Source organism: Onychostoma macrolepis, chromosome 05, assembly GCF_012432095.1.
Source record: "Onychostoma macrolepis isolate SWU-2019 chromosome 05, ASM1243209v1, whole genome shotgun sequence".
Lineage (NCBI taxonomy): Eukaryota > Metazoa > Chordata > Actinopteri > Cypriniformes > Cyprinidae > Onychostoma > Onychostoma macrolepis.
This window is the reverse complement of record NC_081159.1, coordinates 35,155,833-35,409,116: the sequence shown is the minus strand read 5'-3', so window position 1 is coordinate 35,409,116 and position 253,284 is coordinate 35,155,833. Positions and strand designations below refer to the sequence as shown.

At 38.3% G+C, this 253,284-nt stretch overlaps 1 protein-coding gene and 1 long non-coding RNA gene across 15 annotated transcripts; both read right to left on the bottom strand.

The window, feature by feature from the left end:
* Window positions 1-9,760: 9,760 nt before the first annotated feature.
* On the bottom strand, window positions 9,761-14,246 carry LOC131540162 (uncharacterized). Its single transcript, XR_009271204.1, has 3 exons — window positions 14,099-14,246; window positions 12,651-12,732; window positions 9,761-9,952 (listed from the first exon to the last, which is right to left on the bottom strand). It is a non-coding gene; the product is annotated as an uncharacterized LOC131540162 (long non-coding RNA).
* A 2,861-nt stretch (window positions 14,247-17,107) lies between these two features.
* Window positions 17,108-238,034, bottom strand: rgs3a (regulator of G protein signaling 3a). Of its 14 annotated transcripts, XM_058774664.1 has the most exons (17): window positions 237,687-237,855; window positions 231,491-231,558; window positions 214,158-214,239; window positions 213,741-213,846; window positions 206,184-206,559; window positions 205,363-205,402; window positions 202,567-202,832; window positions 201,438-201,521; window positions 176,227-176,338; window positions 148,482-148,525; window positions 128,998-129,129; window positions 71,185-72,054; window positions 37,538-37,608; window positions 22,621-22,722; window positions 21,413-21,474; window positions 20,129-20,295; window positions 17,108-18,896 (listed from the first exon to the last, which is right to left on the bottom strand). In XM_058774664.1, exons 1-17 carry the CDS (start codon window positions 237,835-237,837, stop codon window positions 18,696-18,698), a joined length of 2,934 nt encoding a protein of 977 aa, XP_058630647.1. In that variant the 5' UTR covers window positions 237,838-237,855; the 3' UTR covers window positions 17,108-18,695. The 14 variants fall into 14 exon arrangements, with proteins under 14 accessions (XP_058630647.1, XP_058630649.1, XP_058630648.1 ...); XM_058774666.1 differs by lacking the exons at window positions 213,741-213,846; window positions 214,158-214,239; window positions 231,491-231,558; window positions 237,687-237,855 and adding an exon at window positions 207,347-207,460; XM_058774665.1 differs by lacking the exons at window positions 213,741-213,846; window positions 214,158-214,239; window positions 231,491-231,558; window positions 237,687-237,855 and adding an exon at window positions 207,031-207,138.
* Window positions 238,035-253,284: the final 15,250 nt, after the last annotated feature.

The following is a 253,284-nucleotide window of genomic DNA, read 5'->3' as shown; positions in this document are numbered from 1 at the left end:
ACTGAATTAATGACTATAATAAAAGGTGTACCCATGTCATAAACTGTCTGCCTATTTATTTTTTATTTTTTAATTTCCTTACTTACACACCTTTGAAACACAGTCAGCTAATTAGTTAACATTAGTTAATGCGTTAAATAACATTTACTAACAATGAGAAATACGTTTGTTACAGTATTAATCTTTGTTAACATTAGTTAATAAAAATCCTTACTGTAAAGTGTTACCAGTATTGATTATGGTCATGCATATGGATATGGAATATGGTCATGCAGAATATTTGCTTTATATTGGCTGTATATATAATATACAGCCAATATGTTATTAATAGGCATGCTAATAAGCAACTAGTTAATAGTGAGAACTGGTCCCTATAAACTGTTATCAGATTTTGTATTTTTTATTTTTTCCCCTCTAATACACATTGTTGGAAGTTTCAGCTGCTGCCCATTAAGATTTCTAGCAGGGACAGTCAGTTTATTTATTTGTATTTTTTTATTTGGTGCCATGTATCTGAACAAGATGTTCTAGACCTCCCACAGAAAAATAGGCCCACAACATTAAAGATACAGCAGTATATTTCATTGTACACATGGGGTTCTTTTTAATCCCTGTGTGCATCAAACCCATCTTGAGTGTTTCCTGCAAAAAAAAGTTGTTTTTTTTCTCCATCTGACCATAGAACCCAGTTCTGTTTGAAGTACCAGTAGTGGATGAAGGCTGAATATGTTGGAGTTTGTTTTTGGATGAGAGCAGAGGATTTTTCTTGAAAACCTCCCAAGCAACTTGTGATGGATGCCGTTGAATTTTTTTTTTTTTTTTTTCTGAGGCTCTCTGACCCCTAGACTATTTTCTGCAATTATCCAGCTGTGATCCTTGAAGAGTCTTTGGCCATTCAAACTGTCCTCCTCACGTTGCATTTAGACAATATAGATACATTAGCAATATACTGTAGGCAAATTTGTAACATTTCCTGTTGATCAAAACTCCTTAAAGCTGCAGTGTGCAAGTTTTGCCTCTTTGTCACCATCTTTTTATGAAACCTGCAATTGTAGTTATTTGCGGAATTATCTTTTTTACATCGGTTGTGCATTGGCATGGCTCCGCAGCGCAGATGAATCTTATGTTTTGAGGAGTATGTGTGGCTGTTAGTCAATGCACCAGTGTGCATATTTACTGTACTTTGGCATTACAGATACCTACGTCATGAAAGTATATCCAAAATAAGTAGTTTCACGCATCATCTGAACAAGTAAGTGATGTGTCTGCCAGTTTTGTTCTGACCAGATAAAAAAGAAAAAAAACTTTTACAATAAATTACGCAACCAATGGTGATTAATATGGTGGCCGAGAGAGCTCAACGCGCTGCAAATAGAAAAAAAAACACCTGCAAATTAAGAAAACAACTTCATCAATTTGACAACACACGCGCTGCAAATGCTCACAACACAACCAAATAGCAACGTGTTTCTTTGTTTGTTTGTGTTGTGAGTATTTGCAGTGTGTTTCTTTATTTGTTTGTGTTGTGAGCATTTGCAGCACATGCTGTCAAATTGATGAAGATGTTTTCTTGATTTTCCGGTGCTTTTTCTATTTGCATGTATTTTCTGAAGTTGCAGTGCGTTGAGCTTTCCTAATTAAACCTAATTAGACGCAGTTGGCTCAGATCATGTCAAACAGTGCAAAGTATTATAGTTGTAAATTGTTAATGTTAACAACATCAACATTGCGTTACTACGTGTATTTAGTGTACTAGCAGATAGAGTTCAGCTTCTGTACAGTCTAATCTGTAATTGTCATACCATCTGAATGTCATCGAAAGACATTTTTCTTTTAACAATCAAAATCAATTTAATGTTCCTTAGAACTCATTCTCTTTGAAATACAAATCTTTTGTAAGTGCAGTAATCTATTATCAGATACACATTTAAAACTGAAATATAATATAATTTCAGTCACTTACATTAGTTCCATTACCTTCATGAACCATTTAAAATTCTATTTAGTTTATGACAAGTTTAATTATTGCAGCTGCCACCTGCAGGATCCACAAACGCGATATAGCTTACTAGCCGGGACTCCTTCTTTATGTATACAGAATGAGTGAAATTTTTAAAGTTTTAGCTATTTTCTTACTTTTTTATTTCTATATTGTGCTATTTTCTTGACTTGTATTTTGTTAAGATCAACAATCTGTTGCTGCACATCAGGGGCCCGTTCTTTGTATGTGGCTAACTCAGTTAGCTGGATTTGATTTGACGATTTTGCTTGATCTTGGATTGGTTGGTTCTTCAAAGCTCATCCCGGAGCTGCTGTCATAGCAACAGATCTGTAAACTTAAACCTGCTCGGGAGCAGGCTTATTTAATCTCAACAGGATTAGATTGCATCTTTTTAAGCAGAATTGACATTTAAAATCTGTCCCAGCCACTGCTACTTTATTACAAGAGTACCCTAATGATCCACGGACAATAATTTACAATAATAATAATTTTAAGATTAATACAAAATATTATAATGTTGTGTAGTCATCTATAATACTATAGACACAGCCAGGTTTACTCGCTGAAAATTTTATTTGTGATGAAATAATTACTTTATAATTGTATTGGAGTCTTACACACAAGCTATACAGTTAATCTGAGTCGTGCATTAATTTGAGTGGTGACAGCTATTATGGGAGTGGCTTGATGGAGCGCAGGAGATGCAGATAACTTTATCTAGACCCTTAAGAAAGTTTAATTAATGCTGTTGCGTAACAAATCTGCTTCAAAGATAAAATTAAATGAATTTCTAATCACAACATTGAAATAAAAATGTAAAGCCTGTACAAATACTAGAAATCATGAATATAAATAATTGGGAATCATGTAAAAAAAAATTAAAAAATTTAATAAAAACAATGCACATTTCATTTATCTGTTATTACGTTTATGTAGTTTTGTTGGCTTGGCTGTTTCCAGAAATTTGTCAAGTTTTTTCATCAGGTGTCCTTTTTAATGATATGATGTTATTACGTTGCTGTCTTGCCACCAGCCAATCGTTGCATTGCTGATCGTGGTCTCGAGTATCGATGCATCTGCCCTTTTCAGGGAACATGAGAATGCGCCGTAATCTTAGACAACTTAATCCAGATATTTTAATAAAATTCGCAAATTGGTTTGAAGAACCAAATTAGCCAGAGATCCGTTATCACGATTAATAGATCTGGAATCTTTCAAATCATCTCAGATGTATTAAGCGACGAAGAATGGACCCCAGAAGTATATTCTTTGTTTTGTTTTGCTTTTTCTCATTGTGATGGATGATTAAGGGAATTTGGCCATTGTGTTCCCTCATATTTATATTCCTGTGAAACACAAAGTCATGGCTGGATAATCTCATGTTCCTAGTCACCCTGGCGTGCTAAAAAATGTAAATATACATTAATATATTTAATATATATTAATATATATTAAGCTTGTCTTGGTTTATTCCATGTTTTATAAGCAACCTCTGCCGTGCTAATTCAGATTACCACAGTTGGTTTTAAATTAATGTGTTTGGTTTATTTTAATACAGGATCCCATAGTCCTTGGGCCTCTTTTATAAAGCGTGCGTACATCACATCAGGGTCTGAGCAGACGAACACACTTTTTCTTGTCGGAGTACTGCAGGTTTTTAAAAATGTAAGCTCTTCTTGCTGTTCTAAATAAAAGGATTTGGATGATGACTGGTGATCTTTTATATGTTAATGACATTAATTAGGAGTCGTTTACTAGGCAGTGAGCTGAAATCATTCAGTTGCGTGCAAGTTCAAGATAATTCATAGGTTTTACATCTGAAAGAGAGGCGTACGTGCATTATCTGTGTGTACGTTCATTCTATGAATCACACAATGGATGTAATTTAAAGCAGAATGCTGGTTTCCTTAATTTAATAATGTGTGAGGATTTTTAATCAACAATGCACAGAGGTGGGTAGAGTACCCGAAAACTGTACTCAAGTAAAAGTAAAAGTACTTGAAGAAATATTTACTCAAGTAAAAGTAAAAGTAATAGTCTGAATAGTTACTTGAGTAAGAGTAAAAAAGTATCGGATAAAAAAACTACTCAAGTAGTTAGTTACTAGTTACTTTGGATATACTGAATATAGTCTATTTTTATTTAGATATATAGATATTTAGATACATTTTTTATATACACACACACACACTGCCGTTCAAAATACTTTTAATGTTTTTTTTTTTAATGTAATTTATTTCAGTGATGCAAATCAGAATTTTTATCAGCCTGATTTATTATCAATGCTGTTTTTTTTTTTTTTTTAGCTTTCTATTCATAAAAGAATCCTGAACAAAATGTCACAGGTTCCAAAAAATATTAAGCAGCAAAACTGTTCCCTGTTGAAAAAAACAGTATATGCTGGTATGGTATGTTTTGAAGCATGGGATGCTGGTTTGAGCACCAGCTCAAGACCAGCACATGACAGCACAAACCAACATCCCAGCTTCAAAACATACCTAACCAGCATATGCTGTTTTTTTTATTATTATTTTTTTTTTTTTTTTTCAACAACACTGGTTATAAATCAATATATTTGAATATGATATGAATATCATATGACTCTGAAAACTGGAGTAACAGCTGATACAAATTCTGATTTGCATCACTGAGTTAAATTAAATTATATTTTAAAGTTTAATTATGTATTATAAATGTATATAACCTCTGACACGGAGAAGAGTGAAAACTCCTCACATGACCGCTACAGAACATCTGAACATAACGAAACAAATGCACTTCTTCCGTCTGTTCTGCAAAATGTAAACAAATGTAGGCTTTATTTCTGCAAGCGTAAATATTGTGAAAATATCAATATTAATTGTGTCTTGGCAAGGCATTCCTCCTGGAACTAAGGCGGGTTTGGCGGCTGTTTATTTCATACTCTGTGACAATGAATAAATTATACATTGTATAGAAGGTACATGTACAACAAATTGGTAATGTCATGGTATCGTGTACTGTAATCGAATCTATACCTGTGGAACCGACAGCACACGCGGTGTTCATCTAATAAAGATCTTCATAGCTAGCAATAGCCTTTCCACGCCTTCAACGCTCTTGATGTTACAACTCTGAGTGAGAGCCGCTTCAGACTCAGCGCGTGCGGGTGCGGCAGGAACTGAACGAATCATTCAAACTGATTCGCGAACCGATTCACTGGTCTGCCAACTGGTTTGATCAAGCCTTCGAACAGAATTGACTCAAAAGAATGAATCATTCGCGAACGGGCATCGCTCATTGCCCAGAAAAAAAAAAAAAAAGTAGACGGCGCGCTTGGAATAAATTGAAGGATTTTTAATGCATTAAGATAAAGCAACGAGAGGAGCGTCGCCCACAGTAACGAAGTAAAAGTACCGTTTTTTCACTAAAAATGTACTTGAGTAAGAGTAAAAGTACCCATTTTAAATATACTCTAAAAGTATTAGTTACCCAAAAAATGTACTCAAGTAAATGTAACGAAGTAAATGTAACTCGTTACTACCCACCTCTGACAATGCACAAACAAATCCTAACATGTTATTTGTCCTGTTGCTGTAAAGTCTGTGTGGATGGTTTGTAATGAACTTTCTGAGACACTGAGGGATGATTAAAGATTCACCCTTAATCTATTATTGGTGTGCACAGAGTTTATGGGACTGTGAACCAAAAGATAAAGAGTTACCCAGAATAGAACTGGAACACATTTCTAAACACTAAGCTCTATTAATGGTGTTTGAAGCAATGTTTCCAGTCATTCTTAAGAAACATTTAAAAACACAGCTGTGTTGTGTCAGTGCTTTAAGATTCCAGACTGTTGTTTTGTGAGACTGCCTCACGTGCGGTTCATGGGAAGAAATCAGTGTCTGCGATGGACAGCCTCATGTGATGGTGCAAAACAGCTTTAACAAGAAATTCAGCCGTAATCAAAGGGAACTACCCTGTTGAAAAAAAACAGCATATGGTGCTACATCAGTATTGGATGATGGGAAATGTATTCATACTTCAAACGTTGCTAACTCACGATGGATTTGATTGTTGATGATTTGGCATGATCTTGGATTGTTTGGTTCTTTGAAATTCATCTTGGAGTTGCTGTCATAGCAACAGGTCTGTAAGCTTAAACCTGCTCAGGAGCAGGCTTATTTCATGTAAACAGGAATTGAATGTGTCTTTTTAAGCAGAAGTGATACTCAAAATCTGTCCCAGCCATTCCTGCTTTATTACAAGAGTACCCTACTGATCCAGGGACAATAATTGTAAAAGAATAATAATTAAAAAATAATATTATAGTGTTGTGTAGTATATAATTGTCACACCCATGGACTGTCAGAGTGTTTGTTTTCCTCCCCATGTGCTCCCATTGACCTAGTTTCTCCCCTGTCTAATGAGTCATTCCGTTCACCTGTTTTTCCCAATTACATCGTTTAGTCCCTTGTTACTTAAGCCCTGTGTTCCCTGTGTCCTATGTCCGTTGGCTTACGTCATTTTGGTGCTATGTGTGTCTCCTGCCTGCCCTGTTTTCCTGTGATTTGGATTATTAAAGACTCTTGTTTTGTGTGAACTCCTACGTCTCCTCGCTCCTCACAGTAGCCGTCGTGACAATAATACTACAAACACAGCCAGGTTTACTCATTGAAAGATTTATTAGCGATAAAATAATTCCGTTATAATTGTATTGGAGTCTTGCGCATACTATAAAGTTAACCTTAGTCACATGATAATTTGAGTAGAGACAGCCATGGGAGTGGCTTGATGGAGAGCAAGGAATGCAGTTAACATGACTTTGACCCTTAAGAAGCTTTATCTAATGCTGTCACGTAACATATCTGTTTCAAAGATAAAAGTAAAGTAATTGCTAATTACAACATTGAAATAAAAATGAAAAAGCCTGCACAAACACTAGAAATCATGAATATAAATAATTGTGAATCATGTAAAAAATAATAAAATAATAATAAATAAAAATAATAATAATAAACAGTGCACATTTTCATTATCTATTATAAAATTTGTTGTTTTGTTTGCTTGGTTGTTTCCTTACAAAGGTTCAGAAATTTGTCAAGTTTTTAAATTTTTTTATTATATGATGTCAATATGTTGCTGTTTTGCCACCAGCCAATCGCTGCATTGCTAATCATGGTTTTGAGCATTGATACATCTGCCCTTTTCAGGGAATACGAGAACTCCCAATAATCTCAGACAGCTTTATCCAGATATTTTAATCAAATCCACAAATTTGTTTGAAGAACCAGATTAGCTAGAGACCAGTTATCACGATTAGAAGATCTTTCAAATCATCTCATATTTATTAAGTGAGGTATGAAGAACAGACCTCTGTTTTCAAAAGTTTGCATTTTCGGGCCCCCATAATGCTGCTGTTGTGTAAATTAATGGCCAAAGTACATAAGAAATTTTCCATTTTTAGTTTAAAAAAGTTTAGTTGTGTAGATGCCCCCTGAAACAGAACCTGCAGATTCACTCTGTCATGTTTGGTCTCTATCGTGTGGATTTTGTCTGTCACAAATGCATTGACTCTCACCCTCACAGTTTGGAGACAACTTCAGTATAGTCAAGAAAAATCATTCCATGACAGACATTAAAATTAAACTGTGGACTGTGTTGTCCAAAAAAAGCATCATCCACATGCTTTTGGCCAACCCAGACTCATTGGAAAAAAAAAAAAAAAAAAGTTCCTGCAAAATGATTAATTCATTAAGTTTTCCCCAAAACATAATCTAGAAATATTTTATTACGTTGGTTGCTGTTCTTATCGCAGAATTTCGGAAAGAAAATTTTTGGTTAGTGGCACTAAATTGCTGATGCTCACACATTCGAAGATAACGTACTGTGTACACAAAACCTGACCCTAAGCCTAAGCCAGTGTTTCCCAACCCTGTTCCTTAGACATGCCAACAGTACACATCTGGGATGTTATGTTATGGATCTTGCCTGTGTTCCCCTGTCTTTTTTAAGACTTTTGTTTTGTTTTTGCTCCTCTTGTTTCTGGGTTTGCTTCCTGTGTTCAGTTCCTGTTTGCCCTACCTGCCGTTTAAGGGGAAGTCGTGGCCTAATGGTTAGTGAGTCAGGCTCATAATCCAAAGGTTGCGAGTTCAAGTCTGGGGCCGGCAAGAATTGTAGGTGGGGGGAGTATCTACCTCAATACCATGACTGAGGTGTCCTTGAGCAAGGCACCAAACCCCCAACTGCTCCCCGGGCGCCGCAGCATAAATGGCTATGGCTGCCCATTGCTCTGGGTGTGTTATCACTGCTGTGCACTTTGGATAGGTTAAATGCAGAGCATGAATTCTGAGTATAGGTCACCATACTTGGCCGTATGTCACACCACTTTCACTTTCACTTACCTTGTTTGTCGCCATAGCAACCCTTGTTAGTTTCCATGCCAACTAATCGCCCATACCTGTCCCTTGTCAGCCCCTGGTTATCTTGTGTACCCACCTTATTTTTCAACTTGGAAGTAAGCTGTTTTCTGTGACTGTGCAAGACTTCTGATTCATTATAGGGAAATAACAAGAAGAATATGCAGTAAATGGCAAATCTGTTTGCTACAAACCAGTGTGTTTATAACTAAGACAATACTGTAAAAAAAATACCAGTTTGATGTTTCAAGCAGCATATTGAGATGTTTTGTACAGCTAAAAATAACTGGAAGCAAATGACACCAGAAGCCAGACACATTAAATTTGCAAATGGCCGTGGACATTCTTAAACCAGTATGTTTATAACTGGTTTATAACAACTGAGCTGTTTTGTACAGCTAAAAATAACTGGAAGCAAATGACACCGGAAGCCAGACACATTAAATTTGCAAATGGCCGTGGACATTCTTAAACCATTCTTATAACTAAGACAATACAGTAAAATAGTACAGTAACAAAAAAAAAAAAAAAAACAGTTTGCTGTTTCAAGCAGCATAATGAGCTCTTGGACAGCTAAAAATAACTTGAAGCAAATGACACCGGAAGCCAGACACGTTCAATTTGCAAATTGGCCGTGGACATTCTTATATGACGAATAAGGTGGACAAATACCCCTATGTTTGATCATGTTCTTTGTCTGGTGTTGTCCCTTGTGGATGTATCTATTCACTTTCTAGCCTAAAATGTCTAATCAGAACTAGACAGACTTGTTCTCTTCAAGTCAAATCATTCATAGTCTCCTCAGAGTATAAATATTTTCAGAAATCGGTGTTTAACAAAGTGAAACTTCTAGATGTGGGTGGTATTGAGGCCTCAACTGCATCCGTAAAAGATCCATGTGTTTTGATCTTATAATATTAATTTTGACATTCTGTGAATTTTGTCTTTGTTAGGATCAACATGTGAGATATTAATATTTATTTAGAACTGTACCATAGGGTAGCTCATTGAGTTACACTTTCACCTCACAGCAAGAGGGTTCCTAGATATATGCATATGTATTATGCTACTGTGTAGCCAAAAATACAATAAATGATGCAGCACCACTTCAAGCACTTTTGGCAATATGATTTTAGATTATGAAGTAGAGTTTTTTTTTTCTTTTTTTTAAGGCTATGAATGATGTAATATTAAATGACTCAAGGCTTGATTCAAACTTTACCATTATAGACTTCAGACTTGACTTGGACCTCTGATGAAAGACTTGTAAACATCTCTGCCACTTAGTCACCAACAGTAGCATTTAGATGTGTGTTTTATTAAAAACTTTTTTTTTTTTTTCTGATGTCTGTGTTGGTGTCCACCAGCAGTGTGAGTCACATCGACTATGTGATGGGGAGAGACAGGGTGGGGACTAATATACAAATAGATGACTGAGCAAGGTTTGTCAGTGAACTTTCCTACTTGAGCAGAGCAGGAGGTTGTTGTATGTCTAGCCTGTTGCTAGGCTGCTTCACTGCGCAACTCATCCTCCTAGTGTGAGGCCTGTAATCTGGTTAAAGAAAAAGAAATCTTCATTTACATTTACAGTTTAAGTAAGAGAAGATAATGTATTCAATCCTGGAGCATAGTGGATGAGTTTAACGACAGCAAGAACACAACATGACATTCCATAAACCTTCTAAAAATATTTTTGTAGTTTATGGTGGATTAAAATAACTGACCAGACTTCTTAAAATGTGGATCATTCTACAAGGCAACTATTTGTTCTTTCACATAAAAGATTTATTGTTTTATTGCCATTTGCAAAAGCTCATACACTGCATTGTTTTATGAATTAAATTGGAGCGTTATGGAAATATCAATGACATCTTCATGTGCGTCACATTAACTTAAACAGGTTATTTCAGTCCATTTGCTGTTATTCAAATAGTCTTTGTCTTATGTTTCCACCCTGATGACTCACTGGTGCGGTTGAGTTGCTTAATGTCACATTGCAAATGGAATTTTACAACGTATAACAAATAATTAAAGAGGAAGTTCAAAAGACAATTTAAAATGAAGTAATGGTGTCAAAATTGGACATTTTATTTATTTTGTGAAGGTTTTGAATGATTTTATGCTTTGCCTGTGTGTGGGCAGAATGCAATGGCCATGCTGTTGGATTTAGATCTGTTTTATTCAGGCTTTTTAAACATACTGGAGAGGTATTTGTGGAGTTTAAAACACTGAGACAAACTTTGAAAACCTTAAAAAGATTTCTTTCAACCCAAGACAAATTCAACAGTCTTGGATAGCTTTGCATGACATGCTTGACAGTGGCTGATTAAGTAATGAATTTTATTCTATGAAAAATAAAGTATTTGGGGTCGTGATTTCACCAAGTACAACATGTTCCTGGATCAACATCCTTGTTGATCCTGGAACGTCATTCCAATCAACCAATCAGAATCGAGGGATAACTTTTCAGGAAATATAAGTTTTAGGCTTATGATCAGGGTTAGGTGCTTCGACACCCTTGTTAATCAGCTATCATTTCTCACTGATTTTAGGAATAAATTATGGGTAGGGTTAGGTTTAGGGGTAGAGATTGGGTTAAGTCTATATTTTTGGACAATAATGTTGATCCAGGATCAACAAAAGATGTTGATCCAGGAACATGTCTTACTTGGCAAAATCACGGTGGAGTATTGCAATTGATGATGATGGTGATATGTGTGTGTGTGTGTGTGAGAGAGAGAGAGAAAGAGAATTGTTGATTCTGTCTTGTCTATAACATAAACTTCTTATTTAACATTCTCTTCTCTTCACATTATGATTGTAATCATTATACTTGTTAGCTTTAGTTCTCTCTTAAGAATGAACAGTCTACACATTAACACAAGATGCTCTGACTGTTTTTCCCTTTTTGGTCACACTTTTTTGGAGACAAATTGCCAGTTCTCACTATAAACTAACTATTAACTATGACGTTTGCCTCAATAAACTCCTGTTTGGTGCTTATTCGTTAGCTAAGGTAGATGTTAAATTTAGGTATGGGGTAGGTTCTAAAATATATTAATTCAGAATAAGGCATTTATGTGTGCTTTATAAGTACTAATAAACATACAATATATGCTACTAATATGCATGCTAATAAACAACTAGTTAATAGAGAGAATTGGTCCCTAAACTAAAAATCCCTAAAAGTTTAGGCACCATTTCTCACTATAAAAGTTGTTTATTGACATGCATATTATAAACCCCTTTAGAAATTCTGTAGACTATAAGTAACAACTATATGTCAACTGACTCATTACAGTATTAGTATACTGTTAGGTTAGAATTAGTAGAATAAGTTGGCATGTAGCTGCAAAGTTCTTTATGGTCAGCAGAATTATGATCATGTAGGCTGGGCCTCATGGTCAGCTGAATTGTCTCATCAGCGTGAGTCTGGCAGGATGATATGAGTAGCCTCTCCATCACTACATCTGCAGTCTTAGCATCTTTTAAAGGTGACAAGCACTTTGTATTGTCAGGTGACTTGGCTTAAGGTGGCACTATTTGCAACTACGTTTACATGGACAACAATAATCCGATTTTAACACGATTAAGACAATATTCTGATTAAGAATCTACCACGTAAACAGAGATTTTTGATTGCCTTAATCCAGCTAAAGTCATATTCGAAGTAAACGGAAATTGAATTAAGACATGTGGAGTATTCCTATTTTAGTCGCATTATTGAAGTGCAGTATAGACATGTACACACCTTAATCACATTATTACCGTCGTGTAGGACTTTTCGCCGCATTTTGCGACAGGATACACACACGGCAGTGGTCAACCATTTGACGGCAAACAAAACAGCATGGCTTTAACAACGCCTTCATCTGTTTGCACGTATAGTATGACAATTAATTAACTGCACTTGAAGCTATCATAAAATTAAAAATGAAACACCCAAAACTGTATATTGCATCATAACAAAGACGAACTATATGTTTATACGTAAAATTCTGGGTTGGACGTCGGATGGCGTGGCGTGGGGACGTAATGACGTGTGCCATTATAATCGATCTATGTACTATAACATGTAAAATGGGAACATGAAAGGAATATTCTAAAAGCAACTCATGTAAACACCTTAATCATAATATTGTCTTATTCAGAATAAGGTAAATAATTTGATTACTGATGTCCATGTAAACGTAGTCAGTGAGTTATGACACTGTTATGAGTCCTTGCATGTATGTTAAGAGTTGGTTTACCTGATCATTGCATTGACTGTACTGTCTGGCGCACCATGTAAGTCAGAGGAGGAGAATGGAGCTTTCATTGTCGATGCCATAGCTTTGGATAGAAAAGGAAATAAAATAAAATAATGGGTGAGCAAAGGATTTGGTTGAAGAGCAGAGACCAGAAATATTTCTTTCAACAAGATAAATTGTTCTCAAACACTTATGGAGTAGAGAGATGAATGAATGTGCTGTCATGCAACCTTTTGAAATACAAAAGTAGTTAAACATGGACCATTATATTTATTCAGTTTTCCTTTGCAATTTAAAATGATTAGCCTACATAGACCCAGGGGTGTCCAATCCTGCTCCTGGTGGGACAATGTCCTGCAGAGTATAACTCCAGCCAGCTCCATCACATTTCCCTGGAAGTTTCTAGTGAATCTGAAGATCTTGATTAGCTGGGTGCAGGTATGTTTACTTATGGTTGGAGCTAAAGTCCCCAGAACCGTGGCCCTCCAAGGACAGGTTTGGACATCCCTAAAGCCAGGCATGCACTGTTAAATTTTTCATTTTCTGATTTGCATGACCTCTTTTTTGAGTCAGACTGTTTATTTCACATGTATAGTGTGAGCAGTGAAGTTGCAGCTTGACGCACATAAATCCTGAGCTTTGGCTTTACAGCTCTTGCGATGTACTTGTACAGTGAGGGTTGTATTTAACAAAAACCTTGCTGAAATTGCAATACAGTATGCCTGGCTTAAGCCTATACTTATATAATGATAATGTTATTGTGTTTATTTATTTATTTTTTATGAAATTAGTTGTATTACTTGTTACTATAAGATATTTGAAGGTAAAGAACATTAATTTAAAGTTAATAAATTGTGTATTTTGGGTTTATTGTTGTGGCTTAAAGTTATTAATATTATTAAATATAAATTCCGCATATCGGTTATCACGCACTTAAAAACAATTGATTTTGGTATTATTTGTAACAGAAAAAAATTATTTCTGACAAACAGTAATCAGAAAACTTCAAAAACGTGGGAGTCCTGAGTGTCAGCTGGATTTATGAGGACGCAACCTCTGCAGTGTGGGCGATTACAAATTTTTGAATAGTCTTGCTAACACAAAAGACACATTAGTCAGATTTCCCTTGAGAGTAGGTAAGCAGACTGATTAAGTTATTTAAGGGCGATACTGAACAAGACACATATGGGCGATACTGAACAAGACGCATATCCAGTCTTGACAACTTCCTCGTTTGTTAGGTCTTCACAGTCATGAGAGAATCTGCATTCATTATATATGCATAAAAATAAAAATAGCATAAAAATAATATCAAAATATAACGTTCCTGCCTGTTGTTAATAAATGGTGACGTTTTACAAATCGATTGATCAATTGTCCCAATTGTTTACTGAGCCACGGTCATTCCCTGTGCAGGGACTCGTGTGCACGATCTACTGATTCACTACCTAGGGAACTGACTGAGACGCTTTGAACAGCCTTGTGAAACGATTCAGTTGTTCATTTTTGTTTGGAACGATGAACTTCTCTTCCGAAGCGCCATTCACGAGACCAGAAACGCTGTGTAACGTTAATACGCCCCGTTTGAAAAGAGCGACATTTCACCGTGGCTTGTTGTTAGTCACGGTTAATGTCGTCTTTTTACTTCACGGGACAATTGCAAAAGTTTACACACACAAAAATCCATTCAACACACACGTTAACTTCAAATGAGCGCATTACTGTGGTTTACACTAAATTTCATAGATTTCCATTAACGTTAGTCGTATTAAGAATAATGGCTTATAAAAGAGAGAAAGACCGCGCAATCTCTTCATATCTTTTCACGTCACGGAAACACAAAAAAATATCATACAACACGGCAAAATTTGCTAAAATTCATTATAGTAAGCTTTTGATATTGTGTTTTATGGATTAAAGAAGGTATAAGAAATTATAAATTTCCCTCAGACATATCAAGACGCTTATTCAATGTTTTTATATATGTTGTACGTTTGTGTATAAATATATACATTTTAAATAAAACATTTACACCTTTTTTTCATTTTGATAAATTCAGTCTAACGTTAAGTACAAATATTTATTCAGTGCCATTTGACTTACCTGACACTTGAACTTGACATACACTTATATCCACTTTTCTTCGGATATACAGCTCATAAAACACTTTCTAAATGTCCACTCAAAAAAATCTAATTTGTTGCATGATTTTCTTGTTAAATTTAGTCTAAAAACTTATAGCCTAAATGCTTGTGTAATTAATTTTATGTTGAATCAAACAAAATATTTCTGTAACACTTTATTTAAAGGTGTCATAATACAGAGTAATTACCTAATTAAGTACTTAGTAGTAGCCGTTGTACTTACATGAAACAAAATGTACTTACCATGTAACTAAGTTATGGAATAGCCTGTAATTACTGTTTGTAATTATGTAGGTGTAATAGGCAGCTACTGTTACACATATGTAACAGACCGAGTCTGTTACACAGCTACTTGTACACTTAAGTACAATCTTGATACACTTTATTTTAATTAGCTTATGTTTGTGTAATATTATGTAATTGTAATGTAATTAGAAATTTATTACATGTATTTAAGCTGTGTACTGGTGGGTTAAATCAAACTAAGGTGGAGCTGGATAAGGTCTACAGTATAGATACACATGAAGTAAACTTAAGTACAATCTTGATACACTTTATTTTAAGTAGCTTATGTCTGTGTACTTACATTTATAACTATGTTGTATAAAGTCTGCAACACATATGTAACAATCTTTTCGATACATAAATAGCTGTGTAACAGACTCTGTCTACAATGGCTATTACTAAGTACTTAACTAGGTAATTACTCTGTATTATGGACACCTTAAAATAAAGTGTTACATTAATATTTTGTTTGATTCAACATAAAATTAATTACACATAAACATTTAGGCTATAACGGCCTAAAATAAACAATAGAACATAAAAGAAGATAATCTGAGAAACATCTCAGTATTTTTTGTTCATACAATGAAAGTCATTGGTAACCAGAACAGCTTTGTTACCAACACTCTTCTTATGTTCCACAAAAGAAAGTTTTGAAAGGACATGAGGATGAGTAAATGATGACAGAATTGTAATTTTTTGGGTGAAATATTTTAATTGTGTTATTTTTTCATTACTAATTAATTAATTTTATGCGTTAAACTGACAGCCCTAAAATTTAGATTATATTAGCTAGAATTTTAACCAGCACCAAATGCTCCACTGCTCACCACTTTGGTAACCCAGTGTAACCAAAAGTCTCAAGTATTCTCAAAAATATTGAACATTAGCACTATCAAGTCTCTCTCTTTTCTCATATTGCTCAAAAACATGTTTAGTAATATCAACAATTTTACTCCCTCCATTAAGTCTCATGCAAAGCATGCTGGGAACTGGAGTGTCAGTAAGATCAACAGCGAAAATATTTTTTCTGTACTTGATTGGTTTACATTCACCCCACATAATTTATCTCAGTAGATTGCACATTTCACTAATTATATTATTTAAACCAAAGAAATCAAGATCAAAAGAGAAGAACAATTTTGTTTTGTTCCCTACCTGAATTTTCTGTTTGCCTTTTTTTTTTTTTTTTGTCAGTGACTAAAGAGCAGACAGCTGCTCATGAGAGCATTCAGATCTGTCAGGTGGCCATGACTATTGTGAAGCTCATTCTAATAAAGTGTCCTTGTTGGGCAGAGCCGCTTGAAGCAATAAAGGGCTACGGGTTCTCAGTGGCGGTTGGCAGGAGAGCCAATATTTCCCTAGCAACTCACTGAAGAGGTCACTCAATTGCTGCTATTTGCCGTGTTGAGACTGCAAGAGAGGCAAACCTTACATTAAAGCTCATTCACAGAGATCTCCTCTACGAAAACAACACATTCTCCTGGGATTTGTTTGATCTTCAGTTCTAAAAGATGGGAAATCCTGAGAAAAAGGGCTTGATGAATTTTACAGAAAGGAATGTTATGAAATAAAGAGGAATCCTGAAATCAAATGTAAAACGTGTCTCGCTCAAGACTATTCTAGCTCTTTTGCATACATCCCATTAGCGGTTCATCATCTCAAGATTTAATGTTATATTTAGGGTTTTATGCTGTGACATTGTTTTCATGATAATTATAATTCCCCACTTTAAATTACCATAAAGATAAATTTCATTGTAATGAGAATCCAGATGATTTACATTAGATTTTTTGTTCAGTAATGAATATTTGTTAAAAAAAAAAAAAAAAAAAACTGTCACAAAAATGATGGCAAGAACAAAACAGGCTCTTTTTTTTTTTTTTGAAGCAAAATATGATTTTGTATTTCTTTCTTTTGAGTGTGGGATAAAAATAAATAAAATATCCTGCAATGCTGAAAAATACAATGCAACGCAAAATTGTGTACAAAAATAAAGTAATAATAAAAGAGAGGCAGGAGGCAATGTTGTCTAATTTTACCATCTAAATGTTTTATTTGTGTTTTGCAATGACACTGGCTTTTTAAATCTCTATTTTCTTTTGCACTTGCTATCTTAGGAGATGCGTTGGAATTGTAAACAGTGAAAATGATAAAATACATTTCATAAAACTACTTACAAGCAGTGTACGTCCAAGGCAGAGGACGACCATACCTGCTCCGCCCCGATTTATAACAATACAGGTCATTTTATAGCTTTAAGGTTCACATATTTACATAGGTACAGCAACGCCTCATGGCACACCCACAAAACCTTGTGTGTTTTTCTCTTTTTATCATTTTTTCTTAAGAATTATATATACATCCATTAACCCGGCTGCCTGCTGCCAGGGAAACACAGTTACAATAATTTGTGTACTAATGTAATTCTTACATTACCTGTAACTTACAATAAAATTAATACAGAGCTCAACCTATTGTCTTTTTCATAAAAAAAGGTAAACTTATCCATAAGATAAGTCAACAAATAAAAATAATAAACATATTGCACTTACATCAGGATAGCTGTGGACCTGGATCAAAGTGGAAAAGGGAAATTCAGCTGAGTGCAATGAACAAAGCAACCAGTGAAACCTAAATAAATAACTACTTTTTTTTTTTTGTATTGGTAAAACGTGGTCTTATCAACAAATGTAGGGGAAGATCCTAACTGACCTTGTGCCCTATTAAATATAGAGTGCATGATTAAACCTAAAGTCCGGAAAAACAACATTTTAAGTGTAGAAACAGAAGATTAAGTAGGTCTGGAAGCTTCATAGTTGAGTGCCATAATGTCCTGAGAATACTGTCTCTTCCATTCTTAATGTGGAGCTACAATGAATGGCTTATTGGCTTTACATACGCAGCTAAGCATGTTTTGTATAGTCTTTAGAGACCAACGGCAGTCCATTTCAAGCTCAGAGCGAAATGCTCCAGTCTTCAGGTGCTGTTTGGTCCATTCCTCTAGAGCGTTTGTACACTTATTTATGAAAAGAGTATTAAATTAGGGTGGAGCCAGCATTTTTTGCACCCCTTCATGTGATATGGAGTCGACAGACATGGAGGAAGGTTCACAGGAACACCACTGAGCGATAAGTGCATGATCATCAATGTCTTCTACGTGCCATTCAGACATCCAACCCCATAGGCACAAGACATTTCTGAAATGTCCAGGAAAGTCATCATGAAATGGAGAACAAAGAGAGGTGCAGTGCTTGAGCAGAAGAAGAAAAACATGCTAAACAGTACCCAGCTGTCTTAATGTTAAAGAGGAAATAATTGCCTCTTTTGTCTCCAGTACACTTGGAAAACCAATTAAATAACAAAATTCAAATGGGAATAACCAGCATTATTCAGCATGGTGGTGTCCCACTTGTCCAGCGCCATTAGGTCGGTCACACTACCTTTTCCTCTATCTTTCACCTCTTGTAAACGAAGCCTTGTGCATTTCTCCACTCCCTGTCTTTTCACCACATTAACAGATAGAATGGCTGATGAGAATGAAATGCTAAGTGAAAGAAACCTCTCCAATGCTACTTTATATAGTCTCTCATTCTCGCTTTCTCTCTCGGCCATCTTAGGAGGAGGAGGATGTCGATGTGGTGCTGGGTTTCTTTTGATTCACTAAGTCCATGTAGAGTTCTGAACGCAGAAATCGAGCGTACGAGTCTTTCTCCATCAGGCCATATATCCTCCTCTGGGCCAGGTCGAAGCAAGAGCGATCAATGTTTTGCAAGTTTTCTTTAGTATGTTCCCTGGTGTAGGAATCCAAATTCACCTGGAGGACAAACAAAAAGCCATTACTTCCAAGTCAACAGGTGTTTTAATTCATGCTATCTCTAGGTTCCCGACAGTTTAGCCAGAAAGCATGTTTGCGGATTTCCCCCAGTCCATATATGGACCGTCTATAGATCTCGTGCTCCAGGAGGGCCACCTTTCAGCAGAGTTCAGCTGGATCCCTTATCAAACACATCTGAACCCATTGATCAAGGATCACTAGAAACTTCTAGGCAGGTGTGTTGGAGCTAAACTCAAAAGGAAAATGGCCCTCCAGGAGCAGGAATAGACACCATTGGTCTAATGCATCTTGCGCGGAAATGGCAAATCGCTACTTCCAGTGCAATATGACTGACTTTACGCATCATCAAAGTGTTTCATTTATATTCCACATGGGAAAAAAGAAGTCATGTTTACATTGACTATGAAATACTTTGTGCTTACTATTTGTGGAAATTCTGACAAATCATGGAGACTTAACCTTATAAACACAACTTTTTGGTTTCTATGACATTTTCTTTAAAACCATTCATGAAGATGACACACTGAAAGCTATTTAACATTTAAAAAGGAGTGAAAAAAAATAAATGGTAATTTAGTATATTATTGATTATGGTTGCCCAAAGTTTGATTATTGTAATAGGTCACCACTTGGTGTTCACTGAAATGTCAGGGTCCTGAAACTAAAACCAGTTGAGAAATAAACTTTCATATATATATAATCCTGCTCCTACATGGCACATTAAAACAAACTGTGATGGTAAAATGGTCTCTATCCAGAGTAAGCTGAAATCTGGACTGGACTTTACACTGAAAGTCAAAGATCTGGCAACTTGAAATTACACAAAGCTCAGTCTTCTTTAGCCTTACAGCTTGAAAAATTGCTGCTCATCTGATTTTGAATTTCCAAACTGCTTTCCAAGTTTGCAAAATGAAAACATGCACTCATGCTATCTGCTGTGTGTTGTGCGGCCAAGAGGGAGACCATTAGTCAGGCATGACATCATATCCTCCATGGCTGCTTCTTTGACCAATTTTTTAGGCTCATGACACAAAGCAGATTATTTTAAGAACATTTCCAGCCTTTTTTATGCTGCTAAATACAGAATGGTAGCATTGTTTATATGCAGTGAGTGGTACTAAACAATTCCCAATTAATATCTGGGGTGACTTTTTGTGTCAAACGTTCACTTTTCTGTCAAATTTGAACTAAATATGAGACTTCATGCTCACCTCCTTACAGGACTGGATGGCAATGAATTCCGCAAAGATTTTCTTAGCTTTTGATGTCATCTTGGACTGTGATTTAATCTTCTTGTAATCCTCACAGGCCAGCCAGAAATCCAGATTCTCTTCACTAAACTCTGTGCGCAAGAAAGCTCTAAATGCCGCCAGCCCATCTGATGAGGGAGAGGGAAAAATAAAGAGGCAGAAAAGGGTAGATGTTATTGGATGGATAAACAGAGAACCATGGCAACGGCAGCCTTCACTGAAGAGGCAGCACTGAGCGCCAAACCCTGAGTCACTACTTAACGCATAAACATGAGAACACAACGCCAACCAACGATTTAATTACATTTGTTCTCCTCCGAGACTCCTGCTGCCATGTCCTGGGCGCCATAAAATATTTTCATAATTATTCTATTATGATTTTTCATCATTTCTTATTTTAATTAAATTCCTGACTCACTTTCGGGGACTCAACTTGAAATTCAAACCCATTATTTGTACTAAAGGTTACTGTAGCTGCCAAGCACAAGAAGGTAAGCACTGCAGCAAAATGATAATATTTGAACTGATTTTCTGATTATCTTTATGTAACCAGCAGTACCAATGAAGTAGCTACATTTTATGCAATACAGAAGAAAAAAATAATAATAATTCAGCTTATGATTATTTTACAGCACATGCATCAGTGACTTCCTTATACGGTAGCATTAAACACATTTTTACTGACATTTTTTAAGATTTCCTTTCAGCTCTAAAGGCGCCCAGTATTAAAATAGAAGGAAGTGTGGCCCCGTCCCAAAGCACACAATCACCTTTCCGTTCTCATAAGAGCCTGCTGATAACAGCATGTGGATGCTCTCAGGTTTTCATATGAGGGAAACAATCGCTGCGGAAAAAGACATCTCCTGCCTCAAATCTCAGGATCTAATTGCATCACAAGCACTTTCAACGTCACAAAACGAGTGAACTTGATTAAAAACCATGGTGGGATTTTGTCTGAGTGCTTTGATCTGTGGTCTTTCTCTGACTCCATACGGATGTAGGAATCAATTCATCTAGGATTACTATGAGAGCCATTGACCATGTTCAACAGACCATTCATTCAGTGACTCAGAGCAGGAAGTCAAGAGAAAGCATGCATGCTTAACAGTGTTAACACACTGCAACAATGCAGTCATCATCCCTGTGGATTTAAGCCAAGCCAATGGAATTCATCAGATACATCCAATATGGCAAGTTCATTATATACATGAGGAAAGGAAATGACATAAAGAGAATATGTCTTACATTTGTGGATGAGCAGCTTGTCCAAAGATTCTCCCCACTTCATTGCCTCTTCTGGAGTGGGCCTGCAAATAAAGGCAGAACGGTTTTTCAGCAAACCCATCTCTGTCAGGTTTCTCATTGTGTGACCCATTCGAAGCTCTGCCCTTCTCTTGCTTGAGTGTGTGAGTGTCTGAGTAAGTCTCTCTTGGATGGCCTCTTTTATACTTCCCACTGTGGAGAGGAGGGGGTGGGATCAGACTGCTCCAATAGCATTACGTGTCAGCCAGAGGCTCCGCCCACAGCTTCTCTCATAGACTCATTCTTGCATTCATTGTCTGTCTAAACTCAGCACCTACAGTCTGCAGCTTTAACACTTACTGTGACACTGCCAAATAAGGAAACTGTATCTAACAGGGGAGTGTTATTTATCAAAAAATCATCAGTCAGAACATAGAGTGCACTTAAAGATGTCCGCTTTACAACTGTAATTTTTATTTTGACCGACTTACAACTTCTGTGCATTGATTTGTAGATCTGTACCATGAAACATACCAAAAAACTTTTGATGCATTACTTACTCTACATTAGACAGATCTTTTAAAGACATTTTAACTAACATAGTATAAAAATAGTATATCAAAGATAGTCAAATATATATAGTAAGTTAAAGTTTTAGTAATTTTGTTTGTCATTTTTATTTATTTATTTGAATGTCTACATAGTTCTATTATTATTATTATTATTATTTATTTTTTTATTTCTTGGCAACAACCTGAAATAAAAGAGTTTCTTTTTTTTTTTGATATTTTATTTTATTTCAGTTAACTTTTTTTTAAGTAACTAAATTTGTTTTTGTTTTAGTTTTAGTTTTAGATAACCCTGTGACAAAGTGGTGTCTGTGGAATATGGAATATCTATTACTACCATCTGTCTTTACTTTTGCAGTACAGATGTGTAACAAAATTAATCATTTATTTTAATTTTGGAATGTAGTGCGGGAAAGCACTACATCAAAGGGTTATAAATGCATGTTAAACTATATTATTTATAATTGCAAAAAAGCACTTCTAAAGGTATTCATCTAAAAGACATCTTTTTAGACCTTTCTCAGTGAGTCTGTCTCTTTCATCCCACACATATGAGCAGAGAGCCACCAGCTGGATCATTACCCAGGAAGCAGGCGGACATCACAAATACACACACACACAAACACACACACACACGCTTACTTGATAGACTTCATGGATTTGTCGAGCTTGCCGACTGGGGAGCTTCCGGGAGACTCATTCCTCCTCCTCAGGAAAGCGAGTCGGTTCTTCATGTCTTTGGCCCTGCACAAAAATGCACAGAAGGGAAAGAGTTGAGTTCTGAAGGTGATAAACAAACCAACAAATCAATCGAAGTCATGGAAAACACAACCCCATAAATCCAAATCAGATCGTCGTCAGTGCAGTAACCCATAAAAAAAAAAAGTTCCTTTGCCGTACATGTTTTCCTCAATCCGCAGTTATCAAAGTTGAGAGGATGTTTAAAGTTCCTGGATCCGTTTTGAGAAACTCTTTCTGCCTCTCGTCAGTCTCTCTTCCTTCTCGTCAGTCCTGTGTCTGAGCGAGAGGATGAGTGAAGGGAGGGTTGTGCCACTCTCCATACCATCGCTCTGCTGTTCAGGTGCCACCGGGAGTCCCGGAGGCCCTAACCTAGGGCCAATGGGCCCTGGGGACCGCTGTGGAGTGCAGCTGCATCTCCAAATCTCCAAAAACCTGACTGTTCACCCCTGGATCCACGTCTCATGAGATGCGCGCTGAGCTCCGGAACCTCCAGATGCCCGTCCTCCCTCTGCCTGACCTCACGTACCTCTTCCAGAGGAACAGGCTTCACACAATTTCCGCCCACTGATTTCCACTGTGGCTTTGCAGATCCTCTGCCCTCATCAGCTCCATTTGGCCTCTTGTAACGCAGGCACATGCTGATGACAGTACCAAAAAAAGAAGCTGAATCCCATTTTTGGCCCTCCCAAGGCCACCGTTTCCACTTAAAGCACACACTGAGTGTTCCTGCGGACCATGATTGTACAATAGGCATGGGGTGTTGTTAGATACAACATGAAGTTTCTACAATTCAAATACCCAATAAACAATTATTCTGCCTTGTAACATAGTACATCAGCGTAATTGTTCATCTGTTCATCTGTTGCTGAGCTACATACTTGATGCTCTGTAAATTGGCTGTTGTATAACAACTTCTCTAAACAGAACTTAGTGGCAGAACTATTTATTTTGTGATCTGACTCTGTTCATTGATTTTTTTTTTTATTTATAAAAAAAAAAAAAAGATTTCCAGGCGGTGATAAAATCTTTTACAACTGTAAGTAGACTACTGTTCAGAGTAATTGTTGTTTTGTTATTTATTTATTTTTTTTAATGTTTTTTTAAAGAGGTTTCTGCTGCTCACCAAGGCTGGATTTATATAATAAAAACTGTAAAATATTTGAAAATTGTAATTCATTGTTTTCTATGTGAATATATTGTAAAATATAACTGATTCCTGTGGTAAAAGCTGAATTTTAAGCATCAATACTCTAGTCTTCAGTGTCGCATGGTCCTTCAGAAATCATTCTAATGTTGATTTGCTGCTCAAGAAAGATTAAATTAATTATTATTATTAATTTTTTTTTTTTAAACTGATATAATTTTTCAGGATTCTTTGATGAATATAAGGTTCAAAAGAATTTATTTGAAAGCAAATTCAGCATTTATTTGAACAATTTAAATTACTTTGCTGTCACTTTTGTTCTACTGTGATTCATTATGGCAATAATACGGTATTTATGGGAGTAATAGTTGGTTATGCAGTGATTTACATTAACAGTGTGAACGCAGAAACAGCCTTTGCAGTGCAAATAGTAGAAATAAGTCAAATTCTGTAATAACCGCTGGCTAATAATCTGACCAAAAACGTTACACTCCTCTGGCTATGATGACGGAATGCGTAGACGAGCCTCAACAGGAAAAAGGAAGTCTGCAACTATTTATGACATATTATGTTGCCCTGTAGGCTGGAGCTGCTAAAAATTCCCCCTCTTTAAAGAGGACTAGCTGGTGACCATGCCGGTCAAAATACAACACCAAGCTCTTCTCTTTCTAAGTAAAATTACAACACAAGTCCTGAGCGAAAAGATCATACATCAGGATTACAGAATTCAAGCAGTTTAATTTAATCTATAAGTACCCCCCAACATCCAAAGCTAAAGCTGTTAGTATCTGAGAATCCAATCAGCTCGGCAAACTGGGAAATGAGATGATGAAACGTTAGTCAGCCGTGGTGTGACTAACTAAGAGGAAGTTCCTCACACCAGATGTTTGAGACAAAGCTATTTTAAAATCTATGAAAAATCAACTCCATGAAAAAGTAAGCCAGTTATTAAGTCTAAATGCTACACACCTATAACTTATAATTGCGCACATAAAACTCTATGGTTTTATCTAATTAATTACAATATGGTTTGCCTGATTTAATACACTGTTTACGGCTGGTGTTAACCGTTGAGGATGATTTGTCAGATTTGGTTAACTGGGAAGAATAAATGAGTACAGTTCGGTAGTAGAACGTCAATGAGAATACAGTATTCTGAGAACTTTATTGTGCTATAATAATTGTAATTGTTTAAACAATTGAAACTATCATCTAAAATCTTACAGTCAAATCTGTTTTATATTAAGATCTGTGACATTTGATAAAGACATTTACCTTTTTTATTTTGAATTCTCTGGTGGGACATAAGAATGTGAAAGCACTCAGAACTGAAACCCTCCAGAGTCTGCTCAGATAACATCATAACTGCTGAAATCATCAGGCTTTTGGGGAGATAAACTGACTCACACACATGACTTCGATTTCAAACAGCTATCAAAACATTGAAAATGCCAAATAATTCCGATTGATTGCAAATTTGTATGTCAAACTTTGCCCACTTGAGAAAGCAACCGAGTAGAGGAAACAAATAAATCACAAGATATTTAATTCCAAAGCTCTCTTTGTATAAAAATAGAGCTTTTACAAGGAATAAATGAAAGTTGGCCAATAGGAATGTGTCAGACTGATTTATTTTTAACTTCCAGTGGGAGATCTGGCTTAAAATGAGAAGGTTTGAGAAGAAGGGTGTTGGATCATATGCACAAGAGGAAAGATTCTCATCAGTTTATGGGCCCTGGAAAATACTTTGAAGTGTAATGAAACATTTTATGATCCAGGTCGGGTTTCACTGTGATCTTATAAGCTGTGTAGCTTTGACGAAAACAGATGAATGCAAACAATAGGAAAACTGGCCTAAGAACAGTCCTTTGAGTCTATAACTTATGTAGACAGTGACATAAGGCTGAGTTTGTCCTCATTCAGCGCATAGAAATCGACAGGTGACATTAAATGCAATGCTGCCACCTACTGGATATGATCATTATCAACACTATATATGGGAGAGAGTTGTGACACCACCAGTTTAACCACTTAAAAATTAGCTACAGAGATAAACTTGCTAGCCTCTTGATAGAAAGATAATTCAGTGAAAATACAAAGGATTTACAAAACAACAACAACAAAAGTAAAGAATAAGACATTTTACATACCATCCAGTTTAAACGCGTATAAGAATTGTGTATAAAGTGTATAAAGAATCATACACACTCTCTCTCACACACACACACACACACATACACTAAATCCAGAAGAGATGTGGCAACGTCTCCAAGACTCTTCAAGAAACCTTCCTGCAAAGCTACAGTACTGTTAAAAGTTTTAGGCAGTTTTGTAACGTGACAATGCTTTCAAAAATAATATCAGAAATATTTTTTTTTTTTATAAATCAATTAACCTCAATTAACTAAATCAAATCAATATTTGGTGTGACCACCCTTTGCATTTAAAACTTTTAAAGGTTTTGTCCTTGGTACACTTGAACTCTTAAAAATAAAGGTGCTTAAAATGTTCTTTACAGCAATGCCATAGAAGAACCATTTTTGATTCCACAAAGAACTATTCAATCAAAGAACCATCTCTTTCTTACCTTTTTAAAATCTGAAGAACCTTCTTTCGTTCTTCTGAAAGGTTCTTCAGATGTTAAAGGTTCTTTATGGAACCATTTAGACAAAAAGGTTATTCTAGGGTGCACATAGATTTCAGGTAGCTTTGCAGGTAGGTCTCTTGAAGCATCTTGGAGACGCTTCCACAATTCTTCTGGATTTATTCTGTCTCAGTTTCTTCATGTCATTCCAGATGGACTGGATGATGGTGAGATCAGCTCTCTGTGTAACTGTTGTCAGACTCTTTGTGGATACAAAAATCTCACTGGATTGTTACAAATAATAGCAAAAGGAATGTTTGAAAATATAAACTGATATTTATGTATTTGAGATAAAATAAACAAAGTAGGTTCTTCACAAAGACATTTTTAAGTTGGTTATTAATATATTTTTCTTTAGTGTGCCAGTAGAAAATATTAATTTCATTTAGCAAATATTGTCAACAATGTGTCCTACAAGATAAAGTATGACCCTCACAAAGTTCTGATCTCACCATAATTGAGTCAGTCACACTAAATTTAGAAGTTGGCAACTTCTCCAATATGCTTGAAACAACCATCGACACATCATGTGATTATCATGACAGAGATAAGAAATGGCCATATTCAACCATATTTAACCTGTGAGGTGCATAATAATAAACTCTCTTTTCTTGTAAAAAAGTGTCAATGGATCAAGGGATATCTAGTAACCAAACCATATTTAGTGTCTCTCTTTGGCCACTAACAATCCACATTCCTCTGTGTCTGTCAGTCTGTGTGTGTGTGTGTGTGTGTGTACGTGTTTTGTGACATATGAGGACACAAATTTGTATAATGACATGGGTATGACATAGGTATTACAAGGAGAAGGTGATTTATGAGGACATTTCCCCATGTCCCCATATTTCAAAAGGCTTATAAATCATACAGAAAGTAAAAATGCAAAATGTTTCCTGTAAGAGATAGGTTTAGGTGTAGGGCGATAGAAAATACGGTTTGTACAGTATAAAAACCATTATGCCTATGGAATGACCCCACAATTGCCAAAAACAAACGTGTGTGTGTGTGTGTGTGTGTGTGTGTGTGTGTGCACGTGGCCAAGGAAACACCCTCTGGCCATTCAGTGCCACAGTGTTGAGATTCCACACTGCTTTGTAACACCGTTAGTAATGGCCATGTGGCATCAGTCTGGCTGCCCTTCTGCACGAGAAAAACGCCACGCCAGTGAAAATGTGTTACAGAGTATTAGTTCAGCTATAAAAAGAGGAGGAAAGAGAACTGAAAAATCACTCAAATACTCATACTTGACCTTCAAATCACACACATACTTGGTCTTTTTGCTCAGATCAAGCATAGTAACAGTGCTGTTACAGTACTTTTAAAAAATGTAGTGTGAGTAGAGAGTGCGGGGTAAGATGAGCTTCACCAGAGGAAAATAAGACGCACTGCATGCCAGGTTTATTGCTCTTGCATAGCTATGTTTCATTTAAAGGAATAGTTCACCCCCCAATTTTTTTTTTTTTGTGTGTGTGAATATTTCCTCATCCTCACTCTTCTAGCAAAAATATCCATAACATTCCATAATCCATAATAACACTTCCTCCATTGCAAAAAGTCCATCCCATGTTGTCCTCTCACATCAAAATCCACCAGCATATTTGTTTAGAGCTGTTTTGGATGGTTTTCATTTGTTAAGGATGCTTGAGCCCTGCATACTTCTCACCTGATTCAGACCAGATGTCTCTTTCACTGGAGAAACCAATATAAAGGACTTGGTCTGGAATTGTAAACGCCTTAATGATAGATTTGTTTCTTACAAATGCACAGTTTTTGACTTCACAAGATGTTAATTGATGTACTGGTGTGGATAACTTGTGGGTTATTGATGTTTTTATCAGCTGTTTGGACTCTGACGGCACCCATTCACTGCAGAGGATCCATTGGTGAGCAAGTGATGTAATGCTACATTTCTACAATGAATAAACTAATTTTACATAACATTTACATCTTGGAAATTCCTTTACGTTACACATTTGGCTATGCTTTTAGCTAAAGTGAATTACCTGCATTCAGTTTTATCAGTTCATGCATTGTTAGGAAATCAAACCCATTGTTACTGCTAGTGCCATGCTCTACTGTTTGAGCTACAAAAAAAGACAAACATTAAACTTTTGAAATGCTAAGCTCTTTAATTAAGACTTTTAAGACACCATATGGCATAATGCATGATCGGTTGCATGTCCAGTTGTGTCAGAAGCTGTGCAAGCGGGTCGTATGCAGTTGGAAAGGACATTAAACGTGGCTGCATTGCTTGAGGGAGGCAGCAGTCAAACGTCTATCATGCTTGAGAGATCGTGAACCCTCATTTAGAGAAAAAACATTGGGCTAATTATCAAGCAGAAGCAGCTGCTCCTGCGCCTCCTCACGGCACAGGCCTGTAATCTCTCGACAGGAAGGACACGCCCTCACTGGAATTTATCAAATTAGGATGCTCTGATCCAGCTCCTCTGAGCCTGTTGACAGACATTTCCCCACGGCTAGCCCTGCAGGGTAAGCCAGAGATAGAGGAGGAGAGGAGATGGTTGCAAGCCACAATTATCTCCAGGCTTTGCCAATTCCCTCTCTGCCCGGCTCATATTACTGCCCATAATAGAGCTCAGCGCTATTCCAGGCCGTGAAACCAGGACACTTGCTGTGGGAAAGACATTTAGAACGTGACAACTATTGTGATGACTCGCGGTTGGACTTCAGTTTAAAACAAATGTAATGTGGAGTCCAATAGGAGTGCTGTTTCTAAAATGCTGGACTTCTGCACCAAAACACTGGTTTAACTACGAAATATGTCATATGTGACCCTGGACCACAAAACCAGTCTTAAGTGTCAATTTTTCGAAATTGAGATTTATACATCAACTGAAAGCTGAACAAATAAGCTTTCCATTGATGTATGGTTTGTTAGGATCTGACAACATTTGGTCGAGATACAACTATTTGAAAAACTGGAATCTGAAGGCGCAAAAAAATCTAAATATTGAGAAAATCGCCTTTAAAGTTGTCCAAATGAAGTTCTTAGCAATGCATATTACTAATCAAAAATGAAGTTTTTATACATTTACGGTAAGAAATTTACAAAATATCTTCATGGAATATGATCTTTACTTAATATCCTAATGATTTTTGACATAAAAGAAAAATTGATAATTTTGACCCATACAATGTATTTTTGGCTATTCCTACAAATATACCCCAGCGACTTAAGACTGCTTTTATGGTCCAGGGTCACATATTTGTTCAAGTAATGTGCTTTTGTGTGCGTGTACTGTGTGCATAATACATTTGCTATTATTAAGTACTGTGTACATCTCTCACCATCGCTTTAATGTCTCCTTCAGTGCCTTAATGGAGACCATTTTCTGGACTATATATATATATATATATATATAGTAAATAAAAGTAAACAATTAATTTAATTAAATGTCTAAAATAAGTAGTTTAGTTTAGTTATTTTATAACTAAAAGTTAAGTAAAAATAAGCTAAATAAATACATTTTGATATTTTTGGAGTGAAATATGATCCTCACATTTCATGAGATTCACGCAAACAATTTGCTGAATCAATCCAGAGACACTTTAAAATATCTTACGTGAAGACCATCAGGAAAGAAAACACACTCGAGTTTAAAGACAGATTTAAACCAACACAAAATAGGAAAGACACTCTCAGGTTAATGAAACCTCCAAACATCAAAACCCAAAAGAAAGAAAAGCTGAAACATCAGCACTTCACGTGAAGCTCTCCCAAACGCCCTGCCAGACGAGCCACAGGAGATGTGAACTCCTGTCACCCTCATCTTTTCCCTCTTCTAAAGTAACCTCATGCGTTCTATTTTTACCTCCCTCCTTCCCTCTTCTCATTACTGTGAGAACTCTCAGAGCAGCAGAGGAGACACTTATAGGAGCATTTGGTCCCTACCTTTCAAGGTACTTCTCAGAGAAATCCACCATTGTGTGTAAGGTGTGTGTGAGGGGTGGAAGAGCAGGGTGCTGGGACAGTAACATTCCTCTAACCGCACACAGAGCCTCTGTATCTTTATATAGCACAGGATCTCAGGGAGGCAGAACTAGTGTGAGCCAATCACAGGCCAGATCTGCACTACCACAGACTGCTGTATTGTGTGTCAGTGTGTTTACAGAACACAAACTGTTCCACATACAGTCTGTCTGTCTGTCTACATGTAGCTGACAGATGTTTTTATGTTAAACTGATTGAACTGTATAAGGAAGTGGATATGTGGATATTTCAGTTGGTGTGTGCAATTGCCATTTTTATCTATATAAGACGTTATGCACATATATATAAAGTTTGGGGTTAATATATATATATATATATATATATATATATATTTTTTTTTTTTTTTTTTCTCAGTAAGAAATTAATGTATTTATACAGCTAGGAGTAATCAAATGTGACAGTTAATTATGTAAAAAAAAAAAAAACACGGTTTCAACAAAAATATTAAGGAGCTGAACTGATAATAGCACTGATCTTACTTTTCAGCACTGATAATAATCAGAAATACTATTTGAGTATCAAACAGAAAACAGTTATTTCAAATTGCAATAATATTTCATAATATTGCTGATTTTAATTTATTTTCAATAATAAATGCAGCCTTAGTGAGCAAAACAATAATTTCAAAAACAATACAAATTTGACAGACCCCAAACTTCTGGATCTAAATTATATATCTACAACTATTTTTTTAATTATTAATGTCAAAATTGTCTAGGACATGTAACTGATTGTAGATTGTTGGCATATTGGTACTTTGACCTAATATATTTATTATTTTCCAAAAGTTATCTGCCATTTATTGTACATAAAGAAAACACAAGAAAGTTAGGTTTCGAATTCTAAAATAGTTATACTGTACATTTAAAAAAAAAAAAAAAAAAAAGTATTGTGACACTATGACACCTGTGTGAACTCTAGGAAAACTGCCCTAAATCATCCACCAAAGCTGATTAAATATATGTTTGTACATCTATATGCCTTTTAAATTAGTGCACATTCTATGGATCATTGAGACCATTCATGATCACGTTCAGTTGCTTTCACCAGATGGCCAATAATTTCATCTCAGTTGAATTTGTCTTTGAATGGAAACGCTCATAATGAGGTAATGTGATGACAGGCACTCCAGCCACCACACCTGGGAACTGTGGTCGCAATCTCATGTTGACAGTGAAGGTTAGAGTCTGCAAATGCATCCTGTAACGTGAAAGCAGCTGTGTCCTGGGCCCTTGGGTGAGCCACAGCTCAGCTGTTTTCAGATCAGTTGAATATGCAGACTGGGTGTCTTTCTCTTTCACTAGAGGTCTGCAGTTACACTGATCTCAGATGAGTGCTAGTTTCTGCTTTCTTTGTCAAGTCTGCTGTCATAAACCAGGTGCCAAAAAAAAAAAAAAAAAAAATCCTGCTATTAGAGCCAAACCAGGTGCAGCTGCTATCACATGAACTGCTCTGTGTAGGTGGACTTTTCTTCTTCTTCTTTTTTCTTCTCCTTATTAGGAGCTTTTAGATCAGAGTTAAAAATGCTTCTAGTTACTTAATATCAGTTTTACATGCCATTGTGTTCTCAAGTTAGAAGTAGAAAATCAAAATGTTTTCTGTATTCTAATTTGATTTCTGATAAGGTGCATGTTAAATGAATCAGCATATTTTAATTTAATTTGACAGCATTTATCCAAAATGTTAGCTTAAATAAAACTTTTATGAATTAAATAATAATAATAATAATTAACTAGAAATATCACATATAACTATCATAATATAATATACCTTTTTTTTTTTTACTTTTTATACCAGTTTTACAAATATGGATATCCCTAAGGGAGGGTTTTGGAGATGTTTTCAGGTTTAGCTCACTTTTGGGTATAAATTTGTCCCCAAAATATGTTTAAGTAGGTACACACACACATCTCTGTTGTGACTTTAAAACTGTTAGCACATTTTATATTTTTGTTCAATTACTGTTCCAACTCCAGAACAAGATTTGCTTTTTTTTTTTTTTTTAATTCACTTTTACACTTAATTAACTTACAATTAAGCCTGGCTGTGGGTATTTATCCACCTTATTTTTCCAACACGGAAGTAAGACGTTTTCTTTGAATGTGTGAGACTTCTGGTTCATTAGCCGCTATAGGGAAATAACGAGGAAGATAACAACATGCAGTAAATGGTAAAACTGTTTGCACTGCAATACCAGTGTGTTTACAATTAAGACAATACATTAAAATAACATGGTAAGACACACCAGTTTGCAATATCAAGCAGCAAAACGAGCTGTTTTGTACAGCTAAAAATAGCTGGACATGAATGACACCGGAAGCCAGGCACATTAAATTTACAAATGGCCATGACCGCACTTACAGGAAAAATAAGGTGGATACACACCAGCCTTTGTACTTGACAGTAATTTACACAGTATAGAGATACACTGTAGATTTCAAAACAACCTTAAATTGTAGAAGACAAATAAAATGTGTGAAAATGTGTTACAACCATCCCAGTCTCCCCTTTCCAGTCTCGTTTCTGCCACAATTCACAATATAGAGGGAATTCAGGTAAACTGTGCACTAGTTGTCCACCAACTGAAATAATATACAAGTGATCACTAAACACTAAATTACTATGTGCAAATGTGTTAATTAATGAGAATATAGTGCAAGCAGCAATTATGGGGTCAAGCCCTGTATTGGCAGAATGAGCAGCCAAAGAAGCATGATGACAAAAAAATAAAAAATAAATAAATAAATTAAATGTTTTGTTGTGTTATAGTGCCACCAAGTTGCCTATCCCTGCTTTTTTATGTGTCCTCAGACAAAGCTCTTACATAGGTGTTTCTAGGAATTAAAATTGATCGGCTACACTGTCAGCGCAAGTACATTTCTCTGAATATTCTACAGATAGTAGCTTCTCAGTGAGATACTTGACCTAAACTTTCATTACAAATGTGAGAGAACATGCAGGTAATAAATTAAGATCACTCAGGAATCCTTTTATACATTGGCCAAGCTTAGATAATGATACCTCTTCTTCCCATATACTGTATACTAAATTCAGGGGAGAGAAGAGAAGACATTTGGTGTCATATTCCTGTTTAATATTGTGATGTGCTAAATGAGGCTCAATTTCACATACATTTCACAACACAGTGCTGCCCACATTCCACTCTCGCTATAACAACACTTCTGTTATTGCATATGCTGCATTGTGGGCATTCACTGAGTCATGTCCAAAAATAAAAGCGTGTGTGTGTGGACTCAACTAGGCCATCTTGGGCTGGTTATAAAGAGTCCAAGAAGGGAACAATGGTTTTGAGTGCGGTAACAAAATATTTTAAATAAACACCTCTCTGAACTGATATGTGATAGGAAAATGGAGAAGTATTGGATCAGATGAAGGTGGATGCGTGTTGGTCGACTGTCTTAGCCACTGTCCCAGTTTCTAGCTTAGATACTTTTGTAATGTTGTCTGGATATATCAAACAATAGTGGGTGGAGTTAGAGTAAATAACCTTTGCCAACAAGACAGGCTATTTGAACTTAGTCTAAACTGACATTCTGCAAAACAAAGAGTAATTAAACGCAAACAAGGGTTTATTACTACACTGCAAACCATGCTTTTAAGTTAGTCAACTGGTCAATCTGTGACATTTATTTCGATTCTCTGTTGGTTGAATGACAGGACGCAGCTTAACTCACAGCTGAACTTTGGTACGCAGTGGAAGACTTATTCACGTGAGTCTGTGTTTCCAGTCTTGCTTTCACATGTGTATGAATGGAAGTGAATTCAATGCAAAGTCTAGTGTTACTGTGACTTAATGCAGCTGAAACAACAGAATCAGAACAGCTGCAAACTAGTAGAAAATAAACCACTCCCATGACATGCACTACTTGCACTGAGCTAGGATGAACTTCTGATTTTAAATAATGCGGCCGGTTATTTTATGTTTATGTATGTTTTCAATGTGCTGCAGTCACCTAGTTCCCCAAACACCTCTTAAAATAAGTGTCTGCAAGAAGATTAAACCATTACAACCTCTTGAGAGACAGAAGCGATATTCAGTCAGTGGAATATTAAGTTTTAATCCCTCAAGCGGATCGGGGGAAAGCAGTGGCTGCTAAACATACCAGATCATTTCACCACAGATTAGCCTAAGGCACTAGGCCTGAACGACTAAAAAATGGTGTCAGTACTCTAAACATGTCTCTTCGTGCCTGTTAAAATGCATTTATAAATAGAAGATCAACATGATCGATAATTGAAAAACAATGTTTAGAAGAATTACATTTATAGACATTTCATCAAATCCAAAGTTCAAGATAAATCATGTTAATGACAAAAACATAGTTTTTAATGAAACAAATTAAGTAATAAACTGCATTCTCTTGAGTCTGTATGTACAAAAGTTCAAAGGTTTGGGGTATGATTGATTGATTGATTGACTGACTGACTGAAATAAATTAAAAGGTTAGTTCACCCAAAAATGAAAATTCTGTCATTAATTACTCACCCTCATGTCGTTCCAAACCCGTAATCAGCATTGTTTACGCATGCTGAATGTAACAGCACTGCTTACGTTCAGTGGGTACTCTCCAAAATGGTGGAAGATGGTAACACAGGGAGAAGAATTGTTGAATAAATTATGTTATTTTTGTTTTCTTTGCGCACAAAAAGTAAAGTTAAGGTTGAACCCCTGATGTCACATGGACTATTTTACCGACGTCCTTGCTACGTTTCTGGAACATTGCAGTTGCATTGCTGTCTATGGAGGGTCAGAGAGCTCTCAGATTTGATCAAAAATATCTTAGTTTGTGTTCCGAAGGTGAACTAAGGTCTTATGGGTTTGGAACGGCATGAGAGTAAGTAATTAATGACAGAATTTTCATTTTTGGGTGAACTAACCCTTTAATACTTTTATACAGAAGGGATGCATTAAATTCATCAAAAGTCACAGAAAAGAATTAATTTTTTTCAAAAAAACAAAATGCTGGCAAATTTCTATTTATCAAAGAAGCCTGAAAAAAAAATGTCTTGCGGTTTCCAAAAAATATAAAGCAGCACAGCTCTTTTCAACATTAATATTTATAATCAGAAATGTTTGATGAGCAGCAAATCAGCATATAAGAATATTTCTGAAGGATCATGTGATACTGAAGACTAGAGTAATGATGCTGAAAATTTAGCTTTGAACACATATATATTTGTTTTGCTTGTAAATACATTCAAATAGAAATTTTGTTTTAAATTATAACAATATGACATATTTTAAGATTTTTTAAAAGATTTTATTAAATATTTAATACCGCTGCATTTTTGATTAAATAAATGCAGCCTTGTTGAAGAGACATATTTTGAAAACTGGAAAAAAATCCAACCCTAAATTTTTAAAGATAGTGTAGGTGCCCTGAATGTTTTAATCACAAACTAAATAGAATACGAAAGTCATTTCTGCTCTTTGGATATGGCTCAAGACCCTCTTTTTCATCCCTACAGCACAGGATGAATGCTGAAGTTTGATACTAGATTTAAAGGCTTGAGGAATAGTAAAAGTGAGGATTGGTAAAAATGCTTGTTAAAATGATTGTCACCAAATCTGTGACTAATGTGACTAATTTTAAAATATTTAAATTTGAGTCACCATATCAAAAGAAACATTCTCTCTGCACAATGTAAAAGTTTGATTCAGACAGTTCCAGTTCAAAAAAACTTTTCCTCGTGTTGACCTGAGCACAGGGCAGTTGATGCCACGAGGAGCCGTTTAATTCTATTGTTCTGTAGGTGTGAAAAGTGTTAATAAATACCTAGAGACACTTTGGCACAATTCACACCTCACAACAAAGGCTCAGATTAACTGTCTGTGAAGAGTTTAACACAGTATCACACATGTTAAGACATGCACACACACACACACACACACACACATACAAGCTCTAGTGAGCTATGGCAACAACATCCTAACCATCATGGAGCTGAAGAAGTTTGAGAAACTATAAATGTAGGACACAACTTTTAGAGCTTCTTTTATAGCTTGTGCAACACACATACAATGCTACCTTAAAATTTAGCCAAATTAGGTAAAAGGTAGTGTTTCCTTTTTTACAATTCAAATACCTAACCAATCTAAATCCTGACTACAATCAATCTGATTTCACAATGTGCTACTACTGTCTTCAATCAAATTAAAACTGTCTCAAATACTGGTTCAATCTTATAAATCTCTTAGTAACACTTCATAATAAGGCTCCATTTGTTAACATTAGTCAACAAGAAGACACTGAAAAGGATTTACCTGCAAACAATTTCCACTCAGAAACTGCTAGTAAATTTAATAAACAATTGCAAAGAAATGGCAAGTAACACATTGAATTAAACATGAAATTTTGAAGTAGAAAGACTAGCATTTTCTTGTACAAAAGTACACCAACAGTCTTTCCAACTTTGAAAAATCAAATATATTACAATGTAGTTAACATGAACTAACAATGGCATTTTTACAGTTTCTAAAGCCTTTACTAATCTTAGTTAATATTATTTGCAATATTTACTAATACTGTGCATTATTAGTCTTGTATCTGTTCGTTTTATTTTAATGACCCTATAGCTAACATGAAATAAAATTAAAAAGTTGCATTTTTATTAAGTAACCTTAAAAAAATATAAATAATACTGCAACAATGTAATGCTTACTGTAAGTTAATATTTTTAATGCATTAGCTAATGGTAACAAATGGGAGATAAAGTAAAGCGTTACCCATCTCTTCAAAAAGCAAATCACATCAGGGTCTACCATTGCATTTGCCACAGTTGCCACAAAACTAGTGGAAATTTCACTATTAGATTAAAAGAACTAGCGAAGAACTAAATAACCCTAACCCTAACTGACAATGAGATTTTCTGAGAGCCCTCAAATTTTTAAAAACATCACATTAAATGATCAAATAAGTTAACTCGTTGAGACTGATAACTCTCACCAGCACCGGTGATAAACATATAATGCAGAGAAAATGGGAATGGGACTTACAGGTTTTTGGATTTCTTCTTCTTGGTCCCGTCAGGACGCACGTCACAGCTGCATTCAGAGCCGGCGCTCAGCTGTGGAGAGACCAACAGTCGGCATCATCCAGTAGGGAAAGTTCCACAAGTAGCTAAACCAAGACAAGTTAATCCTCACTGCCTGGTACAGGCCATAGCTCTACACTGTGTGTGTAAAAGTGTGTGTGTGACCCTGGTTTCTGTAATCCTCAGCAGCGAGTATGTGAGATTGTGTGCGTATGTGATAGGCTCAGTTGGTTTCCAGCCATGCCTGGATTAAAGCAAGGGGCTCAGACCTTGGAGTCACATTACACTTCCTGTCCTCAGAGGGATATAATAGGCTGAACGGACCGAGGAGAAAACAGGGGGAGGGGGAGTGAAAGTGGGCTGTCAGTCTGAAGGTTTGAAACCACTTTGTATGTAGAAGAATGAGCCATTGTGTGCAAGTCCCATCTTGACCCATGGTCTGGCTGTGGCCATACATGGCACAGACCTCTCATGTTGCGACTGGACAATAAACAGCTTTTCTTGGCCCTCTAGGTTAGACAAATATTTCCCCTTCTGTATATATAATGTTTTGTACTGTGTCTGAGCTCCCTCAGGATTTGTCACACCTCTGAAAATTAGGCCTTATCGAGCAAAAACATTGCTTCAACAAACTCTTGTGACAATGGCACATTATTCTCTAGACTTGGAAGGCATCTAATTTATTGTGGTGTACGGTGTTTAGGAGTAATGGAAAAGTAAGAGAAACTGTGGATAGTTGTAACCTACCTGGTCTCATGGCATTTAAGTACCTGGGTGCACTTTTTACCGTGACATGAAATACGTACCAATAAGTACATATCACTGCAGTTTCCAAAATAAATGAACACTTTCACACAAATTTACAGAGTTGCGATTAATAAAGCATAATTTTCGGATAATTACTTGAAGAATATCATGCTATGACTTCAAAACAATATTAATATGCTGGGAGATTTGAAAACTGATACTTTTGAACGTTAGCATCACACATATTCAGCTTCATATCTATGGGTTTTCATAGATGATAAGTTTGTTCGGTAGCTCACGGAGTACGGAGACGGACTTAGGAGACGAGAAGCACTGGTTCGAATCCTGTGTAACTATGGTTCGACAAAGCAGTTAAAATCTGTGTAAAAGGAAGTTCAAATGGCACAGTTGCATCAGCTAATACATTTTTATATCAGTTTTGCATTTGTTAACACTATCGGATAGGTTTAGGGCTGGATTTGGTGTAGGCATATTTCCAACATGATAGAGCATTAACCTTTAGCGACAGTCCCCGGATATTTGAATTCTGAACCGCCGCAATACTTATCTGAAGCAACGTAATAAAAAAAAAAGCAGCAATACGTACCAATATTTACGTAATAAAAACGTGCCAGGGTTCACGTATTGAACCTGTGTTTTAGCGCCACTCAGTGGACATTTCTATTTGAAACTGCGGTGAAACGTGCAGCAAGATACGTAAAACGGTGTAGCACAAGAGGTGAGACCAGGTTGGTTGTAACACAGGGCTTTAACCATGCAAATATTAAAACAAACAAACCATGGCTGTCCTTTTTAATTCTTTTTGTGTTATTTTCATATTGATATACTGTTATAGTTGGGTTGATAAAGGTTAGTATTAAAAAAATGAATAAATCCATTGAACCATCCATTTTGTACAAACATTTGCATTCACACATACAGCTACAAATAACTGAGTGTCTATTACATAAATAAATGCATGTGCAAAATTGTGATGAAATGGAAGGAGTGACAGGTTTTTTTTTTTTTTTTTTGCAATGTACATCACAAATAAATGTAAGTGTAATGGATTATCAAACAAACAAACAAAAAAGGTAGGCTGTTGACTTGATATGTGGGTGTTTTTAAGCAGACTAAATGATTGGAGAAGTGTATCACTAGAGAGAAGTATGTCGTTTATTGGGCTATGGCTATTTTGTTTAAAGATTTCAAAGTCAAATAAATAAAGAAATAATGCATGGATGAATCGTTCACAATAAAACTTTTATCAATACCTTTATCAATAACATGCATTTATAAACTAGATATGGGAAATTTTCATTTCACACTGACTTTAAGTCCATCATTTCTATTAGGTAGTTTCAACTCACCTCAGTGCAGGGGTAGTTCAAAACAACTCTACACAGAAGCTTTTTATTATTATATTATTTACAGGTATCTATAAGTACAACCCTTAGCAGTAATAACGTCAGTGGGCACGATCGAGTTGGCTTACAGTCTAGAAACTCTTTAAATGGGTAGTTCTGAGAACAGCATTATCAGAACCCACCCATAGTCTCACAGGGGTCAGAACGGTCAGCTCTGGCATCACAATAAAGCAACTAATGTTAGGACCCTGAATGTGGGAAGCAGGAAACCCAGATTCCCAGAGGAGCCTTTTCTGTAAGCTCTGATGCCAGGAGCAGGGGCATTATAGATTTATTTTATTATTTTTTTTCTCTTTACCTCGCAATTGTAAAATGCTTCTTGTGTACTACTGACATAAAAAAAAACAACAACAACAACAAAAAAACCACTGCAATCAAAGATATTTACACAAGTTTATATAAATGTCACATTATATTTTTGAACACTTTGAAACCTGGTATAGCACGCATACAGTGGCAAGCAAAAGTTTGTGCACCCCTAGTTGTTATTTATTTACTTACTTCCTTGCTTACTATGAATAGTTAAGAGAGTAAAAAAAAAAAAAAAAAAATTGACCTACACTCCAACAAGTAGGCTATAAAGATTATTAGGTCCGTTTACACTTTTAGGGTGCATTCACACCTGTCTCCTTTGGTTCAACTGAACTGAACTCAAGTTTCCCCCTTGGTGCGGATCTTTTAGGCAGGTGTGAATACAGCATTCGCACTCGGATGCGGACCAAACCGTACCGAGACCCAGCTGAAGATGTGGTCTTGGTCCGGTTCCAAACAGACTCTGGTACGGTTGAATGGTTGAACCAATGGATGGATGACCTTAGCACACATGTGGTTTTTGTTTACAATTTCTGGTTCACTTGCAAAAAAGGGCAGTGTGAAAGCGACTGACTGACTTCTCAAAAGTCCCAACAATCAAAAGCCATGGGTTCCTCTGAACAGTCATTTCCTTAGTTCGTAATGTAATTAAGAAATGGCAGTAAACAGGAATGGTGGAGGTCAAGCTGGGGTCTGGTAGACCAAGAAATCTTTCAGAGACAACTACTGGTAGGATTGCTAGAAAGGCATATCAACACTCCTATTTGACTGATTCAAGAAGATTTAGCAGACTGTGTTGCTGCACAAAATATATCTTTGTGGATGAATCAAGTCAAGAAAAGCTTTCCTGCCTCCTCACTACAAAATTCACTGTCTGAACATCCAAACAAGGCTGACACATTTTGGAAACATGTGGAATGATGAAGTAAAAACAACTTTTTTGACAGCAATGAGCAAACATATGTTTTAGATGGAAAACATGTGCAGTATTTCATTTAAAAGATCACCTCTGCAACTGTTAAGCATGGGTTTGGATGGATCATGCTTTGGGCTTGTGTTGAAGCCAGTGACATGGGGAACATTTCACTGCTAGAGGAAAGAACAGATCCAATTTAATAACTGGAAGCAAACATCACACTGTCTGTAAAAAAATAAAGCTTAAGTTGATAAGAGGGTGGCTTTTACAACAGAATCCTGGTCCTATACACATGCAAAACCCACAATGGACTACCTCAAGATGTGCAAGTTGACGCTTTAGCCATGGCTTTCACAGTCCCCTGAACTAAGTATCACTGAAAATCTGTGGATATACTGTACTCTCAAAAGAGCAAGACAGACTAAGAATTTACAGAATATGATCCTTTTGCAAGGAACAATGGGCGCAAATTCTCCAGACAAGAATTGAAAGGCCCTTAGTTGGCTAAAATTAAAATTTACAATCTGTGATACTTTGCAAAAGTGATGCTTAAGTACTGTTTTTTGTATTTATTGTAATCTTGATACTGTATAATTAATAATAAAGAAATGTCATGTTTCACTTAATACTGCACCTTTTGAAAACAGAACATCTTCCAGTCGCTTAGCTATTCATCATAACAGAAATTTAGACCAGGGGTGCAAAAACTGTTGCATACACTTACAGTATGTGTATTTTTCATATAGAACATGCATTTTTTCTTAAAATTGACTTTGATGATTTCAGATGATTTTAGCTTGCATCTATATGTGTTTACAATGAAATCCATTAGTTTTGCTGATGTACTGTACCGACAGCTGTACATTAAGCCCTTGTGTCTAAGAATTAAAGAGCTAAAGTAATAGTTCACAAAACGATGTTTTACACTATGCCTCTCTAAGCTACATACACAAACTTGGTGCATCCCAGCAGGCAATGTGTCCCACTAAGTTTGACGTAATTAATGCCAAATGGCATTGCATGTTGGAGCCAAACAGTGCATGGAGAACGGTATTTCAGAGCTTTGACAGAGAGGAAGGTTTTTGTGAATAATACTTACAGAAAACTATATCATATAAAGCACCCTGCAAACCTTCATGACTGTGTCAACTCTCTAAAACCTAATGATATGTATGAATATTTTGATTAAAAATATCAAATTGGGAGGTGGGGGGCTTTATGTATATTCATTTATTTATTTATTTTCTTTTACATCACTGATGTGTTTACTCACTTTTTTTAAATTCATGCCTTCTTGGAAAAGAGCACCGTCGTATTTCAGACTGATTGTAGTAGATGGTAGCAGAATTTAATTTAGTTCATGAGAGACTCTGTTCAAAGTAACGGTGACTCAGAAACTAAACATCAATGTGCTTTAAACAGAGCTGCTCAGCTTTGCTTCAGGAGGATTTCCCTACAGTTTATTTACAAAATGTTGTTCTCCAATGAAAAGAGCCCACTAAAATGTCAAGTAAAAACATCAGAAAGATACTGATGTAAATGCACACACACATAAAATGACGTTAGAGGAAGTCCATTAGTGTGTGACCAGCCGGCTTCTATAAAACAGTCATGCAAAGCCTTCAGGTGGATTGCAGATGTAACAATATTTACCCTAGTGTTTCTCAACATGATGTTTATGAATTAAAAATATGTTTCTATCACTTGCCAAGTAAGGTCGTGTCAATTTTTGAAAAATATTGTTTCAAAGAAACTTTACAGAAAACTATTCTTGGGCCATGCAGTGAACTGTGGCAATAAATAAATAAACAAATAACCTAAATAAGAGTGTTAGGCTAAAGAGAGAGTCAGCAATCATCCTCTGGTAATAAATGCCAAATATTATCTAGATATGCAGTATCTAGAATGTGCAATACTAGGGATGTGTTAATAGAAAATAGAAAATAATTTAAAACCTGTAAGGATAATGTTTAAACAGTAAGGATAAGGCTTCATGCACTGGCTGATGTAGGCTATGTTGGATGAAGCGCTGCTCACTCTCTGGCTAGTATAGACTGTAGTGTCAGATTGCTATGTAAACAGTTCATCGCACAGTTCATGTTGCTATAACTGTATTTATTTATTCCAGAGCAGGTGGGCCATATTCTTAACTATGGTGACGTGTGTGTATTGGCGCACTAAAGGGTGGCCATAGTTATGTTCCAATACAGAGGACTACTGAACGTCACAATTGTTCATAAACTGGACTGTTTTTACTTTTTTGGTCGCCAGGTCAATGCTTAACAGCTGCTGAGGTGCTCTAAGTGCTTTTAACCTAGATCTTCGTAGAGTATTCTGAGTTGTTGCTATGGCATTACTTAAATCGCTAATGCAATAATAATATAGCAGCATCAATAATATGATGTTTGCAAACTTCAATAATACTTTCATACTGTATGAGACTGTCAATAATGATGGTACTATATGAGTAATGTCCTGTGTGTGTCCTCAACACCCATGTGAAAAAGAAGTGTGCTTAATCACTTGTAGGAAACTTGAAATAAAATTTTATATATATATATATATATATACATATATATATATATATATATATATATAAAAACTGTACCTGTATATTATACAGTATTAATTTAAAGGCCACCTAAGTGTACTTAAAGAGAGATGCTTCCATGACAGTTTCATAGTATATTTATTTTCCACTATAAGTATAAAAAAAAAAAAAAAAAAAAAAACACTTAAGTTAAAATAATTGCATTTAATATAAATTTATAATACATGTTTATTTTTATTACAAACAAGATGCAAAAGTAGTCTGAAAACCTCTCATTCAGTTTGCATTTGAGTGTATTATTTTAAAGCATATTGTTTCAGTAATAGGCACTCTTTTTAAAAGCAAGCTAAAATGTACTTCTTTTTCACAGTTAAGTCTTTAATATGAGCTCTGTGAATGTTAAGATAAGCTGAATACTGTTGACACTGTAAAAGACTCTGAATCCCAGTCTCTGGGAAAACACTGCTGGTTCATGTCCTCCTGTGCATACCACTAAACACATGCTCAAACCCTCCATCTGAATCTCTCCCAGCATGAGCCGGGTTGGCGCACTAGCCCTGAGCTAAAAATAACCTACCCACATGGGCCGCACCGCAGAGAAAGAAAGAGAGAGAGAAATCAGGACAAAAAAGGGAAATCTCTTAGGAAACATGTCGAGAAAGCTATATTTAAGAATTAAAGACTGAAGACAGACACTTTGAGGAGTCAATGACAGCATAAGATTATACATCAAATCCCACATGGCTAAACAGCCAGTCACATGAAACATAGAGAAAGCTGGCATGATTCACTTTCCACATCAATATGATCATTATGAATAGTAGGTGTTTTTCCACACAACTCTGGAATTAGTGCTAGAACTAAAGTTCCTTATGGAAGTATACTTGTTTTAATCAAATTCTAACATTGTTTTTACACTGAGGACACAGGGATGCAAGAATTTTACTTAAATTAGCTGACATATGTGTACGTGACGTAATACAACAGTAACGCCTTAAATGAGCACCAACAACGAAGCTGGCTCAAGTCAAAAACAAATCACGACAACAGAAAGTTACTCTTAAAATAATGCATTACAATATTGCATTACTCCATAAAAAATAAAAAATAAAAAGCAACTAATTAGTTACTTTTTTTGGAAAGTAATGCATTACATTATTTTCACAATACTTTTTGTCACCTGGGCTGGGCTTGCTTATTTGTTAAAAGTTATATTTTCTGCAACGTTCTGCAGGTTAAAAGGACAATTGCAATGCTCACAGAAACACGGTGGTTATAATGCTGCTGAAGCTACATCAGTTGTATTCATTGACCTATTATAATCTTCACGACCTCTGTAAAAGTCAGGGTGAAGTCAGATGAATGGATTGTGTGTGCAGCTGTAAACCAATCTGAACTCATACTGCAGTCATACATAGCCATGCATGTAATTACACACAATAGCCTGCTTCATAATGCACTATTTCTTTATGCAGGGATGTATTATTAGTTTTGTTGCTCACTCATTCTAGACTGCAGCAGTGCCTGCTCGCTTTTTCAGCAGCCATGGTTTTGGAAGTGTAAAGATAAAAACAATGGATAAATATAAAACTGTTAATTTAAATATGATAAGTATGTATATCGTAACAATATGTTTTTTTTTTTACAAAATATGCATATACGAATATTTAAATAGTTTTAGGGCATAGAAAGACTCTATTACTTCATTAACAGTGCTTCATGGGAGTGGGTGGCACTAAAAAAGTTATTTTGGCATGCTTCGCTTTCTTTTATTGCCAGACTGGTGCATATTTCTTTGCAGAATCATGGGTAATGCAGTTATTTTAATGTAGTTTTAATCAGAAATTTTGCAGAAGGAAACACTATGCATTAAAGGGATAGTTTATCCAAAAAGGAAAATTCTGTCATTAATTACTCACGCTCATGTCGTTCCAAACATGTAAGGCCTGTTCATCTTCAGAACACAAATTAAGATATTTTTGATGCATTCCGAGAGCTCTCACACCCTCCCATAGAAGCAAGGGTCCTAACACGATCAAGGTCCAGAAACGTAGCAAGGAGATCGGTAAAATAATCCACATGACATCAGTGGTTCAACCGTAACTACGAAGTTACGAGAATATTTTTTTTGTGCGCAAAGAAAACAAAAATAACGTCTTTATTCAACAATTTGTCTCCTCCGCGTCACCCTATAAGCGCTACTTTGGAGAGTATCACATACGTAAACAACGTATAACGTATGTACGCAGATATGTTGTTTGCATTCAGATCAAAGCATAAAAAACATAACCAGCGTATCCGCGTACGGTGCTGCTGACACAGAACAGCACACATTGTATGCATATGTCAGGGGTGGGGAACGTTGATTCTTTGCTCACAAAAAGTATTCTCGTAGCTTCGTAAAGTTATGGTTGAACCACTGATGTCACATAGATTATTTGATTACAGATTTGGAAAGACATGAGGGCGAGTAATTAATGACAGACATTTTTGGGTGAACTATCCCTTTAAGAGCCTGGAGGTGAAAACTTTTTGAATTTGAAGATCAGGGTAAATTTAATTTATTTTGTGTTCTGGGAAACATGCTTGCATGCAAACGTGTCTTCTGTAGCTTCTGAAGGGCAGTACTAAATGAAAAAAAACTATGATATTTTAGGCAAAATAAGAAACCTGTACACATTTTCATTCTATTCAAAAGTTTACAGATTTACAGAATGCTTTTAATGCATTGTGTTTCCTTCTTGAGCATCAGTGAGCGTTTGAACCTTTTGTAATAGATGCATATAAATCTCTCAATTGTCCACAGTGTAAAAAGATGGATCTCAAAATCATACAGTTATTATTGGAAAGGGTTCAAATACACAAAAAGATACTGGAAAACTAAAGAATTTGTGGGACCTACACAAACGGGACAAACATGGGACTCGTGAACAACTAACAAAAAAAACAAACAAACAAAAAAAAAACAACTGATTATCCAAGGAACAACACAAGAATGAAAAGTATGTTAAGTTTTGAACGGGGTATTTTTATAAATTAACTTTTACTCTTGTTAATGTCTTTTATGTGAAATATCTTATTCAGGTCAGTACTAAATTAAAAATAACATGCATTTTGTATGATAAAATTAACATTTTGCAGATATATATACAGTATATATATATATATATATATATATATATATATATTTATATATAACACATATTTAGGTGTATACATTTATATCTTTGATTATGTATTTATTTGATGATGGTGTGCACTGTTTTAACAACCTACGCACCTATAGAAATAAATATACATGCACACACACACACAAAAAAAAAAAACTTCAAATGAAAACAGTACATTGTGCACTATTTTTATGTTCATATACCAGAAACATTATTAATCACTGTGATAGTGATCTAATTCTAATTCTTGGTAATTCACCGTTATATTCTGTTGGGATTAGTTACACAATATTGTGATTTTAGTATGCTTTAAGTACAGGCCTATAGTCTAGTACATGTATTAATCTCAAGACATTATATCCTGCATTCAAGCATATATTATCAACTAATCTTTAAGGATTATAATGACAAAACTAAGGCATCATTTATTTCTAAGACCACATATACAACATAACCACAATCTTTGCATTAAGGGAAAGGGTGCAAGCTGTCTGGCTTTTCAATATGTACAGTATCAGTGGCTCAGGTGTGAGTGAGAAGGGAGCTGCTAGCAGATCATTTCCCCAGCACATCGCGAAAAGCAATAAAGTCACATTGAGTGTGATAATGCACAGCTGCACCAAAACAGGCTCGGAGAATGATATATCAAGTTAAGCACCATAATTTGAAATACGCTTTTACATTTCACCAATAAATCACAAAGACACATTTTTATGATATTTAATTCATGATTTCATTAATTAGTTCTTGTTAGGCACAGCCATTGCAATACTGAAAATAAGTTTACCCAGGTGGGTCAATACAGAAGCCAAAAACCCGGAAGTGTGAAATTGGCCTTTTAGTGAGCAAGTGATGAAATGTTAAATTTTTCCAAATATGTTTGATAGAATAAACAAAGTCATCTATATTTTGCATAGCCTAAGGGAGAGTACAAACACGATTATTTCTCCATTAGAAAAAATAAATAAATAAATACAATAATAGCAATAGGATTTTTACTTTCACAACCCAACTGTTGCAATCTAAAGAGTCACTAACTTATTTTATCATTCTTTTTATCCTCCCATATAATACCCTGATTTTCTTCTGGCTGTATTTGACAAATCTATGGGGAAACTTAATTGAAAACAGTCTTTCTTATTGTAGTTTTTGCCAGTATCCAACACAGAGGTCAGCCCTGCAATTTCTCTCTGGGCAATCACAGTTTCCGCAGACTTAATTTTCCTTCAAATTTTTTTTATTATTATTTCCCTCCTCTCTTTGTAGCTTAAACATGGACAATGCATGTTTCTAACTGACCTCTCCTGTTTATTCTGTGTTAGTCTCTGTGAGTGCTTGGGATTGGAGTTTCCTTGCATTGTGCTGGTTGTGGGTGAGACTGATGTGGATAAGAAGTCTGAGGACATGACTTTGCTCCCGAGGGTTCCCGCTTCACAATGGAGAGTGACACCGCTGAAGAAAGACAGGAAGAGGAAAGGCCTAGCAGAGATAGAAATAAGAACCTGTTGTCGGAGCTAGCAGGTGTCATGTGCATTCTCAAACAGCACGTGGTAGTTCATGTACTTGGTTTTACATGTTTCAAAGTAAAGATGAGTGGTGCAAACCTGCCATGATAACTCTAGGGTGAAGGCTCTTGGGCCCTGTTTACACCTGGTATTGAAATGCTTTTTAGGCGATCCGATCACAAGTGGACAATGCTAAATACAGGGTGTAAAACGTTTTGAGCTTGTCCACTTTTGACCACCTCCAGAGGTAGTCGAAAATGCTTTGACCAGATTGCGCTCATAGTGAAAGAAAAAGAAGAAAATTACATATGATAGGAATAAAATAAACAGGTATACACAACATATGTTTCAGCTGAATAATTAACAAATAAAAGAAACAAAACAAAAGAAACAAAAAAAAAGTCTGTTTAGTCTCATTTTTATTGGCCAGACCAGAAGGAAACAGACGGCCGAAAGTGCATCCTATTTGTTTTCTTTATTTTACAAAAACAAACTTGTTCTTATTTTGAGTATGCAAAAATAAAAGTAAACACTTTACAGTTCTGTTTAATGATTGCATATAGAATTTTGTATTAACAATTTTAAAGCTAATTATGTTTTCAGTTTTTTCTTTTTTTATGTATTTATTTTTTTTAATCTTACTCTATTCTAAATAACAGTAAAATTTAAAGGATTTGCCGACAACTTATACTGTAGGTGACAAATGTTGTCTCTCTCTCTCTCTCTCTCTCTCTCTCTTTCTCTCTCTACCTCAGTTTAATTTTGACTGATGTTTGTAGCATTTTTTTTTTTTTAATCCATGCAGTAAAATTTGGGGGATGTGTTCAGCTCAAGTAAATTGCACAAGCTTATTCTGCAATATTAAATTGAAAGATCAGAAAAGGTCTACATACACTGGCCCACTCCCGTCAAGATAAATCAGGACAGAAGTGGTCAGAAGTGGAGAGAAGAGAGGGATTAAAACACCTGGTATAAACAGCAACGTGTCTCCCTCGTCTACTTGTGATCCGATCAACCAAAATGCAACATAATACCAGGTATAAACCAGGCCTTGGATATTTGGATACACACAACATGATTTACTAAGGTTTGCGGTAGTCAGTTTACTAGTATTTGTGCCATTATTTAATAAAAAAAAAAGTATGTCTTAAGCCATTTAACCCACAAAAAGTGTGGGATGAGTTATAAGTTTAGACATTCTGTTGTTTATGAGGTTCTGTGCAACATGTCACCTCACCCTCATTAGAGTATTAGTAGACTTGTTGGTTATGGTTAGGGTTAGTAGAATAAGCTGACATGTACTTGCAAAGTTACCTATAGTAGAATGTCTGTTGTGAGCATCAAAATAACGTGTTAGCATATATTAAGCAGACAGTCTTGGGAAAGTTACTCTTAAAAAGTACAGTAATGCATTACAATATTGCGTTACTCCCTAAAAAAAGTAACTAATTACGCTACTTTTTATAGAAAGTAATCTGTTACATCACTTTTGAGTTACTTTTTAAATCTGGGCAGTTCTGCTTTTACAAATGTAAAAGCCCTTTCACAACAAAAGTGAAATGAATATGCCTCAAGGTGCGTTCACATCAGACACGAATGAAGCGTTAAGTGCGAGTGATTTACATGTTAAGTCAATGCAAAGACGGCAATAGAAATCTGGCGGCGCAAATTGAGCGTTTTGGGCGTTTGACGCGCTTAACGCATGATTCGCGCGAGTTGAAAAATCTGAATTAGTTAACCAATCAGGAGCTTGCTCTAGTAGTGACGTGATTACGACGTAGCGAGGGAGGCAGAAATCCGAAACCACAATGGAGGACAAAATCATTGTCGCTGTATGTGGATACCCGGAGCTGTACGATACATCTTCGTACTTTTATAGAAACAGGAATAAAAAGGATCTTGCTTAATGTGTTACTTTGTGCACAACATAGTAAATCATAATTTATAGCCTATTTGTTACTAGGCTACTTATGGCAAACATTTGTACATTCATTCTAATTATATCCTATTGCAAATACACTCACAATAGTATAGTAAAAAATAGTTATTTGTGATTGGACCAGTGTAGTGTAATGACACTGGAGCCGCCTGGCAGAAGCCCCTCCTTGACGCGAATTCACATCTGTTGTGAAGTGAATTTCACGTGCCAATGAAGCGAATTTCACACGCGAATGAAGCGAGTAAACTCAAAATGTTCAAGCGTCCAACTACGTGCGAATAACGTGATTTATTCGCGCAAGTCGCGTCTGGTGTGAACGCACAGTCAGGCTGAAGGAAATGTAAATTCATGTCTGTACAGTAGAGGGCGCAGCTCAAACAAATTGCGTGAAGAATATAACGCATGAGAAGAAAGTTCAACACTATTCAACAATAACAAATATGAAACACAAATGTGTCATTTTTGCTTAGTATGGTTGAATTGGATTGTCGAAGGCCAGTGGCAAAGACATTGGTTTATAAAATGGAATCAAATACACAAATTATATTTGTCTTATTTAACATTATTGCAGTTTGCATTTGATTGTTTTTATTCATTTTGAGGAATACTGAATCTGTTTTTGTGCAGGTGAGATGCGTAAATGCATGCATAGTCTAGAACTACAGTAAGCATTATGTTAACACAGCACGCACAACCCCTCTGCACTTACTCCCGATTTTTCTCAACATGGCAAAACAAGAGCTGTCAGTCAAGACATGGGAAACAAAGTAATTGGCGTTACTTATTTGAAAAAGTAACTCAGATATTTCCTTCTAAATTAAAAAGTAATGCATTAGCCCCAACACTGGTCTGCTAATACGCTAATGACTGCTAGTTGATATGTAACTGCAAAGTTATTTATACTCAATAGAATGTCTAAAGGAGACCATCAAAATAATGAGTTAACTTTCCTTCAATCCACAAACCTATAAGTAACAATAATAGTGAGGCATGCACCACTATGTAATCAAAAACAATAGTGACGACAAGTGCTAAAGGTGGGAATGATGAATGTGTGTATATGTGTGTGTGTTAACTGGCTTTCCTGCTTTTATTGATCTCTGTTAAAACAGAACATAGCCTCTTCCTGTGTGTGTGGTGGCATCCTGTGATGAAGGATGTTTGTGAATATTGTGCAGTGTGGCTCACCACCCTGTAGACTTCCTCTCTCAAGACTAAACGGGTCAAACTCCAGCAGCAACATGTTCTTAAGTGCTCCAAGCTTTTGAAACTCATTGAGACATTCATTGAAGAAGGATCAACACATCTCTGGATCACTGTCAATGCCATTCCACTGATATCGTAGCATTCCTGTAGCTCAAATTAGGTACACCGATGTCTTGGGTATTTGCATTTCTCAAGGAAACACAGAATGTTCATTTAAAAGAATATCACAAGCAATTTTTTGTATAAGATCCAACAATAGGACTTATGAAATATGGTCATGCAGAATAATAATGTGCTTCTTATAATATACTAATAAACAGCCAATATGCTAGTAATATGCATGCTAATAAGCAGTTAGTTAATAGTGAGAACTGGTCTCTAAACTAAAGTGTTACATGTATTTATTTATTTATTTACTTGATAAGTTGGAGTGTTCAGGAAAAGCATGCATGTGCACTTTCAATTGTGCTTGTAAAGCATCTGTTCAGGGTTTGAGATTTTATAACAGGAAAAGAAGGGTCAAACTCATCAAGGCCTCATGAAAGCCAAAAAGCATGTGAATAATTTGGGCTTCCTGTCAGACACACAGACAGAAAGACTCCATGAATTTGAGCAGAGGTGTCTGGTGTCGTGGCGTCTCAGGGTTAAACACGCTGACCTGTAAATGGTGAATACTCAGACACAGATACAGACCATAGCCAAGCAAAATGCAGAAGAAAAGTAGATGCACTAATAAATTAAGGGATAGTTCACCAAAAATAAAAATTCTGTCTCTCATTAGGTATAGGATGTTTACCCTACTCTTTTACGTTCTCCGAATGTAAATTAGTGTTAAAAAAAAAATCAAATACCATGAGAAATTCATTTCTGGGAAGAGATATTCCTTTAAAGAACAAACCTGTACAGTTTCAAAAACACCCAATAAAAATCCCCCTCTCCACACTTTAAAACACAGTGCCATGCCAGCCAGAGGTTTTGAAACCATGACAACACGGCCCAATAACTTACGGTAACTGGCTGTTGCACGGTGGGTTTAACTCATTTACAAACACTTATACTGCATCATTGGCTTACTCTACAGTGAGCTGAAGCACTGCTACTTTCAGAACAGCCACACTGGCACCAGCTCTGCTATGGCAACCACAGTGGGGTAAAACACACAGCGGCAAAAAACCCTGCGTCTATGACACCTGATGGGCTGCAGTGATTTAACATCAACCATTCTTGCAGCTCTTCCAGTAATATACTCAATTATGCTACTGAATAGCAGGACCAGTACAATGTTGCTGAAAAAAATGCCTGCCCAATGCATTGAGCCGGTGCGTCAAAGACATACAGCTTCATTGACATCACTGCATTAGTTTACAAATCATACACTATGGTAAAAATGTTTTGAGGTCATAACATAGTACTGTTCTATGTCAAAATAAGTATTTATTTAATCAATAATCTGCCCTTGCAGTCATTTGTGTGAACAGGGAAAAAAAAGGTTTTACTGCCTCTAGTGTTCATTTCACCTGGAAACTGCACTGCTCTCATAATTATCTATAAAAAATAAAGTTACATACTGTTGAAAATCTTTTAATTAATTACACTCCTTAACACTATACACTATAGGGCTGTTACCAAGTTACAAACAAATAAACTAAACTAAATTAAATCATTAGCAACAAATTCTTTTTTTTTTTTTAAATATATATTTATTTTTTATCTATTTGCACTGCAATTATAATTGCATAATTTTATGAGATTAATGCTTTAAACATAACATTCTGAACATAGAAATACGAAATGTTGGGAAAAAATGAAATTATATGGTAACACTTTACAATAAGGTGTCATTTGTTAACATTAGTTAATGTATTAACTAACATGAACAAACAATGAACAATGCATTTATTACACTATTTATTCATCTTTATTAATCTTTGTTAATGTTAGTTAATGAAAATACAATTGTTCATTGTTTATTCATGTTAGTTCACAGTGCATTAACTAATGTTAACAAACACAACTTGTGATTTTAATAATGCATTAGTAAATGCTGAAATTAACATTAACTAAGATTAATAAATGCTGTAGAAGTATTGTTCATTCTTAGTTCATGTTTACTAATGTTGTTAACTAATGTTAACTAATGAACCTTATTGTAAAGTGTTACCAATTATATCATTATATATAAAACTATACCCACCAATAGATGATGGCAAGTCTTAATAAGTGAATCATAGAATCATTCATTCAGCCAATTTGTTCAAAGTGGTTCATGAACATAGCAAGTGACACAGGCCCGGCTCCAGAGGGGGGGCACATCCCTGTGGGGGACTGCCGGACTTTAGTTTAGCGTGTATAATAGTCTAACTCAGGGGTGCCCAATCCTGCTCCTGGCGATCGACTGCCCTGCAAAGTTCAGCTCCAACTCTAATCAAACACACCTGCCTTTAATTTTCAAGCGATCCTGAAGACCTTAATTAGTTGCTTCAGGTGTGTTTGATTAGAGTTGGAGCTGAACTTTGCAGGGCAGTCGATCGCCAGGAGCAGGATTGGGCACCCCTGGTCTAACTGATTGCTTTTAGATGGAAAAGCTGCCCATAACACCTGGTCTAGGATCTGTTTTCTTCGTAATAATAGCATAACGAAATAGATTTGGCAAACAATCCAGTGTATCTGCCCTTCTGCTTTGGAAAGCGTCGAATGATTTTACAATGCATTTTCGCTGAGGGGAGCAAAGTAGCCAATCACAGACACGTTTGTTGATTTCTACAACGCAATGGCCAATCAGAGGTGTTTAGGTTGGAATCCACGCACTCACCGCTTTTTGTCCAGCGCCAAGTTCTATCATGCTCGCAACTTCATTAAAAAAAAAGAATGGTCACATTCATTGGTTAAAACGGAACTTTGTAAGATCGTGATGAATGAGTGACAGTTTTTAATAAATTTAAAGGGAGCGCTCTTTGCATGCTGTATACATAATATATTCAGAATTTAAATAAAACTTGTGTTTTTCATGCTTGACAAGCTACCACATACGACACAGAGATAGTTAACTACTACACTAGATCAAGATAATAATTTCAGAAGCACAGTGATGTGATGGGGTCCAAACGCAGGATTTAGGTAAGGAAACGGTTATTAATTATTTGTATTGGCTGTCATGCCAAATCATGCACCTGCTTGCTTTTCTGTTTAATTTAAGTGTTTTTGTGAACATATAATAACAAATAATTGTAACATTTTACAATAAGGTAATGTTAGTTAATACATTAAAGTGTATTAAAGTGTTAGTTAATTATTGTAAAGTGTTACCCAAATAATGCATTTTGAGCGTTTGCTTGTAACTGACCGCGCTAGAAAAGTACAGACAAAACATCCCATGTATGGCAGCTATCATCTTTCAAAAATGACATAATTTGGAGCCAGAGTGTGTACAGTACTGATTCATTTAGAGCCGAGTCTGCACAGTCATGATTCATTTGGAGCCTGTGCAGTTGTGATCGTAAGATGTTGTATTTGAAGTTTATATTTGAATGTATTTGAATTAGATTTTTTTTAGTTCGTTTACATTAAGAAGGAGGGATTTATGACCTGTACTGCAGTTAGCCACCAGAAATGTTTTGGCGTCACTTTATTAAGTGAAATGTTATTATGCTAAAAATTTGTTTTGATGATTTTATTAGTAAAAAAGATAGTATGATGTCAGAACGTTGTCAGTATAACATTAATTTTATTTCTTAAACATTTCTGCACTCACAGGTTCTGCACTCTCGCAGTATGATATGACTGCAGTTGCAGATGTAATGTCACCAATATTTTAATTGCGCTAAAGTGTACTTTAATTTTAGCACAACTGACTATATTTAACCCATCTTTAGTTCAGTGTAGGATGCCAGTTTCAACACCATTTGTCTTTTACAGGCATCTGTGTCCTGCTGAGAGTGTAACTGATATTTGGTTCTCACATTTAAAACAGCTGGGTATGCAGACACATCTATCACATATTGCAACCCGTTCTAACTCCCAAGGAGCCAAATACAGCTGTTTTGCGTGTGTGACTATACAGACGTCAAAAGAGCCCTGTAGTGTCTTTACTGTAACGTGGCTAGAAGAACTGTAAGCCCATTGCTTTCAATGAGAAATATTGGATTTTAATAGATTAATGCAAAGGCCATGGAAATCATTTCATGCTGGAGGGTTTGAATTTCAATTTTTAATCATTTTAGTTGCATAATATATTATTATTACTAGACACCTTTGAGCAGTTAAGTCGACCCCTATCACTAAACCTACACTATTTCTCAACAATATTAAACATATAACAGGCAGATAAAAGTACAGTCACAATTAACTTCAAAACAATGCTGCATTCAAGTCTTCTGAGGCCAAACAGTAGAACTAATTGAAAGATTTTCATTTGAAATCTTATTTTGCTCTCAAGCAGTCGACCTTATTTCCTGACCCACATGTGTAGTTAGATAATACTAGATATGATTAGTTAATTTATGTAGTTTTAAATACTTTCAATTAAACAGTAAAATCTGAAAAAAAAAAACAGTTCAGCTTTTTGAGGCTATTTTGCTTGATAAGTATGTTCCGTGCACAGCTGACGTGGGCCACCAACAAAAAAATCTGCAAAGAATAGCTAAATACAAGCTGATTTTGTGTCAAAGTCCCATAGATTCCCACAAGCCTGCAACAAAAGCCCAGCATAAATATCATTCAAATAAAGTTCCTTAAGAGTGGATTACATATTTTTCTTTGTGCTGTAAATTTTTGTCCTGTCTTGCAAAACTAATGAGCATGCCAGCCATTATTATGGGTTATATGGGTTATATGTTATGGGTGCTTTGCTAAAATTCGTTCTCCAGAGAGAATAGCAGACCCAAACTGTTCCATGAAATCCACCTTAAAATACACTGGTATTCTGTAGGTAAATTCACACTATCATTCAATCTTCATGTCAAGCTCTGTTCCAAAAACCTGATTGGCCCACAATGACAGTGGCCTACATACATGGCTCTGCAGACAGTCTTAAGAGAAGAACAGGTGCTTCTGACTATTCCTACACACAAGAGTTATTTTCTTTTCTTTTCTTTCTTTCTTTTTTCTTTTTTTCATTCATTTTGTTAAATGTGACCACACCTTTAGTCTTAGTGCTGTGCCAAATGTCTTTTGTTTTTATCATATTTATTCAACCTGTCCTGCTTTTTGTTAAGTAACGTTTTGGTTGACAAAGTCTGAGAATTAAACTCACATTTTAGTAATGCTGCATAAAGATTAAACTGAAAATAACAATTATTTTACTTAAATTTACTTAATTACTTAAATTGATACTGATCATGATTGTTGTCATTTGGGAAAATTGATCAGAATTATTGCACTTTCACCTATAAACATAAATCAAGAGAATGTCAACCCATACACACAGTTTATGTGATCTAATCTAGTTTCATTATGTTTTTATAAACACAAACAATAAGCTTCTCTCAAAAGCTAAAACATTCCTAAATATTATTAGGATATGTTTAAGGTTATGCTAATAAGGTTTTCTCAAATTATATTTATCGTTTCAAACTTAAAATTTAGTTGTAATATCAATCAAAACATTAATTTTTCTAAAGACAAAAAAAAAAGTATATTTAGTCAATTTATTTTAAAGACCATGCACTGAAAGGTTTATTGGATTTATATGATTTAATCCTGAACATCAGATCAACATGAATCATTTTAGTAACTGTCACGAATCCGGTCTATGAACTTCCGTTCACTCACCACCAGAGGTCACCCACTCTCCATATTGACTCTCACACTACACAGACCGTTACCCTTACTCTGGACTTCAGGTCCCACAATCCATTTCACTGTGATTACACACAGGCTGCAGTCAATCACACTCTCTACATAAGCCATGGACTTCCTCTCTCTCACTGCCGAGTATTGTTTAGCGTTTATCGCTCACCTAGTGATAGCTACGTAACGGAGCCAGTCTAGTTTTCCCAGTCTCAGTTCATAGTCTAGATTAGTCTTGTCTTGTATTAGCTGTGACCTGATTCTTGCCTGTGTATCTTGGATTTAACCCTTTGCCTTGCTGTTTCGGACTGTGTATGCACCTTGCCTGGACTTTGCTCGTGTTATTTGGTTTACCCCTCTTGTCAAGCCCTCTGGATATCGTTCGCTGATCGAAGACCCATGCTTGCCCTAGGAATACTCTTTGTCTTGCCTGATATGTACCTGTTTGCCACTGTTTGAACCAAGCCTGTTATGACCACGTCTCTGTCAGATAAAAGCCTGCAAATGGATCCGCATGTCTCATGTCTCATTCGCCTCGTAACAGTAACGCACATAATTTGGTAAAAATCATCAAATGGAGTTATTTTGAAGTGACCATATTATGTGATTTATATGGTTCCCTGACATAATTTCACATTTAATTTTACATATATTTTTGACACATCACAGTTATGTAATACTAGCTAGCTAAGAAACTGTTAGCAGTAAATAACACGCATTAGCATGCTAAATGCTTAACTACTTCTTAAGTAAAGCAGCCGAGACAGATCTTTACGTATCCATCCTCAGCCTAAGAAAATGCTCCACTCTTCATCTCAGTGGAAACCCAGTGTAATTGATTAATATAATAATTACATTAATTCCAACATAACTGAACATTAAACACTTTAAAGTCTTGATCACTATCAAACCTTAGTCTTCATGATTGTTTCACGAAGAAAATAACACAACTGTTACACTGTTTTCAGAGCATAAAGCATCTTGATTTTTAGTCCAGCCCAGTTTAATATTAGTGCGGACGCCCATGTACAAATACTCCTCAACAATGTCCACCTCCATATTCTGATGATGAGTGAGTTCAGGAAGGTCTTCTGCCTCCTGAAATCCCTGCTATTTAGTCTTTGTGATGTTAAGCTGGAGGTCATTCAGCTCAAATCATGCCACAAAACCGTCCACCACACTCCTATCTTCTGTTAATACAACCCACAATAGCTGAGTCATCTGAAAACTAATGAAAACTAACGCAGGCGGCAAGATTGATGATGTCAGGGCTGCACACAAGCACTTTCACAGTAATATGTTCAGAGTTGGAAAATCTGTTATTTACTTATATAGTCCACACATACACACCGAAATCCAGATAAGCCCACAATATAGTCCGGTACATTTTCACCCAGCCCTGCCTCAATGAAACACACAACACAACCCTCACAAAACATCCAATTATTTTTGTAAGTAATGTTACAGTACTCTTCCATCTTTTTCAGTAGCGATCTCGCATTCTCCATGACAAAAGATGGAAGATATGGTCTGTAGTTCCTGTTCTCCTCTGGTCCTAAATGGCAAATATTTTCACCTCAACTCCTTGTGGATTTCTAGGTTCCGGACATAACACACTGTCAGAGACTCATCAGCTGGTCCCTGGTGTAAAAATTGGATCTCTGGGTCGCCTACACCAGGCCGAGGATGTGACATGATAAAAGAATTACAGCAACTAGGAAAGAGCAGGCAAAGCCCCATCACTCTACTAACCAATTAAATGATCTTTTAAAAAAATCCACTTTGTGGAAAAGAGAAAACATACAGTAACTGCATCCTGCATCACATGTGACTACTGTATATAAAGGTATCTACTGCTTGTCATTTACTTATTAGCTCACCCTGATATATACCATACTCACTGAGTCTTTTGTTGCTGCAGTATTGCACCCGTTACTTTGTGTTTGCAGATTCTATGCTTATGGATTACCTTTTGCCAGTGTTTTTTGCCTGTTGCTCTGTTTTTTGGATCATCGCCTGGGACTACAATAAAGCTGCTACTGGATCTTCTTTAGATGGATAGATGGATGGATAGATAGACTACCATGTAATAATGTAAATACCTTTAGTTCATTATTTACGCACAATCATTATGACATTATTTTTCTTCCTGAGTTTATATCCAACAATATACTTGTTAAAAATGACTATAAATACTAGTAAAGGGTTGCCTTGCCTTGTCTTGTATTTTCCAGACACAATGAAAATGCTTGTCCTTTCTCTGCAGTTCTCCAAGGAAGGCATTACTTTTCTCCAAATGCATGTGCAGACAGACACAGGATCACGTGCCCATTCAGGATAATTATAGTCCCATTATGCACCAGACACAGGCCTAAAGAAACTGCCTGTGGCTCAGAAAGGGGTGAGAGTTGACCGTCATCACTGGAGTGCTGAATTAATGGTTTTGTTCCATATTTTCTTAAGTGAACTGCAAAGGTGGCAATGTACAGAAGTGAGTTACAAGCCGCAAGATGATGAGCCTTCTGAACTACTTACAGATGTGTATAAACAAATTTTTTTCAGAGGAGGCGGTGGCTGCAATGTCACTGTGATTACACCAATTTCTGAATAAGTGACTAGTGACTGAAGTACTAATGATAGAATTAATACTTAAAGCTGAACAACAGTTAGTTAGTAACAAAACAGCTAATTTTGATGCGCCTTTATTTTAATAGGTAGCTTAAGATCGGGGAAGATTTCCCCCCTTAAACGGATAGTTCAACCAAAATGAAAATTAAGTCATTATTTACTCACCCTTGTGTTGTTCTAATCTAATGCAATATTATGGGGTTAGATCTCTACCACAATTCTGAGTGCGAAATATCATATTTTGAGTGCGCAAAAATGCACTGAAAAACTGAGTTTTGTGGAGAAAATGTTCGTCTCGCAAAGAAGAAAGTGCTTTGAGCACAAGAAAAGCAATTTTGCATTTAAAATAAGTTTTTGGATGTGTGTATACCTTCTCTTTTGCGTGTGCAACGTTTCACTAGCTTGCTCCCCTGATGCCCGCCCTCAGTGCTCTCTAAACGAAATATCGTAGTATCGTGCTACAGCGCACATTATATCAATTACAGTTCTGGCGCCGCTGTACAACACGACATACAGCGGTAGAGTTACTCTGACAGGACACTGCACTTATTTGCGATCGCAAAAGTACATTATTTGCATACAAGCCTTGGCGGTTAAATGTTTCATTCAAGCGCTGGTCTTTTGCGCTAATACTGTCAAAACACACAAGGTTTACATATAGACTCAGTTGGTTATGTCTAAAATTAAAGTAAACAGATGAGAGAGAAACGGATGCGTGCCTGTATATTAGATGCGTTCGGGTCTTAAAGGGACAGCCGACTGTCATTAAAGGGATAGTTCACCCTAAAATTTAATTTCTGTCATTATTTACTCACTCACATGTTGTCCCAAACCTGTATTAATTTCTTTCTTGTGCTGAACACAAAAGAAGATATTTTGAAGAATGTGGTTAACCAAACAGTTACTGGTGTCACGTCCCTGGACTGTCTTGTGTGTGTTTTGCTCCCCATGTGTGCCCTGTGACCTAGTTTCTGTCTCCCCTTGATTGGTTAATTTGATTCCAGGTGTGTCTCCTTTAGTTCCTTGATTGTCCTGTCTTTAAAACCCCAGTCCTTTCAGTTAGTGTTTGTCGGTCTTTGAACGTCAACGTGAGTGTCAACGTGAGTGTCAACCCTGCCTGTGATCTGTTTCCCTATTGTGTTTATTAAACTCCCGTGTTGCTAATTCCTCGTCTCCTCGTTCCTGGTTCCCGTGCTCCCCCGTGTGAGTTGTGACAGAAAGACCGACCTATACAGTAACCTCCGTATTTTTCCCTCCGTTTTGTTTTCTCGTTATACCCAGTGTTTTTTCTTTCCGTTGTGTTCGATGGATCCCTATGTTCGGCCCGAATTCCTCCTCCTCCTGCTGGAGCAGGGGGACAGATCTCTCGAGGACCACACCAGAAAATTCCTGATGATAGCTAATGACACCAGCTACCCGGACGGCACGCTCTGCTCATTCTACAACGCAAGTCTGAACACCGCGTGCAGAGCGCTGTCGTCCGAGGATGGTCCTCGAGAGGATTTCGCCGCCGTGGAGTGGATGCTGGTGAGAAACGGATCACCCTCACCGTCTCTTCCGAGGATGATCTCGCCAGATCCACTCCAGACCCAGAGCCCAGCCCACCAACTCCCAGCGGTACGGAGCATCAGCCCGAGCCCACCGATGACGGAGAGCCATTGCCCGCTGCGATCTGCGAGCCAGCCAAGCCGAGCGACTGAGCGGAAGATCGCCCGGAAGTTGAGCCCAACACGTCAGATCAGGTGCGAGAGCCGGCGACGGTGCCCATCGCGAGGGAGCCAACCGTGGACGGTGTGAGCGCGGAGTGGAGCTCCGCCCCCTGCATCACGGCTGAGGATGAGCTGATCATCTATCTGGGGCTGCTGGACATGGAGGAGGATTTACTGGGCTGGGAAAGCGGATCTGGAGGTCAACGCTTCCTTCACCAGCCGCCGTTCGCGGTCCAGGAAAACCCGCCGGCAGAGAGTATGGCAAGCCCGCCGGCAGAGAGTATGGCAAGCCCACCAGAGCCGGCCCTCGCAAGAGCCCGCCAGTGCCTGCCCTCGCAAGAGCCCGCCAGTGCCTGCCCTCGCAAGAGCCCGCCAGTGCCTGCCCTCGCAAGAGCCCTCTAGAGTCTCCGCTGGTTCCGTCCAGCACAGCGCTTCAGCGCCCCCAGTGCCTGCGCCAAGAAGGCGCTCCCAAGAGTCTCCGCTGGTTCCGTCCAGCACAGCGCTCGAGCGCCCCCAGTGCCTGCGCCAAGAAGGCGCTCCCAAGAGTCTCCGCTGGTTCCGTCCAGCACAGCGCTTCAGAGCGCCCCAGTGCCTACACCACGGCGCTTCCAAGAGTCCCCGCTGGTCCCGTCCAGCACCGCTGCCAGAGCGCCCCAGTGCCTGCGCCACGGCGCTTCCAAGAGTCCCCGCTGGTCCCGTCCAACACCGCGCTGCCAGAGCGCCCCAGTGCCTGCGCCAAGAAGGCGCTTCAAGAGTCCCCGCTGGTCCCGTCCAGCACCGCGCTGCCAGAGCGCCCCAGTGCCTGCGCCACGGCGCTTCCAAGAGTCCCCGCTGGTCCCGTCCAGCACCGCGCTGCCAGAGCGCCCCCCAGTGCCTGCGCCACGAAGGCGCTTCCAAGAGTCCCCGCTGGTCCCGTCCAGCACCGCGCTGCCAGAGCGCCCCCCAGTGCCTGTACCAAGAAGGCGCCTCCCTGTCTCCGCGCTGCAAGAGCGCCTCCCTGTCTCCGCGCTACAAGAGCGTCTCCCTGTCTCCGTGCTGCCAGAGCGCCCCCAAGTGTCCGCGCTTCAAGAGCGCCCCCCAGTGCCGGCCCCTCGCAAATGCCCACCTCCCACCCGCTCCTGCCTCCTCCACCGCTGTCGCCTGGCAGCCCCTCTGCTCGCCCTCAGCCCACCATCAATACGGTGCGAGCCCCACAGGACTGCCATCCTCCAGCATCGCTGGGCTGGAGTATCCTCACCTCCGCCTCCAACCTCCTCGGCCCGGACTCTGCCTCGGCCCGTTGACCCAGCGGCTCCACCTCGGCTCCTAGCTCCCTCGCCTCCACCGTCACCCGTCGATCCTCCAGCTCCACCAGGCTCCCTCGTCCCTCCGGCTCCGCCTTGGTCGGGCGTCGACCCGCCATCGCCTCAGGACTCCGCTCCTCCGGCTGCACCTCGTCGCTCCGTCCCACCGGCTCAGTTGGGCTCCTTCCTCCCGCCAGCTCCACCTTGGTCCTCAGTCGCTCCGGCTCCGCCGCGGATCTCCGGAGCTCCGCCTTTGCCTCGGTCGCCAGAGCACTCTGCTCCATCTTGGCCCCCCGGATCCTCGGCATTCCCCTGGCTCGTCGGCTCTCCGTCTCCGCCTCGGGCTCCTCCACCACCTGCTCCGCCGCCGTTGGTCGGCCCCTGAGTCGGAGGCCATTCCTCCTCCATGGCTCCTCCCTCCGTCGGCTCCACCATGGGCCATCATCATGGCTGTGGCCTGGGTCCGGCCAGGCTCCTCCTGCTCCGGGTCCCTCCTGTCCCTTCCCTGGCTCCTCCCTCCTTCGTTGCCTCCCTGGTCTCTGTCTGCCGACCTCCTCCCGGTGGTCCGTCCTCCTCCTGAGCCTCCACCATGGTTCCCACCCGTTTCCCCCCCCCTCTGTTGTTCCACGGTGCGAGGCGCACCTTCCGGGAGGGGAGTAATGTCACGTCCCTGGACTGTCTTGTGTGTTTTGCTCCCCATGTGTGCCCTGTGACCTAGTTTCTGTCTCCCTTGATTGGTTAATTTGATTCCAGGTGTGTCTCCTTTAGTTCCTTGATTGTCCTGTCTTTAAAACCCCAGTCCTTTCAGTTAGTGTTTGTCGGTCTTTGAACGTCAACGTGAGTGTCAACGTGAGTGTCAACCCTGCCTGTGATCTGTTTCCCTATTGTGTTTATTAAACTCCCGTGTTGCTAATTCCTCGTCTCCTCGTTCCTGGTTCCCGTGCTCCCCCGTGTGAGTTGTGACAACTGGTCCACATTGACTTTGATAGTAGGAAAAAAATCAAATGTAAGTCACTGTGGACCAGCAGCTGTTTGGTTTTCCACGTTCTTCAAAATAGCATTTATGTTCAGCAGAAGAAAGAAATTCACTCAGGTTTAAAACTAATTTTGAGTAAATGATATGTGATAAATGATTTTATATACGTATAAAAATAAAACACTTTGACAGAATTGACAGACAGATGACAGAATTGTTATTTTTGGGTGAACTATTCCTACTATTCCTACTAATAAAACAACAAAACACAAAGAGAAAAAATCACTCACTACTCTTGACTGAAAAACTTTAATACAGTTGCTTTAGGAATCAGTCTATATAGTGTTTTATTATTATATTTGTTCATTCACGCTACAGTGAGGAAAATAAGTATTTGAACACCCTGCTATTTTGCAAGCTCTCCCACTTAGAAATCATGGAGGGGTCTGAAATTGTCATCGTAGGTGCATGTCCACTGAGAGACATAATCTAAAAAAAAAAATCCAGAAATCACAATGTATGATTTTTTAACTATTTATTTGTATGATACAGCTGCAAATAAGTATTTGAACACCTGTCTATCAGCTAGAATTCTGACCTCAAAGACCTGTTAGTCTGCCTTTAAAATGTCCACCTCCACTCCATTTATTATCCTAAATTAGATGCACCTGTTTGAGGTCGTTAGCTGCATAAAGACACCTGTCCACCCCATACAATCAGTAAGAATCCAACTACTAACATGGCTAAGACCAAAGAGCTGTCCAAAGACACTAGAGACAAAATTGTACACCTCCACAAGGCTGGAAAGGGCTACGGGAAATTGCCAAGCAGCTTGGTGAAAAAGGTCCACTGTTGGAGCAATCATTAGAAAATGGAAGAAGCTAAACATGACTGTCAATCTCCCTCGGACTGGGGCTCCATGCAAGATCTCACCGTGGGGTCTCAATGATCCTAAGAAAGGTGAGAAATCAGCCCAGAACTACATGGGAGGAGCTGGTCAATGACCTGAAAAGAGCTGGGACCACCGCTTCCAAGGTTACTGTTGGTAATACACTAAGACGTCATGGTTTGAAATCATGCATGGCACGGAAGGTTCCCCTGCTTAAACCAGCACATGTCCAGGCCCGACTTAAGTTTTACAATGACCATTTGGATGATCCAGAGGAGTCATGGGAGAAAGTCATGTGGTCAGATGAGACCAAAATAGAACTTTTGGTCATAATTCCACTAAACGTGTTTGGAGGAAGAAGAATGATGAGTACCATCCCAAGAACACCATCCCTACTGTGAAGCATGGGGTGGTAGCATCATGCTTTGGGGTGTTTTTCTGCACATGGGACAGGGCGACTGCACTGTATTAAGGAGAGGACGACCGGGGCCATGTATTGCGAGATTTTGGGAACAACCTCCTTCCCTCAGTTAGAGCATTGAAGATGGGTCGAGGCTGGGTCTTCCAACATGACAATGACCAAGCACACAGCCAGGATAACCAAGGAGTGGCTCTGTAAGAAGCATATCAAGGTTCTGGCGTGGCCTAGCCAGTCTCCAGACCTAAACCCAATAGAGAATCTTTGGAGGAGCTCAAACTCCGTGTTTCTCAGCGACAGGCCAGAAACCTGACTGATCTAGAGAAGATCTGTGTGGAGGAGGCCAAAATCCCTCCTGCAGTGTGTGCAAACCTGGTGAAAACTACAGGAAACGTTTGACCTCTGTAATTGCAAACAAAGGCTACTGTACCAAATATTAACATTGATTTTCTCAGGTGTTCAAATACTTATTTGCAGCTGTATCATACAAATAAATAGTTAAAAATCATACATTGTGATTTCTGGATTTTTTTTTAGATTATGTCTCTCACAGTGGACATGCACCTACGATGACAATTTCAGACCCCTCCATGATTTCTAAGTGGGAGAACTTGCAAAATAGCAGGGTGTTCAAATACTTATTTTCCTCACTGTAAATACACCTGTTGTACCTGAAAATAAATTACTGTTTGTTTTATTTGTATATTATGTGTAGTTGTAATGTGTATCTTTGTTCTTATTTTTTTAATAAAAAAAGATAGAATAAAGACAGATTTTTATCTTCACCCACTTTGGCCTAAATATCTGCCATTCTTTTCTTTTTTTTGTTACCTTAAAAGGCTGTCTTTATAATAGGGAAATTAGTTTGGCTGTAATGCTCAGATAACTTGCAATAGTAAAACCAACATGACAAAGAATCGTGATAAAATCGTGAATCATGATATTTCTAAAAAAAATCATGATATGATATTTTTTCCATATCGCCCACCCCTAGCTGGAAGTGAAAAACGCCTTATATTCAGGTGTGCATAATTATTAAGCAGGTTATCTTCTACAGATAAAATCTTGATATGGACTAAAAATTAACTCCCAAAACTTACTGCCAGATTCTGGAAGATAAATTCTTCAAACAGTGGTAAGAGGATGTGGTGCTGGTCCTTCAAGAGTCACTCTAAACTATAAAGCCAATAAAAACATCAGTCTTCAAGTATTTTACTACACTTCAGTATGTGATTCTTAAGTAGGGGTCATTTTTTAGGATTCTTTACTTAACTTAAGTCTCTGAGAACCTGACACATTGTACTTCTGGAGACTCCAGGTAGGTTGCAGTTTTGGAAAATGCTGGCGCTGGAGACTAAATGGTTCATGGTTTCACACCTAATTCTTCACCTTAATTCTTTTTTTTTTTTTTTTGTTATCAACATTTTTTATTTATTTTTTCATACATAACATCCAAAAAAAAAACAACAACAGACACATACTCAATATCTCAAAGTCCAGTCAGAGGGAGGGAGAGAGGGAAGGACAAGAAAAACACAAAAGTCACTTCTTTATACAGTCACGTATATCAAAGAGAAAGCACTGCCAAGCATCAATGGTAGAAGGCTTGGCCCCATTGATTTGTGCTGTTGTACGTTCATAAGTCACTATTTGCAGGAGGCTACGGATCCAATATGTTTTTCCACACATGTGCGGTGTAAACCAGTTCTGTATTATAGTCTTCTTCGCAGCTGTAAAACCAGCAAACAACATTCTCTTTTGCATTGAACTTATACAGAGACCAGAATCATCAAGAAGACACAAACTTGGGTTAACAGACCAATCAATTTGCAGTAAGGATGATAAAACCAGGTTTACATGTGTCCATAGACTGATGACGACAGGATATTCCCAAAACATATGCAGAAAAGTACCTGATGATGTAGTATTACATATATGGTAGTTGAGATTTGATTGTAGTTTCATTTTAAATCTTTTGTAAGGAGTTATGTATGCTCTATGAATGACTTTGAAGTGAATAAGACGATGAGCCAGATTTTTAGATGTTAAACTGAGATTAGACCACACTCTCTCCCAGTCGACAGATAAATTAAGGTCAGATAATTCCCTGTTCCAAATAGTTTTAATAGAAAGAGGTTTTGTAATGCAATCAATAATCTTATTATATATTAAAGAAACAGATGGCCGACCAGCAGAAGGTGCAATCAAGTCCACATAGGATGAGAGGAAATGGGAGAAGACCAAGGGATGCCATACGCTTTGAGAGCAGAACGTAATTGAAGAAAGACAAAATATGCGGATGCTGGTAGACAAAATTTGGTTCTTAATGTCTGAAATGAACATAGGCCCTGGTTATCATATATATCACCGCACGTGTTTACACCTAAAGAAGACCAAGAAGGTTGGACAAATGGACGATTTCCGCATACAAAATTAAAATTGTGCCATAAACGTGTACTGTTACAAAATTTGAAGGGTCCTCCTATCAGACGTTCAACCGTTTTCCAGATTTTAATAGAGTTGGCCACAACCGGACCACATTTATAATTACCCCCTTTTTTTGCTGTGCCAGTAAATAAAATATCTTGGAGTCTATTTGGTTTAACCTTGTCAGCTTCAATCACTCTCCAAGAAACTGTAGATTGAGGATCAACCCAATTATGAAGAGCCTTAAGCTGGCACGACCAATAATACACTTCAAAATTTGGTACAGCCAGTCCTCCTGCGCTATTAGGATGTTGTAATGTGGTAAGTTTAATTCTGGGGCATTTATCATTCCAGATAAATTTAGAAATTATGGAGTTGATCTCCTTAAAGTAACCTGGAGGGGGAGAAAGTGGTAGCATAGAGGAAAAAAAAAAATTAAATCGAGGTAACAAATTCATCTTAACAGTGGAGATTCTTCCTTGGAGAGAGACTTTAAGATTCTTCCATCTTTGAATGTCATTTTTGACCTTAATTAAAATATTATTAAAATTATCTCTGGCAATCTTATGAATGTTTTTATATATGGTAATGCCCAAATAGATGAAAGATTCCTTAATAGGGATAAATGAGGGAATAGAAGAATTAACTTTAACATTGTTAATTGGCATTAAAGCACATTTGCTCCAATTTATTTTATATCCTGATAAGCTACTAAAATGATCAAATTACTTAATTATACTAGAAACTGAAAGGTCAAAGTGGTCTAAATATAGAATAATATATTCACCTTAATTCTTAATTCTTTTGCAGTTAACATGCATCTTTTCTTCTCCACGTGTTTTTGACTTACCCTGCTGACCCACTGAGCATTTTGCTGTCCAATGGTCATGTCTTAACTTTGACATTTGCATTAGTTTTGAATATGTCTCATGGGCATTTAATAATTTTTGACTTTCAGTTTGAGTTAAATCTCTTTTTTGACTAATTTTATCTGTAAAAGAAAACCTGCTTAATAATTATGCACACCTGAATGTAAGGCGTTTTTCACTTCCAGCCTTCATGAACAATTATATATCAGTTATAAATGACTAAATACAAAATTAAAAGTACTTATTAAGATTGATGTCGTTTGGAATTGGTAAATTGTGCTTGGAAAAAGTATGATCAGAATATCAACTTGCATAATAATTAGGCTCGCACTGTATTTTTCCTCTTCCACTGTTGTCCATAATGCAGGGAATGTTGTGATTGGTTGTCAAAGCAGCCAATCAGAATTGAGCAGCGTCGTCTCTGATTGGATGGAATTATGGCATATTGTAACGCTGGTTTGTGTTGAGCTAGTGAGCCGTCGGCGTTTAGAGAGCACTGAGGGCAGGCGTCAGGGGAGCAAGCTAGTGAAACGTTGCATGCGCAAAAGAGAAGGTCTGCACACATCCAAAAACTTATTTTAAATGCAAAATTGATTTTCGTGCGCTCAAAGTACTTTCTTCTTTGCGAGACGAACATTTTCTCCAGAAAACTCAAAATGCACTTTTGCGCACTCAAAATATGATATTTCGCGCTCAGAATTGTGGCAGAGATATAATCCCATACAATATGGCCTCTTTTCTTTTTCGAACCACAGAAGGAGATTAAAAAAAGTAAATGCTCACGCACATGAACATCGAGCTTTTAAAAAAAAGACACAGAAGTATCACAGAGTGGACCCATGCAACACGTGCCATATATTCCAAGTGTTCTGTGGGTATAAGACAGGGTCTGGTGAGAAACAAACTGAAATGTAACATATTATTTAATGAATATCCTGAATGAATGAATATCCAGATATATTTACCTCAGAGAAGAAGTGTCATGGATTGTATTCCATGCCTTGATTTTTCACAATGCAAAGAGACCAACTGCAGGATATTCATTAAATAATATAATAAATTCCAGTTTTTTTTCTCATCAAACCCTATCGTATACCCCCCGAACACATGGAATATATGGCACGTGTCGCATGGGGCCACTCTGTGACACTTGATGTTGATCGCCATACAGGCACAAGTGGGACTTTTTTTTTTTTTTTTTAAATCTCTTTTCATGGTCCAAAAAAAGAGAAGGGCAAGTGACATTAGAACAACACAATGGTGAGTAAATAATGACTTATGAAATAGGAGCATAATGAAAGATTAATACTGTCAGATATGGTGGTGCTAATATGGAAGGCCTTAAAAGTAGGGATGCACTGACATATCAGCCAGTAATCAGTACTGGCTGATAAAAGCAGTTATCTGCCTTAGGAATGATACAGAAATGTATCAGCCTTCTGGGTTTTGTATACATATATATATAAGAATTCACTCTTGCTTACACACACACACACACACACACAAATCCAGCATTCCAACAAATAAACAAACAAACAAAAAAGTCATTCCAGCATGCATTCAAAGGCATGTATATAAATATGTGGTCTTAAAACTGTTTGACTAGACAACATCAAATACTGTGTCAGTCTGGTTAGAGACCAAAATAAATTGTCAGAATGCCACTTAGTGGACAAAACTGAGAGTGCAGCCCTAAGTGCATTCTGAGCCATATGAACAATAATCTAGGATACAATTATATACAGAATAATGAGCAATAAAATATCAGTAGAATTTGAAATGACTAATTTAATTGTATTAATTATATTACTATAGCATACAAGGTGCATATAACTGATTCAACAAGTACATGCATATTAAGTACATAATGCTTATAATTATTATTCTGTACTTATAAAGTTATTACTGTCTAACAGAACCAGTAAATGATAAACTTTGGGATCTTTAAAACCATGACTGACTATCTATCTATCTATCTATCTATCTATCTATCTATCTATCTATCTATCTATCTATCTATCTATCTATCTATCTATCTATCTATCTGTCTGTCTGTCTGTCTGCACTGTATATTAAAGCATTCACATTTGCCTTGCAACTAATCACCTGTTTTTTTTTAATCTATTCAACATTTTTCTTTACTTATATGTAGGAACATTTACACATTCTGTGTTTACAAAGGCGAGTGTCAGTACTACTATTGCTCAAGATGAATTAATGTGATATGATTGGATCAAACCTCTTACCTTGTTCTGCACAGTGTATGATATACATGATAAAAAAATCCATCTTTTGATTTTTACCTGCCAGATGGTACATGTGACAAGCAAGGTGGGGCTGTGTTGTGAGTGCTAATGAGACATTTCTGTTTCTGTCTTGCGGAGTGCATGTGCTTTTGTGAAAACAGTGAGTGATGCTTACTGTACCTGTGCACGACTTGCTGCCTTAAAAGGTAGGCCCCTATTTGCTTTGCTTTTTCTTCTGCACTTTGTTTCATTTTACTAAGTCAAAAAAGCCCAGACCCAAATTATCTTCCCTCTTTTATTGAAAGTCTAGTAGAATTTATTGCCTATTTTATACTACATCTGAAAATTGTAAGTCTGACCAATGTCTCACCGTTTGGATGAGTAATACCAACTGTCCATAGTGCAAATGGTGAAGAACAAGCTACAAATTGACCTTAATTTCTCTAGAAAAGTCCATAATGTTGAGTATGAGTAATAGTGATGCTTGGCTTGGCCTCACTAATATATCAGCTTAAGCAAGTAACATGACAGAAGGAAATGATTCATAAATCGTTTGGCATGCTCATTTAATACGACTGTCAGAGTAAGAACAAGAAGGACTTACTTTTCTTCCAGAGAAGAGCATACACAGCTGGTGCATGGACCCTCCATTCTTAGTCAGCTCTTTCTTCAGGGTTTTGGGTGATGGAAGTGTCCAGCCGCCCTTGTGTGTCCCGGTCACTTCCATGCAGTTGATGGCATTGTCAGATGTGAAGCAGGTTGTGCGAGGGTCCTGGAGAAGACTGCCCTCACTGTGTGTGCGTCTGCGCAGGGAATTCTGCACGCTGAGTCCACCTGAGTGCTTTTCGTAGGAAGTGGCCTCTACCATGCTCCTCCGTTTACTGTCACTCCGTTCCAGGTAGTTATCATCACTGTCTTCCTCCTCCTCATCATCATCTTCATCTTCTTCATACTCTTCATCTGTGCCAGGGGTGGAGAGGGCATCTGCGCTGAAAGACCGATCTAATCGCAGCTCGGGGATGACAAATGATGAGGAAGAGGATGAAGGTGGAGCGTTTGTGTCCACTGCCTCTGAAGCATTGTCCTCATCGACAAGCAGCTGTTTCTCATCTTCACAGTCTCTTGCATGTGCGTGCAAGAACTCCTGTTCTTCTTTCTCCTCGGTCATTGGCTCAGTATTCCCCCTCTCCTCCTCTTTCTCTTTGCCTTCATCCTCCCTCCATAACTCATTCATGCTGCTCTCCGTGCTCTTCCCATCTTCTCCCTCAGTGGAGGGCGGAGGTGTTGGTGGAACCAGGTGGCTGTTCTCCTCCAGAGGGGTGCACAGATCCTCCAGCAGCGTGAGACTCCTGGAGTGAGGGCTACTCGCAGTCGTGGCTGATGCATCGGAAAGGTTGCCCAGGGAATGGTCATCCTCAGAGGTCATTCTCCGGCCCCTGAGGTCACATGGCTCATCCTGCTTGGGTTCGAGCATCTGACAACAGAAGAAAACAGTGGTGCAAAACCGTTACTGTTTTTCTAACACTGCAATATTACAATGTGTAATTATAGTCAGTAACTGAACAACAATTATACCGAAACGTGCCCTGGCCCACCTCTTCCAACCGGGCCAGTGATGGCCAAATGAACCGCGCCAGAGCGTGGCACAGAGCGTGGCACAGAGCGCCACACTAGTCAAACGAACCGGGCTCTGGGGGTCAAACGCGCTTGGGCACGGTTCAAAACGCCTAGTGTAAGTACACCACTGTAAAAAGTGATAAGTTGACTTAACTTAAAAAAATTGAGGAAACCCGTTGCCTTAAAATTATTAAGTAAATAATAATTAAAAACAAAAAAAAAGTTAAGTGAACTTGACAATTCACTTAAGTTAGTTTTTTAATTATTTAACATTTTTTTTTTTTTAAGTTAAGTCAACTTAGCACTTTTTACAGTGTAACATGTTTAATTTTAGCATGTGCAGGATAATAATGCATCAGTCTATGTGTTATTATATTGAAAAAATGAAAATAAAAATTGCTAATTTAGTTGTTGTAGTGAGACATTAAAAGAGGGGTAAGATGCCCCAATCCTGGCCCCTTCTCCCACATTAATTTACTTACAAAGTCTTAACAACAAATTATTGTACAATAAAGGCTAAACAAACAAACAAACAATGCCAGAAAAGAAGTAAGCGACTTAAGACACTGAATTCAACAGAATAGAAAAGAGGTTGAAAATAATCATTCATGGTAATTCATGTAAGCCAAAAAACATTAGGAAAAGAGGTGTGAAAATATAATATCAGCAATCACAGACAGATGGGATTAGATTTCTCAGAGGAGATAGGCAAAAGGTAGGTAATTTGCTCTGGAATTTGTACAGAGATTGTGTGGGGGGAAAAAAAAAACACAGACTTTACAGATATGGATAGGATTAAATCCACAATGTGAATCTGTCAAATACAAATTTCTCTCATTTCCTTTGAGAAATCTATACCTGTCTAAAAGGGGTTTTAATCATCATAAAACAGTTATAAGAATAACGGTATTACATTATTTAAACATAAAATGGGCTTCAAGTCAGCACTTTTAGGATACAAACCACTGAATTTTAAATGGGAAATATCTTTTGTCTTAACTTGTGTATTCTTTCTTTTATGGCCAAAATATTTACTCAAGTCAAAGTCTCTTTAAGACAAGTCATGTCACTCAGCAGCCATCTTTGAAATGCCTCTCGGGCATGCAAGTGCGGCTCCTATCTCTTTGAACGGGGAAACGTCAAATTCTCCAAAACTGTTCACTAAGCTTATGATTAAATTTCATATTTGAAAGCACCAAAGAAATCTGGCAACAACTGAATCATAAATGTTGTTTCTTTTGCTCAAATAGCATTACAAAAAGCTTATTTTTCAGGCTAGATCAGCCAGTGAGCATGCACAGTCCTGAGTGCACGTCTCAGAACGCTGACTGTTTCTATAGCAACCGGGACTTCTAAGGCAGTTGCAGTGACGCGCTGACTTTACCGATTAGTGATTGGCTCTTTCATTCAGAAGGCAGGGCTTCCTGCAGTTGAGCGGCCATATTGAGAGTTGCATTTTCCCCCATTCAAAACTATACGAGTGACACGTCTTGGGTATTCTATAGTCTTTACTCAAGTCTTTGGTTTTGTTTAGGTTCTATAGATTCAGGGCAAAATGTAGGGGTGTCATGTCTGTTTTGGGGTTTTGTTTCATGTTCATTGTTTTCATGTCTAGTCATGTGATTCCATTGATCCTTATGTATTCCTGCCTAGTGTGTGTGTCATGTTCTGATTGGTTGCTTTAGTCATGTGCCTTGTTTCCCATTGGTTGGTTTGTGTCATGTGACTCTCTTTGTTTGGTATTTATAGCCCTCATATTGCCATTGTCTCTCGTTGAGAATTATCCCTGGAACCCCTGTTGGTGAGTTCTTGCTTTTGTTTACGCCAAGTCTGTTCATGCCATTCCAAGTCAAATCTTATTTCAAGTCAAGTCTTTGTTTATTGTTTGGTCACTTTTGGGATTTAAATAAAGCTGCACTTGTGTTCTTTTCAACTCGCCTCCAGTGGACTCCTTACAAGGGGGGACTTTTGAATGAGAATGTCATTGATTTTTATTTATTTATTTTTTAAATGTAGAAATTTAGACAGTGTAGAAATACAGTGTCATCCATATAAAACAAACAGTAAAAACACAGAAAATAAAAATCAATTAATAAGGCAGACGGTCCCACTTTATATTAGGTGGCCTTAACTACTATGTACTTACATTTAAATTAATAATTTGATACAATGCACTTATTGTGTACATGTTTTTACATTGTACTTATATTTTAAAAAATACCTATATGTACTTACATCTGTAATTCATTTCTGTAATTACATTTATAATTACACTGTTAACCCATCCCTTACACCTTAACCCACCCTTAAACCTTAGCCTGACTACGTCAGACTTCGTACTTCCGCTCAATTTCATTTCGCTTCTGTACTCAGTCTGACGCCCGTTTCACACCGCAAGCGTGAGCTTCGCGGCAGCATCACGTCAGCGTAACTACAGCGTCACTGCAGCTGCAGACTCGCCAGAGTATTCACACTGGAAGCGTTTGTTCAGCGTCACAGCAGCGGCTCCAAAACGACATATTTCTTTACAAAGACAACTATAAATTTGTTTTTAGAAGTTGGTCAGTTATAAACTTGAAAGTTTTGAAGTCTTGGGGATTAGCGTGTAAATGGTCAACAACAAAAACATCTCCTATCATGTTGTTTCAGTCATACTCAAATATAGAAAGTGCTGTTTATACTGTTTTTTTTTTTTAATTATTATTATTTTTTAATAATATATACTTTTACCCATATCTCCATTTCTTATAGAAGCTGTCAATAATGAATGAATAATGAATTTATTATGTAGGCCTACTGTATATACTCCATTGTAACTTAAGATCCTGAGCAAGATGAATTGTTCGTTGTGAGTTTGATAAAATGCTTTAAGTTATAATTTGCTTATGGCAATTAAAAATGAAAAACAAGTTAAAAACCAAAGCTTGGTGCACAAACTCTGCTATTGTTGGGAGTCATTGTTCAGCTAACCTTGAGTTTCTCATGGTTAAATGTAGACCGTTTATCTACCGCGGAGTTCACTTCCACCATTATAACTGCAGCCTATATTCCCCGGATGCTGATGCCAAGCTTGCTATGAAAGAACTTCACGCAGCCATCAGTAAACAACAGACTGATCACCCGGAAGCGGCTTTTATTGTTGCAGGTGACTTTAATCACTCAAACTTAAAGTCAGTGCTACCCAAGTTTCACCAGCATGTTTCCTGTCACACCAGAGGAAACAAAACCTTAGACCATGTTTACACAAACATGGCTGGAGCTTACGTTGCGACACCCCTCCCCACCTGGGACAGTCAGATCACCTTTCTTTGTTCCTCACCCCAAATATGCACCCCTCATCAACCGTGTGAAGCCATCAGTGAAGACCATCAAGGTGTGGCCTGCGGGGCAGATTCCACACTCCAGGAAAGGTTTCTACACACAGACTGGAGTATGTTTGCTTCTCAAGCCACCAGTGGCGCTCACACAGACATTGACTCTTACACCTCCTCTGTATTGGATCATATCAATATCACCATTGACAGTGTTACAACCCAGAAACAGATCACCACATATCCAAATCAGAAGCCTTGATGAACAAGGAAGTGCGACTCCTGTTGAAGTCACGCAACACTGCCTTCAGATCAGGAGATGCACAAGCCTACAGCACATCCAGAGCAAACCTGAAGAGGGGCATCAAAAGGCCAAGCACTGCTACAAGCTAAAGATAGAGGGACACTTTTCCAACTCTGACCCTCGACGCATGTGGCAGGGCATTCAGGCCATCAGTGACTACAAACCCACCCACTCCACCCCGCAGCCACTGATGTCAACTTCCTGAACGAGCTAAATTACTTTTATGCTCGCTTTGAAAGAGACAACAGAGAAACTGCCACCAAGCTCAATCCTCAGATGACCACCCACCAATCATACTCTCCTCCACAGATGTCTGCAAGGAACTGAGCCGGATCAGCGCGCACAAGGCTGCTGGACCAGACAACATCCCTGGTCGTGTTCTCAGGGCATGTGCGGAGCAGCTCGCTGGGGTTTTACAGACATTTTCAACCTGTCTCTTGCCCAAGCAGCCGTACCAACATGCTTTAAATGCACTTCCATTGTGCCAGTGCCAAAACACTCTAGTCCGAGGTGCCCTAATGACTACCGCCCTGTAGCACTCACACCCATCGTCATGAAGTGCTTTGAGCGGCTGGTCCTGGAACACCTAAAAGACTCTCTACCATCCACATTGGACTCACACCAGTTTGCCTACCGTAGCAATAGGAGCACAGAGGACGCAGTTTCCATGGCACTGCACTCTGTGCTCACTCACCTGGACAATAAGAACACTTATGCACGTATGCTGTTTGTTGACTTCAGCTCAGCATTCAACACTGTCATCCCAACCAAGTTAATAGCCAAACTTGGAGACCTGGGCATCAATACCTCAATGTGTAACTGGATTTTGGACTTCCTGACCAACAGACCCCAGAATGTTCGATCAGGATTCACCTGCTCCACATCCATCACACTTAACACTGGTGTACCACAGGGCTGTGTGCTAAGCCCGTTTCTCTACTCCCTCTTCACCTCCGACTGCAAGCCTGTGTATGGATCTAATTCCATCGTCAAGTTTGCAGACGACACCACGGTGATTGGCCTCATCAGTAACAACGATGAGACTGCCTATAGGGAGGAGATCCAGCACCTGGCCACATGGTGCACTGAAAATAACCTGCTCCTCAACACCACCAAAACGAAGGAGCTCATCGTGGACTTCAGGAAGGAGTCAAGAGGCACACGACACCATCCACATCAATGGAATGGCTGTTGAGCGTGTCTCCAGTTTCAAGTTCCTGGGGATCCACATCTCGGCGGACATGTTGTGGAAAACCAACACCTCCAGCCTGGTCAAGAAGGCTCACCAGCGCCTCTTCTTTCTGAGGACACTGAGGAAGAATCAGCTCTCCTCTGCTATCCTGGTGAACTTCTATCGCTGCGCAATAGAAAGCATCCTGACCAACTGTGTCACAGTATGGTATGGGAGCTGCTCTGTTGCGGAGCGCAAGGCACTGCAGCGGGTGGTGAAAACTGCCCAGCGCATCACAGGGACTCCACTACCTGCCATCGAACACATCCAGAGGAAACGCTGTCTGCATCGAGCTCGCAGCATCCTTAAGGACTCCTCTCACCCAGCCCACAGACTGTTTTCTCTCCTGCCCTCCGGCAGGCGTTTCAGGTGCCTCCGGACCAGGACCAGCAGACTAAAGAACAGTTTCTTCCCCAGAGCTGTCTCTTTACTGAACTCTAACCCCCGTTGATCCACTTCCTCATATATTATTAACTCTTCTCTCCTACCTCACATCTGCCTTATTTGCACTACTGAATGTAAATTTTTATTACAGTAACAACTGTTTACTTTTGTATCTTGCACTACCATACCTAAATTGGATTATGCTCATTTGCACTGCCGACTGTTGTTACATTATCAATGCTTACATTAACATTTTGCACCGTATGTCTAATTGTAATATGCAATCACTTCCACTGCACTTTTACACCTTGTTTATAGTAATAGTCATCTGTATATATATTATATTGATAGTACATATCACCTGTAAATTCTGCTTATAGTAATAGCCATCTGTATATTTATTCACTATACATATTCACCTGTAAATTCTGTATATTTATTCACTATACATATTCACCTGTAAATTCTGTATATTTATTCACTATACATATTCACCTGCAAATTCTGTATATTTATTCACTATACATATTCACCTGTAATTTCTGTATATTTATTCACTACATATTCACCTGTAAATTCTGTTTATATTAATAACCATCTTTCTATATATATTTATACATATACTCAGTACATATCCTTGTCCTGCACTTATTCAACCATTGTATATACTGCACTTGCTACTATTGCACTTCTGGTTAGACCTAAACTGCATTTCGTTGCCCTGTACCTGTACTTGTGTAATGACAATAAAGTTGAATCTAATCTAATCTAATCTAAAAAAATGGGTAAATATTCTACACATATTTTTAATTGTTCATTTTCTTTCCTGACATACTCCAATTCGTCTTAAAACACACTAGACATGCTTATTCTGTGCATTTTTAGCACGTTTTGTGTGAAATATTTATTTTGTCCATCAAAAGTGTGCTGTCACTTTAATTGAGCGTGAGCGGCGCAGTAAAAATAGACTCGGCGCCGAAACCAGCGCTGCTCACGCGACGCTCCTGCTCGACGCTCACGCGCTGCTCCTGCTCCCGGTGTGAATGCACTCATTTGTTAACATGGGCGCCGAAAAAAATACGCGCCGCTCACGCTTGCGGTGTGAAACCGGCGTGATACAGCAGACCATAGCTGTGTCCGAAATCGCTCACTCGTTCACTAATCCCTATATAGTGTAAGGCAGTTGAGTGCACTATATTAGAAAGGAGTGAACGAAATGAAGTGAACTGATTCGGACGGTGACGTGTACACTGCGCGTGAGACTTGGCTGTTGCAAAAACATCTTCGATGTACTTTTATATTTCATGTACCTCATTTTAGAAAATAATATTAATAGCAATAACACTTAAAATGACTATTGTAATCAGCTTTGTGGTTTCATTGATGGTATATTATTAATTTGTTCTGTAATATGGTCATAATCATTAAATACTATTAAAATATTGTCAACAAAAATAAACTCACATTAGCACATATTAATAATTGTATGTATTTATTGTTTGTAGTATCTTGAAACAGCGTTTTTGCACTCAAATAAGATGGCCGTAGAACGCCCTCAGGCGACCGTTAATTTGACATCAGAATGAATACACTACCAACGAACATTTTTAAAAATCCACCAAATTCATCATTTTTGCAAATTAAACGGCATCTCTCGTTCAAACTCGCTCGCTCCCGCTCTCTCTAACAGCTCGTCGGTTCTCCGCATTGGATTGTGGGAAATAGTGCTTCAGCGAGTGTACATCGGTTGTACACTCGAAATCAGAATGCATTGTGGGTAAAAAGTAGTGAACGAATGTAGGGAATGAAGTCGTTCACTCAGAATTCGGACAGCACTACAAAATGGCTGACACCCGATATAGTGCACTATATAGTGGATAGGGAGCTGTTTCAGACACAGCTCATCTCTCAGTTTATCTCCGGCTCCGCAGCAGCCAGCCAATCAACAAACAGAGGGCGGGCTGAGAGCCGTGACGTAGACGCTAAGCGCCGAATGTAAGATTGTAGTTTAGGTTATGGAAATCTAACACGACAGCGGACATGGAGACACAGGATGCTATTCGCTCTGTTGTGGAGAATATTCCCGGCTTATGGGTACACCAATGATTTTAAATTTCAGACAAGCGCCCGCCCACGAGAAAGAAAACGCTTGTCAATTATGCCCTTCCAGACTCTGTCTACGAAGCAAAGCGAAGTAGCAGAGTTTGGTATTATCAGGCTACTTAAACCTACCCATACCACCAAACGTGTCCCTAACCTTACCCGTATCCCACCTCAATAGCAGCAAAAGTGTTTTGCAATACAATAAGTACGTTCTACTTATTTTTTGATGTAAGTACTTAGTAGTTAAGGCTACCTAATATAAAGTGTAACCAGGCAGACAATCATTTGTAGACAGATTTGTGATTCATCTTAGTCTAGCATAAATCGTAAGTAAGGAATAATTGACGACGGGCCGTTGGATTATTAGAAAAATAATGCACACCCGAGACGGTGATTCGCTTCGTGACCGCATCACCACCTCGGGTGTGCATTATTTTTATAATAATTCAACGGACCAAAGTCAATTATTCCGCTTATACGGTTGCCAGACATCGATCAGACGATATATTTCAAGGCATTAGTCCGTATTTCTACTTAAATCGCTATTGTGAGTAGGATTATTTCTTCCGCATCTTATCCAACACCTCCGTTGCTAATTCCTAAATGTCATTTTAAACCTAGTAACGGATCGAGGCTTGAGCCGTTGATAACAGACTAATAATACAGTTAATAACTAAGTTATGGGAGAGAAATTACCTCTGTGCGTCTCTCAATAGTGTTCGGCAGCAATGTCTCTAGTTATAGAGAAACTTAGTTCCTTTTGTTCACGAACAGCGCCGTTGTTGTTACCTCGCTTGTGAGAAGTCATGTAGTTTTTAAGTTGTTTACTGATAAAATCGTCAGAGTATACATCCGTGTATGTTAGTGTGTGTGCAAACTGTAACTGTTATGTGTGTGCGGTCTGTGAGGGAGAGAGAGCGGGAGAGATAGAGTATGTGCTTTCCGTTCATAATAAAGCGTAATTTTGTGGCAAAAACATGGACATGGTCTGTCGTTTTTATCCTTTTGTTTACTATATTTATTTGTTTGGCCAGTGTCGTTGTGGGTTTTGGCTTGAAAGACCTTTGAAATAACAGAAATCATTTGGCGAAGTGATATGGTCATGTAATGCGGTCAAGAGCTGCCTGGAAGTACATTCGCCGTGCGTTTCCCTGAAAATAATTGCACACCTTAGAACGTTCGGCAGCCAATCAGATTCAAGCATTCAACGGCCCAGTAGTATAATGTTGCAGGTTTTACTAGGTTGCTTGCAGAACTGAAAAGAAGAACATGTAACACTTTTTTTTTAATGCTGGTAGGAAAACTTACATCACCATCTACTGTCGGAAATGGGAAATGGATCCCGTCTGAAGAGTGGAGGGGATAAAACATATGCTTTTTGGGAATAACAAGTAAATGACCAGAAGGGGGAGGTATAAGGAAACTAGTTTACTACTTCAGTAACTAATTATTCATCTAGATCTAATAGTTTACTAGATTTTGCTGTCTCTCTAAACAGCATTAAATGACAGATAGAGAGATCTGTATTCGTTTTTTTTTTTTTTATGTTTGTGTTTTTTTTAGATGTGAAAATTACACCAAATTATGGCCTATATACCAGGAATGCACATTTAATATAAACTAGCATAAGTACATACTGGAAGCCTTCTGAACTCTAATCAGCTCTCTCTCAAAACCAGCCCATGCTGCTTATCACTCACTCTAATAGGTTGCAACCAAAGCTGGTGAGAAAGAAACTCCTCTGAGTGCTTTTCAGAGGGGTTTACTGCAACAGAAAACAAGCTCAGCTGATGCAGCCAAAAGCAGAAGTCATAAGATGGAATTCATATTACCACTGCTCACATGATGTACGGCATATTAGCTCTCTCCCATCCATAACTGGAGCTCCACTAAGAATGAGCCTCTTATCTCGTCTGTGGTATTTTTAGGTTGTGTGAAAGGTTACTACCGAACAGAGCGACACAGAGGAAATTAGGACACAAGAACCAAAGACAGATGATTTCCTTAAACGCTCTCTTTTGCTCTGTTATCTGTGACGGGATGGTTCAGTCGGTGTTCGTTGAGTCCCTCATGCATCACTCGCCCATCATGACGCAGAAGAAAAAAATAGAACACTTGCGTAATGTGGGGGGGGGGAAAAATTTAAAAGTGTTCATAGAAAAAAAAAAAAGAAATGTGTAGAATAAGACAGTGAGACAAGAGAATTTAGACATGAACTACAATTCTTTTCTTTCAAATAAATAGAGAGAGTGGATTATACAAAGACTACAATATATAAATCGATTTGTTCGAAATTGAATAGATTTGTTGCCTATGCAAAACTGCGATGATGATAAGGTAATTGCGAGGTGGTCGCTAATATTCTGGGTCGTTCCTTACTGGCTCAAATGAAAAGAGTCCAAGTCCAAGCCCAAATGTTCAAATGTGCAATAGTGATTCTTTCCTTTAAAAACCACTAATTATTTAATCAATAAGGGTGCAGTATTACTTTATTCTACATGCTTGTACAACCTTTTAGTCGCTCCCAGGAAATCTCATCTATTATTCATTAAAAGCACTAAGCTGTCCAACATAATGACTGGAAAACATTTTTTAACAGAGATGACTTTTTTCTCATCAAATGATTCTGCAGAATTTGCCAAGATACTGTGGATTTTTCAAAAGATTTTGAAATGTACATGGATGGTACATCGGCATGTGAAACCAGAAATGTTCCTAATATATAAGATGTGAGAGGCTTTAGACATACTCTATGCAAGCATGTAAACTCAGACGATATGTAAGCTATGCAATTACTTGCCTTTATTGTGGTTTGTGTTCTAAAATGTGTTATACTGCAATTAGTGGAATTGCATTTTCTGCACTGCAGAGGCACTATAGAGAGCATTAACACAAATTGTATTTTTCTTACATACTTTTTTTTTTTTCGGGTCAGCTAAGTTACTTAGAGCGGTCATGAAATAGAAAATCAAAATGTTCTTGATATTTGCACATATAAGATGTTGCTTTACAATAAAAACATACTGCAAGTTTCAGAACTCAAAACTAACTCCCCAGTTTAAAATATGAATTATTCTTTTCTACCCTTCTGAAACAACTCAAGTCTGTCCATCAGCCATGCTGCTGTTGGATAAAGATGTCGAATAAAAACGTATATGTTATTCCATCAGTGGATGTAAATAAACTGTACTTCCAAAAACTCTGTGTTTTTTTTGTTTGTTTTTTTGACGTGCCTGAGCAACTGAAAGATCAAATTTTTGTTTGTTTTTCTCATTTCACAACAGACTGTTTAGTGAATTATTGGTCCCATTTTAGTTTAGGGACCAATGTTCACTATTAACTAACAATTAACTATGACTTTTGGTTCAATAAACAACTAACAATAAACTGCTGCCTATTAATTATCAGTAAGGTAGTTAAGTTAAGGTGAGGGGTAGGATTAAGGGATCTAAAATATGCTCATGCAGAATAAGGCATTAATATGTGCTATATAAGTAATAAACAGCTAATGCTAGTACCGGTAATTATGCATGCTAATAAGCAACTAGTTACTAGTAGGAATTAGTCCTTAAACTAAAGTATTACCAAATTATTCTATTCTATATATCTTTCTATTGAAAGTTACAGCAGTGCCCAGCATTTTGTCCTTGCAGGCAACACAGGTAATTACATTTATTTTTAATCTCATAGTGTGTTTTTATTAAACATCAAACCAGCATTTAATGCTATTAAGACACTAAGCGTATCATTGATTGAGTGCTGCTAATAAAATCATACTGAGAAACAATGCAGTTTTTGTAAACCTAGTTAAACCTACTGCGGTATCTTTTGTAACACAAGTAACAACAGTGCTTTTAAAACTATATACAAAAATTATGCAATTAAGCAAGAAAAAGCAATTACCACACTGAAACAGACTGTTGCAATCATTGTGGTTGCATTGTTTAAATTTCATCTGACTCAGACTCGAACATATATGGCTCTGTCATAGCGCTTGCCATCTCGAGTATCAAAACACATGAAATGATGTGAAGGAAGATGTGGATGGATATCAAGTTAGTAAGTCGCAGCAGTAAACATTTACTTCAATTTTTGCAAGAGGTAACGCTCCTTAAATTTTTATTTTATTTTATTTTTTACAGAGAGTGGAATTATTTGACAAATATTGGACTTTTTTGATCCAAAATAAAAAATGCAGTTATCCTTATAAACTAACCTTGAAAAACAGAATTTAAAAATCTGGAACTGCATTTCATAACCCCTTTAAAACTAACATACAGCAGGCACGTACAAAGAGACAGCTCACTAACATTAACCAAGAATTTACATCTGCATATTTGTGTGATAGCCTTTCTTGCTTAAGACTCTGAGAGCAAGAGTTCTGGTGTTGAGCTGTGATCACCCTCCTGCAAATGTCATCTACAGCAAGTGTGTAGAATGAGTGTCATGCCGGAGGTATTCACGTAGGTCATGTTAGTCACGAATGATTTAACTCCACACATCAAAACATAGAGCAAAGAAGACAGAATTTAAAGACAAAGAGACATTGCTTGCACCAACACAAGCAGCTTTAAAATATCAGGCAAGGCTAATGACCAGCAGACCTGTGGCTCAAGGTGAGGTACGAGTGGAATGATTTAGTACATGCCATTGAGAAGTCAACACTACAGCACCTAAACAAAGCATTATCGATTTCATCTAGTTTCTCTAGACCAGGCCACTGCCACAAAGTCTAATCCATATTGCATCTTATTCTGGCCAAGAACCACCCAAAATAAGAGACTGTCTGACTGATATATAAAACAACAAACCACAGTTCACGTGGTTTACGGTTTGAGGTTGGAATCTGTTAGAGGTGCAGAGTTGCCTGTCCTTGATATTGATTGAAAGATACAAAATGCACTGCATTTTAGCTTGCTATTTTGTTCAAGAGCATTATCTACTCAAATCCACATGTCATACTAACAAGGAACTTATGGCCATAGGCTTATAATGTTTTAGGGAAATGCACCCCTGGATGGTAGCACTGCTTAGATTTATGCAAATTGACTTAAGTGGGCATCCTTGACTGAAAGAACCACCAGATACTCACTCTGTGCAGCACGATCCACTTGAGCTGAGTATAATGTTTTCAAGGCCTTTACAAGAATGGCAAGAATGTTGCACCGGATTAGCATGAACCATTCATTAAGCAAAGAGCATTCAGGTACCTCTGGATTGACCTGTGTTTAGTTTTGGACCTAACTGAAGCCTTGACTTATTTCCGGTGTTCAGTTCAATTTGGATTTTAGAAAAACATGCGAGTCTCTCCTCACAAATCAACTGTTTCTTGTTTTTCACTGCTATTTCTCTTAGGTTTTGAGGACTTGAGCCTACGATTAGTATGAGTAAAGTACCTTGTAACGTGTAATGGAGTAATTTTCACTGTAAGCTATCTGTACTTTTACTCAAGTATGGTTTTCAGGTACTCTTTAGACCACTGCCAACAATTTTGTATCGATTTCCTCATCTTCACAGTCAAAAACGACTGGACGCAGCGAACCGACTGTGTGCATGTCATCACTAGCAAACTAGGGGCAAAACCACCTTAAGGGAAGATGAGATATGTAAAGCTTGAGCAGGCATTAGCTTATCATTGGAGACCTTGTGATCCATGTCTTGTTCTCGCTTCTCCAGCTCATGTGGCCCCTCAGGCACCATAGAGGCTGGAGATCGGGCCATTCCTTTTTTTAAAGAAAGCAATCTGGGAGCAAAGCATTTTTTTGCTTCATGCGCTCTCAATGCGCATAGTCGCAAGCAACTCAGCTGAGTCAGGGTGAAACAAAGACAAGTTAACCAGGACTCTGGAAACAACATTCTGACAAAATTGTCCTTCTCTCTTGTTATATATTAATAAGGACACTCGCAAACAATGTAGAGCATCAAACTTCATCTGCCAGTACAGGCTTCAGAGATTGTCGCCCCGGTCAGACTTCCAATTCTAACCTCTGGTCAGAGGTCCAATTCTCACTATTAACAAACCATTAACTAATAAAGGCCCCTATACTAAAGTGTTACCTTCACTCCTATATTTTATATAGCTTCAGCTACTGAAGTGAATGACTTGAAAAGGAAACATTGCCTTTTACAATCAATAAACATGTTGGTGCAATAATGTCAGCTAAATCTCATTAAAAACCTAGCTGGAATATTCTCTAAACCACTTCTCTTCAGCACTTCCTTTAACATTTTATCTCGGCTACAGAAGATAAAAGATAAAGAATCCTAAACAAAAGTAATACCTCACAACAACTGTTTCATAGTAGAGGTCTGCATTCCCGCGGCTGTCCCGCGGGAACCAACCAGATTTCTTGCGACGCAGGATTAAATTCCCGAGTAAAATGCAGTTGCGGTCGGTAACTCTAGTGCAATTTGAACGGGAGCGGGCGGTCTAACAATATCCCGTTCCCGACGTTTTTTCAGAACAGCATATCTGCGCTTTATTCAAGCACCAGTGCAGCCTGCACTTGACTGTTATGCACGTGCTGCACGCATGAACCAGTGCTACGGTTTATTTGTTTTTTTTTCCACAACACTTTTCCTAAGCTACTGTGTTTACAGCAAGATGTTAAACGAATTTAGTATTTTGACAAGACGAATAAAATTATAATAGGCCATTTTTGTACAACCTTTTTTTATTTTCTCTGTGACACTTTTTTTTCTTACTGTGTTGGCACAAAATTCGTTTAACATTTTGCTGTCAATAAAAGACTCTTGACAAGATGAATAAAATAAATAAAATTTTGTGCAGACTACATTTTTATTTGTTAGCCTATCTGTCTTTCTTTCACACATTTAAATGTGTGATTCTGGAAACGAGATCTAAATTTAGCGGGAACGGTCGGGTCGGGAAGAAAATCATTCAAAGCGGACAGCGGGTGAACAAAGAGTTAATATATCGTGGGTGCGGGATATAACCTTGTGGGAGCAGGCGGGAGCTGGACTTAAAAAACAGTCCCGCGCAGACCTCTATTTCATAGTTACCACTACTTGGAGGAAGTTTTCTTCTGTTAAGTGATTAGCAATGGATGAAAGGAACTATAATTTGTCATTTTGCCATTATCATCTTGCATAACCCTATCAATAAATATGCCTAATAATTTAATGAACCAGCTTTATATTTACCATAAGGTTTCATCTTAAGCATCCTCCACAGTAATTTAGGATCGATTTTAGCCAAAAGGATTACAAATGTATGCTTTCAGACATTTTGGTTCTCTCTTTCTTTTGAGTCCTACCATTCATAGTGTCAACCTCAGATGACACATTCTCAAATCGTTTAAGTACTGTCTGATGAAAATGTCAAAAGCTTTCTCAAAATAGCAATCTCCAATTTAATTAGCTGTCTTTGTGCAGTTTCCATGAGTGCACAGGCCTTTATCAGTCCACCAGGAAACAGGTTATTCCACACAGTAAGTATGCAAGGTTGATGTCGAACCTTTCAAAGACATCCGAAGAGGCTTTTTTAAGAACCTTGAATCAAGTAAACTAAACTGACGAATCTCAGAAACTTGTCAAGAATATGCCATTTCAAATTCATAAGCAAGAAAAAATTAATTATATTTAAGAAAATTATGCCTATTTTAAGGACCATTAATATTGTCTGCTTTGTGATATTTTTCAGGGCTTTGTAACTCACATGGGCTCTGTGGTAGCACTGCAGGGAATACTCTAATTATTGTTTGATGAAAATTTGTGTTAAACAAAAATACAATATTAAGTTACAGAATATTAAGTGGAGAATATAAACTGCTTAGAAGTACAGATTGTCACGTTTACTGAATACATTCATACTGAATACGTTTACTGAATAAATTCACACACTCTTGTCAGTTTAAGTGTCGTCCACATCAAACAGACACTATTTTGATACATTTTAGTAACGCTGACAGATTAGGAGGGAACTGATTGCAACAGCAGCTACAATAAATAAATAATCTTGATTAAATATTAGAACAAACTGAAAATCTAATCACAGTATCACAACACCAAGCATTGATAAATCAGTTTCTTACTATCTTAAAGGATTCGGTCACCAGGAATCGACCATAGAATAATGTTGGTGAACATTAATGCTGGGATGATTGATAAATCAATGGGACACTGAAGATAATTGGCTGCTGTCCCGGTGGGTCTGTGCTCACAGAATGAGGGAAATCAGTGGGAGAGACGTGTCTTTACAGCAGCATCAGTACAGCATTAGAAATAGCAGATTAAAGGTGTAACTGAATGGGACGGGGGGCAAACACCTCAAAGCAGGCACATGGAGAGGGGACGTGCCTTGAACACCAAAACATGCCAGATCACTTGATACTCACTAACAAGGGGAATGAGGTAAGATACAGAGACAATACACACATATATACTTCAATCATGACTCTCTGAATAGTTTTAGCATGTTAATGGATAAGGCAGTGTTAATGTATTTGGTCTTTATCTGTCTAGATTTAGATTTAGATTGAACTAGATCTGCTATGTATACTGCTACTACTGAAGTATAGAGACTTGCTGTCAATCGATACACAGGGGGACACATTTCTGTGAACATGAAAGATGTGCTGCTGCTGCATGAATAGGCCACAGCAGATCTAGACAGGTGGAGCTGGGGGAGGTGGAGGGTTTTTTTTAGGGGACCTTTACACTGTGCACTCTCAGCTGTAAAAAAAAAAAAAAACTGTCACTTGGGTGGTACCCAAAGGCAGTGGTTCCCAATGTGGTTGGAACATGGTTGGGAACCACTGTCCTAAGTTAAAACTAAAAGGTACATCTCTGTACCTCATTTACCTCCTAAATGATCTATATTAGCACCTTAGAGGTACATATTAGTACATTAAAAGCAGTGGTTATTAAAGGGGTCACCAGATGCAAAATGCACTTTTACATGTTGTTTGAAACATGGAAGTGAGTATACGTTTTTTTTTTTTTTATGAATCTTTGAAAAAATCACCTTTCCTAATAACGTGCTAGATAGCAAGTTTCACGATGAATGCGGCTAAAGTTTACCGTCTTTCTGAGAGTGGCTCGGATGAGAGGGGCGGGGTGAGTAGAGCTCATTTGTATTTAAAGCGGCATGCAAGAAAACAGCTTGCTCTGAAAAGAGCTGTTTTTGACAGGGTAAAAAGGGTGTTGTTTTACACTACCAGAAATTTTAACCAAAGTATGTTACAGACTTTTCATTAAGACTCTAAAGAATCATATCAACTTGTGGAAAATGAGCATCCGATGACCCCCTTTAAAAGTATATATACCTAAAGTGTACTTACTAGTACCAGTTTTGTACCTATTTGAGGAGCAGCTTACACTGAACCAGACCCTATCTGTGGAAGCTTACAGTGAGCCAATTTACAGTATAAACAATCTAACTGGCTACAAAATCATCAGAGGCCAGTCAGCTTGTTCCATGTGGCACTGGATGCAAGATAAAGGACCTATCAGCCTTAAGTGATGCTTAAGTAACGTTAAGTGTCTGATGCATCCTGGGGTCATTAATAACACATCTATCAAGTGCTCCAGAACATGCTGGCAAGCTGTCAAAACACAATTTGGGAAATCATATTGATTAACTTCTAATTATGCTCGGTTCTTTTACAAAAGTAACATATTAAGCTTAATCAGAGCTTAATTTAAGCTCTGTTCCATGTGTTCTAGAACACAAATCCAATACACATATCCTACATTGTCCAACAGTTACACAGCCTAAGTGGGTTTATTATATATTATATATTATATTATAAGTATATTTATCCTGTTTTATCCTGTCTGCCTTTTTTAAACAAATAATTTCAGATGTTACCTGTACATTTTTTTTTCATGTTCTATTTTCATATGTCAAAAGAATAACGTTAACACTTGGTATTTAATTGTGATATGGTATAACAAGAATATGGCAAGAGCATTTTTCAATTATTTTCCTCTCCATTAGTTTCTTTTTTCTTTGTATTCCACTGTAACAGTATGAAAAAAAAGAGAACATAAACAGCACATTTGTGGTCTTCACTCCAATTTAATTTACAATATATCCCATGAATAATGCACTGGAATACTAAGAATCTTGTTTTCCCTTCCAGATTTGTTTTCAAATGGATGCTTTAAAATGTAATTGTTATGTATGTCACATGATATAGATATATATTACTACAGTAATATTTAACATGTCTATAATACTGCTTATTATTGTGTTCACAAAGTTAACCTTTGTCTGATTGTTTACACTTTAATAGAATTTACTCCCATAATTCACGCAAAGGGTGTAGTAAAAAGGTGGATAAACAACAAACATTTGCATCACTGTGAAATATGATATGGGGTAATTGCTAAATAGTTTCCAACAATCGCTTTTATCACAGATATTTTAGTAGAATCCGGCAGTATGTCTCACTTTTAGCAAGCAGAGAAGATCCACCAAATAGAGCCATAAAATATTCAACAGTAAACCAAACAGCCATTACCTTTTTTATGGTCATTAGAGACAATCTCTCTGATACTAGGGCCTAATATATTCCTCTACTCTCAGAGAGAGAGAGAGAGGGAAGGGCACAGAGGTAAAATTAATCAAACACAGAAGGTCAGGGACACATAATACTTGATTAAGGTCTCACAAGCCATCACAAAGTCATTCGGCCCAATAAAGACGCCTGCTGTAGTCATTAACATGGCCGCCGCGGGGAAGCCTCATTTTCTTGATCCCTCATGCCCAATCTCACCAACGCCTGTCCTCCACAAACAAACATGGTTAGGGCTGCTAGACCTAAAAGTTTAATGAAAGAAGGGAAGAGAAATGTTGCAACTCATCAGTGGGACACGTTGCAATGTCACCAAATGACAGCTTGGTCCCTCTAACGTTTTGATGTGTCCTAATTAAAATAAAATAATGCAATAAAATCTACTCTAATTATTCTGTCAATAAAGGCCACTTTTTCATATAAAATAATACCTTTAGTAAATACCAATGTTGGAAAACAGACAAACACATCCAAAACACATTTAGTTGAACACAATGTACCCTCCACAAACAGCTGTGAAAGGTAATAATCAGGGGCGCGGGAAAATGTTTTAGGTTGGGGGTGCTGTATGCACGCGGGGGGTTGGGGGGGAGTTGCGATAGAGGCTATTTACACTAAGTGAAAATAGCAGTATTTTTTAGTGATATGCTATTTACACAGTGCAAATAGCTTTAGATTCTATTTATTCTATGTTAAAATAGCAGGATATTCTGCTAATTACTTATTGCAAATAGTGGCAATTACCTGCACCTCAGCAATGTAATACATTATAAAACAGCATGCAATTTTTTTATTTTATTTCAAATGATTAAATGAATGCCACCTTACTGGATCAAAAGCTCTCACTACACCTACCCGATACTTCATTTTCAACTTTTCGATTATTTCCTTCATTTTTATTAAAAATTAAATGCTTTTCTGATGCGATTTGAAATTTGAAAAAAAGTTTGCCAAAAGGCAGATTCGAACCCTGGTCGATCGTGTCAAAAGGAGTGTGACACACGCTTTACTATCCACTGAATCTGACGACTGATGATCATCTTTTGCATTGTGGGTGGAGTTTCCTCTGCCAGCAACCGGCTATTTGCACTTAAATAGACACTTTTTTTATATATTCCCAACATTTGCCCACAGAAAAAAACAGGGGGTTCTGCAGCACCCTCAGCACCCCCACTTCCCGTGCCTCTGGTAACAATGTTTTAAAAACCATGTAATAATTTCACATTTAGGTACTGTTTCTTACAGAAACCCCCTCTAGAGTAATATAGGTGGAATAAATGTTTAGCATCTCTAGCATTAAATGTATCAGTGAATTTCTAAATCGAGAGGACAAGCTACAAATCAGTTTACAAACCTGTCTGTGCAGATTACAAATCTAAGAATGTGTCAAATCTGAGAGTACAGACTATTAAATCGAGGGCTCAAATTCAAATATGTGGGCACAAATTGTTAAAATGAGGGAACTGTTCACAAATTCATGAGTACAGTTCATAAACGGAGCACCGATTGCAAAACTGTAGGCACCAGATTATCAGAAAACATTCTTCTACTGTACATGACCCTTGGGAGACACCATACTTTCTCATGATGCAGTAAATATAGTTCACAATGGGGAATTATGTGAATTATCTCTAACTGCATGTAGTCACCTACTTCTCATAGTGGGGTTCATTGTAACGCAGTGTAGCATCATGCCTTACATGTACCATGTTAAAATTAAGGAAATTTGCATATTGATTCTTCCCACTGTTTTTTGAATTATGCATGTTTGCTGTGTTTTAGGGCTAAAGAAAATATATGTAAACTCAAGGAATAATGAAAGAAAGAATTTCTGAATGAAAGAAAATATTTCTGAAATTACCAGTACCTTATTTATTTATTTATTTATTTACAGTGTATTGGAGATTCTATATATATATCTATCTGTCTGTCTGTTTGTCTGTCTATCTATCCTGTGAATTTACTTCAACATTTGGTGAAATAAGTATTATCTTGTGTAGAAACGTTCAAACCACAAGTGTTACAACTAGCCCTTTGTTAGGTTGCGTCCTGTTCCCCCATAATTATACAGTTACCAAATAGTTTTCCAGTTGATTACAGCATGGAAGCCTACATCTACAACATGGACAAAAGGCTTTTTGAGGTTTGTTTCAGAATCAATATAAAAGCTAATCACAGGCAAACTAAACAGAGCAGGCATGTTTCAGCTAAAGGAAATATGTGAGTAAAAATAATTTGCATTGAAGCAAATGTAAGTGTCCTTATTGATTTTACTCATGTTCATTTGGGAAGGAGGGCAACACAGTATGCACATCTCAAAATGTAATTAATATATTTGCACTTAATATTTATTGAACCTTTAAACATGGGGGAAAAAAAAGTTTGCAAATGTGTTTTTGTTGAGTTTCTTATTTGTCACATAAGGTTTTTATAGCTCATATTGTGTGATATATATAGTGAGAACATGGTTCTATTTAGTTTTATTCAGAGATCCAAACTGAGCAAAAAACATACAATTTGGTACAGGTATTGATATTTATATGGCAATAAAATATGATGAAATTCCACTTCAGTCCAGTAAGTTTTCTTGAAATATTGGAACAACATACAACAATATACAAGTTATTATTTTGTAAACGTTGTGATTTTTAGAAAAACAGCAAAGATTTCATGACAGAAAGACATGTGAGCCACTAGGTGAACATTTATACAATTTCACTAAAAGGGCTTTTACTCGCTAAAATTTAAACTAAAAATAAGATTACAGGATGCATGTAGTAGATTTTGTGCAACAGGTTTTTCAGCAAAGTTTTAATCATGTTGATAATTTAGATACCTTAGGAATGTGCATATCAAATATGATACAGTAGGCTTTATAGATTTAAGGTGTGGTTTATTTAGTCAACACGTTCTCACTCCCAACACGTCACATATTGACGCTTGGTCAATAGAGTCACTTTTTGACACTCTAGGTTCCCCTATAGCGGCATTTTTCGAAGCACGGGGTATCCTTTTAGCATCACTTTTCGACGTGCAGGGTCCTCCATTGTTTTCAGTTGTGTGTTTGCATGCATTTGTAAAAACTAGGAATAATTTCATATGAATTTATACTTTCATTGGAGCACCTAACCCCACCCCTACCCTAAACCTACCCACTTCTGAACAGAGGTGTAAAGAGTACCTGAAAACCATACTTGAGTAAAAGAACAGATACCTTAAAGTGAAAATTACTCCACTACAAGTTACAAATTCCAAAACAACTTGAGTCAAATTATTAGAGTATCTGATTTTAACAGTGCTTAAGTATTTTACTTATACTAAATATAGGCTCAAAGATGCACTAGTCAAAGAGACATGCCAGTGAAAAAACTGTAATGTTGTGGAGAAGCTGGGGAAAACAGGCAGGAGCAAGGCTCTTTGTGCAGATGTTTCATGGAAAAGCTAGAACAAACAATAAGCCAAAAACCACAGGGAACAAAGAACAGAATGATGGGCAAACAACCATTACATTCAACAACTCACAAAGAACTAAAGAAACACTAGGGCTGTATATATACAGGAGGCTAATAAGCTGAACAAGATAAGATACAAACTGACTACAAACACCACGGGAGACAGGAAGTGACAAAAGTCCAAGACAAGAAAGAAAACGCAACAAAAACAAGAAAGAGCTGATTTGTGAGGAGAGCAATCATGCTTATTTTCTAAAACCAAAATAAAACTGAACACCTCAAAATTGCAAAAACAAAACAAACAAAAAACAATATCCTTCAAAAAGGTCTCTTCAGTATAACGGATAAATAAAATAATGTTAATTAAAATTAAAAAGTCAAAGTCTTCTTGCATTGGATGTGCTGGTTTCTGCCTCATTGCCAGCTACAGTCATGTCCTCATCTCATATATAAAACACATGTGATTCACAACTACTGGCTAAGGAACTCACACTCACGTAAAGTAAACTTGTTGACTCATTTCAAATGTAGTCGAGTAAAGAGTACAGATACTCATTCAAAAATGTAGTGAAGTAGAGAGTAAAAGTTGCTAATGTCTTTGATACTCAGTAAAACTACAAAGTATCTGAAAAGATACTTAAGTACAGTAATTAGTTACATTTACTCAAGTACTTTACACCTCTGCTTCTGAATAATATAAAACACGTAGAAGGCAAATAAAATTACAGTAACAGGTATTTATTGCAAAAACGGATCATAAACAAAAAAGTTATGTTGCATTCCAAGTGTTCTGAAGCCATACGATATCTTTATGCGAGGAAAAGAGTAAAACATAAGGTTTTAATTGCTGAAAATGATCCCGCTCCGTTAACGCGCTCACATCTCATTCAAAAAGATACTCCCGTAGCATGACGCAATTGGTCACGAGACAAGCAAGAGCCAATGACATTTCACAACCAAGGCTGATGTAAGGCTTCTTCTGTGCAAATTTTTTAAATTTGCGCATGCGCACAAGTTGCAGCAAACAGGATGAGCTTTACCAGAGATTTTCTTACTATAGGGAGATGAGAGGGTCTGTATTACTTACTATTGGAGAAAGCGTAACGGTCAACTTGGATCACGTGTGCCTTGATAACCAATCACATTACAGCCTTGACGTCATTGAATTTCAGTCAGAGAGTTGTGCGACACTCATTGTCCGTTTACAGATACCATAGGAATGAATGGGAAGTGCCGTAAGCTGAATCCCACCTGTCGCAAAAAGTCTGTGACTTCTCTTATAAAACGCCATTTTTTCCAGTTTAAACTCTAAAAATAGTTCAATCCAAAAGTATAGTTTAGTGTAAACCATGTTGTAGATTAGCAAATAGGCTGTTGATTCATTAAATGATGAGCTGTTTCCTCTAAAAAGCTGTTTATTCAGTGTATTGAAGCCTCTCCTCCATTGACATCCATTAAAAAAAAAAAACGGCCTCTGGTCTCCTTTCCCACATACTGCCAGACCGGATGCGTTAGCATTAGCGGTTACGCTTTTTCAGGTAATGGTTGCAGGCTTGCCTTCTAGTGGCTTTGGCTTTACAGCAGACGGAGACAACGATCGTGTCTATTCACGTCTAAATGAGTACCCTGTGCGTCAAAAATGGCGCTTTTCCACTGCGTCGTACGACTCAGCTCGGCACAGCTCAGAACGGCACGGCTTGGTTCAGCTCGGTTTGCGTTTCCAGTGCAGTTTAGTACCGCTTTAGAGTGGGCGGGATTATTCACGTGTCGTTACAGTTGCACCGCCTGTACTGCCATGACTCCTGAAAAAGGTCTTCATTCCTCAGACAACGAAACATTTTATGGTTGTTAAAAGAAAGGTGCGCTCATTCAAAACAGTTGCGTTCGATCCTTCGCTGGCTGTGCTGATCTAAATCTAGCGGGTCTGTTGTGTCTCGTGCCGCAAGTTCAATGATGCAGCAGTGACGATTTTCTCTGGCCAATCAGTGATCAGTTTACACGTCACGTTTTGGTAACGGTACGGTTCGCTTGGAAACTTGGCCGAGGTGTTACTAAAAAAAGTACTAGGTACCAGGTACTGTACCCAGTGGAAAACCCCCCCAAAAGTGAACCGTACCAATGTCAATGTCAATTTTATTTCTATTGCACAACTAAACACAACAGCAGTTGACCAGAGTGCTTTACACCAATACAAAAGACAGTAGAACAGTACCAAACCGTACCGTGCCGTACCATGCAGTGGAAAAGTGCCAAAAGTGATGCAAAATGGTCCTGAACAAGCGTCAATATGTGACGACTTGGGAGTGAGAATGTATTGATTTAGTATGACTTCCTTTTCCTTTAATGATAGCAATACTCAAGCTTGCATGGACACCACAAAACCTGTGTAAAACCTGATGGTCCATTATTCAGTGGGCACGTCAGAGATGAGAAAATTTTGCCAACTTTATTGTGTCAGTTGTTGCTTTTAGATAGCAATGACATTAAAAAGAGGCTTGTGCTTAAGTCTTTTGATGTCTCAGATGTTTCTCTTGACCCAACCCATCACCCCCACCGCCCACCCCCCCACCATATTCTCAATAATGCCTCTTCTGAAGTTTTTAATGTCTCAAATCCTGCTCAGATTTGCCAAGAGTACCAAAGTATCACTGTAGTCAGAGATGTCAATATGAAGTCAAACATTTCTCATTCAATGCTCATTCTTTCAACACTACCTTTTATTTTATAGCTCTATATAGTGTCTCTTTAGTTTCAGTTGTTAGTTGAGACTAAGTCGATGCCTCCAGTGATATAAAAGAGCAACCTCTGACCGAAAATGTTCCCCACACACTTTGACATCCTGTAAGCTTCAACACAACAGCAGCAAAAACATATACAAGCAGCACACAAGCATATACGCGGAAACACTTGTAAACAGACAGAAGTAAACCACACCATGGACACACACTCACCGTCAGAACGGACAAACAGCCACGAGAATCAAACCCTGATGTGCATCCGTGTGTATGTGCGTGTGTGTGTGTGTGCATGCAGATTCCAGTTTCTTCTGCGATATCACAAGAAGTGAAAGAGAGAAAAGGATTGAGAGACAGAGTGAAATCTAGTGGTCGGATGGGCAACACCCTCTTCACATAAACATATCATGAGTGGAAGGAAAGAGAGAGAGCCTGTGTGTGTGTGTGTGTGTGTGTGTGTGTGTGTGTGTGTGTGTGTGTGTGTGTGTGAGAGAGAGAGAGAGAGAGAGAGAGTTTTTCACAAACACACCATTAAGCGCTGATCACTCACCCCAGCCTCACTCAAGACATCATGCCACTTGGTTGGACTTCCATGTCCGACTGAATCCACAATCATTAACGTCCACTACACACACACACACACACAGAGAGAGAGAGTCCTATCTGCTCTGTTTGTGCTGCTCAAAATGGCCCGAAAACAGATCATCTAGAATGGTAAATGGCAAACTTATTTAAATGCAACTAAATTCTACAACTAGAAAGTAAAGCATTTGAGTCAATTAGACCAGTGTCAGTCTGAATTATTGATTCTGACTGGCTGGCAGGTATGCATTAAAACTATGTAATGCACAGGTAGTTCCAAGTCAGTTTAATCACCATTGTGTATTAATGCGCACACAAACACACACATCGCTCGCACACAGAGATCGCAGATCACGCTGCGCACACACAGAAACATTAAGGAGCACAGAAACTTGCTGTCAATGCTGCCCCAGGACTTTTGTTAATAAAATAGCTTCAACAATGCATTGCTACATTGTATTTCTCAGCAACGAGGAGGTTTTTGAAGTAACTAAACTCATGGCTTCATTGTTTGTAGAGAAAAACGCACAGTAACTAACTAACTAACTAACTATTTATTTATTTATTTGATTTATTTATATATTGTTTATTTGTTTGTAATTGGCTTCAATTGTATTTGCTTCAAATTGAGTTTCTGTAACTCAGTGTAGTTTGTTGGGTAAACATAATTTCATTATAAACTGTCATAACTCTAAAATACAATGCAAATTGTTGTTTAAATTATAATTTTTTTATTGTTGTTGAGCCCAGACATTTGTTTTTAGATTTCCGACTGATCATAAGCACAGGGGGCACACATGCGGATGCACATGTTCGATTCCTCCATTCAAATGGACTTATTAGTGGAATCTTTCATCTTTCATCATGAGAGCTGTAACATAAGCACATTCTTTGAAATTAAACGTTCTTTGATCCATGGTAAATAAATGAAATTAAATGTAAGAAATTAAAATGAAATCTGTTTAAGTACAAATTAATTCCAAATTAAGTGCAATGTTCTATATGTGACATTTAAAACTGATTACCATGCACTGTTTTTAGAAATAACAATATGGGTCATGACAATTATGCTTTGGTCATGTTTTGGGTATGACAATAATTCATACAGAAAAATAAATAAATATATATATGTATGTATGTATATGCTGTCAAATGATTAATCGCATACAAAATAAAAGTTTTTGTTTGCATAATATATGTGTGTGTTCTGTGTATATTTATTATGTATACATAAATGCACATACATACAGTATATATTTCGAAAATATTTACATGTATTTACATGTCTGTATTTATATTCATATAATTTATATTATAATTTAATATATAAACATAACCTATTTTTATATTTTATACCAGCAGAATCAACTTTAAACACTTATTGTCTTATTAATAATGCATCACTGTACAAAGGTCTACTTTTATTTGTGTACACTCACAATGAAAATAAAACATTGTGCTTTTGTAAAATGAAGAAAACAAATAGGATGTTGCTTATTGCCATTTGAGTTTTGCCTTTCCTTTCTGTGAACAAATTAAGCGTCACAAAAATGAACTGAAACTCAGCAAATACAGGCTACGTTATGTGTTGCACTGTTTTTTTTCCCCCTTGTTTATCTGTAAACTAAATCAAATTTATTTCAAGAATTTATTCCTTGTATGTATGTATGCACTGCAGATTATATATATATATATATATAATATTATATATTAGGGGTGTCGCGATATACTGGTATTGATGATAACTGTGATATTCAAAGCAACAATTATCGATATCGTGTAAATTTAGTGTGTGACGATATACAGGCATTGGCGATAACTGCAATATTTGAAATTAACAGGACTCTTATGATAACACCAAATGTAAATAGTCCAGCGCCAGTACCTGGTTGACCTCCAGGTGGCAGTATTGAGCCTTATCCCTGACACCTGTCAAACAGGAAGACGCAGCGCACGGAGCTACACCGAGGTTATTATAAGAATATATATATATATATATATATATATATATATATATTTAAATATTAGTGCTGTCAATCGATTAAAAAATGTAATCGCGTCATGGACTGTGATTAATCATGATTAATCGCAAATTTAAAATACTAGGATTTACCTGTAAATGTGTTGAAAAAGAAATGCATGACAAACTAGTTTAAGGAAACAGAGCCTTTCACACTTCAGGCAGGTATGAGACATAATCCTTATTATTCTTTTATCATTATTCTTTTGTTTTTAATCAGCCTTTATACTGGCAATAAAACGTTTACCAAGCCACATCGCTTCAATCCCAGTATACATTTACCCAACTATTATGAAAAGTATTTCTAAATAAACACAACAAAACATTTCTTGTGACCTTACATGAAGTATTATGACAAAATGCATTATGAAGAAGAATTGGACCTGTTCTGCAGCTGATCATGCTTCGTAAGACAATTTATGAGATTAATAGTACACTTTTACTAAGAACTCACTTCAAACCACCATCGAGTGTTTGTAATAACTTCCTTTTGCGATCACATGTGGAATTTGGTCGTTTACTGTTGTTAAAATATGTTAAAATATATTTATAGCCTTTTATATTGCTGCAAAAATTAGCATTTCAGATGTACATATTCATCTCAAGAAAATCGCATACAAACCATATCTATCGTAATCGTGTGTTTATTATCTTATATAATCTATAGTGGCTGTTGTCATGTTTATTTCTGCTGTGTAAAAGCCTTAACATGTATGCTCTGGCTGAAACTCGCGTTGTTTGTGATTTTACAACCGCCTCTCCATTCTTAAGTTGCCAGGTATACATTTCAAGTATAATACACATTAGCAAAAGGATCTATTTTAATTTTTATTTGTCTATATACACTTTGGGCGGCCGCAGTACATTATAAAAGTAGCCCAAAAAATTTTTTTTAATTAGAATTATCGTTTTCTTTACTCATCTTATTTTTGTATTTGCAATCAATACGGCCTGTGCGTAGTAACACTTCATTTCTTTTTTCCAAATCTATTATTAACAGTTACATGATTAAAACTGATCTTGAAAAACTGAGCGACCACATTGCTATATTAAACTCTGTAAAATGGTAAGTTGGTCGAAGTGCCATGCCTCATCTGCAGCCGTTCTAGATGCACATTAAAACTGAATTAGCAGCGCTCTTACTGCATGACTTCAGTGGCGCTGGCGCAACTATACGTTAAAGAGCTTAAAATACGGGAATACAAGTTAACTGTCACAGTGCACACAGCAGGGAGGAACGAGGAACACGAGACGAGGATAAACTTCAAAATAATAGTCTTTAATGAGGACATCAGGGCAAGACAAGGCAAGGCAAGGTTGACACAGACAGGAATAACGAGTAGACCAGACGAAAACTAACTAAACAAGACTTAACTAATAATCACACTTAACAAGGACAGGAACATGACCAAATAAGGAAACAAGAGGTGGGAACACATGACACACACGACAGAGGACTGACATTAACAGGTTAAAGTATCAGTTTAGATGTTAATATGGCAACACTTTCCAATAAGGTTCATTAGTTAACATTAGTTAATTACATTAGTTAACATGAAATAAGAATGAACAATACTTCTGCAGCATTTATTAATCTTAGTTCATGTTAATTTCAGCATTTACTAATGCATTATTAAAATCACAAGTTGTGTTTGTAAACATTAATGCACTGTGTATTTTTATTAATTAACATTAACAAAGATTAATAAATTGTGTAATAAATGTATTGTTCATTGTTCGTTTATATTAGTTAATACATTGACTAATGTTAACAAATGACATCTTATTGTAAAGTGTTACCATTAATATTTATTCATCATACTGTTGAACTTGACAGTATTTTCTCTCGTTATTTCATAGGAGCTTCAAAGAAGACAAAGAAGGCCAGAGTCTTGTACCCTGTGTTTATCAGCATCTTTATGTTCCTTGGGTGAAAAAGAAAAACTCAATAAACAAAGTAAAAAATAATTTGAATGACCCCCCATATATATATCCTATATATACATATCATAAAAATCAGGAAGGCGCCAACACTTTTTCACACCACTGTGTATATATATACACACTGTGTATATATATACACACAGTGGTGTGAAAAGTGTTGGCGCCTTCCTGATTTTTATTTTTTGCATGTTTGTCACACTTTAATGTTTCAGATCATCAAACAAATTTAAATATTAATCAAAGATAACACAAGTAAACACAACATGCAGTTTTTAAATGAAGTTTTTTATTATGAAGGGAAAACAAAATCCAAACCCACATGGTCCTGTGTGAAAAAGTGCTTGCCCCCTAAACCTAATAACTGGTTGGGCCACCCTTAGCAGCAACAACTGCAATCAAGCGTTTGTGACTTGCAATGAGTCTGTTACAGCGCTGTGGAGGAATGTTGGCCCACTCTTCTTTGCAGAATTGTTGTAATTCAGCCACATTGGAGGGTCAATAGGATTCTCAGCATCTCAATAGGATTCAGGTCAGGACTTTGACTAGGCCACTCCAAAGTCTTCATTTTGTTTTTCTTCAGCCATTCAGAGGTGGACTTGCTGGTGTGTTTTGGATCATTGTCCTGCTGCAGAACTCATGTTCCCTTCAGCTTGAGGTCACAAACAGATGGCCGGACATTCTCCTTCAGGATTTTCTGATAGAGTGCAGAATTCATGGTTCCATCAATTATGGCAAGTCATCCAGGTTCTGAAGCTGCAAAGCAGCCTCAGGCCATCACATTAACACCACCATGTTTGACTGCTGGTATGATGTTCTTTTTATGAAATGCTGTGTTGGTTTTACGCCAGATGTAATGGGACACACACCTTCCAAAAAGTTCAACTTTTGTCGCATCAGTCCACAGAATATTTGCCCAAAATTCTTGGGGATAATCAAGATATTTTTTGGCAAATGAGAGACGAGCCTTTGTGTTCTTTTTGGTCAGCAATGGCTTTTGCCTTGGAACTCTCCCATGGATGCTGTTTTTGCCCGGTCTCTTTGTTATTGTTGAATCATGAACACTGACCTTAATTGAGGCAAGTGAGGCCTGCAGTTCTTTAGATGTTGTTCTGGGTTCTTTTATGACCTCCTGGATGAGTCGTCTTTGTGCTCTTGGAGTAATTTTGGTAGGCCGGCCACTCTTGGGAAGGTTCACCACTGTTCCAAGTTTTCTCCATTTGTGGATAATAGCTCTGACCATGGTTTGCTGGAGTCCCAAAGCCTTAGAAATGGCTTTATAACCCTTTCCAGACTGATACATGTAAACTATTTTGTTTCTCATCTGTTTATGAATTTCTTAAGATCGTGGAATGATGTGTTGCTCTTTAAACATGCTTCACTTTGTCAGACAGGTTCTATTTAAGTGATTTCTTGATTCAACAGGTCTGGCAGTAATCAGGCCTGGGTTTGGTTAGTGAAATTTAACTCGGCTTTCTAAAATAATGTGGTTAATCACAGTTTTTTCATGATTTAATAGGAGGGGACAATTAATTTTTCATGTAGGGCCATGTAGGTTTGGACAGCTTTTTTCCCTTAATAAATTAAATAATCATTTAAAACTTCATTTTGTATTTACTTGCATTATCTTTGTGTAATATTAAAATTTGTTTGATGATCTGAATCTTTTAAGTGTGACAAATAAGCAAAAAATTAAAAAATCAGGAAGGGGGCCAACACTTTTTCACACCACTGTATATATATAAAAACATTATAATGTAATATAATATTTAATATTTTCACTTCTTGGTGGAATTTTTTTTAATTTGTACTACTGTCTGTTCAAAATAAAAAATAAAAAACGAAGCATAGTAGATTTGTTGTTCTTTTTTCCTGTTGTACCAAAATTGTATCAAACCGTGACCCCCCGAACCAAGGTACATACCGAACCATGACATCTGTATACCGTTCCACCCCTAATATATATATACATACTATATATATATATATATATATATACTATACTGTATATACTATATATTCATTCAAGAATTAATTCAAATTTCAGAAATGTAGTTTTAATTTAAGAGTTTCAATTTAGTTCTGGATGGTGCACAACCCTTTTGTCTAAGGCATTGGTGCATTTGTGTTTATGTATTTATGTATGTGTTTGTTTATTTCTTTTTTTCTTCCTATTAGGTCTAATGTTAGTAAGGTTTTCCTGTGCCAAAATACTTGGCATTTTTCCTTTTTTATTTTATTATTATTAGGATGGATTTATTTTATTTTATTTTATTTTATTTATTGGTGTCTTTATGAAATACCCCAACATTAAACAAGCAGCTCTTACAGCTCAGTTGTCAATGTGTCTCAGTGTATCCTATTGAAATGTACACATCATGCCATATTTGGCATCACTGACATTGATTGAGTATGTCTTATCACTGACATGAAACCTGGCATGACACGTCTTGACACGGCATATTTGAATGTACGCAAACAATGACGGAAGTCTTTCAGGAACTTATATATGGGTGTATTACTCACACAAAAGCTACCGAATGGCTTCAAATATAGCACACCAGTCAAATTGTCCTGTCTTTGTATGAACACTAATTTCTCCTTTTGTGTTTCACAGAGTATCAAAACAGCTTTGGGTTGGCATGAAGGTGCATAAATGATGACAAATTTTGTGAGTAAACTATTTTAACTATTGAACTGTAATATAGTTTTTCAGATATTTTAATTTCAGCTTTTTTTTCTTCTTCTTTTTTTAACAAAACCTCTCAAATACCACAATAACTACATGAGGAAGTGTTCAAGAACAACAAGTTGAGAAATCTCTTCAAGTGTGTGCACATTATAAACTTTCTGAAAGGACATTTCCTCTGCAGACTGACATTCACGTCTGTCTCGTACTGTTACGGTTAACCTCACCTCCGCAAGCATTGTGGGAAATGTCAGTCACATAAATCTCATAAAGCAATCTATCATCACACAAGTCACCTCTCTCTGTGTATGTTTTGCTCTATGTGAAAACAAGGGCAAGAAACTTTATTTAACAATTTACCACTTGCTTATCTCAGCAAGCACCATTTAGAACCAATAAAACGAACGTACACGCACTCAAATAGACATAAAATATGAGCATGTTAAACATTTCGTATATGTTCATTACTCATCATAAAATTCAGAAAATATTGCTTCCTAAAAAAGGAAATAAATCCAAAACAATATCTGAAAAAATAAAATAAAAACAACTTAAAATAATATAAATATTTATTGGAAAATATAAATGTAATCTTAATGAAATCTGCTGTGATATTAAATGAAACTGCAACATAAATGTCAGCTACACAATAAACCTGATAAAACAGCATGGTAAGCCGTGCAGCTTCAGAAACATCTATTCCTGTTTTCTGGACACACACACATACGCGTGCACGCACAAACTGTGTCAAATTAGGTGTAAAAGCTCAGTTCTGGTCCCATTAAAGCAGGTGTACCTTGAATACAGGCATCTGGCCGCTGTGAACGCGTCTCTTTCACATGTGCTGATCCTGAATCCTGTCCAGTAGACGTCTCCTTCTGTACTTCTGCCTAGAAATGTACTGTAAGTTCCCTTTTTTGCGTCTGTTTTGTTCTATTTCAGTCTACCTGTTCTTTTGCTCTCTCTGTGTGGATTTGTCTCACTCTGTCCACGGTTTCATTGCGAGTTCCACAACATTTGCTGCAGACTCGGTGTGTGTGTGTGTGTGTGTGTGTTAGCAACTGCTCTGAGGCGCGACTGTGCTGCTGAATAAAATGACTGTAGAGAGGGAGAGAGAGAGAGTGAGAGAGCGAGAGAGGGAGAAAGAAAAGAGAGGAGGACTGCCCATGTCCTGTCTCTCTCTTTCGTTCTCTCTCGTTCTCTCTCTCCAGAGACAGACTGCTGTCCCGCTCTGCTTGCTGTTATTTTTAGAAGCGGCCGAGCCATGAATCAAAGGCTCGCAAAAGAAACAGGCACATGTCATACATACGCCAGCAGATCAGGGGATCTCTATCTCACACACACAAACACACAATCCCCGCTCAGCCATTTGTGCAAATTTCGTCAGCCCTGGTGCAGAAAAACTGCAAGATGCTTGATTTTTGTGAGATCATTACTGAGGAGGGTTGTGCATTGTGTTCTCATAATGCATTGCAGTGAAACCTCAATGTACTGTATCTGCTATAATCATTTCGTTTCAGCAATAATGGCCACAGATAAAGCCACATGATCTATAGATACACGATATGTCCAAGTACAAAGACTCTTAGTCAAGGTCATGTGAAACCTTCAGTCCTTCAGCTCTCCAAGAATCGGTTAAATCAGAGATGTCACATTCATCACATACACAGAGTTGAAACCAGCCTGAAATAGCAATTGCAATTCCAATGGATGATGCACAACGTCTATTTTTAATAAAGTGAGTTCATATTGTCTAAATTGCAGTACAGGAATTAAATTGCATTAGCCTGTGTGATATATATATATACACATTAAATCACAGTTGCACATCAATGTCATTAAAGTGTCATAGACCCTTTACTAAAATCAGTTCATCAGAAGGCAATAAATGAGATCTGTCTCAGGACCCATTTAATTACCATAAAACATATCTGCCATGCAGGACTGACATAACATTAAAGTAATGAATAGCCTAGTTAAAGGCTGTTCTCTCTTTAAAGACAACCAAACAAGATCCATCAAAAGCTGAGTATTCCTGTTCAAAGCTTGACAAGAGAATTGATGAAGTGAAATTAAATATGATAAAACTCGATGTGCAGTATGTGTGGCCATTTGTAAAGACTGAGAGATAATTCATATTTATAAGGCAGACATCAAGATACATCTTAAAGACATAGTTCACCCAAAAATGAAAATTCTGTTATCATGTACCCATACGTTCAATAATCTTCAAAATACATAAAATAATATCAATATTAACGCTAGAACCGCCAGAGGTCGCTGTACAGGTGCATCTCAATAAATTAGAATGTTGTGGAAAAGTTAATTTTTTTCAGTAATTCAACTCAAATTGTAAAACTCGTGTATTAAATAAATTCAATGCACACAGACTGAAGTAGTTTAAGTCTTTGGTTCTTTTAATTGTGATGATTTTGGCTCACATTTAACAAAAACCCAATCTCAACAAATTAGAATTATTCATAATAAATGAATAAAAAAAAAAAAAACATTTTTAGTGAATTGATGGTCTTCTGGAAAATATGTTCATTTACTGTATATGTACTCAATATTTGGTAGTGGCTCCTTTTGCTTTAATTACTGCCTCAATGCACCGTGGCATGGAGGTGATCAGTTTGTGGCACTGCTGAGGTGGTATGGAAGCCCAGGTTGCTTTGATAGCAGCCTTCAGGTCATCTGAATTATTGGGTCTGGTGTCTCTCATCTTCCTCTTGACAATACCCCATAGATTCTCTATGGGGTTCAGGTCAGGCGAGTTTGCTGGCCAATCAAGCACAGTAACACTATAGTCATTGAACCAGCTTTTGGTACCTTTGGCAGTGTGGGCAGGTGCCAAGTCCTGCTGGAAAATGAAATCAGCATCTCCATAAAGCATGTCAGCAGAAGGAAGCATGAAGTGCTCTAAAATTTCCTGGTAGATGGCTGTGTTGACTGTGGACTTCAGAAAACACAGTGGACCAACACCAGCAGATGACATGGCAGCCCAAATCATCACGGACTGTGGAAACTTCACACTGGACTTCAAGCAACATGGATTCTGTGCCTCTCCACTCTTCCTCCAGACTCTGGGACCTTAATTTCCAAATGAAATGCAAAATTTACTTTCATCTGAAAAGAGGACTTTGGACCACTGAGCAACAGTCCAGTTCTTTTTCTCCACAGCCCAGTTAAGACGCTTCTGACGTTGTCTCTGGTTCAGAAGTGGCTTGGTAGCCCTTTTCCTGAAGATGTCTGAGCGTGGTGACTCTTGATGCACTGACTCCAGCTTCAGTTCACTCCTTGTGAAGCTTTCACAAGTGTTTGAATCAGCTTTGCTTGACGGTATTCTCAAGCTTGCACTCATCCCTGTTGCTTGTGCACCTTTTCCTACCCAAATTCTTCCTTCCAGTCAACTTTGTATTTAATATGCTTTGATACAGCGCTCTGTAAACAGCCACACCTTTCAGTAATGACCCTCTGTGACTTACCCTCTTTGTGGAGGGTGTCAATGATCGTCTTCTGGATCATTGCCAAGTCAGCAGTCTTCCCCATTATTGTGGTTTCAAAGAACAAGAGATACCTGGAATTTATACTGTAGGGATGGTCATTAATTGAAACTCAAATATAAATATTCTAATATTTTGAGATACTGATTTTTGACTTTCATGAGCTGTAAGCTCTAATCATCAAAATTAAAACAAAAAAACTTTTGAAATGTTTTACTTTACATGCAATGAATCTAAAATGTATGAAAGTTTCACTTTTTGAAATAACTTACAAGAAAAAATGAACTTTTTCATGACATTCTAATTTATTGAGATTCCTGTATACCTAAAAGCACCAGCGGGTAAATTTTACCCATACACATGGCAACTGTTTTTATATGGCTAAAGAACATATTATTTCACTGTATTATGTGACTGTCTTCACAAAGAAGTGTCTAGAGTCATGAAATTATTATGTCTAGTCGTCAACTATATTTTTACCCTGTTGTTTTATGTTCAAGACTTTTTAATGCAGCCTACACTAATCTATAATGGCAAGCTAAAAAAAAAAAGCCTGCACTGACATCGAAAATTAGAAGGTAGTAAATATTTGGGTGGTGTAATATTACAATACAATGTCATTAATCACTATATTAGGATAACCCGTGTTATTTGAATTACTAAAATTGCCAATAGACAATGAGCAATAGTAATTCACCACACTGCATAAGATGATGCTATGACAAATTCAAGTGCACAGCTTCACCTAGGCCCAATTATTAATTTATTTAGTTATATAATTTAACATTTGAATAAGAGAACAACACCAGTAAACTTCGGGTTATCAACAAAACAAAAAAAGTTAGCGAACAATAAACGATATGGCAAGACAAAAATTAAATAATAAAACCAAAGTTTGACCAATTATGAGTAACCTTAGGCTAAAACATCTAAATATGATGTCTGGATCACTGTCAGATGAGCCTTCAGATGCTGAGCCGACCCAGGACACATAACTTACCATCAGACTCTCCATCACTCATCGCATTTAGTGTTTCTAATACCTACCCTTCCATAAATCGCCTTCTTTTAGTCATTTTGACATTATTTACGAAACTGATAACCACTAAATCAGTGAGTGAAAGGCGTTGCCTAGAAATGTACAATGTACAAAGCGGCAAGAAAATGACAGCGCGAAAATACATCCGTTATATAGCGGGTAAATTTGACCCTTATGAAATGCTCCATTTTTTTTTTTTTTTTTCAAGTTTTTTGAATAATTTTGAACAACATTGGATTGTAAATTACATAATTTTACTAAAAGTCAGTGACTGGGAGACTTGAATGTTTTGTTGAAAATCTGTTATGTACATTTGAAAAACAGCCACGGGTAAAATTTACCCCGTGGCGGTTCTAGTGTTAAATATATTTTAAAGAAACCTGAGAGATTTCTCTCCATCCATCAAAAGTCCATTCCAAAAGTAAAAGTAATCTATATAAATCAAGCAGCTTAATCCAAGTCTTCTGAAGAGACACAAATGCACGATGATGAACAGATTTAATTTAAGTTTTCATTTACATATAACATTGATTAACACACTGTCCCTAAGTATCTCTTTAATGACAGAAATACAGATTTACTTCGCAGCCATCTGTCTCTAGCTTCTATTCACTCATTACGCTCTCCTAAAGAACAAAATGAGAAATGGTCAGCAAAACTGTGTATGTGTTTAAAAGCAGGGTAGGAGATTTGGTTAAAAAATATGCTTTGTTATGCTGGTTGAAAGTCTCCTCACATCCTGGTAGCAATCGCTAAGTTAAGTGGTATAAATTTATTTATATGTATTTATATCATCTGTGGAAGGAGTATAGGACCATAACATGTTTGTCCAATCAAAATGTTCGGTCCGAACATTACCATAGGCTGTCCTGCCTGCCTGTCAAAATATGTATTTGCATACCTCTGCGCATTGTTTGCACAGACATGATACATCATCAGAGCATTCCAGTGAGAATGAAAGATGCTGTTATTGTAATAGTATGCGCTTTGTACTGTAATATTTTCTCACCAGTGAACAGTGTTGGGCAGTAACGCATTACTTAATAACACGTTACTGTAATTTGATTACTTTTTTAGTAACAGAGTAATTTAACGCGTTATAACGCGTTTAACGCGACAGAATTCATGTGTTTTATAATCTAGATTGTAAAATGGGTGTAGCATTATATAAAATAGAAATATCTAAACATAAAATGTCTAAAACAAATAAATTGTTATTTATCTATTGCACAAAAGCAACAACTAATATAAAATAAAAAACTATCAACAGGTGCAAGCGTAGGCAGAGTTTCTATTTAGGCTGTAACACGTGTTTGCTGCGTTGAGCAATATTGATTTCTAGAATGCAATGGCCAGTCAGGAGTACAGTACTTAATTGTGCGTGCTCACGAATCCTCTCATTGTGTAAATGAAAGTTTCATTATGCTTACATTCATTGTGTTATAACAGAGCTTTATGAGATTGCGATGAACTGAAATGTCATCTTTTTAGAGATTATAAAAGCAGCGCTATTTGCTGGCATTCTGCCATGACAATCCATGTATGCAGCAGCCTATGCTTGCTTTAGTTAAAAATAACAGTGTTCTGTGAATGTTGATGCTTTAATAACAAATATATTATCTGGAGCGTTTATGCTGGGATTTCATGTCAATTTCATGGATGTAGAAAAAAGAAAAAAGTAATTTAACTAATTACTTTTGAAATAAAGTAATCAGAAGAGTAACGTGATTACTTTTAAAAGGAGTAATCAGTAATTTAATTACATTTTCAGAGTAACTTGCCCAACACTGCCAGTGAATGAGACATGAGGTAATCTGACAGCGTTGCATTCAATCCTCCACCAACGCCATCTCTCATTTAGGTTAGTCTCTGGTCTGCCTGTGCATGTTCATGTGTTTTGGAGGAGGTGTGGCTTTGCAGAGTGATTATGCAGGGAGGTTGAGGATCTTGCTTCCAATGCTAGCTTGCTAACACTAGCCTTACCTTTAACTAAATGTGTCTGAACATTTTGCAGGAATTCCCACAAAGACTACCTGGACACTGTTTTAAACCCAGTGTGCTGCCAGCCTCATCTCACCAGTATTTGTAGGTATTTGCATGTAATTTTAGCACCAGAGCTGTGAATCAACATCAACAGTGCCCTCCCTGCTCTGCACATTTCATAGGTATATCTTATCACGACCAATGTTTGTTTTATTCAACCGTAAATCATAAGTGCCCTGCGAAGTGGACATCACCTGGGCCCGTATGTATAAAACTTCTCAGAAATGCTGTTAAGAATAGTCTTAAGCTTTGACTTTTGACTTTTCTAAGAGTAGGAGATTTTTTTAAAGAAGCTAAAAGCAACTTTCAGTAAAGTCTAAGACTGATTCTTAAGCGTTGACTGAGGTGACCTAAGTGAGGTGTTGTGAACTAAGGACTACAATGATGTCAACTCAAAATGGCTGACCTCAACCTCTGAATCAGCCAATAGTGAGCCTGCTCCTGTAAAGTCACAGCAGCACAACACCAATCATTTAATGGAACTACAATAAAATCATTTAATTAAGACACTGAAATATTTTAATACTTAAATGTATTTTTTTTTTTAAATGCTTTGCATTGTGCAAAATTATCACAGATTATTATTGATGCTTTGTTTTCTATTGGTCTCCTCATTTACAGTTGGAGCAATGATGTGAACATAAGTTCCATCAATGGCTCCAACAACTCCAGGAAAGCCCACAATCCTCATAAAAGTGGCTTGTTTTTGCAATATGGTTTGGCAGTCAGTTGGAAAGTCAATAAACTGCCATATAGTAGTGGCCAGTGGCAGACTGGCCATCTGGAGTACCGGGAGTTCTCCCGGTGGGCCGCTGTACAATGTGGGCCGGCCTATAGCGTAAATATAAGGAATGGATTATAGTAAATTGACATAGCCTATATCCGTCCATCGGCCCAGACAAATGACCTGCGCTGCCCACTTGAGTCAGCTGCAGTGGCTCAAAAGCGCTCGTCAATGTCAAAACGTTTTAGCCAATCAAATCGAAAGAAGGCGAGATTTAATGTTCACAAAGCTGAGCTGAGCTGCGCAGCTGCGGCATTTGAATGCAACCTGAGATAAGATATAGGCTAAAAAGCAAAATATGATGAGACAATTTAGCAATATTTGCCTGCTGTTTTCAAAAAATGTTAAACGACAGACATTCATTTTCAGGGATGCAAACTACTACTGGCCTTTTCGAATTTCTCAGATTTTAATGGCATTTATATTATTGGCCACAGTGTAGCCTACATGGAAACATTAACGTAGCCATTTTCAGCAGACATAAGATAACAGTTAATGTTTGTATATCGTTATATTTCTTCTGTAATTTCACGTGTCTAAAACTGTGAAAATGTAGGCCTAAAGCTCAAACTTACTGTAGAACATTGTAAATCTGAAGACTTTCGCTTTCAAGTGCCGCGATTAGGAAAGTTAATAAGATATTTTAATGTAGCCTACATGTTTTAATGGTTTAAGGTTTTTATTTATTTTATTTTTATTTTTTTGTGACCAAAGCTGAATTTTCAGTATCATTAGGCCTACTCCAGTCTTCAGTGTCACATGATTCTTCAGAAATCATTCTAATATGCTGATTTGCTGCTTAATTATTTTCAATTATTATTTGTGCTCTTTATGGTTCTTAATATTAACAATACTGAAAGCTGTTTTTGTCTCAATATTTTTGTGGACACTGTGACACTTTTTCAGAATTATTTGTTGAATACAAAGTTAAAGAACAGCATTTTTATATATATAAATGATTTGTAATGAGTATATCTTTACTGTCAATTAAATAAATTGGTCCCACTTTATATTTCTGTATTGTGTAATATTTGTATGTTAGTAAGTGGTGTTAAAAATAGCTCTAATAAGCTGGTGGGTTTATGATGTAGTGGGCCGCTCTGTGCCAAAAAATCCAGGGCCACTTTTTAGCCCCAGTCCGCCCCTGGTAGTGGCCAAGGTGATGTGCGGCTTAGGAAACTTGACATCTTCACCCTCAATTTAAAAAATAAATAAATAAAAATGTGCAAGATTTTGTAAGCATACTGTATAGTTGCTTAGAGTTTTATTTGTGATAATAATGCAATGAAACGCCAAATTGTGCGGTCATAATTTTTGGCCATGCTGTCATACAAAGAAATCATGAACACATGCGAAATAACTTATGTTGTAGTCAGTGTCCCAATATTGCCAATTTAGTGATTTGTCACTAGATTTAGTGACTTCCTCATCCCTTTAGAGACTTTTTTTCAAAAGCCTAGCAACAAAATCAATTTCTTGGACAAACCTTATCTACATTCCAAAACTCTCCCATGATGTCATAAAGGCCAGTTCACTAATCTAAATAAATATAGATCAGTGAACTCACCTTTATGAAGTCATCTAGCAACATTAAGTGACCAGTTTTAGCTACTTTCAATTAAAAGCAGTTGGCAACACGAGTCAGTGTTTTTTTTTTTTTTTTGTCCTTTGTATTTTAATGGTTTAAGTGAAATGTGGGGTCATAAAAAAAAAAAAAAAAAAACTTCCACACATCACTTTTGACCACCGTTGTGTTTGGTGGGGTTAGTGCCACAATATGTAAGACCCTGCTTACAGTGTCATCACCGGTGCATTGCTGCATTTTTCCAATTTTCCGGCCAAAATAATTTAATTACTACTTTCATTTCTGCAGTTAGAGCATTGCCTTTTTGAGTGGAAGAGGTTATTAAATTTCTTATATCTTGTATTTCTTGTATTATTTTATCAACTCCATATTATCATATAAGTCCAATATGTCATATTTTCACTGGAAAGGGTTGTCTCCTCCTCTTTGCTGCCATCTTGTTACTCCTAACTAGGTTAGGAGACCTCTTCAGATCTTTTAAATAATTTAGGAGCTGAGACCTAGTCTTAACACTTAGGAAACTTTATGAATCACTCTTATTCTTAAGTCAAGGAATCAATTTTTCTCTGAGAGGCTTTATGCATACGGCCCCAGATATTCTGCCATGATTCCAGTTCAAAGCGAGCATATATGTTCCATACAAAGGGCATTAAAGTGTGCGAGACGTGAATTTAAATTGTATTTATTTACAGAGGTATATTATGTCACACTTCTCTAGTAAGATTCGTCTGTGTGTGAAGACGCTGCGCAGCACAAATCCGTGAGTGAATGTTCCAAAGTGAAATAAACTTCAACGGATTTTCCCTGCTCAGGGAGTAGGGAGTAATGAACACTGTGTAGGGAGCATGTCAATCGGAACACAGTTCATGCACGTAGCTTTCTTCTAACGAGCTGGTTATCTGATTCAGGTGTGTTAACTAAGCGAGACATGCAAAATATGCGGGGGGTCCAAGGACTGTAATTGGGAACTGCTGGGCTTTATAGCACAGTTAGTAAAAGTACTACAATACCAGGAAGGAAGATCGGGTTGTTGATGATTTGTCTGCCATTCTCACTCTGTCTGCACAGCGTGCGCGAACGCGCTGATGACGTATCCTGTCTACGCAAACAGAGTGCGCAGAGGTATGCAAATACATACGTTGACAGGCAGGTAGGAAAGACAATTAAAAAGCTCAGACCGAGCGTTTTGATTGAACGAACATTTCTTGGTCCTACCCCTTCCACAGAATATATTAATACAGATAAATGCATTTAGACCGCTTAACTTAATGATTGCTATCGGGATGTGAAGAGACTTTCAACCAGCATAACAAAAAATGTTTCTGAAGACAATCACCTGTTGCACCTTTAAAGCTGCAGTCCGTAAGTTTTGCCTCTTTGTTGCCATCTCTGTTTGAAACCTGCCATTGCAGTTACTTGCAGAATTATTTTCACTGCATGGGTTGTGCTCCAGTGCGGATGAATCTAATGTTTTGAGGTGAATGTGTGGCTGTAAATCACCGCACCGGTGTGGATGCTGTACTTAGGAATCACAAATTCTCACCTACGTCTTGGAATATATGACCCAAATAAGAATTTTCACCATATATTATCATCAGAACAAGTAAGTAACAAGTCTGCCACATTTGTTCTGACCAACTGAGGGAAAAAGCATTACAATAAATCGCGCTACCAATGTTGATTAAATCTAACGATCAATTAGCTCATATCACATCAAACCATATAAATTATTATTATTGTTATAATTTGTTCTCAGATTGTTAATGTTAACAACATCAGCATTGCATGACTATGTGTATGTAGTGTGTATTAGCGAGTATATTTCAATTTCTGTACAGTCTAATCTCTAATTGTCATTCCATTTGAATTTCATATTAAGAAATTATTTTTACCCTAAAAGCAAATTATTCTTCCTTCAAACTGGTTCACTTTAAAATACAAATCCTGTGTAATCCCAGACTATCTGTAATCAGATGCACATTTAAAACTGGAATAATTTAATTTCAGTCACATGTGTTTTTAATGTGATGTGATTACAATCCGCCATCAAAATGATAAATGTAATTATTCCAGCTGCTGTGCGAAAAGGCTAACGATCCACCACCTGCAGCATCCGCACATGCGATAGCCTATTAGCTGGGACAACTTCTTTGTTTATTGACGTGACGTAATGACACAGCAGCATGTTCGAATTTCCCACGAAAACCTACCTGTACCACTCAAATGGTAAGTACTACAATAAAAAGTAAGAAGTAAGGCGATAGTTTTGAACACTTTTAAAACTTTAAAACACTTTTTGCAAAACACAATTCTTTAAGTAACACACAACAATCTAACATGAATTGATTTTATGGCAAAGGTGTTTGCAAATGTTTGTTTTTGAGATGTGTTTGTGATATTTTGAATCATTTTGCAAGAGATGTGAGGCATTTTGCATTTTGTGAATGCAATTCTTGGATTTGTGTGTAAAGTTTTGAAAAAGAGAGGCAAAGTTTTGAAAATGTGTGTAAGCAGTTGAAAAAAAAAACTGTAAATGTATTTATTTAACATTTAACAGGCAAACAGAAACTATGCTTATTTTTGATTAACAACTACAGAACCTGACCAATCATGTAACAACTTTAAATAAATTAATGTATATTAAATGTCACCTAAACCCATTATATTATGTTCTCTTCACGATTTACAGTCAAATTATTGTTTGGTGCTAGTGTTTTTAACAAGTTCAAGTGTTTTTTTTAGCATTAAACACTGAAATGAATGCACCATAAGGTTAAGCGCCATTCAGAAATTAAATGAGAATGCCTTTTAAATTGTAATTAAATTGTGTAATCATGTACTTCTACTTCATGTACATGTGTTCTTCATTCATTGTCATCGTAATTAACCAAATTATTATCGTTTAATTAGCTAATAAAGAGTTAGATAATAAACAACTTATTAACCATAAGTAGTTCTCACTTTAAATTAGGTCACGGAAAATGGGAAAATATCATATATAACCTACCCATCACAGAAGAGAGAGAGAGAGATGGGGGGGGGTTCCTGTGAGAAGTAAGTTTAGGGTGTTGCAATCTCAATTGGAATTCCAACTTATGAATCGAAAAAAGAAATTCTGAAATTTTAGCACACACGCATGCTATTGTGAGGCAAAGATAGTCCCTGAGTGTCCAGCATGACGCAGGAACCGTTGAGCGGTCAGGGGTTATTTTTAGCCTCTTCCAGGAGTGTCACAGAACAACGACTGCAGAAAACAATGTTTCTATAATCCCTGGACATAAAACTCCTCATGTCAAACTTGGGACATCACACATAGAAAGGACTACAGCATGCTTATGAATGACTTATGAGCTCATGCTGTAAAACGTTCACCAAGAGACAAGTGTGCTTTATTAAACACTGAAACACACATTAAACATTAAATACTGTTCCAAAAGTATAGCCACAGACACATTTCATTAAAAAAAAAAAAAAAAACTCAACCCTGTCTCACCCTCAAGTTGTTCCAAACCTATAAGAATTTAGTCTTCAATCTTTAAAGTAAAAAAAAAAAAAAACCTTAAAAGGACCTTCACTTGTGTTCTGCAGAAGAATGAAACTCATACAGGATTGGAACAACCAGAGGGCAAGTAAATGATGACAGAATTTCAATTTTGGGTGAACTTTAAGTCATAACTGAAAACTTTTTATGCATTTTGGCTGTTCACTTACACGAAAATGGCATTTTGGGGGCCTGAAAATGCAGACACCTGAAAATGTACTCGGTTACTGTCGTAACCTCGGTTCCCTGAGATACAGAACAAGTACTGTGTCTTGATAAAGACGAATATGGGAAAAGCCTTTTTTTCTCCTGAACTGAAGTCTTATTCAATCACGCAGTGAAACTGCACGACTATTGGTTCGTGTAGTGTGTAAAAAAACGAACCAATGTGTCGGCAGCGGAGCTGCACGAGCCTATGGCGACAAAGCCCGCCAGAATGGGCGGGGCCATCTGGCTATATAAGCGCCCGTTTTGCCATAGGATCCTCAGGTTACTTCGACTGAAGCGACGACTGAGTCATGTTGCTACCTGGCATGGCAAAGTACGCAGTACTCGTTCCGTATCTCAGGGAACCGAGGTTACGACAGTAACCGAGTACATTCCCTGTCGATGCTCCACTCGTACTGCGTCTTGACAAAGACGCTTATGGGAACTCAATTCAATCACGCCGTGCTATGCTAGAGGAACACTGCATAATATACCTCGATAAGCATTCAATTTCCCATAAATTTTCCCATGAGGCCCAGCATTCTCTGAAACGTTTTGATGGGGCGAGCGGTGCCGCTCTTGAAGGAGGGCGCTCTAAGTGGCTGAGGAGGAGGGTCCTGTGCAACAGTAGTTCCACCTCTGACTGGGCCAGAATGAGCCAGTCGTCGAGGAAGTTGAGAATGTGGATTCCCATCTGTCTTAGAGGGGGAAGAGCCGCGTCCATGCACTTCGTAAAAGTGCGGGGGTCCAGGGACAGTCCAAAGGGAAGGACCGTGTACTGATAAGCCACTCCCTTGAAGGCGAATCTCAAGAATCATCTGGATGTGAAAGTATGCGTGATTCAGGTCCAGAGAACAGAACCAGTCCCCTGTGCAAATCTGCGAGAGGATCTGCTTCAGCGTGATCATCCTGAACAACCTACTCATGAGGGCGTGATTCAGTCATCTGAGATCGAGGATGGGCCGGAGGCTGCCATCCTTTTAGGAAACGAGGAAGTAATGGCTGTAGAAGCCTGACTCGCTCTGAGCTGGAGGAACCCTTTCTATAGCTCCTTTTTCCAACAGTGTCATCACCTCTGAGCGTAGAACGTGAGCGTTCTCGCCCTGCACCAAGGTGGAGACCACTCCGCTGAAACGCGGGGGTCTTCGAGCGAATTGGAGTGAGTAACCTGGTTTTATTATCCCCATAACCCACTCTGACACTCCGGGGATGGCCTGCCAGGCCTCGGCCCGCGTGGCAAGAGGTTGGATAAACTCGAGTGACCGACTGCACGGAGGCAGGGCACTCATGAGGGACGGAAGAGGAAATTTGCTCTCTTTTTAAGAATGTTTGTGGTTTATATTTCCCACTATCACAGCGGGTGGTTGCTTGGGCGCTTGTACAGGACCTGTATTTGCAACAAACACAATTCCCCTTGCACCCGGAAATGAACGGGGTGAGAAGAGGTTTAACCCTCTGGGGTCTAAGGGTGTGTTGGGGCCCTGGAGAAGTTCTGACATTTGTGCTTTTTTCAGTTGCTTATAAACATTTTAATGTCTAAAGTCTAAAAACACTGTATTCAGCACAAACTGGGCTACAATAATATGTGAGCAGCATGTACGTACGTGATTGTGTTTTTGAGAAAACAACATTTATGCGTGGTTAGTAACTGAAATAAGGCCATAAAACACATACAGAACATTTGTTCACAAGACTTTTGAGAACTGGATCTTGTAGCCTAGAATTTTTGCTTCAAAATGATCTGAAAATAATCTAACTTACTCATTCAGAGAAAACAATATATTGATTTAAAATTTCTAAGTCACTTTTTGAGTAGAAAGGGTCTATGCGAGAGGGCATGAACTGTCCTGGATAATGTTGTGACTCACACCTGAGAAGACAAAAGCCCGCATAATGAGCTCCATAATGAGCCATTCAGTCAGGTACAGTATGTGACTGAGAGGGAAGAGTTACAAAAAAGAATGTGTGGAAAAAAGAAATGTGTATATATATATGTATATATCACATAAAATAACTTGAGAACAGTTTATTAGGAACAAACAAAGAAATAAACAACAGAAGAGTCAAGACATCGTGGGTGCAATATCCAAAATATCCAAAACAGTGGCAGGAAACTGGAACCCAGGAAAACAGGAGACAGCAGAAACTGCATGAGAAACACAAAACAGATGTGAGTAACACAATGAACGGACAAATACAAAGAAAACATGGTGACAATACATACACTACCAGTCAAATTTTTTAAACAGTAAGATTTGGATTTTTTTTTTTTTTTTTTTAAGAAGTGTCTTCAGCTCGCCAAGCCTGCACTTATTTGATCCAAAGTACAGCAAAAACAGTACATTATATTTATTATAATATATAGGCCTACATATTTGTATTATTCAAAATAAATAAAGCCCCCACACACACACTACAATTAATAAATAAATAAATTAGTGAGCATGTTGATAGGCTTATCAGGAGCAACTATATTATTACATTAGCAATCACCAATATTGCCCACTGATTTTATAACATAGATGCACACATGCTTTGCATTTATTATCATACAATACAAAAACAACGTTTTATAACTGAGAAACTATATTATTGTTAAACTCATTATAAACATGTTTGAGCAGGTATTTGCAAACAGAGTAGGCTATTTCACAGTAAAGATTGGTCTAAACTTTCTTAGACATTACTTTTATATCATTGTTTATAGAACATATAACTATACTCAGGTCGTGCAACATTTAAATGCAATGAAAGGTTGTCTATCATATTTCAAAATGTTGCACTCGATTTCACACATTTTATTCTGGAGTTATAGTTGGGAAAAGTTCAACTAGTATGCGTTCAACTTTGTCACAACAACACATCATCTAATGCCAATAAGAAACATTACTTACTCGTATAAAAGATCTCCTCCACCGGCTCCAGCTGCGCTCGCGTTCTGTTTGTGAGGTAAACAAGACTTTTTCCTCTCAGCGCGTTTCTGAGGTAAATACAAGGCTTATTTCTCACAGCGTGTTCTTCCAAAACTGAAAAGTATCCGAGATAAACATGTTGCTGCTTTGCTTACGGTGATGTGGGCGTTTACATGCCATGTGTCTCGTGTGGAGATTTGTAATATCAATAGCGCGAGCAGCGCTTAGGCGTGACCTAATTAGAGATAATGAGACCAGACGGAACAACTGGACATGTCGTTGGTTTCATACGGATTACTTTATCTCAGAATATTTGTTTTTGGTAAGACTTACTTCATTTAAGAGTAGACATGTCAAGCTTTCTATATATATATTTCTCATGTCTCTGTATGAAGTATTTGCTGAGTTACAGTTCATTTTAATAACATGTTTCAAAAAGCAGTTTGCGGAGAGAGTGAAGACTGAGAACGCACCCTGTTTGTTTTCTTTATTCTTCAAAAGCACAACGTTTAGTTGTTATTATGAGTGCATACAAATAAAAGTAGACCCCTTACAGATTCGAATGGTGTATTGCTATATCTGTATGATCAAAAATGGCAGAGTAATTCAAGCTCATTTCGGCCTTATCAGGAAAATCTGCCACAAAACGCGTATCCACGTTTGCAGACCCCAGAGGGTTAAGAGAGGCTGTTTGGTGGGCGGTCCTGCCATGGCAGGACTTGGCCCTCTCCTCTTCCTGCCCTGCAGATCAGGAAGAAGCCGGAGGTGCGGGGCCCAACGCTATCCTAGGTCGGGGGCCCTGGCACTTCGGGAAGGGGTGGCATCTGGCTGAGCAGGAACGCCCCCACGTCTGCTGAGTCTTGGCAGGCTGAGGGGCGGCAGGTGCAGGCTTTGCGGGCTGCTGAGTTGGCGCATGCTTGGGGCGACTAGGAGCAGCTGTGGAGCTGGAGCGCTTTGGCAGGAAGTGTCACATGGCCTGTGACGCCTTCTGCGCCTCTGTGAAGCGCTCAGCAAATCCTTCCACTGCAGGTCCAAAGAGGCCGTTGGGGGAAATCAGGGCATCAAGGAAGGGGATCTTGTCCACATCCTTGATTTCTATCAGCGTGAGCCACAGGTGGCGCTCGAGCACCACCAGGCTGGCCATGGACCTCCCTATCACCTGGGCGGTGGTCTTGGTGGCGCGCAGAGCCAGGTCTGCACTTCGCAGCTCCCTGAGAGTCGCAGGATCAGGCTCAGACTCGTCTATGGCAGAGAGGAGTTTGGCCTGATAGACCTGCAGGACCGCCATTGAATGAAGTGTCGAAGCCGCCTGTCCAGCTGAAGCATAGGAGCGTCCAGCGAGTGCTGAAGTGGTCCTGCATGGCTTGGACAGGTGGGCGGCCTTTGCCCTCCAGCCGATCGCAGTGGGCGGGCAGAGATGTGCAGCCACTGACTCATCCAGTTGAGGCATTTTCTCGTACCCCTTTTCTTCAGTGCCGTCAATTGTAGTGAGGGCGGATGAAGTGGAAGTACAGAGGCGAGCAGAGTAGGGGGTGCACCAAGATTTCGTGAGCTCGTCGTGAACTTCAGGAAAGAACGGCAAGGGTCGCTGGCGAGGGGCCTGACGGCGCCCCGGCAGGAACCACTCGTCTAGACGGCGCCCCGGCAGGAACCACTTGTCTAGACGGCTGCGAGAAGGCTCCTCTGGTGGAGACCACTCCATTCCCAGCTCTTCAACCGCTTTCGAGAGGACATGGAGAAGTTCGGCATCCATCCCAGCTTTGGCGGCGCTGGGTACGGACGAAGGTGCTGTCATCGGCCAGCTCTTCGTCACTTCCCCCGAACGAGACCAGATGGCTCTCTGAAAAGAAAGCGATCCGCGAGCGCAGAGAGGTGAGACTGATGTTCTCGCAGTGAGAACAATCAGAGCCAGCGAGCACGGCATCTGCATGGGATTTCCCCAAACAGGAAACGCACTCGCTGTGGCCGTCATCGGCACGCAGAGGAGACCTGCACGTGCCGCAGTAATGGCGCGGCATTTGTAACAATGCCGATTTGCTCTTTTGGAATTGTGTGAGATTCACCGGATGGCAGCAGTGAACGGGAACGGAACTGCTGCGATGCTGGAGCACGAGGAAAAGGCGAATGAGCCGAGCAGATCGAGGTCGTTGAGTCCAGCTGCGAGGCTTGTCAACGGCAAGCAGGCTTCTGGGATCAGCGAAGGCGAAGTCGTCGTCGCTGAAGGAGAAGAAATCTGAGGATCCTATGGCGAAACGGCCACTTATATAGCCAGATGGCCTCGCCCATTATGGTGGGCTTTAGCAGGCTTCGACGCCAAAGGCTCGTCGCCATAGGCTCCGCTGCCGACACATTGGTTCGTTTTTTACACACTGCACGAACCAATAGTCATGCAGTTTCACTGCGTGATTGAATAAGACTTCAGTTCAGGAGAAAAAAGGCTTTTTCCCATATGTGTCAGTATCAAGACGCAGAACGAGTGGAGTATCGACTGGGAACAGGTTTTATCTCTGTGTATACTACAAAAACACAAATTTGTGAAAACAGTGACGTCATATGTACATGTATTATGTGTTCAATCTATAGGTATGTGTGCCGATGCATGTTGTTTCTTTACAAAGTGACTACTGGCTTGCCATGAATACAGCATTTTTAGTAGTTTTCACAGATTTGTGTAAACGGCGATCGTTTTGTCAATGTTGTCATCTGTGTGCAAAACTTTTCAATGTTTTAGAACATCATTGTTATGTAAACATACTCTTAAGTGTGTGAAATAAGTAGCATGTAATGCTTCTGGACAGATAGAAATACTGACTTAAATGTCAACATGCCTTTTTTTCTTTATTTTTTTGTGCTTTTTCTAGAACTGTCTGCAGAGGCTGGGTAATTATTTGAATTCATCAGAAAGGGTCAAAGAGACTTGCATGGACCTGTTGAAAGTGGAGCAAACAGAATAAAGGACAGGGAAGGACAAGAACTGTTGTGTTAAATTATTTTCAGAATTATTTTCAGTGTTAAATTAAGTTCAGGACATCATTGTCTGTCATGTGATAAACAGAGGCCTTGTCTTGGCAGAGGCAGCCAAAATACAAACTTCATCCAAAAAGATCAACAACCAATTCAGTGATACTGTAAGAACATTTTCTCAAGAAAACCATCATTGAAGCATAAAGTAACTGACATTATTGTGTACAAATGGGCAAGTATACATTCTTACAGGTGCAACATTTTATTTACCATCTCCAATGGCAATCTGAAACATCCTATTGTTTTCTATTTGATTAATTGCCTGCTAAAGTTAAAAAATTGAAGGAGGATTTTGTTGTGTTAGGATGATTAAACCCATTGTTCTCATTCCCATGAGCTTTGGTTTAAAAATAATGGTTTAATGAAAGACATTTACAATTATTTATTTCAAGAAAACAAGTGTGTCTACTTGGAGTTCTTGCAAACATTCTGAACAATCACACAGAACAGAAAGCAACATTTAAATTATCCAGTTAGGTAAATGTGTAAACTGAAGTTGACTCGAAAATAACATCATGACACATATCAATATTAATATGCAGTTAATATGGTCTAAAGAAAATTAAACAGTAAAAAAACAAAAACGTTTACAATAAAAGAGTAAAAATATACCAGAAAAAAGTAAAATGAGATAAACTAGAAAAACGTGGAAAACTAAAACAATCAAAGAGTGAAAACTGACAAAAACAAATGAGAAACTTAATAACATGTTCAAAATAAAACAGAAATAAAAACTAAATGAAAAATACAAAAACTGTCTTCTGCAAGTTGCATAGCAGCTAGTCAGTTAGAATATAGCGAATTTATCTGGTTCTTGCTAGTTTTGGGTGCATTTTTTTAATAAGAATTTAATTATAAATTCATAATTCCATTTATGTCATAATAATTAAGTCATAATAATACATCAGTAAAATTAAAGTATCAATATTTTGAGGATGAAAAAAAATAAATCAAGTCATAGCATTATGAAAATATATCTAAGAAGTAACCCTTAAAGAGTCTTCATAAACGCTTAAAAAAAAAAAATGCATGTAAAAAATGTAAAAACATGGCTTGATCTTCTAAAACGTCAAACAAGAACACAATTTCTCTCACGTTTCCCTTGAAATTTCACTACCTACTGTGAGATGTTCAATTAAAAATTCAATTACAGCAACTTAATTAAACTTAAGAAAACTTTTCCACACAATTATGTACTACAAAATTAAGTCAGTTTAACTAGAATAAGTCAGTTTAGTCATTTAATTTCTTGTGTCAAACAACTGAGATGGTCCTCACTGCAGAACACAAGATCCAGGGGGTGGAGTTGGATCTAGATCCAACTCCTCCCACCTTACATAGACCTAAACCTACCAATCTCCACCCCCTGGATGTGGATCCAACTCCGCCCCCTGGATATTTTGTTCTGCAGTGAGGGGCTACTGAAACAACTAGCTAACAACACTGCATATTAGCATGCTAAATGTCGTTGCTTGAACTGAAATGCAGTTACAATACGCCCTTATCATCGTGTATTTGCCCTCTTGTCTGTCTGCATTATTTTTAACTGCAGCATGCTTGAAACATAAATGATAACGAATTAGTTTTTAGACTATTAGAATGGTTAGAGTTGCAAAAATGCAACATTTATTACTGAACTACAGAAGTATGCACACAGTGTCACTTTTATGCAATTAAAGTGCAGCCTTTCATTCTTAATATTTTTGTCTCCAAAAGCCAGGGAAATAATGCAAATAAATCAAACAGTAACTGAGCCTGTGTTCACTGAGAGCAGACAGAACACACTGAGTTTGTAGGTAGACCACAGACAGCAATAGCATCATTACACCGCACAATGAAATGAAACATGTATGAAAGGAAATGACAGTTAGATGACATTTCCTGTGAGTCTCCACATGGCCATTAATCCAGCTGCCCTTATGTTTATGTCAGTCACACCATTCTCTGTGCCTGTATGATTCATGTGAACTCATTTCCTGTTACATCGCACAAGACCATCACGTATACCTGACATAATGTGACTCAGTACTGGCTACAAATTCATTAAAGCACACAAACATGCACCGGCTTCCCACACCTACTGGCCAATAAATGTTTGAGGACATGTGAAAATTGACATTGCGAGAGAGCGAGAAAGAGAGAGAGAGAGAGAGAGAGAGAGAGAGAGAGAAAAGATAAATTGCATTGTTGTATATATTTTAGTATTACATTCAGAAATAATTATAAATTAAGAAAAAAACTAAATGTTTATAAACATTTTAGTTTCCCTTACACCACAACAATTCCTTTGGTTACACTTTATATTAGGTGGCCTTAACTACTATGTACTTACATCAAAACAAAAGTACAATGTACTTATTATGTTCATATTGTATTGCAAAACACATTTGCTGCTATTGAGGTGGAATATGGGTAAGGTTAGGGACAGGTATGGTGATATGGGTAGGTTTAAGTGTGGGTTAAGATGTAAGGGATGGGTTGACAGTGTAATTATAAATGTAATTACAGAAAATAATTACAGATGTAAGTACGTATAGGTATTTTAAAAAATATAAGTACAATGTAAAAACATGCATGTACACAATAAGTGCATTGTATCAAATGATTAATTTAAATGTAAGTACATAGTAGTTAAGGCCACCTAATATAAAGTGGGACCATTCCTTTAAATTGAACATTTGTTTGTTTTATACATTTATTTTTAATTTCTGTTCTATTCTGAGTACCGTATTTAAATTAGAACTGCAACTGTGGTGTGTGACAAATGTGCTATACAGATAAACTTGGGTTTAAAGGTGTCATATGATGCGATTTCAAGTTTTCTTTTCTCTTTGGAGTGTTACAAGTTGTTTGTGCATAGATAAGATCCCTGAAGTTGCAAAGACTAAAGTCTCAAAACCAAAGAGATATTCTTTATAAAAGTTAAGACTCGACCACGCCCCCCCTAAAACGGCTCATTCAAACATGAACCAACACAGGTCTACGTCACGGTGTGGGGAGATTTGCAAAACACCACCCAAACGTATACGCAAAGAAAGGGGGTGTGATTTTTATTCTCGCTGTAGTATTGTTGCTGCCGCCGGCGCCATGTCCTGGAGACGCTGTGTTTCGTTGTGAAAGCGAAACTACTTTGTTTGGGCTTCCAAAAGAGGACACAACTAGAAATCAGTGCTTAAATTGTATTTACAACACTGTTCCAGAACAGTTCAGTCCAAATATTAGAGTGTGTGCAGCACATTTTACGGATGACTATTTCCTGAACCTGAGAGAGTAGCCTACAAAGCTTGCTTGCTCAAAGACTGTTTTTATAAAGAGGGGCAATTCCAACTTTGCAAGGACAGTCTGGCGCTTCTGACTCACAGCCTGTAAGTATGTTTTCATATTTAAAGAATTTGCCACTGACTATTCAAACGCAAGTTTTGAGCTGTGTAGAGTAGTGCTTGTTGTTTGTTGTTTCTCCGATCACAAATGCAGACATGGTAATGTTTAATTAAAAGACAGTAGAAGTCATTATAATCAGTTATTATGTCCTCACTGGATGCAACAAATGCCTTGTTTATAATGGTTTTTATTGTTTTTGTGTCGTCGCGCTGAGACATGGCATCACAATACGGTAAGGGGCGTAACATTTCTGTCTCACGCTTGAGGTATTCAGCCAATTACAACGCACTGGATAGCTGGCCAATCAGAGCACGCCTCGCTTCACAGAACGATGAGCTTTGTAAAAATCGGCGCGTTTCAGAAAGGAGGGGCATAGAGGAGCAACAATAACGTACAGTATGTGGAAAATAATGTGTTATTTTTAATCTTAAACAGCATAAACACATTGCATTACACCAAATAATGTTCTTTTCTTTTTAGCAACAACATATGAGCCCTTTAAGTTCCTCTCTCATTCAGCACATAATCCAGATGTGTGCAATTTGCACGTTTTGCATGCTTGCATTGCATTGCATCTGTGATGACCGGTGTAGGCAGGAAGCTGTCATAGAAGTTCTCAAGGTCTATAATTGGCGTCCCACATGGCAGCCTCAATTTGCTTGCCAATAAAAAACAAGTACAAAAGTTCACAACAGCACCACTGACCATCAACACTGAAGCATCACTTCACAATTCTCTCTACACAAATGACTTGACAGGCCCCTCTGTAAAAAACTTCAGATTCAGAATATTTCTATCCATTCACCTACCATAGACAATCATCATTTTCAACCATCTTTCCTATTTTCCATTTAGTATGACAAGGGAATATGAAGAACTCAAGATATTCACAAGTTTTGAACAAAATATGGATTTTTTTTGTCAGGTTGAGTAATTTTCCAGCTATCCCCTCATCATCATGCCTGGGTGGTTTGTGATCTTTGCATATCCTATATTAGAGAGCAGTGGGAATACATCACATGAGAAATTAAGTGCAACACTCAAACCATGCCTAGTTCTGTATCAGCTATATACTGTATATAAATTTCCATGACCCAAATTATGATGAATTATTTACAATTTTGTTTTACTATGTCTTTTAAATTTCAATTGTTTGATGCTAATAATTCATTGCACAATACAATTGGTGCTGCATTTTATTGGGTAACACACTTTACTATAGGGACCAATTCTCATTATTAATAACTACTTGCTTATAAGCATATCTATTATTAACCTATTGACTGTTTATTAGTACTTACAGTATAAAACATATTCTGCATGACCATATTCTACATCCGTAATCCTACTCAGTACCTAAACTTAACAACTACCTTACTTATTAATAAGCAGCAAATTAGAAGTTTATTGAGTTTGTTAATAGTGAGAATTTGACCTTAATATAAAGTGTGACCATTTATTGTTGAAAATGAATATGACAAAATAATGTAGTATGAGTATTGTGACCTTGTGCATTTTTGTTCATAGTTATCAATATATGCACTACCTTTGATGTCAGTGACAAAAGTAAGGGTTTTACCATCACTTTTAAAAGATGATTGGTCTTTTTATTCACTATACTAACAATTCATTTGTTGTAGAACACACACAAGCATGAAGATGAAGGCGGAAGGTAGTCTTTAATAAATCCAAAGGCAAATAATCCACATAAAGAGAACAGCATCAACACATCCAACAACAAGACCCGACGACAATGAACAGAAACAGATGTACTCAAGTACACATATAAACACATACCTGGACTAGGAAACAAAATTAAATCAACATCTATATGACAACAAACTCTACAGAGGACAAGAGCGAAACAAAACAAAGTCCAAACTGAATGATATCATGACAGCATGATTCTATGGTTGGCTTAATTTTATTATTTATGCTTGCTATTGTTTTTCCCCTGCTGTGCAAAAAAAACTTGCAACTCATTTTGGGTCACTTTGTGAAGTGCAGCCATATCCAAGAAACACACACAGACATTTACAAATTTCACAGCTGCAACGAGTCCTGCTTGAAAAACCCGTCTGGAAACCCGCAAACAAACAGACAGGCAGACAGAATGATGGAACAGAGAGGTGAAGAGAGCCATAAAGCAAAAGAGGGGCCGAGAAAATGATTGAAAAGGAGTGAAAGCTGATTCAAAGGCTGATAAAAGCATCTGTGATCAACACGCACCTTCTCTTTCATGTGAATGGAGAGCAGAGGAATAAATGATAGCAGGTGTGGGATCTGACTCAAAGCCTATTGGACTAATTCTGTGTTCCAGTCAATGTGGGATATTTCTACTAAATATCACAGACTTCCAACCATATCAGCATTCTGTTGACTGAAGACTCAGGACACATTAAAAATGGCCATAAATCAGCTTTCCATAAACACTTGTTTTGCAGGTTTACAATTATCAACTGGAAGGAACATTAACAGATTTAGTGTCAAAACATTCCCTCGCTGATGCTGATGTTTCCTCAAAAGTGAATGTTTATAATTAACAGAGTGCACTGCCACCATTTTCATGTGACATCATACATCTCCAAAAAGAACCGGTAGTTTAATCCAAGTCTTCAGAAGCAACATGATCACTTGTGTGATGAACAACGCAAAATTAAAGTGCTTCCAGTTGATGCCGTACAAGCTGGTATTGAAATGTACTGTACCTACAATCTACGTATGGAAAGAGAATGGGTGATAATAGGAGACAATTGGATGAGCAACACGATCCAGAAAGGGATTATTACCCAGTTTGTTCATGCTGTTCAGAGTGAAAATTGTGCCACAGACTGTGATGTCTATGGACTGACAGCTAATAGTACAACAGATGTCAGCACTTCAAAACAATTTCCGTGCAGTCTTCAGTATGCTGACAGTAATCTTGAGTCACCTGTACTCATGCAGTGTGTGACCCTGCTGATGGAGAAACTAAAGGTCTTAAAAGAAATAGTTCATTCAAAAATGAAAATTTGCAATTCACTCACTCTCAGACAATCCAATACATAGATGAGTTTATTTCTTTATCTGAACAGATTTGAAGAAATTTAGCATTACATCCCTTGCTCACCAGCAGTGAATAGGTGCCATCAGAATGAGAGTCCTAACAGCTGATAAAAACATTACAATAATCCACAAGTAATCACAACTTCAGTCCATCAATTAACACTTGTTAAGCCAAATTTTTAACTTTAACACATTGTTTCAGGTCAAAATCCATAATAACTTTTCCCCCAGTGAAAAAGTCAATCTCCTCTTACATCAAAATCCACTCAAATATTTGTTTAGAAGTGGTTTGGACCATTTTGGTTTGTAAACGGTGCTTGATCTGTGCATATTTCTCTCTAAAGCATAAATGGGGCAAACGGCCAAAACTCTACCATATCGATTTCCGAACCATATTGTTGAGTCATAAGTATATCCAGACAAAAAGTAAGCATGTACTGTACCTGCTGAGGTTGGCAGAAAGTCTGTCTTGCGTGCGGCTGTAGTTGTTTTTTGATGTTCTCGCTCAAACACTGACACACACTTGCTTTTTGCTCCAGGGAATTTGCTTCCAGACTCAGAAGACAATCACATTTCTGCCGAGACACAGAGAGACACAGATGAATATTGAGGTATGCAAATGTTTATGGGGTTCGATCAAGTGAAGCAAAAAAAAAAAAAAAATCACTTGTTTTGTTTGTATTGCAGACAAGCTAGGAGAAAACTGATTTCTATGTGGTAAGAGAAAGAGAAAAGCTCTTCAAGTGCTGCCAGAAGTGATTATAGATATGGGTATGATCCATTTTGTTAATGAAAGCCGTCTTAAGACCCCAACTGTGCACTTTACTGATTTATACACTTGTCACAGAAGGGTGTTGTCATAATGCTAACTGACACAAAAACACACCGTCTATACACAGACAAATCACAAATGCTAACACACACTGGTACTCCTATCATTATTTTCTACTAGCTTACTAATTACATTTTTAATAAAATATTGTTTATTTCTAGTATATACACATACACTAGAAAACTCAACATTTTGAGCCAAAACCACTTTCAATCAATCAATCTTTATATCTATCTCAGTTGTAAACACATACGTGATCTTAAAGCTCATGTAATCACAGGTCATGGATGTAGTTTAGCATGGAGGATAGCATTTATGCCTCGCTATCAGACAGAAAAGAAACAAAAGCACAGCTGCTAGTAGGAAGCTGCTGTTATTGTATGAGGAATGATGAAACGCAGTGGCTTCTCAGCCCAGCACTAAAATCAATATAAGTCATTCTGCTCGATCCATCATTTCAACTTAATAAAGCGTCCTGAGACCATCAGTCCCGATAAAGCTGCATATAGCCGGTGGTGATGATGATGTCATTCTTGAGAGGCATTAAAAATTGTTACTGAAGAAAAAGTTTCCCAATAGAAATGTTGTCATAATTTTCATCATAATATACTATGTTATTCCAGCTCTGTATCATTTTCACAAAAGGAAATGTTAAGAAGAAGAATGTCTCTTTTGCAAACAAAGCAAATAGAAAGTGATGTATGGATGACAGATTTTCATTTTTGGATGATTTCTTCTTTAAATCACCATAACGTCCTATCACATTAGAAAAAAAAAAAATGCATCTGAACTTTGATTTGATTTACACTTTAACAAAATGATCACATCATTTTACGTGAAATGGAGTTTATGAAACAGGACAAAAACGTCATCCAACATTCAACTATTCCACTGAGATGACAAAAAGATTAGCAAATTCACACAGCCTTCACCACAAAACAGAGTAACTGGGGACATCCTATTCCAGAAATGTGTTCCTAGACAACTATCAGCCAGATCTGCAGCTCAGATATGGGCTGCATCTGGCCGCTTCAGGGACCAAGAGACTTCTGCTCCAACATTTCCCAGCTGCTGCTGGTCTCTTCATCCAACCACAGACCAGAGTCCCCAAACCAGGAAGATTGGCTGTGATACATCAGGATAACTGTAAGTGCTCATGAGGCATTGTTATGATGCATTCAGAAACTTGACAGGTTACACATTAAATAATATTAAACATGCACAGGGGAAACGGGTATTTTTCATTGAGTAGTTTCCCTTCTTTCTTACTGCAGATCAGTCTGCAGTTAGAGAGAAGACTATTTTAAGGTCTGTGTGCCTAACATTTTAATGAAGGGCCTGTGTGGCTAACATGTCTTTATCTTGGGACTTTGGAACTGGATATATCTAAAAGAACTTAAGGCCTTGTTTTAGGGGCACCATATACCAACAATTTACAGATTTCATACGTTACAGGCAATTCCACTATGGGCCACCAAAATTTAACAGGTTGTCTAAAAATCAACAAGCTATATAATTAATCATTAGTAAAATATATTTGAAAGTCACCTCTGCTCAAACTGAACCCATTTTGAAAAGCAGCATCAACTTTTTTGGTTATCAGGGGTAGGAAGAAGGGCCTGGACCCCCAAGAGGAAGAGTCCATGGAGGAACAAGCAGAGGAAGAGACCACAGAGAAGACAGCAAGGGAGGCCACAACACAATGGAGTGGGATTCCCTGACAGAGCCCCATGGTAGAGCATTAGGTGGTGTAGTCCAGGGCGGAGACAGAAAACGAAGTCAGGCGAAGTCAGGAAGGTCGGAGATCAAGTCACTGGACCACAGGGCCAAGGCAGAGCAGAACAATCCGAAGTGGAGCTGGGGGCTTGGAATAATTAGGGAAAGCCATTGGGAACAAGGATGATGGCAGAGCCGAGCCAGAGGGATGGAGGAACACGGTGGAGCAGAAGGAATCAAAGCTTTAGGTGCAACTGCAGGCCCAGAAGTCAGTAGTGACTAGGAACCCTGGTAAAGCCAGAGAGATGACAGGCCACAGGATTCATGGCGGGCCTTTTTGCTAGCTTAAGGTCTATAGCAGGTGAAAGGAGGGGTGGAGGTGGATCAGGGAGGAGCACTGGGATGGAGATGACTGGAGAAACTGTTGCTGATCTGTGATGTTGTTCTCTTCCAGTGGGCAGCCATTCTGGTGGAAAGAGAGTAGTAGCTGGTCCTTAGGGTGGATGGTGGCTGCTGCTAGATACAATATCAGGGTCCGTTATTCTGTCAAGAGTTGGAGAGTTGGTGCAGGCAAAGGAGAAGTCTGAAGCGAGCTGATGAAACCAAGTTGAAATCATAATTTTGGCCAAAATGTTTGATGCAAAAACAAGACCACTCAAACTACAACATACCCAAAATGAAGCACGGTGATGCAAGCATCTATGGTGGTGCATGCTATATGGCTGCTTCTCTTCAGCTGGGACTGAGGCAGTGGTCAAGATTGAAGGAATTTTGGATAGTGCCAAATACTTTATGGCATAAAACCAGCAGGTCTCCATTTCAAAGCTGAAGATCATTATGAATTTCATCTATCAGCTTGATCATAACCCCAAACACATTTCAAAGTTCAAAAAAGGAAGGGTTTCAGAAGAAAAATGTTTTGCAATGGCTTGGGCAAGAGCCCAGGCCTAAATCCAATCGAACAACTAGTGGAATGACTTAAAGAGGGTTGTAGACAGGAGATTTCATTGATCTGGAGCTCTTTTACAAGGAAGAGTGGGAAAATAATTGACAAATCCATCCATCCATTCCCCGAACCGCTTGTCCACTGTAGGGGTGCAGGGAGCTGTAGCCTATCCCAGCGTCTTGGGTAATTGGCAATCAAGTTGACAGATTCTTATTCAAAAAGACTGCCTACTATAATAAACACAAATGTGTTTCAACCAGGTATTAGTTGAACTTGAGGGTGTGCACATTTTATAACCTGGTTACATCTTTTTATTTATTTATTTATTTATTTTTTCTTAAAGGTTTTTTTGTTTTTTAGAAACTTGGCTTCAGTTTCACTTTCAAGTCAGAAACATGGTGATGATCTGACATCATTTATTGTGGATTCATTTTACATTTAAGAATCTGGCCGTTTTAACAGGGTTAACAGTATTGCATCTATCCTTCATGGAAATGTCAATCCCAGAATCTAAAATTTTGCCCCAAAGTGTGTGCATGCTATATTTATGCTTATTGGAATATGTGCTTGCATAAAACTCTGTTGGAACTCTATTCCAGTCTAATCTAATCCATGAAGGCAATTATACTGGCTTTAGTTCAGATGCTGATTGTGTACGCACACTGTTAGACATTTCTGTAATTTCTGCAGTTATTTATCACCCAGTATAATACTGCAAATTCCCTTTACAGTAAATAACTGTAATACCCTTTGCATCATGGGAATTTTCTGTGACGTCAGACCCTTACTGTATTTTTAAAAATTGCTGTATACTACTGTATATGCTGTAATGGTCTCTTTGGCGCCATTCTATTGAGTTTGTTTTATTTTCCTCATTTCTTACATTTGGATTGACACGATTTGCCCTACACCGTGACTACAACGCCGCGTCAGCGTTTATGGAGTGCTTGGAGTACATCTGTACGTCAGAAATATACTGGGGCATCACTTTACTGTCCGCAACCCACTGTAGATAGTATATAATATTACTATATATAATATATATATAATGGGTTCTATATTGTTTTTTATCGAGTCGGTTTTTCCCAGGGATGAGTGGAAGAGGACATCTACGCTGTGTGTCGATGCACTTTACGAGAGAATAAGACCAGCAAGCAAGGTAAAATATATGTACATTTGTCTGTGTGTTTGTGACAGATTTTTACACACCAGTTTAACCCATAGTAACATTTACCCGTCAACATGGCGGTAACAAACTTTACTATGGTAAACTGCACTGTCGTTTCAAACGACTTTTGTCAGCATATTGAATTAAGTTAACGAATTAAAATTATTTTTAACGAGCAACGCTTATCTTATATTAACATTAGGTTAACTAATGTGAAATTTTGTTCAGGTGTTAGTAGTTAATGTTGGCCAGTAGCCTGAGAAAATAAAATCCTATGTTAGCTAAGTTAAACAAGTTTTATGGCTAGCTGCCTTTTCTAGTTTTATAATTAGTTTGTTATAGTTTTTAATGGAATTTAAGATTTACTGCATTTTTTTGTATTTGTGTTTTTGAGGCAACTGCAATGAAGCATCAAGAAAGACATGAGCATGCCAGCCACCCTGAGACTGATAATTCATGGTAAGAGAACAACTATGGTTTTGAGGGATTTGTGTATTCTATATGGGGTTTGCCTTTTAAAAGTGTGTCATTTCTACTTCTTGTTTTTCAGAGAAGAATTTCAGAGAGATTTCTGTCACTAACAAAGTGGAGGGTGAGCAAAGGTAGTGGCCACGTTTTGGAGCAGCACCTGGGTTTTGCAGATGGCTATGTGTTCTTTGGCTGTTTGTCTTTTTCCCCATTATATTTCTGTTGCCTAAAGATTCTTTGTAAGGATGAATCCAGAGGACACAACATAATGCATTGCAAATATTATTCTTTAGAGTCTTAATGAAAAGTCTGTAACATAGTTTGGTTGGAATTTCTCATTGGTAGTGTAAAAAACACCTTTTTCACCCTGTCAAAAACAGCTCTTGTCAGAGGAAGCAGTATTGTGTCATTCTCCTTTAAATGTTAATGAGCTCTGCTGACCCCGCCTCTCTCTTCCTAGCCGCTCTCTGAGGGACTGTTTACTTTAGCCACATTCATTGTGAAACTTGCTAATTAGCACATTATTAGGAAAGGCCATTTACAAAGATTCATTTAAAAAACCTTGTACTCACTTCTGGAGGTGAAGCTGGATCACGAATGATTCGCGTGAACATAGATGCATTTAGGTAGATGGAGGGTGCATTCCCTTCAGAACCAAACCTAATTCTCTTAAGCCGCTCAGATGACAGGAGTAAATGACTACTGCTATGTTCATTATTACATCCAACAGCAAAACACCTCAATTGCTTTGGAGTCATTCTTGTCTACATCTGCTCCGGCGGTGAAACAAGTGATGACAGCTCACTCAGGGCGGGTCTGAGGTAAGACACCAGTGCAGTCTGTGCTAAAATGCTGGTGTCAATCAACAATCGTGGGAGGGGCCTCTGTCAGTGTGACCTCACACAGACAGACGACTCAATTTGAGAAAGGGGTAAAGATTTAACGAGATTACAAAAAAAAAAAAAACACTAGGTGGATTTTTATAATTATACGGTGTATTTCAGTTCAAACAACTTGTAAAAGTGCATGTAGCATTATATGACCCCTTTAAATAAAGCATTTGATATTTTGTAATTATTGTGTCTGTTTTAATTGAATGCCAGTAGTACCTACGTAGAGTAAAAATAAAATGAATTCTATATAAAAATGTATAAAATCTAATGAAATTATATTAAAATGAATGAATTACAGTAGTATACTGATGAATTGGATTTTCTTTTCAGTAATTTACTGTAAAACAGTACAATTTGCAACTGTAAATCAAAAACAGGTTGCTACTGTAAATCTTAATTACAGTAACTTACTGGCAACAAGTTACTGTAAAAACCCTTTGAAATGTCTAACAGTGCAGTAGACAGCAGACAGCAAGGTAAGGGCAAAAACTCTCCAGAAACAGTTTTACATGTCCATTTACAACCCTAGGATTTCTCCTTAGAATGAAACGGTCTGTTATTGGCTTATTTGGAAGGGTCATAAATAATAATATTAAGCTCCGCTCTGATTGGTTGTTTCACAGTGCGGCTCATTTCAGTAGTTTAAAGGAAGGAAACACAGAGAAAATATATATTTCAATACTTTCTTGCGCAGTTATATCGTTGGGTAATTATACTGTAAATAAAATGTGGGCATCAGGGAGCCGCTATTAATATGCTGGGCATTGAAACTGCTTTTCAACCTAAGCCACATACCTTCTATGTAGATATCAGAGAACAATTTAAAATATTGTATCAATGCATTCTATGGCACCTTTAAGTATGTCTTAGGGAGTATATTATGTAATATGAATATTAGTATTTCCCAAAACTACAAACTTTCCAAGCCTATGGGATCAAATAGGGCAAAACAGTTTTCAAAACATTTCAAGTGGAGCAGAGAAGACTGCAACACTACAGATGGCAACCATAAACCTGGCAAATTTGCTGACAAGGGCCCCAGAATCCAATAATCACACTTCCCTGAAAAAAAATAAAATAAATACATGAAAACAAAGCCAGCTGTAATATATCAGTGCACTAAAGGCTGAGTGAACTGTAAAAAGATGCCCAGGAGAATAGAGCTGTTTATTGAACTAAGCTTATGGGTGGATTACAGTCTCAGAACACAATGAATAATTAACGCTGTCAAACACTCGTCTTACAAAGATTGCATTTATGACCACCCATTAACTGACGCTGTAGAATGGTGGATTGATGCCTTTTACCACTAAGCAATCATGGTCTCATAATCTGTTACTTTCAGTCGCAAAGAGTGCATCAGTGTTGGCTAAGCTACAAGCACTATTTGGATATTTCAGTGACACTTTATTTTAAAGGTGTGGTTGCTCAGCTTTTTGTGAAGCCTTGATTGTGTTTATGGTGCGCAGTGTAACGTGTTCATGCTTTGTTTTTTCTTTCCATTCTCGTTACAGAAGTCAGGCTCAGACTGGTTAGCTGGCCCAGTGTGATGTGATTTGCTAACCACCTAGTGCCTGTTGTCCAGAAACGTCATGCCCCCTTACCATTACGGGTAGTTGCATGTTTATGTAAACATCAGGCTTATTGATGTCACAAACCCGGGAAGAAGCTTGTTGCAGTCCATACCAGCCTTTTTTGTAGTCCTTAAACAGCAATTTCTTTAAAAGAAAATATCTCACTTTGCATTGAAATTTGAGCATCTTAACTTTGCAGATATTGTTTATGCTCTAACAGCAACATTACACACTAACTTGAGTTTAAAAAAAAGAAGGGAAATTATAAATCAACCACCACTTTAAAGGCCGTTTCACACTGAGAAAAAGCGAGGCAAATCGCCGACGAACGGTTCTTTCACACCGAGTGCGAAACGATTGTTCGCCTTCTGCTAATTCACGCCTGCACGCTAGGTGGTGCCGACCAACAATGCATTTTTCCTCAGACATATGTAGGCCTATCTCATATATGGATTTAACATTGTCCTTTATATACAGAAAATACAAACCCGATTCCAAAAAAGTTGGGACACTGTACAAATTGTGAATAAAAAAGGAATGCAATAATTTACAAATCTCATAAACTTATATTTTATTCACAATAGAATATAGATAACATATCAAATGTTGAAAGTGAGACATTTTGAAGTGTCATGCCAAATATTGGCTCATTTTGGATTTCATGAGAGCTACACATTCCAAAAAAGTTGGGACAGGTAGCAATAAGAGGCCAGAAAAGTTAAATGTACATATAAGGAACAGCTGGAGGACCAATTTGCAACTTATTAGGTCAATTGGCAACATGATTGGGTATAAAAAGAGCCTCTCAGAGTGGCAGTGTCTCTCAGAAGTCAAGATGGGAAGAGGATCACCAATTCCCCCAATGCTGCGGCGAAAAATAGTGGAGCAATATCAGAAAGGAGTTTCTCAGAGAAAAATTGCAAAGAGTTTGAAGTTATCATCATCTACAGTGCATAATATCATCCAAAGATTCAGAGAATCTGGAACAATCTCTGTGTGTAAGGGTCAAGGTCGGAAAACCATACTGGATGCCCGTGATCTTCGGCCCTTAGACGGCACTGCATCACATACAGGAATGCTACTGTAATGGAAATCACAACATGGGCTCAGGAATACTTCCAGAAAACATTGTCGGTGAACACAATCCACTGTGCCATTCGCCGTTGCCGACTAAAACTCTATAGGTAAAAAAAGAAGCCATATCTAAACATGATCCAGAAGCGCAGGCGTTTTCTCTGGGCCAAGGCTCATTTAAAGAACCTTTTGGTGGAAAAGTGGAAAACTGTTCTGTGGTCAGACGAATCAAAATGTGAAGTTCTTTTTGGAAAACTGGGACGCCATGTCATCCGGACTAAAGAGGACAAGGACAACCCAAGTTGTTATCAGCGCTCAGTTCAGAAGCCTGCATCTCTGATGGTATGGGGTTGCATGAGTGCGTGTGGCATGGGCAGCTTACACATCTGGAAAGGCACCATCAATGCTGAAAGGTATATCCAAGTTCTAGAACATATGCTCCCATCCAGACATCGTCTCTTTCAGGGAAGACCTTGCATTTTCCAACATGACAATGCCAGATACTGCATCAATTACAACATCATGGCTGCGTAGAAGAAGGATCCGGGTACTGAAATGGCCAGCCTGCAGTCCAGATCTTTCACCCATAGAAAACATTTGGCGCATCATAAAGAGGAAGATGCGACAAAGAAGACCTAAGACAGTTGAGCAACTAGAAGCCTGTATTAGACAAGAATGGGACAACATTCCTATTCCTAAACTTGAGCAACTTGTCTCCTCAGTCCCCAGACGTTTGCAGACTGTTATAAAAAGAAGAGGGGATGCCACGCAGTGGTAAACATGGCCTTGTCCCAACTTTTTTGAGATGTGTTGATGCCATGAAATTTAAAATCAACTTATTTTTCCCTTAAAATGATACATTTTCTCAGTTTAAACATTTGATATGTCATCTATGTTGTATTCTGAATAAAATATTGAAATTTGAAACTTCCACATCATTGCATTCTGTTTTTATTCACAATTTGTACAGTGTCCCAACTTTTTTGGAATCGGGTTTGTATATCGTCATAATCATATGTCTATTTGCTTTCATATTTCATGTGTAGAAAAATGTTTCACTCGATTTTTTTTTTTTATATGGAAGATCTAGAGAGTGAACGTGCTCAGACTCAACACTCGCGCACGTGGAAGAAAACGGACAGTGCTCTCCAGATCACTTGATTCAGTGGAGAATTAATAGAAAATCTGTCCTCAGATACCAACAAGAGATCAGCATCAACTCTCTTCTCTCTTGCGGGATACTCTCCTTCGGTGTTTGTTTGTTTACACTGGTTTTCGAAACAGTGCCACCACTCTTGCCTTTTTGTGCAATAGCAGCTGCCCTGGGCACGTGATCTTATCTCAAATCTGATTGGCCGGCCTGTTTTGTCGCGGAATGATCGTGCCTAATGTGAATAGCCCCATAGGGATCTATTGTTTCGATTTAAAAGCGTCATTGCGCCAAATTTTGCATTCAGTGTGAAAAGGCCTTAAGGTCCAATTCTCACAATTAACTAACTATTCACTAGGACATTTGTACGGTGGCCGATAGAGAGCTCAACACACAAATAGAGAAAACAGTGCATTTTTTTATTTGTTTGTGTTGTGAGCATTTGCAGCACCTGCTGTCAAATTGATGAAGATGTTTTCTTAATTTGCTGGTGCTTTTTCTATTTGCATGTGTTTTCTGAAGTTGCAGCGCGTTGAGCTCTCTCGGCCATTTTTGCCTTAATAAACTCCTAATTATTGTTTATTAATAGCTAGTAAGGTAGTTGGTAAGTTTAAGTATTGGGTAGGATTAAGAAATCTAAAATATGCTCATACAGAATATGTGCTTTACAAGTATTAATGCTAATAAGCAACTAGTTAACAGTGAGAACTGGTCCCTAAACTAAAGTGTTAACTACAGTATATTTCTCTATTAATTTTCTGCATAATGCATAGTAGTTATGACATCTACCAACAGGGTTAATTGCCAAAGCTTCCTCGATCACATAAGAGACTTCTTTCTAAAATAATAAACACAATTATTACATTAACCTTAAAAAATTATTCCAAGCTTTTAAGTGGTAGCATAAATAAAACCAGTAACACAGCATCTTGGTATGCTAGACATCTACACGTTTAAAAGAACTGATCTACTGTCACACTAATGAATGTCATGCAATGTAACAATATAATTTAGTTAGCTACACAGAGCAACAAAAAAAAAAAGAGAGATTTTTTTTTATATATCTGAAGCCACTGCACTTTCACTCTTCCTGCACTCCAACTCTGTCTTGTTTAAATCTAGATTAGGGCTAAAATAACTGGACTGCTTGCTACTGTACATGTGGGGTGCTTGGTGATTGTGACCTGAGATGAGAGAAGCCCATCAAATCCATTTATTACACTAATGCTTCTGAGTACAGCACAGGGAACAGAAAAAAAGCACTGGAACATTTTTAACCCTTAAATTGTTTTTGAGTCCTGGGTAATAGATATTTGAGAGACTGGAGGGAGGAATATTGAGAGAGCACATTTTAGTAGAAAAAATAAATTAAAAAAATTTAAAGTGGCAAATAGTCTTGACAAGTGCCTTATCTGCCATCATCTCACCTTTTCTTTTCTTTTTTTCATGGGAGATACACACTGTAAAACTAAAAATAAAAAGTCCTAATGTCTAAAAATAATGAATACAATTTCCAAGTTAGTTTAATGCTCTTTGACAGTTAATTTTACAAAAAAAAAAAAAAAAAAAAAGATTAATTTGTTTTCATTTGTTACCAGCTGCTTTTAAGGTAAACTAGATTAAGTAAAGAAAAGGTGAGCGGTGCTTCCCTCTGCCATGATGCAATGGTTGCCCACACCCATGCCAGAAAATCAAAGAGATTTTCTGGTCTCTAGATACAGCTAAAGTCCTTCCATCAGTGTCAATTTATGGGTTTGCCAAGAACAAAAATCTCAAGAATGAGTAAAAAAAAAACAGCAAGCCACAAGATTTGAGGTCATTTGTAGCACAAAACAAGTTCAATTCTAAGGTTGTGTGTGTTGTTCAAAGTATTACCAACCACTATGTCCAGTGCAAAAACAAAACCACTTCTGGTTAAGCAAGCATTTCATATACCAAACATTTATTAAGTCGAGATTTTACAAATACAAAATACCCACAATTAGTATCAGTTTTCACACAGAAATTGCTCCCATTTTGCTCCCAAAACTCAGTTTGAGCCAAAACAACCTCCACATAGTCTCTGACCAGTCTACATTTTTCCAAGAAAAACACATCTTCAGCACATAAAAACCAACAGTATGCATCTTACCCCCTTCTGCAGATCCTCAGCAGTCAGCCTGGTGTGACAGGATCAATGCAGGCACACTGTGGCTGTGTTTTACGGGCGAGTGGACGCGTGCACACAGCACTCAGGACCGCGCAGCATCTGAGAGTCAGGGGGTGGGGAGGTGGCGCTCCCACTCGCTGCCTGCGTGCACACATTTTCCAGGCCTTGAGAGGCAAATGACTAGGCCGGCTAATGTCAGCCCAGGAGTAAATGTGTTTCCATTCAAACATCTGCAGTTGATGTGAGAGGAAATACATTTGATCTGATGATCTTTTGGATTATCTAATCCATGCTAATCCAACCCATGACAGACTGTTTTACTTTCAATTCAATTTCTTTCACAGCCAGAGTTTATTTTAAAGGGGTCATCGGATGCAAAATTCACTTTCAAGCTGATTGAACATAAATGTGTGTTGGAAGCATGTGTACACATCCATCCTATAATGATAAAAATCCACCCAGTGTTTTTTTTTAAATCCCCTTTCTCAAATCAGGCTGTTCTGAGAGTCCTGTCAGAATTACATAGTTCAGTACAGGCCGCTCCCACGATAGTTGATTGACAAGGCCGTTTTACCTTAGACCCGCCCTGAGTGAGCTGAGTGTAAACAGTCAGACCGCCATTGTGTTGACTCCGGTGCAGGGGAAGATAAGATGTCTCAGATTAAGCAATTGAGTTGCTTTGTTATTGGATGTAATAATGAACATAGCAGTCGTCATTTACTCCCGACATCTGGGCCGCTGAAGGCACAGAGGATTAACGTTACTTTCGCTTTGAAGGGAATGCACCGATCATGATCTGCCAAAATGCTTCTATGTTCACGCGAATCATTCGTGATCCAACTTCATCTACACAGTAAATTTCCCGGGAAAATTCCCGGGAAATTTACTGTGTACAGAAGAAGTGAGTATAAGGGTTTTTTATGAATATTTGCAAATCGCCTTTCCTAATAACATGCTAGTTAGCCAGTTTCGCGGCTAAAGTAAACAGTACTGCTCATCACCCCACGGAAGAGAGGGGCGGGGTCAGCAGAGTCATTAGCATTTAAAGCAACATGGACCAAAAAATGGCTTTCTGAAAACAGAGCTGATTTTGACAGGGTAAAAAAAGGTGTTTTTTACACTACCATTGAGAAATTTTAACCAAAGTATGTTATAGGCTTTTAAATAATGCCCTAAAGAATGATATCAACTTGTGCAAAATGGGCATCCGATGACCCCTTTAAGGCTGATAATGATTGATCTCACAAATTTACAGGCCAAAGTAAATTCCTATCTTTTTTTTTTTTAGTTTACAGACATGCACCCAAAGTTGCCCTCAAAGGTTTAGATGTTTTATAATATGCCACAATTAGATTAATCACAAATGTCCTGTATAAAACTCATCACTGCCTCATCGCTGTACACTGAGCCTTGAGAACTTCATTTGTATACAGTATATTCATTTACAGAATTTTGGTATCTTCAAAATGCTTTGCAATATCAACCTGTTACATATCATACTAGATTGTTTTAAAGTATTCTTCTCAATGTTCGCAGAAAAAAAATATGTTAACATTTATATATGGACCAATTCTCACTATTAACTAGTTGCTTATTAGCATGTCTATTATTAACATATTGGCTGTTTATTAGTACTTATAAAGCACATATTCGGCATGACCATACTCTACATCCCCAATCCAAAAGTATGAGTTTATCGAGGCAAAAGTCATAGTTAATGATTTGTTAATAGCGATAACTGGACCTTAAAATAAAATGTGACAAAAAATGCTTATGGACATACTAATTTTACTTTTCTTCTCCTCAGAACTGGAATAATTTGCAGAAATTAAATTTGTTGGAATTAAATTTGCAGAATTAAAACAGTCCTGTCGGGCTTAATTGACTTGCCTGGTTAAAAAAAAATAGTAAAACAAACAAACAATTAACATTTCTTAATTCTATAGTGCGGAGCGCTTTAAAACGTATGAAAGTACATCTGATTTAAATTAAAGACTTGCTTCAGCAGCTTCAAACAAAATTCAATTCTACCCCATTCTGCAAGGCACGTGTCATATTGTATTATGTAGGTCAGGAAGGCTGATCAGCTGGCTGATTTGCCACTTACAGTACTTTTTTGCCCCACTGTAAGTGGCAAATCAGCCAGCTCAACATGAAAAAAATGACTGAGTGTGCACCTTAAAATACCACAGTGAAACTGGTGTGCTCTTTAGTTGTTACCTAGCTACAGTGGTAAACAGCTGAAGCTAGTACTCAAATTGTGCAATTGTGCAAGTTCTCCCACTTAAAAAGATGAGAGAGGCCTGTAATTTTCATCATAGGTATACCTCAACTATGAGAGACAAAATGAGAAAAAAAAAATCCAGAAAATCACATTAATTAATTGGTAAATTCCTCGGTAAAATAAGTATTTGGTCGCCTACAAACAAGCAAGATTTCTGGCTCTCACAGACCTGTAACTTCTTCTTTAAGAGGCTCCTCTGTCCTCCACTCGTTACCTGTATTAATGGCATCTGTTTGAACTTGTTATCAGTATAAAAGACACCTGTCCACAACCTCAAACAGTCCAACTCCAAACTCCACCATGGCCAAGACCAAAGAGCTGTCAAAGGACACCAGAAACAAAATTGTAGACCTGCACCAGGCTGGGAAGACTGAATCTGCAATAGGTAAGCAGCTTGGTGTGAAGAAATCAACTGTGGGAGCAATTATTAGAAAATGGAAGACATACAAGACCACTGATAATCTCCCTCGATCTGGGGCTCCACGAAGATCTCACCCGTGGGGTCAAAATGATCACAAGAACTGTGAGCAAAATCCCAGAACCACACGGGGGACCTAGTGAATGACCTGCAGAGAGCTGGGACCAAAGTAACAAAGGCTGCCATCAGTAACACACTGCGCCGCCAGGGACTCAAATCCTGCAGTGCCAGACGTGTCCCCCTGCTTAAGCCAGTACATGTCCGGCCCGTCTGAAGTTTGCTAGAGAGCATTTGGATGATCCAGAAGAGGATTAGGAGAATGTCATATGGTCAGATGAAACCAAAATAGAACTTTTTGGTAAAAACTCAACTTGTCGTGTTTGGAGGAGAAAGAATGCTGAGTTGCATCCAAAGAACACCATACCTACTGTGAAGCATGGGGGTGGAAACATCATGCTTTGGGGCTGTTTTTCTGCAAAGGGACCAGGACGACTGATCCGTGTAAACGAAAGAATGAATGGGGCAATGTATCGTGAGATTTTGAGTGAAAACCTCCTTCCATCAGCAAGGGCATTGAAGATGAAACGTGGCTGGGTCTTTCAGCATGACAATGATCCCAAACACACCACCCGCAACGAAGGAGTGGCTTCGTAAGAAGCATTTCAAGGTCCTGGAGTGGCCTAGCCAGTCTCCAGATCTCAACCCCATCGAAAATCTTGAAAGTCCATGTTGCCCAGCGACAGCCCCAAAACATTACTGCTCTAGAGGAGATCTGCATGGAGGAATGGGCCAAAATACCAGCAACAGTGTGTGAAGACTTACAGAAAACGTTTGACCTCTGTCATTGCCAACAAAGGGTATATAACAAAGTATTGAGATGAAATTTTGTTATTGACCAAATACTTATTTTCCACCATAATTTGCAAATAAATTCTTTAAAAATCCTACAATGTGATTTTCTGGATTTTTTTTTTTCTCATTTTGTCTCTCATAGTTGAGGTATACCTATGATGAAAATTACAGGCCTCTCTCATCTTTTTAAGTGGGACAACTTGCACAATTGGTGGCTGACTAAATACTATAATTTTAATGGTAATTTTAGATGACCTATCAGATGTATTTAAGACACTTTATAATCTATAACAACATTTATTAACAACTTATTTAATATTTTCTCTAAATCTTGTATATTGAGTCAAGCACCTGCAATTGGCCAAATGAAAGAAACGTTGTGTGTGAATTTGCACATATTACTTTGCAAAAATGTTTGCAGTTAGTTTTTAATGTTACATTCTTGAGGACTCTATGCTTACATTTCTTTTCAGGAGCACTAGTGCTCCTACTTATAAAAAAAAAAAAAAAAAAGATAAATAAAATAAAAAAATAGGAACAGACCTTCTGATCAATAACAGGAGTTCTAAAATGTTCTTCTAAATTCCTGGGATTCTGTAACATTTCAACTTGGAATATACATGTTCTTCCAAATACCCCACATCATTAGGCACATATCAAACCTCCAAAATAATTTAATCATATTTTAATATATCATATTCAAAATATCATATTTTACCACCTGAGGCATTAAAGACCTTTTATTATTTTCAGGGTTTTTTTCCAGCTTCCAGCTAAGAAATTTTTGACAAGACTCTCTGTGGGACGCCTACGTTTACTTCACTATTTTACAATTAAATCCTAATCTAATCATGACAAACTATATATCGTTGGAAAGGTCTAAGACTCCTAAATAGGTATTTTACTACTTTTTTTTTGTTAAAAAATTATGTAAGAAAAGTAATAGATTAATTTATGACAAGAGTGGACCTGAAAAATCTACATCATAACAGGAGTTCTGACCTTTGTCACAGAAAGTCTTCTTAGTTGCCTTTTTCTCTATCATGTATTAGAAATCATATATATCAGTTGAAAACTTAAAATCTCAAAATTCATCCTTTGAAACCCATTTTAAAATCAGACATTGCATTACCATGGAAATGGTACATCAAAATCATGTTACAAAATGTTTTCATTGATGAATTATAAAAATGTAAGTTTGGATAGTGCACTATAATGTCTATGTTCAAAACTGTGAGTGACAGTTAAGGGGTTAATGCATAACAATGTTATGAGATTAATGTTTTAAATATAGAAATTTCAATGATTTAAATGGCTCAATTTATACTTTAAAAATGAAACAGAAACTGCCAGTAGGTGGCAGCAAGTCACTGTCTTTGACACTGAATCGTTCATTCAATCGATTCGTTCAAACAGCTGATCAATTTAGGAAAGAAGCAAGTTACTCTCTTTATGAATGGGTCTTTGAATCATCGACTCACTAGATTTGTTCAAAAGCAAAGATTCATTCATAAACGAAACAGCGCAAACTCTCTATAATCATTAAAAAGCTGTTACCCTCCATTCATCGCTACCTCACAAACTTCCATTTTAATGAATGAAGCTCTCTACACTGCACACTGAATATATTATTTACATCGTATCTACACTTTGTTTGTTACAATGAATGACAACAACTGCAGTCTGCTTTCACGGTCTGTGCTGTGAGAAGCAGGACTCGCAGAGAAAAGCATTTCTATTGGCTGCAGTCTGCAGGTATTAAATGGCAAAAGACGGCATTGCGCAGCGAACCATAAACACAGCGCTATGTTTATATGCAGAACTGGGATCCCTTTCATAGTCTTGTGAATGGATAAAATATAGAAATCACTTTAATTTCCAAATAAACCTATCCAGTTGGAAATGAAACACCACCCCTCGAAATTCACTCCCCGGACACCGCCCCCCATTTCCAGCCCTGGATGTAAGATGCTGCTGCTGCTGCTGCATAAATAGGAATACATGAATCCCACAGCAGATCTAGACAGGTGGAGCTGGGGGAGGTGGAGGGTTTCAGAGGAACCTAGGAACAGTGTGCTCCAGGACCAGCTATTAAAATGTAACATTAAAATTATTAAAACTATTAAAATGTTGCTCTAGCAAACTCATTGGCTGCAGAATGCCAGCCAGCTTGTGTAATGTAGTGAATTATGTGATTGCTAGCAGATTGCATGTAATGGACCTATCAGACCTATTATAACAGGAATGGAGCCTGTTAGTATCCATCACATAACACAACCGATGCCCGCTCCTGATCAATCAAATAGATCAGTGGTTCTTAACCCTGTTCCTGGAATTTATGATCATTGACGAGCTAGTAATTACATCAATAGCAATTGTGGACAATCAGTGGAAGTATCAAGGGATGCTATCATTTCTAGAGATGTGTAATTAGAAGTGCAAATGTAAGGTTGTCCCATATTTCAAAAGGAAATACTTGCATTGCATTGATTCTGTTTGCAATTGTATTAAAGCTTTGATTTAGTGCATTAGATCATTTTTGAGCAATGTGTTTAAAAAAATTCCCTACATATTGTAAATATGAGGTCACACTTTATATCATGATGTCATTAGTATTTGTGTGTAAAATTTGGCTCTAGCACACACACACACACACACACGTTTGTTTCTGTGAATTGTGGGGACTTTCCATAGATTTCTATTACTTTTATACTGACCAAACAATATTTCCTATCCTCTAACCCAGGGGTCACCAAACTTGATCCTGGAGGGCCTGTGTCCTGAAGAATTTAGTTCCAACTTGCCTCAACACACCTCCCTGGAAGTTTCAAGTATACCTAGCAAGACATTGATTAGCTGCTTCAGGTGTGTTTGATTAGGGTTGGAGCTAAACTCTGCAGGACCGTAACTCTAGCCCTCCAGGACCGTGTCTGGTGACACCTGCCCTAACCCAATCCTACCCCTAAACCTACCCCTTTCAGAAAACATGTTGCATTGTTACACTTTCAGATAAACATCATTTACTATTTTTAATCATTGTTTCCCCTTGTAAATGTCAAAAAATGTCAGGTTTTACTATCCATGTGGGGACATTTGGTCCCCATAATGTAGCATAAACAAGTACACACATACACTTGAACACAATATTACAAACTGTTTTTATTTATGACACATTAACACAGCCAACAAATTAATTGATTATGGAAGTTTCACCAAAACACTGACTGTGTTTTACTCACATTTGCAACCCAGGCTCTCCAAAATTATATTTTGTTGCTCCCTGCACATTTCACAGCACATTCAAAGTGAAATATCCAGTAAGTGCTCAGTTTTATTGGGGACAAATAAAACATCACGTTTTATTGCCTTGGTTGCTGTAGATGTTGCGGCAGTTTGCAAATGAAATGTCTGGTGAGTGGCACTAAAAGTTTAATGCTCTATCTTGTTTTAAAATAATATAGCACCTATGCTAAACCCAACCCTAAATCTAACAGATAGTGTTAACAAAAGCAAATGCTAGAAAAAAAAAATGCATTTCCTAAAGCTGTCACGGCTTATCGGGGCACAGGAACCGACAGGAAAGCAGGAGATTCTACAATGGTGAACTTTAATCGAAAACGCAGGAGCAAAGGACAAAGCCCAAAACAGTGACTGAACAGTGAAAGAAACTCAGGAACAGACTTAAATAGGAAACTCTCACGAGACATGGATAAACACACCTGACACAAACAAAACACTAATGATTACCATGGGAACTAAGGAGTGGCGGGAACCAGAACAAAGGGACACAGAAACCAATGAACATAACACAGAGTCCAAAACAGAACATAAATGTGACAAAAGCCAGCATGAAATTTTAGCAAGTCGTCCAGCTTTGTTATCATGACTTGTTTCACTTGTACAATATTGTACCAGGTGAAATACCAAACAAGAGGTGCGTTCACGCCATATCTGAATTCCCGTAATTACGAGATTCCAACTTGTAAAAAGCGTTCACGTCCTCATAGAACTCGTAATTACAACTTGTGAACTGGGAGTATTCTGAGAGCTACGACTTGTACCACATGACCGCTGTACCACCTGACCACCACAGGCTCTGTTTAGGCGTTGATAGTGTTGCCATAGAAAAGCATATTACGATATGGCGTGAACGCAGCAAAGTTTACATATGGTGCTGGGGAGGCTCCAGGAAGTGTTTGAAAAACGCTCATGTAAACTAGTAGTGGTAGTAGTTAGTAGTAGTAATAGCAGTAGCAGCAGCAGAAAAAATCACAAAACTTTGTTTAAAAATTAAATTAAATTAAAACATCAAAAAGACAAAAAAAAAAAAAGATTTAAACCTATTATGGAACATCATTTAAAACAAAAAAAAGTGATGAAATAGACATAAAAGTGTAACTCACCTCGGTCATGTGGATCAAGTAAAATCGCAGATCTTCACTGTGATCTGAGGAAACAGAGGTCATAATATTATTTTAAAAAGGCAACAGAGTTAGCTTTATAACATGTTAGACATACTAGAAAATTAAGGGAGTTGTTCAGCTTCAGAGCTAAACTCTGCAGGACAGTGGACCTCTAGGGCTAAATCTGAAGATCCCCTGCCTTATTTACTCCTAAGGGAAGTGTACTAAAGTGATTACTCTGAAGGGAGTGTCCCATACTGTATGTGGCACCTACACAATGTTATCCTAATAACATTCATTTTTTAAATTTTTAATTGTTAAGTGTGTTGTAGCAGGTCCTCTTTGTTTCTTTAATTCACATTTATGTCAGTTTGTATACGGTCTCTTCATGTGATAAAATGAATAATAATAATTATAATAATAATCACTTCGCCAATATGTAACGGTAACGGACATTCTAGTTTGATTGTTTTTTTTCTGTTGCCTGTTTCCTGTGTTCTTTGGTTCCCGTTCGCCATTTGTTAACATGGTTATTTATTAGTTGATTAATTAGCACACTTGATTGTCCTTTTAATCATCATCACTGTGTATTTAAGTTCCTCTTGGTTTTCTGTTCATGGTCGGTTGTTGCTTGTGTGATTTTAAAACTTGCTATAATACATGAATGAATGAATGAATGAATGATGCATTTATATAGCGCTTTATTGTGTATTGCTGTACACCCAAAGCACTTTACAACAATGTGGGGGGTCTCTCCTCAACCACCACCAGTGTGCAGCATCCACTTGGATGATGCGATGGCAGTACAATGGCGCCAGTGCACTCACCACACACCAGCTACAGGTGGAGAGGAGAGCGAGATAGAGCCAATCAAGTGGATGGGGATTATAAGGAGGCCATGATTGACAATTTGACACCAGGGCTACTTCTTTACGAGAAGTGCCATGGGATTTTTAATGACCACAGAGAGTCAGGACCTCGGTTTAACATCTCATCCGAAAGACTGCTCTGCTCCACCTGGGACTGTCGTTCTTACGCTTCCTCCAGGCTCCCTTGTTCCACAGGCTCCACCCTAGTCAGTCGTCGCTCTGCCATTACCATGGGCTTCCAGGTCTTCAGCTATGTCTCATCCCTCCACCCCTATGGCTCTGTTGGGTTCCTCTTTCCCTCAAGCTCCACCTCTGTCCTCACTCGCACCATCGTAGCTGCAGTCCTCCAGCATCCAGGTTCCACCTTGGGCACTTGTCATTGTGGTTCCACCTCAGTCTCCCGGATCCTCGGCACTGCTTGGTCTCGCTGGCTCTGCGGCTGCACCTGGGTCTCCACTTCCTACGACTCCATCTCCATCGCTCGTCCCCGTGGTGTCATCAGGATCTACTCCACCGTGGTTCCTCGCTCCCTTGACTCCACCATGGACCTCTGTATGGTTGTGCTCTGCGTCAACACCTCCTGGCCACACCACCCATCATCTCCATGAGGGCTGTTACCTCCATCTTCTCCTCCTTGGTCTCTTCTGCCTGCTCTCACCAGCCCTATGCCTGCTCCTTTCACCATTCTTTGACTTGTTGCTCAATGTGGCTCCACTGGCAGACTGGCTAAACCGACCATCTGCTAGCTGCCTCACGTCACAGAAGTCAGTTAATTCTCAGCATATAGAAACTTTTTCACCTAGATATCACACTACAGAGACTGTGTCTGCTCCCCAAACTAGAAAATACAGAAAACATCCAAACCAAAGTAATAGTAACAATTTAATTGATGTTCAACAAATAAAAAAATGATATAATACAGAAACACATGATAAAGCTTGGCTTATTGAATATTAGATCCCTTTCTTCAAAAGCACTTTTTGTAAATGATATTTTCACTGACCATAATCTAGCTTTGTTTGACAGAAACCTGGGTAAAACCAGATGATTACATAACTTTAAACGAGTCTACACCCCAAGATTACTGTTACAAACATGAACCGTGTCCAAAAGGCAGACATGTTCACAAGTCTCTGAGGTCCAAGTCAAGTCTCAAGTCTTTGAGGTCGAGTCCAAGTCACGTCTCAAGTCTTTGTTCTATTTATTAGTAACAGTTCTTTCAGCTAGGAATTGAGGCTAAATCCATTTTGAAATACTGATTTCACAATATGATTTTCTCAGAAAAAACTTTAACAAAATTTAAGATAAATTAGAAATGAAAAGGTGTCAATTTATTATCAGACAAAATGCTGCACATTTCTTTGTAAAATTGAAATGTGTCAAACAACAAAACTAAATTTAAATTTTAAAACAAACCCCAATCAAATAAATAACACAAATAAAAGAAATCTAAATCAAACTAAGGCTTTGTCTGTGCTCTTTTTCAATTTAAAATTAGAAGCAACCACTGTATTTTAAACACAACACAATCCAAACAAAGAGGCTGCATACATGCAGCATGAGCAGTTTTTAATCTAAATTGGATTGCATAATTTCGAAATTTGAAGCAAAAACAAAATGGTCTGACTTTAGTTTTGTGAAACTATTCTACACAAAACAGCAGACGGGCTGAATTAGAAAGCAAATTCACTCTCTGCCAGCAGGTGTGGCTTGAACATTAATTAAACGTCGTTTCCTTGGTTGCCGCTGTAAACAAAGCAGTGCTGCAGTTATGAAAGCTACTTTAATATGCATTATACAGAGGCAAGATGAGAAGAAAATACCATCTAAACTTTTCTAAAGATAGCCAGTTCCCCTCAGAGATACATAAACTCCCATACCAAATGACTTGCGTTTTTTACGAGTCTCACGAGTCCAAGTCAAGTTTCGAGTCAGCTGTTCACGAGTCCAAGTCAAGTCCCAAGTCTTTATTTATGCGACTTAAGTGCGACTCGAGTCCAAGTCCCAGACTCAGTTTCCATCTCTGCCAGAAGGTAAAGGGGGAGGTGTTGCTACAATTTATAGCAGTATTTTCAGTATCTCTCAGAGGTCGGGTTTCAAGGATAATTTGTTCAAAGTAATGGTGCTTCATATAACGTTATCTAAAGAAACAAGTATTAATGATAAATCCCCTGTGATGTTTGTACTGGCTACTGTATACAGGCCACCAGGGCACCATACAGACTTTATTAAAGAATTTTCAGATTTTCTATCGTAGTTAGTGCTGACTGCAGATAAAGTCCTAATTGTTGGTGATTTTAATATCCATTCATGGGATCAGCATTTATAGACATTCTAAACTCTATTGGTGTTAAACAACACGTGTCAGGACCTACTCATTGTCGAAATCATACTCTAGATTTAATACTGTCACATGGAATTGATGTCAGTGGCATTGAAATTTGGCAGCAAAACGATGATATCTCAGATCATTATCTAGTCTCCTATACAGTATATTCCATATAGCTAAAGCTGCAAAGCCAACTCCTTGTTACAAATATGGTAGAACCATTACCTCTACCACAAAAGACTGCTTTATAAATAATATTCCTGACTTATCTCAGTTCCTCAGCATATCCAATAGCTCAGAACAACTTGATGATGTAACAGAAACTATGGACTCTCTCTTTTCTAGTACTTTAGATACGGTCGCTCCTTTACACTTAAGGAAGATTAAGAATAAGAGTCCAACACCGTGGTATAATGAGCACACTCACGCCCTAAAGAGAGCAGCCCGGAAAATGGAGCGCAACTGGAAGAAAACAAAACTAGAGGTATTTCGTTTAGCTTGGCGGGAAAGTACCCTATCCTACAGAAAAGCATTAAAAACTGCTAGATCTGATTACTTTTCATCTCTTCTTGAAGAAAACAAACATAGCCCTCTGTATTTATTCAATACAGTGACTAAATTAACGAAAAATAAAGCATCAACAGGTGTTGGCATTTCCCAAGAGCATAGCAGTAATGACTTTATAAACTACTTTACTTCCAAGATCGATACTATCAGAGATAAAATTGTATCCTTGCAGCTGTCAGCTACAGTATCACATCAGATAGCACACTATAGATCCCCTGAGGAACAATTCCACTCATTCTCTACTGTAGGAGAGGAAGAATTGTATAAACTTGTTAAATCATCTAAACCAACAACATGTATGTTAGACCCTATCCCATCTAAACTACTAAAAGAGCTGCTTCCAGAAGTCATAGATCCTCTTTTGGCTATTATTAATTCATCATTGTCATTAGGATATGTCCCCAAAACCTTCAAATTGGCTCTTATTAAGCCTCTCATTAAAAAACCACAACTTGACCCCAAAGATCTAGTTAATTACAGACCGATCTCAAATCTCCCTTTTCTGTCAAAGATACTAGAAAAGGTAGTATCCTCACAATTATATTCCTTCTTAGAGAAAAATGGTATCTGTTAGGAATTCCAGTCAGGATTTAGATCGTATCATAGTACTGAGACTGTTCTCATTAGATTTACAAATGACCTGCTTCTATCATCTGATCGTGGTTGTATCTCTTTATTAGTTCTACTGGATCTTAGCGCTGCGTTCGACACTATCTACCACAACATTCTTTTGAATAGACTAGAAAACTTTGTTGGCATTAGTGGAAGTGCCTTAGCATGGTTCAAATCGTACTTATCTGACCGCCATCAGTTCGTAGCAGTGAATGAAGAGGTATCATATCAATCACAAGTGCAGTATGGAGTACCTCAAGGCTCAGTACTAGGGCCGTTACTTTTCACGCTTTACATGTTACCCTGGGGATATATTATCAGGAGACATGATGTTAGCTTTCACTGTTATGCTGATGATACTCAGCTCTATATTTCTTCGCGGCCCGGTGAAACACACCAAATTGAGAAACTAACAGAATGCATAGTCGATATTAAAAGCTGGATGACGAGTAATTTTTTACTGCTAAATTCTGAAAAAACAAAGGTGTTAATTATCAGTCCTAAAAACCCTACATGTAATAACCTAGAACATTATCTAACACTTGATGGCTGCTCTGTCAATTCTTCTTCATCAGTCAGGAACCTAGGTGTGCTGTTTGATAGCAATCTTTCATTTGAAAGCCATGTTTCTAGCATCTGTAAAACTGCGTTTTTCCATCTCAAAAACATATCTAAATTGCGACCTCTCTCAACATCAAATGCAGAAATGTTAATTCATGCGTTTATGACCTCAAGGTTAGACTATTGTAATGCTTTATTGGGTGGTTGTTCTGCACGCTTGATCAACAAACTACAATTGGTCCAAAATGCAGCAGCTAGAGTCCTTACTAGAACCAGGAAGTATGACCATATTAGCCCGGTTCTGTCAACACTGCACTGGCTCCCTATCAAACATCGGATAGATTTTAAAATCATGTTAACTACTTATAAAGCCCTGAATGGCTTAGCTCCTCAGTACTTGAGCGAGCTTTTATCACACTATAGTCCTCCACGTCCACTGCGTTCTCAAAACTCTGGCCATTTGATAATACCTAGAATATCAAAAACAGATCCTTTTCCTGTTTAGCACCCAAACTCTGGAACAATCTACCTAACACTGTTCGGGAGGCAGACACACTCTGTCAGTTTAAATCTAGATTAAAGACCCATCTCTTTAGCCTGGCTTACACATAACACACTAATATGCTTCTATTATTCAAATCCGTTAAAGGATTGTTAGGCTGCATTAATTAGATCAACCGGAACCAGGAACACTCCCCATAACACACAATGTACTGGTTACATCATAAGTAGAATGGCATCTATGCTAATATTTGTCTGTTTCTTTCCTATTCTGTTTCTCAGTCCGTATCCGATCATATGGTGGATCAGCACCAAGAGATAATGTCTACAGCCCTGATTGTCAGCGGAGACCAGGACACCTAGATGAGCCCCAGAGACATATCCCCATTGAAGACCTCGATTAAAATACAGTAATACTAAAAATAACGAAATAATTAAAAATATAGTAAAATGCCTAACTACATAATACTATTATTATTAGAAATGGCAACAAAATAAAAATAGAAATATAAACTTTTGAACTGCGGGTTTCGTCTGACCAGAGGAGAACTGGCCCCCCGACTGAGCCTGGTTTCTCCCAAGATTTTTTTTCTCCATTCTGTCACACAGGGAGTTTTGGTTCCTTGCCGCTGTCACCTCTGGCTTGCTCAGTTGGGGACACTAAATTTCTAGCGATTATCGCCGATTTGATTGCACAGATACTATTTAAACTAAACTGAGCTAGACAATGACATCTCTGAATTCAATAATGAAATGTCTTTAACTGAAAATTGAGTGTTTAATCTTATCATTATACATTACTGACTCTCTATCCTCCAATTTGATACTGTTAAGTGCTTTGACACAATCTGTATTGTTAAAAGCGCTATATAAATAAAGGTGACTTGACTCTCACCATCCCTTCCCCATCTCCTAGTTCACCTCCCAAATCACTTACTTAGCAAAACGATGTGAAGTTGCACCTTTCCTTTGCCTGTTCCCTGTGTTCTTTGGTTCCCGTTTGTCATTTGTTCCATGGTTATTCATTAGTTAATTAATTAGCACACCTGTTGCCCTTGGTTTCTGTTTATGATTGGTTATTGATTGTGTTGAGTGTACATGGTTACATGTATGGGCTTTGCTAGTTAAAATTACCTTCGTTTTGGAAATTTTGTCCCTTCATCTTTGAAACTTGCTTTAATATGTGACATTTTTTTCTAATCAAACTTTTCTTCTGAAGAATGAGCACACATTGATGTAGAAAATTTCTTTTCTGTCACTCTTTAGAAATAATACTTTCTGTGGGATCCTGTAATTTAAGCTATTAAATTGCCTTCCCATTCAATGCTGACAATAATAGCTCCACACGTAATTTATAACGCCATATAATAAATTACAAATTTACAACTCGAATTCCGGAAATGTTGGGAAGTTTTTTTTTTTTTTTTTTATATTTGAATAAAATGAAAACTAAAAGACTTTCAAATCTCATGAGCCAATATTGTATTCACAATAGAACATAGAGAACATAACAAATGTTTAAACGGAAAATATTTACATTTTTATCCACTAAATAAGCTCATTTCAAATTTGATGCCTGCTACAGGTCGCAAAAAAGTTGGCACAGGGGCAACAAAGGGCTGAAAAAGCAAGAAAAGATTCAGCTGGGAGAACATCTAGCAACTAATTAAGTTAATTGACATCAGGTCTGTAACATTATTAGCTATAAAAGAGATGTCTTAGAGAGGCAGAGTCTCTCAGAAGCAAAGACGGGCAGAGGCTCTCCAATTTGTGAAAGAGTGCATAAAAAGATTGTGGAATACTTTGAAAATTTGATGTTGATGAATGTTGTTTTTAAAGGCTTTGCAAATCGCATCATTTACAGTGCATAACATCATAAAAAGATTCAGAGAAACCAGAGAAATCTCTTTGCGTAAGGGACAAGGCCGAAATTCTTTGTTGGATGCCCATGGTCTTCGGGCTATCAGACGACACTGCATCACTCATCAGCATGATTCTGTCATTGACATTACTAAATGGGCCCAGGAATACTTCCAGAAACCACTGTCAGTAAACACAATCCGCCTTGCTATCTGCAGATGCCAACTACAGCTCTATCATGCAAAAAGGAAGCCATATGAGAACATGGTCCGAAACGCCGTCGTGTCCTGTGGGCCAAGGCTCATTTGGAATGGACTGTTTCAAAGTGGAAAAGTGTTCTATGGTCAGACGAGTCCAAATTTGACATTCTTGTTGGAAATCACGGGTGTCGTTTCCTCCGGGCTAAAGAAGAGGGAGACCTTCCAGTGTGTTATCAGCATTCAGTTCAAAAGCCAGCATCTCTGATGGTATGAGGGTGCATAAGTGCATACTTTATGGGCAGCTTGCATGTTTTGGAAGGCACTATGAATGCTGAAAGGTATATAAAGATTTTAGAGCAACATATGCTCCCCTCCAGACAAAGTCTATTTCAGGGAAGGCCTTGTATATTTCAGCAGGACAATGCAAAATCACATGCTGCAGCTATTACAACAGCATGACTTCGTAGTAGAAGAGTCCGGGTGCTGAAATGGCCTGCCTGCAGTCCAGATCTTTCACCAATAGAGAACATTTGGTGCATCATTAAACGAAAAATACGAATACCAAAACTCCAGAAACTCATAACCTCGATGCCCTGATGTATTCAAACTGTTTTGAAAAGAAGAGGAGAGGCTCATGTCATTTGAAATTCTTTTAGTTTTAATTTTATTTAAATTAAAAAAGAAATGTCCCAACATTTCCGGAATTCGGTTGTAGAAAATAGGAAAACATTAAAAGGGTAGGGCTGCAATATCAACATTGTTGTTGAACAGTATGTTAAATTCTGGCTACACAGAAAAAAAATAAGCTAAGAATTGTTTATTGCTTTTCACACATTAGAAAATCAAGACATCACATTGGTTATTTTAGTAGCATGAAAAGCAAAATGGTTATAAATTAAATTGCATACAGAAAGTGAGAAGGCAGATTTCAGTCAGCCAGTTCTGAACAAATCTGTGGTGGTGACCAATCTAAATGCCTCTGTTTGGACACTGTATTCAAAAGCTCAGCAGAAACATGTGTGATTGAACATAAGGCTAAATCCTGAAAAACACATAAAAAGAAACCTAATGCAATGTGAACAGATCTAAATGTAATGCCACACTCAACACTTTTAATTTGTTTGGATTTGTCTTGAATTTGGGGCCTTTTTGCCTTAAGCCCCATTAATTTCCCACCCAGAAGTACTCATTTATGCCGAGTACTGTACCCTTCACTTGTAGTGCCCTTCAAGGTGCAAAAAGGAATTCATTCCCAACAGTTCTGAGAAAGCAAATTCATATATATGCTGTGTTTGAAGTCCACACCATATCCTCCCCCTGCACTCACACATCACTAAAGCTAACTTCACACTTCCCAAGATTTGTGTTTTCGATTTCAGGTTGCCATGATCAGCTGCCCATCAGGTTGTCTCCCCATCCTCTCTCAGGACCTCTGTGTCACTCACTGGTGACAGATTCATAGCAGCCTTCTCTGATTGGTGGCTGTTTGTTCTGTCCCTCAGACCTAAGAATTTTATGAACCCTATTGAGCCAAGAGGTTTCTGAGAGCTCAGCACGCTCAATTGCAGAGTAAAGCTTTGATTAATGCCTCTGTTACACACACCCAAGTGCCTTAGTGAACCTTGACTATACCCTGAGTGAGTGCAAATGCAGTCAGTCTGATTTAAAAATTCTAGTTACGTTGGTCACACTTTACAATAAAGTTCAGTTCATTAACATTCTAAATCACTATATAACCTATTGTGATTGCTAATCTGCAGAAAGGTGCAATTTACATATAATTTATATATAATCAATATATAGTTCATAAAATTAATAGTCTACTAAACTCCTGCTGAGAAAATGTTTTTAGCCCATCCAGTGGCATAACATGGATTGGTGGATGGATGGATGTATGGTAGCAGTTATTGCCTCTAATAAGTGTATAAGGACCAGGGTCCTCATTAACATTGTGTCCAGGACACAAATGCTGTTGAACACTTAATGCAGAGTTCACACGGCATGATTTTCAAAATCATCGGATCATCATTGTTTTCTCACTGCATGACTATTTGAGATAGCATTTAGTTGCTGCTGTGTTCACAATGCATGATAGATCAGCGACAGGAGGTTACACACTGCATGACTTTACAATAGGAAGAATCGCCGACAACTCTGTCTGGTCCACAAACTATGTTTCACAACCAAACAAATGCGAGAAGTGATAAGGAAATAATGCAAGATCACGCTGATATTGTGGTCTATAATAAGTCCTCCCCAAACAAACAATAACAAAGATGACTTTGTAACATAGCCTACTTCTGCTGGTAAAACTTTATATACACAAATCTAAGTACTTGAAAGTAAAACCAACATTTTGTGCATTTTATAATGAGCTTGCAATAGCCCTCAAAGTGAAGAAAAAGAAAAATGCAATAAATCTTTTGTCCATTAAAGAAGAATATGATTTACAGGGAAAAAACTCTAGCCCCCTTTTATGTTTAATTTATCTTTTTATTGTGTGTGTATATATATATATATATATATATATATATATTTCTTCATGCACCTGTTCTGTATATTCTCATTTCTATTGCACAGATGTACTGATATTGCCAAGTTGTTTGTACATGTCTAATTGCTTAACAATAATAAATAAATTTAAAAAACAAAAAACTTCCGCTGCCCTGCATCTTGCTTTCTCATTGGCTGTTGGTCATCACCGGTGTACGTTTCAGTCAGAACTAATTTCACACAGCAGGATTTTGAATTGCCGGCAGCTCCAGATATTTACTATGCCAAATATTTCACGGGCGTCGGTGAAGCATCGGCAATTCTCTCAGATCATATCGTTGATAGTTCACACCACGTGATTGTCACTCGCGTGAACGAGCACTGATTTGCCTCCAATTTCGGGCATTTGTTGACGATTTCACAAAACCTGTCGGCGAGTGAAAATCGGGGCTAAAATCATGCAGTGTTAACTCGGCATAAGGTACATCATAGACAGTATGATAATGTCCCAGAAAATATACAGTATTACACAAATTGATTTTAGATGGATTAATTTGCAAATATTTCAGGTAGGCTTTTCTTAAGAAGAAAAAAAAATCTCTCATAACTAATGCTGTAAACTACACAGTGAACCACTTGTTTAGTATATTACAAAAATATTAAAGGTTAACATTAAAGGGGTCATCAGATGCAAAATTCACTTTCACATGTTGTTTGAACTAAAATGTGTGTTGGCAGTGTGTGTACACAACCACTTTATAATGATAAAAGTCCACCCAGTGTTTTTTGTTTTTTTTAATCCCAATAAATCCAAAACCCTTTCTCGTATCAAGCCGCTCACAGATTCTTGGCAGAATTACGTAGTTCTGCTCAGAGCTCTCCCATGATTGTTGATTGACAGTGGTGTCAGTCTTTGGTTTTATCACAGACCCGCCCTGAATGAGCTGTCATCAATCTGCCATTGTTTTGACACCGGAGCAGGTGTAGACAAGAATGTTTCCTAAGTGATTGAGGTGTTTTGTTGTTGGATGTAATAATAAACATGGCAATCGTCATTTACTCCCGACATCTGAGCCACTGAGGACACAGTGGATTACGTTTGTTCTTGAAGGGAATTTGGAAATGGAAGAGAGGGGCAGGGTGAGAAGAGCTCATTAGCATTTAAAAGAACATGCAACTAAATGGCTCGCTATGAACAAAGCTGTTTTTGACAGGGTAAAAACGGTGTTGTTTTACACTACCATTGAGAAATTTTAACCAAAGCATGTTATAGACTTTTCATCAAGACCCTAAAGAACCATATCAACTTTTGGAAAATGGACATCCTATGCCCAAACTATTATATTGAACTGCTATTTATTTGCGGAAATAGTAAGCACTTGATAGTTTTCATAAAAGCTTCACTTCATGACAGACTTATTCAAACAAACATGAATAATTAACAGTAAATAACCTCCTCTCTAGTGTTTATACACTGAACAAAATTATAAACGTAACACTTTTGTTTTTGCCCCTATTTTTCATGAGCTGAACTCAAAGATCTAAGACTTTTTCTATGTACACAAAAGGCCTATTTCTCTCAAATATTGTTCACAAATATGTCTAAATCTGTGTTAGTGAGCACTTCTCCTTTGCCGAGATAATCCATCCACCTCACAGGTGTGGCATATCAAGATGCTGATTAGACAGCATGATTATTGCACAGGCCTCACAACCGCAGACCACGTGTAACCACACCAGCCCAGGACCTCCACATCCAGCATCTTCACCTCCAAGATCATCTGAGACCAGCCACCCGGACAGCTGCTGCAACAATCGGTTTGCATAACCAAAGAATTTCTGCACAAACTGTCAGAAACCGTCTCAGGGAAGCTCATCTGCATGCTCGTCGTCCTCATCGGGGTCTCGACCTGACTGCAGTTCGTCCGTAACCGACTTGAGTGGGCAAATGCTCACATTCGATGGCGTCTGGCACTTTGGAGAGGTGTTTTCTTCACGGATGAATCCCGGTTTTCACTGTACAGGGCAGATGGCAGACAGCGTGTATGGCGTCGTGTGGCTGGGTGGTTTGCTGATGTCAACGTTGTGGATCGAGTGGCCCATGGTGGCGGTGGGGTTATGGTATGGGCAGGCGTATGTTATGGACAACGAACACAGGTGCATTTTATTGATGGCATTTTGAATGCACAGAGATACTGTGACGAGATCCTGAGGCCCATTGTTGTGCCATTCATCCATGACCATCACCTCATGTTGCAGCATGATAAAGCACAGCCCCATGTTGCAAGGATCTGTACACAATTCCTGGAAGCTGAAAACATCCCAGTTCTTGCATGGCCAGCATACTCACCAGACATGTCACCCATTGAGCATGTTTGGGATGCTCTGGATCGGCGTATGCGACAGTGTGTTCCAGTTCCTGCCAATATCCAGCAACTTCGCACAGCCATTGAAGAGGAGTGGACCAACATTCCACAGGCCACAATCAACAACCTGATCAACTCTATGCTAAGGAGATGTGTTGCATTGCGTGAGGCAAATGCTGGTCACACCAGATACTGACTGGTTTTCGGACCCTCCCCAATACAGTAAAACTGCACATTTTAGAGTGGCCTTTTATTGTGGCCAGCCTAAGGCACATCTGTGAAATAACCATGCTGTCTAATCAGCATCTTGATATGCCACACCTGTGAGGTGGATGGAGTATCTCGGCAAAGGAGAAGTGCTCACTAACACAGATTTAGACAGATTTGTGAACAATATTTGAGAGAAATAGGCCTTTTGTGTACATAGAAAAAGTCTTAGATCTTTGAGTTCAGCTCATGAAAAATGGGGGCAAAAACAAAAGTGTTGCGTTTATAATTTGTTCAGTGTATATACAAATATATATATATACACACATATGGATGGATGGATGGATAGATAGATAGAAAACCTTAAATTCAACAGACATTCAACATTTTCTTAACACATTGTACTGTATGATTTGTCTGACACCCCATTTTGATTGGCAGGATACTATCTGCCAGGATCATCAGGTACTTTTAAAAGGGTCATGTGATGTGTTTTCATGTTTTCCTTTTACTAGTGTGTTATAGTTTGTGCATGTATAAGATCTTATACATCACAAGTTACAAAGCTCCAAGTCTCTCACAAAAATATTTATTTCCTTTACTTTTTCATGCTCACTTTAATTATAAAACAATAATTATTTATTTTGTTCATTAGTCAGCTTTTGCAAATCTTTAAATAAGTCTTTCATACCCGCAACTCAATATAAAAATCAATAGACATTTCTGTGAGGTTAGATGTCCTGCTACTATCCTTTTACTTTTATTTATTTATTTTTTTAATGTAACATTAAAATACTTTCCTTCCTCCACTCAACATTAAAGTAGAAATAGCATTAAATTTAAAATTCTGCCATTTACTCACCTTCAGGCTGATCCAAACTTTTTCTTTTCTTTGTTCTGCGGAACACGAAAAAAGATATTTGAAGAATGTTTCAGCTCTTTTTTAAATAGAAAGTATATTTTAGGCTCCAAAATGTACATAGAAGTAGTGTAAGACTAATCCATACAACTCCAGTGGTTGCATTATCCACTTAAATATTGGTCTGTTAATCATGCAAAGTGATCTTATATCTTATTTTGTGCTCTGCAGAGCAAAAAATAAATAAATAAAAATTTAAGTTTGTAATAGCATGAAGGTGAATAAATTACAAAATTTTAATTTTGAGTGAATTATTCCTACTCTCTTTGTCTTTCCCTTTTCATCCATATTTTCTGTGTTCTTAATTTCTTTCACATCTTTCAGCATGTGTAAGTTTGGTAACACTTTCTATGAAGCCCGTATTTATAATACATTATAAAGGTATTCTTAAGGCATTATAATGAATGTATAATGCATTATAAATAACTTTATATGTTGTATCATCTCATGAATATTCATGAGAACAGTTTTAATGTATTATAATAGTTACTTATTTGTGGTTATAGCTTTTAAGAGTATGATGATTTATAACACACAATGAACACGGTCCATCCGCTTAAGTTACAATTGATTATATTTCTCATAGTAATAATGTATTATAAATCTCATATCTTGCCACGTTACTTATGTTACTTTACTTAAAGGTCCCATGACATGCTGCTTTTTGGATGCTTTTATATAGGCCTAAATGGTCCCTAGTACTGTATCTTAAGTCTCTTTCCCGAAATTCAGCCTTGGTGCAGAATTTCAGCCACTACGAGCCAGTCCCACAATGAGCTTTCCTTAGGACGTGCCATTTCTGTGTCTGTAGCTTTAAATTCAAATGAGGAGGAGAAAGGCGGGGCAAGGTGGAGGGTGGGTGTGTGGCCTTAACCAGCTTGCGCTACCATAAGCTAATGTTGACAGTGGATGTATCGCAATGACTCGTAGACACGCAGTCCTTCAAGCTTTTCAGTTTGACCCAGAATCAGATCCGGATGGAGAAGCACCGGATGAAGAAGTTGCAACTCAGCGGCTACAGCAGGGAGTCTCCGAATGGTTACTTTAAAATATTGTGTCTGGATACGGTACTTTAGTTGGTTTGTTTATGTATGCTGTTACAGTTATTATCATGTTGCTAATGCTAGCCATGCTAGGCGCGGATGAAGGAACTAAAAAAAATACTTTGGTGTTCATTTGTATATCCAAACACTAAGCAACTGCCATGCTTCGCTCATTTGCAAGCCATGATGTCTCTCGAGGAAAAAAAAAATATTGCGCTCGCCTCGCACGGTAGTAGCTCATTTTCTCATGGGCGGGCAAAGCAGAGAAAGGGGAGGTAACCTTTCCCCGTATGACGACATAAAGGGAAGATTCCAGATTGGGCCATCTGAGCTTTCATTTTCTCAAAGGAGAAGCAGGATACCCAGGGCTCGGTTTACACCTATCGCCATTTCTAGCCACTGGGGGACCATAGGCAGGCTAGGGGAACTCATATTAATGTTAAAAAACCTCATAAAGTGAAATTTTCATGCCATGGGACCTTTAAAGCAGACAACAACCACTTATAAGTAATAATAATAACAACTTTTTTTTTTTCTCAAACAGCCATAATATCAGATCAGATGAATGTGTAATATGACACATTTGCTTTGAACATTTTATATATATATATATATATATATATATATATATATATATATACTGTACACATATATATATATATATATATATATATATATATACACATACATACAGTGGGGCAAAAAGTATTTAGTCAGCCACCAATTGTGCAAGTTCTCCCACTTAAAAAGATGAGAGAGGCCTGTAATTTTCATCATAGGTATACCTCAACTATGAGAGACAAAATGAGAAAAAAAAAAGAATTATTTGCAAATTATGGTGGAAAATAAGTATTTGGTCAATAACAAAATTTCATCTCAATACTTTGTTATATACCCTTTGTTGGCAATGACAGAGGTCAAACGTTTTCTGTAAGTCTTCACAAGGTTTTCACACACTGTTGCTGGTATTTTGGCCCATTCCTCCATGCAGATCTCCTCTAGAGCAGTAATGTTTTGGGGCTGTCGCTGGGCAACACGGACTTTCAACTCCCTCCAAAGATTTTCGATGGGGTTGAGATCTGGAGACTGGCTAGGCTACTCCAGGACCTTGAAATGCTTCTTACGAAGCCACTCCTTCGTTCGGGCGGTGTGTTTGGGATCATTGTCATGCTGAAAGACCCAGCCACGTTTCATCTTCAATGCCCTTGCTGATGGAAGGAGGTTTTCACTCAAAATCTCACGATACATGGCCCCATTCATTCTTTCGTTTACACGGATCAGTCGTCCTGGTCCCTTTGCAGAAAAACAGCCCCAAAGCATGATGTTTCCACCCCCATGCTTCACAGTAGGTATGGTGTTCTTTGGATGCAACTCAGCATTCTTTCTCCTCCAAACACAACAAGTTGAGTTTTTACCAAAAAGTTCTATTTTGGTTTCATCTGATTCTCCCAATCCTCTTCTGGATCATCCAAATGCTCTCTAGCAAACTTCAGACGGGCCCGGACATGTACTGGCTTAAGCAGGGGACACGCCTGGCACTGCAGGATTTGAGTCCCTGGCGGCGCAGTGTGTTACTGATGGTAGCCTTTGTTACTTTGGTCCCAGCTCTCTGCAGGTCATTCACTAGGTCCCCCGTGTGGTTCTGGGATTTTGCTCACAGTTCTTGTGATCATTTTGACCCCACGGGTGAGATCTTGCGTGGAGCCCCAGATCGAGGGAGATTATCAGTGGTCTTGTATGTCTTCCATTTTCTAATAATTGCTCCCACAGTTGATTTCTTCACACCAAGCTGCTTACCTATTGCAGATTCAGTCTTCCCAGCCTGGTGCAGGTCTACAATTTTGTTTCTGGTGTCCTTTGACAGCTCTTTGGTCTTGACCATGGTGGAGTTTGGAGTTGGACTGTTTGAGGTTGTGGACAGGTGTCTTTTATACTGATAACGAGTTCAAACAGATGCCATTAATACAGGTAACGAGTGGAGGACAGAGGAGCCTCTTAAAGAAGAAGTTACAGGTCTGTGAGAGCCAGAAATCTTGCTTGTTTGTAGGTGACCAAATACTTATTTTACCAAGGAATTTACCAATTAATTCTTTAAAAATCCTATAATGTGATTTTCTGGATTTTTTTTTTTCTCATTTTGTCTCTCATAGTTGAGGTATACCTATGATGAAAATTACAGGCCTCTCTCATCTTTTTAAGTGGGAGAACTTGCACAATTGGTGGCTGACTAAATACTTTTTTGCCCCACTGTGTGTGTATATATATATATATCAGTTTGATGGCACCCTTTAGACAGCTGTTGATAAATAACTCTACAACTACATGTCAACTAGCAGTCATGAGAGTATTAGTAGTGTGTCTGCTGAATATACTGTATGCTAACACTATTTTGATGGTTCCTCAACAGACATACTGAGTATAGGAGTCTAAGTCTACTAATACAATTAGTTATATATATAAACATTGCACTCAAGAGATGTAGTAAGGTACTGTGCAGATCTTAAATAAACAATGTCAAGCTCATTATAAATGAAGTAGATTTAATAATAAATCTACAAATACGTAAGTACTATAATGTATTATAATTGTTGTCATGATTATTCATGAGATTTTATAACATATTATAAGGTTTTTTATAATGCATTATGCATTCATTATAATACCTTAAGAATACCCTTATAATGTATCATAAATACGGGCTTCATGGAAAGTGTTATCGTAATTTTAATTGCATTTTTTTTTTTCAGTAAGAGCTGTGTAATTTTGACAAAAAACTCCAGTGCACCAATGATTCATAATTATGTTCTCTCCAACTAACCCACTATAAATTACATTTTTACAGAAGACTGCATCTTGCAATTATTTAAGATTGCTAATAGCAACTATTGTAACTTTTTTAAACTAATTTCAACTGCACATAAATAATGATCTGTAAAACCATTTGGGTAAATATTGACATTCAAAAATGTATTATTCCAGTCTTTTTATATAACCAATCTAATGCCATTATTCAAACAATTAACAGAGAGACTGATCAGAGGAGACAGTTGTACAGTCCTCTGTGTGTGAGACACCTGCAGGTTCTTTTGTTGCTGCGCTGTGACTGTCATCCTGTCCCACGCACATACACACTCACTGATCTCACTAAATTAGTTAAGACATTTATGGAATGGCTTTTACATGCAAGTGATGATATTTGCTACTCAACCTTCACCCTATTCCAGCCAGAAAGAAAAGGGACACTTTACAACAGCATGCATTTGTACTAGTTGTTTTAGGACATCGGCATGAAGTCAACCACTTCTCATAAAGCTTACATATACAGTATATGTATATGTATATGTATATGTATATATATATATATATATATATATATATATATATAATATTTTTTATTTTTTTTTTTTATTTTTTATTTTTTTTTAACTGTTATTCTTTATCCCAGACAATCTGGCAGAATTACACTCTGAAGAACATAGAGTATATGGATAAGGTATATGCTCATTGTCAATATGTCAGTATGCCTAAAAAGAAACTGACATACACTGAGAATCACTGGAATTCACTGAAATAAAAAGTGTGACAACCCACTCTCCTCTACAGAATTTCAGAGAACTATAAAAATGCAAAATGCTTGTTGAATTTAGCTTAAAATCTCAGGGGGGTACTTCAAGTTAATATTTTAAAGTAAAGATTTCTGTTGGGAAAAAAGTTGGCAATGCATGGTGTAAAGAATTCATTTTCAAAAATGCTTAATTCCAAATCATATTAAATATTTTATTTGGCAAACAAAATGCTTTAAGAGTGTGACGATTAAAGTTTAAAATAAATATCTAAATTCAACAGCAGATGTCACTCTTTGCTCTCTGACAATTTTAGAGCGTGCTATGACATTAACATATTTTGGCTTATTTATGAGCATATCAAGTGGCATATAATGTTTGTTTCATCAGAACGTTTTTCATTATAACATCCTTTCCCCTACCTTCCCACCCCAAAGGAAGGAAACAAAAGCCTCAATGTTAAAAAAAAATAAATATAAATAAAATAGATAAAAAATAAAATACAATACAATAAAATAATTAAAAATTAAAAATAAAAAAAAACATTGTGGGATTATACAAAATATTTCAAAAACATTTTATAAAACAGGATTTAGCCATACTCATTCTGAAGAACATGCACCGGTAGACTACGTGAATTAAACACCACTCAATTTACAGCTTCTTTTACAGTTTTGTTTATCTAACATAATTCTGTAATGTTCGTATATGGATGGAATGTTCATGAATAAAAGATGAGTGCATTTTTCTTCCCTTAAGCATAATCTGCTAGATGTTTAAAAAAAATAACATTGAACAAAATGTATTTATACTGCCCGATTAAGATAAACAGGTATTCCATATTACATAAGACAAAATAATACTTTTTACACCAATCATTCTGCTACTTTACATCCTGTTGATTTCTAATATAGTGTGTGACCTTCTTAAGCATCAATAATGTGTAAAAAGTGTAAAAAGATAGCGCAGTATCACGAGTATTTTTGTCACACCTCCATCAGACTCCCAGCCTCCTCCCACTCTCTGCTCATTCTCCCTTGATTTCTAACCACATATATACCTGTCAGCTATTACTCAGATAATCACAGACTCCTTAAATACCACATTGTCTAGTCTACAACTAGGGCTTTTTAAAATAGATAGTCTATTTTAGACCATATACTTTCTGCAATGTTCTAGCTTCATGGTCCTTCTTCAATTTCTCCAGGTCCAAGATCTTCCTCTCATTTATACTTAATAATTGAGTTGACACTCATCCATCTCTTCTTATTGTTTTTATGATACTTCTGACATTCAAATTTTCCCATTACTTTTTACAGCAGGGGTAGGCAACGTCCGTCCTGGAGTGCCGATGTCCTGCAGAGTTTAGCTCCAACCCTGAAAAAACCTCACCTGCCTGCAGCCCTAGCAATTCCGAAGACCTTGATTAGCTTGTTCAGGTGTGTTTGATTAGGGTTGGAGCTAAACTGTACAGGACAGCGGCACTCTAGGACAGACGTTGCCTTCCCCTGTTTTACAGGGGATACTTTATCATGCTTCTTACATTCATGTTTTCCCTGCCATCCACAGCTGTGTTTCCTATTGTGATTCCATTTTCCTTTTGATCCAAACCAGTAGCTGCCAGTAGACTGAATAAGGTGGCTTTCATCACGTCTCATAGGTGTCACCTCCAACTTTATCCAGCACTCCATCTCAGTACCCCACCATATGAAGTCAGCAAGTCCATGCCACTTTGCACTGTCCACTCCTCACTCATTCTGCTGCTGCAGAAGAGTTTAGTTCTTTTTGTTATCGTGCTCTGTAGGAACCCATGCACCTCAGCTTCTTACACCTCTCTCCCACTGAGCACAATAGATGAATGGAAAACCATCTCTGCCTGTATTGTGCAGCATCAGACCATCCTTATGCTCTGCCTGAGTGCCTGATCCACCCATTACGTATGGTGGTAAGCTAACTTCATTGCACTACTGTTATACTCATCACTAAGTATAACGGTTATTTTATTCTATGCTGACACTTTCGGGTCAAAATCTGGCTCGGTGAGGAATTTCATCTCCAGTATAGTGTACCATGACCCTTTTCATCCATTCTGTAGTGGGGTTACCTCTGGGTACAGGCTACAACACACATCCAACAGAACCCCTAATCTTGCAGATCGGGCCCTTCATACAAAATTGCATCCACTACTTATCCTTAAGGGCTCCACTTCTAACATCATTGGTTGATCTTGACTAGTTCAACATGCTCTCGTACTGTCCTGGGCTTCTGGGGAGATTGATGTTTTTGTCTTTCTATTTCTCTCTTTCTCTCTCTCTGAGCATTGTCAACCTTCTTCGGTTTTGTCAACCTATTCTACTTGTCTTCATCACTTCCATTAACAGTTCCAATGTTGATCACAAGATCTCTATCCCTCCACCTTCCGCAATGTCTTAAATTCACAAGGAGCTTTGTAACTACAGTACCTCCTCACTGCTCCGTCTGTCTTCTGCCTGCCTCTTTGCCAGAACAAAGGCCATGGAGGAATATATTTACAAGGCACTCCAGCAGAAAGATAAAGGATTGAGACCATACACTGAATGTCCTTCCCTCAGAAACAATATCATTCAATTTGTTATCCTCTGTCTTGGTTTCTGTCTCCCTTAAGATCCTGAGGAGAGCCAAGATCTTAACCAAGCTTGACTAAAGGCGCACCTACAACTTAATCTGTATTTGCAAGGAAGACCTTGAGTACCTCCACAGATTTTCCTTCTACACATGCAATTTTCTTTTCTACTCCTTGAACCTGACTGTGGTACTGCGAGAACCACCAACTCGATTGGGAAGTGTCCGTAAAAGATGTAAAAATGATGGCTCTACCCACAATAGCACTTTCGTGCAAGGTGTAGTTTATTTACAGCACTGCGGATATATACAAAAGTCCACGAGTGATGGCGTGAAGAAATATATACAGTGTAATCACCAAAGACCCAAAAAATACAAAGTAGCAAAGAAACAACAAACTGGAAAATAAAGATGAAAAAAGATATATACAAAATATATACACAAAGGTAGGTTTGGGTATCGTTTGAATTTTATTGATTCTGATTCCGCTTATCGATTCCGATTCTTTTCGATTCCCAGTTTCGATTCCAATGTGATTAATAATCAGTGGTGGAAAGAGTACTAAGAAATTGTACTCAAGTAAAAGTATTGCTGCTAAAGGAATAATTTACTTGAGTAAAAGTAAAAGTACTGAAAAATAATACGACTCAAGTAAGAGTAAAAAAGTAGTTTGCTGAAAAACTACCCAAGTTACTTCGTTACAAAGTACTTTAGTATTATTTTTCTATTTTTACCCAAAATGAGACGATGTGAGCATTATGGAGCAGGGTTAACCCTAACACCCATGTATTGTAATGTCTGTTTCACAAGTGAGACCCAGGAAATCCCTTATATGGACAAATGCATCAGATATTCCTACAGCTGAATAACATGCAGAGAGAGACGCTTTGACTGATGAAACATGGAAGACAATAAACACACAACTGCAATGCAATGCTAATTGACATAACTTGTATCACAGTATAGAAGTTTATAAAAAAATATTTTCTGTCTCACTGTGATAAGCAACATGGAACCACAGAAGCTAACGGTTTCAAACACAACTGATGTTATATAGTGATTTTGGAGCAAAACGTGATATTAAGTCTCAAAAATTGTCATGTTTAACGCTATGTTAAGCAAACGTGCTACCTATTCCTGTTGCCAGAAGCAACTGTTTTATAACTAATTTTGAAAAGTACATTCACGTATAAGATTATTTGGTTGTTTTTAAGAAGGGCAAAAGCAAAGAAGGGTAAGTGAAGGTTTAAATTAAAAGAAAGGGTCTAAAACAGTGTGAATAGAAAGGTGCCAGTAAAAAATAATGTGGGGTATGGGTAAGATTGTACATCGTTTGAATTTAAATGATTCCAATTCCAATTCCCCAGGCACATTTTCGGTAGGACAAAAAAAAAAAGCATTTTATTTAACATGTTAACCTATACCTAGGCTTGGGAATCCAAAATCTATTCAAATTCTGGAATAGGATGCTTAAGGTCAGGAATCGTCTACTTGTTATAAAATTTAAATTTGGATTCCTCTTACTGATTCCTTTGTGCACATTTTAATATGACTTTAAACCATTCAATCACAAGAAGACTCGTGCTCTGTTTTCTTTACTCCACACGTAGGAGCATAAACATCATTTCAGAAATGATGAAATAAACATCATTTCAGCAACTTTTGACTTTTGTCTGTTTGACAGCCAATTAAAAGACATAAGAAAAAATAAAGCCTAAGAAATCAAATACACTGCTGGATGATAACCAATCATTTGTATTCTATAATATATTATATATATATATATTGTTTGCAGTATTTTCCAAATGATAATTTTAGGATTGGTTTATACAAACACATAATAAGGCAGAATAGTTTCTATACTGTAATACATGTTATGTCAATTACCACTGCATTATTCATATACTATATTTATTACCTCGAAATAACCTGAAATTACCTTTTTTTTTTCTTTTTTTTTTAGCTACAGCGATAGCAGGATGCCTTTGTCCATATTAGGGATTTCCTGCACATCATAAGTTATTATATATTACTTCTACTAGGCCGTTTTGGACTTTCTGCAAGTACTCCAGAGTGCAATCTGGATGATGGACCCCCAATTCCATTGGTTTATAATACAGCAAATCTTATTGGTGTAGGCCCGAGCATGCACATTCCTTTGTGTACGATTTTGTAATTGGTTTGGCCATATTACAGAAATATTATGTGCTAACTCTAGAATAGGCCTATCTTAATTATTATCTGTTTAGTAACCATGGTAATTTTAGTCGGATGAAGTCATTGTTTACAAATAAACTCTTGATGACAGCACCTGGTTCTTCAGGCTGAATAGCGTTTCATTCATATTTCCCTGAGGATCGGTAGGCCGCGGATCAGCACTAAGTTGGGATTTTATACGCAAATGATGATAATTTACTGTATTTTAGAGATGGACAAACACAAACATAAGCGGACGATTTTACTATTAAGGCACAACTGTTTTTTGTTGTTGTTTAAAGAGATGAGTTATAGCATACGTTGCTCAATGCGTCACAAACCTGTAGGTTATAAAGTGCTAATAAAATGTTTTCATGGCAAGCTCAATGTTTCCTTATTGATTCTCTTACAGTTTTTAAAGGTTCCTATAGTAAATAAGTGTCTGTGACATTAGACATTAAAAATCAAATTATTTATGTATCCAAACACCCTCATTGTGTGTGTGTGTGTGTGTGTGTGTGTGTGTGTGTGTGTCTTCTAATCTGTGTACGGGATGAATTTAGATTCAGTTATTAACACTCGATCATTGTAGCCATATAGACCTGCATAACTATTGAATATTAAATCACTCAGAGCGGTAAATCTGTGCAATAGGTACCAATAAGTAAAAGAGACCTTCTCTGTGATTACTATTTTTTTTATTTATTAAAGACTATAATAACTATTAAAAATCTAAAATCAGTAGGCCTAATATAGTACAGTGATCCCTGGTTATTTTTAAAGGATTGAGCCACAAAACCAGTAATTAAATTTGTGCATATAGCCTATATATAAAAGTATAAATAAACATGTTGCAGAGAAAATATATGAACATTTAGGCCTATTTACTTAAATGCACACTAAAGCACATTAATAATAATATTTGCTGTAGGACAGATTTAATAACAGCTGTTTTATTAAATAAAAACATTTAAAATAGGCTTATATGCAAAAAAAAATAAATAAATAAATAAATATATATATATATATATATATATATATATATATATATATATATATATATATATATATATATATATATATATATATATATATATATATATATATAGTTTCAGCAAGGTTTTTATTCCCATTATCCACACATAAAACCCCAGTTCACGCTGATGGGCTATTTTGTATTATTGTCTTATTTGTCACCGCAGTTGTTCTTTAAAATAAAACAATTTGTGGGTTTGTCCTATGTCTTACTGAACCACAGCGAATTATCATCATATCCTAAGTTTTTGCTTATCCACCGATCCTAAAATAAAGAATATAGGCTACATATAAATATACATTATACAAAACAGCTAAATCTCAAACAGCGAATCATTTTTATCAGCATCGCCCAGCTAAAACTGCTCAATGTTAAAGTATGTCTGCTTCGTGTACTGTGAAAACTGCAGTAGCCTAATATCTGACCTCATTTAACGTGCTATAGCATAGGTAGGACTATATCATGGCCACAAATTAAGAATTTGTTCCCCAGACTTAATTCGTGAGCCGCTCATATTACACAGCTCTGTTCTGCCCGAAGTACTCGGAGATGCCGTCACCAAGCATTTGATAGGAACTTAATCGAACTAATTCGTCATAAGTAAAAAAATAAAAATAAAAAACACATTTGCTAATTGATTCTAACTAAAATCGCTGTTGTTAGCACTTAATATTTCTGTAGTACAGCCAAATAGCGCAGATCGTTCATAAAAATTTATATAAAAGAATGCTCATGTGCAAACGTCTACCAATAAGCTCTGCTGTATCACAAACCAATGAAATTGGAGGTGGGCGGAGTGACACATGTCACCCCGCCCCATCGTCCAGGGTGCACTCTGGGGCTACTCACTTTCTGCAGGAAAGCGCCCTCCGGCTTCGAGTATGAATGAAACATGCACTGCATGAGAGTGTTCAGCGCTCCGTGATGTTCACATCGTCTCGTTTTGGATATGTATAAATAGTCCGGTCATACATAGACCATCTCATTTCTTCACCCATGTGCACACACATCCAAAGCGCGGGCACAGAAAAAGTGATTTCAAATGCATCTGATTGACAGATACATCATGGTTGATCTATCAGCCAGATGCACATAAAAATGCATGTGCTCTTATTTAAATGTTGTTGTTAATGTTGAGGTTATTTTAGCTTCGTCAAAACAACAACGCAGTGATTGACAGTCAAAGCAAAGCGTGGTTTGAACGGCCCAGTTGAACTGGAAGTTTTGATTGGTTTTGCACCTGAGTCAGACCTGTCTGTTATTGGCTGAAACGCAGGGCTCCACCCCAGGAGTTTGAAAACTGCCCGTCAAACGCCGGCTCGCTCTGTTTCTAGTGATGGGAAGTTCGGATCATTTTACTGACTCGGACCTTTGAGTCTCGTTCAGCAAAATGAATGAATCTTTTTTTTTTTTTGAGTCATTTCGTTCATTTCGTTCATTTTAGCAAAATATAATTAAAATGTTACATGCTACTTCCCTAACACATCTAAGCGTTGATCACACTACAAACAATACAAAACTATAATGGCATAAGAAACAGAAAAGATTAATTCATTGTTTACCTGGGTCTTTAGTCTACACAGGACTGCATAGGTTTAGCTTATGAGGCTGTCACATGATGAACGAACGACTCAAACACGAAGACTCAAGAGATGAACTAATCAATTCTCTTTCCGGCTCTGACTGCATAGGTTTAGCTTATGAGGCTGTCACGTGATCAACGAACGACTCAAACCCGAAGACTCGAGAGATGAACTAATCAATTCTCTTTCCGGCTCAGACTGCATAGGTTACGCGTATGGGGCTGTCACATGATGAACGAACGACTCAAAAAACCCGAAGACTCGAAACAGGTGAACTAATTCAGTGCAGAACCTATAGGATGTTGTGTATGCGCGACTGAGCGAATCATTCCCCGAGACAACTCGTTCTTCCCGAGTCGCATTAAAGATTCGTTCAAAATGAGCGAATCGTTCAAGAACGACCCATCACTATCTGTTTCTCCATCGGTGCCTTCTTTGTTTTTGTTTTTTTGTTGTTGGTTTTTTTTTTGTACTTTGTACTTTTAGAGAAAAATAAATGTTGTGAAGTTGAATACTGTAGTTTTATTTTACTCAAGTAAAAGTACCACAATTTAATTATACACAAAGTAGATTTTTTTTTTTAAATGTACTCAAGTACTGTAACGAAATATTTGTAATTAGTTACTTTCCACCTCTGTTAATAATGATATCAAACATTTATCCTGTGTCTCTTTTTTTGCAAACGTTTATTGGAGCTGAATACCATGAACAAAAATCAACAGGCTACATAAAAACTGGACTCTTAAGGTGTGTTAAGAAGGTTGATTAATAAAATATACAAAGGTGCACTATTGGGAGGCTCCAGGAATCACTGTTGAGAACTACTGCGTTACATAACTTTTACAAATTCTGCACAACAGCACTATTTATTGCAGCTACAAGCTACAATCACTCTTCAGTAACCACACACAACGTTGTATCTGGACTTTTCTCTGTGTTTACCAACAGTGGTGTGCACAGACCTCCGGAAGGGCAAGGGCACTTTAGCGTCAGACCTCAAAAGGGGCAAGGGCTCGAGAGAGAGTTTTTTTCGATCATGGCTCTTCATGACGTAAACAAGGGTGGAACTGCTTATATGGGCATTTCTCCCGGAAGAACGTGCACGCATCGACCAGAGCGAGAGCAAGAGCATGCCCATAAACGCGCTTCATTCGGCTGCACGGACTCACTCGGGAAGAATGTCTCTAAAGAAGTGTGATTTTGGTTGTGAGGGAAAGATAACCTTGTTCAGCTTCCCGAAGAACCCAGCATTACATGAACAGTGGATGGAGTTTGTTTTTCCGGGGCAGCAATGGAGTTTCTCAAGTGTGTTTGTTGACAAACATTTTATAAACAAGGCCCAGTTCGACGCTGGATTTGCACATCGTTTGATACCGAAAGAAGGAGTGGTCCCAGCTATAAAAGATCCCGGTCATGATTCGGAACTGCAGACAGTAAGTGAAACGGCATCAAATGTCTCTGTTTTGTTGGCAATCGGCGCCCAAGTGCTTGTCACTCTTTATCTCCGCCCACGGCGCCTCCAGAAGCTCAGCTTTATTCGGAGAGAATCGTAAAGCTGTATCTTTCTTTTATAAATATGTTAAAACTAAAGACTTTTTGGAGATATGAAGGATACAATACTACTCTATAGGTACTCAAGATTAACATGAGATTGGGTGAAACTGTGTGTTATGCCCTCTTTAAAAACCCAAAATCATTAGCACTTTCTCAGATCAAGCCAGTCTAAGATTCTGGCCAGATGTACATCACACAGGCCAAGGCCCCTCCCACAATTGTTGACTGACACGGCCATTTTTATCACAGACCCGCCCTGAGTGAGCTGTAAACAGTCTGCAGTTGTTTCGACACTGGAGCAGGTGTAGACAAGAATGTCTCAAGAATGTTGAAGAATTCAAGAATGACAAGAATGTTGGATGTAATAATAAACATAGCAGTCTTCATTCACTCCCGACATCTGAGCCGCTGAAAACGCAGTGGATTACTTTTGTTTTTGAAGGGAATGCCCCCTCCCCCCAATTTACCTAAACGTCTATGTCCGCGCGAATCATTCATGAACCAGCTTCACCTACACAAGGAGTATAAGGTTTTTTTTATTAATCTTTGCAAATCACCTTTCCTAAAAATGTGCTAGTTAGCGAGTTTTTATTGAATGTCGACACTGAGGGACAAACACCTGAAGAGTAGGAAATATGGGAAATGTTTGTGCATTTGTGTGAATATGTGTGTAGTTATCACTCACCATCCCGCAGCTGCAGCTGTCTAAGATACAGTGGGTTTTGCAGGACGTTACATCGTCCCAGTTCATCCTCTCTGGTAACCAACATCAGATCTGAGTATATAAAGATTGTTACCTGGAGAGAGAGCAAGAGAGAGAGAGTGTGTGAATTCAGCAAAAAAGGATCAAATGCAGATGTTTCAAAAAAACATTTGGAGTCATATACAACACATGTGATACATGCAGCCATAGTTAACTTATCTTCATAATTCACCCAAAGACTGCAGAAGATCAACTAATATTTTTGTGTAAACTGAGTAATTATGGGACAGTTATGGGGTTGTGTTAACTATAAATGCGTATGCACATGTGAATTTTTACCTTTCAAAGATATTTGCCTTTAATGTTAGTGCAATTATTACACCTTATACTACAGGGCTTTTGAATGCTTTGATCTGATTGGCTGACAAACGTTCTAAGGTGTGTATTTTGAGGGAAACGCACAGCGAACGTAGTTCAGACAGCTCTTGACTGTATTACATGTTTGTATCACTACGCCAAATGATTTAAGTTATTTCAAAGGTCCTTACAGCCTAAAACAGCAAAAGTACCAAAACCCACTGGCCAAACAAATAAATATAGTAAACAATAGGACAAAAACGACAGATCATTTTCATGTTCTTGCCAAAAAATTACATTTTATTATGTACGGAAAGAACATACTCTATCTCTCCCACTCTCTCTCTCCCTCACAGATGCACATACAATTTTATGTGCTTTACGTCGTGGCCGCATCACAACCATTCTGTTTAACACTGTTTAAGATAATTTTTACTATGCTTTCAATTGTTAACATGGTTCGCAAAACTTCCATTCACTTCAATGGAATCTGATGATTACACTTGCCAATGCATATTGCAACACCATTATATTTTATAGAACTTGGTACGGTAAAGATCTGGCTTAGTGTTAAAGGGGAATATTAACCTTCTGCACACACATACTGTACATGCATACATAAAGTGTAAAAATAATAATAATAATAATAATTAAACCATTAAATATTGCAAAAGAAATTTGTCAGCCATTATTTTTCATTGCATGCAAATGAGCTGCATGATTAATGTGGAATAGTCATAGCTTACTAGTTTCAAGCGACATAAAGTGGATAGAATTTTAAGTTTAAAGGAATTTGACATTTAAAATTCATTTGAGACCTTGATTCTGTCTCAGCATTTTGCACAAAAAAAAAAAAAAACTGCTTTTACAACCCAGTAATCCCATTAAATCTAATAGATATAGATACATAAATATAGTTTTACAGATATACAAAAGTCTTAAAGAAAGGACTTTGTTTTACATTTTAGAGGCACAGCGTACTTAAGTACAGTTTTTACACATTATCTGAGAATTGGTTAAATAATTGAGAAGTACAATTGAGAAAATTGTCAGAAGTATACAAAAAAATCAATATGCACAGAGAAAAGAAGCATGTTTTACAAATGATGTTCACATGCATGCAGGACAGCAGTATCTACCAGACATGGTGGGTCTGTCTACACAGTCCCAGGGGAATTACTCTCTGCAGCCCATTAGTTAATGGTATGTTTCAGGAGAACAACTACTGCTAGTGTATGATTTGCCCACCCACTTATCCACCCATTGATCAGTTTCACATGTTGCTCACCACAAGTATGGCGGAGCTCTGAAAGGTCATTTTTTGAAAATATGTGGATAATCATGGGCTTGTGACATTGTAATAAACAGAACACTTAAAAAAATAAAAAGTGTTCCCAAAAGGTTGTGTAGCCTTATTCATCTCTGAAGAATTCAGGTGGCATGCAATGTTAGGCAGGAAACAATTCACAAATATGAGCTATGGAACTAGACCAAGCAGAGTGACAGGACCCTCACATACTGTCCAAGTAGGTACTCCATTTGAACTTACTTCAAGACTGTTAAATAGAGTGTTTTATATACTATGAATTCTCTTCTCCGATCTGTCAAAATCATTTTGGTGCAACAAATCTGTTTGAGAAATCAAGGATGAACTCCGTGGCCTGCACTTTTGGTCTTGAGTGGATACAATTCAGGCCACTTGGTGAAATAATCGACCATCACAGTAATTGTGGTAAACCTTTCGATTATGTCCGTTATGGTTGAGAAATACTGAGAAATGGTTTTTATTTTCTGCGAAGTTGCGGCAGGAACAACATACAAAATATGACAGTGATAATCTCAGGAAATGATTATGTGCTTTATTCAATGTTAAAAGTGTCTAATGGGAGTTTGAATATTATTTTGCATGAGGTTTATAGCCGTAGTGAAAGAAAATAGATATTTTACCTCAGATCTTGAAAATAAATTAAAGCATACTTACGTTAAAACTGTGAACTCACTGCGAACCAGCATCCATAACAAAGATGATATCAGTCACTCACTCACTCACTCAAAACTGTTCAGTCCATTCACATTTGAGTCACCTATTTTCCATGTCCACTTTTCTTTACTTCACATTTGCCATGTTTCACACAGTAGCCTATCTACACTGGACGCGGCAAAGCATTGCAAATCATTTGAACTTTGTGTCAGTATGTCATAAATAGAACTAGTCAGCAGTTTACTGTCGGGGATTTGTCATGTAGCGCTGCGCCACATCCAGTGTAGACAGCATACTGATTATAAGAAGTTATATTGTATTTTGTTGCATCGTGCCGCTCGCGTCCGGTGTATACACGATATAAGTTAATGTCGTGTTCTGATGCTGTGTTTGAATTTTCATTTATTTATTTGAAATTAGCACAGGCCAAACATTTTTCTCTCGGGCCGCCTATTGAGGAACCCTGCTATAAGCCATGGGAAATGATATGGGAATAATGTTTGTGTAGAATAAATTTGTCTGTATTTTTGTTTAGTAATACTTTAGTAATATTCTCCTGGCCTGGCACTGATGTAAGGACCACCCATTGGCCCAAAGATGGAATCCAATGGCATGACCCACATTTATACTATATAGAACACAGACTAAGACATTTATCAGTTTAGTTCCGTTTCTGTTTGGATAATTTGAATATTCTTGTGTTCCTTTACTCTTCAATTATTTGTTCATTAGGGACATTTAATACATTTAATTTGGCCGCCTACTTTTCGCTCATAAAGCCCGGAGCACACCAAGCCGATGCCCAGCGAACTAGTGACGACGAAAGCAGACTGCGGGGTCGGCTCGTGTTGGCAGCATCTGGGTCAAAAGTTGCCCTGACACACCAAGCACCTGAATACACTCGATGGCCAAGTAGCACGTCCATTCTGCGCCTTTCTCGTGCACTGTTTTGCCCGACTGACCGACGAGCTCTGACGCCGATTCAACATGTCGAATCGGCCGAAAAAAGCAGACGTGGACCAACTTCAGCCAACAGTGCGGAACACACTGAGAAAACTTAGTCGGTCGATGAACAAAAACTGCCCAATGGCTGACAGTCTTGGTGTGTTCCGGGCTTAATAAAGAATGTAGTTCCCTTAGTCTCATTCATACTTCAGTGAAAGACAGACATGGATTTATAAAATAAATTATCTGTGGCATATTCTTAGTGACTTGAATCAGGAGGAAAGACTCCTAGATGGCCAAGGAGAGACTTTTGGGCAATGCCTATGCTCTTTCTATAAGATTTTTTTTTTCTCCAGATTAGTGGGTTTGTTTTATTGCATCATGGTTGTTTGTTGTGAAAATTGTTCAATTGAATCTTATCAGGAAATTCAGCCTTACAATGAAGGTATATACATCTGAAAGATTAGATATATCTCATATGAACCTTTTAACATGATATCATTAGCCTAAGAGTCTAACTTACCACAATGAAAGTAAAGAAAATGGGATTGTGTTTAGGCTCCTATATATAGGACTCCAAAATTTGGGAAAAACTATGCATGACTTATATAAATCCTAATGTCCTGCTCCATTCCAGACTGGTAAAATCTGCTGATTACAGCATGCTGATTTTATTTTATTTTTTTCATTCCACAATGTCCACAAAGGACATGAAACAAAAATACTGTGTGCCTCCTCAGGTGACAGAACCACTTTGGCCAGATGCTGACTCTGGTCTTTCTTTCTTCAGTACATGTAATATAGCCTGCCAGCTGTATTAGTAAATAAAGGTCAGAGTTTAGCCCTAGGTAAGGATTATAAAACACTTACTCATCAGTGTGAAATTTTCAGGTCTTCTCTTTATGCAATACCATTCTTGGCTTGAGAATCCTTCTGGGTAAAGGTTATATAACATTTCTTTATTCCATCACATTAATCCATTTGCATTCTGATGTATCTTTTCTGTTCTGTTCGGACGCTCTTGCTTACAGCTCCACGCTTTGCTCCCTGTTTATGTACTTTTCTCAGATTTTTCTAAGACTTTAACTTCATCAGATCAGCACAGTGCACAGTTTTGGCACAAACACCAAACTAAAACCAAACTCAAACAACATAGTTTTGGCAGAAACACCAAAGACTTTTTGGGACTGGGATACTCTTTGCCTCCCACTGCCAGCAGCTTACATTCCAGAGACGGGAAAACATAGCTGCCGACATTCTAACAGACGGGAAAGAAAATGCCCCTTGTGGAATCTACTTTCTGCATGAACTGCCACAGACTTCTACAAAGGATTGTGGTTCTTGAAACAAAGTTATTTGCTGGACATCCAAAACAGGCGGAACACACAGCAGATCGTCATCACGGACCCCCTCAGCATACAGCCGGTGAGTCCTGTGAATCTAGTGAATCTCAACAGTTTATACCAAGTGTAGAGGAACAAGCCGAAACTGATCGACAGACTAATACATGGCAAAAACAGGGAGCGAGACCCAAAGGCACTCGAGACACCAGATTGTCACGAGTATCTCGTATTGATGCAGCTATGACAAGGCTTGCAAAGACTGGTATTCTACCACCCGCTATACATCTTGAGAACAGATTTGAAGTATTGATGAATGTGGGTGAAGAATCCCGAAATGTGATTGAACATAGATCGTATCAGCCAGCAGTTAACATCGCTACTAACAGACACTCGAGGTCGAGCAGACAGCGGCACTCAGCTCAGAGCGCAGCCGAGCCCAGTGGGTGACTACATTATCAGAAACATCAGTAGCAGGACTACAACTACATGCTGCTTTCCTCAAGCAACCATCTCTGATGTGAACAAGGAACTTCGGAACATTCTGGTGAAGCACAATACTGCAAATCGAATCATCATCCATATGGGGAAGAATGATATTCAGGAAGAGCAGTCAGAACTCCTTAAGAAGGATTTCAGTGAACTCTTTGAAACACTTCAAAGACTTTAAGTTCAGTTGTTCATCAGTGGACCACTCCCAGCAAGGGGAACTAATATGTTTTCACGGCTGCTTGGGCTGAATACATGGCTACAAAGAACCTGCAGTATAAAAGGAGTCAACTTCATCGACAACTTTAGTCTTTTCTGGGGCCATAGACAACTGTTTAAACTGGATGGCCTCCGCCCAAACAAACTTGGTGCAAGAGTGCTAAAGGACAATATCTATAGCCGTGTTTCCACTGCCGGGCCAAAAGTGGGCGTGTTAGTGCGTGCCAGGGCCAGTCTCGTTTCCACTGTGACTTCCAGGGCTTGATTGTGCCTCGTCGGTGCTTCCTCAGGGCCAATGGCCGGGGTTTTCTGGCCCGACGAAAACCTTGGACCAAAGCGGGCCAACTGGGACTAGAGGAGTGGTTATGAACAAAGGCGGAGTTTCTCCACGTCTTGAGAGCGTCAGCGCTGCAGATCATTTCATAAAGTTAACAGCTATAACACCAGCATTAAAGACTTTTAAAATACTTTTAGCTCAAAACTGACTTTCAGACAGCAGCGAGTGTTTGAAATAACCTGATCCGATGTGGATTATGATCACCATACAAGGCAGAAATATTTATAAGCGATGCAAAAGACTATGCACGCTAGCCATTAACATTACCATACTAAACATGGTAAATACGACCGCTTGAAGAAATCAGACGTCAGCTTCTCATTCTCTATAACAATCGTGTATTTATTTAGTAACATATTTTATCTGTCATAAGTCTCGTCTCGAGACTTTTGCTCCGTGTGTGTCATAAAAATATATAATGTTTTTTGTTCGGGAGCTCCCTCTGCTACTCAGGTCGTATTTTTGATGGAAAAATATAGAAATTATCATTCTTACTTAACATGATGTATATTGTGACTACAAATAAACAGAAACAGACTCTACTGAATAAGTAGGGTAGGCCTATTTGTCGTCTTTCTTTTGTGAAATAGTGGTTCACATTGCTTTATTTCTGTGTGACTAATTTTCAATCCTGATAAATTAATTAATTATGATCAATGTATCACTTAATAGGCTATTGTAAAACATCAGTGCTTTTGGATTTAAATCTAACAAAGCATGCAAACAAACGGCCGCTTTTATCATGTTTGTTTTGTGATTGCGCTATATTTCCAGTGACTTATTTCTGATTAGTTTTCTGATAACTTCTCTTTGTTGATGAAATGATGGGGTTTTGTGACGTTGTTCCAGAGAGGCGTGTAAAGGGCGGGTTTTAGTGAAGCGCAGCGGAGCTTCTGGCCCGATGGTGGAAACGCATCATGATTTTGGGCTCGGTGCTACAGGCCTGAGGCTATTAGCCCCGCCTGGCCCGTTTAAAGCACTGGCTCGCACTGGCCCGACAGTGGAAAAGCGGCTTATTTCTCCCTCCGTCATCCTTCAGTGGTGTGTGCCAATCCATTTAACCTGAATGGCACACACACACACACCTGGACAGAATATGAGTGACCACAGGACTTCATATTAATATCCTGGCCTGACGGCCATAACACTGGTGTGGCTTTCGTCCGGACCGCAAGTCCGGCAGCTCACGTCTCTGGCGGCACGGAAGTACCTCCACGCTCCCTTCCTGGACCCACGAGGACACCAGTGTGCATGCACAGGGAAGAGACCGGTCTCTCGAGGAGAGGCGTGCTCGGCATTTAAACAGCGCCTCATCACACGCCGCCAGCCCTCACTGTTTCAGCGCCCCTCCTCTCTCACACACCCACTCCCGTCGGGAGCCTGGTGAAGGGCGGCGAATAAGGGATGGGGTGGTGATGATAAAAAAGGGGGGGAGGCAACCGACTCGTCACACTATGTTACAGGAAAGCTCTTAGTGGCCGATCAGTTGCTGCGGCTGCGCCATGGTACTTCTTCTACGAGTGACTATACATTGGAATTTCGAACGCTAGTGGCCACTAGCGGGTGGAATGAAACCGCTCTGCTCAGTGCCTACCGGCAAGGCTTGGGTCCCCGCATCCAAGCACATATGGCTATATATGAGGACTCCGTGGGACTCGAAAACTTTATGCAGAGAGCCACTCGTATTTCCCAGCGCCTCACTGCTTTGCACGTCACCGAAACCGCCCACCAGTCTGTCATGCCCGCTATGGGTTTCCCAGTACCAGAACCCATCCAAGTGGATAACACTCGACTCACCCCCTCGGAACGGGCACGCTGCTTGGCGGCTGGATTGTGCCTCTACTGTGCTGTACTGACCACTACATCAGGACCTGCCCTGTCCGGCCTCCACGCCCCCTGCGGTGAGTACCCTTCAGTTGGATCCTGTTGTTTCAACTCTGTCTTTACTCCCAGTTCAACTATTCACCGACAATCGTTCTGTTGCAGTATCCGCCCTCGTCGACTCGGGCTCCTCGGGCAGTTTCATTTCCCAGGACCTATTGAAGCGCCTTCAACTTCCCTGGAAGCGCCATGCCCAGGAGTTCCGAGTCTAAACAATCCAGGGAAAACCGCTAGGACGTGGATGGGTTAAATATCAAGCGCCCACACTGAGACTCAAGGTTGGGCAGCTGCATGAGGAAGAGATCACTTTTCTGGTACTGGAGGGACCCACGGTGGATATCATCCTGGGACGCCCCTGGCTCGTGTTCCATTCTCCAGAGATCAGATGGGACCCGTGTGAAGTGACTCGCTGGAGCGAACGCTGTCACCGTCACTGCCTCTCGTCACTACCCACTCCTTCCCAGAGTTCCAGCATCGTACACGTTGCCTCCACGCTCATTGAAAGTCCTGAGCCCCAGGAAGAAGTCATGGTCCCATCTGATTAGGTGGCGTTCCAGGATGTCTTCAGTAAGCAGGCAGCCACCAAACTACCACCACACTGGCCATGGGACTGTGCAATCGACTTGCTGCCTGGAAAAAAACTCCCCAAGGGTAGAGTTTACCCTTTGTCCATCCAGGAGCGCAAGGCAATGGAGGACTACATCAAGGAGGCTCTCAACCAAGGATTCATCTGACCTTCCACCTCACCTGCAGCATCGAGTCTGTTCTTCGTGGGTAAGAAGGACGGGGGCTTGCGGCCCTGCATTGATTACCGAGCTCTCAATTCCCAAACGGTGAAGTTGCCATACCCTCTTCCCCTGGTCCCGGCCGCCCTAGAGGAACTCCGTGGGGCCCGCATATTCTCCAAACTGGACCTGCGAAGCGCATATAACCTCGTTCGTATCCGAAAGGGCGACGAATGGAAGACGGCATTCATCACTCCATCAGGGCACTATGAATATCTCGTTATGCCGTATGGGCTGGCTAACGCCCCGTCAATCTTCCAAGGATTCATGAACGAGGTGTTCCGGGAGTTCCTCCATCGCTTCGTGATTGTGTACATTGACGACATATTGATTTACTCCCGGAACCAGGCCGAACATCGCCAACACGTTAAGCAGGTCCTTCAGAAGCTACCTTCAGACCACCTCTTCCTGAAGCTGGAGAAATGCGAGTTCCATCGCCCCACAGTGCAATTCTTAGGTTATCTCGTTGGCCAAGAAGGGATTCAAATGGACCGGGGGAAGGTAGATGCGGTGAGGAATTGGCCCCGTCCCCAGACCGTTAAAGAGCTCCAGCAGTTCCTGGGATTCTCAAACTTTTACCGCCGGTTCATCAAGAATTTCAGTCTCCATACTGCCCCTTTGATGTCCCTACTCCGAGGAAAACCCAAGTCCCTGTCCTGGAACTCCACCGCGCACGAAGCCTTTGAGAAAGTGCAGATAGCCTTCAGCACGGACGCCATCTTACACCATCCTGATCCAACAGCCCCCTTTGTTGTGGAAGTAGACGCCTCCACCACCGGCGTCGGGGCCGTGCTGTCCCAATACCACGGCGAGTCTCCTAGCCTCCATCCTTGCGCGTACTACTTGAAGAAACTGACCCCAGCGGAGCAGAATTACGACACCGGGAACCAGGAGTTGTTGGCCATCAAACTTGCCCTGGAAGAGTGGCGGCATTGGCTGGAGGGAGCTAATCACCCATTCACAGTCATCACCGACCATAAAAACCTCCAGTATCTTCGAGATGCCAAAAGACTCAACCCACGTCAAGCCAGCTGGGCTTTGTTCTTCACCAGATTCCAATTCTCCATAACCTACCGCCCCGGAAGTCACAACAACAAGGCTGATGCCCTCTCCAGAATACACTCTCCCAACACATTCTCTGATCCTGAACCCATCCTCCCTCCAGCCATGGTTGTAAGTCCCATTCGATGGAATATTGACGAGGAGATCCGAGCCGCCACTCTCACCGAACCTGCTCCGCTGGGAGGCCCAGAAGGGAAGACGTATGTGCCTACCTCCCAACGACACTCCCTTCTGGGCTCAGTTCACAATGTACCGGGCTCTGGACATCCAGGCAGCCACAGGACCCTCTCGCTCCTTCAAGCTCGGTACTGGTGGCCTAGTATGACCCGGGATGTCATCAGGTACGTCCGCAGTTGCTCAGTCTGTGCCATGTCTAAGACCCCCCAGCATCTCCCAGTAGGCAAGCTAGTGCCTCTACCAATCCACCGTCGACCCTGGTCCCACTTGGGGATTGATTTTGTGACGGACCTACCCAACTCCGAGGGTAACACCTGTGTGCTGGTCGCAGTCGATCGCTTCTCTAAAACTTGCAAATTCATTTCCCTCAAAGGACTTCCCACTGCCATGGAGACGGCAGAAAATTTATTTAACCATGTTTTCCGAAACTTTGGAATTCCAGAAGAGTTAGTCTCTGACAGAGGTCCTCAGTTCATTTCCCACATGTGGAAGGCATTCTTCCGACTGCTGGGAGTCACTGTAAGCTTGTCCTCAGGCTACCACCCCCAGACAAATGGCCAGACTGAGCGTAAGATCCAGGAACTCGGACGGTACCTCCGGGCATACTGTCACGACGATCAACGCAGCTGGAGCCGCTTCCTCCCCTGGGCCGAGTATGCAAAGAACTCCTTGCAGCAAAACAAGGTTTCAGTGCATGTTCGGGTATCAACCACCGCTTTTCCCGTGGACAGGAGAGCCGTCGGAGGTTCCAGCTGTAGACCACTGGTTCCGAGCGAGCGAGAGTGTGGGAATCAGCTCATGTCCACCTCCAACATGCAGTGCGGAGGCATAAGACCTTTGCAGATGCTCGGCGAACCACGACTCCCATCTACCATCCCAGAGACAAGGTCTGGCTGTCCATCCGGGATCTGCGCCTCCGCCTGCCGTGCAAGAAGCTGAGTCCCCGCTACAATTTCCTTGTTTTTACTATTTTTTTTTTTTTAATTCCTTGTTTTTATTGTTGTGATTATTTTAATGACTATTTCACTTCCTTTCATGTAAAGCACTTTGAATTACCACTGCTATATAAATAAACTTGCTTTGCCTTCTGGCTTGGTAACTTACTTAAAGTCAAGCATTCCTCACTTTGTGACTAAAACTAAAATATAATAAAATACCTAACTACATAATACTACTATTGTTAGAAATTGCAACAAAATTAAAATAGAAATAGAAACTTTTGAACTGCGGGTTTCGTCTGGTCAGAGGAGAACTGGCCCCCCGACTGAGCCTGGTTTCTCCCAAGGTTTTTTTCTCCATTATGTCTCAGAGGAGTTTTGGTTCCTTGCCGCTGTCGCCTCTGGCTTGCTCAGTTGGGGACACTTAATTTCTAGCGATTATCGCCGATTTGATTGCACAGATACTATTTAAACTAAACTGAGCTAGACAATGACATCTCTGAATTCAATAATGAAATGCCTTTAACTGAAAATTGAGTGTTTAATCTTATCATTATACATTACTGACACTCTATCCTCCAATTTGATACTGTCAAGTGCTTTGACACAATCTGTATTGTAAAAGCGCTATATAAATAAAGGTGACTTGACTTGACTTGACTTTGTGTGACTCCAATTAGGGGGTTACATTAGTTTACAGATAGGTAAGTAGTTTACAACAAAAGCTATGATGGATTAGAGAGGTAATTAATGAGGTTGATGGCCTTTTTGAAAGGTCTTTGAATCCTTAATTGAGTTTTCACAAGCACTTTGTAATTAATGAAGTCATGGTTTTAGTCATATAATATAATATATATTATAAAATATAATATACATATATACTGAGGGATATACAGTTAGGTCCATATATATTTGGACACTGACACAATTTTCATAATTTTGGCTCTGTATTCCACCAGAATAAAATTAAAATGACACAATCAAGGCGAAATGGAAATGCGGACTTTAAGGTTTAATTCAAGGGGTTGAACAAAAATATAACAAAAAAGCTTAGGAATTAAAACCATTTTTGTATACAAAGCCCCCACCCACCCTCCCAGGGGCTCAAATGTAATTGGACAAATACATAATCATAAATAAAATGTTAATTTTTAATATTTTGTTGAAAATCGTTTGCAGGCAATGACTGCCTTAAAGTGGCAGTGAAGCAGTCAGTCAAGTTTACATTATTTAGTAAATTGACTTCCACTTTAATTAAAAATATATATATATATTCACCTTTTTTCTTCAACGCGGAAGTAAGCCTATGGGTGAGACTTCCGGTTGATTATCTGCTATAAGTAAATAAAGCGGAGAATAACCATAGATATATATACGTAGATGCCTCATTAGCGACTGTTTCTATGGGCCGCTTTAGGTAAGCCATCCGCCATATTGTAGTGGTCAACTTGACATCATTCACCAGTAATCACTGAATATTCGAAAGATGCCACAATCCTGCACAGCCGATGGTCTGCGAACCCAACGGCTCTGTGCGAACCTACAGTATGGTGAATGACGTCAAGTTGACCGTTCCAAGATGGCGGCCGCATCCACGTGCATGGAGCGGTAGAATAGGGCGTCTATATGTCTATGAGAATAACAACATGCAGTAAACGGTAAAATTGTTGGTTACACTTTATTTTGATAGTCCACTTTAGTCATTCTACTAACTATAATTAACTTTGTAACTACATGTCAACTACATGTTAACTAATTATTATTAGTTCACAACTACATGTCTACAAACTCTCAGAGTAGACTGTTAGGGTAGGTTTAGGGTTAGTGGAGTAAGTTGACATATACTTGCAAAGTTTCTCATAGTCAGTATGTTGTATGTTGTGGACCCATCAAAATAAAGTGTTAGAAGATATTAAGCAGACAGTCTACTAATACTCTACTAACTGCTAGTTGACATGTAGTTGCAAAGTTACTTACTGTTAGTAGAATGTCTGAAGTGGACAATCAAAATAAAGTGTTACCAAATTGTTTGCACTACAAACCAGAGTGATCATAATTAAGATAATACATTAAAATAATATGATAAGACACCAATTTTCAATATCAAGCAGCAAAACTAACTGTTTTGTACAGCTAAAAATAGCTTGATGCGGATGAGACTGGAAGACCCATAGAATTTACAAATGGCTGTGCCCATTTTTATGGCAAGAAAAAGGTGGATAACAAACATGATTAATGTAACCGTTTTAAAGAAAAAAGGATGTTTTGTTACAGCTTTTGGAGCACGGACGCTGCCATCTTGCTGTACCACCGCGTGTGACGTCACGGGGTTGGTTTGCTCCACTGGCCATTAAGTAATATAGAAGCATTTCTTTACTTTTTGAACACACACTTGTTTAAATGGAGGAAAACAAGCTTGAAAAGACTGCTGACCCCATAATATGTGAAAATGCTTATGCATTTGAGTCAATATGGTGAGGGGACCGAGCAGTACTGCCGTTACAGGTGGAAGAAGTTGTGAATCTGCTCTGGTTTGGGGTGAAAAGTGGGTCGGAAACAAATCGTGTTTGCATGGATACTTGTCAAAACATCCATTAACATAATATTCTGTGCATTTGCTGAAGCAGACTAGAAAGAGGACTCAATTTAGTATTTGCGCGCGGTCCGAACCGAGCGCTTTTTGCGTGTGTGTGCGCAAAGAAACATCGGTCACAGCTATTGCGCGAGTACAGCATTTAAATCTCTTTCGTGCTGACACTTCTGAATGGCTTAAAACTGACGAGGCTTAAAGCATGTGAGAATGATAAAGCAGCACTAGCCCAATCATTCAGATAGGTGATTAGTTAAACTGCATTCAGCATTCATAAACAGCAGGTAAATTTGAAGGTGAACATAAAATGTTACATACCACTACTGATGAATGAACCAGTGTAATGCAAATATGTCTGAAAGGTCTGACATAAGATGCCACATGAACGATACTGTATGAAGTGTTGTTTGTTTACATCACGTTGCGCCTCGCGTTATGAAAACATGTTTGGAATATATGATCAAAACTTTGTGATTCAGATGAGATGATATTGATATAGATATTGTATATGTTGAATACCCCCCTCCCCCAGCAGAAACTGGCCAGCAGAGCAAACCAACCCTGTGACGTCACACGCGGTGGTACTGCAATATATATATATATATATATATATATATATATAATTTTTTTTTTTTCTTAAAGTGGAAATCAATTTACTAAATAATGTAAACTTGACTGACTGCTTCACTTCCACTTTAAGTCTGGAATTCATGGACATCACCAAAGACTGGGATTCCTCCTTTGTGATGCTTTGTCAGGCTTTTATTGCAGCTGACTTCAGTTGTTGTTGTTTGTTTGTGGGTCTTTTTTGCCTTAGTTTTGTCTTCAGCAAGTGAAATGCATGCTCAATCGGGTTGAGATCAGGAGATTGACTTGGCCATTGCAGAATATTCCACTTTTTTACCTTCAAAAACTCCTGGGTTGCTTTTGCTGTATGTTTTGGGTCATCGTCCATTTGTGCTTTGAAGCTCTGCCCAATCAACTTTGTTCCATTTGACTGAATCTGGGCAGAGAGTATATCTCTATACACTTCAGAATTCTTCTGGCTGCTTTCGTCTTCTATCGCGTCATCAATAAACGCCAGTGCCACTGGAAGCCATGCATGCTCATGCCATCACAATGCTCCACTGTGTTTCACAGATGATGTTGTATACTTTGGATCATGAGCTGTTCCAAGCCTTCTCCATACTTTTTTCTTCCTGTCATCCTGGTACAGGTTGATCCTAATTTCAGCTATCCAAAGAATGCTTTTGCAGAAGTGGTCTGGCTTTTTTAGATGTTTTTTGGCAAAGTCTAATCTTGCCATGTTTGCACCTTGTGGTCAACCCTCTGTATTTGCTCTCGTGAAGTCTTCTCTTGATTGTAGACTTTGACAGTGACAGGTTTACCTCCTGGAGAGTGTTCTTCACTTGGCTGGATTTTGTGAAAGGGTTTTTCTTTACCATGGAGAGGATCCTCCGATTATCCACCACTGTTGTCCTCCATGGATGTCCAGGCCTTTTTATGCTGCTGAGCTCACCAGTGCATTTTTTTTTCTCAGAATGTACCAAACTGTTGATTTGGCCACTCCTTATGTTCCTGCTGTCTCTCATGGATTTGTTTTGTTTTTGAAGCCTAACAATTGACTGTTTCACTTGCATGGAGAGATCCTTTGACTGTATGATGTGGGTTCACAGCAACAGCTTCCAAATGCAAATGGCACACTTAGAATCAACTCCAGACATTTTACCTGCTTAACTGATGTAGAAATAATGAAGGAATAGCTCACATCTGTCCATGAAATGGCTTTTGAGTCAACGGTCCAATTACTTATGGTCCCTTGAAAAATGGGGGAGGTACATATTAAAGAGCTGTAATTGCTTAACCTTTCTCCAATTTTGATGAGTATACCCTCAAATTAAAGCTCAGAGTGTGCACTTTAAACCCATATTCAATATATGTTTTGGTCAACAGCTAAAATAATAAAATGTGTGCCTGTGTCCAAATATATACGGACCTAACTGTATTTATGTTGTTGTTTGGTTGTTGTTTTGTTTTGTTTTACTTTGGGTAGATGACATGAAATAATGGTAACACTTTATTTCAGGGTCTCTTAACTAGTTGCTTATTAGCATAGAATATTAGCCATTTATTAGTAGTAATTAAACACATATTAATGCCTTATTCTACATGACCTTATTCTACATCCCTAATCTTACCCAATACCTAAATTTAACAACTACCTTACTAACTATTAATTAGGAATTTAGGAATTTATTGAGGGAAAATTCGTAGTTAATAGGGAATAAGTGTTCCCTATTCTAAAGTGTTACTGAAATAATTTAGTGAAGTTTAAAAAGGACATGATGCAGTGTGATGTTATATTACAGTATATCTACAGTAATTCTACTACAGCAGTTTACCTTATGAATAACTAGGTTAAATGCTGTAATAGATTACTTCATAATATATTACATACATTATCATAAAAATCATAATTTGTTCATAATTATTATGCCTGCCGCTTGTAGTGTCTGGACCAATCAGACACAGCTATTTGTTATATTTAACAAATAATCCCTAACACCTCCTCTCCCAAACAACAAGCCAACTATGAGGGTCTATGGACCCTTCCCCCAAAATGCATCTAACACTTCAGAAAGGCAGAACAGGCCTCTGGTTCCATGGCAACCAAAGACAAATCATCTTATAACACCAGTTTTATTGCTCAAAGGAATGCAGGCAGAGCAACTCTCACTACCTTTTACCTATAGGAAAGACATTATGCCCACAAAAATGGACTCTTCTCTAATTAATTCATAGAAAAACCTTTCTTTGAATGAACACATATCCTTCAGGTCATTGTATATATCAGTGGTCGGCAACAGGCGGGCCCGCGGGCCAAAATTGGCCCGCCATCAATAATATCTGGCCCGCGCCTGCAGCCAGATTATTTTGATAGCGGCTGGTTCTGAAATAGATCTGTCATGACAGCAACAGTTACTTACAATCAGAGTACGTGAGCGGAGCGGAGCACAGAGTAAAGCGGTGTGATTTTGACTGGACCGAGGAGCGGATTTTTTAAAAGTCGGAGCGTCGTGGTTTTCACATGCTCCAAGAGCGCTCCACCACTGCTCCATCCCGAGTACAATTCATACCAACAGCCCATAATATAATTGCATATTTAGCTTGATAGAGAAGGATCACTCAAATCAGAAAGAATGTGAAGGCTATGATAGTTCTCAAGGAATTTTGTTCCTTCTAGATACTGAATATTTTCAGCTGAAAGCATGATTTAAACAAGTAGCTACAACAATTATTCACACGCAATCGCTCTCTCAATAATGCACTCAAACAAATGTAATCTTACAGTGCTACTTCATCTGTATTCGATTTCGAATGAGCAGAAATCTGTAAGAAATGCATCGATCCGTAGGTAAAATAACTGATGAAAACATAGGCCTACTGTTATTTTCAGCACAAATAAAATTTGCACTGCAAAAAGCAGCAATTATACCTTTTAATGCTGACAACCATGTTATTAGCTTGTCATGTGGTAGGGGGAAAGAATTGCACACTAGTGTTCTAATAAGCCACTTTGAAACTCTCCTGTTATTTTATTTATTTATTTTTTAATATACGTTATGAACAGAACTGTGATACTTCAAACCTACTGAAATACTTTAGACGTGGAGCGAAGGCAGAGCAGTGTTTCTGATATCAGTGAGCGAGGAGTGGAGCGTGAGCAGGAAATGGTGAACTCGGAGCGGAACTAGAGCTGGAGCGGAGTGATTATTAAATGCTCGGAGCGCGGAGGAGAAATTGTTGGCATTCCACTCCACTCAAATACTCTGCCGGACACCGCCACAAATGTGGCTTTTTGTTAATGACTGTCCTATTACAGGATTTAACACTGAGTAACAGCTCACTACCAGTTACAAAAGACACTGTAACAGTCAGGCAATTCTAGTTGCATTTTTTAAATCAATTAATTTCTTAAATTATCCTTTGACTATGTTCTGGCCCGCCATCTCGTGGCAAAAATTTTTTTGGCTAGTGCCAAACTTACTTGCAGACCCCTGGTGTATATTATTACTATCTTGTATAGTGTCTCTTGCATTGTATTTTGTTTCATGCATGCTTTATGAGTGAAGTACTAGTTAATGTAACCCCACCTATATCGTGTCTCCTATCAAATTAATGCTCATTTAATGATGCACACTTTGGTGTACACTGCCTCCTCATAGAATGCCATGTGTGTTTGCAATATTAATCAGAGTATAGACTGCCAGAACCATTCGAACCATGCTCTCAGAAAAAGGGTCATAACCACCACCCCCCACCACCCCCAATATTTCTAACCTCTCACTTGGAAATTCAAGTCCGTATCAGGGATTCTAACTAGAAAACAAGAGCAGATGAATCCACAACTTGCGATCATATCCTCACGGGCAGTGACAAGTTTCTTGTAGATTTCTTGTCATTATTGACAACCTGGTCAGTAGGTTACAGAGAAAGTATAATGCATACAAATACATGCTTTTTAACCCGTCTAAAAGGCATGCCCACTGAAGAGATACGCTCAGCCTGTTGTACATAAATACTGCAAAGATCTACAGGAGCATTTAGATGATGAACTTGTTCAGTTTATTGCGTTTTGCTGCTCCCTGACCAATGACCTCTCGCCTAGAAATTTAATGCTTATACTCAAAGAAAAGCAGCTCCAGTGTGCTTTTCCCAATGTTTAAATTGCTTTAAGGATCTTTCTCACCTTCCCTGTGTCAAATGTCTCGGGAGAGAGGTCATTTTCAAAATTGGGACTTATAAAAAATAAACTGAGGACATCAACGCACGAACAAAAGCTGAACTGCTTGACAGTAATGTCAGGTGAGTATGACATTGTCACGGTTCATGGGAAACAGGAACAAGGAGACGGGGAATGCACAAAACGAGAGTCTTTAATCCAAATAACACACACACAGGCAGGGAAGACATTCAAGGACCAACAAAAACTAACTGAAACGACAGGCTTTTAAAATCAGGATAACGAGGGAACTAAGGAGGCACACCTGGAATCAATTTAACAATTAGACTGGGAGACAGAAACTGGGTCACACGGAACACATGGGGAGCAAAACACAACAAAACAGTCCAGGGCCGTGACATTACTCCCCCCTCCCGGAAGGTGCGTCCTCGCACCGTGGAACAACAGAGGGGGTGGGAACAATGTCGGAGGCTCAGGAGGAGGACGGACAACCGGGAGGGGGCCGGCAGACAGAGACCAGGGAGGAGACGAAGGAGGGAGGAGCCAGGGAGGCGACAGGAGGGACCCAGAGCAGGAGGAGCCTGGCAGGACCCAGGCCACAGCCATGATGATGGCCCACGGTGGAGCCGACGTTGGGAGGAGCCATGGAGGAGGGATGGCTGCCAACTCCAGGGGGCCGACCAACGGCGGAGCAGGTGGTGGAGGAGCCCGAGGTGGAGACGGAGAGCTGACGAGCCAGGGGGATGCTGAGGATCCGGGGGGCCAAGGTGGAGCCGAGTGCTCTGGTGACCGAGGCGAAGGCGGAGATCCGCGGCGGAACCAGAGCGACTGAGGACCAAGGTGGAGCTGGCGGGAGGAAGGAGCCCAACTGAGCCGGTGGGACGGAGCGACGAGGTGCAGCCAGAGGAGCGGAGTCCTGAGGCGATGGCGGGTCAACGCCCGACCAAGGTGGAGCCGGAGGGACGAGGGAGCCCGGTGGAGCTGGAGGATCGATGGGTGACGGTGGAGGCGAGGGAGCTAGGAGCCGAGGTGGAGCCGCTGGGTCAACGGACGGAGGCGGAGTCAGGGCCGAGGAGGCTGGAGGCGGAGGTGAGGAATACTCCAGCCCCAGCAACGCTGGAGGATGGCAGTCCCGTGGGGCTCGCACCGCATCGATGGTGGGCTGAGGGCGAGCAGAGGGGCTGCCAGATGGCAACGGTGGAGTAGACAGGAATGCGTGGGAGGGTGGGCATTTTCGAAGAGCAGGTACTGGAGGAGTGGAGCTGGCTGACTTGGGGAACTCAGGAGACGGAGGGCTGGACAGGACCAGCGGGGACGATGGAGAGAGAAGAGGGAGCAGTTCAAAGTCCAGCTCAGGTTCCCATTCATTTACATCCTCCATGTCCAGCAGTCCCAGATGGATAATCAGCTCACCCTCAGCCACGTTGCAGGAGGCGGAGCTCCACTCCAGGCTCACACCGTCAACGGCTGGCTCCCTCGTGGTGGGCACTGTTGCCGGCTCTCGCAACTGATCTGATTTCCGGGACGATCTTCCGCTCAGTCGCTCGGCTTCGCGCTGGCTCGCAGATCATGGTGGGGAATCGGGGCTCGGGCTGATGCTCCGCGCCACGGGGAGTTGGTGGGCTGGGCTCTGGATCTGGAGTGGCTCCACGAAGGCAGCGAAATCCTCACGAGGACCATCCTCGGACGACAGCGCTCTGCACGCGGTGTTCAAGCTTGCGTTGTAGAATGCGCAGAGTGCGTCGTCCGGGTAGCAGGTGGCGTTAGCTAAGCACAGGAACAGTCTTGTGTGGTCCTCGAGAGATCTGTCCCCCTGCTCCAGCAGGAGGAGGAGGAATTCGGGTCGGACATGGGGATCCATAGAGCACAACGGAAAGAAAAAACACTAGGAAAAAACGGAAACAAAACGGAGGGTATAAACACGGAGGTTACTGTTTTGGGTTGGTCCTTCTGTCACGGTTCACGGGAATCAGGAACAAGGAGACGGGGAATGCACAAAACGAGAGTCTTTAATCCGAATAACACACACACAGGCAGGGAAGACATTCAAGGACAAACAAACACTAACTGAAAGGACAGGCTTTTAAACTCAGGATAACAAGGGAACTAAGGAGGCACACCTGGAATCAAATTAACAATTAGACTGGGAGACAGAAACTGGGTCACACGGAACACATGGGGAGCAAAACACAACAAAACAGTCCAGGGGCGTGACAGACATTCAACTTGATTTTAAGGATTTAATTGAAGAATTCTCCTTGAAGAAGAGCAGGAAGAAGCCCTTTTAGTGGTGAGTGATATTTAATTAATTTTATTTGCTGGGCTATTTCTGATTTGTAATCTACTCGATTATATTGTTTAATTTATGTACATAATTTTTAGCCTACTACAGGATTACGACATGCGCTCTGTGTTTGTTTATTTTTATTTCATAACTTGCGCATCTGTATATAAGGTGGTTGGTTGATTGCATATTTGATTTATCAATTCACTGAATATAACCGGCATATGGCGGGGGTGGTGGTGGGCCCAAAGCCCAGGGCCCCGCAAAGGCTTAACATGGCACTGCTGGCAGCTGATATAAATAATTGTAATTAATTATAATTAATTGTAATTATTTATCTACATTTCCCTTTTGAAATAATTTGCTACAAGCTTTTATGTCCTACATGTATTTTTGTCTTTTCTTTCCTTCTTTTTTTCTCAGATACCCTTTGTATACCACTCCTGTTTACTCCCTTGATCTTCCATGAAACTCCTGATGCAATGCAGTCTGTGTATCATAGCAACAGCCAATGTTAGTGCTCTCACAGGATTCACATGTAGAATATGTGTTTTACATGAGATAAATAAGCTTTATTTGCTGTGTCTATTGAGAACGGTATAATCGATATGTATTTTATACAGAAAACAATTCAGTATTACCCGATTCCATATTTATGGACAAAGTGAGAAAGATTTTTTTTTTTCCATTATCCCATAGCAAGTAATTTTGTTCTACATGATTTGATTTAAAGTGCATAATTTTTGCATATTTGTCACACTTAAAAGATTCAGGGTTTCACTTTATTTTGATGGTCCCTTTAACACATTCTATTGACTGTAAGTAATGTTGCACCTACATTTCTACTGACTCTCATTAGAGTATATTAGTAGTGTATTAGTTGACTGGTAGGGTTAGGGTTAGATAAAGTTGACACGTTCTTGCAAAGTTACTTATAGTCAGTAGAATATCTGTTGGGAGACCAACACAATAAGAAGTTAGTAGATATGAAGTAGACAGTCTACTAGTACTCTTATGAGAGTTTGTTGACATGTAGTTGCAACATTACTTAGTGTCAACAGAATGTTCAAAAGGGACCATCAAAATAAAGTGTTACCAGATTCAGATCATCAAGCAAATTTTAATATTAAACAAAGATAACCTGAGTAAATACAAAATGCAGTTTTGAAATAATGATGTCATTTGTTAAGGGAAAAACGCTGTCCAAACCTACCTGGCCCTACATGAAAAAGTAATTGCCCCCTAAATCTAAAAACTGGTTGTGCCACCCTTTGCAGCAACAACTGCAATCAAGCGTTTGCAATAACTGGCAATGAGTCTTTCACTTCAATGTGGAGGAATTTTGGCCCACTCTTCTTTGCAGAATTGTTTTAATTCAGCCACATTGGAGGGTTTTTTAGCATGAATGGACTGTTAAAGGTCATGCCACAGCATCTCAATCGGATTTAAGCCCGGACTTTGACTTGGCCACTCCAAAACCTTTATTTTGTTTTCCTTGAGCCATTCAGAGGTGGACTTGCTGGTGTGTTTGGGATCCTTGTCCTGCTGCATAACCCAAGTGCGCTTGAGCTTGAGGTCACAAACTGATGGCCGGACATTCTCCTTTAGGATTTTCTGATAGAGTGCAGAATTCATGGTTCCATCAATTATGGCAAGTCGTCCAGGTCCTGAAGCTGCAAAGCAGCCCCAGACCATCACACTACCACCACGTTTGACTTTTGGTATGATGTTCTTTTTTATGAAATCCTGTGTTAGTTTTATGCCAGATGTAACGGGACACACACCTTCCAAAAAGTTCAACTTTTGTCTCATCAGTCCAAAGAATATTTGCCCAAAAGTCTTGGGTATAATCAAGATATTTTTTTGACAAATGTGAGACGAGCCTTCTTCGAGTGTTCTTTTTGGTCAGCAATGGCTTTTGCCTTGGAACTCTCCCATGGATGCCGTTTTTGCCCAGTCTCTTTCTTATTGTTGAATCATGAACACTGACCTTAATTGAGGCAAGTGAGGCCTGCAGTTCTTTAGATGTTGTTCTGGGTTCTTTTATGACCTCCTGGATGAATCGTTGTTGCGCTCTTGGAGTAATTTTGGTAGGCCGGACACTCCTGGGAAGCTTCACCACTGTTCCAAGTTTCCTGCATTTGTGGATAATGGCTCTAACCGTGGTTCGCTGGAGTCCCAAAGCCTTAGAAATGGCTTTATAACCCTTTCCAGACTGATACATGTCAACTATTTTGTTTCTCATCTGTTCTTGAAATATTTTAGATCACGGCATGATGTGTTGCTCTTTAAGCATGCTTCACTTTGTCAGACAGGTTCTATTTAAGTGATTTCTTGAGGTCTGGCAGTAATCAGGCTTGGGTTTGGTTAGTGAAATTTAACTCAGCTTTCTAAAATAATGTGGTTAATCACAGTTCTTTCATGATTTAACAGGAGGGGGCAATTAATTTTCCACGTAGGGCCAGGTATGTTTGGACAGCTTTTTTCCCTTAATAAATGAAATCATCATTTAAAAACTGCATTTTGTATTTACTTGCATTATCTTTGTGTAATATAAAAAATTGTTTGATGATCTGAATCTTTTAAGTGTGACAAATATGCAAAAAATCTTAATAAACAGGAAGGGGGCAAAAACCTTTTCACAGCACTGTATATACTGGTTCACATTTACGGCTCTGCATGTTTTTTGCGTAAAACAATCAGTCGATTTTCGCGTTGGTCTGAATGAAAATGCAAATTCATTCTTTGCCACTAGCTACTGCTTTTGAAGTGGTAAAAATAGCTGTTTCCCCGGTAACAGCTGTACACAAAGCAGCACTGTGCTCACAAATGCTGCTTTATCAGGCATTATGAAATGGAAATGAAATCGAACCAATCACCGCAGATTATTGTCACGCAAAGGAGGGGTTTGGAAAAAAGAATCGTTCAGTGAATCGTTTGGGAGTCGTTGAGCAAATAAGGTAAAAATAAATGCATATTATAAGACAATGAAAGTGTTTTTTGACCTTGCATGCATGTCAACCTGTTGTTGGGGACTCCCAAAACCAAAATATGAACCTTTCATAATCCATAATAGGGGCACTTTAATGTCCGTCTATAAATTGGACTGCACTGCAGCTCGAAATTTTATTGTTGCAAAGAAGTAAATTAAACTTGATATATTGGCCCGGTTTCACAGACAGGGCTTAGGTTAAACCAGGATTTTGGCCATAGTTCAATTAGGACATATAAGTAGCTTTTATAAATATGCCTTGGATAAAAACATTACTGGTGTGTATCTAGTGGCAAAACAATGAATCTGACATATTTTAAGATCACCTTATTTCATTTGAAATAGCCCAGACATGCATTTTAGTCTGGGACTAGGCTTAAGCCTCGTCTATGAAACCGGGGAATAAAGTGTTAAGTAATCATGAGTTTCCACTGAAATGAATGCCTTAAGTTAGGCATGATTTGTAAATCAACAAGTGAAAGCATGATAAGATATTGGAACAGATACTGAAGACACACGGTGTACACATAGTGTAATAACTGTACCAACTACATTACCAAGTTTACATTATTACATTTTAATTTCATTCTTTATTTATTTCCCTTTTTATCTTTTATCCATGTCTTTTTTTTTTTCAAATTTTCTGCATTACTGTTTTTATAACCTTATTCAGTTTCCATTTTATATTTTATATTCTACTGTCACGTCTATGTTACTATACTGTAAGTACTGAATATGCTTTGATTTGAATGCTGCAATGCATTCATGCAATGTTTTAAAGCGGTCGTGACATGAGAAATCAAATTTGCCTTGATGTTTTGGTATATAAGAGGTTTTTGTACCATTAAACCATCCTGCAAGTTTCATAGCTTAAAACATCCTCCTCATTCCAAAAAATGCATTTATTTAATCAAGCTCCAAAAATGGCTCATTTTGGATCTGAGGTGCAAGATGACGTCACCCGGGCACAAACATTTGCATAAACGCCACCTCCAGAGAAAGAGATCGACGAATAGTTATCTTCTCACCTTAGGCCCCGCCCACTGGCGTTTAGTCGCTTAACGGCTGACACTTGATTACGCTGAATGCGAGTGTTGCGTCACGTCAAAAGCAAATAGAAATCACTATCACATACTGAAGCGCATGTGACGCTCGTGGTGTTTTCAGCATCTGTCGCCTCAACATGAGTACATGAACAGCTCTAGAACTGCTCTTAGAGTCAGTTAATAAGCATTTTACAGTTACTTTTGAGAAAAATCATCAGCATATCATATACAGCAACCCATCAAATAAAAGTTTGGTTTAACGTGACAGAAATATTACTTGATGTAATAATAGTGCTATAAAGAAAAATATTATTAAAACAATATTTTAGGAATATTTACCAGACAAATTTTTAAATAATATAATAAATTCATTCTTTATAAAATCTCATTAATCTTTATAAATTAATTAGACATGGTTTTGACCAATTAAAATGTAATGAAACTATTCAAATGAATCCAGAAAATTTATGGAAAACTGATTCACAGAATTTGATAAAAAAATAAAACTGAATCTGAGAATTTTTTTTTTTTTTTTAAGGGTGGTGAAATGCTTTTTTTTTAAATAGATAAAATAACTATAACCTCCATTTGGATAATCTATTATTCAATTACTTATGTTTTTGTCGTAGTATCGGTTCAGTAGTAGTATTGAGATATTTTAGTCAGGTATCGTATCGAAGTCAAAATTGTGGTATCGTGAAAACACTCATGACCCCTTTAAATTCTGACGATCACACCAATAAAGCTTTAAAGTAAAACTGTACAAGAGAGACCTAGCATGTTAAAAAGAAAGAGACTAAATTTCCCTTTTGAGTAGGGACAGAAGAGAGAACACTAGACATTATCAAGATGGGAAAAGAGAGATAAATATGAAATTACCCATATAGTTCATTGTATCCCAGCAAAAATTATTTGACCCCATTTATAAATTTATATAATTGCACTACATTTAGAATGTTCCTATATAATGATTTCAAGAGTGAAGTGACCTAAATGCACATTCACAATATGCAGAGTGTCTCTTACCTTGATAGAAAAATGCTTGCTCTCATATAAAATCATTTCTTCAGAGATAATCAGTGTTCTGGTTGGGCTGCACAGATCTACAGGCTTCAGAAGAGAAAGAAACAGACTCTTAATCAGTTTAGGTAAACCACATTTGTCTTAACTTACAACATTTAACTGTAACATTTATTGTATAATATTACCTCCATGTTTGAAGAAGGGTATAGAACTACTAACTAAACACTACTATCACTACTAACATATGCAAACTGCTGAACCTTGCAGTACTGCTCTTTACAGAGTACTTAACCCACACAGTAAACATATCATCTCTTACCTCATTATTTTCTGAAATAGTACACTGTAACTTGCAATTACTAAAATTGTGTTTGTAAGTACATAGACTAAAAAAATACTACATTAAATACTGATTCACTTGAAATTAGGTTTTTGTGGTGAATGATTGGCTGCAAAGAGCATGATACATTTAGACACATTTACATTAGAAACTAAAATTGTCAATGTTCCTATTCATAACTCTTTGTATTGTTAATGAGTTGCTATGCAGCTCATGGTAATATTAAATAATTTGGTTACACTTTATTTTGATAGTCCACTTTAGACATTCTACTAACTATAACTAACTTTGTAACTACATGTCAACTAATTCTCATTAATTTGCAACTACATGTCTACTAACTCTCAGAGTAGACTGTTAGGTTAGGTTTGGGGTTAGTAGAATAAGTTTTCATTTACTTGCAAAGTTTCTCAAAGTCAGTATGTTGTATGTTGTGGACCTATCAAAATAAAGTGTTAGAAGATATTAAGTAAACAGTCTACTAATAATCCAATGACTGCTAGTTGACATGTAGTTGCAAAGTTACTTACTGTTAGTAGAATGTCTAAAGTGGACTATCGAAATAAAGTGTTACCAAGAATTTTAGGTTTACAAAGGACTTTTTAAAACTCTATAAACAAGTTTAGTACTGTGTTGGGCTGCCATTTAATTTCCGATGTAAAATCTGGGTCATGCAGCAAAACAAGAAAACCATTGTGTTGGTTAGAAAAGTCTCAGAATAGATCACTACTAGATCTCCGTAGTTTGTTTTATTTAATGCTTGTATTTATTTTGAAGATGTGGGAGATTTACCTGCACAAAGATGGGGAAGATGAGGATTTTGGGCGTCACTTTAACATAGGTACCATAGTTGGCATGAGGCATGTGTGACCTCACAATTGTGCAGTTCTGGTAGTTGGCAAAGTTTTGTTGGTAGTTTCCACTGTGCTGTGTTTTGGATTTGCTGTTGGCAGAGCGACGCAGAAAACATGTTCTGCTTGCCAGTCCAGGAGCTGACTGAGCATTAGCAGTTGGAGGGGGTGGAACAGACGCCTGAGGTGTGGGGAACATCTGGCCACCTGGTAGAAAGTAAGGTGAGATTTTAGTCAGATAACAGATGGAAATAAAAAGCTATTTCTGTGGTTTCCCTTAGTATAAAAGAGCCAATACAACAACCCTAGACACTGCAAACAGGTTACCCAATGAAAACTTTATCACGGCTCTCTAATGTAAGTTTTACATGGAACTAATTTATTTTTTGGCAAAAACAATGGAAGATGAAAAGCCTCTTTTTACTGGTGAGCCCCAGTGATATAACGCTGTGCCCCAGTACAATTTTTCTGTTCAATTCTTGTCTGTCAATGGAGATTACCATATAATGATCTGAGAATCAATTTTCGATTCATTCGATTCCAGATTCGCTAATGAATCGCTTTTGATCTAATCAGTCAAAAAGATCTGAAATTTTTGTGATTCAGATTGAATCATGTGGGCAGTTTATCCGCACACTGAATCATTTCCTGTGCTTTCTCACATCTAAATAGTAACAGGATAATTTATAAAACAGAAAACCAAAAAAAAACACTGGACAAGCTGAATATTTACCAAAGTGCATTTTAAAAAACTAAACTTGGAAATTTCTTCTATTGTTTCATTAGTGATACAGCTGTGCATGCAGCCTGTGAACAACTCTACTAAAGATAATACGATTTTATATCCATATCAGTATATATAAAAAAATTCTAAAAAAAAGAGTATCAAAATATGGGGACACCTTTGGAAAGGTGCCGGTTCTCCAGTAATGATTAAAGGCAAGAAACTGCCTTGATTAAAATGCACTAATGGCACAAAAATTTTTACAGCAGCTTTCAAAGTGCTCTCAGTAAGTTCCCTTTTTGGTTTGTCACTTTTATGTTATGTTAGGAGTGACGATTTATCAAGCCTGCATAACACCACACCAATTAATTGGCAGCTCCGCCCTCTATTTAAGCTTTAACTTGCATTATCTATAATTGCAGTAGTGAGTACAGCACTCATTTTAGTGGCAGCACTCATCAAAGCTCAGAATCTTCAGGACTTTTTATTGAAGCAGGAGCTTAATCCATTCCCCTTCCAGTATTCAACCTCTGTGGCACCCAGTGGACAGCACAAGCAAGGCATGGAAAAGGAGCATGAGGAGTATAGGGATGAATTGACATGGCCCACACCTTGTGTCATCCTCTCCTTATGAAGTGGCCTTATCTGTTGAGTTGTCTGCTGGGACCTGCACCCCACTTTGGGCTCCAAGTGTCTATATGGATGTTCACAGTTTTTGAAACTTCTCCCCGAAGGAGTGGGGAAGTTAGATAAAATGCAATTGCAAAGTCATCGTGCCAGTCGCATCAAGCACGGGCTAGGGAGCCCTGTGCAGTATTTGGCACCTAGATAGGTGGCTCACACTCAGTGGCATATAAAGTGGCACAAAAGAGTTTTTATGCAGACATACAGGACTTTCATGTCCTGATCCGAATGGATTGCACGGCAGTGGTGGCATACATAAATCGCCAAGGGGGGATCTACTTGCACCAGATTCTGATTCACTGCTTTGTTGTCTGTTCAGATCGTGTTCTATTCTGGAGCATGTTCTCTTTCTTCAGGGGATGAAGGCTTCATACTTAGAAGATTCTGAGAATTTGCGACATATTTAGAAAGCAGAGGTGACCCGGTTTACCTCCCCAGAGACAACGCACTTTCTCCGGTACTCTCTAACTGTGGCTCTTTTAGAAGTAAATGCTCTGGCCCAAAAATGGTCATTGAGATGCAAGCATGTGTTCCTTCCCATCCATTAATGCTGTGTATCCACAGTCAGAGAGGTAAAAGCTTCATGTATGGCCCTTGAGCAAGACTGCCTAGATTTATTTTCAGGGGCTGTCCCATGCAGTCTGTGGCACTATTTGGACAGCATTCCAGCCTCCTCAATTGTTCAACAATTCTGTGTGCTGAAATGGTTTTGACTTTGTATTGTTCCTCAGACGAGAGCCTGGTGTGCTGTATCTTGAGAATGTTTTTGCATCTTTTTACAGGGCTATTTCCCTCTATGCTCCAGGACTTGAAAGGCTCAGCCATATCAAAGTAACGGCTCTCATTGGGTGGTTGAGGTCATCTGTAAGTCAAGTGGTAGGCAATGACAAGAGTGTTTGGTTAAAAGGAGTGTTTCTGGAAGGCACTGGCTTCTGGATGGGAATCCACATATATTTGCCATGGTCTATATAGCATGGATCTGTCCTCCCTCTCTTCCCAAGTTTTCCTTTTAATAAAGTTGGTCATGTGATACGGTAGACAGAGTATGTTTACCATATGCATACATTAAAGTATTTAAAATATAAATTATAATGTTACCACTGTCATCTGGTAGTTATAACAGTTTCTGGCATGGGGGCAGTTGTGTAGTGTTGTAGATCAGTCTAGAAATTAATGTAATGAGCATTAAAGTTTTACATATTTAGTATCAAATTCAATCAATCCATTCATTCATTGAGCCCAAACTAGTAACTTTCCAAAACCCTGAGCCTTAACCACTGCAATATACCATAAATAAATAATGCACTAGGAAGCCATTAGGCGACTTACTTAATGTTCTGTGCTTGTCTCCATAGACAGAGCCCAATACCTGAAAATTTAGAAGAGTCAGTAAGTGAAAACACTGAGGCAAATTACACTATATACTATATACTATATACATATACTATGGTATTTTCTCAATACTTTAATGAATCAAGATAAATAAGCTTAGCCTTTTTCACATCATACCCATAAAAAGCATGTAAAGAAAACTGTGTTGTACTTTTACACTGGCAGTATTTTCATTCATACAGAAAATATAGTTATAAATTATTAAATGATTGTCGGGTGTTTGTAAATGAGAATTATTACAACCTGATTGTTAACAAAACGTCTCATTGCTGAAACATACATGCATCCTAGTTTTTGCTACATAACACAGGACTGGTTAAGCAGACAATGTGAAAGGTGTAAACTGTTAATAAGGCCTGTAAATGTGTAAACTCAAATGATTTTGGAACTATTTGTGTGGCACTGCTGCCTTTGTAAACATGTTACAAACGTGTCACTGATGAGGTTTTATTTACGATTTTTGCCTTACAGACTGCAGAGTTTAGCTCTATCCCTAATCAAACACATTTGCCGTAATTGTCAAGTAATCCTGATGACTTTGGTTAGATTTTTCAGGTGTGATTGATTAGTTAAGTAACTAAACTTTGCAGGACAGATTACTTGGTTTGGAAAAAAGAGTTTTCCACATTTTTACATCTGACTTTTTAAACAGCAGACATTACACATAACACATGGAAATCTCTGATCACAATTTGACATCATATTGAGACATTAAGAAGCCATGAGATCTCATACTGATGAACAATGCTTTTGTCTACCTGACTTCCAGGGTTAATAGGTGACAGGATGATATAATTGTCCCCGTTTGATGCTTTCACACGCGTCCCTCTGAGCGTCTGAGTGCTTGTCTTGCCGTCTACTGCAGTCCTCCGTTCTCCCCACAGGATTCCCGCTCCGCTCCCTCCACCACTCACTCCCTCTGAGCTGTTGACTACAGTCCTATGACTGGTGCGGTGATGTGCGGGCAGAGGGGGAAGTGGTGGCGTTTTGTCCCCCCTCTTGGCTTTAGCCGGGGAAACTGGAGTGTCATAGTTAGAAGACTTGTAAGAAGGATGATGAATCAACCCCTCGAATTTGGTCTTAACAGAAGGTCCCGTACGCCAAACTACCACAGTGATCTCACTAAGATTATTTCTGGAGAGAGTGAAAGATAAAAGAACAAAAAGAGAAAGAGAAGCAAACATAAAGAGGAGCTGACTCACAATTACTGAGTTTGTTTATGTGCATTGCCTTAGATTGGAAGATTTCCACATCAAAGAAGGTGGAGCAAAAGAACACACCTTCTTATTACATAATCACCATGGACCAATGGTATTTTAAAGTTGTTTACCAGTCAGAACTTTTCCGGAAAGTTCGCCTTGGCAAGCTGCTTTAAAGTCCTGAAAGGCCCCGATATACATCAAGCAAAATCAAAGAACAAACTGTTGTGACATAATTTCGAACAAAATCAGAAACAACGTTTGTTTTTTTATTAGATCTGTACAGATCTATACAGTACACCGCTGTCTATGCTAATAATATGACTCAAACAATAAAATAAAAGCAGAAAATCGCTCACTGCTCTGGACTGAATAACATCTATAGCTTTAATAAGGGTGTACTCACACTAGGAATGGTCGACTTGAACCGAGCCAAAGCGTGATTGTCTGGCCTTCACTCACATTGCACTTTACGTTCCGGGCCATGCTCATGCTGCCTTTAAGTGCTATCAGAATTATCGTAAATATGAGTTTCCTAATCAATAATTGAACATGAACTGCTGTCAATGTTATTCTTTATTCGTTTTTTTTTTCCCAACAACTACATCACCTTGTCTTGTTATTTAAGTAGTGCCTATTTATATATAAAAACAATGGGCCTCATTCATGAAACATTCGTAAAAATAGGAGTAAATTCTGAGTAATTTGCGTGTAAAACAGACCTTCCCGAAAACTCTCCTCCAGATTCACAAAGGCTTCGTAAACTTCCGATTTGATAGTTAAACATGTGTATGTTAATGAATTCCAATCATTCGTAAATAGGGCGCATGTGCATGCTCATTCACAATTTGCATAATCATAAACAATGATTACAGCTATGCAAATTACATGTCCAGGGACAAAGTGGAATATTCTGGTCTACTTTCTCAGGTTTGGCTCCAGTATATTGCATAAATGCAAAAAAGACGAATAGGCCATATGCCTAACAATAAATATTCAATAACGTGTCAAAGCATTTTTAGCCAACTGAAAAATGTCAGGAACTCTTCTTAAAACGACCAGCTGGTGGCGCTTGAGAACGCTTTGGTGGCACAGCGTTTTTCCAGCTGAGACGTTTTGGTTGCTATGATGTGGAATATCCACGGTAGTAAAGTATTACTGGTATTTTGAAGAATATTACTGAATATAAAAATGCAGTAACCAGCAATATTAACTTCTCTATACTGTTGTACAAGTAGGATGTTTGCTCGGTGTAGTATTTGTCCCGCCCGTCCTCCATTGATTGGTCGGCTGGGTAAAAAGTAGGGGTGTGCGATACTGCAAATTTGGTATCGATCCGATACCAAGTAAATACAGGGCAAGTATCGCTGATACTGATACCGATACTTTTTCCTTTTTAATAACATACATTTAAATGACCAATTACACTTTGAAAATTAACAATAACTTATGTTGATATGACTAAAATATTACATTCGCCTTAAAGCTATGTGGATATTATTTGCCTTTCTGAAAGGAGTTTGCAAGCAGAGGAGCCCAAAATATGAAAACAATGCGTAAAGTTTTGTGTAAAGCATTTTCCTCCCATAGAAAAGAGTTAAAAAGAAAAAAAAAACATAACATGGCCTAATGCATTAAGAAAGTAATATTGAAAGGCCAAGTCAGTATACTGATGATGCAAACTATATGCAGGCAAGCAGCCCAGGATATGAACGCAAAGTGCATGCATGTTAAGTGTTTTCCTCTGATAGAAAACCTTTATAAAAAAAATTTAAAAACAACAACAACAACAACGTGGCTTAATGGTTGAAGACAGTAATACTGTATAAAAAAGGCCAAATTCGGTAAATTTAATGGGTCTGGCTTCCAGTCTCATCCGCTTCCAGCTATTTTTAACTGTATAAAACAGCTCGTTTTGCTGCTTTCTTGGTATTGCAAACTGGTGTTTCTTACCATATTATTTAAATGAATTGTCTTAATTAAAAACACACACGGTGGATAGCACAAACAATTTTACCGTTTATTGCAATGTTATTTTTCTCATGATTTCCCGAACATGCCTAATGAAGTGGAAGTCTCGCACATTCAGTCTATGAAAAAAGCTTACTTCCACATTGAAAAAGGTGAATAAATTTGGTGCTGTTGCCACAGTAGCAAATTTCTACCGTTCCATCTCTCTGTAGCCAATAATATCCGCTTGCGCTTGGAGCCGCTGAGTCACGTAATGGCATAACAAAACACTAAAGCAGGGGAGGAGCAGTAATGTTTGCATACTAGACGTGAAAAGAGCGGTACATAAACACAAAGACATGTCTATTCTTTGTTGAATGTATTAAGCAATATATTAAGTGTAGAGGATAGAAAATTAACCTAAAGTATCGATCCAATCAGGCTAGTATCGATCCGATACCGATACCAACGTTGGCATCGATACTATCGATATTAGGATCGATCCGCCCACCCCTAGTAAAAAGTGACAGTGACAAGAGCTGCGTTTCCCCAAAGCTAAACAGTTTATCAGCTCTCAGCTACAAAAAAATAAAAAACACTGACCAAACGACCTTGTAAAATATTATGATGGCAGCGTATTAAAAATTCAGTGTCATCAGTTTGCCAAAAAGAACAGAACATTTTATGCACCATTTACACGTGGTAGGGAGAAGGTGTACATTTCTTTCGTACCAACTAACATTTTGAAAATACGAACATTTTCATGAATCTAAAAATTTACGTCAGAACAGCTTTACGAATGATTTACACAAAATTTGTTCTGCTCATGTTTCATGAATGAGGCCCAATAATTTTAAGCATATTGTATGTATTATCAACAGTGAAATAAGCATGCATTCGACCGAAATTCCAGAATCAAGCTAACTATCCAGCGCAGTGAATGTTTATGGTTATCAACCAATGGATTTTATTCTTTCTGACAAAAATCACTTGAATGCATCAAGCTCGTAATCACGACTTCATAAGGAAGTTTCCGATAGCACGTGAAGGCAGCATAAGTTATTATGAATTATGATGCAACTGTTTTTAAGTAACTAGGAAGAGAAGCGCTCTCACTCATATTGTTAAATTTGTGGTTTATTATTTTGAGTCGTTTGGGACACGGTGACTCATGGCCCTCTCACAATATATTGCTTAACAAGTCAAGTCAAGTCACCTTTATTTATATAGCGCTTTTTAACAATACAGATTGTGCCAAAGCACTTAACAGTATCAAATTAGAGGATAGAGTGTCAGTAATGTATAATGATAAGATTAAACACTAAATTTTCAATTTTCAGTTAAAGGCATTTCATTATTGAATTCAGAGATGTCATTGTCTAGCTCAGTTTAGTTTAAATATTATCTGTGCAATCAAATCGGCGATAATCGCTAGAAATTAACAGATCAATCACTTTTGCCACTCAGAAATGTTCACGCAATCGTGCTGCACTGGTGCTTAGCACTCACACTACATGCTCTGGCCCAACTCTTCCAACCAAGCCAGGGATGGTTAAACAAACAGATTACCGATTGAAACTGATCACACTAGTCAAACGAACAGGGCTTTAGGGGTCAAACGCACTCAGGCACGGTTCGGGTCGCCTAAGTGTGAGTAGACTCCTAAGAAGACATTTCTTACTTGAATTCTGCTTTGAAATGCTCTAGCATGAAGATAAACATGGTGGATTGTGTGGGGCTCACTCAGGGCAGGGTCTCTGCTAATACGGCAGTGACTGTCAACAGTTGTGGGCGTGGCCTTTAAAATGTGACATCATATTTTATGGATTCTGTGAATGGCTTGTTCTGAAACACAGCTTTTGCAAAGGTGTTTACCAGCATAAGCAAACTTTTAAAGATAGTTCGCTTTGGCAAACTGTAACAAACATTCTTTACCAGCTGTTTACCTTCACAGACATAACTGACTGTATTTTTGTAACTTATGTGTGTTTTTAACATAAACTTGTGTATTTGACAGTTTAAGCACAATAAGACACAGTTTCGACAACATTTCTGTTTTTGCAGTGCGTTTCTGTATTTGTTTGTGTTGCGAGTATTTGCAGCACATGTTTTCTTAATTTGCAGGTGTATTTTTCTATTTGCAAGTTTTTTTGGGGGGGGGGGGGTTCTTTCATTTGCAACGCGTTGAGCTTTCTTTGCTTTATAATGCACCTTATAATGCATTGTATGATCTCATTTAATAATTATAACCACAGTTATAATACATTATAATACTTAACCATTCATTGTTACACCTCTAGAAAGAATAATGCATCACCCACACACACACACACACACAACAACAAACAAACTTGCAAATATTATAATGGATTTTAACTTTGGTTGCAATTATTAATGAAAAGATATAATGCATTACAACGTACATTATGAATACCTTTATATTGCATTATACATAAAGGCTATAAGTAATGTGTTACCAAAAAGACTTTTAAAGCATTTATTAATCATGGTTAATGTTAACTAAGAAAACATTATAGATGTTAACTAATGGGACCTTATTATAAAGCGGTAGAGAGAAAATGATTGAAAACACTTTCTATGAAGCCCATATTTATAATACATTATAAGGGTATACTTAAGGCATTATAATGTATGCATAATGTATTATAAAAACCTTATAATATGTTATATCATCTTATGAATATTCATAAGAACAGTTTTAATGTATTATAATATTTACTTATTTGTGGTTAATAGCTTTTATGAGTATGATGATATATAACACACAGTGAACATGTTGCATCCACTTAAGTTACAATGGATTATATTTCTCATAGTTTCTCATGTATTATAAGTCTCATATCTTGCCACCTTACTTAGTTACTTTACTTAAAGGTCCCATGACATGCTGCTTTTTGGATGCTTTTATATAGGCCTAAATGGTCCCTAGTACTGTATCTGAAGTCTCATTCCCGAAATTCAGCCTTGGTGCAGAATTTCAGCCACTACGAGCCAGTCCCACAATGAGCTTTCCTTAGGACGTGCCATTTCTGTGTTTGTAGCTTTAAATGCTAATGAATAGGAGAAAGGCGGGGCAAGGTGGAGGGTGGGTGAAAACCACTTATACCATCAAAGACCACTTATAAGTATAGTAATAAAAAAAAATTTTCTCAAACAGCCATAAGATCAGATATCAGATCAGATGAATGTGTAATATGACACATTTGCTTTGAACTATTTTTATTGTAATATCAGTTTGATTATTTTGATGGCACCCTTTAGACAGCTGTTGATAAGTAACTCTGCAACTACATGTAAACTAGCAGTCATTAGAGTATTAGTAGTATGTCTGCTAAATATATGCTAACACTTTATTTTGATGGTTCCCCAACAGACAAACTGACTATAATTAACTTTGTAAGTACGTCAACATTCTACCGACCCTAACCTTAAACTAAGCCTACTAATACTCTAATGAGAGTTAGTTAACATGTAGTTGCAAAGTTGCTTATAGTCAATAGGCTAGCGACTGACGCTAGAGGCCGTGGCCTTTAGCCTCCTTGTTAGAGCTCCCACCTCCCACGAGTAGGACCACAACATAAACACTAGGGGTGGCACGGTACACAGATGTCACGGTTCGGGGGTCACGGTTCGATACGATTTCGGTACAACAGGGAAAAAAAAGAAATCTACTAGCTCGGTTTCTTTTCATTTATTTTGAACAGACAGTAGTACAAATTACTATTTTTTCCAACTAGATGTGAAAATACTAAATATTATTACATTATGTTATATATATAAAATCTGCAGTACATATATACATATACATACAAGGAATAAATTCTTGAAATATATTTGATTTAGTTAACAGTGCATTGCACTCACGGGCACTGTAACTACCACGCTGCTAGTTTCAGTTTTGCTTTAAATATTTAGGCTGTGCGTTTATAATAAATGTTTATAGTGAATGCCACTGTAATTTTTGTTTTTTTAATTATTTTCATTCCGTTTTCTGTTATTAACACTGCTAAATTTACAGGATTTTTTTGGAGTGAAGGGAATATAAATACATGTTTCTAATGTTTGTAAACGTTTAGTTTATTTTACAATATTTATGAATGAAATTATAAAATGTGTCTTATACATCAATCGACTTGTACCCCAATGCAACTTATCTGTGTGTCATAAAGTGCTCATAAAAAAAGGCAGAGTATACATACGTACAGTAGTATACATACAGTACAGTAGTGAGTGTCAATTTAATAAAAAAATAAATTAAAAAATCAAAGCTTCATTTGTCAAACATATAATGCGGCCCCTCACTTGGTGCGGAAAACTTGATGTGGCAAGCATTTTTGTGAGACGCTTAATTTGTTCACAGAAAGGAAACTCAAATGGCAGAAAGTGACATCCTGTTTGTTTTCTTTTTTTGTTAATCATTGTGAGTGTACACAAATAAAAGCAGACCTTTATTCAGTGATGCATTATTAATAAGACAATAAGTGTTTAAAGTTGATTCTGCTGGTATAAGGAACCAGTTGAAGTGTTCGCGCCGGAACACACACACACAAAACACATCAGTTCCAGCATTGCTAACTTGACAGCCCAGTTGGTACTTTATCAAAATAAAATACAGTGAACCAAACATCAGCGCGTGCCTCTGTGTCACCGGTGGAACGCAACTGAAGCACAAAGCCTATCATTTACATAATAAATAATAGTTTCGCATTCAGATACGTTACATCGCAAATATGGAAATATTACGGAATATTTGGATTTGTGCTGAATGAGAGAGGTAGGATACACGAGCACAAAGCTCCATTTTGCAAACAGTTGAGTGCGCAAGCTTTTAAAGTATACTCCCTTGTCAGTGAGAGATGCGTTCAGAATCAGCACATGGTCACTGTCTAGGGGGCTTTGTTTTCAAGTGCACAACTCATGGCATTCATTGTTCTTCTGCTGGCGGTTATCAAACAGCGTTGCATTGCTGCGGGCACCCCCTTCTGGATTGGGGGTGAATTGCCTGTATTCGTTGTAAGGTCTCATGCACGGAACCGAGATGTTAGTGCCGTGACGGTTCGGTACGAATACATGTATCGTGCCATCCCTAATAAACACAAAATACTCTGTGGTCTATGCTCTGAATATAAAGAGTGTTATTTGTACCTAATAGCATGTGCAAGATCTACACACTTCCAGTGTTTGACGGGTTGACCATTTAACTGCAACACAGTGTCTGACTGCTGCAAACCGGCCTGATCCGCTGGACCACCTGAGAAGATACACACACACAATATAATGACATAACAGTGAGTGTTAATCAGCTGTGACTCATGTGGCCTGACAGATACTCAAACACACTCATACACAATTAAGGTGATATTCTGACACTTTAAATAGTGACATGACAGTCACTGCTGTGAGTCATATGGCCTAACACACACACACACACAATGACCCATATTTGACCATAAAGATCAATGATCCATGATCCAGAAATACCACAAATGCTGAGCCTTCAGTTCAGCAGTATCCTCTGGCAAAAATGCAAGCACACACACACACACCAGACACAGTTCTTGCCTGGATCAACTGCTTGAATACGAACAGGCGAGTCAGAGCAGATGGTGAAGCCAAACCCGTCCTTTCCTCGTAGAATGGTCACCTAAAATGCACACATGCACACACACACACACACACACACAAAGTCATAAGTACAATACACTGCCACCTGCTGTAAAATATAATACACCGCAGCTGTCCATCAGAGAAGCAGCAACACAAAAATTTTCATATTTTAATGAGCCATGAATTGTAGATTATACTGAGCAAGTGAATGTAGATTATTCCTTAAATAAATGTAAACAATATAATATTAATGAATTAAACGTAGACAATTTGTAGATAAACAAAACTGTCAGGATTATGTTTGGTTTTTGTCCTAGGCAGCGTTCCACTCCACTTTTAGACACGCACTCGCGAACTTCCCTAAGCACTTCTTCTCGGGGGAAGTTCCACTTCATGAAGTGAACAAGGGAAGTTTATATGGACAGACCCTCGACCCCTCGATTTTGACTGAGGGAGCAAGACTGCATCATATGCACACTTCAGGCCACTCCACAGACCACAATGTAAACGTGATTTTGACGTCATCACAGATCGCGTTTAATTTATCCCCACCCCAAACAACTCTATAATATATAAATGTTTTTTTTTTTTACATTTATAACAGCCCAAGCATACCTATATACATGCAGAATGCTGCACCAAACAAATTCATAAGGGAAAAAATGTAAACAATAAACCAACTCCATAGCAGATTCTAAGTGATCAAGGGCTTAGGATGTTCCATTCCAGTTCAGCCCATTCTAAAGTGTTCCACCAGTAGTGGGAACTCATGCAACGTAATCAATGACGTACATCCGAGTAAACAAGACGGAGGGAAGTTTCCGAGGGCATAACAAAAATGAATCAATTGAATGCAGCCCTAGTTTTCATTGTGTTTTCAGTTTGCCTGTTCTCCTGTGACCTAGTTTTCCTTAGTTTCCTGATTGTCATTCTGTTCACCTGTGTCTGATTAATTCGTCAGTTTGACCAATTCATACATCATCAATAACGATTAATTTCCATGATTTAGCATGATCACATCTGTAACACACCACACCGAAGTTCAGAAAAACCCAAGTTCAGAAAAAGGCATTTACAATAGTGATGCCAATTGCAATTCATTTCCGCAAACCGGATCTTTTTGGACAGATCGGCTCATTGAACCGGTTCAAAAAGCCAATTCATCGGTTCCTGACATCATCAAGCAATAACGTCTCTACGCATTTTTCTCTAACAAATCAGTGCCATGTTGTATCAATGAAAAATTGATTTGTCATATAGTCATTTGTGTCAACACGTTGAAACATTAAAAAAATAAAGTTGTTTGTGTGAAAGCATATTGCTGATTATAATTTACTTAAGTTAATGGTGTTTGTGGTCACAGTGTCGTTCGCGGATCCTTTATGTCAGATACAACTGACTGACAAATATTGACTAGCCTATAACTTGGATAAGATTCCTAAAAGTTTCACACCTACAGCACACATCACAGAAATTGATGCACAAACACAGATATGTTCTACATGTCTACAGTATAAAGAATGAATAAACCAGTCTTATAAACTTCTTGATTTTGCTTAAACAGCTTTAAATATAATATGCATGCACAATAAACTATTGTAAAATTTATTTACATCACTCGACAGAAAGGTTTTCGCAGGTTTTTATAAAATGTAAATTAATAATAATAAGCATCATAATAAGCATATTTCCAGTACGCGCCTCAGGCTTGCACAGTATCGTCAACTTACTCATCAGAATCATTCGGTTCTTGTTGAGTCCTCGGTAATCCTCGGCAAACTTCGACAGTTGATTGAATTGGTTCATTTGGTTCTTTTTGACTTGGTCGTGCTACTTTGGCTGTGCATCCTGCATCATCAACCCGGAACTAAAGTTTGATTCAGTTTGATATGTGAACCAGCTCGACCAGTTACTTCCTGAGAATCGGCTAAAAAGAACGATTCGTTCAAGAACCAAACATCACTAATTTACAATATCCAAACAAACTAGTGACATTAAACAAAGCCGAGTCTGCACCAAAAGTGCAAGTGTGAAAGCCCCCTCAATCCTCAACCAATGGCAGCAACAGTCTTTAAGAATGCAGGATTGCATGCTGTCAGGACTTGGGTTCAGGTTATTGACTTAGTCTTTCCTTCTCCATGTGGCAGCTTCACACAGCTGATTTGACATTGTTTGCTCATTGGATCCTCACCTGTTTTCCCTCTCCTCATAGGCCTTTTTCACGGTCTGCTTTCGAAAACCGGAAGCTTCAAGTAGTTGTGTAAAATAACTTCCGCTGTAGCCTGCATGAATGGCAATGGCCGTACCACGTGTGATTTATTAATGAAGACTTCATGATAGATGATAAAACATATTAACCACAGTTTTCAATCATTAATCGGGTATGACGAAACGAGGAAAGATGTTGTCATGATATTCCGACCCATATTTCATGAGCGCACAAGGCATGCTGCGTATCCACAATACTTCAGAGACAGACCAGCTTTATACTTAAAAATGCAAGAATAGCATACAAACATCATATCACATTAAAGAGCAATAAAATCGGCATTCAACAAGTGTTTATTTTGATAACAGTACATTGCACAATAATTAAAACATTAAAAATAAAATTAAAACATAAAACTATATTCCAAATATTTCTCCAGCAGTAACATAAGCAGCCGTGGGCAGATTCTCAGTTAAAAGAATCTATGTAACATTAGACAATATATGTGTACTCTTCCATTTTAACATGAAACATTATGTAAGCGAGCCGTTTGTAAGCGTTGTGGGTGTCGCGACAGTTATGAGATAACTGATGAGAATCTGCCCGCGGCTGCACGTTACGGCTGGAGAAATACTCTGATTATTTATATATATATATATATATATATATTCATATATATATATCCTAAATACAGTATATATATATATATATATATATATATATCACCTAAATACAGTATATATGCATTGTTACGAATCCTGGGCCTGCCCTTCTGTCCGACTGCCACAAGAGGTCGCCCTGCCATCATATTGACTTTCACACCACACATCACAATGGACTGCATTTCCCATCAGCCATCTCACTAATCACACGCTCACATGATCACAGGCACACAGCTGTATCCAATCAGACACTCTTTATAAGCCTTGGACTTTCTCTCCCTCTCCGCCGAGTATTGTATGCATTTAGCCTTGCCTTACCTTGCCTTGCCTTGCCTTGCCTTGCCTTGCCGTTTTGGTTTCCCTCTCTTGTCTTGCCCTTTGGATAGTGTTCGCTGATTGTCGACCCACGCTTGCCCTAAGTTTACTCTTTGTCTTGTCCCTGCCATACCTGTTTGCCATTGCTCGACCCTGCCTGTATTTATGAGCATGCCTGTAAATTAAAGCTTGCACTTGGATCCGTACATCTCGCGTCTCGTCAGCCCTGTTACAGAATACTCGGCCCCAAAAGGATCCAGCAGTTTTTCAGATGGACACTGGCCAGGTATGGACGCAGCAAAACTGCTATTAGCTCTCAAGCAGGATACTCGATCCTTCGAGAGCTACATTCTAGAATACTTGGAGATCGCTAATGATTCTGATTTACCTGACTGTTTACTCATAGACTTTTTTTGTGAGGGCATTAACCAGCCGCTCAAATCACGATTAACCCTTGAAGGTCCCCGTTCGTGTCTGAGTGATTTTATGGACTATGCCGTATTGACTGTTGGTTCAGTGTTCACTGTGGGTGTCGCGGAGGAATGCGACATTGCACTCACTCATGTAATGGCAGCTACGCTAGAGCATGCTCACAAAATGGTGGCCACAAAATCACCCCTTCATGTCATTGCTGCCATTCATGAGCCAAGTCAAGTCACCGTTGATCTTCACGAAACAGGTCAAGTCACCGCTGATCTTCACGAATCAAGCCAGGTCACAGCTTTTCTTCACGAGTCAAGCCAAGTCACAGCTGATCTTCACGAATCAAGCCAAGTCAAAGCTGATCTTCACGAGTCAAGACAAGTCACAGCTGATCTTCATGAGCTAACTCAAGTCACCGTTGATCGTCACGAAACAAGCCAAGTCAAAGCTAATCTTCACGAATCAAGCCAAGTCAAAGCTAATCTTCACGAATCAAGCCAAGTCAAAGCTGATCTTCATGAGTCAAGTCAAGTTAAAGCTGATCTTCATGAGCTAAATCAAGTCACCGTTGATCGTCATGAATCAAGCCAAGTCAAAGCTGATTTTCACGAGTCAAGACAAGTCAAAGCTGATCTTCATGAGCTAAGTCAAGTCACAGTTAATGTCAAAGAGTCAAATCAAGTCACAGTTGCTGTTAAAGAGCCCAGTCAATTCACAGTTGATGTTAAAGAGCCAAGTCAAGTCACAGTTGATGTCAGAGAGTCAAGTCAAGTCACAGTTGATCTTAAAGAACCAAGTCAAGTCACAGTTGATGTCAGAGAGTCAAGCCAAGTCACAGTTGGTCGTCATCAATCGAGTCACGTCACGGCTGCTCGTCCAGAGTCACAGCACGTCACGGCTGCTCGTCCAGAGTCACAGCACGTCACGGCTGTTCGTCCAGAGTCACAGCACGTCTCCGCTGACCTTCCAGAGTCACGTCACGTCTTCGCTGACCTTCCGGAGTCATGTCACTTCCGGGCTGACACACCCAGATCATCAAGGTCAGTCGCCCATTATCCCAGTTTGATGTCTAGTGTGAGGGATGTACCGCTGGTGTCTGCACGCACGGCTGGTATCCCTAAACCAGCTCACTGTAACCCTCCTGTTCCTGTTCCTATTCCCCTGTCCGAAGCGCTTCCCCTGATGGGAATCGCTCTATGTTGTGTTTGGGCTGCGTACACCACCGCAGAACTGTCTGAGGTGGCAGCAGCTGCTGCAGCCTCTCCAGAGGTGGTGGCACATGCTGCAGAACCTCCAGAAGCGGCGGGGTTCACCTCAGCCCCTTGTATGGTGGTGGCGCCCAGTAATGTACTCTCAACCTGTTGTGTTGCGGTCGAAGAGACCGTTACTAAACTCTCCCTGTGTCCTGAGTTTACCGGTGTAGAACCTCCAGAGGTGGTGGCAACTGCTGCAGAACCTCCAGAGGTGTCAGCGGTATCCGTCTGTGAACTCTCGCCCTGTCCTGTCACGGCTATAGAGGCCGCCAGTGAATCACCGTCCTGTCCTGTCACGGCTATAGAGGCCGCCAGTGAATCACTGTCCTGTCCTGTCACGGCTATGGAGACCGTCAATGAACTCTCGTTCTGTCCTGTCACGGCTATGGAGGCCGTCAATGAACTCTGGTTCTGTCCCTGGTGGGCTCCGGTCTCGTCTGCTCCGCCCTGGTGGGCACCAGGCCCGTCGGCTCTGTCTTGGTGGGCTCCAGTCCCATCTGCTCCGCCCTGGTGGGCTCAAGTCCCGTCTGCTCCGCCCTGGTGGGCTCCAGTCCCGTCTGCTCCGCCCTGGAGGGCTCAAGTCCCGTCTGCTTCGCTCTGGAGAGCTCCAGTCCCGTCCACTCTGCCTTGGCTTCCTGCTCTACCGGCTCTGCCTTGGTTCCTGGTCACTCCACTTCCACGTGGACCTGGCCCTCCATCCCTCCCCCTGTTCCGCCTCCGCTCCACCACCCTCCTGGATTGTATAGGAGCGTCTGGAAGCCGCTCCTTGGGGGGGCTATGTTACGAATCCTGGGCCTGCCCTTCTGTCTGACTGCCACAAGAGGTCACCCTGCCATCATATTGACTTTCACACCACACATCACAATGGACTGCATTTCCCATCAGCCATCTCACTAATCACATGCTCACCTGATCACACGCATACAGCTGTATCCAATCAGACACTCTTTATAAGCCTTGGACTTTCTCTCCTTCTCCGCCGAGTATTGTATGCATTTATTGCTGCCCTACAGAGCCCCTGTTAGTTTCCCTAGTCTAGCCTTGCCTTGCCTTGCCTTGCCTCGCCTTTGTCGGATTGTGTTTTCCCCTGCCTGGACTATCGCTTACATTTTGGATTACCTCTCTTGTCTAGCCCCTTTGGATACTGTTCGCCGATCGTCGACCCAGGCTTGTCTTTGTTTACTCTTTGTCTTGTCCCTGCCATACCTGTTTGCCATTGCTCGACCCTGCCTGTATTTATGACCATGCCTGTAAATAAAAGCTTGCACCTGCACCACACGTCTCGCGTCTCGTCAGCCCTGTTACATATATACTGTATTTAGGTGTTCGAAAACTGTGGTTATTAATGATCAAAATGATCGAAAACTGTGGTTAACATGTTTTGATGAAACATCTATGATGAATTGTTCATTAATAAATCACAACAACCCTGTGCTATGGGCATTGCCATTCATACAGGCTACAGTGGAAGTTATTTTACACAACTATTCAAAGCTTCCGGTTTTCGAACGCAGACTGTGAAAAAGGCCTATTATTACTTGCTCTAAACCTGCTCTCGCTCTGCACATCCTCAGTGTTATCCTGTTGGTCTTGTTCTGTTCTTTCAGTCCTAAGTTGTACACTGTGTCTTTGCCTATTTTCACAGGTGGAATCCTGCCTTCCCTTCATGGTTTGATCTTTTGCTTTGTCCTGGTATTTGATTCTGGCTTATCCTCAGATCAGGATGCTTGAGTGGACTGGTTTCCAGTTATTGATCCCTACCTTATACTACGTTTCATCCTCAGATAATCTCCCTCTGGTTCAGACTGTCAATCTTGTTTTGACCCTCACTTGACCCTCCCTTGTTCCTCTGCCCAGCTGGATGGAGTTTGGCTCAAAATTGTTCAGTCTCTGTCTGATCTTGTCCTCTCTCTATAAACAGAACCTAACACATGCCAGTTACACAAACCTGGTTAATAAATGGCTCAGACATCTGCGACCACATCTTTCATGTGAGGTGGTCTGTGAGGTGACTCTAGGACAATGCATGGACAAGCAAGTAAACCAAAATAAGCACCTCCTAGTGCTTTCCCAACTCAAGATCATATGGTTCTCTTGTGAGTGTCATATTTGCTTGTATACAACAGTTCAATGGACAAGTGTTGTAGGAATAAAAACTTGGGAGTGTATTTTGCTTTGATGACCACAAGAAGGGGTTGGCTGTAACAAAACCATTGGCTTGTGTGTGTGTGTGTGTGTGTGTGCGTTTTTGTGAAAAGTCAGGACATAGATTTGTATAATGACAAAGGTATGACATAGGTATTACAAGGTGAAGGTGACTTTTCAGGACATTGACCCATGTCCCCACTTTTCAAAACGCTTATAAATCATACAGAGTGAGGTTTTTTTGGGGAAAGTTGAAATGCACAGTCTCCTGTAAGGGGTAGGTTTAGGTGTAGGATTGGTGTAGGGCAATAGCACATACAGTAAGTACACTATAAAAACCATTACGCCTATGGGATGTCCCCACTTTTCACAAAAATGAATGTGTGTGTGTGTGTGTGTGTCTCATGGTTTTCCTTTTCCTTTAGATATCAGGGTCCATTCTACAAGGAATGTGGCCTCATCTTGGACCTTGGCCAGAGGTGTTTCTTTGGTGGTGATTTGTATGGTGAAAGGCTGAGTCTAAAATCATCAGATTTTAGAATTTGAAACAAATACTAATGCCTGCTTCTAAGGCTTAGTCATGCATATGCTAACAGGAGAATTAGCATTAGAGAATGATAAAGAGCACAAGAGTGAGCATACAGGAATCTTTCAAGAAGCTGTGGTGTGAGAATTTTATAGAGAGCAGATCCACCACATCTGCAGAGGGTGTTTAAGCCTCTGTGTGCAATGGCTGATCTTTACATGAAATGAAGGGATTACAGCAGAAATCTGGATTAAACAGAAAGACACTACAACCGAGAGAGAAAAGAGAGGGAGGGAATGAAGAGGTGATAGTGGAGTGAAGAGGATATGAAGAGAATGAGAGTAAAGAGGAGAAAATGTCAGGGTATGGGAGAATAAAAAAAAAAAAAAGGTATTGTCATCACCATGCTCTAGCAGTTGACAAGAAAACTTGTTCCTTATGCTTTTCATTAAGTTTTCATTTACATTTATTTTTCATTTCCTTTATCAGATTATGCATATTCGCCATGTTATTATGCTCAGTTAACATCTGAAAAGAAAACATTTATGATTTTTTTTTTCTTTTATCTGCTATCATCTCACGGACATTAATATAGACAATATTGCAAAAACAGTTTACGGTCAAGCTGTTATATTCCTGTTTATTGTCCAACATTCCTAATTATTCTGTCATTCATTTAATTAATTTCATATGTTGGTATTAATTCAGTGTTTATAATGCTAACACTGTTACGGATTGTGGTTGTAGTAACAATGAAAATGAAAGACGGGAGAACGAAACGGCTTCAACACATTTTTCCCAGTTTATTACATTAAAAGAACGGACAAACACAAAGGGAGAACTGAGGACTTTTAAAGGAAAGGGAACAAAAGAGCAAACAACTTAATTCAACTCAGGTGGGGACAATGACAGATGATTAACTAATCGGGACCGGAACGAAACCAAATAAGGACAACGGGGACTTCAGACAGGGCAGACACGTTACAAACACTTGAACTTGAAATATTTTCAGCCGAAACTGACATGGTTTCTAGAGCGCAAAAGGTTTTGTGAAAAAAGGGGAAGACTTTAAAATAAAAGTCTGTAAAATAAACTGTTAAAAGGATTTGATGATCACTAGTCTAGTGATTGTACGTTATTGTTGTCATCGTTCAGGCTGTATTTCAGCTTTAATGCACGGTTTTTTAAACAAATCAGCTGATATTTGCCATAGCGACAGCTAGAATCCAGTGGAAAGTCGCTTTCACCCCAAAATGGCGGAAGCTCAGGGCTGCTGCTCAAAGCTACTCTTTGCTCTAACCCAGAATAAAACCTGCTCTGGAGCAGGGTAGCAGAGTAGCCGTGTAGCGTAAGTTACCATGGTGACGAAACTCGCTCAAAACCAACCCACTTTCTTGTGCCCGAAAACTCAGAATTTGCTCAAACTAAACGTGAACTTACCTGGGAAAAAAACGCAAACCGGCTTCGTGCTACAGGCCTGTACTTGAAATCCTGAACAGTAGTTTTGCTTCTCTGCTCCGCCTGCGCACTTCCCCTCCACTTTCGCATTGATTACTCTGATCGAAACCGTTTGGCGGAGGCGCCAGAGCCGAAGCTTAGCATTGCCAGTCATGACTAACATTAACCGATTCATGATTTATTAGAGATTTTATTATCGAATCGCGAATTCGGAAATAATCGCTTTAGTACATTCGGTAGGCAATTATGTAAGGAATAATTGACGATGGGCCGTTGGATTATTAGAAAAATTTTTCTAATAATTCAACGGACCGAAGTCAATTATTCCGCTTATACTACGGTTGTCATACCTCAAGACATCGATCAGACTGTATATTTCAAGGCATTCGTCCGGTATTTCTACTTAAATCGCTATTGTGAGTAGGATTATTTCTTCCGCATTTCATCCAACGCCTCCGTTGCTAGTTCCAAAACGTCATTTTAAACCTAGTAACGGAGGCTTGAGCCGTTTATAACAGATTGTTGCAGTTAATACAATTAATAAGTTATGAGAGAGAGAGAGAGAGAGAGAGAAATTACCTCTGTGCGTCTCTCAATAGTGTTCGGCAGCAATGTCTCTAGTGAAACTTAGTTCCTTTTGTTCACGAACCGCACCGTTGTTGTTACCTCGCTTGTGAGAAGTCGTGTAGTTTTTAAGTTGTTTACTGATAAAATCGTCAGAGTAGTGCTAACAACATTAGCGCGATGTATGCTAGTGTGTGTGCAAACTGTAACTGTTATGTGTGTGCGGTCTGTGAGGGAGAGAGCGGGAGAGATAGAGTATGTGCTTTCCGTACATAATAAAGCGCAATTTTGTGGCAAAAACATGGACATGATCTGTCGTTTTTATCATATTGTTTACTATATTTATTTATTTGACCAGTGTCTTGGTTATTTTGCTGTTGGTAAGACCTTTGAAATAACAGAAATCATTTGGCGAAGTGATATGGTCATGTAATGCGGTCAAGAGCTGCTGGAACTACATTCGCCGTGCGTTTCCCTGAAAATAATTGCACACCTTAGAACGTTCGTCGGCCAATCAGATTCAAGCATTCAACGGCCCCGTAGTATAAATAATAATAATAATAATAATAATAAAACAGGGCCGTGGGCCAAATCGGTGACATTTTTGCAAAACGATATTAGCAACATATTGCTTCTTAAATATTTTGTGACACTTTCAAAGTTAAATGTCACGTAAGTTGTGGTAAAAGAGTGTTAGGGCTAAAGTGATGCTAAAGGGTTGGGCTCTAATGTGTTTAAAATCTATTTTGAAATGCACGTAGACCTTGTGTAAATGATAAATGCATCTTGGCTGACAACTTGTCATCAGATCACTGAAAACACACTTTAATACTGTACAAACAGGGCCTTTTTCTCACTTGCTGAGTTCCTGAGATAATTAGTGGGCATCAAAATGATGCTATCAATATGCATTGGGATCTCAAGGTGTCTCAAGTGCAATGCTGTTGCCTACCAGATAAGCTTATTGCCGTACCACAGTAATCCTAGTCTTCCGTCATTCATACTTGTTTGTCAACTGTCAGACATGTTTTCACAACAGTGACTCTATTTGGTCAAATCTTTTGGCTATACATTTTGTAGGACCTATTGCAATTAAGGACTCTTTATGCAGGTCCATAACTATACCTCAAAGCACTGATTTAATGACATACATTCATACATTTGTTAAGTATGGCTTAAGTGTCCAAATACTTTGAGGACCGCTGTATGTGGATCAATCTGAAGTTGACATGAATGGAACAAGATAAGCATAATACTTTAATTTGGGGACCAATTCTCACCATTGATTATTAACTATTAACTATTTTTTCTTCAATAAACTCCTAATTTGCTGCTTATTAGTAGTAACGTAGTTATTAATTTAGGTACGGGGTCTTATTAAGGGATCTAAAATATGGTCATGCAGAATAAGGCATTAATATGTGCTCAATAAATACTAATATACAGCCAATATTCTAGTAATATGCATGCTACTAAGCAACTTCTGTATCTCAATAAAACCAGATGTTTTCCCCACTGATCACATGGAGCACTTTATTCAATAATCAAGAATAAAGCAAATCTGAACAAATATGCTCAAAGATGAATGCACTCACTTTTGGTAAGAAACCATTAACTTCACAGCAGCATCAGATATTTTCCAAATTACTGCTAAGATGAAAACAACATGTTTGTCTTAAGAGTCTGACCCCACTCTCACACTTTAGAAGACTCTATAGAATCAGACCACTTACAACCAAACTTACATCTACCAGTGAAAGGTAGATTTAAAATAAAAAAAATAAGTAAAAAAACACACACAGAAAGACAAAACTTCTACAGCTGCAGGGCACTGTAACCCTGGCAACCCTGATGAGTTCATAGCCTATGTTCTGGCACAGTTCATTTTAAAGCTGAACATTACAACAAAAAGCTGAGGAGAAGCAACGGCATAAAAAGCACATAGAACACTGCTCTCAGAGGGGCATTAAATGGGCACTGAAGTCTTTTCAATCCGTCACTTCACCTCTAATGAGAATTCAGAAGGTATTTTCTCTTCAATTAAAAATTGGGATTAGAGGAGGGGGAAAGCCTTTAAACTTTGAATACTGTAGAAAGAGTGATCAAGCACTGCTTTGTTACTCAGGGTGAACCATAGACCTTGTTGAAGTGCATGGCCTGAATTTGAAAGTGATAACAACAAAATGCCAACATCATTAATATCACTATCATTTTATTTGGATATTAAGATTCCAATGAGTATTATCATATAAATCACTACTAGAATGTTAATTATTGGAAATCCAAATCAAGACTAAGCTTTTATGCTTCCTGTTTTCTTCATTACTTTGATCACACCAGTAAAAGAGTGGGTATACAGGATGTAAACTAAAGCATAGAAAGCCCCTAAGGGGACATGATGGAAGGGGGGAAATCATATTTTAATGCTTTTGCATTCCCCAAAAAACTTTGCATTTTCTCACAAAAGCATTGAAATATAGTTTTTATTTCTCCTATTTAATTTTATTTCCAACACTAGTTTTGCATGTGCTTTCAAAAGCTTTGAAATATAGTTTTTCCTCCCATCTCATTTTATTTCCATAAGCAGTTTTGAATTTGCTAATAACGTTTTCCTGGGAACTCAAACGTTTGAGAGATCAAATCAATCATTCTAACAGGGTTATCTAAGGATACTAACACTTTTATTGGAGCCCACACTGAAAATGCCAAAAAAATGTAAATAAAAAAAACAGTGGCATGAACGCATAGAAGAAAGCTAACATTAATATGTTTCCTCTGTTAAATTAATGTTAAATTATGCATGTGTTTTTAAACCTTCAGACCTTACTGCATTCACTGCTGCTTCTCAAGAAAAGTCGTCAATAGTCTGCATCATGACCCTGGTTCACCCGTATGGCTGAGGCTTCAGGTCAAAGACACTCCTCCACATGTGATGTGCCAGGGCTGTCAGATCCTTTTACCTTGTCCCTTGTTGAGCAGAGAGAGCAGAGAGAGCCAGGGCCAATTTAGAGAGAAAGGGCTAAAAAGAGAAGCCTCAATGAGCTTTTCAGATAAGAAAAAAAAAGGCCAGAGAGGAAGAAGCCAGCCAAAAGACTTTTTTTCATTATTTGTATTTCTGAGTTTTACTACTGGTTTGCTAGTTAGAGAGGAGAAGAGAGTGTGAAGGGTCTGGATTTTAAACCTTCTCCTCTAGCAAACAGGGCTTCAGCTATTTCATGTGCACTACCTGTGAATTCATTGCTTGATAGACAACAAGACAGCTGCCTAAGCTTCTGGATGCAGCCATTGACTATTGCATGGAGGGAAGAAATTGCTGATCCTTGATGAAAAGTAATTGTCCCTGCCCATCTGCTGCACATGCAAAGTTTCAATGTTTATCAGAATGTCTCTGCATCCCATTTTCTCCCAAAAGAGTGAAATTTGAGAGTTAAAAACTTAATATAATACCATCAGAACAGAATCTCTCTAGTTTCTAATGCATACATGAAGTAAATTTCACAGTGAGACTTGCTTTCCATCCAAAGTCAACAGAGAGAACACACTCTGATATGCAGAGAGCTTTCTCCATTCCATTGCCTTTTGCAGTTTTTTTAAGTGTCGAGATAAAATAATATATTTTAGTTTGAGACCAATATGTTTTGTTTGTCGTGCTCCCTCTAGATGTTTCTGAAAGGATAAACTGCATTTCGTGTATGCATGAATATTAATTGTGTCATGCATTCTTAGTAATCCTGCAGGAGCATCAGAGCTTACATGGCAGCACCTTTAAATGTGAAAGAATTTTTCTTGGTTTAGTAAACTATTATGGACATTTTTTTACCATACCTAAGTACAGTGTTTCCACCAAGTTACAGAATGCCAAAAGAGCAAGCTGCCTGAAGCTAGAATAAAGTGCTTTCAACAATGCAAAGAACTGTTGACCAATCACAAAGCTTTAGTTCACCGTGATACTCATCTGTATTCATGAATCAAGAAAGAAGCATTGAGAATCAAATATCTTTGGGGCATATAGTTCAATTTAAGCTGGGATCATAGACCCCTACTGACATTATTTGGCATAAGTGTCTTGATCGCATAATCTACCGCAAGTCTGAGTACTATGGAAATGCAGATGGCTGGTTGTATACTGTATTCGTGTACTGTATGCAATGATGGCATTATAAACTTGGAAATAAGAAATAAGTTAATGCAACCTCTTATTTACACACTCTAAAAAATGCTGGGTTAAATACAACCCAGTGCTGGGTAAATATTGGACAGAACACATGCTGGGTTGTTTTCAACCAACGGTTGGGTTAAATGTTTAACCCAACCTTCTGGACAGTAACCCAACCGCTAGGTCTAAACAACCCAATCGTTGGGTTCGTCCATATTTTACCCAGCGCTGGGTTATATTTAACCCAATATTTTTTAGAGTGCAGGCAATCATAAAGCTGTTTGGTTTATATTTTTAATGTAACCTATACAATTGCACATAATATTTTACAATTGTATTGCAATTTATTATGTTTTCATGCTTTTCTTTTTCTTTTTATTCTTAATAGCTCCCACTCGTGGGATAAATAAATTACCACACAACTTTGGTTGTCAAAAAAACAGTAGGTAATCTGGCTGGGGATTTTTACGTATGTGGTAGGAGATAAAAACTGACATTCTGGATTCGGATGGTAATAAAATCACAGACTAACCCCTGTAACTGTTGAAAATAGTTTATGTCCCCATGAGAAGCAATTACTATTCGAAAGGGCTTACACGAGATTAATTATCAGTGAAACAGGATTGTGTGCTATGGGGCACTAAAGTGATAATTTCATTCAAGTCCAGAAGAGCAGTGCTGCAAGAAATTCACTCAGGCTTTCTTTAAAAAATGTGTGGTGAAAAACAGGAAAGATGAACCCTTTGTTTACAGCAGTTATGTTGGCCGACATGCAGGGCTTAACAGCTTTTCAGAGAAAACACTTAATGGAGGCAGATTCAAGCACTGAATCAAATACACTTGAGGTGTGTTGATATACAGCTACATACAGGATGCAGAGTTTATCAGGACAACTGCCAAATGAAATCATACTACAGGACAAGAATGGTCAGGAGTATGCAATGTTGTCATTCACCATATGCACAAAACCAGAAAGATGCAGGCAAAAGAAACAAAGATAGCCTATGGGGATTTATGTTAGAGCAGCAAAGGAATCGACTGTACTGTCGTTCACTGGAGAAAGACCTCTTGTTTCTGCTGTCCAATCAACTGGCCTTTTATCTCCAAATCTCCAAATTGGTCAAACTATACCAACAATGTAAGTTAAAGGGATAGTTCACCCAAAAAATGAAAATTCTGTCATCATTTACTTACCCTCATGTCGTTCCAAACATGTATACGTTGATAGTAGCCAATGAATTTCATAGAATAGGAAAAAAATATAATGGAACTCAAAGGCTACTGTCAGCTATTTGGTTTCCCACATTCTTCAAAATATCTTCTGTGTTCAGCAGGAGAAAGAAATTCATAAACGTTTGGAACAACATGAGGATGAGTTAATGGTGAAAGAATTTATTTATTTATTTTTTGTCCCCTTAATGATTTAAATTTAGTTAGTTTCCATCCTTTAATGTGTAGCATATTATACTCACCCTTCTCTAGACATGTTGTCAATTACCACAGATTAAATGATTTTAGGCGAATGGGTTAGCATTGCCTTTTAGATATTGTAAAAGCGTAGCTTCTTGCTGCTTATTGCTTTAGAATTGCATTGATCTTCTCCTGCAGATGCGGGCTTTCACTGCACTATTATGTCATAAAGTGGCACATTCCAAAACGAGTCATTTTCTGAGCTTGGTTTCAATAAAAACTGTTTTTATCCTAACGAGAAAGTTTTAAATTTTGAAAATTAGAGAATATTTTTATAGTACAATGACCTGTTATATGCCAAAAGGTCCAGGGAAAGTAGTTTTTACTTCTGAAATTTACTCAGTTTTGTTTTTTTGTTTTTTTACATTGGGATCAATACTTTGATATTCTTTGTAAATATATTTATTTAAAAAAATAACATCATAATGATAATATTAAATAATACTTTGTTTATACGTTAGCGCTTTAATTTCTTGCTTCAGTTGAGTACAAATGAAGAGTTCAGATGCAAAAGCTTCTAAGTGCCATCTGAACTTTTCTTTTGAAATCAGAATTTTTCTCAGGCTCCTATGTTTATGTTCAGCTATTTCACTTTAATGGCAATGAAAAGAACCTATTCATTGCCATCAAGGTGAAATTACTGAACCTACACATAGGAGCCTGAGAAAAATACTAATTTTAAGAGGCTTTTGCATCTGAACTCTTCAAATGTAATCTGCAAAATATTTTCAAAACACTTAAACTAACTTTTGCCAATTGAGTTCAGATAAGAAACTGTACATGGACAGGATGACAGGTCGTTTCCAGACACACTTCTATGTAACACAATTAGAATCTCATGCCCTCTTATCAAAACATTGAAGATTGGTACTCACCCCCCACAACCGAGTCAGCAGCGCAGTATTGCACAGTTTAACAATGTTTTCTAGCTGTACTGTCACTGCAGTATGTTCTCTTACTCTAAGTTTTAGCTCTGTGCAACAAGAGCACGTATTGACCCACGTCAGGCAGCAGCAGCACCTCCTCCACTGTCATTATCTCCTCTTTAAATCCTCTTTAAATTTACTCTGAGACTTGTCCTAACTTAAATATATTAAACAATTAGACAGATCCAAGAACAGCTTATCTGACCCAACCACTTCCTCCCTCAAAGCTACTCCATGGCTTCAGAAAACATGCAACGTACAAGTCATATAGATAGACCTCCTTAATGTTGCCTTTTGTTCATTTAGAGCTTGAATGCCACTTGTCACTGTACGGTACATTTCATGGTCTAAAAAGAGCAGTGTGAATATATCAATTTGTGTTGAAGAAATTTACTTAACTTCAGTTCACTCTGCATTACACCAAGGCTTGCAGCATCTACACACCCAGAAGAAACTTACTAGAGAAATGTGAAGTATGACTTAATATACCTATGTAAATAAATACAATTTAAATTCATTGAAGTCTTCAAGTCTCGCACACTTTAATGCCCTTTGAATGGAACATATACACTCCCTTCAAACTGGAATAATGGCGGAATATCCCATGGTGTCCATTTCACAGGGCACTTACAGACGAATAGAATATGTCCAGAGCAGTGATACGTGAGGACTGAAATTGAGAAGCACTGTTCTAAGGTTACCACATGCATATGGCATGTACTGTGTATTTCAACATGTTTGAGTTAGGCATCCGAGAAGATTCGTGGACTGACAACCACAGGTATACCCCCATTCATAGATTTGTACTTTGAAATAAATCTAATTAAGTACTACTTTTTTTGTTTTATTTTATTTTTATTTAAATTTGTTCACTAAAAATTTCTTCATTCAGTCAATTTAAAACTACTAATTTATTTTTATTGTTTTTCATTTCTATACATTTTGCTTTAATAGCCTATAGTTTTAATTCACACCAAGTAAACAATGCTACTGTATCTTTGTTTCTGAAGAAGCAAAGCAAAGATACCTGGGATATAATTTTACAAGGTTGTACAAAGAAGTCAACACTTGTGTCAAAAGTTCTGAAGAATGGTGGCAATCAACAAATGTAAAAAGATGAGCTCTTAACATCATCACACAACAAATAACTAACAACAGTGACAGGGAAAGCTGGTACTCACCATTAAGCATTGCATATTCTCAGGGTTTGCAGAGTTGAAGACTGCAGCATGGTTTGCTGTAGCAGCGTCTGAGGAGATATAAACAAATGAGTCATGGGCTTTGTCTGTCTCATACACACTTGCAACAGAAAACTTGAAAATCTGCGGAGGTGGAAGTTTTAAGTTCCTCGCTTGAAGGTTTTTAATCCCTTTCCTTGTTTTTTTTCCTCTTCTCTCTCTCTCTCTCTCTCTCTTTCTCTTCCCTAAGCAAAGAAAAAAAAACGTAGAAAATGTTCTCTGAACTTCTAACTCAATCATCAGCAGACTCCTGCTTATTGCTGTGGATAGAGCAGCTTGCCCCATCTAACAATCTAGACATTGACTTGGTTTAAAGGGTATTCACTGGGGTTAAAATAGTGGCAGATTGTATTTTTAAATTGAATACTCGCATACAAAATGTATACACATACCAACTAGTACAGAAACATTACATTACATTGTGTACTGCAAATATTGTTGGCTTGTAAGAAAAACTGTTCAACATTTGTAAGTCGCTTTGGGGGATGTAATTTAAAATGTACGTGTAACCTCAGTACCAAAAAAAAAAAAAAACACAACAGTACAAAATATATTATATCATCACTGTATTTCAAATGTTTCCAAATCATGGGTAGCTTTGTTATAATTAATTACAACACCAATTCTAGATTCCATATAAGATTTAAACAAACTGGATCTTGCCTGTTCTCTGCTATTTCCTTATTTTGTAAAAGGCAGAGCAGATAAGATAGTCCTGTTCAGACAGAGGCCCCTCCATCTCTGATTTTAGGTCCCCTGATACACTCAGGAGACCTTCATGAAAACTGGCAGACAACTCCCCATCCTCTCTGTGCTCACAGCATATCATGGAACTGAATATCACCATCTCATCTGAGTCTCCATTTCTCTTCGGCAGAGAGAATATCTTGTCATTTGCAGAGCTTGTCAGAGAAGTAGAGAGAAGTAGAGTCAGAGAGACTTATGGATGTTGTTTGTGTGTTTACTTATAATGCATGTGTTTTAACCATTGGCTTTTAAATTAAGATCCTGAGATACTAGGACCAAAAATCAAAAACAAACTGTGATGTCATTTTGAACAAAATCAGGCCAGAACAATCTTCTCTGATTAATTTCTTCAGTTCAGTCCGTCAAGGTCAGACTTGAGTAAAAACATGAACAAACTAGAGAGTTGTAATTATAATTGAAAGCAACACTTTTGACAGTGTAAAGCTATTTGCTTTAAAGAAATCTATTATAAATGTAACAAAATTTGACTGTAAAATTGCAGAGCTTCTGCAAGCATATCCACATAGGATTTCTAAACTGCTGTTTTCTCACTACTGTCATTTTTGTTGTGTGTTTATTTAGTAACTGAGAGAAAAGCGTGCAGCACATATTTACAAATTCATCTTAATAGAGATTGCAGCAGTACGGGTGGCATCAGGACAATTGTTAACAGTATACCTCTGCTCGGTCATTTCAAACTTTTTATTTTATCCCTAAGCAAAGAATTTTGGGACCTTCATGTCGTGCAATATATATATTTGTATAACATGGATTTGGTGTTTCCTTTGTCTTTCCTCTTTAATGCCTCTGTTGGTAACTTAGAGAACCGGGTAGTTGGGTGGTATCATTTTCAGGGTAATTTGTAGGTACTCAGGTCCTTCACTTCCTTAAACTGAAGGTGGCATAGTCAGTATTGATTGTGGTGGCCATGTTAGCATATTTATTACAAATTCCACAATGTTTTGAACAGAAAGGAGTTTGGCTAAATCTGGCCAGTGCCATACCTGATTCCCCAAGGTGTGATGAGCTGGAGACAGTTGATCTGAAATCCCCTCAATAGATGAGTCTAAAGTCCTATCCAGACGGGATTAGTTTTACATGGGGAGGTGGGATAATGTAATAGCTACCAGAGATTTGCTGTAATTTTAATTCTATCCAAATCAACCATCTCAGTAATTAATGTAGACTTTTTCTTTCAAATACCAGTAAACATTACAGTGTCTTTTGCATTCTACAAAACAGCCCGTAACAATAACCCAAGATAATAGTAGAATTGCCAAGATAGTAAATGGTGAATCTGCCTATACATCCAGCACGTAAGCCCTTGGTTCTCCAAACACCTGAAGTTGAGGTTGGTCTATAAGACACCAGAAAACAAAACAAAAATCTAATGCTGCATGCCAATTTCTCTACTTATGCTATTCCCTAAAATAATGTCCTCTTTTTGAGAGATTTCTTTTTTTTTTTTTTTTGATAATTTTGAGTGAGTGAGTGAGCAGATGGTTAGTTTTGGTATAACAATGTCATGCATCTGTTACTGTAAATCAGTCACTTTTCATGGCTCACATCCTTTTTTACACACTCCACATTTTATGTCATAAAATTTACTTCAAACAATTCTTCCTACCATATTGGATGAAAACAAGTAGCCCGTTTAATTGTCAGTTGTGGATCACTTCAAAAACTTACCGGAAATACTAGACCATCTGAGGACTTTCGGCATTTGGCTCTTTTCAACATACTATGCTTTGGGACAAACCTACTATAACCTTACAAACTATTTAGGGTGGATAGTACACACATTGGGGCAGAGGGTTGTTTCTGAACTCAGAGCCATCATGGGAGGTGCTCAGTGTGCATTTCATTTCTACTGTTCATTTAAGCCTGGTTTACACTATCGCAGGACCTTCCACAGACTGCTCATGCAGCTCATTGTGCCTGAGGCATTTGTACTTTACATATTTGACATTGAGTGGAGTTGAAGCACCATGTTAGTTTTCATTTGAAGATACAAAATCTGGGACATGCATTGCCAGTGCAGATGTGGAGTCTGAACTGCAATTGTTCATTTTATTTACAATGCATTACAGTTAAACATTACTCTACTGTTTTGCATTGTTGGTATTTCTAGCCTAGAGAGATACTGCCATGCAACATCTATCCCATACCACTGACCTGTGCACACAAAGATTAAAAATTCCTTTCGATTTCAGCATGCATTTGTTTGGTCAGATTAATGCAAAAAAAAAAAAAGAAAAAGAAAAACTGCAGACAGGCTGAACAGGCTGTCAGTTTCTGACACCTACTTGGAATAAAAGAAGCCAAGCAGTATTTGTGTTTTCAACAGCTGTTCAATAATTTTTAATTTTACATTAACAGGTGGCAAACCAACTGAACATGTTTATCTCAACAAATTACAGTGATGAACATTTATCTTGGTGTGAACAGTCCTGAACCCTCACACAAACTATTTAAATAAGATATTTATTTTTTGTTTGTTTGTTTGTTTGTTTTTTTTAACAATTGGAAATGTTGGTTCTCACAATGTCAAACTTCAGGTTTTATTATCCTGAAGGCTATGTAGGCAAAACCACATACACTGCCTGTGCGCAACCATTATGCAATCTACCCACACTAAAAAATGCATTGAAGAGCAGCTTGGCCCACTTTTGATATGAAGGGTATCAACAATTTAAAAAAACTTAGGTAACTTGAAAATTTGACAGTGACAAATCAGAGCAAAAGAGAAAATTAGTGACCCAGAGAGGGACAGATGCTTATTAATGTATTAATGATTCAGTTCTTCAAGTTAATCTATTCAGGCAGTTAGAAGTCAATGACATACTGATATCAAGAGTTGATGAGTTCGGTTATCTCGTCCCCAGCTACAAAGAAAATTTAGAAATAGACACTGAATAAAATGTATAGATGCAACTTGTAAATGGCAGTACCATGACAAAGACAAGCTTTCACAAAAGCAAGCTTAAACCTCACCAAAACATGTTTGAGACTCATAAAGAATAGAAAGGCTGTGCTCCATCAATGACTAATGTAGCACACTCATTAAACACGCATCAAAGACAGAACGAGAGATCACTCACCTAGTCACTGCTGACACACACACTGATGTTCAGACAGTTGTTGAGAGTGTGGAAATTATTCCCTCAAACTCAGTTTCAACATAAATGTGAGCAAAAATGTTATTAGACTCCAGGAGCAGGGCGCTGCTGACTCTAAACTCTGAGTAAATGCCCCAGTGTGTGTATGATTCTCAATGATGTGTGCGGTTTGTCCAGCCCCCTCCCTCACTCCATCCATCCTCTCTCGCTCCCCATATAACCAATTTTAATCCTCCACTCACCCAACAGACTCTTTGAGTCTGTGCTTAGTCCTGCCTACATCCTCTTCCAGAGGATTTTAAAAACATCACATATCTATATCCTGTAAGGTTATTTTAGGTTTTATTTCATTTTCAATTCGTTATTCAAAATTAAGGTAGCACTTTTATTTTTACAGTAATTTTGCTGTATGTATTAATTGTAATAGCTGGGTAATAACTGGTACTAACCCTGAACCTACTCCTAAACATAACCTTAACCATGCGGTTACCATAGATTACACAGTACTTTCTTATTTATGTACACTGTAAGTGCACACACTGTAAAATAAAATGCAACCCAAATTACTTTAGGTTTGCATTAACTGAGACTATTTGAGTATGTTTAATACAGGTATTCATAATGCATACAGTATTCATAGCTTGACATTTACACTGCTATAACTGTTTCCATCTGTTCTGTGTGATCAAAAAAGTGGGACCTTTGCACAAAAACCATGGTGACCGAGCAGAGTTTTCATGCGTTATAATGAGTGACGATCCGGCACTGGAATTTGTATTTTTTAATGTTGTGCTGTTTGGCCGAAGGCAAGAGTGTGATGTTCTCTCTTGTACAGTCACATAGATATTCGCTCCAATCTACATTTTTCCGGAGCAGCAGCAGCTCTCTATACATTCTTGTAAAGTCAAAAAATGAAAAAGCAAAATGATAAAAGTAAATGTATTGCCACTATTGATATTCACACACATATCTGCATTTTGTTTTATTAAAATAAGTTATATGTGGGCGGAATTAGAACTGGGAAATATACAAAGCCAAAAAGCATACATGTTTCCACTAGACCATCACACCACAATATCCATATAAATACCAAAAAATTATTATGTGGATTTATGTGACTTATCCACTGAGACTGATCGTGGAAGATATCTTAAACACTTCAATGGGTCAGGAAGAATGAATCATGAATCATTACTGTGTAAGGATTTAATGACAACTCCTGTTGTGTCAAAAACAGGCATTCAACATGGTCTTAAACTGTAATTTAAATTATTTATGGACATTTCTAATTCTAATTCACTAACCCCAAAATGTATGTATAGCTCTAAAATATGCTACATTATTAAACCTCATGATCTGAGCTCTTTTGTGCTGCATAGATTTGATCCCATGGACAGGGACAATAATCGTCTGTAAAAGCATCTTAACAGAGCAGACAGATATCTGCAGGCGGTGGGGGAAGGACTGAGAGAGAGATAGGATGTGGATTGACAGATGTCAGGCTGAGACAGAGAAAACGGAAGATAATAGAGGAAGAGGAGAGGAGGAAGAGGCAGGAGGTCGAATGGGTAACTGCTGGAGTCTCTCTGTGATACCTCACATAATCTGCTAATTAGTAAATTAAGGCAATTAAATATTCATTCAGCCAGATGCAAGCTCCAACATAATCAGCTCAACCCACTTATTCACAGAAGAAAATATAACATTGAGCATTTATCATGAACATTTATATAACAGACCTGTCAAATAGTTCCGGTGTTTACTTATTAATCTGGTTATTTTTGTTAGGTTACATTCAGCTTACAGTTACTTAAAATCCCTGGCCATATAAATTTAACCAGTATATTTCTGTCACATCATGCTAACACGAGTAATGTTTAAGTTTTATGGTTATATTTCTGAACAGCATGATGAATACAGTATATACAGAAGAAGATTAGGGCAAGCAATTATAAAAAATAAAACCATCTCGAGATTAAAGTGATTATAAAGATTAAACTCATTAAATTTGAAGAAAAAAGTTAAAATAAAATTGAGAATAAACTCATCATTTATCTTGTTGGATAGTGCCAAACAGTGTTTGCACTGGCGCAGGTTGGAGAGTAATACACATGAATGTAGCATATGATGCCATCAGCTAGGGTTTGAATCCAAACTCACTTTTCTTCCTTTTCTCATCACCTATCACTTAGGAAAAGTGGAAATCAATTGCATAACGAGTGTTTAATCCTGGACTTACGAAGGGTAAGTCCAGGACAGAGACTTGGACTTACCCTTCAACAGGATGGTAAGTGGGTGAACTATGGAGCTGAAATCCTTGATGAAATGTCGGTAGAAGTTTGTAAATCCCAGACATCGCTGAAGTTCTTTGATGGAAGTTGGTATGGGCCACTCACGAACAGCCTTAACCTTCCCCTCGTCCATTTGTACTCACTGATGATGTATCCTAGGAAAGGCATTGAGGACTGATGGAATGAGCACTTCTCAGCTTTTAGGAACAGGTTGAAGTCTCTCAGGCGCTGTAGGACCTCCGCAATGTGCTGGCGATGTTCGGCCATACTCCGGGAATATACCAAGAAGATCTATGTATACCAACACGAACTTGTGGAGGAAATCCAGGAGTACCTCATGTATGAAGTCCTGGAATACGGAGGGGGCGTTGACCAAGCCATATGGCATTACCAGGTATTCATAGTGGCTGGTGGGAGTCACGAAGGCAGTCTTCCACTCGTCCCCCTCACGTATCCGGATGAGGTTGTAGGCACTGCGGAGGTTCAACTTATGAGGGGAAGTAGGCCTCCGTCCTTCTTGGCCACGAAGAAGCTCGAAACAGCAGGGGACTTTGATGGTCGAATATAGCCCTGGTGGAGAGCTTCATCAATGTACTCCTCCATGGCCTTCTGCTCAGGTATGGAGAGTGGATAGATTCTACCACGGGGCACTGGCTCACCTGGGATGAGCTCAATAGCACAGTCCCATGGCCGATGGAAGCTGGGTCGCCCTTTTGGGACAGAACACATCACCGAAGGGGGCGTAGCAGGTGAGTATGTTCACGGACTGTTTCTCTAGGGGACTTTCGATGGATGTGGCGCAGACAGGTAGCACTGGATGGAGTGATGGATGGTTCGAGGGGTAGCACAGGGAAACATTCCGGAAAGCATTGATCGCCCCACTTCAGGATCTCTCCAGTCTTCCAGTATATTTCAGGCTGATGTTGATTGAGCCAAGGGCGAGCCAGTATGATGTCCGCAGTGGAGTGCTCCAGAACCAGCAGATGAATGGTTTCCTGATGACATGTTCCAACTCGAAGCAGCACAGGTCCCACTTTGAATCGTATATCACGTTGACAAAGGGGTTTACCAATTATTGAACCTGGTTGCGGGTTTGAATGATGGTCTTTTGAAGCTTGAGCTGGCAGCAGAGGTTCCCGGAGATGAAGTTTCCAGCTGACCCAGAGTCGAGGAGAGCTGAGACAGAGATATCAGAGACAGAAAGAGGTACTAAAGCAGTGAGTGGAATTTTATCAACAAAAGGTTCCTGGATAAAACTCACCACAGGTCGTGGGGGGCGAATGGGACATGAAAGGATGGCATGTCTGGCAGCTCCACAGTATAAACAGTCCCTGGGCCAACCTCCTCTGCCGCTCAGTGAATGGAAGTCGTGTGTTGCCAAGTTGCATGGTTTCTGGAGCACTCTCCTGCTATGGCTGGTGGGGAAGAGTAAGCAGTAGTTCTTCATTGCATTGCTGTACTCTGTTGGATACCTGGATAGCGTTCTGGATGAATCTCTCCAAACCAATGCTGTCACTATAGGTGGCGAGATGCAGCCGCAGTTGGGGATTCAAACTTGACGGTAAGTGGTCAGGAGAGAGCGCTCATTCCAGCCACTAGCGGCTGTTAGGGTACGAAACTTCAGAGAATAATCGTGAATAGACATTTTTCCTTAGTTTAAGGTGATAAAGTTGCTCACTCACCAATGAGCCGTCAGTGGAATGACCAAAAACCTCACGGAAGTGGTTAGTGAAATAATCCAACGATTGGGTCGCTGGTCCACCTTGCACCCATATTGTTTCTGCCCATTGGAGAGCTCGTCCAGATAACAGAGAAATAATGAAAGAAATTTTTCCCCGATCAGTGGTGAATCGGTGGGGCTGCATCTCAAACACCAGTGAACACTGTAGGAGAAAGCCATTGCAATCCCCCGCCGAGCCAAAGTAGGGCACTGGATTGGCCACGGGACTGGCGGCGACTGGTGGAGAAGGAGTGGTGTTGCCAGCAGCAGCGGTAGTGGGTGCGGAAAGTGCTCGTTTGAGAGCGTCCACGATCTCCTGAAACGGATCCGGGGCGCTCATCCAGTTGTATGTTCGTTACAGGTCTGGTCTTCTGTAACAGATCGACTCAGAAAGGTGATGGTAAATTTAAACCGTTTATTTACAGCAGGGAGTGAATGAGTAAACACATGAGTAATGCAGCAATGGATAGTAGAAATAGAAGGATATGGGAGATGGTAATAATACTGTCCTTTACTTTGCAGGTTGGGAGATCGTGGACGCTGTGAAGAGCAGGAGAAGAATCCAGGAAGGAAGGAGACGAAGTCTGTGTGAGACCAGACGATGAGTGGAGGTGAAGTTTGTGTTTATATAGGGAGGTGATTAGTGATGAAGAGCAGGTGTGTCCAGTTAGTATTCCCGGGGAAGGTGCACATTGTAATTGGGAGGTGAGAGAGCCTGGCTCATCTGTGACATTAATAATAATGTATTAATTAGGGGTAGGCAGGTGTAGCATTGGGAACAATCAGACACACAATTTTGCATTTGATTTAACAAATCAATTAGTTATTAGATTAACAAATAGTCACAGACCCCTCACCCAATACACATACACGGTGCCAGTATGTCTGTCAATGACTTCAGGCCCCCAGTTCCATGGCAACCCATCAGATAACACTAGTTTTATTGCTCAAAGGAATGCAAGCAGAGCAACTCGCACTACCTTTTTCCTATAGGAAAGGCATTATGCCTTCTCTAATTCTTCTCTAATTAATTCATAGAAAAACCTTTCTTTGAATGAACACACATATCATTCAGGTCATTGTGTATATTATTACTGTTCTTGTATATGTTTTTGTGTATTGTATACTGTTTTATGCATGCTTATGTTAGATCACTTGTTAATATCACTTTAACTCATACCATGTTTTGTCTCTATCAATTCGTCTTTGGATGATCTAATTGAGAGTGAATATTGCATGTTGATACCTATGCAACATATTAGTGTCCCAAGAATCTTTAATAGTTTGTATATCAACTTCCAATCCAACCCCTTTGCAAATTACCATGCGCAGAGACAAAGAGTCATAAACTTTCCCTCCAAAAGTTCAAGACACCATTGGCTCTTTGACACCCCAGAGGTGTGACTTCTATAGCAAATAAAGCTATCACATCAGTGACGCCCCTCAGTCTGCGGTTCTGTTAGATCCTAGAAGGATGTGAGCTAGAACTCTTCTGGACCCTTAGGTTTTAGTGCCAGGCCTTGCAGCCTTGACTTTCCATTCAACCAAAGCTCCTCAGACCTCAGATGATCTCTTTCTTAGCTCTTTTTCACTTTCTACCTGGGAAGGAACTCCCAATCACCCCCGAGCCAGAATAACATCTTTTGGAGTTCATCACCCTTCAAACCTGGAAGAACTTGAAGAAATCCAACACAACCAAACCTTTAAACCATCAGAACTTTAATCCGAGACTGCATCCGGACACAAAGAAAATGCAAGTATCGTACATTTACCTAAACGAAACAGAGGTTTAGTATAAGTTATAGACCCCGTTATAAACGGTGCTGATGGTTTTATTCAGGTGGTTAAATGACTCTTTTCATAGCTTCATTCTCTAGTTTCCTGATGGTTTCATCCATCAACTCTCATTTGCCCTTTCCCCATGTATGAGTGATTGTATGTTTGTTTGTTTGTTTGTTTGTTAGACTAGTTTGCGTTAGTGTTTAGTTAATAAAACTCTTGTGCACAAATTACATGAGTTTCTGGTTCTGCCGTGCAAATTAATGACTCTTTACGATTCTGATCCTTACTACATGCTCTAATGCATTAATACTTAGGTAAGTATTTTCTGTGGCCAAGAAAATATCCTTTCTTAGAGTTGATATGAACTTACACTGAATGTTCGCTGGACGGACAGATCAGCTGATGGCAATTTAATTCTGCTACAGTTATTACTGTCAGCCGATATAAATAATTGTAATTAATCATAATTAATTGTAATTATTTATATACAATTCCCTTTTAAGCTAATTTGCTACACAGGCTAAAGGGAGGGCTTTGTTGTCCCAATAAGGCAACATCTATTTAATAATTATAATAAATAAAATAATTTACACACATTTACACTGTTATTTGCAGAGGTGGAAAGTAACGGATTGCATTTACTCGCGTTACTGTAATTGAGTCGCTTTTTTGTGTACTTCTACTTTTTAAAGTAATTTTTAAAATCTGTAATTTTACTTTTACTTAAGTATATTTTGTTTGAAGTATTGTACTTCGCTACATTTTAAAACACATTAATTATGGAGTAAAAAAAAAATATCTCCCTGTAAACTACTGCAGTAAATAATGTGCAGGAGAACAACCTGGTGCTAAAATCACAAGAAAGATGCAGACGGACAAAACAGGCATTAGTGGTGCAGACCCAGCTGAAAAGTAAACCCCGTCATATTCTGCTGAAGTTGAACTCAAAGGAAATGAAGTGAACCCCTGGCCATATTTAAACTCTATTATGCAGTGTAAGCTGTGTTTGCCTTGACAGTTTAGCAAAAGGTTTTTCACAAATTAGACAAAAAGAAAGTGATGCAGGGTGTGCGATATATATATTGTCTGCGATAATATTGTAATTGTTGTTTTAACAATGTGCGATTTGACATTATCAGTATTTTGCCAAAAACCAAACAAAGCACTCCTAGAGTGCGGTGAAATCTAGTAGTTTAAACTAGCGCTTTCACTGCGTGATTCAGTCTGTTAAAATGCTTTTAGAATGATCATAAAATTGAAGATATAGTGGCACAAAATGTTTATATTTATATCATTTCATATAGTAAATCAATATCACACGAAGAGTGCTGTTTTTTCTCCAAAAATCAGCATGATTACTTATAGATTAAATTTTTTTTTTACAACAGTTAAATAAAAAAGAAGTTAATTAAGAGACATCAGTTTTGCGTCTCTGAGCAATGATGGTGATTCGTTCCTGAATGAATCACTCACTTATTAACAGTGACTTGCTGACACCTACTGGTGGTTTTAATTTCACATTCAAAGTATCTTTTGATTTATATATATATATATATATATAAGGTTCTGTTTCCTTAAACTAGTTTGTCATGCATTTCTTTTTCAACATATTTACAGGTAAATCCTAGTATTTTAAATTTGTGATTAATCATGATCAATCACAGTCCACGACTGTGATTAACGCGATAAAAAATTTTAATCGATTGACAGCACTAATATATATATATATATATATATATATATATATTTATTTATTAGGGGTGGCACTGTACACAGATGTCACAGTTCGGCACGCACTCGGTTCGGGGTCATGGTTCAATATGATTTCGCACAACAGTGGGGGAATCTACTATGCTCGATTTCTTTTCATTTATTTTGAGTACAAATTACAATTTTTCCACCTAGATGTGAAAACACTAAATATTATTACATTATGTTATATATATAAAATCTGCAGTACATATATATATACATACAAGGAATACATTCTTGAAATATATTTGATTTAGTTTACACATAAACAAGGGGGGAAAACAGTGTGACACATATGCCTATATGCATTCATGTCCTACATTAAACAGTGTGTAAATACATCTAAATGCCACTTCAGATGAAGCTTCTGTGTTTCCTCTCCATTGCAAAGATGAATTTTGTTGATACTGATTTAATTTGCCTGGTAACAGCCCAAATGCCTTATTATTCTAAATGACTGATTCCTTTAATTAAAAACAACTAGTTTGCCATTTATAGGCCTATCCCAGGGGTGGCAAACTCAGTTCCTGGAGAGCCGCAACCCTTCCGAGTTTAGTTCCAACCCTGCTCCAACATACATGCCACGTAGTTTTCAAATAATCCTAAATGATTAGATTAGCTGGATCAGATGTGTTTAATTAGGGTTATATCTAAACTGTGCAGGGCTGTCCCAGTTTTGCCTCCTCCCACTGTTAAAATATAACTAAATAATCTTTACTCTGAGTAAATTTTAAATAAGCTACTTTTTACTTTTACTTGAGTAGATTATTAGACTGGTACTTTTAATTGTACTTAAGTAAAATTTAATTAATGTAATGGTACTTTTACTTGAGTAGAATATTTTTGTACTCTTTCCACCTCTGGTTATTTTGGTGTTTTGGGGTTTTATTCTTTACATTCCGCATACCTCTGATATTTAGGATCCTCAGTTCACCTAACCTGCATGTCTTTGGGCTGTGGGAGGAAACCAGAGTACCTGGCATAAACCCACACTGACACAGGGAGAACATGCAAACTCCACACAAAAAGGCCTCCTGTCCCTGCCTGGGCTCGAATCAGGGACCTTCTTGCTGTGAGACAACAGTGCTAACCACCGAGACCTTTAGTTGACCAACAATGAAAGACAAAATATGAACCAAGGGTTTGTGTAGGACAATTTTTTAACTGATGCAAAACAACAGCATTAGTAACTACTGGGTTATTAAAAATTTTGTATACCTCAATAAGAAGCTTAGGGCAAATCCTGGGGAGTAAAGAACAAGAGGAGTAAGATAGCTCGGTATGAACGCAGGGCGTGCACATGTCAAGACCTTTAAAGCCAACCTGGTAGAGCAATTTAATAATGTTACATGCCCAGATATAACACAAAATCACTAAGCGCCCTTCAGATTTGGGAAGCTGAAAAACTGTCTTGCCACACCAGAAGAACCCACTCAATTGCTGATCCAAACTGGTGAAAAGGGATTTATTATTACAGACTGGAATGTGCTGAAAAAGATATAAACATTTTGGCAGAATCACTATTTTGATAAGATTCACATTGCCTACTAAAGAAAGAGGAAGGGATGCTCACCTAATTTGCATTTGTCCATTAGTGGCTGAAAGTTCTTAATGACAAGATCCTGGAGAGAGCTAGTAATGAATATCCATAAATATTTCAACCCATCGACTAAGTTAAAGGGGTCCTATTATGCTTTTTCACTTTTTGAGTTTTAGTCAGTGTGTAGTGTGTATGTTTGGGCATAAAAAGATCTACAAAGTTACAAATCTCAAAGTCCACTCCAAAGGGAGATATTTCGTTTTTAAAAAATCCCTTTTTAAGAACTAACATTACAACGAACGGCTCGTTTGGACTACAAAGTTGTTTTCCTGTATTTGTGATATCACAAAGCGGCCCATTAGAATATCATTAAAATAAATCCTGCCTAGGGACATTCAAATGGTTGGCAGGTGGGGAGAAGGCTTGGTTGAGCACTGCACGTTTCAAAATTGAAATCGGAATAAATAAATTCAACTGTATAACCGTTTCACTGCAATTCATGTTATAATGTTAGAATTAAAGAACAATAAACGTAATACATATTACCGTTGCACTTATCTGTACATAGTAAATGCAGTTATTTTTAAGCTGCTGTTGACATCCTATCTAAAATGTGATTCAGCCAAAAAACAACAACAATAACGTTACCACTGTAATGTCTTGCAATATCCGCGCATGCAAAGGTTCTGCGCGATCTTTAATATTCTCTGGGTCTGAATTGATATGGCAATATTGACGAACTTGCTGCTTTGGCAAGGGGCGGGGCAGTACTGAAACACTGTCTAAGCTGTTCGCCAATCACAACGCACTGGGACAGCTAACCAATCACAACACATTTCATTTTTCGGAAGGCGGGCCTTCATCAAACTCGGAACTAATCGAGCTGTTTGTCCCAGGCTGGGGAGAGAGGTATTGTAATAATGTAAATAATTATGAAAAATAATGCGTTTTTCGAACTACCAAGCATGAGAGCATGTTCTAGTACACCCCCAAAACAAAATCAAGACTTTGTAAAAGAGCATAATAGGACCCCTTTAAGAGGAAATGTAGAATAAAAATTTTACATTTAATATTACCATTTTCACACAGTACCAATGCTTCAACTTAAATACAATTTATCTTTTTGTACTCCTCTTTATGTTTTTCTCTGTGTGAGACTGGTTTTGGTGAGTTTCCCATTGTTATCCAGACAGATATATAAAGTAATTATACCCATCCACAGAGATTCACATCAGAACATTGATCATTCAGAATATGTCTTTCTGCTCTGGCTTTAGGAAAAAAACATAAAAGTGTCATCCATCTTGTATAATTCAAAAGATGTGAGTTACTTTATTGTATTGTGAGCCTTGTTCAAATTGTACAAAACCAAAAGGCATGAGAATTATTCGCTTACTGCTAAATTATTAAATTGCCCCTCAAAATACAGAAATGCAATAATAACATTAAACCATATAGAACAGTACTTAAATTGTAAGAAGCATGTTAAGTATATATAAGTTTATAGATCTTTATGTAAAAATATTTTAAAGTTCAAGTTGGTAGGGATCCTAAATCCTCATGAGGTCTTAATTAAATCTTGTTGGCCAAGAAATAGATGGGCTGTTTCTAAATATGCCTACTTCCCTACTATATAGTAGGTGAAAAACAGTATGCATAAATAGTAGTATGGCAGAATTTACAGTATTCATAATACCAGGCAAAAAATATGATGACTTACTATACTTTCAATGAGATTTTGCAATGTGCAACTAATGGACACTTTACCATCCCATGTGTGAGTTGTAAATGGCATTAATCCACAGGGATTACATTCTTGCTAAATAGAAACTACTGTTTTAGCGATTACAGTACAGTACACAGTACACTAAAGAGGTACCCAAGCAGAATATGCAATTTCAGCTGCAGCCAGATTGTTTTAGACTGTGTCTGAAATCACCCCTTATACATTGTGCACTATTTAAGAGGACAGTCACTTGTAGTGATGTCTGAAACCATAGTCAACATTATTGAGTGCACTTATTCATTTCCATAATGCACTGCAAGAATAAGTGTACAACTGATATAGGATGCTTCTCAAACAGAAGGCTGCAACCTACGAAGGCGTACGCCATCAAACGTCGCTGAAGGCCATCTCAATCGGAAGGAACTTTGGAAGAAAGTGTGGCGGCATACATTTAAGGATGTGACAGAATTCACATAGAGTGTTTGTAATGTTTTCTCTTTGAGAATGTTTTGTTGCCTGTGGTAGGGTTTTCCCATTTAAGTGTTAGACGTTTTGCGAGTTCAGTAAAATCTATAGTCTGTTCATGGCTTTTCACCCAATTTTGGTGTCGTATGTGTTCATTTAATCACATGAACACCTAGAACAGCCTTTGTTTCGCATCCTTCATTCAGCTTAATTTGAAGGATGCATGGGATGTATGCTTCACGACCTTCAATCACCCACAATCCTTTATACCCATTCCATTTCATGAAAATAAACTGACAAAAATACAAGTCAGTACTGAGCTTGTCTGAATTTATTATGAAATATAAGACAAAAATAATGTTTTCAGACAAGAAAGCATAGATGTTATCTTTTGTTTTGGTGTAAATTACTCACTAAACGCTAAACTGCTAATAATGTAAGCCACTGGGAGACTATAGACAGCTATAATTCATTGTATTGCATTAATAGAAAGCCAAATTATATAAAGATTTGTAATACAAATTATTTTTCCAAAACTAAGCTTTATTAGTATTTTCGTTCCATGACGGTGAGGACGGGAACATATATGATGTAGCCACGCGCACTTACTAGACCGTCTCATTCTAGCGTTTAATGCCAAGGAGGTCTCTAGTCTACAAGCCTCTGAAGGACTTAACGACCCTCAAGCTGAATAAATTACTGTTTCTCAGCAGAAGATGGAGTCCACAATGGAATCATACAGGTGTAAGTTCCTTTTCAATTAATTATTAAATTCTGTGACAGATTTCAAGATTGTCTACCAAGTAAGCACTGCACATGACAAAAAGCAACCCTAACCACACTGTCGGCTTTTTCATTTTATTATTAAACAGCAAGCACAAACTATACAAAAGCAGCAGCCCAGTGTCTGAATTCTGTCACGATGTGTTGAAGAAGACTCAATGAAGATTAATAAATTCCAACAAGAAGTTTATTCACAATAATCCACACAAGAGATAATCCAAATGGGCAGGGAAACACACATCAATGTAAACTGTGACTGGACAAAGAGTGTCTGAGGGTGCAACTTAAATACATAGGCAAATGAGGATAATTAACAAGACACAGATGAACTAACTCAAGTAATAAAGGGGAACAGAAACTAGGTCAAAGAACAAAACTTGATAAGCAAACAGTCTAAACAGGGTGATGGTGTGACAAATTAGTTTCATCCACTCTTTTAAGTGGACTATTGAGTGGACTAATGAAGGAAATAAAGTATGAGGCCATTCTGAAATAGCCTATTAATTTTCCGTCTCTCTCCCTCTCTTTTTTTTTTTTTTTTTGGTGGGTTATTTAATGCCGATGAATCTCTTGATAATCTATTCTCTCTTCATTATTTATTATATATTCCTAAAAATATATGTGCTATTATAAATCTTGATTGTATTATGCACTCAAACCTTGTTAATGACAGAAAATGGAAGACTTTTCAAAACAAAAATGTATTAAAATACATGAAATGCTCACAGCTTCAGCTTTATGATCTCATACATACTCTCCTGTGACTCAAAATCTTTTCTGTGCTAGCTGTGGAATTGGAGCGCAGTAATTGTGGCACATTTGGGGAGGTGAAGGGGAAAACCCTGCAGTGTTTTGTAGTGTAACCCTCACAGACACAAACCAGAGGAATCTGATTTGAATCACACACACACAGGTCAAAAGAGGTGGTTGTTATCTGAGGCGTTATGATGTCAGTGCTACCGTGCCTTGGGTGAGGCGTAGCTAATGTATTCCCAGCTTTCCATGGCATTTAAGAGCAATGAACCCATCTCCTTAATAGAACATTTTGGATGAATTATATATTGTAATTGTATGTGATTGTATAATAATGTCATATTTTGTAGATTCCACTTTGATAGTTGTAAATTACAAAAATTTTAACAGATTTACCATCAGTACAGGTACTGCATCCATTGTGTCTACCATGCTTTCTCACTGAAATGCCCCGAAATTGGAAACTTGAGGCTTTAAAAAAGTTCAGAACTTCCTACTCATAATTATGACTTTGTTGTGGCATTCATGTGCATTCAACACGTAAATACAATCTTTCCAACCTTTCTTGAACACACCATGTTACTTTGCTTCTAAACGACATTCATCTCATTGAATTGTTTGAAAATGAGACAAAAAGGCTTATTTAGGTGTCTAGTGCAAGGATTCTTAACTCTGGCTTTCGAGGTCCACTGTTCTGCAGTTTAACACCAACCTTAATCAAACACTCCCGAACAAGCTAATCAAGTTCTAGGCAAAATTATAGGCAGGTGAATTTGATTAGGGTTGCAGCTAAACTCTGCATGACAGTGGGTCTGTTTTGAAGAAGGCTGGATTATAGGAAAGTAAATCCTGTGACTTTGTGGTTGTGCTCAGTTTGTAAGTAAATTGGATCTGCTTAAAGGATATTATCAAATTATTTTGGCATTCCCCTTTGAGGTTGTATTCTTATTGGGTTATGTGTTTCGGTCCTTGCAATGACCTGTCCACATTTCAGCAAATCGCATCACAAATCATGTCATCTCAGATTTAGATCGCTGAGTTGTTTACCTCAGTGATGTTGTTGTATCCACATATCACTGTATATTACATCTTTAAGGAATTTAAGCACTCTGTATCTGATTTGTGGCATGAAGGCATATGGTTAATTTAGCAAAATTAAATTTTTTTCCAAGCCATGGTTGTTTACTTGGATAAAATTGTGAAATTAAAATTGACTTGGGTAAAATTGTGAGATAGCGAGGACGAGTTTGACTTGCACGAGCTGTGAGATGTGGGCCATTGATTATTTTCTGCCTCTGATGAATAAAAAAGAACTCGTGCACTTTCTGGTTATGGTCGAATGTTTACTGTCAGTGTAACACTAGTTTCAGTCTTTATTGGTAATGTTACAACTCTTTATTTTTATTTCAATAACTCTTTTTTGTGAAATGTATAGAAATTCAAAAACATTTAAAAAATGAAAATACATACCCATTATATAGTGACTGTTTCCAGGTCACAATGGAAGGACATTTTTGTTTTGGTTTAAAGATTCACAAACTCTTAAGGATGTTGTGATTTTTATTTTTATTTTTATTTATTTTTTTATTTTTTTATTTTTTCATCAGTGCATCAGAGTTCAAAATGAGTGTTCTCTCAAATGAAAACACTACTAACAATATAGCTTACCATCTTTGAGTATTGTTTATGTTACCCTGAAACAATTACTAGCTATGCTAAAGTTGGGGCCTGGGTAAGTACATCAGTGTTATGCAGTGTTAGTATTACATTAATTTTTGTGAATTTGAAAGGAAATACAATGTACAATGAAATCCTTTTAAAGGAATGACAATTGGAAATACACCAACTTTTATATTCAAAATAAAGTGAATTAACTCAGCTGTTTGGGACATGAACTTCACATGTGCAATCACATGTTAAAATCACATGAGAAACACATATGAAACGTGGTTTTGGAACATTTTCATGGTGTAAATGAGTGACACCCATGTGGTCACATGTATAAACAAAGGGATGTTAATGCCACAACGATTCGTCGTACTGCGGGACCCATCACATTCTGGAAAACATCAGGCCTGCAACATAGGGTGGGTGTGTGAGTGAGACCATGAATATGGGCCCACTTAAAGGGATAGCTCACCCAAAAATGAAAATTACCCCTTGATTTACTCACCCTCAAGCCATCCCAGGTGTATATGGCTTTCTTCTTTCAGATAAATACAATCGGAGTTAAATTTAAAAATGTGCTGGCTCTTCCATTTTGAAGTAGGGATGTCACGATACCAAAAATCTTGTAGTCGTACCGGTACCACTAAAAGCACACGATACTGTAATGACATTCCACTGGAAGCGAGTTTAAGAACCCATGTGCAGTCCTAAGTGAAATCCAAAATACAAACAAATAAAGATTTTACTTGACTTGATACAGGGACAATACTAGAGACAATAGGCTTGTTCAAGATGAACTATACTAGTCTGCCACTGGCTGGCGAGAGTAGCCGTTTGCGGGGCGGAATTAAAACCGGAGACGTCAAGTCGGACACTTTCTGCTCCTGGTATTGACGTTCTCATGGTGATTGCATAATAACAGATAAAGTGAATTAAATACAATATTTGTCAAATACACAGAAACGTATTTATGAGCAACAGAAACACTTTTTAAATACTGCTTAATACAGCGCCATCTGTTCAAGAATAAAGTTCAACAAAAACATATAGGCTACTAACTACCAATAACGTGGGGGTATATATGCTTTTATCAGTGTTTTTTGATAAACATGACTCAATATAACAGTGCCATTACACTAAAAAAGCTTTTACTGTTATAAAAACACAGATTTGTGAGCATTATTGTGAGAATTGAATTGTTAGAATAAACACGCAACACACGTCGTGCTTGTCATCACAGAATCTGACCAATGAGAATAAAGTGTGTCGTCATCAAGGCTCTCGCAGCCAATCTTGAGCAACTGCAGCACCTGACCTAGGCGGCTGGTCTTGTTTTGCTCTCGCGGTACTTTGATGGCACATGTGATCGTAAGGCGGCTGCAGCGCCAATCAAAGTTGGACAAATGTTCTAACCAGAATGCATTGTTTTTGTCAGACGGCAGCCGATCTTTGCGGCACATCATGAAGTGGAACAAGCCTAATGGCAACATGAGGGCTATAAATACCAAACAAAGAGGGTCATATGACACAATCCAACCAATGAGAAACGAGACACATGACTAAGACAACCAATGAGAACATGACACGTGAATCAAAGAGCCAATCAGAACATAACACACAGACAATGGTAGCAAGCACATGGCATGATCACATGAGGAGCAAGGAACACAAAGCGAAAGACATGAACACCAACAAAACTCAAAACAAACCCTGACAGATACTCGATACCAAGTCGATACCACAGCAAAAAATAACAATAATACTGAAAGTGCCCCTGTTATGGATTTTTGAAAATTACCTTTCATGCAGTGTGTAACACAGGTCTAAGTGAATGAAAACATCCAGCAAAGTTTTAAATCTGAAAGTGCACCATGTATAAAGTTATTGTCTCTATAAAGAGTCGACTCTGAATCATTGAAACGAGTCGTTTTTAAAACAAATCCCAAGCCGTTTCATGTTGTCCTCAACATGAAACATTAGCATATTGCCCGCCCACTTGTTGGTCTTTTCGCATTGGTCTGAATGAAAATGAAAATTCATTCTTTGCCACTAGGTGCCGCTTCTGGAGCGGCAAAAATAGCTGATTCCCTGGTAATGCTGTACACAAAGCAGCACTGCACTCACAAAAGCTGCTTTTTCAGGCATTACAGGTAAGATGAAATGAAAATGAGACCAATTGGACCAATCACCACCGATTAGCGTCACACAAAGGAGGGGTTTGGAAAAATGAATCTTTAAACTAATTGTTTGGGAGTTGTTGAGCAAATAAGGTACAAATATAAGGTGTTTTTTGACCTTGCATGCATGTCAACCTGTTGTTGGTGACTCCCAAAACCAAAATATGAACCTTTCATTACCCATAATAGGGGCACTTCAAACATTAACTAATTTATTTAACATTACAAAAACACAACATTAATGGGACTTGGCCTTCAAATAGAACACACACACACGTTTGTTTTTGTGAATTGTGGGGACATTCCATAGGCGTAATGGTTTTTATACAGTCCAAACCGTATTTTCTATCGCCCTACACCTAAACCTACCCCTTACAGGAAACTTTGTGCATTTTTACTTTCTCAAAAAACTCATTCTGTATGATTTATAAGCCTTTTGAAATATGGGGACATGTCCTCATAAGTCACCTTCTCTTTGTAATACCTATGTCATACCCATGTCATTATACAAATTTGTGTCCTCATATGTCACAAAACGCGCACGCACACACACACACACACACACGTGTACACACCTACGCAAGCACAAGTTTAAATTCACTGACATACTGGCAGGCCAAAAATATTTTTTAAAACCATTGACATAAACAACAATTGTTTAAACCAGTAATATTAAACAATAATGTTAATAAGGATAATCTGCAGACGGAGACACAACGAATGAACAAACTGTACGCTTTCAGACAGTTATGTGTGTGCGTGATCGTGCTTTCAGAGCTGCGCGCTCATTTAAATCTCACACAATCCTATTCATATATGGTCGCCGTCTTCCACGTGTAGTTCTTCTGTGTGCTTTTTAGGCATTTTTTTTTTCTTCTTGAAAAAATGCTCTGCCTGCCCCCGTCAGTTCCAGAAGAATTTCAGCCTCGGTAGTCGCTAAATTCGACACCAGCAGGGGTAGAGTGGGGGAAAACGCCCCCCTTAAGGACTGTGCAATTTTTTTTCAGTGAAACAAAAGTTAAATGTGTTCAGAAAAGTTATCATAGTTTTAGTGACAATGACATAAATTATAAACCAAGTATGAAAAATGTCCAGAGTTTTCATGTTATTCGATTTTTAACAAATATTAAATTTGTGCCAAGGGGTAAAATGACCCCCAGTCTGACAAAGCAATTTGCTTTAAACATTTACAGCAAAATCAGAGTACAGGCAGT

What these genes read in the sequence shown, in the direction of transcription:
- rgs3a (XM_058774664.1), bottom strand. Translation starts at nt 237,837, where the DNA reads ATGGACGAGGGGAAGGTTAAGGCTGTTCGTGAGTGGCCCATACCAACT. An exon ending in TATTCAAGCAGTTGATCCAG is followed by an intron (nt 213,847 to 214,157) that starts GCAAGAACTGTG and finishes GTATCTTCTCAG; the next exon opens with GTGGTCCAGCGGATCAGGCC. An exon ending in CTTTCTGCCAACCTCAGCAG is followed by an intron (nt 72,055 to 128,997) that starts GTACAGTACATG and finishes TTCTGTTGTCAG; the next exon opens with ATGCTCGAACCCAAGCAGGA.